This window comes from Barbatula barbatula, assembly GCF_947034865.1.
Source record: "Barbatula barbatula genome assembly, chromosome: 20".
NCBI classification, from domain to species: domain Eukaryota; kingdom Metazoa; phylum Chordata; class Actinopteri; order Cypriniformes; family Nemacheilidae; genus Barbatula; species Barbatula barbatula.
Window position 1 is genome coordinate 1,121,331 of NC_136783.1, and position 288,358 is coordinate 1,409,688.

The following is a 288,358-nucleotide window of genomic DNA, read 5'->3' on the forward strand; positions in this document are numbered from 1 at the left end:
GCTTGCTTCAATACCCAATGGTGGCAAATCAAACTCCAAGTTACAAATATTGTAGAACAATAACTTCGACTACAAAAGGTGCGTTTCTTGATAATTTGCCTGAATTGTCTCAAGTCTCTAACATGAGTAATAACGTTGAAGATCTTGACTTTACCATTGAAAATATTAATGCCACCTTCTCGGAAACGCTAGACATAGTTGCTCCCTTGCGTTTAAAGAAGATTAAAAATGACAGACCGACACCGTGGAAAAATGAACACACTCAGGCTCTAAAGAAAGCGGCACGAAAAATGGAGCGCAACTTTAAGAAGACTAAATTAGAGGTATTTCGTACTGCCTGGAAGGATAGTACAAAAAAATACAGGAAAGCCCTAAAAACGTCTCGATCCGCCTACATTTCATCATTAATAGAAGAAAACCAAAATAACCCTAGGTTTTTATTTGATACAGTGGCTAAATTAACCAAAACTAAATCGTCAGCGACTTCTGATGCTGTATACCAGCATAGCAGTGATGATTTTATGAACTATTTCACAAATAAAATCCAAGATATTCGGGAGAAAATTATAACTATGCAACCAGATGCGAAACCCGCTGAACATATGACTAACTACAGCGCCTCTAAGGAGAAATTATGTTTATTTTCTACTATAGATCACGATGAACTATCGAAAATCATTAGATCATCTAAATCGACTACATGCATGCTAGACCCTATACCTACAAATCTTCTGAAAGAGATGCTCCCAGAAATTATAGATCCTCTTCTTAGCATTATTAACTCATCTCTGACATTAGGACATGTGCCTAAAGCATATAAGGTGGCTGTTATAAGGCCCCTTGTCAAAAAACCCCATCTGGACCCTGGAGAACTAGTTAACTACAGACCTATTTCGAATCTACCTTTCTTATCTAAAGTTCTGGAAAAAGTAGTCTCAATTCAAATATGCTCCTTCCTCCAAAGGAATGAGATTAATGAAGATTTCCAGTCTGGATTTAGAGCACATCACAGTACAGAGACTGCTCTGATTAGAGTTACAAATGATCTGCTTATGGCGTCTGACCGAGGTTGTATCTCCTTATTGGTGCTGCTAGATCTTAGTGCTGCATTCGACACCATTGACCACAGCATGCTCCTACATAGACTTGAAAATGATGTCGGTATTAAGGAAATAGCTTTGAAATGGCTTAGATCTTATTTATGCGACCGTTTCCAATATGTAAAAATAAACAATGAGGTATCATGCAAATCGCAAGTCCAGTACGGTGTACCACAGGGCTCAGTCTTAGGGCCTATGCTCTTCGCATTATACATGTTACCTCTAGGAGATATAATAAAGCGGCACGGAATAAGCTTTCACTGCTATGCTGATGATACGCAACTTTATATTTCCTCGAAGCCTCACGAAACACAGCAATTCCATCGAATAGTGGAATGCATAGTCGATATAAAAAAGTGGATGAGTAGCAATTTTTTATTACTGAACTCGGACAAAACTGAGGTGTTACTTATCGGACCGAAAACCGCCCTACGTAACAACCAAGAATACTGCTTAACTATTGATGGATGTTCCATAAAACCCTCATCTTCAGCTAAGAATCTTGGCTTTATATTCGATAGTACTCTGTCATTTGAGAACCAGGTCGCCAACACCTGTAAGATTGCGTTTTTCCATCTTAAAAATATATCTAAACTACGTCATATGCTGTCACCATCAGATGCAGAGAAGCTAATTCATGCCTTTATGACATCAAGACTAGATTACTGTAATGCACTTTTAGGCAGAGATGGTAAGTAACGAAGTACAAATACTTCGTTACTGTACTTAAGTAGATTTTTTTGGTATCTGTACTTTACTTAACTACTTATTTTTCCGACTACTTTTTACTTTCACTTCTTACACTTTTAACCAAATATCTGTACTTTCTACTTCTTACATTTTCAAACCAGACTTGTTACTTTAATCTGTATTATTTTTTGTCATGCGCGCTGTTTTTAAACGAGAAGCCTGTTGGTTTATCGTTTTTTAGGTGAGTCATTCCTAATCACCCATGGCCATATATTCGGGAGATGTTTGAAATTGTCGGTGTTAAAAATTCTTGTCATAAGCAAAGTCAATGTTTTCCGTAATTATAGTCTATTTTCTATGTTTGCTAAGTCTGTAATGTTATCATGAATTCATATTTTGCTAGCGTGCTAGTTAGATGTTGTTCATTGTTCACACTTCGCATCTTTTTTGACCAGAAAAAGAACACACATATACACTCACCGGCAAACACACACAATAACTTAATGTAGTGTTGCTTGCCTGTTATCTGTTGTTAAGTTTTTCCCTCCAATTTTTTCAGTTTTGTTAAAGGGATGTTGCTTGTGCTGTTCGTGCTGTTGGCACACACTTTAATATTCAGTCTTTAGCACAAATTGTTTAAGCCAGCGAATAGGATTATCTAGAAAGTTGCCAATTTGAGCAGTAATGATTTATAATATTTTCACTAGGCCTATTAATCTGTCATCTGGTAAACTAGGTGAGGTGTGAATTATAATGATACTTTCACTCTTGTTTGCATTTCAGTATAATTAACAATGTAACTCACTTTTGTCTGCCTGTGTTCTCTATAGCAGTTGTTCATGGATACAGGCTAAAGCAGGTAGTAGTAATGGCTACTTTTTACTTAAGTATATTTTAGAGCACATACTTTTTTCGTTTTACTTGAGTAAAAAATTAAGTCAGTACTTCAACTTTTACCAGAGTATTTTTAAACATGAGTATCTGTACTTCTACTTAAGTAAGGTATGTGTGTACTTTTGCCATCTCTGCTATTAGGTGGTTGCCCTGCAGGCCTATTACAAAAACTCCAACTGGTCCAAACTGCGGCAGCTCGAGTTCTTACGCGTACAAAAAAGTATGAGCATATTAGCCCGGTTCTGTCAACCTTGCACTGGTTACCTATAAAGCATCGCATAAATTTTTAAATCTTGCTTATTACCTATAAAGCCTTGCATGGTTTAGCTCCTCACTACTTGAGAGAACTTCTTACGTATTATAGTCCATCACGTGCACTACGCTCTCAGGCGTCAGGTCAGTTGGTAATACCTAGAATTTCAAAATCAAGTGCAGGCGGCAGATCCTTTTCTTATCTAGCGCCTTAACTTTGGAACAGTCTTCCCTGCAATATCCGGGAGGCGGACACACTCTGTCAGTTTAAATCTAGACTAAATACGCATCTTTTTAATCTTGCATACACTACATTATCATAATATATGTATTTCAAAGATCTAGGCTGCACTAGTTAGATCAACCGGAACCAGGGACACTTCCAATAACAACTGATGCATTTGTTGCATCAAAGAGTGCAGAACAGTACTCTACTCTCAGCCAGTCTTGTCTCATTGTTCCAAGGTTACAAGAGCGGAGCGGGCAGGGCGCAATCCATTCCTAGACCTGACAAATGCTGGACGAAGGAAGTGACGTCCCTACAAAACTTCAGCCACTATTAGATTATTAATGATAATTTTAAATCAATTTTTTTTTATTTTGCCTTGTTGTGCAAGCACTGTTGAGCTTGTGCAGAGGCAGCAGTTTTTGCCAGAGGGGAACTGGAATCCCCTGGTTAGGCCTGGTTTCCCTCCGAGGTTTTTTTTCTCCTCCAATGGAGTTTTGGGTTCCTCGCCACCGTTTGCATACTGTTTTGCACTGTTTTGCCTGGCCGGGGGGGCTGCTAGAATTTGGTAGTCTTATTTAATTAACACTGCATATAGGAATTTATTGTGTGTCTGATATTTGACCTGTGTTTTGAATTCCATAACCTTTTATGTTTTACTTATAGTCATTTTTTCTTGTACAGCTGCTTTGTAACAATGAAAATTGTAAAAAGCGCTATATAAATAAAGCTGACTTGACTTGACTTGACCGCATACCCACACCATCCCAGGTGCAATGTCTAAGTGTGAAAAGGGACAGTTGAACCCTTTACTGGTGTTGTTCTTAATAGTTATTGTGCAATTATGAATTTCTTTCTTCTCCTGAATCAGAGTAAGATTATTTTACAGTTAGACATTCCTACTATATGTTTTCCTACCCCAGAACATACACGCAATACTGCTGGATGAGCATGTACGTGGAATGTGGGTCCTTGAAATGGTGTACCCGTGTACGAACACCCATAATCTAAAATTCCTAAAATTGAGGAATTTCCCTGTCGCACATTGTCTGTCATTTGTACGATCAATGACATCAGCTTAGTCATTTCACATATGCCTTTGCTATTCCAAACCATATCTGTGATTACCTCCTGCGTTTTCCACATGGACTGAAGTTGCAAACCTACCCAACAATCTCCTTCTTCCTCCTGCACTACCCTTTTCTGTAATATTGCTAAGGCACATGCATAATTTCCATCACATTGAGCCTTCGCCACTCTTATCTCTTTGGTGTCAGGAGTGAGGTCGGAGTCCATAAAGAAATCTATGTCGTGCCATGCATCCTGAGATGCGTCTGAGCCTTGTTTGACTGTTCCTGTACGCAAGTCATTAATTACCTCTTTCACAGCTGAATCATGTTTCGGAGCTTCTACAGTAATCTGGATTTCCTGGTGTGCCAGATAGGGTCCATGCACAGTAATAGATCCCTTCATCTTCTTTTGTTATGTCTAATATGGTGACATTCATTAACCAAGCATTTCTCCCGTTTGCCTCTATTCCAAAAATAGCATTCAGGTATGGTTTGTCCCTATTACAGTATAGGCATGTTTTTCCTTCTCCAGTTACTCTATGCTGTGCTTTTTCGATCGTTATACTCAACCTGGATTCTGGAATTTCTATATATTGGCCATAGTAGGCCTTTACCTCTGCCCAACTACAAGATCCTTTGCAGAAATATAGACTGTGGCCATATCTGCTTCTTGCTTCTTCTACATTGTTATACGTTCCAATACTCACAGATATAGGGTCACAGAGGAAGTTTGCACGTCCTCCTGCCCTTACCATGAACTTCAGGGGGTTTTCATTTGGGTAACTTCTATGTAGTTCTCGTTTCATTTCCTCATTTGTTATATTGTATCTCCCAATATAAGCGTATGCTTATTACCATTATCCCTATCATCCCTAACAAGTTATTACTCTTACCCCCACATACCTAGGTTTAAATGTGATTCCAGGGTATATGTAAATATTCTCAATTTGGTGGCAACTCCTGAGTCTTCTTTTTTACTCTTAGTTCCCCTTCAATCTTTTCAAATGAGTATAGGACTAGTTGGCCTGCCAGTTCATATTCCAGTATTATCCATAAGGGATCTTGAGTTTCTTCTAATGCGTCTACCGCTGTCCAAATAATTACTGGACCAAACACAAAAAGACCATCTGTAATGGTACACTCGATGAAAGAGTCGTTGTCTAATATATCCATAAGATATGAGAATTGATTTATCAATTTGGCCCTTAGTGCACTTCATGGGAAGTATGGGGTCAGCACTGTTGACTCAATGGGATATCTATCTTCTAGCTTTTGTGCACCCTAAAATGCAGTAAGGTGAATCCCCTTTTGAGATTCTATTTTAAATTGGAGCTTGCCTGCTCTCCTGAAGAAAACGACTTCAAGCTAGAAGCGTGTATCCACTGCGGCTGGTAATCTCTCAGAACTCCTGTCCTGGTTACGGCAATCACAGTCGCTGGTCCATGGTACTTTGGTTCTCCAACCTTGGTAGGCTTCAGACTCTTCACGAACAGTCTTTGTCCTGGAACAAAACTATGAGTAGGGTTTTCTGAGGGAAGAGGAAGACACAAAGAAACATCAGCACATATAGAATTTAGCTTTTCTACTAGGGAAGTCACATAGTCATCCTGGATCACCTGCATGTCACCTAAGGAAGCAATACCTGCACTGTCGGGAAAGGCTTACCCATTAGCACCTTGAAAGGTGATAACTTAGTAGTGGAAGATGGGGTCATCCGTATTTCGGTTAACACGGCAGGTAACAAATCTACCCATTTCCTCCCCGTCTCGAGTGCGGCTTTTGTTGGGCGAGTCTTTAGCGTGCGGTTGCATCGCTCTACGACTGCTAAGCTCTTTGGAATGTTAAAGTGCCAAAGCTTTTGCTAGGAGCTGTGTCACCTTTGACGTGAATGGCGTCCCGTTATCGCTTTCGATAGTCGAAATTATTCTATAACGGGGTATTATCTCTGTCGTTAAGATCTTTACTACAGTCTTAGCGTCCTCTTTTGCGCACGGAAATGCTTCTGGCCACTTTGAGAATCGATCAATTATGACCAAGAGATATTTTAGATTACCTATTGGCGGCACAGTGATTCTGGGTGTGGCAACGCATCATGCTTAATTGGTTTGTACGGATTTACCATGTTAGACATGCGTCCAAAACGAGTTTTGCGGTTTTATGCACATAAGCAATGCAGTACAATTGATTGATTGCCTGAACAACTTTTGCACAGCTGGTGTGAGACAAGCCATTGTAGTGCTTTATTAGAATAATTAATCCTAACTTTGGTATTGCGATTCTACCCATGTCGTCTCTTATAATCCCCCCTTTATCTGGAGCACAACCACTTTTACTCCAATGCTCCAAATCTGCCTGGGTCGGCTTACTTTGTAAAATTTTGATGTCGATGTCTGGTATATTCGTTATGTGCACGGTCATTGCTATCTATGTTTCGTCTTTTTGCTGAAACAGCGATTTAATCTGACTTTTGGCTGCTGCCTTTGTGGCTTCATCAGCCCTTCCCTAACTTTTGTTCATCGTCCCCTGAAGCATGACCTTTGACCTTCACTATGGCCCCTCCGAGCGCAAGCTGAACTTCTTCCGTTAGCTACCCTATCAGATTTGCATGTGCTATGGGCTTACCATCTGCTGTTTTGAACCGTCTTGCTTCCCCCATTTTAGCATAATGGTGAAGAACATTGATGCTGCCAATTCTGCCGCTTGTGCCGAATTGTAGTCTAGAGCAAAAGCTTCAATTACTTCGCCTGAGTCTGATACCTCAGCATAGCCACAAACGTAGACACCATCACAGGGCTCTGAACAAGACCCATCAACATAGATGTGTTGTCCCTCATCCAGGGGCGTATCCAATAGATCGACCCTGGAAGAACAAGAGGTTGTCAGTTCAAAGATGTAATCACGATCAACAGTCAAATCTGTCATGTCCATGATACCCACAAGTCCCAGCAAAGCAGGATTAATGTTTGCTGTCGTTTGTATACTAAGATTTTTCGTAGCCAGCAGAATAGCCTCATACCCTGATCGTCTTTGCGCTGTCATGTGTTGTGTCTGCATGTTGTGTAAAATTGCACGGACCTGATGCGACGCATACAATTTCAGTGGGTGTGACAAAACAGTTTTCTCTGTCATTTGCATAATCAGAGCAACTGCAGCCACAGCACGAAGACATGCTGGCATACATGTGACTATGTTATCTAACTTTTTAGACAGATATGCTACTGGTCTATATGTGGAACCATGCAGTTGCAACAGGACACCTACGGCCACACCCTCTGCCTCCCTAGCATGCAAGTGAAAAGTCTTGGTATAGTCTGGTAAACCCAATGCTGGTGCTTTAATGATGGCTGCTTTTAATGCATCAAAATGTTCATCTGCCTCGGCAGTCCAGACGTGTGTTGGGCGGAGTTTTGTGATCAATCCGACCTCTCAGGTGCCTATCATGGATCGCACAGTCAGGTATCCACGATCTACAGTAGTTCACTAGTCCCAGAAAACTTTGGAGCTGCTGTACTGTTCGTGGGGACTTAATGTTCCTTATCAGTTGGATCCTGTCTGTGGATATTGCTCTGAGGCCCTGCATCAGTACATGACCTTAGTAGTTCACCTTAGTCTTGACCCATCGCAGTTTTTCCTTTGAGACCTTGAAACCTGCGTCCGCAAGCACATTGCAAACAATCACAGATGCTTTTTCACAGTCCTCCTCCGTCTCCCCCGACACCAGGATATCATCTGCAAACTGAAGCACACACACTGTTGATGGCAAATCGGTAATTCTGGCCAAAGTTTTGTGCACTGCTGCTGAAAAGACAGCAGGTGAGTCCACGTAGCCCTGTTCAAGGCGCTTCCACGATTATTGTTGCCCTCTATATGTAAAAGCTAACAATGGCTGAGTTTCTAGGTGAACCGGCACAGAGAAAAAAGCTGCACACAAATGAATGACCTAGTGGCCTAGTGGTTAGAGCGTTCAAGAAGGTTGCCGGTTCGAATCTCAGTGCCAGCAGGTCATGACTAAAGTACCCTTGAGCAAGGCACCTTACCCCTGATTGCTCTGCAGTAATGTGCCACTGTAAAAACTACTTGTAAGTAGCTTTGGATAAAAGCGTCTGCCAAATGAATAAATGTAAATGTCAAATCTTGAGTTAATCGCCAAGTTTGTCCATCGGCTTTCACTACAGGGTTAATTTGTGACACCCTGCTGGACGAAATTTTCAATCAAACGCTTAATACCTTCCTCTTTATCTTTTGACTAAGGGTATTGTTTAATGTAAACATCGGTCTCGGAATGGATTTTCAGACAATTTTTCTGCGACACAGGGGCTGATGGCAAAGTTTTGGGCTGGCAAAAAGTGGAGTATGATGGTGGCATTTCAGAAACACCCTGCTTTGCAACATAAGCAAGCATTTGTTTTTTCTCAGGACCTTCATCCCACACCTTTTTTAAATCTTTCCATACAGCGTAAACTTTAAGCATGTGTGTATAATCCCATTTCGGGTCACCCCACCCTTCTTTCACCATACTTTTTGCCAGCTCGATGAAAATGAACAGTCTCTCGGATACGGCGGATCAATTTGCGGTCTCATTTTTTCTGACCACCCTGCGAGATTACTGACATATGGTTCGATATAAAAACCTTGATCATTTATATACATAAATGCGATTGGCATTTCGCCAGCCAATGGTCTCAAAACCGAATTTCCCATCTTTCACTTCAAAAATTGCAGTATAACAAATAATGCAGCTTCAAATAAAATAGCAGCAATGGAAACTAGAATGAGTTTCTGCTTGTTAGATTAGTGTTTAGTTTAGTGTTAGGAACCCTGAGTGCTCTCAGCTTGTCCTCCTCTTGTTCATCTGGTGGTAATGCACCAGGGTCCAAAGACATCCAATCCCACATATGTGAACGGAGGGCAGGTTTGGAGGCGTTCTGGAGGCAAATTTGCCATGCGTTGCTCTTGCATTTTGCCTCTTAGTTTGCGGCAGGTTATACATTTGTGTAAAACAGAATTGATGAGCCTTTTTCCTCCCAGGAGCCAAAGTCCTGCCGCTCTGACGGCTCCTTCCGTCAGGTGACGGCCTTGATGTTTGACCACAGCATGATGGTGTCTGACGAGCAGCAGGGAAATGTGATTATCCTTTGGGAGGATTATGGGTTCTTCTCTCCAGGTTAGCGTTCTTCAGTCGGCCTCCAACGCAGATTATATTGTTCTGCAAGGTTGGACTGAGGCGATGAAGGCTGCTGTTTGGAGGGACTGCCTTATTTGCGTTCAAAGTTTCAAATTCCTTTGAGAATGCTCTCCTCTGAACAGTTGCAATGACGACTTCCTTCGCTAGCGATAATTAATCTGGGGTACGAGACAGATCACACTTATGCCACCCCTTAAACGTGTCCATGTTTTTAGAGAGCTTAAAGGACCTCGCAACGTGAATGAGGAGTGCTATAGCTCGAACGAGACTGTCGAAGCTGGAGAATCTTAGGAAGCGTTCTGTGCTAAGGCTTTTCTCTTGCAGCTTTGTGACATAGCTACTCACTTGTGCACGGATATCTGTGTCCAGTTCTGGTTTGACCAAGTTGAATGACCGAACAGGATCTGGTTTGTCGAGGGGGTTGAGCATGAAGCTAGGTCCTTTTAACCACGTTGTCTGTGCCAGGAATGAGGCAGGGATAGACCTTGATGCATGGTCAACTGAATTATCTTCTCTATTATGGACATCAAGTCAAGTCATGTTTATTTATATAGCGTTTTTTACAATTTTCATTGTTACAAAGCAGCTGTACAAGAAAACATTGACTATAAGTAAAACATATAAGGTTATGCAAGTCAAAACACAGGTCAAATATCAGACACACAATAAATTCCTATATGCAGTGTTAATTAAATAAGACTATAAAAATTCTAGCAGCCCCCCGGCCAGGCAAACAGTAAGCAAACGGTGGCAAGGAACCCAAAACTTCATTGGAGGAGAAAAAAACCTCAGCGGGGAAACCAGGTAATTCTAGGTATTACCAACTGACCTGACGCCTGAGAACGTAGTGCACGTGATGGATTGTAATACGTGAGAAGTTCACTCAAGTAGTGAGGAGCAAAACCATGCAAGGCTTTATAGGTAATAAGCAAGATTTTAAAGTTAATGTGATGCTTTATAGGTAACCAGTGCAAGGTTGACAGAACCGGGCTAATATGCTCATTGTTTTTTGTATGTGTAAGAACTCGAGCTGCCGCATTTTGGACCAGTTGGAGTTTTTTATAATAGGCCTGCAGGGCAACCACCTAAAAGTGCATTACAGTAATCTAGTCTTGATGTCATAAAGGCATGAATTAGCTTCTCTGCATCTGATGGTGACAGCATATGACGTGGTTTAGATATATTTTTAAGATGGAAAAACGCAATTTTACAGGTGTTGGCGACCTGGTTCTCAAATTACAGAGTACTATTGAATATAAAGCCAAGATTCTTAGCTGAAGATGAGGGTTTTATGGAACATCCGTCAATAGTTAAGCAGTATTCATGGTTGTTATGTAGGGTGGTTTTCGGTCCAATAAGTAACACTTCAGTTTTGTCCAAGTTCAGTAATAAAAAATTGCTACTCATCCACTTTTTTATATCGACTATGCATTCCACTATTCGATGTAATTGCTGTGTTTCATGAGGTTTCGAAGAAATATAAAGTTGCCTATCATCAGCATAACAGTGAAAGCTAATTCAGTGTATCGCTTTATTATATCTCCTAGAGGTAGCATGTATAATGCGAAGAGCATAGGCCCTAAGACTGAGCCCTGTGGTACACCGTACTGGACTTGCGATTTGCGTGATACCTCATTGTTTATGGCTACATATTGAAATTTTTTTAGATTAGATTCAACTTTAGGCAATGTTGACCTCTACAGGCCTGGAGCGACCAGAGTCCATAATGTGGGTGCAATCCACTATTCTTCAGGGCAAGCGACCCCTGCAGGCCAGGGTGAACAAATAGTCCTCAAAGAAAGGACACGTTATAGACCCTCTTTGGTGGATTTAGTTATTCTAGGTGTTATCAAAAGTCCTGAGTTTTGAGATTTTAGAGAGCATGGTGGCTTGATAAAAGCTCTGTTTTGTAGGTGGGGCTAAACCCTTTAAGGACTTAGCCCTTTAAAAGAACTTTAAAGTCAATATGATACTCAATGGGTAGCCAGTGAAGGGTTGATAACATTGGGGTTATGTGATGTTATTTTCTGGTCCTGGTTAGAACTCTGGCAGCTGCATTCTGAACTAACTGTAGTTTGTTTATTGATGATGCAGGACAACCACTAAGTAGTGCATTACAGTAGTCAAATCTTGAGGTCGCAAATGCATGAATAAGCTTCTTTGCGTCAGCAACACATAAAATATTTCCTAATTTGGCAACATTTCTAAGGTGGAAAAATGCAAATGTTTTTATGACATTTGAGATGTGATTTCGAAATGACAGGTTCCTGTCTAATATAACGGCAATATATTTTACTGTATATGTTGGAGAAACAGTGCAGCCTTCAAATTGCAGGTTATAATCAGAAATATTCGGTTTACGTGTCTTTGGTCCGATAAGTAATATTTCTATTAGAATTTAAAGGAAGGAAATTACAAGTCATCCAAAGTTTTATATCTCCGATGCACTCTGCCAATTTACATAGCTAAGTATCATCTGCATAACAGTGGAAGCTAATTCTATGTTTTCTAGTAATCTTTCCAATGAGCAGCATATATATTGAGAATAGCAGGGGTCCTAGAACCGATCCCTGAGGTAATCCATAATTTACTTGCGTTAGATTTGATGATTCCCCCATTTAAATTGACAAATTGATGTCTGTCTAATAAGCAAGATCTGAACCATTGTAGTGCCTGTCCCTCAATACTGGTATAATTGTCTAAGCAATCTAGAAGTATGTTATGGTCTACAGTATCGAACACTGCACTAAGGTAAAGCAGGATTAGTAAAATGTTACCTTATTCTAATGCTATAAGCTTTGGTTGTTTGTAATTTTAACGAGCACAGTTTCTGTTATGATTCTGCCTCATCATGTCATGTTTCTCTTGGTTTAGTGGCAGGATCATGACAGAGTCTCATGTCTTGTGTGGAGAGACGCAGCTTTGGCCCTTATGGCCTTCCATACACTCTCTCCGGTCTCGTCTCTGTTCCCATCCTCTCGTTTCCTCGTTATTGACTTATGGCCTACACCTGTTCCCCTCTTGATTTGGTCCCTTATTTAATGCCCTTGTGTCTTCTATCTTGTGCTGGTTCATTGTGGTTTTTGGTGAGTTCATGTGTCTAGTCTAGTCTAGTCTAGTCTAGTCTAGACTAGGTTTATGTTTATGTTTAAAATAAATTTTAGTCTTGTTTTAGTGTAGTTAGTATTAGTCCTGTCTAGTTATTGTATCCATATTTTGTTCTGTTACCCCCTCGTTGTGATGTTCTTGTGTTGATGTTTGACAAGAAACAGACGTTTGCATTCAGTATACTTTACTGTGATATCAGACAGTTATTACAGAGACAGCCGTCATCACTCATGGGCTTATGCTAGCGCTTCGTTGTTGTACCACGTAATACGGCAGGCGAACTCCCACACGTCATAACGTAAAACATCACTGTCGTAAACCTCATACAGCATAACTTAAACACTACATCACTCCTTTTTTTTTGACAACTCGATCCACTACTTTAGACATATGTGACCCACTCACGTTTCGTCTGTAACAACAACATTACTTATCATACGTAGCTCGGCAGTACGAATGTAAACATATAATTCAAACCTGTAGAACAAACACATCCATGTAACTTATTAAGTGTGCTTAGAATGAACAGTATCAAAGTGCAACAGTACCTCATAACCACCGAGGTGCATTCTTACGCATTGTGTGAATATTTTGAAGAGAAAACCAAAAGAGAGAGAACAGTCATTCAGAAACCATTAAACTAGTCAAAATGCTGGATTGAGTGTAAATCTTCTTTACCCAAGCTCATAGTCTTTGAGGAATGATGGACGCTGACGGTTAACTTCACAGCAACAGTGTCTTTGTTATCAGCAATTCTCTCTTCCTCCTCATCTAGAACTGCGGGCGCATCTGTTGTCTTGGAGATAATTTTTTTAAAGAAAGACGAATTCCTTGTTATGGAATGTCCATCTCTGGTTGCTGTGACCATGGAGCCATTGACCTCTGCCACAGCGTATGGCTTGATGTTGTATGGGGTAGTAAGTTTATTGTGCTTGGGTTGTTTGTAAAGTACCTTGTCACCAGGGGTGAATGTGATTGGTTTAGCACGACGGCGCGCATCAGAGTTGGACTTCATTTTTGCTTTTGCATTAGTGTCCCGCTCCCTGATGATGTGATCATTTTTTGTATTCACAGGTTGTGGTGATCAACGGGATCTTAGTGTGAATTTTGCGATTAAACAACAATTCAGCAGGAGACGCTTCTGTGGTGCTGTGTGGTGTGGCGCGATACTCGCGGAGAAACGTGTTGAGTCTCTGTTTCCACGGGGTGTTCTGTGTCTCTGCCACACGGATTGCTTTTCCAAGCGTGCGCATAAAACGTTCTGCTGTTGCATTTGTTTGAGGCCAGAGAGGTGTTATCTTCCGATGGTGGAAGCGTAGATGGCCTGCGAATTTGGAAAACTGCTCACTGTTAAAAAGGGGCCCGTTGTCCGTTTTTAGAGCTCTGGGAATTCCGAACATCGAGAACACTTTGTCGATGATTGGGATGACTGTGTTGGCTGAGACAGATCTTACAATTTCAACTGGGTAGCGTGAGTATTCATCTATGACAACTAGTAAATATTCTCCAGTTGGAAGTGGCCCATAGAAATCTGCACTGACGTTAAACCAACGGCAACTCAGACATTCTCAGTGGCTCGGACTGTGTAATAGGCGTGTTGGCTTGACATGCTAAACAGTTCTTGACCGTCAGTTCTGCTTTCTGGTCCATGTTAGGAAACCAGACCTTTGACCTGAGCAGTGTCTTAGTCTTTACAATGCCCTGGTGTCCTTCATGAGCTAGCTGTAATACTCTGTGCTCGAGGGATGCAGGGATGACAATTTTCGTACCTTGCAGGATGATGTCGTCGGTGTGAGACACTGTGAGCTCCCAACTAACCTGTCTGTACTTTTTCAGTGTTTCAGCATTGTGTGTGTCGCCTGTAATTTTGTGCCATGTGTTGTCCCTGATGTGGGCACTAATCTTTTGCAGGATTGGGTCTTTTAGTGTTTCATCTTTTATTTCATGGAGAGTCATAGCTTTTGGTGTTGCATGTTCAGCTACAAAGTTGACATACTCCTCTGCCACTTTCACCGCTCTTGTGCTTTCGCTCATCTGCATCAGGATGGGATGACGGGAAATGTAATCGGCAGGGTTGTCTGCACCTTTTCTGTATTCTACCCTGAAGTTGTAGGGCTGTAGTCTCAGTCCCCACCCCTTTCCTTGCAGGTGGTTTTGAACGAGGGTTGTTCCATATGACCTCTAAAGCTTTGTGGTCAGTGACAAGGATAAACGGGTTGCCATATAGGTATAAGTGAAAATGTTCGCAACTCCACACAATGGCCAGTGCCTCCTTTTCCGTTTGTGAGTAACGTCTTTCTACGTCACTGAGAGCACGGCTGGCGTATGCTAAGGTATGCCTCTCTCCTTTTCCATCCTTTTGGTAGAGAACAGCGCCTAGACCGAGTGGACTGGCATCTACTACAAGCTCTGTGTCTTTGGCTGGATCGAAGTATGACATTACCATGTTGCTGGTCAGGCTGTCTTTGATCGTCTGTAGTGCCCTGGCATGCTCAGGTGTCCAGTGCCATGGTGTGTCTTTTCTGGTCAGCTCGCGTAGTGGTGCAGAGATGTAAGCAAAGTCTTTAATAAAACGAGCACTGTAGTTCGCCATGCCCAGCAGACTCCTGACTTCAGTCTGGTCTTGTGGATCACTTGCCTGCTGGATGGCGGCAATTTTTTCGGGTCAGCTGAGATTCCACCAGCTGAAAAAATGAATCCAAAGAATTCAAGTTTACTCTTGTTAAACTCACATTTCTTTTTATTGAGTGTGAGCCCTCTATCCTTCAGTCTCTGGAACTCAGCTCTGAGGCTGTCATCATGGTCTTTCTGTGTTTTGCCATATACAATGATGTCGTCGCCCAGATTTTTTAATCCTTTGATGCCCTGCAGCGTCTGGCAGATCGCATTCTGGAACACCTCTGCAGCTGAAGATATCCCAAAATGCAGGCGCTTGTATCTTCTCAAACCAAGGTGTGTGGTAAAAGTTGTGATGTACCTGCTGCCAGGGTGGAGTTCTAACTGGTGGTACCCGGCAGTCAGGTCGAGCTTGGAGAAAACTGTGGCGCCATTCAACTCGTGGATTACGTCATCCATGGTGGGAGTGATGTGGCGTTCACGTTGAATGGCGGTGTTGGCCTGTCTCATGTCGACGCAGATTCTGACCTTGTCCGGATCCTTTGGCTTGGGTGGTGTCACAATGGGGGAGACCCATGGCGTAGGGCCTGTGACTGTCTCGATGACGTCATCATCCTCAAGCCGTTTCAGCTCCTCTTCGACCTTTTGTCGGATGTGGAATGACTCGCCTATGTGGCTGAAAGGTTGGGTGAATGTCGGTGTTGATGTGAAGCTTTACTTGGAAGTCTTTCAGCATACCAATGCCCTCGAATAGCTCCTGGTGTTTCTGTACCAACTCATCTGCTACTGTTTGACCGGTTGGAGCAGACACAGTGTTGATGATCTTGATGAGGCCTAGCTCCTTAGCTGTGTTGTAGGCTAGCAGAGAGCAGCTATCACCCTTCATTACATAGAACTCAGCTGTGGTCTTCCTATTATCTGTCTCTGTGCTACATGTGAATGCACCGGTGATGGGCAGTGGTTCAGTGTTACCATATGGGAATATCTGTATATCAGCTGTGCTGAGCTGTGGGCATGGTCTCAGTGTACGGAGGACTGATTCACTAATAATGTTCACTGCAGCCCCGGAATCAATCATTGCTGCAATTTTCACACCATTTAGCCAAATGTGTGTGCGTGGTTGAGTGGTATTTTTGTTGCTACTGGCAGCAAATACGTAAGCTTCATCACTACTAGACGAGTCATGTGTGGTATTCTGTGTTGTGCTGGTGATGTTATACACTTTCTTGTGCATTTTGTGTTGCTTACTGTTGTTTCTGTGTTTTATTTCAAAGTCTTTTCCAGGGGTTCTTTGTTGTGCCCTGCACTGCTTGGCGAAGTGATTTAGTTTCCCGCATGCTTTACAGTCTTTTCCTTTTGCTGGGCATATTCAGTCGTGTGGATAATTTCCACCGCAGTTCCTGCACTGGACGTTGGGCTTAGCTCTCCCGGCGCGTCGGCTGGTATATGTTCGCCCATTCTGATGCACAGCATTCACTGATGTGGCTAGGCTTTGCTCCATGCCGGCTGCTTGTTGCTCTGACAGTTCTAAAGTTCTCCCGTATTCAAGAAGGTCATCCAGGCTGTTTTCGGGTTCTCTGAGTGCTCTTCTACGCAGCCTGGCTGAACTGCAGCTTTGGATCAGCTGTGCTTTTATTTCGTGGCTCACGTCGTCAAACTCGCAATTCTTTGCTAGCATGCGTAGTCTGGTACAGTATGTGTCGAGGTTCTCGCCCGGCTGCTGTACTGCCTTTCGGAATATGTATACTCGATACTGGACATTCTTTTTGGGCGTAAAATACGTGCTTAGCTTCAGCTTAACGTCAGCAAACTTATCTTCCTCTGCTGCTAGCGTGTCATAGATGTCGTGCACGCGCTCTCCCGCTATGTGCAGTAATAATGCTTTCTGCCTTGCATCTCCGGTAATGTTCACTGCTGTAATATAGTTTTCAAAGCTTTGTATCCATTTTGTCCAACGTGGTCCTACTGAGCTCGGATCCGTTTCGGTATCGAATGCTTGCAGAGTGACGGTGTTTCCCAGTGACATCTTTTTTTTTGTGTGTTGCTGTTTATCCTCGTCGCCAATGTGATGTTCTTGTGTCGATGTTTGACAAGAAACAGACGTTTGCATTCAGTATACTTTACTGTGATATCAGACAGTTATTACAGAGACAGCCGTCATCACTCATGGGCTTATGCTAGCGATTCGTTGTTGTACCACGTAATACGGCAGGCGAACTCCCACACGTCATAACATAAAACACCACTGTCGTAAACCTCATACAGCATAACTTAAACACTACACATGGGTCTTTGTTTTGTAATTTATATCAAAGTTTCTGTTAACCCCTTACCCGCTGTCTGCACCTGGGTCCTCTGTCCGTGTCTCACCCCCGTGATCATGACAGTTTCAGTGATATGATGCGGTCTAAAGTCTGATTTTTGTGTCTGAAATTTTCGTGTATGTCATTATTTTGTAAGAAGGAGCATAACTGAGTGGACACTACTTTTCTAGTATTTTTGATAGGTTAGGAAGATTTGAAATCGGTCTATAGTTTCCTAATTCATCGGGGTCTAAGTTTGGTTTCTTGATAAGAGGCCTAATGACGACCATTTTAAAGGGTCCTGGGACATGGCCTAGATTAATTGACGAGTTTATAATGTAATAAATGGGCTCAACTGCAACGGGTAGTAACTCTTTTAATAATGTAGTTGGTATGGGGTCTAATAAGCAAGTTGTAGGTTCAGATGTTGCAATAATTTTTATTAAATCTTCCTGTTTTATAGGTAAAAAAACACTGTAGCCTTTCTTTTGCGGCGATGGTTGCTACTAATTCATAGAACAAACTTGGAGGTTCAGTTTTTACTATTTTGTCTTTTAGATTTTCTCTGTAAAAAAATTCATGAATTCATTGCTACCAAGGTGCGGTGGAATAAACAGCTCAGGTGGGCTCTGTTTATTTGTTAATTTAGCAACTGTGCTAACTAAAATCCTTGGATTGTTTTTGTTAGTAGATACGCTCTCTATGCATTTGGAAGCAGTAACATTTATAACAGTTGGGGCAGTGGGAGGAACACAGACTATGGTTAAAGTTTTGACTTACCAGTGGGAGATGTAGTCAAACGGTGCGTAGCGCCTTTGAGATGTTTTCATACAGAAGATCCGCTCTGATGCTGCTGTGGTGCAGACCGTCGGGGCCGAAGAGCCTAGGTCGCTCCCAGAACTGATCAAAATTATTAACAAAGAGCAGCATCTGTTCAATACACCATGACATCAATCATTGATTAAGCGAAAATAGTCTAGGAAGGGGCCCTGATATGATTATCCTTGCCGTGGGCTATGTGCTGCATAGAGTCTCGATCAGACTCCTGAAGTTCCTCTTCAGGATCTCCAACTGCCGCATCCTGACATTGTTCAACCCTGTGTGCAGCACGACAGCTTCGACGTTAGTGTCGTCCATCAGGATCGCAGGTACCCACGCAGAGACATCAAGAACACGAGCGCCAGGTGCACACCTTACCTTTAGTTGAGGAAGCACGTACGTTCTGGACGATTGAGTCTCCGATGACCACAGCATTGCATTCTGTCTCGCAGTCGTCGGGATTTCAAAGACCGGTGGCGGCAGTTGGGTCATCGCTCCAGTCCTGGCTTGTGCCTTTCGGTGTGGGTATGCCTGTGCAGGAGTGAAGTTAATTTGGGCTGATCATGTTCTCGATGCCTGAGCTCTGTGCAGAGAAAATCGCGGAGTAGAAGTGGTAGGAGTATTACAATGGTGATGAAAACTTACTGCGGATTTGCGAGCGTCAGCCTGGGATCTCAGCCCTTTTCTCATTGTTCCAAGGTTACCGCAGTGAGCAGGATGCAGTCCATGCCAAGACCTGATGGTACAGCTGAGAGAAGGATGGGACGACCCAACAAGAGCTGAGATGGTAGAGCTGAGTCCTCAATCGCAAACTAAAAAGACCACTCAGCTCATAGCAAAAATGATCTCAAGAGAAATTCTTCCTTTTAGTTTCGTTGAGGGAGAAGGATTTAAAGAAGTCTTGTAATTTCTAGAGCCAGATTACAACATTCCCTCACAGGAAACCATAACTGCGAAAATAGAGCTTCAATATGAGAGCAAGGTTTTCGAACTCAAAACTACTTTAGCGACCGTAGAGTTTGTTGGCATTAGCCTACATCTGACAGTTGGACAGCATTAAACACACAGTCATATGTCACTATAATGTGCCATTTTATTGCTGATGGTAAGGTGAACAGTATTGTTTTGCAAACCCGAGCAATGGATCAGCGACACTCTGCTGTCAACCTGGCAAATCATTTGATGTGCAGTGGGGCCTGAATCACAAAGTGGTCGCGTGCATGCATGATAACGCTAGCAATATGATAGCAGCAAACAGACACATGAACTGGGAATCTGTACCTTATTTCGCGCACACGCTTCAGTTGGCCATCAATGATGGATTTAAAGCTGCAACCATAAATAGACTCATCGGAGCATGCAGTAGACTTGTAGGACATTTCCACTACAGCATGATTGCCACAAATGCACTCAAGCAGAAACAAACACAGTTAGAGTTGCCTTCGCACAAGCTTGTGCAATACTGCAAAACGCACTGGAATTCGACTGCTGATATGTTTGCACGATTACATGAACAGTGCTAGGCCTTCACCGCTGTGCTCTCTGACAGAACCGTAACCAAACTGACAGATGCAAAAACTCTGGAGTTAATCGATGATCACTGGCAGACAATTGAAGAAATGTTACCTGTCCTCCAGACTCTGAAAACTACAAGTGAAGCACTGGGTGGCGAAAACTACATGTCTGTCTCCATGGTCTATCCACTAGTGCAAAGCCTTTTATGCAAGTTTGTCTAATTCAAACGAATAAATGCATGCATTACTTAGTTTAGGTTCATTCTCTTTTTTTCTAAAACACATTTCTTCTTCAAAATTATTTTCTCAAATTTGTTTTCTTTTAAATATATAAGTTGATCAAATGTAAATCAATTCAAAGAGGAACACCAGTCCAATGTTTATCGTTTATTTAAGATGTTGATTAGAAAATAAATAAGGCAATAATGGAGTATAAGACCAAAAATCTCAATGATTAATTTATTTCATCTTTGTCTACAGACACCTTCAAATGTCCAGTGGAGAACCACAGAAAGTGACTGAATTCAAAAAACACAGTTGCGGCATCACTCAAGCGACGAATCAATGCAGCTAACTTTGAGAACGTAGGGAAAACTCCTCGTCTCGCATCCGCCCTAGATCCTCGGCACAAACACCTCAGGTTCATCGACGATAATAGAGTGAAGGAGTGAGTAAAAAAACTTTTTGAACAAGAGTAGTGAGTGCTGTGAGTAGTGCTGATTCACACGCGGACACGAACGATGGAGAGGATGAGGCAATGCAACCTCGTTGGAAAAGACTGAGACAGTTCTTTAGCGATGATTACAAAGAGTCTAGCCGAGACTGGTGGGAACAATTCTTGCTGGGGCAATGCATTCCTCCAGATGAGGATCCAATCAAGTGGTGTAACGAAAACGTCTCGGTTACGTATGTAACCTCCGTTCCCTGACGTAGGGAATGTGACGTTGTGTCGAGACTGACAGAATGGGGTTCCTGTCGAAAACGCCACGTTGTTGCGCCGCGTCACGATTTCCAGCAGAACGACACTGATCGGCCTAGGCGAGTCCCGAATGAGCGTCCTCGCGAACCATCCAGTGGTGTAGTAAGACATCAATTTGTGTGACCACGACGTCAGGTTCTTACTACCGGCCGTACAGGCGGTGGCCTTGCCACTCTAGAGGCGAGTAGGCTGCCCGACACCGTAAGGAACATTGGGAAGCGCTATCACTTCCCCTGCGGGGAGGACCCTACGGAGACCACGTCTACCGAAGGGAGATCATATGTGGAATACCTACACCACATGTGTCAATTACAAGGCCCGCGGGCCATAGATGGCCCTCCACGACTTTTAATCAGGCCCTCCGACAAATTCTGGTTATTCTTTTAATGTGGACCGTTTGCTGTGTAAAATTACGCCATTGACAACATCGAAACGCAGGGGCCGCTCAGCAGAGAATAACTACTAGGTGATGATAACTGTATACAACGCAAATTAAACAAAAAGGGTGGCTAGCACAATGACTAAAAAAATTTAAGTTGACAGTGAATATCGACAATTCCAACAAAGATGGGAAACAGAGTGTGAGTACTGTGAGTTCTGTGAGTATGTTACGCTATGCAGCGTCTTGCTGCTGTTCATCCTGTTTCCCTAGGGCCCTGCTGTGTCCTGCTGGTTGCTGATTGTGGGTGGGGCAACCCACCATAAAGATGTCCGGAAGTCGTCTCAGCTCTCTCTCACTCCATACCTGCTCTTTCCGGCAAACCGGCGTTAGGCTCCGTAGGATGACTCGCTGGATTTTCTGTAGGCGCTGACCACCGAACTTGTCCTAAAAGGGGTTGTTTTCCTGTTTTAGTGGATGTATTACGTTGAGAGCTGGTGGGACTTAGAACATGTTTTTTTTCCCTCTGTCACGTTGTTTATCTTACCGCTATTTTAGCGTAGCAGCTAGAGGAACCGGAAGACTCACAACGAATCTGTTTGTTTGTTTTGGACGGGAGGTAGGCAAGTTTTGTTTCTTTTCAGATTTGTGTAGTTAGGGCCGTTTTGTTTAAGTTTTCTCACCACGCTCAGTTACTGTCCAATTTTTATTAAACCTATTATTGTACCATCATCACGTCTCTATGGTCTCTTTATATGTTGCGTGATGCCATTCTTTTTCCTGTATTAAATGGTGACGTAACAGAGTACAAGAACAAGCCAACGTGTCTAATATGTCAATAGTCACTAGCAGTTTTTAAAGAGTATTGTGACCGAAGCTCAGGGGAGGGAGAGAAAGGGACAAGAAAAAGGGAATTGATGTAACCGACCACCCAGTATACCTATCTGGGAAATATAGATTCAGACACACAGGTTCAGATTTCCATCCATCCATTTTCTTCCGCTTATCCGGGGCCGGGTCGCGGGGGCAGCAGTCTATGCAGAGATGCCCAGACATCCCTCACCCTAGACACTTCCTCTAGCTCTTCCGGGGGGACACCGAGGCGTTCCCAGGCCAGCCGGGAGACATAGTCCCACCAGCGTGTCCTAGGTCTTCCCCGGGGTCTCCTCCCGGTCGGACGGGCCTGGAATACCTTCCGGGGAAGGCGTCCGGTAGGCATCCGGAACAGATGCCCAAGCCACCTCAACTGACCCCTCTCGATGTGGAGGAGCAACGGCTCTTCTCCGAGCTCCTCCCGGGTGACCGAGCTTCTCACCCTGTCTCTAAGGGATCGCCCAGCCACCCTACCGAGGAAGCTCATTTCGGCCGCCTGTATCCGGGATCTTGTCCTTTCGGTCATGACCCAAACCTCATGGCCATAGGTGAGAGTAGGAACGTAGATTGACCGGTAAATTGAGAGCTTCGCCTTGCAGCTTAGCTCTTTCTTCACCACGACAGACCGGTACATCGACCGTATTACTGCAGAAGGTGCACCGATCCGTCTGTCAATCTCCCGTTCCATCCTTCCCTCACTCGTGAACAAGACCCCAAGATACTTAAACTCCTTCACTTGAGGCAGGAACTCTCCACCAACCTGAAGTGGGCAAGCCACCCTTTTCCGACTGAGGACCATGGCCTCGAATTTGGAGGTATTCTCAGATTTCTAATAACTTTAAAGACAATGAGACGTGAATATCAAAATGTAATTTATTTAAATCAATAATTTGGGAAAACCCAATGCGCTTTTAAAACTGTAATAATTTTAAAAATGCAAATGGCAACATGGGTCAAAACCAGTAAAATGGCAGAGTTTAATATAGGTCTGTCGACCAGAGTCAAGGGATCGCCAGCAGGGAGGCAGGCTAGGTGTCCAGCTTCCAACGGAGCCACACGTGCTACAAGTAAATGAAATACAAATGTGAAATTCACAGCAAGGACACCTAAACCACAAAGAAAGGAAAACCACACAAAGCAATTAAGGAACTCCAGTATATGGCCACACCAGCCTGCAACCCCCCTGGTCCTCCCCAACTCCTAGAAGCAAACAAACCAAAAAAAAGAATTACTTATAACGAAATAGACAGGAGAAAAATAGAAAATACAATTAATATTTCTAAAGCAACAAAATCATAACCCCTAGTACAAGACCAGTTGTGATTACCCAAAGTGTGGGCAACAGAAAATATACACAGGTAATCCAAAATAAACAAATATACTAAAAAAAAAGGAAAATAACAGAAGTCCAAAAGGGTATGCACACGGGAAATATAATGAATATTTCCAGCAAAACAAATGGGAAATAAGAATGGGAAACCCGACACCAACATGTTTACAAGCGGTTAGAAGTGAGCAGGCAGCTAGCCAAGCAGAGCAAGCTTGCAACGTAAACGAAAACAAATTAAGACAAAATAATAGGACTTCTAGCAACGTAACAAAAATGTAATCAAAGACATCAAAACAAACAAAGCAAAACAAACAAAGCAAAACAAAGCAAGACAAAACAGCAGAGTGGAGCGTCACGACAGGCAGCAGCAACACACTACAAAATGTGCTAATGCCTTGCTGTACATCTGAAAGCTACAAGAATAAAATGTTCACATACCTTTCAAATGATGTGCGATCAACGCATTAAAAGTGAGCATTACATACCCATATGCGGAGCGTCAGAACAGCACCCCAACGCTACACCACATACACAACGACTCGTATAACTTTTGATGTAAAGTAGTTAAACGATAAATATAAACGTCTGCTTACCAGCCAGGAAAACAGCAGCCACACATGCGGTAATGCGACAATAGGTAAAGGTAAGGAGTTTTACCGCAACGAAACAGAGCGGTTTTCAATAAAGCCAATATAATAGGCACTCGCCAAACAGACACCAGCCTTTCCAAAGAAAGGTAAAACATCCAATGAGATGACCCAAACATAACAAGGTTGAACAAGCTATGGTGAACGACCTACCCTCAACACCAGGCAGCGGAACACCAGTCCACAATGGAAGTTAGCTGAAACAGTGACGCCACATCTCCCGACCGGAGCAACCCCTTTATGTAGAGCTCGTTTCGGAAACATACTAATAATGGGCATGGCATCAATCCCATTTCACCACAGTATAATCTAAGGAGGCATTTCGAAACGAAGCATGACCAATATGGAAGCATGGACATGGATATGCGGCAGCGAAAAGTAAAAGAACTATACACAAACTTCAGCAACAACAACACATGTTCACTCGCATGAACAGTCAGAGCGAGGGAGCTGTGAAGGCAAGCTTCATAATTGCGGAGGAAATAGCAAGAGCATGCAAGCCTTTTAAAGAGGGAGAATTTATTAAAGTCTGTATGGATAAGGTATGTGGTGTTGTGTGCCCGGACAAAAATCAGTCTTTCCCGAAACACTGTGGCTAGTCGGGTGGATGAGCTGGCCTCTGACACACAGGCCCAGTTAAAAGAAAAAGCTAAGGACTTTGTTGCATATTCACTTTGAGTGCAGACAAAACAGACACTGCCCAGCTCTCTGTATACATTCGAGGGCTAGACGCACAGTTTTCTGTCACTGAGGAACTTTTGGATATAAGAGCGATGCACAGGACAACAATTCTGTCACTGGCGCAGAATTGCAGTGGAATAAACTTGTTGGTCTTACAACGTACGGTGCACCTGCGATGTGCGGTGAGTACCGTGGTTTGGTCGTTTTGGTTCGAGAAAAGGTGAGGCATACAGGTGACAACCTGACAGCCTACCATTGCATCATTCACCAGGAGGCATGGATATGGGACATGTAACATTGCGTGCATGAGGATGTCCCATACCACACAGAAGTGCGCTGGTTAAGTCGAGGTAAAGTATTGCGACGATTTTTTGATACTCTCACTGAGATCACACATTTGATGGAAAGCTAACAAAAGTCCATCCCTGAGCTCGAGAATGAAAAATTGTTGAGTGACTTGCCATTTTTGTGTGATATAACAGAGCACCTCAACGATCTTAATGTAAAACTCCAGGGTCGAAAGCAGCTAATCACACAAATGCGAGACTCTGTTAATGCGTTTCAAATTAAACTGCGCCTGTGGGAGGGCCAGATGCGCCAAGCCAACCGGTCTCATTTTCCCGTTTGCCAGTCAGTCAGTGACACGGTCCAGACTGAACTGTATGCCGACAAACTGAACACCCTGGAAGCTGAATTCAGCAGAAGATTTTCTGATTTTGAATCACAGAAGTTCAACTTTGACCTGTTTGCAAATCCATTTGCAGTTGATGTTGACACTGCACCTGAGCACTTGCAATTGGAACTCATTGAATTGCAATGCAATACTCATCTAAAAGCCCAATAACCAGTCAGTTGGGGCAGCTGAATTTGCACCTCTACTCCCTGAATCGATGGCACACCTTTGCCTTCACGCTGCACGCATCATGTCTATGTTAGGAAGCACATACTCCTGCGAGCAGATGTTCTCCATAATGAAACTGACTAAAACATCCCACCGGTCCCGCCTCACAGACAAGCATCTGGTCTCTGTATTAAAGGTAGCCATGGCAAAAGACATTAACCCTAGAATCGACAAAATAATTTCTAATAAAAGGTGCAGAGTGTCTGGTAAGAGTTAAAAAGTGTCATGTACAATTTCTTAAGATTATAATCAATATAAACCCATGAATGTGTTTGTTTAAGTTGAAAGCAAAATAATACAATATCCGAGAACTTGTTGACTGTTTTCATATTCTTCATAACAAAGTCTTGTTGAAATTTTGTTTTGTAAATCAGTTTTGCTTCTCAATGACTTAATTTCTTGTTTTGTTTCGAGAAAAAAATATACTGCATGTGACAAAAATGTTTTGCGTTATGAAGTTCTGAAGTATCTTGAAAAATTGTATTAAAACTTTGTTATTTTAATTAATAGGAAGTTTCGTACAGTTACATAAAAAAAAGAACACTTTAAAAATGCATGTCTGGCCCCTGAATTTATCACTAACCCTCAGCATGGCCCTAAATAAATTTGAATTTGACACCCCTGACCTACACGGTCTCACCAGTGTGGTGAACTCATGGGAGTAGTAGTGCGGGGCCCAAACCAGGGGTGCACATAAGCGGTGGAGACCACCGAGGGGAGGTCACAGGTTCGACGACAGGGGAACCAAGAGTGAGAAAGCATCATACGGGACTACCCAAGGAGGGGAGTCTCTATGTGTGGAGCACTAGCCCAGGTACAAGGGTTCACCTCGTGAGGGAAACTCACCTATACAAGACCAAGATGGCGGCGTGTGAACATCGCGAGGCTCAGTCTCTCTCCAGTTTTAGCATTTATATAGTGTATTTCTTGCTCATCTCGGGTCTGTTCGTCCAGAACAGTTGTGCATTTACATCGTACACCCGGCAGGAGCTTTTGGATATCAGTTTACGCATGTCCGGAAGTTGCATCAGCAACATTCAACTCGTCCCTGAGATCGTCAGAACAACCGATGCAACGCACCCCACACGGACGGGCGGAAGTGCTCGGCGGCGGCGTCGAGATTGTAAACAAAGGCGGGGGAAGCGCGGAGGTCTAGAAGCTAGGCTAAAGCTAACACCACACCGGCTCTCTTTACCCAGCATTTTCCTTGCTAATGTTCGATCATTAGTGAACAAAATGGATGAGATTCGACTCCGCATCATCAACAGCAAAAGACTTTTGAACTGCAATGTCATAATCTTCACGGAAACATGGCTACACAGCGGCATACCGGACAACGCTATTGAGTTAGCGGGCTACAACACACACCGGGCGGATAGAACGGCAGAGGAATCCGGTAAGACAAGAGGAGGTGGATTGTGCATTTACATCAACAAAACTTGGTGCACGAACTCTGTTATTGTCGGGAGACACTGCTCGGCTAACCTTGAGTTTCTCATGGTTAAATGTAGACCGTTTTGTCTGCCACGGTAATTCACTTCCACCATTATAACGGCAGCTTATATTCCACCGGATGCTGATGCCAAGCTTGCTATGAAAGAACTTCATGCAGCCATCAGTAAACAACAGACTGCTCACCCGGAGGCTGCATTTATTGTTGCGGGAGATTTTAATCACTCAAACTTAAAGACAGTGCTCCCTAAATTTCACCAGCATGTTTCCTGCCACACAAGAGGAAACAAAACTTTGCTTCTCAGGCCACCAGTGGCTCTCACACGGACATCGACAGTTACACCTTCTCTGTATTGAACTACATCAATTCCACCATTGATAGTGTCACAACCCAGAAGCAGATCACCACGTACCACAATCAGAAGCAATGGATGAACAAGGAAGTGCGCCTCCTGTTTAAAGTACGCAACACTGCCTTCCGATCGGATGATGCACAGGCCTATAGTACTTCTAGGGCAACTCTGAAGAGGGGCATCAAAAAGGCCAAGCACTGCTACAAGCTGAAGCTAGAGGAGCATTTTTCCAATTCTGACCCTCGACGCATGTGGCAGGGCATCCAGGCCATCAGTGACTACAAACCCAAACACTCCACCCCCATAGCCACAGATGCCGTCTTCCTGAACCAGCTTAATGACTTTAATGCTCGCTTTGAGAGAGACAATAAGGAAACAGCTACCAAGCTCACACCCTCTGCTGACCACCCAATCATCACACTTCACTCCACTGATGTTCACACTGCACTAAGCCGGATCAACGTGCGCAAGGCTGCTGGCCCAGACAGCATCCCTGGTCGTGTACTCAAGGCATGTGCGGAGCAGCTCGCTGGGGTCTTCACAGACATCTTCAACCTGTCCCTCGCCCAAGCAGTGGTTCCAGCATGTCTTAAATCCACCTCCATTGTGCCCATTCCAAAACATTTGAACCCGACATGCCTTAACGACTACCGCCCTGTAGCACTCACACCCATTGTCAACAACCCTACCTGCAACTGGATTATGGACTTCCTGACGAACAGGCCTCAGCTTGTTAGGTTAGGCCCCATCTGCTCCACCACCACCACCCTCAACACTGGTGTACCACAGGGCTGCGTACTGAGCCCCTTTCTCTACTCCCTTTTCACACTCGACTGCAGGCCTGTGAACGGATCTAACTTCTTCATCAAGTTTGCAGACGATACAACGGTGATTGGTCTCATCAGCAACAACGATGAGACTGCATACAGGGAGGAGGTCCGGCACCTGGCCACATGGTGCTCAGACAGCAACCTGCTCCTTAACACCTCCAAGACAAAGGAGATCATCGTGGACTTCAGGAAGGCAAAAGGAGGCACACACGACCCCATCCACATTAATGGGATGGCTGTTGAACGTGTTTCCAGTTTTAAGTTCCTGGGGACTCATATTTCGGAGGACCTGTCCTGGACCACCAACACCTCATGCCTGGTCAAGAAGGCTCACCAGCGTCTCTTCTTTCTAAGGACACTGAAGAGGAACCAACTGTCTTCAACTATCCTGGTGAACTTCTATCGCTGCACGATAGAGAGCATCCTGACCAACTGTGTCACAGTCTGGTACGGGAACTGTTCTGTTGCTGAGCGCAAGGCACTGCAGCGGGTGGTGAAATACAGGGAGGAGGTCAGCTGTGGCCTAATGGTTAGAGCGTTGGGCTTGTGATCAGAAGGTTGCCGGTTCTAATCTCAGTGCCAGCAGGTCATGGCTGAAGGGCCCTTGAGCAAGGCACCTTACCCCTGATTGCTCTGCAGTAATGTGCCACTGTATAAAAAACTACTTGTAAGTCGCTTTGGATAAAAGCGTCTGGCAAATGAATAAATGTAAAATGTAAATGTAAATGGTGAAAACAGCCCAGCGCATCACAGGGACTACACTTTCACCCATTGAGGACATCCAGAAGAAACGCTGTCTGCGTCGAGCTCGCAGCATTCTCAAGGACTCCTCTCACCCCGCTCATAGACTGTTTACTCTCCTGCCTTCCGGTAGGCGCTTCCGGTGCCTCCTCACAAGAACCAGCAGACTAAGAAACAGCTTTTTTCCCAGAGCTGTTTCATTATTGAACTCTGCCCCCCACTGATTCCACTACCTCTCTTACCTTTAACTTCATCGCTGCTATAACATCGTTTACATTGCACTACAGGGCTGCATGCATGACTGAACTGTACACACCAGTACTTCATGTTATCTGCTCTACCGGACTGTTTACACACGCACAGCATCATTTGCACTCTATACTGCTCACTTGCAAATCTGAAATATGCTCATTTGCACTAATGGACCACTTTCATAACTGCACTAACTTATCTACTGCACTGTAACTCTATTAACTGCATCTACTCATCTACTGCACCGTAACTTTAATAACCGCATTAACTCATCCACTGCACTGTTACTTCAACAACTGCATTAATTACAGGTTCGACGCCCGTGCGAAAAAAGGCTGGACGCAGCCCAACCCGCAGCTCTGCAGATGTCTGCCTCTGAACCCGTGCCCACGAGGAGGCTGCACACAGTGGACGGGGCCTGAGATCGGCAAGCCAAGGGATGGCGTCCACGATTCAGTGCGCCAGTCTCTGTGTGGAGACAGCCTCCCTGCTGTCCCCTGACCAGGGCTGGGCTGGTAATCTGGCATACCGGGTGGGCAGAAGCACTTGGGGGACGATATAATATATGATTTTTTTTTATCGGCCAACGACCGGCCCATAAAGCAGGGATAGCGGCCCATTGGTTCATTTTCCATACTGACACTGGGCTGGCCCAATCATCTCTTAACAGGCTCCACCCTCCCCCTCCGTTTCTTGTGTCAGATGCAGTCAGTGTCTTATAGAGTGTTCACACCAAACGCAGTAAATCGCGCTATTCGAGTGTAGTTGGACGCTTGAGAATTTACTTGCTTCATTCGCGCGTGAAATTCGCGTCATGGAAGGGGCTTCTGTCAGGCGGCTCCCGTCTAATTGCGAAATGGCGGACATGGATTTAGTTGCATTATGTGCTATGGAAGGCTGAAGAATGACATAGACTCGTTCGGGGTGTGTCTGGGTCCATCAAACCCTTCAGAGGCGCAGTCCTTCATTGTTGTTTCGGCTTTCTGCCTCCGCTCGCTGTGTCATAATCACGTCCCTACTAGAGCAAGCTCCTGGTTGGTAAACGCGGTGCAAATTTTCGCCAAAGTTCAGATTTTTCAACTCGAATCAGGCAAACTATGGGAAGCCAAACAATCCAAAAGTGGGACGAGACAGCGGGGTATTACAGCGCTCGCACCGTGCTGATATGTCATCAATTTAAAAAGCGCAAACCGTACACTCAAATGTACAATAAACAAACCCCTTAAAAACATTTACATTGTCTTCTGTAGGGAAAACTGATAGACTTCAGCAGAGAATCAAAGGAAATCAGGATGAAATGCATAATCTTTTTTTATTATTTTCTTTAATAGTGTACAAGTAAACGGTAGTGTTGTGCATCGATACTTTGAAGAACTGCACATATGTATAGACTCTATACTATAGAGGCTAAGGAAAGACCTGTACAAAGCAGAAACTTCAATGACTTCCAATATCGTAGTCTTGAGGAGCACGCCAACCTCCTGGTAACAGTTTACATGTTCAGGTAATTTAATTTATTATTGTACGTTTTGCCCCTAGCCATTTTTTCCTCAACTATTTACGTTAATAATATCAGAGGTTTATGGGTAAAAGGTAAATGAGTGGTGCCAAATGAACTTGTATATGTTTAAATTGGTCAGTGCAGCGGATTGGTTGGCGCTAGGAAATTGAATCGTGCAGATGACATGTCAGCGCGGCGCGAGCTCTGTAATACCCCACTGTCTCGTCCCTCTTTTGGATTGTTTGGCTTCCCTTACTAACGCTCCATTTGCGCGAATCACACCGCAAGTAGGTATAGGTCTATCACCAGGGAGTCAGTCAAGAGAGAGTGAGTACACTGGTCCACTTGCACTGGTAAACTGGTCCATGGCACTTAGTTCTCAGCTTTGTAGGTTTTTTTGGGAATGGAACAGTAGATATGCATATCTACAGGGACCGCAAGGATGGTGTACTGGTTGGTTGTATCCGACCGATTGTGGTGGGCCGGTCTGAGCAAAAATGCCAGAGCGACAGCCCTGTGTTCGGTCCGGCGCAGGGTGCGTACTGGGCACGAAAGGGAAAGGGTTGGGACTTCCTCCCAGGGGGAGCACCTGCACCACAAAAAAACTTTGAGAATCGATGCTTCGCATGTTCTCTTGCCAGAAATCCCTTTACAACTTTTAAAGACATTCAAAATGAAATCGTTGGAGCCAACACAATGAAATTCATGAAACGCTATGTAACTTTTGAAAAGATAAACAAAACAAACAAAAGTTTCTAGACAGGCAGGCAAAACAACAGATCAATTTAATAATCGGCCAGATTTGGGCACTGATATGGAACACAATAATGAAAGTGTTTCTCATATTTACTTCAACCAGTAGTCAGGGAGATGTCATTTTTGCAGGTAGTTGATTAATATTAGCTGTGAAGTATAACAACGCGCTCACGCCATCACGTCACAGCACAATAAGTGAAGGGTGCCAGGGTCCCGTGTACATGACATACTGAATTGTGATCTCGGGAGCAAGGGAGCTGATCGAGACACAGGGTGAGAGACTGCAACAACAAGGTTTATTCCATCGTATGTATTTATACAATTATAAAGGATATTCAAAGAATAGTTAATAATGGAGCAATGGCTGCTGAATGTGCCAAATGTGCATGCGTTTTAATGTCATTTTCATAGTTTTTAATTCACTTAGTGGCAGAGTGATATAAACAGTGAAGGGGTTCCTGTGATGTTACTGGTGGGATATCACACGGCTCTCAGCTAATCTGATTCCAGAACCAGAAAGAACTGTTGCGTCATATCATTTATCCTAAGTCTTCCAAGCTTTATAATGGGAATGAATAGGGGATGAGATTGAGGTTCCAAAAAGTGCATCCATCGATCAAATAACTGCTCCACATGGCTCCATGGGGTTAATAAAGGCCTTCGAAAGTGAATCCGCAAGTTTGTTTAAGAGAAATAACATTACAAGAATAGGGCTCTGATCGTTCACAATAAGATCAGGGACATTCATCAAGTAAGTAGAAGGAGTTTGGATTTCATTCATTTTCATTTGGTAATGAATGCGTTTCTTAGACAGTTCCATCATACAACCCCACAAAGCCATACAGTAATATTTTAATACAATTCAATATTATTAAACAGTTATAAGCAGAATATTACAACTCATGAAAACACAGCCATTGAGAGAAAAAGCCATGTTTATATGACAACAAAAATACATCACATATACACTAGGGGTGGTTTCCCGTACAGGGTTTAAGTCAAGTCCAAGACCACAATAAATGTTTCACAAATAATACAGTTGAAGAATGTCATATGTGGTGTCATATTTCATTCTTACACCACTCGTCCATGAAGCAGTGGACGGCTCTCTCCGGCGGACGGTCTGCTCACAAGATTCCACAGCATTAAAGACACTGAGCTCTTGTTGCTGTTCCTGTAATCTGCTCTCACTAACCGCCTGGAGAATATATTTATGACATTGCATATTATTAAAGGTCTATTGAGAGATGTTGTGTATCAGTGTTTATCTTACTTGTATGTGAAAGCAATGGCCCCCACAGCACAAATAAACAGCAGAAGCCCCAGTGCCGCTCCAGCAGTCCGCCCTGATGAGCTGGTGCCTATACAGTTACAAAGGTGTGATTTCAGGGTCAAGGACAAGGTGTCAAATGTACATGTGAAGCTCTGAAAGGCCACAGTTTAACGGTAACTCTTATTCAACACATGTGAAGCAGGATTATTAAAGGGCCGACAATATTAATATAGTGTTAGAGTCAGTATCTGGTTGACATTCCACCATACGCTCTAAAAAATGTATCCGTGATTTACACATTTTAAAGCTAAAGTATCACCAAAAATGTCACGATATAATTAGTTAATTAAATACTTCAACATTTAACAAATTTCTTCTCTGCCTCCCTACATTTGTATTTTGAGCTGCAAGCTAGACAACACAAAATTATTTAGGGTGAATTGATTATTATTGTATCATTATTTAAACAATCATCAACAGACCGTACAAATCTTTTGGCTATGATCATTGATATCCAGAACTGGACTACTCACCTACAGTTACGCTGACCTTTGCACTAGTTACAGCCAAGCTGACATCGTTGGTCAGAGATACATTAATACAGAAGGTACCAGAGTCATTGAAAAACTGCCGTAACACCATCTGACACTCGGGTGCTGGAGTCACAGCATTACACAGAGTCTGTACAGGGCGGATGCAGTCGGCGTCAGACACCACAGTGCACACTTCATTGGGTAGACTGCAGAGACATAAAATAATACAAATATGTATAGATTTAAAAATATTGAATCAATCTTCCAACAGTGAAACATCCATGTAATGCAATACAATACAGTACCTATGAAATACAGTATATTATTTAAACTGTCTGATTGAAGCTCCATTGCAGTAACGCAAATTGTAAAACGGTGCTACAGAAATAATCTCAAATTAAAAACCATGTACCGAACATTTTAGTCCAGAGATTGTTTGTTCATAGTTGTGTCTGATATGGCTAAGCAGAGCCTGTATGCAGTATAAGATGCAGTATAAAAATCTGATTTGTTGTCTGATAAAGCAAACTTTCAGCCACATTCATGAACGTGAATATTTACCTTCCTTGACATGTGACTGTGAGATCCACAGCATTCTGCTCCAACTCGGTGGAAACCACATTATTCACCTCCACAATCTCAACGCTCTCTATTCCCTCTGAAAGAAAGAAACCTGATAAATAAATGAGATCTTGAGCAGTAATCTCTCCACATTGAAGGGACTATTATTTAGCGAATCAGATTAGAGTTAACAGTTCATGTGAAGTTTAAGCGTACTTCACTATGGTTAGGGGCTTGTACACCAATGTTATTCACGTATCATTTCCTTCTGATTTCCGGGTTAATTTGGGGTTTGGGGTGAGTTTAGGATTTTTCTACAAAAATGTTGTCCCAGGGTCAACAAAGTATGTTAACCAAGGTACATCTCTCACTTGGCAAAATCAGTTGGAGTTGAGCATTAAGATATTTAGAACTATTTAGATGTTTTGAAAATGTGCATAAAAAAGCCTAAATGAAAACAGACATGCAAAGATAATCTCAGATATATCAAAGACATTTTACGTGATTTTTTTCTTGGGTTTGCCTTCGTTCAAATGCGCATTAAGATGATGGAAACACTTCATTGTCATAATGATGACGCTGTAAATATTTGGGCATGTTAACAAATACAACATGTGTGTAGAATTCACAAGTTTAAATGACTTCTGCGGGTGCAGGTGGAGGCTGTTAATAATAAGCATTTAATCCTCCGTAAACCGTTTGTCCAACACAAATATATCTCTCTGAAGTGTCCATCACGACAGGTTCCCTTCCATATATAATGCAAAACATGTGACACGAATAAATATACGCAGAATATTTGACAATTAACCGATTTACAAAACGTAAGGGAAAACAGAGACAATATGCTATTTTGTTTAGTTTGTGAGGCGCAGCGCTCCACAAATAAGTTCAAGGAAGGAGATGACAGAGCGGATCCTGTAAGTGTTCTTTGATTTGCGAAAGCACAATACTCAGTTTTTAGTGCAAGTGTGTACACAACTAAACGTAGCTAACATCACAGTATGTAATGACGTACACATAGTCATATCTGTTTGACAATAAATCATCACAGTTTTTTTGATTGTTTCTGTCATTATAAGATAAGTACAGCTCAAGCGATTGCACTGGCGCCTTACACGCACATACAATAATAAAGCATCGCTAACTTGACAGCTTGTTTAAGTCCTGCCTTATCCCATGTAGTTACTTAAATTACCCAGTTCTTTCTTAGGTAAGTAGTACTCACGGACAACATCAATAGTTGTGGAGAAGGAGCCGTAGCGATAAATCAAACATGTGTCCGCTGGTATTTCTGGTGCTTGACGCTTTGCAATGACTAGCGTGGCCTGTGTGGCGTCAGGGACTGTCTCCAGATCAGCTGGTGTGTCACTTACAGTGGCTTCAGATACACTACCTAAAACACATGAAAACAATGTCAAGTATTCTACAGTTCATTCATTTATTCTTTTATCAAGCTCTGGAGGTCTGAATGAAGTTGCTTTACTGGCAGTGGCTTCGCTGACTATCTCTGTGTCTTCTGAAGCAGGAATTACTGACGCTACAGCATCAGTGCTGAGAACATTCACAGGTGTCACTGTTTCCATCACAGCAGCAGCAGAACTGGGGGATTCTGGGAGAAGAGTGGCACTCAGATTGATTAAAACCTCATCTCCCTCGGCAGCTGGAACTGAGGTGGAAGCCTCAGAAACACTGAATTCTGTCACAGGTTCAGGTGTGATGATCGTAGCAGCAGCTTCAGCAACTGTTGGCCCCTCCTCCTGACCATTCACCTCTGCTTCTGTGCCGGGTGTCACTGCCAGATCATTAGCAGATACAGCGGCTTCATCAGCTGCTTGTTCTGCCATGAGGACAGATTGAACAGACACAGCATCAGCTTCATCCAGCAAAATGGACGAGGCTGGTGGATCCACTGGGAAAAAATCAGAGATCATGTTCAAAAACCTATGGAAAGCACGATATGGTCTGAGAGTGCTTTAAAAATCATATGAAGTTAAACTTATCACTATTGGCTAGCTTGGCCAAACCATTTAAAAATCATTCTTCCAACAAAGTAAAGCTTATTTGGCTCAATTTGATTTGCCCCATGATAGGGATAAATTGAGTCAGTGGGTAAGTTGAATTTATGTGGATAAACCAGTGGAGTAGTCTGGTTTTTGTAGTGAGCGTACGCTGATGCCCCCCTAGCCTACTCACCCATCCCAGATCGACAACATATGCACCCTCACAAAAGCATACAGTATGTCTCTATATAGCATTCTGAAAGATTCATTGCAAGCAAGATTTCAATAGCCAATGACTGCTGGGGACATGCTGGTTTTATTCATCTCTGTCTCTCAGCCAGTTAAGAGTTACATTTAGCCTTCTATTATTTTTCAGCAGGGCAACCAACAGAATATCCTGTAAAAGTATAATCTTTCAATTTAGTTTAATTTTGACTGACTAAGGCCATGTCAGAGACTTCACCTACAGTATGTAAATCATGTTGAAATAAATGGTTTATGTCTAGCCTAGTTTTCACTCAATGGTCACACTTATTAGTGCAAGTGGTGCCTGTTATTGACATTGATCATGAACTATAATAATATCGGTCTCTTTTTCTGTGAGACCTGCTGCAGCGTCCCCGGAAGCGCCAGTATCTTCAGTGGCAGGCTTACGAAGACAATGAAATAGTGCAGTTTAAAGGCTTGCCTTTCATGATCTCCTTTTGTTTCATAATTCCCAGTTGTTTTCTAAGTGAGTAACGGAAATCCTTGATCTTTTCTAGTGGGTAGACAGCGTATACCGGCGTGTCACGTTGAATAAATAATTATCTTCCCTTACAAACACTAATAGTTCTTTTCTTAAAGCTAACTTTTCTAAATCAGAAAATATTTAGTGTCCTTTGGTGTACACTGTCCATGACATGATAAACATGATCAATTAAACAGTTTTGTAATATTACCTTGAAATTATACAGGTTTAAAATGTAGAAATTGAAGTTAACTGACTCAATTAACTCACATTTGGCTAACCTTGGCACATAGCTGCCATTTTGGAAAAAATATAACAAATTCAGGCTAATATTTTTTCCGATTATTTGCATTGTTTAATATGTTGGTAAATCACCAACATGCATCGTGAATATTTTAGAGCTTTGCCTTGATGTATCAGCCATTACATATGATATACTAATATTTGATGTTGACAAGCCAAAAACTGCTAGGAAAAATAAATTGATTCTCCCATGTTTACGTCTTCACATTCTGGCAGAAACAATGGGTGATTCCAGAATATATGGTCAAACGGCAACACAAGTGTTTAGTAGCTGAGATACAGTGGGTGGATCAATTTACCCAATGGCTCATCTTACCCCAGTCTTCCCTGCTGTAGCATTAAATGCTGTTGTGGTTTAGTATTTCTGTTGCTAATCTATGTAGTTATTAAGGTCGAGAACAACATTACAATTTGAATTGGGGATTTCTTCTCATTGGGAACTCACGACAATTATGCTTTACCTGTGTCTAGAGCAGGTGTGACAGTGATGGCTGCTGAGGTTGGGTTGGGTGTACAGTCAGATAAGATGGCTGCCATAAGAAGCACCTGTGGCCTGAAGGATCCAGATGTAAGGTATGTGTGGGTGACTACAGCATCCCGGGATATGAGAGTACCGCTATTGTCTCCGAAGTCCCAGTTGAAGGTGATGTCTGACCCACTGAGGTAATGGCTGGGGTCATGCACGTTGATGCTAAATGACACAGCCGTATTCTGGATAAAGCTTTGGTCACCCTGTGTGATATCACCAACCTGGGACAATGTCACTGCAAATGGTACCTGATCTAAAGGAAGAAAATGACATCTGGTTACTAGACTGACTAAAGGACAAAATGTGCTTGCCCCCTTTTATTGTGCACGTGACCAGTTTATTGCAGCCTTGTCTTAAAGGGACTGTGGAGGCTAAATTAAAATGTAGCCACCCACCAAGTTATTTACTCACCCTCATGTTGTTAACCCCCAAGTCTTTCTTTGCTCTTTGCAACCAAGTTTGAAAAGACATAAATGTCCCTACAACGGGCAAGTATTTTGCCTTCTCAAGCTTCAAAACGATGGTAAAAATTGTTGTAAAATAACTTTTACATTTTCTTTAAATCAAATTCCATTTAAATTAAGAATTCTGAAGGCTTAACAAATGGAAAAGCAAACTAATCATTAACTTGATGAAATCTTGACCTGTGCCATCTGTCTCTGTGCGCTGTGCACATGAACAACGGTCAGTCATTCTGTTATAGGCCATAGCATAGGGTGTACAAATGGTACAGCTGAAAACATAATGACTCGATTTTTTTTTGGCAATATTTTTCTCAAATTGTTCACTAACTACTTACCAGTAATGGAGAACTGGACTGATGCATAACCAAGAGGAATGAACTTGTCTTTTCCCCGACAATGATAAATGACTACCTCCATAGTATAAGAGCCAACAGGCTCTCTGTTTGTGTCAATGGTCAGTTGAGAGGAAGGACCATCAGCTACCTGCCAATATTTACCTGCAAGAGAAAAACAGCAACCCATAATTTTAAAATCTCAGTTAGTTCTATTTGTCTATATGACATCTGACAGCACACGGCTCAGAGACGTATTGCAGATGTGCAACAAAATGTCTTGCAGATGTAAAAATGGATATTACATAGACGTTTCCCATATGTATATGTGCTATCAAAGAAGCCAGAATCTACCAAGTTTAGAGTCATATTTGGTCACAGAAAACATTTGAACAAATAACAAGCCTATTCAATTCAAAATGTTGTAAATATCCAAACAATGGTCTGGATCAGGTTGATTTCTCAGATTTCTCTAATGTTATAGACAGTATTCAAACCAGAGATATTTGCCTTGACTTCTGGATTCATGGGAAACATTACGGCTTTAGAGCTTTTAGTCAAAAATGCAAATGTACTTTTTTCAATGATATCAGAAGCATGATTGGGAATGTTTTTGATGAAGTAATGTGGTCAATTCAGAAACCGCTTTGCCAAATTTTGACCAGATACAGTTTTTGACACCCAAAAAAGTTTGGGAGAAGACAAATGTTAAAATGAAGAATTTCTAATCAAACATTCTAGGGAATGTTTACATTTGTATGTAATAAGACTGCAGATTTAAACCCACTCTTACCCCATGTCTTCCACACGTAAATGAATCTGGGCTTTTGGTTGGAAATCTTTGTGAAGTGTGTTCCATCAGGAAAGACACCCGTCCACTCTTGTGGGACGTTGGGCTCAGGGTATACAGCCTGACCTTCACTATATGCTGTTCCTAAAAGACAAAGAAATCTTCGCACTTATACTGTATGTTATTACAAGCATGAAAACAATCACATGCCACCGTGTGTTCTTACAATAGAAATTGGCAGTGACAAAGAATAAAGCATTGACTAATATCACTACATGATTTGTAAATGCATTACAGAATTTTGTAAACTGAAAATGTATTGTATAATTGAATCTTGGGTAACACTTTAAGGTGCTATTTACTTTCAATTATTTAATGCATTAGCTAAAATATCTAACGGTGAACAATACTAATACAGAATTTATTAATATTAGTTCATGTTCATTTCAGAATCCAACATTGTCACTGCTAACATTAGTTACTGCACCATGAACTAACATGAGTAACTGTTTTGATGTGAACTAACTTAATAAATGCTCAGGGCTTATGTCAGCTAATGCATTTGTAAAGTACACCTTATTGTAAAGTGTTACCGAATTTTGACTGACTAACCATTAATAGTACAGTTTCTAGCCCACACCACTTGTCCATCAGGGAGTACTGTCTGATTTTGAGGGAACTGAACATCAATGTTGAAGGTAGTTTTCGCTCCTGTCAATGCGGGAGAATCACTTCTCACCTTAAATGTCACTTCCCCTCCTATGACACAACACATAGTTAAAGAAATCATTTGTAGCATCTCTTGCATGTCTTTAACAAAAATAGAATCATGGGAATTAGAAAATACATTGAGGCTTGTAACAGAGCTGAGTTTGTGCTGTCAATGGTTGGAACACCGTGTGTGTGTGTGTGTGTGTGTGTGTGTGTGTGTGTGTGAGTGTGTGTGTGTGTGAGGTCACCTTTTATAGGTATTTGTTTCTGTAAAATTATTATTTTGTTTCATTCTGTGACCTACTAACAATATTTCTCCCAAATGTAAAATTAAAATCTTGTTTCTATTTTCATTTATTTGAAGAAAATGAAACCTGCAGAAGCGGGTGAAAATAATAGAAAAGATGGTCTGAATTTTCCCAGACCTCACATTCACTTTTAAGCAATACAACAGTCATATTGGATGACTATGTCACAAGGAAATTGAATGCAGCTAGAAATAATAATGTAAACATTTTAACTTGTACATGATCATCAAAAAAGAAATGCAGCAATGACAGCTAGATTCTTTGGCATTCTAGCAGTCATTTTGTCCAGATATGGCATTTGTCATAGATGTGGATGGATTGTCAATGGCACTTCTCCTTATGGTCTGATCCCACAAAAGCTCAATAGGGTTAAAGCCAAAAATGAAAATTTCTTCTGCAGAACACAAAAGAATATAGTTTGAGGAATGTTGGTAACCAAACAATGCAAGTCAATGGATACAGACGTTGTTTGGTTACCAAAATGATTCTAAATCTAAAAGTAAATGATGACAGAACATTAGTTTTTGAGGAACTATCCCTTTTAGTGTTGTGTTTAAGTGTAGATTTTAATATTTTAGATTAGATTCAACTTTATTGTCATTACACATATACAAGTACAGTGTAACGAAATTTTGTTTAGGTCTAACCAGAAGTGACATTAGGAAGTGCAGGATATACAGTGAATAAATACAATATTAGAAAAATACTATACAGCATGTATATATATATATATATATACTGCTTTTATTCAATTTCTTAAAACAAGAGAAATGATAAAAACTGAAAGCTGAATGCTCTTGCTCACACCGACCCAAAGAGCTACTCCGGAGCGAGTTTATGAGTAAAGAACTAATTTGGTCCTTGGCTTAAAGGCATGCACAATAAACTTCGCACTTTATTTTTGTGAACAGGTGATTCGTAGCCACCCGTGAGCACACGTGCCTGCAGCTGCATCAGTTGTATTATAGTCATGTGCACTCAGTACCTGTCCAACAATCTCTATATCTCTGATCTCCATCTCTCCAGACCGGATACATGTGTGAATTCCATGAACGATAACGTGAGAAGCCAGTTCTGGATTCTGAAGGAGTAACTGCGGGAAATATTAAAATATTAAGGAAAGAATTCTTTCAACCAGTGTTTGAAATGAAATGTCAATATGGAACATGGTTTCAAATAAAATTCGTTTAATCAATTTGTAGCTTTCCATGGAAAAATCATAACAGTGCTGATGCTCAATTATTATTCTATATTCACACTAAATTGTTGTTGTGTTCATATCATGAAAGGTAATAATGATTTTATGCTTATTTTATTAAGAAAGCCATTATTGTTCTATCCCAATGGAAGTTTAGTTTCAGTAATTGTGATGTTTGAGATGAGAAAGTATGTAGCCGTGAGGGAGGGCAGACAGAGTCACACGACCTACCCAATCCCATTCAATCCTTTTCATGTGACTTTCAGCTGAGGGAACTACTACAATCCCAGGAATGAGGTAAAACCCTCTTGAGCTTTGACATTTACTCTGCCTTTTATGAACATGTGATCCTGAACGTTTAAGCCAATATAATGATCCTCGTCGTTTACATTTGTAGTGTTCAGGTCTTAATCTTACAGACATCTTACTAAACTAAATATTATCCTCACTAGTTACAAACCACATTGTCAAACTTTACTGTAGTTTTGCAGAAGGTTTGCCAGTAACTTACTGTAGATTTAATTTACTTACATAAACTTACATATTTCTTATAGTTTCTTTCTAGAACAAGACTTAATACTTCTTACAAGACAAAAATCCTTGGGAAGAATGTCAGTTTTGTGCTGATGCCGGTCTCTTGTTGTTCATTTTGAATCTCAAAAGTCAAAGTGTTTTCATTTTGGTTAAAGTAAAGGTTAATTTCAAGTGAAAACGGTACTAAACGGAAAGTAATTAAATCTACAGTAAGTTACTGGCAAACCTGCTGCACAACTACAGCAACATTTTTCACAGCAGTTATTTTAGTTTAGTTTATATATGTATTCTTGAATATAGATGTCATTCATTTTTTGATAAATAATGTTTATTTCAGTTCATCATTTTAGGGACTTTATTGCTTAGGCAACACTTGACTTTTTTTCATTATTCAAAAGTGACTACGACAACCCTACTAATAGTTATGAGTAATTCTTCACATTAAATGCACTAAATACTTCTTTACCATCGGTTTTTAACACTTCTATTATTCTACATATACCAGACTGTGACATGAAGTCTTGAGGCAGCTGTTTTGTGTTATATATATAACTCCATTATAGTTCAAGTGTTAAGGATTAAACAAAATTCATAAATAAAATCTAGAATAAAATGACGGATAAATGAAATACAAATCCTGATTTACATTAACTTGTTGTTTTTAAATACCAGATCATGTGTATTATATACATATATTGGAGAGAAATACTCACACGAGAGTGTCAGAAGCAGAGCGATCACAATCGTCCTCATGATCGATATTTGCAGTAATGATTGTCACCGTGACTAATGTCCAGCTTCACTGAAGAGACCCTTGAAGTATCCTGCACTGTTTTAAATAAGATTCAGCCCCACCCACAAGTCATGACATCATAATATGTTCCTTTCACTCCCTCTCGTAAACTTGGAAGGAAGAAAGTACAAATTCTTCCACAAGATCATGATCTTTTTCTTTAGATATAATGATCAAAAAATATGTAAACTTTGCAATTATTTGGCAAATTCTGTATAATGATTCTGATCGTTCGAATGATGTAATTGAGCATTGTTTTATCTTGTGATTATACATGGGTCCTGTGAGAATAAAGTGCTTTGTGTGTATGAGTATGAAGATGAGCCTGTGTGTAAATGATGCTTGTCGGGTCTGCTGAGCTCTCAGCTGAAAGGCCTCCGAGCTGCTTTTGTGGTCACAAGATCAAGGAGTAAATGTCAATGATGCTCTTTCCTTTCTCTACTCTTAATTCTCATCTTCTCTGTTCATTTTGTGAGGATGCAGCTACAAAACCTTTATTGTTATTTTATAGGAATGGTTTATATTTTTCTAGATATGGAATGCGTTGAACTTTTGTAGCATGGTGATATTTTGCGTTTCGACTCATCTCTTGATGATCTGAAAGGATCATTCAAACACAAAATCTATATAAACTGTATATTTTACAAACATCTAAGCCACTCTGAAGCACTTCGAGACAACCATCAGCTAAATAGTTATGAATACATGTAAATACCGTACCCTGGGTTAGCGGGAGCAGTGGCAGTGTTGCTGTATGTTTAATTCATATTTTATTTTATAGTGCTTTTCCTACACTCACGAAAATAAATATTGGATTTACTTCATTTTATTGACACCCATTACCACACAATTGAATTGGTTTATCTGAACTTAAACTGGGTAAATATGAAGTTTTTCACCGTCCAGCACAGCCAGAAACCTGGGAGTGGTAATCAATGATCGGCTTACCCTCACAAGTCATGTTACCAGCACCACCCGGTCCTGTAGATTCATCCTCTACAGCATTAGGAAAATTAGACCTTTCCTATCGGAGCACTCTACGCAAGTCCTAGTCCACGCTCTTGTCTTGTCCAAACTGGATTATTACAATGCGCTTCTGGCTCGACTTCCTGCTTGCACAATCAAACCTCTCCAGATGATCCAGAATGCGGCGGCAAGAGTGGTCTTCAATGAACCGAAGAGAGCGCATGTAACTCCGCTCTTCATCAGGTTACACTGGCTCCCTGTTGCCGCCCGCATTCAAAAAGTTCAAAGCTATGCCCCTGACCTACAAGACCACCACCGGTTCCGCACCATCGTATCTCCACTCGCTAATGCAGATCTATGTTCCTGCCAGATCACTGCGGTCTGCAAAGGAACAACGACTAGTGGGACCATCCCAAAAAGGAAAAAAGTCACTCTCCCGTACCTTCTCTGGATCTGTTCCACATTGGTGGAATGATCTACCAGCTGCTACAAGATCAGCAGACTCGGTTGCCATCTTTAAAAAACGCCTAAAAACGCATCTCTTCCGTCAACACGTCGCTGATTGATTTTTCCTAATTCTGTTCCCTTTCCTTCTTTAAAAAAAGAAAAACACCTTACTAACCTCACTATTCTTAGCTTTGTACACTGTGCTAGGCTTTAATGGACTAGTTTGATGCACTTATGTATTTTGTTGCCTATGTTGTTATAATTGCTTCCAATGTTTCCTCATCTGTAACTCGCTTTGGATAAAAGCGTCTGCTAAATGACTAAATGTAAATCATCAGCATAACAGTGAAAGCTTACTCCGTGTCACTTTATTATATCTCCTAGAGGTAGCATGTATAATGCGAAGAGCATAGGCCCTAAGACTGAGCCCTGTGGTACAGTTTCCAGAACTTTAGAAATAGGTCTGCAGTTAACTAGTTCTCCAGGGTCGAGATGTTTTTTTTTTTACAAGGGGCCTTATAACAGCCACCTTATATGCTTTAGGCACATGTCCTAATGTCAGAGATGAGTTAATAATGCTAAGTAGAGGATCTATAATTTCTGGGAGCATCTCTTTCAGTAGGCTGTAGTCTGAACGGTTGAGTGATGTTTTGACCTGCGACTACGTCGTCTCACAGTCACAAAGCTTCCCAGCTGCGGGGTTTATTCAACCCAAACCAAACTGTGCGCGCCAATATTGCTCGCATCCTGTTTTCTGAGGTCCTTACATTCTTACTATCCTCAGATAAAGATTGGATGCAAAACTCTAATTCTGAGATCTTCTCTGTCAGCCTAGCTATTTCCCTGCATTTATCGCATGTAAAGCCCTCGCCGCTGACAGAGAAGGCTAAGCTAAACATATGACATGAGGTGCAAGTGACAATAATAAGAGAAGAAGCCATAACTCACCAGGTTTGAAGAGTAATTCCAAATTACCAAGGTTGCTCGATGAATCTTAGTATATACGTTTAAGAGAGAAACCGTTAGCACACAAGACAACTAGAAGGCGAGATGATATTTAGCAGTGTAAACAGAAAGCCTGTTAGCACGCTTATGCTATATTATACGAGTGTTTTGGTTTAAGATCTTTAAGTAAATAACCAGGAGAGGGTTATTGAGATATCAGGATAAGTTAGCAACGACAGTGATAAGTAACAATGTATGCTACGAATAAAATACACTAATATGAAAGAAAGTGCAAGTGCAGTGATACAACAAACCGATTCAGCCACAGTGAAGTGAAGCTCCGTCTACTGGAAGTGGTTAGGCAACAAAGCCTTAGGCCTCGAACTGTCACGCAAATCGCATGTCTAGTATGATGTACCACAGGGCTCAGTCTTGGGGCCTATGCTCTTCGCATTATACATGGTACTTCTAGGAGATATAATAAAGCAACACAGAGTTAGCTTTCACGGTTATGCCAAAAAAAGTATGAGCATATTAGCCTGGTTACCTAAAGCATCGCATTAACTTTCAAATCTTGCTTATTACCTATAAAGCCTTGCATGGTTTAGCTCCTCACTACTTGAGTGAACTTCTCTCGTATTACAGTCCATCACATGCACTACATTCTCAGGCGTCAGGTCAGTTGGTAGTAGATAGAATTTCAAAATCACGTGCAGGCGGCAGATCCTTTTCCTATCTAGCGCCTAAACTTTGGAACAGTCTTCCCTGCACTGTCTGGGAGGCAGACACACACTGTCAGTTTAAATCTAGACTAAAGACACATCTTCTTAATCTTGCTGCACTACAATATCATTATATAAATATTCTGAAGGTTTAGGCTGCACTAGTTAGATCAACCAGAACCAGGAAAACTTCAAAGGTTACCAGAGCGGGCAGGACGCAGTCCATGACCAGACCTTAGATGATAGAGCTGGATAAAGGACGCAGCGACTTGACACGTCTACAAAATTTCAGCTGCTATTAATCTATTATTATTAATGATAAACTTAAATCTAATAATTGTTTTTTTTTATTGTGCATTGAGACAATATAGACACAAATCCAGTCAATTAAAACTTCTTGATCATTACCCTGATGTTGGAAATTAGATTTTGTATCGTTTTAATGCTTTCCTTAAATCCATTTTGTATTTTTGTTGCTAAACAGAACTATTTTTTACATCAGAACTACATTCTTTGGTTTAATCTATTGCTCATATTTACCAAGGGTGCCAATAATAGTGGATGGCACTGTATGTTTCATCTATTACTCACCAAACTGGTTTCATTCCTAATAGGGTTTCTTTCTTCCATGTTAGGAGATTAATTAATATAATGTAGCATACATTTGAGGAGGGCTCTAGTCAAGTCAAGTCAAATCAAATCAGTTTTATTTATATAGCGCTTTTGACAATTTTCATTGTTACGAAGCAGCTGTACAAGAAATCATTGACTATAAGTAAAACATATAAGGTTATGAAAGTCAAAACACAGGTCAAATATCAGACACACTATAAATTCCTATATGCAGTGTTCATTAAATGTGCTTGCGTTGGACATAATTATTCCTTACAAAAGTAAAAAACCTTAGCTTTCTTTTACATTGGCTACGGTGTATAGACCCCCGGGTCCCTATACTGATTTTCTGAAAGAGTTTGTGGACTTCCTATCGGTTGATAAAAAACGTTGATAAAATACTAATTGTCGGAGATTTTAATATCCACGTAGATAGCGCTAACGATGCATTAGCACTGGCATTTACAGAACTACTACAATCTTTTGGGGGTAATACAACACATTAAAGGACCCATTCATCGATTTAATCATACACTAGACCTGATTATATCTCACGGAGCCGATCTAACCAATATAGATATTATGCCTCAAAGCGACGATGTCACCGATCACTATCTTATAACAGGTACACTGAGCACTGAAGGAATCAGCCCTTTAACTCGTTATCGACAGAGTAGAACAATCACCTCCGCTACTAAAGATAGCTTCGCAAAGAGTTTGCCAGATCTGACTCCTTTAATAACGATACCAATAAATAAAGAATCGCTCAATGTCATGACCAGGAAATTGGGTACTATTTTCTCTAATACATTAGCTGTTGCACCTACGAAGTCAAAAAAGATTAATGAGAAAAATATTGCACCATGGTACAATAGCACCACTCGCGCCCTTAAAAGAGAAACTCGCAAACTAGAGCGCAAATGGATAAAATCTCAATTAGAGGTCTTTAAAATGGCGTGGAAAGAGAGTGCAAATTGTTATAAAAAGGCACTAAAAGCAGCAAAGGCTGAGCACCTTCGTAACCTCATAGAAACCAACAAAAACAATCCAAGGTTTCTATTTAGCACAGTCGCTAAATTAACAAATAAACAGACTCCACCTGACCTGGCTATTCCTGGCCGTCATTAAGCCTCGAATCAAGAAACCAAACTTAGATCCAAATGAACTTGGAAACTATAGACCGATTTCAAATCTCCCATACCTGTCTAAAATACTAGAAAAAGTAGTGTGCACTCAGTTGTGCTCTTTCTTACAAAATAACGACATGCACAAAAAATTTCAGTCAGGCTTTAGATCGCATCATAGCACTGAAACTGCGCTCGTTAAAATTACAAACGACCTGCTTATAGCATCAGATAAAGGTAACATCTCACTCCTGGTCCTGCTTGACCTTAGTGCTGCGTTCGATACCGTAGACCATAACATACTTCTAGATCGCTTACACAATTATACCGGTATTGAGGGACAGGCACTACAGTGGTTTAGATCTTACTTGTCAGACAGACATCAATTCGTCCATTTAAATGGGGAATCATCCAATCTAACGCAAGTAAATTATGGATTACCTCAGGGATCGGTTCTGGGACCCGTGCTGTTCTCCACATACATGCTTCCCCTCGGAAACATTATTGAAAAACATGGAATTAGCTTCCACTGCTATGCAGATGATACTCAGCTATATATCTCATCAAAACCAGATGATTCCCCCCCAGCTATCCAAATTGGCAGAGTGCATTAAAGATATACAACATTGGATGACCTGTAATTTCCTTCTTTTAAATTCTAATAAAACAGAAATATTACTTATCGGACCAAAGACACGCAAAACAAATATTTCTGATTATAAACTGCAAGTTGAAGGATGTACTGTTACTCCAACAAATACAGTAAAAGATTGAGGCGTTATATTAGACAGCAACCTGTGATTTCGAAATCACATCTCAAATGTCACAAAAACAGCCTTTTTCCACCTAAGAAATGTTGCCAAGTTACGAAATATTCTGTGTGTTGCTGACGCGGAGAAGCCTATTCATGCATTTATGACCTCAAGACTTGACTACTGTAATGCACTACTTAGTGGTTGTCCTGCATCATCAATAAACAAACTACAGTTAGTTCAGAACGCAGCTGCCAGAGTTCTAACCAGGTCCAGAAAATACCATCACATAACCCCAATGTTATCAACCCTTCACTGGATACCCATTAAGTATCGTATTGACTTTAAAGTTCTTTTAATCACTTATAAAGCCTTAAAGGGTTTAGCCCCTACCTACCTAACAGAGCTTCTATCACACTACAACCCATCACGCTCTCCAAGATCTCAAAACGCAGGACTTTTGATAATACCTAGAATATCTAAATCCACCAAAGGGGGTCAAGCTTTCTCATACGTAGCACCTAAACTCTGGAATAACCTTCCTGATATTATTCCAGGATCAGACACACTCTCCCAATTTAAATCTAGATTAAAGACGCATCTTTTCAGCCAAGCATTCACTTAAAGCAAATATGCTTAATAAACCACCAGGAGATGCTGACATTAGATATTATTTACTAGAATAATTGGATTTATTATATAACACACCATGTAGTGTGTTTTACCCTGTAAAGCTGCTTTGGAACAATGCAAATTGTGAAAAGCGCTATATAAATAAAATTGAATTGAATTGAATTAAATAACACTAGAAAATTCGATTAAAATTATCTAAAGTATCCGCTCTGTGTTTAGATGCAGAGAATGCTCTTGAGCAGCTGGAATGGTCTTATATGGTGAGAGTTCTGGAAGAATATGGGTTTGGTAGATGCTTTGTCTCATGGATTAAAACGTTATATGCTCACCCTACTTCAGTACTTACAAATCAAGAAAAGTCTAAGCCATTTTCATTATATAATGGAACTCGTCATGATGTCCCCTCAGCCGGTTGCTTTTCGCATTCTCGATTGAACCTCTTGCGATTAGCTTTAGAAATCATTCATCCATTGAGCCTGTAAAACTGGGAAATGTTAGTCAAGTCAAGTCAAGTCCGCTTTATTTATATAGCACTTTTTACAATTTTCATTGTTACAAAGCAGCTGTACAGGAAAACATTGACTATAAGTAAAACATAAAAGGTTATGGAAGTCAAAACACAGGTCAAATATCAGACACACAATTAATTCCTATATGCAGTGTTAATTAAATAAGACTATCAAATTCTAGCAGCCCCCCCGGCCAGGCAAACAGTGCAAAACAGTATGCAAACGGTGGCGAGGAACCCAAAACTCCATTGGAGGAGTAAAAAACCTGAGAGGGAAACCAGGCCTAACCAGGGGATTCCAGTTCCCCTCTGGCAAAAACTGCTGCCTCTGCACAAGCTCGACAGTGCGCGCACAACAAGGCAAAATAAAAAAAATAGATTTAAGATTATCATTAATAATCTAATAGCGACTGAAGTTTTGTAGAGTCGCCACGTCCTTCGTCAAGGATTTGTCAGGTCTGGGAATGGATTGCGCCCTGCCCGCTCCGGTAACCTTGGACTGCATCCTGCCCGCTCCGGTAACCTTGGAACAATGAGACAAGACTGGCTGAGAGTACAGTACTGTTCTACATTCTTTGATGCAACAAATGCATCAGTTGTTATTGGAAGTGTCCCTGGTTCCGGTTGATCTAACTAGTGCAGCCTAGATCTTTGAAATATATATATTATGATAGTGTAGTGTATGCAAGATTAAAAAGATGCGTCGTTTAGATTTAAACTGACAGTGTGTCTGCCTCCCGGACAGTGCAGGGAAGACTGTTCCAAAGTTTAGGCGCTAGATAGGAAAAGGATCTGCCGCCTGCAATTGATTTTGAAATTCTAGGTATATCAAACTGTTTGACACCTGAGAGCGTAGTGCACGTGATGGACTGTAATACGAGAGGAGTTCACTCAAGTAGTGAGGAGATAAACCATGCAAGGCTTTATAGGTAATAAGCTAGATTTTAAAGTTGATGCAATGCTTTACAGGTAACCAGTGCAAGGTTGACAGAACCGGGCTAATATGCTCATACTTTTTTGTATGCGTAAGAACTCGAGCTGCCGCATTTTGGACCAGTTGGAGTTTTTGTAATAGGCCTGCAGGGCAACCACCTAATAGTGCATTACAGTAATCTAGTCTTGATGTCATAAAGGCATGTATAAGCTTCTCTGCATCTGATGGTGACAGCATATGACGTAATTTAGTTATATTTTTTAGATGGAAAAACGCAATTTTACAGGTGTTGGCGACCTGGTTCTCAAATGACAGAGTACTATCAAATATAAAGCCAAGATTCTTAGCTGAAGATGAGGGTTTTATGGAACATCCATCAATAGTTAAGCAGTATTCTTGGTTGTTATGTAGGGCGGTTTTCGGTCCGATAAGTAACACTTCAGTTTTTCCAAGTTCAGCAATAAAAAATTGCTACTCATCCACTTTTTTATATCGACTATGCATTCCACTATTCGATGGAATTGCTGTGTTTCATGAGGCTTCGAGGAAATATAGAGTTGCGTATCATCAGCATAACAGCGAAAGCTTACTCTGTGTCGCTTTATTATATCTCCTAGAGGTAGCATGTATAATGCGAAGAGCATAGGCCCTAAGACTGAGCCCTGTGGTACACCGTACTGGACTGTCGATTTGCGTGATACCTCATTGTTTATAGCTACAAATTGAAAACGGTCGCATAAATAAGATCTAAGCTGTTATTTATTAAATTTCCCTTTATCCAGATGACATAGTTCATTGACACTTCAGTATAGGTGGCAATTCTCGCTATTAACAAACCATTAATTATAAACATTCAGGATTAGGGATGTAGGGGTCATGCAGAATACTAATAAACAGCCAATTTGCCAATAATAGGCATGCTGATAACAACTAGTTAATAGTGAGAAATGCCCCCTATATTGAATCTATTTCTTCATGGATAAAACATCAACTGGTAAAAGAGTAAATTCATGTCTTTGTGAGATTGCATAAGATCAGCACCTAAAGACAGATTTAGGTACCTTGGTGTTGTTTTGTCCAAAAATCCTTAATTAATCTTTAAGTAGAATTTTCACAAGAATTTGGAGGATCTAAAAGCAGACATAAGAAAGTGGAGGACTCAGTATAATCGCGATTAAAATGGTCTGCTTAGATTTTTATATATTTTTCAGAACCTACCAAATTTCTTGACAAAGGCTTTTTTCAAAGTTTAGATTCAGCAATTCTTCCATTTATCTGGGGGTTTAAAGCTCATAGAACATCCAAAATACATTTGCAGAAACCAAGGGAGAGTGGCTGGGGGTTAGGGCCTCTAACACTATTACACGGCGGCGACTGCTAGGGCCCTTGTCTATTGGCAGGGTGATTATGAAAAGGGAATTTCAAATGATACACCACCCTGGGTTGTGATAGAAAAACTGTATTAAAAACATTCTCTCCCAGCTCTTCTTTTTTCAGCTGCTGAATTGCCCCCATCTGTTAAGATACAATTATATTTTTTCAAATTGTCTGAAAATATGGCTACAAATTAAGAAGGGATTTAGACTGCCTGATGCGTCTATTTATGCCCCAGTATATTGTGATCACGCTCCCCCCCCTCTCTCTTTCTTTCTCAGATTCAACATTTAATACGTGGAGACTGGGAGGTATCCTTACACTTGAGGATTTATACATTGACAAACATTTTGCTTCCTTTTCTTAGTTAAAAGTCAAGATTCCTCTTCCCACAACACACTTTTTTCGTTATTTACAAATTAGGATTTATGTGCATAGGCAGAGATTTAAAATTTGAAATTGCATTGAGAAAAAAAAAAATATATTTGCTTTTGCTGGGCTCACCTGACTCCAAACATATGGTTTCAGATTCTGTAAAATGACGAAATGACATATTTTATGCAATCCTTAAAAAGCTGGTGGGAGGAGGAATTGGATCTACAAATAGGAGCCGATTTATGGGATGACAGATTTGTCAGGATTCATTCTTGTTCTATTAACTGCAGGCATCAGTTAATTCAATTTAAGGTGATGCATAGGTTGCATTATTCAAAGACTTACTACACAGCATTTCCCCTACATTTTCTCCTACATGTGACAGATGTAAGTCTGCAGAGGGCTCTCTTACCCATATACCACAGATAAATTACCAAATACCACAGATTCATAATTTCATCACTGGATAGTTCTCAGATCAGTTTGGTGGTTTTGGTGAGGGCTTCTTTCACTTGCTTGGAGATTTCCCTTTGCCGCATGATGTGGGATCACAGCAATAGCTTCCAAATGCAAACACCACATGTAGAATCAATTCCAGATCTTTAACATGTTTTATTTATGATAATGAAATTAAAGGAAAAGCACATACCTGTCTATAAAACAGCTTTTAATACAAATTTCCTTTGCAGGGGGTGTTGTGGGGAGAAGGGGGTTGTATTGTGATTTCTTCAGGATTTTTGGCCTGCACAATTGTTTTAAGTGGAAAACATGACACCAATGGAGCATCAGCTTGAAACATGACATCAATTTTGAGCTACAGGAAAAATATGGATTTTGTAAGAATTTGATATTTTCATGAAAAATAACTACGTTGCTCTCGTCTCACGATCCCAATGCTCCAAGTCATAATTAAACATCAAAACTGACCTTCATTTGATTAAGTTTTCTGAGAGGTGCACAGGTGTTTCAGCACGTTTCTTCGGAGGCCTCTAACCCAGAGACAGCCACGTCCTTCACCTCCAGCCGACAACCAGACTGCAATCGGCGTCCAGTCCAACCGCAGGCGTCCTGTCCTGCCCAGCCGGCCTTCCAGCCTTGTCTGGCCAACTGTCCAGTCGGCAGTTCGTCCCCTACTAAGTCCCCCAGGACTTCGTGCTCCCAATCGCCACCCCGGAATAAGACTGTCCCACCCCGTCCCAACCCCTTTGGACTCCTCCGATGGACTCATGTGTTCGGCCCCCCTCCCTCCCAAGTTTGTTGTTTTTAGTATGTCACCCCAACCCTTTTATTGTGATTTCTTGTTTACCCTTGTTGTTATTTACCATTTTTTGTTGGATGCCGTCTGTTTCCCAGTTGGTCTTGTCTCGTTAGTCTGCTCCCTTGGTGAACGCCAGGGGGCGTTCATTAAGGAGAGGGGTTGTGTCATGGTTCTGCCTTCTCTTGTCTTCATTTTCTAGTCTATTGGCAGAATCCTGACAGACCCACATGTTTGGTGTGGAGAGAAACATATTTTCAACCAGGACATAATATGCATTCTCTCCAGTCTCGTCATTGGCCCCGCCCCTCTCGTTCCAAGTATTGCTTTCCACCTGTGTCTCATTCCCCACACCTGCTCATTGTTATCTCCTTTGTTTGTCTACCTATTTAATGCCCTTGTGTCTATTGTCTTGTGCTTGTTCATTGCTGTTCCCTGGTTCATGTTCCAGATACCTTGTTTGATGTTCCTAGTTCCCTCGTTATGCATACATTGTACAAATTGTATTATACGGATATATATATATATACATATATGCACAGCGCCTGCACTTTAAAGGGACACTTCCCATTCCCCTACACCATTTATATTTATATATTGTATAACTTCCGTGCTTCCGATCTAGTCAATTCGGACAGTCAGAAAAGTATTTCACTGCATGTCGTACCATGTATGGTTTTGTATGTGACAAATAAACTTTGAACTTGAATTTATGACATTTTTTTGTTTTAACACTCCCTATATTTGTAACGGGACATAATTTTATGTGCATTCTCTATATGTCCCGTTACATCACGTTCAGTAGATATACTGTAAATCAGTCAAAGTGGTTGGCACCCAAACATTTCATTGGCTTACTCTAAAACTTAACAGCATCATCATAACACAATACGTTCTTGTCTAAAGGTTAACAGGTCAGTCAATGTAAATGTATTTTGTCGCCAGCATGGATTAGAACGGAGCTGGGCCAATCAACAAGAAAGAGTCCGAAAAAGCACACACAAATAGGGTTACAATGTGGAAAGCACTTTAATAAAATAAATGCTCACGATTTTTCTTTGATTCAAGTATTTCGGTTCACAAATGAAAAAAGTATTCAGTTATTTTAGATTAAAAAAGTTAGAGTCAAAAATATACAACCTACAGTTAATAAAAACAAGTGTGTTAAACAACATCATCTGAACTAATGATTCATCAGTTTCTTCCTATTTTTTTGGTCTTCATAGTTTTTTGTCTTGACAGTACAGTAGAGACCGAGAGAGCGAGGGCGAGAGAGAAGAAATGGCAGGATGAGAAAGAGGGGACTCGAAAACTCGATTAATCAGATTAATCGAGTTTTCATCTAAATCTTTTATATGGTTTCATTATTTAGTTTCTCTGTGATTTCACATTTTGATTTTACACACTACCCTTTAATCTAATGGTTCTTGTATGGCGGACGGAGAAGGGGATTGCTTTAGGGTCTGACCTTCAGCCTAGCAACAATTGGAATAATTGCACTTTTTGAATAAACAGCACATCTTCCTGTTATATGTTGTCTTTTAAATTGTATAATATACAAACTGTTAGGTTTAGGGGTGGGGTTGGGTTACATGCTCAAATCCGAAATTGTGCGTACGAAATAATAAACATACACAAAATACTACGTCTGATTAAATACACTCCAGTATAATAATATGGTGTTGTTAACTTTAATTTTGGAAGTTGTAATATTGGGTTGTAATATGAAAATAACCAGAAAACAGAGAAAAGAACAAACTAAACACGTTTGACTGTATTGCGTTTGTATCAAGGTGGTTCCTAACATTCAAAGAAAGCATAATTTAAGAAATATCAGCGTATCAGTGAAGTCACGTTTCAAACTCTGCCTGTTCTTCCATGAGAATGGCTGGTGGGTGCTGATAGCAGTTGCAGACATCAAGAAAGGACGCACCGAGCACAATCAAACAATGCCAAACCTGAAAGAAGATGCGGAACACATTAAGAGATCTACTTCTAAACATGCAAATTCTGTGACTGTTTTTATTCACTATTATAAAGATCCTAAATCAGATTTCAGTATGCGAGTATGCATTTTTGTCATCATTGCAGCACGGCTATTAGATTGAGATCTGAATCCTTTCATCCTTGGAGTGTGTCGGCGCATTCAAGTGTGTCCGTGAGGCGTCTATACATCAGGCCCCTATACATCTATACATCAGGCCCCTAGTGACTGTGGAGGCCATTTGTGTACAGTGAACTCCAGTTTTAGATGATCTTGAGCTTTGTTACATATATGATGTGAATCATGAATGTGTGAAAGCAAGCCTGTGATGCGGAAATATTGACCAAAATCTGTGAGGAATGTTTCCAGCACCATGTTAAATCCGTTTCATTATGAATAGCCGCATTTCCACTATCGAGCCAGAAGCGGGCGTGCTAGTGTGTGCCAGGGCCAGTTGTGTTTCCACAGTCACTTCCGGGGCTTGATCGTGCCTTGCCGGGGCTTACTCAGGGCCAATGGCCTGACGAAACCTTGGGCCAAAGCGAGCCAGCTGGGGCTTGAGGAGCGTTTAAGGTGAAAGGTGGAGATTATCAGAGTCAGAGGAACAGTGTTTTACTCTCTTTTGAGTTAAACTCAAAAGAGAATTGCAAGCGTTCATTAGCTAGAAAAAAGATATAATTTATTTGAATAATATATAAATAAAGAGTTAAGTTCCAATATATGATACTGCCTTTACATTTTGTTTCATCATGCAGTCCAATTAATAACGGTCACGAGTGAAGCTCCTGCTTCCGCCTCGATCGCCACCATAGGGAGCCATCTCCCGAGTATTGACATTTATCCAGACCCAGTTCCCATAAACCCACATACCGGAACTGATTGCACTTACACCTGAACCTCATTGGACTGCCTATTTAAACCTCTCATTCATTCATTCACACTCATTGCGAAGTCTTGTTTTGCCCGTGTCTATTTTGGAGAGTTTACTTACCTTGTGATTGTTTGCTGCCTGCCCTGATTATCTGCCTGTATTTTGACTACGAGATTGCCTTGCCCTTACATGTATGTTTGCTGGAGATTGACCCTGCCTGTACGACGACGACGATTGGGTTTAATAAAGTGTGCAAATGGATCCTCAGCCTTCTGGTGCTTCATTACAATACCAATCTGATGTTGGTTTGTTTTATTATGTAGCCATAATAACAAAAAGTACAGATAACTAACACAAAAACAAGTTCTCATTTTGGAACCAAACTCTTCAAATATTGTTATAATGTTATTGTCTACTGTAACAGCAATTGGATTAAAGAACCGAGTGTAGGTCACAAAGCAAAGGAGTGTCACACGTTATAATCGTATAAATCTCATAGTGACTTTAGATCATCATTACTTCCTACTGATCAAAGCTGCATAAAAGACTGAACTGGTTTCAGAGTTGATTTATATTTATATCGCCCAGCCATACATAAACACAGCTGAACCTTTGTCGTCTCATTTCATTAAGTGGACCTTAAAAGAAATAAACAAACAGCTGTCTTTGTTTTCTCCGTCAGGTAAGTTTTGAAATGACAAAATTGCGATCCAGCTTCTCTCCTGTCTGACTAAACTTCATTCTCCCAGCTTGAGTAGGCGGGTTTGCGTGACATGTGGTCCAGAGAGGGGTGTTTATGGCAGTGTTTAGAGCAGCGCTGCGTGCTACTGGCCTGACAGCCAACAGCCGGAGACACAACTTGATTTTGGTCTCACAGCTAGAAGCCCGAAGGCTACTGGCTCGCCCTGTCCCAGCAGTCCAAAGCCGGAGATTGTAGGTAATGGGACATTTACATTACAGTATATATGAAGTGTGTATACAAGTTTTTATTTTCAACTTTTACACTAACTGTAGTTTTAGTTATGAGATGGTAAATGTAAATACAAAGACCATTTTTTGAACAAAAACAATCCCATTATTGGCATTTCTTACTGCATGTTGAAAAGGAACAAGTTATTTTATAATGATCTTCAGATGAATACGAGCTTACCAGGTAGACAACAAAGCTCAGGTAGGCGATGGAGAGGAATGCAGAGAAGACGTAGAGGACGGTGCTGTTCAATGCGGTCACATACACCACCACGAAATACATGTTGATAGCACACACCACCAGGATGACCAGACCACCACCAATCTTCCACATACTGAAAATACAAATCCATCATCAATTTCTACCTTCGATGCCCTCACTACGGTGGTCTTAAAGGGAAGTTCAGCCAATAATGAAAAGTCTGTCATCCTTCACTCACTCTCTAGTTGTCCCAAATGTTTATAATAAATGTGTTTGTTCTGATGAACACGGAGAAAGATATTTGGAAGAATGCTTATACCAGTCAGATCTCAACACCCGTTGACTCCCATAGAAGGAAAAAATGATAGTCTAAAGCACCCCAGAACTTCAACATGTCCTCTTTTGTGTTCAACAGAAGAAGAAAAAATAAAGTTTTTTTTCCGACTATGGGATTCAATGGGTGTTGAGATCTGTCTGGTTATAACCATTCCTCCAAACATCTCTCTCCGTGTTCATCAGAACAAACACATTTATACACATTTGGAAGCACTCGAACATTAATAAATGATGACAGAATTTAAATTCTTGGGTGAAGTTTCCCTTAAATATTCCACATTGCACCTTTAAGCCCCTGGAGCCGTGTGGATTACTTCTATTTACAACCATTGTAAAGCTTGGAAGAGCCAGAACATGTTTTAATATAACTGTTTGTCGAAAGGATATATAAGATCATGGTGTAATTTTCATCTTTGGCCAAACTATCCTTTTAATATAGTTTAAGACAGGGGTTCTCAAACTGTGGTGCGCGTAACACTAGTGGTACTTGAAGAGACCCCTGGTGGTGTGCGACACGACTGAAAATTAAAAACACTATATTTGAATTTACATTTTGTGTTTTAAAAACAATTTTAAATGCTTAATACATGATAGACGGAATAAATCTCAGCCTATCTGCAGTTGTAATACAGTTACGTAATACAGTATGAATCTATGAATGATTATTTCTCATTGGTGGATGACAGGCAGCTCAAACACAGAGAGCGAGAGCAGACAGACGCTTGAGAGTCTCTCTCTCTCTCTCTCTCTCTCTCTCTCTCTCTTCCTGATGAGCTGCGTGTAAATTAAGCTTCCTGTGGTTTTCAGAACTTGAACGGCTGTTCTACAGCGACCGGACAGTTATTGCTTGATGTTTACGTATATGTATATTTATTTTTCTTCCGTGTTTAATATTCTTTCCACATTGTTTGTCCTTAATACAGGTTTGTAGACTTTCTGCAAGTCCCCACAAAGCTAATAAATCCCCAATAGCAGTCATTTACAGAGTCCTGTTTACAGTGCACTATAGAAAAGTGTTTTGTGTCCACTATCCCTGCTGACTAACTTAAAAATAAAACAGCATGGAAAAAACCTGTTCTTTAGTTTGATAACAGTTTGTTTGTATTATTAATAATTCATTAGAATTGGAGGATGAGGTGTTTATTCGTGTGATTTTCTGTAGCGGTCATTAGGTGGTATGTGGAACAACCACTTTTATCAAAGATGGTTCTTGATGTGAAAGTTTGAGAACCACCGGTTTAAGAAATGTTGATTCCATTGTTTCATGTAACTGATGCGTGCTTTGTGCTTTAAACATTAGAGCTTTAGAAATACAGTTGCTTTCATAAATGTTTGAATAGTTGACTAATGGCTTAAATGAACGAGCACCAGTGTTGGCGATATGTGACGAACTACGACCGATTATTTTAAATGTCACATGACACGAGATGGGATATTACTAAATATTATGATACTCAACCAAAACATGAATTTATATTTATACTCTTTACATTTTATACACGTAGATACCTACACACAAATACACTACATAGGGATCAGTTGGATTGGGACACACGCACCGTTTAAACTGCAGTATTGACACAGATACTCACATTCCATTGGAGAAATCATTCATTAGTGACTTCAGACTGGTGAAGGTAAGAATCGGGATCAGAGCAAATGGCAACTATATATAAAAAACAGGTTTAGATTAGATTAGATTCAACTTTATTGTCATTACACATATACAAGTACAGTGTAACGTAATGTAGTTACATAAGAGCATCAAACTAAATATTCTGGTAGTGTTAAACCCAGTGTTTTATATGATGTCACACTAACCTGCATGCTCTGTAGGACATTGAGGAAATCATTCATGCCAGTTAAATGCTGGATGTCCTCAAAGATGGCAACCAGAAGAGTAGGCAAGATAGCAATGGAGCGTGTCAACAACACACGAGCAAATCGAGACCAGCGGAGGTTTAGAAAACCCTAAAAGAGCCACAGCAAAATAAAAAGGAAGGTTGCATAAAAAGGTTCTAGAGAAAGACAAGGTAGAGTTTCCATGCAAACTACCATAGAAATAAAATTAACAACAAAACCCGTCAAATTACAACCCAGTGTATACTGTAGGTGAGATAAACTTTACCTCCATGACAAACTGACCAGAGTACGTTCCTGTCATGGTTGAACTCTGTCCAGCTGCAAGGATCCCAATGGCCCAAATGTACAGCGCAACTGGGCCAAAAAAACAGCCCAGGACTATACCCTTGAAATCACACAAACCAAACAAACAAAGTCGTCATGTTATAAAGAGACACATATATCTTAGGGATGCAAACTCATCCGGGTAAAAAAGGTGACAATGATGTGAGACCCCTTAATGCTATATACACTCACCTAAAGGATTATTAGGAACACCATACTAATACTGTGTTTGACCCCCTTTCGCCTTCAGAACTGCCTTAATTCTACGTGGCATTGATTCAACAAGGTGCTGAAAGCATTCTTTAGAAATGTTGGCCCATATTAATAGGATAGCATCTTGCAATTGATGGAGATTTGTGGGATGCACAACCAGGGCACGAAGCTCCCGTTCCACCATCAGAGGATGGGTACATGGTGGTCATAAAGGGATGGACATGTCAGAAACAATGCTCAGGTAGGCCGTGGCATTTAAACGATGCCCAATTGGCACTAAGGGGCATAAAGTGTGCCAAGAAAACATCCCCCACACCATTAGATTCAAGATTCAACTTTATTGTCATTACACATATACAAGTACAGTGTAACAAAATGTAGTTAAAGTTCCAGTGCAATAGGCGAATCAATGCAGTTGTTGAAGTTACACCACCACCACCAGCCTGCACAGTGGTAACAATACATGATGGATCCATGTTCTCATTCTGTTTACACCAAATTCTGACTCTATTATATGAATGTCTCAACAGAAATCGAGACTCATCAAACACCAGGCAACATTTTTCCAGTCTTCAACGGTCCAATTTTAGTGAGCTCGTGCAAATTGTAGCCTCTTTTTCTATTTGTAGTGGAGATGAGTGCTACCCGGTGGGGTCTTCGGCTGATGTAGCCCATCCGCCTTGTGTAGCCCCACTCTCCAGGAGGCAGACACACTCTGTCAGTTTAAATCTAGACTAAAGACGCATCTTTTTAATCTTGCATACACTACACTATCATAATATATATATTTCAAAGATCTAGGCTGCACTAGTTAGATAAACCAGAACCAGGGACACTTCCAATAACAACTGATGCATTTGTTGCATCAAAGAGTGCAGAACAGTTCTCTACTCTCAGCCAGTCTTGTCTCATTGTTCCAAGGTTACCAGAGCGGGCAGGATGCAGTCCAAGGTTACCAGAGCGGGCAGGATGCAGTCCAAGGTTACCAGAGCGGGCAGGATGCAGTCCAAGGTTACCAGAGCGGGCAGGATGCAGTCCAAGGTTACCGGAGCGGGCAGGATGCAGTCCAAGGTTACCGGAGCGGGCAGGATGCAGTCCAAGGTTACCGGAGTGGGCAGGGCGCAATCCATTCCCAGACCTGACAAATGCTGGACGAAGGACGTGGCGACTCTACAAAACTTCAGTCGCTATTAGATTATTAATGATAATTTTAAATCTAACTTTGTTTTTTATTTTGCCTTGTTGTGCGCGCACTGTCGAGCTTGTGCGGAGGCAGCAGTTTTTGCCAGAGGGGAACTGGAATCCCCTGGTTAGGCCTGGTCTCCCTCTGAGGTTTTTTTCTCCTCCAATGGAGTTTTGGGTTCCTCGCCACCGTTTGCATACTGTTTTGCACTGTTTGCCTGGCCGGGGGGGCTGCTAGAATTTTATAGTTTTATTTAATTAACACTGCACATAGGAATTAATAGTGTGTCTGATATTTGACCTGTGTTTTGAATTCCATAACCTTTTATGTTTTACTTAGTCAATATTTTCTTGTACAGCTGCTTTGTAACAATGAAAATTGTAAAAAGCGCTATATAAATAAAGCTGACTTGACTTGTGCGTGTTGTGGCTTCACAAATGCTTCGCTGCATAACTCTGTTGTAACGAGTGAATATTTCAGTCAAAGTTGCTCTTCTATCAGCTTGAATCAGTCGGCCCATTCTCCTCTGACCTCTAGCATCAACAAGGCATTTTCACCCACTGGACTGCTGCATACTGGATGTTTTTCGCTTTTCACACCATTCTTTGTAAACCCAAGAAATGGTTGTGTGCGAAAATCCCAGTAACTGAGCAGATTGTGAAATACTCAGACCGTCCCGTCTGACACCAACAACCATGCCACGCTCAAAATGGCTTAAATCACCTTTCTTTCCCATTCTGACATTCAGTTTGGAGTTCAGGAGATTGTCTTGACCAGGACCACACCCCTAAATGCATTGACGCAACTGCCATTAAGGAAAAATTTAACAGGTGTTCCTAATAATCCTTTAGGTGAGTGTATATATATATATATATAGAGAGAGAGTATATATTTCTTTTTTTACTTTTTAATATTATAATAATTATTACAATTTGTTTATCATATTATTCAGTATTCACATAATAAGAATAGTCCATGGTCTGCCAAAAGTGTCTAGGATAGACCATATTTTACTTCAAATGCAAAAGTTAAACTTTATCAAAAGTATTAATTGGATTTGACTTGCATAAATATGAAATATTTATACAGTAAAACAAATTCATAAGGTGACACCTGCAATTAAAGGTCTTTAGAAAGATAGACTATCTACCTGACATCTACAGAAACTGGCTAGTGATTTGACAACATCGGGTCATGATTCTCATAATTTCATTCAATGCGACCCCATCTAAATACTCGGACCCCCATTTTGGATCCTAAACAGCAATAAAAGGTGACAAGTTTGCATCCCTGATATCTTTTAAAATGTGTATAATTCAGATGACATAAGACTTTTATGATGGCTGTACAGGGCTCCAGACAGCAACCAGTTTTTGAGACAGCGCAAGGATTTTTTTTACAAGTAATCATCGTGTCTAATGTCACAGCTCATTCAAAAATGCCAAAGCGAATTATTGACCCATTATCTTAGTTCTCCTCCTTACCATGGCAACAGCTTCTAAGCAACGGCGTGTTTTCTTATATTTGATATAGAATAAAAAATGTTTTTACTAGCTGGTTACGAACACAAAACTTTTAATGATTTTCATGCCTTTGATTGCATTGCTGTTATGTAACAATCACTTAATCCGGCTGGCTAGGCTGGAAGTTGCAATTAATAAGATTTCTCATAGTACCACTATGACATTTAGTTCACAAAAGCAGGGCTCCATTCACAACCCTTTTCCATTCAATATTCGTTCAGTACAAAGTGGTTATGCAACTATGGTTATAGTGCAAATTAGCTGTAATTTTGGATTGGAATGTGTCTGACATACCCCTTTGTAGATGTCAACTTGAAGTGTTTCGTTGTTGACTGGGAAGAGTTCAGTGTGAGGGCTTCCTGTTTCATTACATGTCTGACTCTGAAGAAAAGATAAGTTATCTTCAATAAAACGACATATATTAGAATTAATGCTGTTTCTTTACATGAGATAAACTGCATCTTCAATGTTCACATTATTATTACGTATAATGGAGCAAGTAAATGTAAAAAACCTGCTCACCACTTGCATGTTGGTTTTGCCATAAAAAGCCTCAGCGAAGACGGCCACCACAAAAACATTGATGAGAAACGAGATAAAGAGAGCGATGGAGGACTCAATGAAGTAGTACTTGTTAGCTTCCTTCACCTCTTTCTTGTTGGCTCGGTTAATTTCCCGTGACTAAACAAACACCACAAAAATAAATATAAACATTCAGATTTAGTGTTATACAAATGTTAAGGGCACATTAGTAAAACTCCAATGTTAAAAAACTCAATGTTAATCTGTGCATCAGGGCGATTACATTTACATTTATGCATTTGGCAGACGCTTTTATCCAAAGCCACTTACAAGTAGTTTTTTTCAGTGGCACATTACTGCAGAGCAATCAGGGGTAAGGTGTCTTGCTCAAGGGCACTTCAGTCATGACCTGCTGGCGCTGAGATTCAAACCTTCTGATCACAAGCCCAACGCTCTAACCACCAGGCCACAACTGACCCCTTGCATTACATTCACAATCCAATGAGACCGCTAATGCCATAACCTACATCAAAAGCACATCTGTCTAACAATGTAAATGTTTGTTCTTCCTTGGCAAAGGATAAAAGCATCTGGACTAGGACACTTCTGACAGGAACGGCTGCACTGACACCATCCTCTGCATATCGATCCACTTTACACTGGCCATTAAAAATAACCTGGTAAGACTCACAGCCTCTTTCCGGCATAATGGTTGCTCATTTTAATGGATTCATTTAGCAGACACTTTTCTCCAAAGGGTGACACAAAGATATTTAAATGAGACATTTGTCCATTTATTCACAGTCATCTGCATGTTGCTTCCTCTCATTAAAGATAATATCACAGCAGCATTACAGTTTAGCATATCATGAAACAAAAACTCAAATTTGCAGTTCACTTACCTTTACAAGAGCAGAGTGCAGATAGATGTTATGAGGCATGATGACCGCTCCAACTATGCCAACAGCTTGTTGAAGCTGCACAGGCCCACAGCCGCTGCAGTACGGCACAAACATGCCCTTCAGAACCTCGCCCTGGTCTGGACCCACCCGCACATACTATAAACAGCCATTAGAAATCTGTTATGAGACGGACATGTTGCCTGTGTATAAGTAATGTGAAATGGTCAACAGTAGGTTTCTTATACCTCATAGCCAAAGCTGAGAGCCATAACAGTTATGAGGAACCCAAAGAAAGCCTCAAGTTTCCTCAGGCCTGACAAAACAAAAACAACATTCAGATTTCTATATCCAAAAGCTGTGCCGTTATTCTGCAATGCTCCTTTCACTCCGCATTTCATACCGTATTTGTCCAAAAACAGGAACACAAATGTGTCAACGATGGTTATCAACACTCCGGCCCACAGTGGAATCCTGTAGACAACAACACATTAAAGGGCACCCGGAGTACAGAGGGATGTTTGGTTGACTATAGCCACTGTTTCCCACAGGATTTTGAGAGACTGTGGCACTGATGACGTCACACCAGAATTAGCATATTTGACTTGACATCTAGTAAAGTCAAGTCAGCTTTATTTATATAGCACTTTTTACAATTTTCATTGTTACAAAGCAGCTGTACAAGAAAACATTGACTATAAGTAAAACATTAAAGGTTATGCAGGTCAAAACACAGGTCAAATATCAGACACACTATTAATTCCTATATGCAGTGTTCATTAAATATAAACTATAAAATTCTAGCAGCCAGGCAAACCAGTGCAAAACAGTATGCAAACGGTGGCAATTTAAATTAAAACTTATTTTCAAAATATTAACAATTTCAGTAACTTTTTTATTAAACTCTTAAGTGACTCTGAAGTAACTCTTAATAAAGAATTTTTAAATGTTAAGGATGAAGACTGAAATTAGAATTAAGATCAGTGTCCATTTTGACAGCAAATTTTGATTTAGTTCTAGTCAAAGTCTTTTGACTAAATGCACTTTAGTTTTTCATCCCCATTATTTGAGTTTTAGTCGATGAAATCTACATTATACAGTATTTAGTCTACTAAAATCTGTCTGGATTAACTCATTTAATTGGTCAAATGAAATGTTCCATACAAAGATGAAACTGTTTTGACATAATTTACTTGACCTTAGAATTAAATGAAACCGGGTCATTACATGTACAACGAAATTCAGCAACTACTGGATACGCATTGTTGAAAACACAGAAAATATTAGACCATGAACGACATTTACCAGTTCTCATTTTGACTCAACTAACTTGTTGTTCAATGAAGGGCGTATTCATTCAGTACATCCAACCAATGAAACGCTCTGACAGAGCTCACATTTAAACACCATTGGTTCACGTGTATCTTTGAAGCTGCACTGTCTTTGCTTGAGACAGTAATGAAGGAGAAATATGTAATCTTTCAGAAAGACAAATTACACGAAAAATGGAGCGCAACTTTAAGAAGACTAAATTAGAGGTATTTCGTACTGCCTGGAAGGATAGTACAAAAAAATACAGGAAAGCCCTAAAAACGTCTCGATCCGCCTACATTTCATCATTAATAGAAGAAAACCAAAATAACCCTAGGTTTTTATTTGATACAGTGGCTAAATTAACCAAAAATAAATCGTCAGCGACTTCTGATGCTGTATACCAGCATAGCAGTGATGATTTTAGGAACTATTTCACTAATAAAATCCAAGATATTCGAGAGAAAATTATAACTATGCAACCAGATGCGAAACCCGCTGAACAACCGACTTACTACAGCACCCCTAAGGAGAAATTATGTTTATTTTCAACTATAGATCACGATGAACTATCGAAAATCATTAGATCATCTAAATCGACTACATGCATGCTAGACCCTATACCTACAAATCTTCTGAAAGAGATGCTCCCAGAAATTATAGATCCTCTACTTAGCATTATTAACTCATCTCTGACATTAGGACATGTGCCTAAAGCATATAAGGTGGCTGTTATAAGGCCCCTTGTCAAAAAACCCCATCTGGACCCTGGAGAATTAGTTAACTATAGACCTATTTCGAATCTACCTTTCTTATCTAAAGTTCTGGAAAAAGTAGTCTCAACTCAAATATGTTCCTTCCTCCAAAGGAATGAGATTAATGAAGATTTCCAGTCTGGATTTAGAGCACATCACAGTACAGAGACTGCTCTGATTAGAGTTACAAATGATCTGTTTATGGCGTCCGACCGAGGTTGTATCTCCTTATTGGTGCTGCTAGATCTTAGTGCTGCATTCGACACCATTGACCACAGCATGCTCCTACATAGACTTGAAAATGATGTCGGTATTAAGGAAATAGCTTTGAAATGGCTTAGATCTTATTTATGCGACCGTTTCCAATATGTAAAAATAAACAATGAGGTATCACGCAAATCGCAAGTCCAGTACGGTGTACCACAGGGCTCAGTACTAGGGCCTATGCTCTTCGCATTATACATGTTACCCCTAGGAGATATAATAAAGCGACACGGAATAAGCTTTCACTGCTATGCTGATGATACGCAACTTTATATTTCCTCGAAGCCTCACGAAACACAGCAATTCCATCGAATAGTGGAATGCATTGTCGATATAAAAAAGTGGATGAGTAGCAATTTTTTATTACTGAACTCGGACAAAACTGAAGTGTTACTTATCGGACCGAAAACCGCCCTACGTAACAACCAAGAATACTGTTTAACTATTGATGGATGTTCCATAAAACCCTCATCTTCAACTAAGAATCTTGGCTTTATATTCGATAGTACTCTGTCATTTGAGAACCAGGTCGCCAACACCTGTAAGATTGCGTTTTTCCATCTTAAAAATATATCTAAATTACGTCATATGCTGTCATCATCAGATGCGGAGAAGCTTATACATGCCTTTATGACATCAAGACTAGATTACTGTAATGCACTATTAGGTGGTTGCCCTGCAGGCCTATTACAAAAACTCCAACTGGTCCAAAATGCGGCAGCTCGAGTTCTTACACGTACAAAAAAGTATGAGCATATTAGCCCGGTTCTGTCAACCTTGCACTGGTTACCTATAAAGCATCGCATAAATTTTAAAATCTTGCTTATTACCTATAAAGCCTTGCATGGTTTAGCTCCTCACTACTTGAGAGAACTTCTTACGTATTATAGTCCATCACGTGCACTACGCTCTCAGGCGTCAGGTCAGTTGGTAATACCTAGAATTTCAAAATCAAGTGCAGGCGGCAGATCCTTTTCCTATCTAGCGCCTAAACTTTGGAACCGTCTTCCCTGCAATGTCCGGGAGGCGGACACACTCTGTCAGTTTAAATCTAGACTAAAGACGCATCTTTTTAATCTTGCATACACTAGATTATCATAATATATGTATTTCAAACATCTAGGCTGCACTAGTTAGATCAACCGGAACCAGGGACACTTCCAATAACAACTGATGCATTTGTTGCATCAAAGAGTGCAGAACAGTACTCTACTCTCAGCCAGTCTTGTCTCATTGTTCCAAGGTTACAAGAGCGGAGCGGGCAGGGCGCAATCCATTCCTAGACCTGACAAATGCTGGACGAAGGAAGTGACGTCCCTACAAAACTTCAGTCGCTATTAGATTATTAATGATAATTTTAAATCTAATTTATTTTTTATTTTCGCCTTGTTGTGCAAGCACTGTTGAGCTTGTGCAGAGGCTGCAGTTTTTGCCAGAGGGGAACTGGAATCCCCTGGTTAGGCCTGGTTTCCCTCCGAGGTTTTTTTTCTCCTCCAATGGAGTTTTCGGTTCCTCGCCACCGTTTGCATACTGTTTTGCACTGTTTTGCCTGGCCGGGGGGGCTGCTAGAATTTGGTAGTCTTATTTAATTAACACTGCATATAGGAATTTATTGTGTGTCTGATATTTGACCTGTGTTTTGAATTTAACCTTTTATGTTTTACTTATAGTAATTTTTTCTTGTACAGCTGCTTTGTAACAATGAAAATTGTAAAAAGCGCTATATAAATAAAGCTGACTTGACTTGACTTGACATAAACTGTATTACATTTCTTCAACCATGCAAATCACATACTTGTTTTTAGCATATCATTCAATCTTCTTCGTCACTTCTCTGATCGGAACAACGCTAGTTTCTTTTGGCTTAATTTATGTTGCATATCACTTTAATGTTAGCGGATAATTTAACATTGGCATATAAAAACATTAGTGCTGTAATTTCGGGTCGACTCGTCAGCAGTCACACTTCAACTTTGATGTGTTTTACCGCCGATTGTGAAGGAAAATAAGACGCTTTGTAAACCACCTGGAGACACAGATTGTGTAGTAGGAATAGATAATTATTTAATATTGAACTTTCATATATAATTTAAGTTTTCATTATTTCTTTATGTTTATTTTAATGTTTTATATGCTGTAGTGTGCCATTTCACTGATGGATTTACGCATTAAACATTGACAGATGTTTTTTCCTCATTTATTTCAGATAACGGTATAATACTTCAAAAAGTATTTAAATAAGGTCTATATTTCTTTTCCACTCGTCATGTGGTTGCTAGACGCAATTAATATAAATATTATTTGTATAAATAACACTAAGCCTTTACTTCCCAACCACCGCACCACCCCAGTTCATTTCTCAATTTTACTCAATTGAAAAAAAATCTAAATCTGGTTAAAATGCATTTTATAATGGCTAAAAACATTGTCTATATAATCAATTCGAAATGATTAAAATGTATGTTTGTATTGTTGCTGACCAACAAAATAAAAATGTATATAAAACACACCAAATAGCGTTCTTTCGGTGTGAACACACAGTAAGGCTATTACAACATATTAAGCCATACATCCCTCTATACATTGGGTTCCCTTTAACACCGCTTATAACGATATAAAGGCTTATGCTCCGATTTAAATGGTGGAGAATTCAAACAGGTGAAGTTGTGTATTTTGATGAACGATGCATTTTAGCCTCGGCCCACCTGATTTTCTGAGCTTGCACACAGACTCACACCAAGCACATAGAGAAAGGGTGTGCGGGAATCTCTGCTAACCCTTCGATCAGTCCTGATAACCTCGATCTGCTCTGGCAATAACAGTCTAATTAATGAATGGGAAACACTGATGGGGTCCCCAAACACTCAGAGTCTTGGAGGGCCACTTTACTTCACAGTTTAGCTCTGAACCAGCTAATCAAGATCCTACTGAGAATAAGCCATCCAAATTCAAAAGACGCAAACTCCAAAATGACTCGGTCTTCAGAGGAAGCAGCAAGTCCACGAACAAACAGATATGAGACGGACCTTAGAAATGCCCATATGTAAAACACAATAATGCATCTATAATATAATCATATATAATATGACTGTTTTTTGGCAGATTAACATTTTGAATTGAATATTAAACGAATGCATTTGTCACTTACCTGCCGACAGACAGCAGATTAAGGGCAATGGCACAGCCGATGACCTCCTGCATATCAGAGCCAATGATGGCCAGCTCAACCATCAGCCACAAAATAATACGCGGCGTCTACAACAGCAAAAACAGGGAGATAAAAGGTTGATATCTATTTTTTGAATACCAGAAAGGCCCCCTGGCTCATCTTCCAGAAGTTAGGAGTGTAAACACACTGTGTACAGTAAGTGTTGAAAACACAGTGAGTGCAGTCAAGCCCCAGTGATGGACTGTGCAGACTTTACCACGCAGCTCAGAGAAAATGCAGTTCCCTGGCCGGAAATGGTCTCTTTCTATGTCTTTGGTCCACATTTAGAGACAGGTATTAAATAACACTACGATTTTTATATGCTGTTCATACATTGTGCCTTTAAAATGAATAAAATACAGCATACAACACTTTTGTTTACATTTCATTAATAAATTATTAAACAGACCTTTGCGATTATCAGTCTATTGACATAAGTTAAAAGTATTTTATCAGTTTTAGTTCCAGTGTGTTTTAAATATGCTATTGTAGAGAGCATGTCTTGAATGTGCTTTTTTTAAATGATAGTCGTATTTGAAAATGACCATTTACAGATTTGATCCCCAGCTGATTTTGTAAGTTTGCCTGCTAGCAAAGAAATTACGGGTCTAAAAGGGTGTCCAGGTGGAAAGCTATACTAGGAACGAGAGGGCCAATGACCAGACTGGAGAGAACCCACATTATGTCCTGATCGACAATAATATGTTTCTCTCCACACAAAACACGTGGCTCTGTCACGATTCTGCCACCAGACTAGAAAATCAAGACAAGAGAAGGCAGAATCATGACATTGGTAACTCGCTTTGCCACAATAGATTGAAATCCTGCCCAAGAATGCCCGCCTGGCTTGTCTGAAGTTTGACAATGAACATCAAAATGATTCAGAAAAGTCTTTGAAGGAAGTACTGTGGTCAAACGGGAAGAACACTGACTCCTGTTTTTGGAGAGAGAGAAATGCTGACTATGATCAAATCATAATTGTTACAAATATGTTAGAACAATAACTCGACTACAAAAGGTGTGTTTCTTGATAATTTGCCTGAATTGTCTCAAATCTCTAGCACGAGTAATAACGTTGAAGATCTTGACTTTACCATTGAAAATATTAATGCCACCTTCTCGGAAACGCTAGACATATTTGCTCCTCTGCGCTTAAAGAAGATTAAAAATGACAGACCGACACCGTGGAAAAATGAACTCACTCAGGCTCTAAAGAAAGCGGCACGAAAAATGGAGCGCAACTTTAAGAAAACTAAATTAGAGGTATTTCGTACTGCCTGGAAGGATAGTATTAAAAATACAGGAAAGCCCTAAAAACGTCTAGATCTGCCTACCTTTCATCACTAATAGAAGAAAACCAGCATAACCCTAGGTGTTTATTTGATACAGAGGCTAAATTAACCGTCAGCGACTTCTGATTCTGTATACCAGCATAGCAGTGATGATTTTATGAACTATTTCACAAATAAAATCCAAGATATTAGAGAAAATATTATAACTATGCAACCAGAAGTGAATCCCGCTGAACAAACGACTAACTACAGCGCCTCTAAGGAGAAATTATGTTTATTTTCTACTATAGATCACGATGAGCTCTCTAAAATCATTAGATCATCTAAATCAACTTCATGCATGTTAGACCCTATAGCTACAAATCTACTGAAAGAGATGCTTCCAGAAATTATAGATCCTCTACTTAGCATTATTAACTCATCTCTGACATTAGGACATGTGCCTAAAGCATATAAGGTGGCTGTTATAAGGCCCCTTGTCAAAAAACCCATCTGGACCCTGGAGAACTAGTTAACTATAGACCTATTTCGAATCTACCTTTCTTATCTAAAGTTCTGGAAAAAGTAGTCTCAATTCAAATATGCTCCTTCCTCCAAAGGAATGAGATTAATGAAGATTTCCAGTCTGGATTTAGAGCACATCACAGTACAGAAATTATGGCCACACGATTTGAGGAAAATGTCACATTGCGATTATTCATGTTAAAATTGTGATGTGCGATTACGATAAACTGGGTATAATGACTCCACTTGGTTGCTATCAAGGAAAATGCACACACAGATAACTGAAAATTTCTCAACTGAGATATACAGTTCAAACTAGCAACAACAACTAGAATTGCACAACGTTTTGAAAATTAAATGTTATAAAATTAAATAGCAGTAACGTCTTTACATTAATGAATAAAATTAACTTATATATATATTCTCAACAGCACAGGTAAATGAAACAAATAGAACATAAATACAGATGTACACATTTTTAGGAAAATGATCCCAACAAATGGATATTTAAGCAGATTGTAACATATACTTTTATGAACTCTTTTGAAAAAGAAACTGGATATAAATGTGTGGTTCACTCTGTAAAACTTAAACCTCTATAATCATTGTTGTTACTCAACCAACTGGTTGAATCCTCTTTCTAAAACATTCTATTTAGTACTTTATTTACAACTTTAGTTTTGCTATTGCTGCATAGTACCTCTCTGTGCTCAGTGTCTGATATCCTATAAAAAACAGAGGTAGCATTTTTTCTGGGCTCTAGTTCAGTGTCGGCCTGCTCTGCATCCATTTTCTTGCGTCTCCACTAGGCCTGTAGCGATGCGTCGATGACGTCGAAGCTTCGCCACACACACACGTGGGAGACCAAAACATTGAACAGACATGGAACAGCAACCTCCTCACATAATATCGAACTAAGCCCCAATGAAAGTAAAAAGTCTAAAAAACTTCTCGCCCTAAATCTTAGAAGGTATGGGAATACTTTAAATTTAGTCTTAAACGTAAAGGTGTCATTATTTGGGCTCTTTGCCAAATGGAGTTTGCGTACCACACCAGCACAACAGCAATGTTGGAGCTAGAGGTCTTCTCGGGTCCAAAGATCTTTACCCGACCCGAAATGACCCGAATCACTTTTTACCCGAACCCGAGACAGACCCGATAACGTTAGACCCGAGTCCGACCCATCGTATATATTTGTTAAACCCGACTAGATCTGAATGTAAACCGACGTGTATTAATGAAATTGATATGGCAATGAACACGTTGATCCTCTTGTTTTGCTCTGGCAAATTGCACAAACTGAGGCTAAATGGATTGTGCCAGTTTTAGCTGAATCAAATCTAAATAAGTGACGACATGGCAACCACTCGCGCGAACATTCGGTCTCAACAATGTGTTCCAAACCGCATAGTACTGAAATGTGCGCGTCTTTTAATATCTACTTCTGGTCGCCTGGTGGAAGTATGTTTTTCCTGAATACGATGATAACTACATCGAGTGCAAACCCCTGCAGCGTTGGAAACTTCGGGATTTCAATTCTAAGGTGATTTCAGATCACCGCGACTTTCAGAAGATTTGCGTGGCTTTCAACCGATCGACTGAGGGTTGGAGGAGAGTTGGTAACTACACGCACACACACAAGCGACACGCTGTTATTGTACAGGATAGTTCGGGTCTTCCTCGGGTCAATTAAGCAAAACAATTTTACTTTATATTACCCGAGACCTGAAGACACTAATAATATAACCGACCCGTGTCCAAAGCTCCCGTGAATCTTTTAGACCCGAACCCGCTCGGTCTCGGGCCGGACCTCGGGTTTTCGGATCTAAGTGGACCCGTGAAGACCTCTAGTTGGAGCATCTGAAACGGAGGCACCCCATTGTCACTCGCGAAGGAGACAACAAGAAATTTATTTAGCCAACGTTATTACTTACATGTTTGTGTAGTGTGTTGAGTAGCTTGAGCTCTGCTTAATAATTGATGGATGTTCCATAAAACCCTCATCTTCAGCAAAGAATCTTTGAGAACCATGTCGCCAACACCTGTAAAATTGCGTTTTTCCATCTTAAAAATATGTCTAAACTTCGTCATATGCTGTCACCATCAGATTCAGAGAAGCTTATTCATGCCTTTATGACATCAAGACTAGATTACTGTAATGCACTTTTAGGTGGTTGCCCTGCAGGCCTATTACAAAAACTCCAACTGGTCCAAAATGCGGCAGCTCGAGTTCTTACACGTACAAAAAACTATGAGCATATTAGCCCGGTTCTGTCAACCTTGCACTGGTTACCTATAAAGCATTGCATAAACTTTTAAATCTTGCTTATTACCTATAAAGCCTTGCATGGTTTAGCTCCTCACTACTTGAGAGAACTTCTTACGTATTATAGTCCATCACGTGCACTACGCTCTCAGGCGTCCGGTCAGTTGGTAATACCTAGAATTTCAAAATCAAGTGCAGGCGGCAGATCCTTTTCCTATATAGCACCTAAACTTTGGAACAGTCTTCCCTGCACTATCCGGGAGGCAGACACACTGTCAGATTAAATCTAGACTAAAGATGCATTCACTACACTATCATAATCAAAGGTTTAGGCTGCACTAGATCAACCGGAACCAGGGACACTTCCGATAACAACTGATGCATTTTTTGCATCAAAGAGTGCAGAACAGTACGCTACTCTCAGCCAGTCTTGGGGCTGAGGGACGGGTCAATGTACCGTAAAACATCGTTGTGGATGTGCCTTAACATGACAAAGACCCAAAACATACTGCCAAGACAACCAAAGAGTGGCTTAAGGAGAAGCACATTAAATGTCCTCAATAGACCCTGTGAAGGAGGCCAAAACTCCAATCTGACCTCAACAAGGATTCAATTTATAACCTTTATATAACATTTTTCTCCTAATTTTTTTTAAATATTGTGTGTCTATCAGTTAAAATAAACCTACAATAAAAATTATAGACCCTTCATTTCTTTGTAAGCAGGCAAAATTCAGCAGGGGATCAAATTATTATTCACCTCACTGTATATCTAAAGTTTTATAGGAGTGACCCCGAATTGTCGAAGATGTGATGCTCTGATAGGAGGAGCCTGATTCGACTAACAATATCACAGTGGAATCTTGGCAGAGGTGTTAAGCAATGGGGATAATATCATTTTGATTATATGGGCAGTGGCGATTATTTGATTATTTAGGGTTGGGTACCGAAACCCCCGGCACATATGAGGTCATGGTCCGGCTATGACCCAGTGCAGGATCTCGTCTCTCTCTGCGTCTTCTGTGCTTTGAAACCGGTAAAGAAGCAGCACGTTCCACGCGGACCCGCAGATGACTCGCAAATGAATGAGTATACCGTTTCAAAACTTACTGAATGTTTGGGCATTTAAATATGAATTAACACCTTCTCTTTAAATGCACATAGTCCGTTCCTGAGACTGAACTTTGCGCTGCATTATACAAAAAATTTATGAAGTAATATAAACAAAATCACCACATATAACACGCACGGCACAGGCTTTCGGAGCTTGTCATTCTATTCACATGTGAGCGTGTCAGGAGGACGGAGTGCGCAGGAAAAAAGGTGAAAGGGACTTTTTGACTGTTTAAATGGTAAGAAGCTTTATTGCATTCCTCCTTTACATTTGGTAAATAAAGTCGCTTTACTGGTAGTTCATTGGTAATAAACGTGCTGCATTCCTGTTTGTAAAAAATATTTTTAAAGTTTTGCAACAAATCAAACAGACAACAGACATTAACTTACTGTAGGATAATATTGGTTGCAAACTTCAGCCAGGTGCATCCCGGTCACAACGCCAAGACGAGCAGCCAGTCGCTGCAGTAAAAGACCAATGATAGTCGCTCCCAAGAGCACCCAGAGAAGCTAACAGAAAACAAACAAACATGTGCAGGTTCAAACTTCCATCAGGCCAAGTCAAGAGGATAACATTACCTTTTTAATGGTTTTAAAAAAACTAACATCACCTAACATTCTTTATTCATTACTCATGTATGCGTGTTGCATGATACAAATTTGACCATTTCTCATTGAATTAGTACAGACACGGTTAAGGATGAGCATGTTTTATTAAGGGCTGCATTTCCTGAGTTGATGTGTGGCAGCAGGGCAGCAGGCGTTCTTAGCTCTCTCTGTTTCTAATACATTCATTATCGTAAGTTTATGCTAACAGTTTTTAGATTTTAGAATTCTAAACAGCATACATTGTGATGTGTACACACATCTAGACTAACTGATATCTAATGCGCATTGTTGGCCAGGTGGTGATGGATTTTTTTGTTCAAAAAGAAGGGCAGGAACTGGGCAAGTAAGAGGTTTTCAGGGATTATAAAAACTTGTAAATAAATAAAATGACATAGTTGTTAAGTTCCGACACAACACTAATGCTCACCAGTTTTTAAAGAGCCATTCAAATATCTATGAGTCATGACAAATGTATCACCCTATTATATATTTGACAGTCCTGATATGCTGATAACTAATATACTGATGAACTGATCCTAAAATACATGTTAAACATGAATACTGTGTTGTTTAAGCGTGAATATGAATTTGTTATCTTTGCAGTCTTCAAGATCTGCCAAAACACCATCTTTATTTTGACCAGTTGTACCTGTTTTACTTGTACCTGCAAACAAATGCTATTGCAAAAATTTGGGAGAAATAATGTCACTAGGTCACAGAAGTTTCATTTAAACACATACCTTAAAAATATATAGAAAAAAACATTTCATATATTTCGTTAAACGAAACATTTGTGTACAAAACGTCAAATTAGCATGATTTGTTCTCACCTTGTAACCAGCTTTGGCTCCAGACTGCAGATCTGACTCTATGTTTCCAGGGTCCAGATAGGCAATGCTCATTAGAAAACCTGGTCCAGTGAATGCCCAAAGTTTACGAAAGCTAAATATCTACAGGAAAAATAACAATGATCAGAACAAAATGTAATAAACATCATATATTTACGATGATGGGCATGAGATTTATGTTTATGTTACAAAGTTCCTGCTGATCTCTGTTAGAACATCACTGTGTCTGGTTTACAGTACAGAGCAGATCATTTGTGTGTGTTCAATAAACCTCTTTATTTAAATGGCTCTCTGGAAAACTTCGACTGAGATTAAAAAAACAAGTGCACACTATCCCTTCCTTGACTTATCAAATGAATGTGACATTCATGTTACCCTTTGAAAAAACCTTACGCCATGTACTCACTTACCCAGACTACACAAAGAATTATAAACATCATATTTGTCTTCTGTTTACTTGGTATGACTTATAGCATAGCCACCAGTGATGATGGAGACCCCACTCGCATACTCTTCTGTCATTCACTTTCAATCTAACTCTAACAACTCTAATTTCCTGATTCTGCTGATCAAACGTGTGCACGCATACTTTCGCTCTGACACGACCCATGCATCGTTTAACTCCCATATTCTGTGGCGGGTACCTTTGAGACGTCATCATCGGGGATGGGAACCTTCTCCTCCAAATATGTGGACATGGGTTCCTCCCGCTGTACAGGAGACACATGGCTGTTGAGTTCAGGGTCCGCCGGGATGACCTCGTTCTGATGAGAGGGGTTCTCTGAAAGTCAAGAGCACATTGTCTTTTACAAAAAGCAATGCTGACATTTTGCAAGAGCGTCAAACACAGGGCAGTTATAAATGACAAATGCATGTGATGGGGATTTAGCTGAAATGCTCACACTTCAGTCACAGGACCTTGAACTGGAAACAGAGAATATAAAAACATCCACATTAACTCACTAACTAACAGAAAATATGTATGTTGTTGATATTCAAATCACCTAAACAAACACACCCCTTCCCCATCTTTGGCTTTCGTCTAATGTCTGTCGCTTGTTCTAGTAGGGCCGTGATTATGACATATTGAGCGGAGGCAGAAATCCAAAACAACAATGAAAGGACTGCGCCTCCGAAGGATCTGATGGACCCAGACACAGCACGTAGCAAGTCTACGTCGTTCTTCAGCCAGAGCTACTCTCTCAACAAAATCCATGTCAGCCTATTTCACAACAAGACTGGAGCTGCCTGGCAGAAGCCCCTCCCATGAAGCGAAATCACGTCTGTAATGAATATCTGGCTTTATTGTTTATAATGTTGATAATAAATAAAGTAAACAGGCTTGACAAAGACGGAGCCATTGTAGTACTCATTTCCTTGTTTTTTAGGTGACCGTCATCTGAGGAAGATATTTACCAATCCTGCTGATCAGCACCGCATTGAAATATTGTTTTCTTTGTCATTCATGGTCGGTGTCTGTCTTGTTTAGCTTTGCATTGGCATCAAAACATAAGGTATTTATTTTAACTAAGGGCCTAAATAAGGAATCAAACCTTTTTTTAAAACAAACAAAAAAGCATCCGTGCAAATTTATTTACAGGCCGTTACTTAAAGGCGTCGACCTTTGAGGCACTGAGATTCGAACCTTCTGATCACAAGCCCAATGCTCTAACCACTAGGCCACAGCTGACACACATGTACATTTGGTTTCAAGTTGTTTAAATTAGCATTACATAATATATTTTTAACGAACAAATTAATTTACAAAGAACAACCTCTCTGCAGTTATAAAGGTAATACATTAAGTATATTACTGTATTTTTATACTTAATGTAATGTTAACGCATTCTGTGGCTCAACAGTTTTGAAATATTTTAATATTGTGATATGAGCCAGCATAAAACGCGATCCGGGCATCTGGTGTGTAAACTTAAAATATTTAAACTAGCTTGGGATCTGAGTGAACAAAGGTTAAGGAACACATACAAATTAATTATTATTATTTCTATATATCATAAAATAATTATAGATGAAGTGAAGAAGCGTTAAATAAGACATGACAACTCTAGGGTCTTATCAAATATTCAAATAGCATTTTTTATTATTTTCTAATAGTTATTGGGGATCGAATATTCGAACACATCCCTATTTAAGAGCCTCCCCGAAACCAGACAAAGTGAATATGTTGGTTTTCCTCGCACGAAACATGACAAATAAGGCGGCACTACTTGACAATTCACTTATGCGGCACAGTAGTTATACAACAGCCGAACACTTGTACAGACTGTAGGCTAGCCCGATGTTCTCTTTTCTATGTTGCACTTTGAAAAGGGTCGTTTAGTAGCCTAGTTAATACTTAAATAACATCAATGATAATTTGCTGTTACAAACGATTCATTATTCAAAGTTTGCGTTTTATTAGTCCTATATTGGACAATTCTCCCGGAAAAGCATGCGGCATGCCCACGCATCCACCCTGGAGAGCCGGAGAAGGCGCATGCGCACTAGTCACTATCATTGTGTGCAGGAGAGAGAGAGCGAGAGAGCAAGAACTACGTTCGCATGATCAGCTGACTGCATTTGGGTGATGAACGTTATATAAACGGTGAATATAATGCTTGATTTGGAGATCGTTTGAAACTGATAGATGAAGCAGCACTAAACGATGCCGGACATGAACCGCACGCAGTAAGTGATACCTGTGTTTTGTTGGCAATGTGTGGCACGTGCCTTAGTTCCGCTTAGGTCACGCTTGATCGAGTCAGTGTTTACAAGTTGAACGTGCAAATAAGAAGTCAAACATCGTTTACAAAAAAGGGAGTTAAAAGGTAAAACAAAGATGTCAGACGATTTTGAACGTGGAGAAGAAGATAAGATGGATTTTTACCACTACCAATGTCAAGCGTGACCTTCTCAAGGTTATTATGTATTACGTGAAGTCGCTGAGCACGCTTTGCAGCACAGAACATTTGTGTTCATAAAGCATATATTCCATCCATCCATCCATCCATCCATTTTCTTCCGCTTATCCGGGACCGGGTCGCGGGGGCAGCAGTCTAAGCAGAGATGCCCAGACATCCCTCACCCTAGACACTTCCTCCAGCTCTTCCGGGGGGACACCGAGGCGTTCCCAGGCCAGCCGGGAGACATAGTCCCACCAGCGTGTCCTAGGTCTTCCCCGGGGTCTCCTCCCGGTCGGACGGGCCCGGAACACCTTCCGAGGAAGGCGTCCAGTAGGCATCCGTAACAGATGCCCAAGCCACCTCAGCTGACCCCTCTCGATGTGGAGGAGCAGCGGCTCTACTCCGAGCTCCTCGCGGGTGACCGAGCTTCTCACCCTATCTCTAAGGGATCGCCCAGCCACCCTGCGGAGGAAGCTCATTTCAGCCGCCTGTATCCGGGATCTTGTCCTTTCGGTCATGACCCAAAGCTCATGACCATAGGTGAGAGTAGGAACGTAGATTGACCGGTAAATTGAGAGCTTCGCCTTGCGGCTCAGCTCTTTCTTCACCACGACGGACCGGTACATCGACCGCATTACTGCAGAAGCTGCACCGATCCGTCTGTCAATCTCCCGTTCCCTCCTCCCCTCACTCGTGAACAAGACCCCGAGCTACTTAAACTCCTCCACTTGAGGAAGGAACTCTCCACCAACCTGAAGTGGGCAAGCCACCCTTTTCCGACTGAGGACCATGGCCTCGGATTTGGAGGTACTGATTTTCATTCCAGCCGCTTCACACTCTGCTGTAAACCGTCCCAGTGCATGCTGAAGGTCCTGGTTTGAAGGGGCCAACACGACGACATCATCCGCAAATAGCAGAGACGAGATCGTGTGGTCCCCAAACCTGACACCCTCCGGCCCCTGGCTGCGCCTAGAAATTCTGTCCATAAAAATTACGAACAGAACCGGTGACAAAGGGCAGCCCTGCCGGAGTCCGACATGCACTGGGAACAGGTCCGACTTACTGCCGGCAATGCGAACCAAGCTCCTGCTTCGGTCGTACAGGGACCTGACAGCCCTTAGCAAAGGACCACAGACCCCATACTCCCGAAGCACCCTCCACAGGATGCCGCGAGGGACACAGTCGAATGCTTTCTCCAAATCCACAAAACACATGTGGATTGGTTGAGCAAACTCCCATGCACCCTCCAGCACCCTGTAGAGGGTGTAGAGCTGGTCCAGCGTTCCACGGCCTGGACGAAAACCACACTGTTCCTCCTGAATCCGAGGTTCTACTATCGGCCGTATTCTCCTCTCCAGTACCCTGGCATAGACTTTCCCGGGAAGGCTGAGAAGTGTGATCCCCCTGTAGTTGGAACACACCCTCCGGTCCCCCTTCTTAAAAAGAGGGACCACCACCCCGGTCTGCCATCCCAGAGGCACTGTCCCCGACCGCCACGCGATGCTGCAGAGGCGTGTCAGCCAAGACAGCCCCACAACATCCAGAGACTTGAGGTACTCAGGGCGAATCTCATCCACCCCCGGTGCCCTGCCACTGAGGAGTTTCTTGACTACCTCAGTGACTTCGGCTTGGGTGATGGACGAGTCCACCTCTGAGCCCTCAGCCTCTGCTTCCTCAATGGAGGACGTGACGGTGGGATTGAGGAGATCCTCGAAGTACTCCTTCCACCGACCGACGACATCCCCAGTTGAGGTCAACAGCCTCCCACCTCCACTGTAAACAGCGTTGGTAGGGCACTGTTTCCCTCTCCTGAGGCGCCGGACGGTTTGCCAGAATCTCTTCGAGGCCAGTCGATAGTCCTTCTCCATGGCCTCACCAAACTCCTCCCCGGCCCGAGTTTTTGCCTCCACAACCACCCGGACAGCAGTCCGCTTGGCCTGCCGGTACCTGTCAGCTGCCTCAGGAGTCCCACAAGCCAACCAGGCCCGATAAGACTCCTTCTTCAGCTTGACGATTTCCCTTACTTCCGGTGTCCACCACCGGGTTCGGGGATTCCCGCCTCGACAGGCACCGGAGACCTTACGGCCACAGCTCCGAGTGGCCGCTTCGACAATGGAGGCGGAGAACATGGTCCACTCGGACTCAATGTCTCCAGCCTCCCTCGGGAACTGGTTGAAGCTCTGCCGGAGGTGGGAGTTAAAGATCTCTCTGACAGGAGACTCGGCCAGGCGTTCCCAGCAGACCCTTACAGTACGTTTGGGTCCGCCGAGTCTGTCCAGCTTCCTCTCCTGCCATCGGATCCAACTCACCACCAGGTGGTGATCAGTTGACAGCTCCGCCCCTCTCTTAACCCGAGTGTCCAAAACATATGGTCGCAGGTCAGATGAAACGACCACAAAGTCGATCATCGACCTGCGGCCTAGGGTGTCCTGGTGCCACGTGCACTGATGGACACCCTTATGCTTGAACATGGTGTTCGTTATAGACAAACTGTGACTAGCACAGAAGTCCAATAACTGAACACCGCTCGGGTTCAGATCAGGGGGGCCGTTCCTCCCAATCACGCCCCTCCAGGTGTCACTGTCGTTGCCGACATGGGCGTTGAAGTCCCCCAGTAGGACGACAGAGTCCCCAGTCGGAGCACTTTCCAGCACCCCTCCCAGAGACTCCAAGAAGGTCGGGTACTCTGCACTGCCGTTCGGCCCGTAGGCACAAACAACAGTGAGAGACCTAACCCCGACCCGTAGGCGCAGGGAAACGACCCTCTCGTTCACCGGGGTAAACTCCAACACATGGCGGGAGAGCTGGGGGGCTATAAGCAGACCCACACCAGCCCGCCGCCTCTCACCATGGGCAACTCCAGAGTGATGAAGTGTCCATCCTCTCTCGAGGAGTGTGGTTCCAGAGCCCAAGCCATGCGTAGAGGTGATCCCGACTATCTCTAGTCGGAACCTCTCAACCTCCCGCACCATCTCAGGCTCCTTCCCCGCCAGCGAGGTGACATTCCACGTCCCTAGAGCTAGCTTCCGTGTCCAGGGATCGGGCTGTCGAGGCACTCTCCTCCGACTGCCGCCCGATCCACAATGCACCGACCCCCTATGGTCCCTCCCGCACGTGGTGAGCCCACGGGAAGGCGGCCCCACGTCGCTCCTTCGGGCTGAGCCCGGCCGGACCCCGTGGGGAAAGGCCCGGCCACCAGGCGCTCGCATACGAGCACCGACCCCGGGCCTGGCTCCAGGGTGGTGCCCCGGTTGCGCCATACCGGGCGACGTCACGGTCCTTGTTTTTGTAAACATCATATGGGGTTTTTGAACCACTCTTAGTCTGACCCGTCGCCTAGGACCTGTTTGCCTTGGGAGACCCTACCAGGGGCATATAGCCCCCGACAACATAGCTCCTAGGGTCACTCGGGTACTCAAACCCCTCCACCACGTTAAGGTGGCGGTTCAAGGAATTTTTTTAATGACTGATTATTTTGATAGATAAGACCCTTATTCATTAGCTGGTATCGTTTAAAGCCCTTTGAAGCTGCACTGAAACCTAAAACCGTTTGAAGTCCATTGAAGTCCACTATATAGTGAACAATCCTGGCATGTTTTCATCAAAAACCTTAATTTCTTACGACTAAAGAAAAAAAATATATAAACATCTTGGATGACAACGGGGTGAGTAAATTATCATGAAAATGCATTTTGAAAGTAAACAATTCCTTTAACATGAGATATACATTAACTGTCTGATTTAGGACCGCTTTAAAATTAAATATAGCCTAAGCTTTTTTATCATTTTAAATACTAAATGAGCAAAACTCATTCACATCCTGGGTTAGCTTGTGGTTCACTGAGTTTTAAATGATTGACTGATATCTTCTATTCCGTTTAAAACAATCAGTTCAAAGGGGTCATGCTTTTGCAAGTCGCAAAATAATTTTTTTGGTCGCAAATACGACCGTTTTAGGCGCAATGCCTGTAATAATTACAATCTCTCTCCCTACACCCAAGTCAAGTCAGCTTTATTTATATATTGCTTTTTACATTTTTCATTGTAACAAAGCAGCTGTACAAGAAAACATATTGACTAAGTAAAACATAAAAGATTATGGAAGTCAAAACACAGGTCAAACATCAGACACACAATAAATTCCTATATACAGTGTTCATTAAATAACACTATAAAATTCTAGCAGCCCCCCCAGTCAGGCAAACGAGGAACCCAAACTCCATTGGAGGAGAAAAAAACCTGAGAGGGAAACCAGGCCTGACCAAGGGATTCCAGTTCCCCTCTGGCAAAAACTGCTGCCTCTGCACAAGCTCGACAGTGCGCGCACAACAAGGCAAGATAAAAAAAAATTATTTAAGATTATCATTAATAATCTAATAGCGACTGAAATTTTGTAGGGTCGCTGCGTCCTTTATCCAACTCTATTGCATCCTGCCCGCTCCGGTAACCTTGGAACAATGAGACAAGACTGGCTGAGAGTAGAGTTCTGTTCTGCACTCTTTGATGCAACAAATGCATCAGTTGTTATTGGAAGTGTCCCTGGTTCCGGTTGATCTAACTAGTGCAGCCTAGATCTTTGAAATATATATATTATGATAGTGTAGTGTATGCAAGATTAAAAAGATGCGTCTTTAGTCTACATTTAAAGTGACAGTGTGTCTGACTCCCAGACAGTGCGGGGAAGACTGTTCCAAAGGCAATAAGATTTTAAAATTATTGCGATGCTTTATAGGTAACCAGTGCAAGGTTGACAGAACTGGGCTAATATGCTCTACTTCTTTGTCTTACACCAGACACTCCAAACTTTCTGCTGGTGTGAGTCCAAGTTCAAAGTCTAGTCCTGATGCAAGATGGGCCAATGTCTACCAGACATAAAGCCATAATTTGTACCCAACTGCCAATATATTATTTCCTGAAAGTTGGGGAGGCACCAATTTTCTTATAGGTTTAATGGTCCAGTGTGCAATTTTTGGGATGATATATTGATAGAAATGCAACATAATATACATAGCTATGTCTACAGAGGTGTATAGAGCTTACACAATGAAGCGATATGTTTTTTTTATTACCTTAGAATGAGCTATTTCTATCTACATACACAGCACCCTTGCATGGAATTCGGCTTGTTCTGTCAGCCATCGTCAAGTCAAGTCCGCTTTATTTATATAGCGCTTTTTACAATTTTCATTGTAACAAAGCAGCTGTACAAGAAAACATTGACTATAAGCAAAACATATAAGGTTATGCAAGTCAAAACACAGGTCAAATATCAGACACACTATAAATTCCTATATGCAGTGTTAATTAAATAAGACTATCAAATTCTAGCAGCACCCCCAGCCAGGCAAACCAGTATACAAACGGTGGCGAGGAACCCAAAACTCCATTGGAGGAGAAATAAACCTCAGAGGGAAACCAGGCCTAACCAGGGGATTCCAGTTCCCCTCTGGCAAAAACTGCTGCCTCTGCACAAGCTCGACAGTCCTTGCACAACAAGGCAAAATAAAATAAAAAATTATATTTAAGATTATCATTCATAATTTTGTTGAGTCGCCACGTCCTTTGTCCAGCTCTATCATCACAGCATTTGTAAGGTGGGCATACCTGTCGGTACAATTGCTTTGGAACCTGATGTTCCAATAAATTCTTTCATCATTTACTCGGAGTCTTCCAAAGAAAGTTATTTGGAGGAATGTCAGTAAACATAATTTTGATCAAAAGCTTTCATAACCTTGGTTCATAATGCAATGAGGTGCATCGATGAGTTCAATGAAATAGGACCACAGTTGTTTATGAGTCCCTCATTCGTCCTGTGTGAAAAGCTGACATAATACAGGGCTCAACAATAAGGACTGCCAGATGTACCGGAGATAGCACTTTACAGTACCCTAAAGACAATGAGCTTGCATTACCGAACACTACTGACTATGCACATTCAGGCTGTTACTTTATGTATGTCAGCATGATTTTATGTCCTGGAGAGAAGCCGGTAGAACCAAATCAACAGGTTCATCAGCAATTTCGACACACAATAACCTTAAGACTATATTTATGAGCAGCAGTGTTCCTACTAAAATCACAGAAATTACAACTTTGCAATGACTTCCTCTAAGAGCAATAAAGTTACTCAGAACAGCCTTTATTAGCTTTTACACACACAGGAACATTTAACACAAACTTTATTCTCAGCATATTACATAACTGTCTATCAAGCAACATTTCTGAAAAGCCAGAGTTCATTCAGATGTGCATTTGTCAAAGGCAGACATACACGTGATACAGGAGTTACTTAAAGCACATACAAACCATTTTGAAGAACTTAAACACTGGTCCAGAAGCACTTCCTGTTTCAGTTGTTTAACACATTAATGTTACAACAAACACACAGAATATTTAAATGCAAGGCAAGTTATGAAATGCACTAGTTTGATAATTCAGTAATTGACAGAACGTTCCAGTGCACACAGAGACACCTGCCGTAGCAGACACAATGTCATAGAGTGTTCACACCTGAATCGCGCTATTCGTGTGTAGCTGGACGCTTGAACATTTTGAGTTTACTCGCTTCATTCGTGCGATGGAATTCGCTTCAATCGCGAGTGAAATTCGCGTCATGGGAGGGGCTTCTGGCAGGCGGCTCCAGTCTTGTTGCGAAATGAAGCGCAGTCCTTCAGAGGCGCAGTCCTTCAGAGGCGCAGTCCATCATTGTTGTTTCAGATTTCTGCCTCCGCTCGCAATGTCATAATCACGTCACTACTACATCAGCCGCCTGACTGATTAACGTAGCGCTAATTTCCGCCAAAGTTACGATTTTTCAACTCATTTGCTCATTTCGGGTGAATCGCACCGCAAGTAGGTCTATCGCGTCTTTGCATTGACTTAACATGTAAATCACTCTCTCTTAATGCTTCATTTGCGCTTAGCAGTGTGGAAATATTTCAAAATCAATGATGACGACCCACGCATGGCAATCTGCATGCTTATGTCCTTGGTTTTGCGCTTTGGAGGTTATTGGACACTGTGAATTTTGGCTTTGAAAAGTTTTGATAAGAACATAAGATTGATTTATTTTTTCATAATATGAGTTGAAGTTGTTAAAAATAATGATGCTGATATGTTCATTAGTCTCATTGTGTTGTTCTTAGAAAATTGCCACAAACAAAAAGAATCTAGCATCAGTGTTGGTATCGGTATCGGCGAGTACCAGGGAAAAATGTATCGGTATTGTACTCGATCCTTAAAAAGTGGTATCGGTGCATCCCTAATTCTTTCTAAAATGTCATGCAGATGACAAGCTCAACCGTTCAACCGCTAGATGGTTATTTGTCTGAAGTCCCCAGAATCTCATATCTCTAAACCGAACAGGAAATCCGATATTTTAAATTTTCTGTGTAATATTGCAATATTTAGAAATTTCATGCTGTTGTACTTTGACACGATTATGATGTCGATCGGATAAAAACTCTGGGAGGAGTTCGTCATTCTCATCTTAAGTATCATCTGGTATCATGCTTGCTTCACTACCCAATGGTGGCAAATCAAACTCCATGTTACAAATATTGTAGAACAATAACTTCGACTACAAAAGGTGCGTTTCTTGATAATCTGCCTGAATTGTCTCAAATCTCTAGCATGAGTAATAACGTTGAAGATCTTGACTTTACCATTGAAAATATTAATGCCACCTTCTCGGAAACGCTAGACATAGTTGCTCCTCTGCGCTTAAAGAAGATTAAAAATGACAGACCGACACCGTGGAATAATGAACTCACTCAGGCTCTAAAGAAAGCGGCACGAAAAATGGAGCGCAACTTTAAGAAAACTAAATTAGAGGTATTTCGTACTGCCTGGAAGGATAGTATTAAAAATACAGGAAAGCCCTAAAAACGTCTAGATCTGCCTACCTTTCATCACTAATAGAAGAAAACCAGCATAACCCTAGGTGTTTATTTGATACAGAGGCTAAATTAACCGTCAGCGACTTCTGATTCTGTATACCAGCATAGCAGTGATGATTTTATGAACTATTTCACAAATAAAATCCAAGATATTAGAGAAAAAATTATAACTATGCAACCAGAAGTGAATCCCGCTGAACAAACGACTAACTACAGCACCTCTAAGGAGAAATTATGTTTATTTTCTACTATAGATCACGATGAACTCTCTAAAATCATTAGATCATCTAAATCAACTTCATGCATGTTAGACCCTATACCTACAAATCTACTGAAAGAGATGCTTCCAGAAATTATAGATCCTCTTCTTAGCATTATTAACTTATCTCTGACATTAGGACATGTGCCTAAAGCATATAAGGTGGCTGTTATAAGGCCCCTTGTCAAAAAACCCCATCTGGACCCTGGAGAACTAGTTAACTACAGACCTATTTCGAATCTACCTTTCTTATCTAAAGTTCTGGAAAAAGTAGTCTCAATTCAAATATGCTCCTTCCTCCAAAGGAATGAGATTAATGAAGATTTCCAGTCTGGATTTATAGCTCATCACAGTACAGAGTCTGCTCTGATTAGAGTTACAAATGATCTGCTTATGGTGTCCGACCGAGGTTGTATCTCCTTATTGGTGCTGCTAGATCTTAGTGCTGTATTCGACACCATTGACCACAGCATGCTCCTACATAGACTCGAAAATGATGTCGGTATTATGGAAATAGCTTTGAAATGGCTTAGATCTTATTTATGCGACCGTTTCCAATATGTAGCAATAAACAATGAGGTATCACGCAAATCGCAAGTCCAGTACGGTGTACCACAGGGCTCAGTCTTAGGGCCTATGCTCTTCGCATTATACATGCTACCTCTAGGAGATATAATAAAGCGACACGGACTAAGCTTTCACTGTTATGCTGATGATACGCAACTTTATATTTCCTCGAAGCCTCATGAAACACAGCAATTCCATCGAATAGTGGAATGCATAGTCGATATAAAAAAGTGGATGAGTAGCAATTTTTTATTACTGAACTCGGAAAAAACTGAAGTGTTACTCATCGGACCGAAAACCGCCCTACGTAACAATCAAGAATACTGCTTAACTATTGATGGATCTTCCATAAAACCCTCATCTTCAGCTAAGAATATTGGCTTTATATTCGATAGTACTGTGTCATTTGAGAACCAGGTCGCCAAAACCTGTAAAATTGCGTTTTTCCATCTAAAAAAATTATCATTAAACTACGTCATATGCTGTCACCATCAGATGCAGAGAAGCTTATACATGCCTTTATGACATCAAGACTAGATTACTGTAATGCACTATTAGGTGGTTGCCCTGCAGGCCTATTACAAAAACTCCAACTGGTCCAAAATGCGGCAGCTCGAGTTCTTACGCGTACAAAAAAAGTATGAGCATATTAGCCCAGTTCTGTCAACCTTGCACTGGTTACCTATAAAGCATTGCATAAACTTTAAAATCTTGCTTATTACCTATAAAGCCCTGCATGGTTTAGCTCCTCACTACTTGAGAGAACTTCTTACGTATTATAGTCCATCACGTGCACTACGCTCTCAGGCGTCCGGTCAGTTGGTAATACCTAGAATTTCAAAATCAAGTGCAGGCGGCAGATCCTTTTCCTATCTAGCACCTAAACTTTGGAACAGTCTTCCCTGCACTGTCCGCGAGGCTGACACACTCTGTCAGTTTAAATCTAGACTAAAGACGCATCTTTTTAATCTTGCATACACTACACTATCATAATATATATATATTTCAAAGATCTAGGCTGCACTAGTTAGATCAACCGGAACCAGGGACACTTCCAATAACAACTGATGCATTTGTTGCATCAAAGAGTGCAGAACAGTACTCTACTCTCAGCCAGTCTTGTCTCATTGTTCCAAGGTTACCAGAGCGGGCAGGATGCAGTCCAAGGTTACCGGAGCGGGCAGGATGCAGTCCAAGGTTACCGGAGCGGGCAGGGCGCAATCCATTCCCAGACCTGACAAATGCTGGACGAAGGACGTGGCGACTCTACAAAACTTCAGTCGCTATTAGATTATTAATGATAATTTTAAATCTAACTTTGTTTTTTATTTTGCCTTGTTGTGCGCGCACTGTCGAGCTTGTGCAGAGGGGAACTGGAATCCCCTGGTAAGGCCTGGTTTCCCTCTGAGGTTTTTTTTTTCTCCTCCAATGGAGTTTTGGGTTCCTCGCCACCGTTTGCATACTGTTTTGCACAATTTGCCTGGCCGGGGGTGCTGCTAGAATTTGATAGTCTTATTTAATTAACACTGCATGTAGGAATTTATAGTGTTTCTGATATTTGACCTGTGTTTTGACTTCCATAACCTTTTATGTTTTACTTATAGTCAATGTTTTCTTGTACAGCTGCTTTGTTACAATGAAAATTGTAAAAAGCGCTATATAAATAAAGCTGACTTGACTTGACCTAAGGCTTTTGCGACGCTAAATTGCAGAGATCTAGAGTTTTCATGGGGAATCGTGACCCTGGCGGCCTCCCAAAGTTTGGCGTAACTCAGGCACACAATATGCGACCAGCCTCACACTTCACGTGTTCGACGAGAGTCCTGTCCTGAAGGCATATCCACGTCAGTGTTCACCTATAGTCATAGCGCCACCAGCTGGCAATAGGAAATATGGCACGGAAAAATCTATAATGGAACTCCCTGTATGCACGTTGCCTACCGTTCCTAATATCTACTCATTTTCAACGTGAAATAAAAACCAGAAGAAACTCCAAACTTGTGCAAGCACTTAAAATGTGCTGTCTCAAAAACCTGTCGCAAAATGCGACCATTTGGTGGCCAGTATCAGATAACAGTGAAGAGAAAGGATTCACAAGTTTACTCATTTACATGTGATCATTCTCACCTTCCAGGAGTTCCCCATTGCCCTCAGTCCTCATGAAAATGAACTCAATGTGTGCCTCCGTCAGACTGATGGCTCTAAAAATATAAATCACCAAGAAAAATGAGCAATGTGTTCGGGAAAAAAATTACGGTTTGTGTTTCTACAGAAATATTACTTTACATTACCCAAAAATTATACATAATATGCCAGATAAATGATTGTAGCAAGTTATACATATTTTACATTTGAATTTCCATTGTCTCTATTTTACTGACTGTAATGGTGGAGTTTTTATAAGACAATCAATAGAAGTGATATAGAAGTTTTTTAAAAGGGAAAAACTCTACTTATTTATATAAAAAATTATCTTTGAATCATAGTTATTTGTGAATGTGAGTCTGTCTGAAAAATGTTAAATCCCCGATTTCTCACTGGAAACAAAAACCAACAGTAAGAGTACAGTGTAAGCTCATAATGATACAGCAGAAGGTTCTCACAGATATTACACTGCTGTTACACAAACACACTCAGAATTAAGTTTAGAAAAAAGCATCACGTTTAGACCACACACGGTGCTGCTAATGAGTAATGAACGTTAAACAAGGAAAAGAAAAAACTGGAGAAATAAATAAACATATTGCTAACAGTTTTAAATTCAGTGCACCAATATTGCTTGATTCCAGATTATATTTAGGGGTGTAACAATACATAGATTCAATTTCAAATGATACAACGCATCGATGCCACACGTCAAATACTTTTGTCTGCTTTCTTTATTTAAAAGTAGTTTTTTTTGTCAGTTTGTTGTAAATCCTGAGCGAGCAAGGTTGCATTTGTGAGTTATTAAAAATGTAACTGCTTGTGTAAACTAGGCACGTACATTTACATTTACTCATTTGGCAGATGCTTTTATCCAAAGCGACTTACAAGTAGTTTCTTACAGTGTCACATTACTGCAGAGCGATCAGGGGTCAGGTGTCTTGCTCAAGGGCCCTTCAGTCATGATCTGCTGGCGCTGAGATTCAAACCTTCTGATCACAAGCCCAACGCTCTTACCCCCAGGCCACAACTGACCCATATAATATCAAAATATCGCTTAAGAAACTTAATCGTAAGAAATGCTTGAGGTATCTGCAAATACTGTATAGCTGGCAGAGAAAATCAATATTGTTTTTTGATGAACTGTCCGATTTACAGCCCTATTGATATCGTCATAAACTTTTTAACTTGTTTTACGTCAACACATACAATAGAAAGAAAAAGAAAAAAAATTCCTCAGCATATCATATAACTCTTTGACAAGCAACAATATATAGTATACTACAGCTTTTTATGGACAAATATATTTACTATTGTATAGCAAAACATTGGAAATTCAGAATTCAGAACAATTCAAAATGATATGGCTGATGCTCCAATTTATCCATTCTGTATGTAAAATGAATGTCCTTTGTAAATTTTTTGTCATCCTCTGCCTATTTATGTAATGAACTGAGCTTTTTATACTTGCGCTACAACGATTTGGCATGTGCTACAAAACTTTAAGCCTCTGTATACATGTTATAACGTTAGAGCACATAATAGACATTTTTAATCTGTGAAGAGCAGCTAGCTGTGTGTCTGATAAGTGCAACGGCACAGCACCCACACACCCACATTCAGTACACAAGACTAAACAGCTACTGAGCCACTTATCAACTTATCCATGAACTCTCAGGGCTATTGGCTCACTGTTTTTGCACAAAGCTTTGGAGCAACAGAGGCAGGGCCGGCTATAGGCATGGGCAGCACGTCTGTCTCGCCCACCAAATGAGAATATAGAAATAACACAAAAATTGCACACTTGGTTTGAATTGATTATAAACAGCATGTAAAAGTAATTGTGCAGTAAAGCCTGATTCATTTATTATAACGGGAGTTTTTGCGGTCTTATTTTGTGCTGTTAACAAATAGCTATTATTTATATGTGGCAGATCATCTTTTCTGTTGTTTTGACCCGTTTTCTCCAGTACATTTTCTGCAACATTTTTATATGGAATTTGGGAGAAATGTTGTCAGAAGTTCACAGAATTTTTTTTTTTATAATTTTACCAAAACGTATTCTTATCAGAAAAAATGTTGTTTTTCTGCAGCTATACTGTATGTGTGGTTGGGGTATATCTGCTAGCCCACCCTTCTGCACCTGGCCTGTACAGAGGGTACTCTGAAAACAACCTCCTTTTTTTAACAGTCACATTTTTTGTGTCGTAACTTGTGGCTTGCAATAATGTTTGGTACAGTGTTTCCCAATCAGTTACGGAGCCATTGGCTCCAAAAGGGGAAAAAGCAGGCGCAAAACGATATTGTGGACGAGAGCCACATAACATGAACTTACATTTTGTTATCAAATACTCTTAGTTATCCTGTTGTGTGTAAATCTTCCCTATCATAGGTTTTGCTCACATAATGGTTTTCTTCCTAGGCAGGGCCATACAGAATCTGACTTTTTAATACCACCCTTACTAGGAATGCACCGATACCAAATTTTAAGGATCGAGAACGAGTATGATTTACATGTTAAGAGAGAGTAATTTACATGTTAAGTCAATGCAAAGACGCGATAGACCTACTTGCGGTGTGATTCACGCGAATGAGGCGGCGCGAATTTAGCGTTTTCGTTATTCGCGCGAGTTGAAAAATCAGAACTTTGGCGAAAATGTGTGCCGCGTTAACCAATCAGGAGCCTGCTCTAGTAGTGATGTGATTATGACATAGCGAGCGGAGGCAGAAATCTGAAACAACAATGAAGGACTGCGCCTCTGGACCCAGACACGGCGCCGAACTAGTCTACTTCTATCTTCAGCCTTTCATAGCACATAATGCGCAGCTAGCTGCTCAACCAAATCAATGTCCGCCATTTCGCAACAAGACTGGAGCCGTCTGCCAGAAGCCCCTCCCATGACGCGAATTCCACGCGCGAATGAAGCGAATTCCACGCTTTAAATGCAAATGTTGAACTTCCAAAAAAGCAGCATGAAAATTTTCAATTTGCCTTTCCGTTCATTTCCGATTCACGAAAACGCAACTTTCTCTTTACAAGCAGACACACGCTGAATCTTCGCAAAATGAACATTGGTAAAGACAAAAAAAATCTGCCTTGTTTTTTGTATTGGAATTACTCAAGGAATCGTTTCAGCCCTAGTAAAGAGAACGCTGTACATTTTCAAAGAAACAGCTCTTTATTTACCATTGTATCGCTCTAAATGTGTGCAGAACTTCATTCACTGGGTGGATTTATGATGTTTGACTGACAGCTTGATGATCCAATGAAGTTTCAAGGTTCAGTCACAAGCTCTTTTAAACACGTTTCATTGGTTAAAGATTCACAAAACCCATAGACAGACGTAAAGTCTGAATAATAAAAAAATGATTTAATATTGAGACCCACTCGGTTCACCCCAATCGTTGCCCCTTAAGGCAGGGACGTGCACAGGAATTTTGAGGGGCAGTTGCTCTGACCTGAAAAAAGGGCAACCCCCCACCCCCCAAAAAAACCTCACAGGCTATATGAAGGACTGAGAATAACAGGATCTTTATTCATATATATATAAAGAAGTAAAACACTGAAATACAGCACTCAATCACCTTAACTAGTACTAATAATAACACAGAAAAACATAACTCCCTGAAATATCTCTCCCTCTCCTGAATCAGCCTCTTTTCAGGGGGCATCTTGGCTTCAAACAATACCCAAAATAGTGAAAGGATTTAGGCATTTAACCATTTAGAATAAAATAATTAATGTGATGCATAGCTTCCATCATTCATTCTTCTTGCTCAAATGAAATAGTGAGAAACTAACTATCAGCAGAGACGTAGCTTAGTTTGCCTAATGCCTACCTACCAAAAAAATAGTAACCTAGGCTGCTTGTCTGCAAGCTATCTGTCTTATTATTTAGGCTAAACGTGGCAAACTCAGCCTGGATTTATGAAGAATTTAATTCATTTCATAAAACTTGATGATGATGATTGTTCGTTTGTTATACATCACAAACTCACCTTTTCTGACAACGTTATGGTGGCTATTTCCATAACACAAAAAAGGAGGACACTTTACAGCATTTAGTGAGGCAAGAATAATTACATAGGACTCTGGTGTACTCGCAACTACAATACAATTTTGTGCATCATATCAATGGTCTCATGATACAGTGATTCTGAAACAGTCTACTCGTTTTTTTTAAATTGTCTGGCAATGAATATTTGACCTAAGCTTAAGGGAAGATGTACCCGCAGCTCGTCGGTTACTTTTGTTTTTCTGTGCTGGCATGTCGCAGGTCCCTTGACTACAAACGTCCACTTCACAGCGACATCCATGAAAAGTGTCTCTACTGTTTTTTTATATAAAGTTGTGCTCTTTTGTCCATTCCGGACTAAACGATGTCTGACGTTTCAGCAAGTTACCGTTATGATGTGACGAATCCAGCATGTGGACTCCACTTCCACGTCGTGGAGGCTTGTTTACGTTATTAACCAATGATATATCAGATATTTATTTGACACCTCTTTCAGCCAATCATTTGTTTGACCGGAGATCTTACGGCGTCAGACGCAATGCTGCTGCGTCCCAATAAATGTTCTAAAGCGGGTTTTGTTTAGGCCGATTCAGGGGCTGCCCCGGACGACGGACAGGGGGCTTAAAATCCTGACTGTCCGGACGAAATCCAGAAGTATGGCCACCCTAGACAACGTTGAGTCGTATCACCCGATAACCGCGACAATCTCCTTCTAGGGCCGCTCATGCAGGCTCAGCTCAGGTGCCGGTCGCGTGCAGCACTGCAGCCACGTAAACAGAGTTTGTCCTTCCCCTTCTGACTTTTACTTTAGTCGCCCGAATACGGAAGTGAATGAGGCTTTTCGCGTTTTTTTTTCTCTAGACGTATGTGAAATTCTGCATCCATTGTATGATTTATTTATTTTCCACCTCGGAAGGGCAACGCGAGTCGAGAAGGGCATATGGGCAGTTGCCCGGGCAACCGGAGCAACCCCCCTGTGCACGTCCCTGCCTTAAGGGACTAGTTCAGTCAAAACTCTGTCACATGAGAACACAAGCGTGCTTAGACCATTTAACAAGAGTGCTTAATAAGATTTAGTATTTCAAGATCATTTATGACAATGAATGTGTCGTAAAGTAACTTTTGAGTTTTCAACTATAAAGAAGGCCAGTGGCAACATTACAGCTTTTTGCAATAAAGGAGGATTGTGAAGAGTGAGTGACAGGTTATCGTGTCACATCATTTCATAGCCAATATATACTGGAACTTGAAAAAAACTAAATAATACCAACTGTATAAATGAACAAATAAAACATTTGCATTTCTTGGGCGCACAAATATGAAGCGTCTATAGCCGAATATTTTAAAAGACTAAACTGGGAAAGTGTGTCTCGGCAGTTCTGCGACCAGAGGGAAACTGAGTCTAGATCCCTGAAGTATACGGAGGGAGTAAAGTGCGTTAGTTGTAATGAGTCAGACAATACATTTAAGTTTGCATTTTAGACCAATCTGCCTTTTTAAGTGGCTGACCTAAAGAAGTTATGACCCGTTAGGAAGAAAGAAATCGGATGACTAACTTAACTAGTCTAAGCAGTTTATGCGACTGTTCTGCTGCAGCGGGACCGTCAGTCACAGTCCTGGTCACGTTACAAAATGTCCTAAATCACCATTAGCAGATGGCATTACAACATACGCCAATATAAACGGAGGACATCATTATAATAATCTCAATGATATACAATGCTTGAAAAAAAGCGTTTACCTGCTGAAGCTCTTCGGTGTAATGTGTGTGATAGAAGCAGCTCTTCAGTTCATAATAACTGCTGCGGCTGCCATGAGAATAATGAAGGTGACACAGACTCGCGTCACAGCAAAACGGTTCAAAATAAAAGCGTTTCAAAATAAAAGCGTTTCAACTCAAGGTTATCCAAAGCCAAAGTACTTCGATCGCCCTCCGGTGGCTGGCTGCAATTTGTCATACACCCCGCCATCTCCGTGGAACGAATGGGAATCGCGCAATACCTCGATATATATATCTTTGCCAAAGATGGTTTCTGTCATCAGTTCATGTGGTTGTTTTTCTAATATGTTTTAGTTAGTTATAAAAAGGGCTTGCTAATATGATTTCTTCATTTACAATGGAGGGTATGGATGTGTCGTCACTTCACCACGTGAACACATGTGTGGCAAACCACTCAGCAAAATGACTGCTTACAATATCAGGAAATGCCCTTCCACGCAACATGTCAGATCATTACGGCTCCACCGCGACGGAATCGGGTGTTCCTGGACACTAAAATAAGTTTCTTGATATTGTTAGCAGTCATTTTGCTGAGTGTTTTGCCACCCAGGAGGGCACGATCTGGCATGCTCACGTGGTAAAGTGAAGACACCTCCATACCCTCTATTGATCAAAAGGCCATTTTCACACTTCTGGGTTTTTGACTTACGCATCATAAAAGCTATAAACCAGGCCAACTTAATTATATGTGGAAAAGGTACTACACTGGAAAAGTAATTATGCTCAAAGAATACGAGCATAAATTCTATTGATACTGAAAGTGTTAATGGAACTCTTCAAATAAAATGGGTAAAATCATTAAAAAACAGATTTTGGTTAATGGACTTGCGATCACCACTTTAAACTTACACCATACAATATTCCGTTAAGCTTTTGTTAAAGAGCTGTTTTTCTGTTTTTTTTCATACAACGGAAATATTGAAACCTACATTTACATTTAGTCATTTAGCAGACGCTTTTATCCAGAGCGACTTACAGATGAGGAAACATTGGAAGCAATTATAACAACATAGACAACAAAATACATAAGTGCATCAAAACTAGTCCATTAAAGGCTAGCACAGTGTACAAAGCTAAGAATAGTGATGTTAGTAAGGTTTTTCTTTTTTTTAAGAAGGAAAGGGATAAGAATTTGGATAAATCAATCAGCGACGTGTTGAGAACTAAACTATAGTAATATAGACTATAGACTGTAACAGTTGCTCATTTTGTGTTGATACTGAAACAACCGATCATCTCTTTTTTTGACTGCAGGTTTGCTTATGTTTTGGGGTTTACTTAATGTTTGAGTTTTTTCCTGAGTTAACAAAGAAACATGTTTTGTTTGTATGTTTTTTAGGGATAAAATGTCAGGTATTGAATGCAGAACCCAAACACAGACAGCAGGTGGCAGCAACAAAAATATTATTAAAGAATTAAACCAAAAACCCATGATGGGGGGTTAACACAGTAACAAAAGACACAGTAACAAAATACTTTACAAAAGGCAAACAAAAACTTGCCCCGGCCTCTTATTGCTACCTGTCCTAACTTGTTTGTAATGTGTAGCTCTCACTAAATCCAAAATGAGCCAATTTTTGGCATGACATTTCAAAATGTCTCACTTTCAACATTTGATATGTTATCTATATTCTATTGTGAATAAAATATAAGTTTATGAGATTTGTAAATGATTCCATTCCTTTTTTATTCACAATTTGTACAGTGTCCCAACTTTTTTGGAATTGGGTTTGTATATTAAAGTCGCAAAAAAGACAGTACAGATAATTGCAAATTCCATTATAAAGGGATTTAATCTGTATGGGAAGTTGCTTTACCCTACGGTGACATATTTTCCAACTCTTGTGAAAGAGCCCTAAAGCATGATCGCTTCCGCCTTGTGTCTCTGCCAGCTCAGTTACATCAGACACACATAAAGGGAACAGTTAGGTTTTTTGGTCACTTAAAGATGCACCTCAGATTACGGTTAACGACCTGAGTCAAATTATCCAAACACTACCAACTGCGTCCCAAATGGGATATATCCCCAAAGCCACTGGAAGGCAAGCTAGCAACCTTTAGCCATAATGGTGTAACTGCTAAAGCTAGTTTTTTTAATGGATGTCAATGGGTTTTGTTAGCCGTTACTGGTTCTTCACTTGAAAGTATTACAGACCCTCCCATCTCCCTATAATAAAAGGGTCTATGAAGGGCTTTTTCGGGAAGGGGAGACCACATCAAACGTTGCTCCAAATTAAGAGAAAATGACATTGTTTTTATTGCTCCTTTTTTTAAAACAAAATATTAAAGAGACACAAAAAGAGATACAAATGGGTTTTCCCTCTAGAGTTGACCTATCATGAGTTTTACTGTTTGAAAGGGATAAGGGCATGATGATCACTTTGAAATGGAACTGTCATACATCAACAACCAAAAAGGGGAAACGCTTTCTGTTTCAAGCAACATCCACAAATATGAAAAAAACACTAAGTAAACTTTTGAACTTTCTTGAGGCATAATCACTGAGGCACAGCAATAGCCCTCTTCACATTATGCGGCGAACGGAAGTAGGGTAAAACTCATTCATTCATTCAGCTTGTATTCTCACAGGCATTTAATTGATTTACCAAAAGCAAAAGTAGTTGTATATGTTGTCTGATTTGTTCATGGTTTACTGCGAGATGCAAAATTAGGGAAAACAAACATTATAAAAAACATTGCAATTTATTTATGTTCAAGGTCTGATTTATGTTAGACAAATCAGCATAAAGGAAGATTTTAGTGGAAGTATGTCACTTGGCAGGAAAACCACCAGCAGAAAGAAACACAGACACGGATGGATAAAATGAACAAACAAAAACCTGAAATCATAAGCTACATGGCTCAAAAAAGTAATTTCCTTTAGATTACATTTAATATAAGTCATATAAATAACAAAAATCTTGATTTCATGAGCTCTGTGTGTGTTTTATGTCAGGGTGAGGGTCCTGCTCTGGAAGAATTGAGTGTTAAATGTACACCTTTCAGAGATCAAATTTTGTTCACATAAAAACATTTCGCACAATGAGGCTTGGTGAGTGGATGTGCACTAACTCCATAGTTTCGGGTTAGCTAGCTTAATTTCGACCCCTCTCTGTAAACTAAGCGTGAACCTGCTATACAGCGGCACGTACGCATAAAGAGCTGTTCATGACATTGATTGGCTGCGTAAGTAAATAAGTGTGAGACGCATCATGTCATTGGCAGGACAGTGTTAGTCATTGTTTTACTGTAGTTACCACTTGTTGTCACCTGTCACTTACTGACTTGCATTGCAAAATGGTACAGAATACATTTTTATGCATTTATTTTCGGATCAGGTAGGATTTTATTTTATGCGCTGCATAGATATGCTGTATCGCACGCAGCTTAGAGGGAACATTGATTGGTCATTACCCGTGTGCATATAACCACGTGCCCTGTGCCTTTTGTAGAGAGAAATCAATCATTCAGAATACATTAAATAAAATAAAAATAACACAACAAAATCATATTTTCCTCATCTCTGGACCGATTGTCTGTGCAGATGTAGGACCATGTGATGGTGAGATCGATAATCGTAACCACTGATCTATATAAATGACTGGATTGCTCATGACACCATTACACTGAAGCTACCGTGCCGCCATGTTGGTATGCCCAAACATTGTTTTTAATTAATAGGGAGTATCCCATTTTTCCCCTTTTGATAAGGTAAGGGGAAATCGGGAGGTCTTTATTATCGACATAATTATTACAGTCACATTTAATTTTTTATTTGTTTTGATTGTAAGGACCCTACTCTTTCGCCAGTTATTTGTAATAGTATTATTATGTTATTATATTGCCTGTTTTTTTTCTCTGATTCAATGTTTAATGGATTGAGTGTTTTATTGTTGCTTTTGTAAGGTGAGCTTGTATTATTATTATTATGATTATAACAATCTCATCTGAAAAAAGCCAGATATTGCAAGATGAATAATATATTTGTTGACGGTCAGAAATGTGTCCGACTCTGAGTTCCGCCTACTTATAGGTTTAGACGCAAAATGTGATATCATTTCCACTATTGAAGAGATTACACAATATTTAGTTATTACATCCGAAGTGACGTATTAAATTACAGAAAACTGTTCAAGGGAGAAGTCATTAAGTTACAGGAACTAATGACTTAGTAACCAGTGGTCGCAACTCTGTTTTTCAACGGCTCTGGGTCGTTCGCGCGGCACTGAAGGAAGTCACGCAAGCTCCGCCTCTTGCACTGACGCACTGACGCACTGAAAACGAGGAAACGCATTTGCGTTCCACGAATAAAACATCTGCAGTGAATGTCACGCACGCACCTCACGCGCTCAGTGAGTGAAGCATCAGCGGCGTGTTAGTGACGCAGGAACGATAAGCAGAGGTAAGAGCTTCACTTCATATCACACCAAACCTTTCAGATGTACAAGCGTGTGCATGCTTTACATGTTCAGATGTTATTATGCACACAAGGATCGTACCGCTACTTTTAATACTGAACAAGAAAAGGAAAGAGACTTCTGTAATACAAACCTGTTGTCACTTTGTACTGCGCGTGCACTTACAGGCTGAACATAATAACATGAAATAGGGCTTTTGTTTCTTGAACCCTAAAAAGAGAATTGTGTCGAACTTCGATTGTTCCAAACCTGTAGAAATGTCTTTGTTTTGCTGAAGATATTTGGACCCAGCATTTACTGCCATAGTAGGGAAAATAAATACTATGAGAGTTGAGATTTGACATGTTCCTGTGTGCTGAGCAGAACAAGCAGAATATTTCCACAGGGTTGGAACATTCTGAGTATATGACGACAGATTTGTCATTTTTGGGTGAAGCATCCCTCCCGAAGGCGTTGTTTTTATTTTGTGCAGCAGCAGCAGCAGCAGTTGTTGTCGTCGTCGTCGTCATGCATATTTGCATGTCTATTTGCATGCTTTTGCAGCAGCCGCAGAATCTGCGAGTATAACCACATGCATGTGTAGACCGAAGAAATGTTATAACACAAGAGATTTTTAAGAGCATTTATGATATGATGATTTCATCCGATTCCTTCATCGTCGTGCCTTTAACAGAACAGGGCTTTCGTCCCAGTTAACAAGCTATTTTTGACAGCATGGCCTGATCTGAACAAGACCTCTGTAAGTCTGTTGGTGTCTCTGGTGTGTACGATTGACAGGCCTCAGTTATGGCAGAGTTACTGCGGCTGCTCCTGGATGTGTCTGAAAAGGCGGCTAACGTGGCCCGAGTCTGTCGGCAAGAGGCGGCACTCTTTGAACTCTTGGTACAGGAAAAGAAGGGAGCTGACAAGAACAAGAAATTCATCAAGGACTTCAAGACGCTCGCTGATGTGATCATACAGGAGATGATTCGGCATGATGTTTGTGCCCAGGTTCCTGTGAAAAGCAATCTTTTCTTTAAATCAAACAGATCTTTTGTCATTCTATTGATTCAGTAGTCACGTTAATGGTTGACCTTCATGTTTTATAGTTTCCAGAGATGAACGGATTCATTCATGGAGAGGAATCGAACACATTTGAGAATGGACTCGGTAGGTTACCCAGAGGAGTCATTGTTAAAGGGATATTTCACTCAAAAAGGTTGTTGTTATTAACACAAATAAATCCGTGAATGGTTTAGATGACACAAGGGTGAGGGAGTAAATACTGATGCCTTGAAACCTGTAATTTCCACCCAATAGTCTCTCTTCTCCAAGTGAAAGAAGGAAGGGGATTTTTGCAGACAGTGAACCAAGCGCATCCTTTCCTTCCGTGCTGTGGTTTATTTTCCTGGATTTCTTTTGGGATTTGGGGTTATGCAAACTGTTTTAAAATCAGATGTGATGTAATCAGTGGTCAGGATGAGGTTACAACAGGCAGGCGGCTGAATGAGTGACAGGAGTTTGCTCGCTCAGGGTAGACAATGAATTCATCCAGGGATGATAGAGATGTGCGTGTAGTAGTGTTGTTTTGTTATCTACAGCACACAAACAAATAGGACCTTTTCTTTTGGAGTAGGTTTCCGCATTGTATTGAAAGCCTTCAGCTTGGATCCATGTACTGTTGTGACCAGTGCTCAAATTGAAGGGGTGCTGGGGGATCCCGGATTAGGCATTAGGGACCCCCATAAGAAGTAAAAAAATAGACTCAGGGGTCCCTCACATATTTTTATTTGAGTAAAAATAATTGATAATAAGTTTGTTTATGGGCTAGTTGTCATGTCACTTTAAATTTGAAACGCCCCACCCCACGTCTAGAGACCGCTAAGTGCAGGACATCGTTGACATGAACGCTTGATAGCCGTCGCTCCGGTGACTGGAGACTCACTGCTGACTGTCAGACTCACTCGTAACAGTCCTTGCCATCACCTGCTGGACGTGACCATGTAAACTACACTTAAATCATTGAAAAGTTCCAGCAACCCTAACACACAGACTGCAGCCGGTCTTCTTGTCACAATTTATATTTTAATAAATTCTAATAAACTAGTTTCTTGCATTTAAACAAGTCTTTTGGAACAAACATAATTATTCAAAGTGTCAATCATCCAGTTGTTTTTAGGAAACATAGTAAATCCTACATCGGTAAACAATGCATGAATTATTCTGTTGGATATAAACTACTGTTCAAAAGTCATTTCGGTTCACCAAGCCTGCATTGATTTGATCCAAAATACAGTAAAAGAAGCCTGTTCTTTTTTGCAAGCCTGTAAATAGTATATAGTAATGCATATTATGATCAAATATATTGTGTATTTTGTATAAATTGTATATTTTGAGACCAAAAAAAGTCTTATGGTGGGGACTTGATTCAATCCGATGGTCAATGTGTGATTGTGTTTCGATCAGGGGAGAGCGTTACCGTGACAGTATGTGCTAAGGAGGAGGACACGGCCGCTTTGTTGGCTAAAGTTCTAGACGGTGATCAAACGGCGGCGTCTCTCCTGACCAAAGCCATCCATCAGAAGCTTCAGCTCAGAGACGAGGAAGCTGAATCTCTGCAGCTGTCACTTAGCCCTGATGATGTGGCCATCTGGATTGATCCCATTGGTAATATTCTTGCCTTTTCAAACTGCTCTTCGGTTCAGCACGTACCTGTGCCTGTGCACAACATTTCAGAAGAACTGGAGCATTTCTTGTGCATGACAATAACCAAGTTGCATTTTGCAACTTGCAAACAATGGAAAACATGCCTGCTGCGTGCGCCCTGTGTTGATCTCTGGCTTTACAGTAGATGTTGATAAATTAGCATTCCACGTTCATGTCAGTTGCTTAAAAGAATGTTACACATGTTTAACAATATTTAAAATATTTATGTTTTGCGTAATATTATATTGATTTCAGCTGCTCATAGAGAACTCGGCTGTGTTTGACACATTTACATGTTGAAATTTACTTAGCATTTTGTGTGCGGGTCTGTGGTATATTTATGCTGAGCACACTGTGTCTTAATTGAAGGGAATGAATCAGACGTTTAACACCGGGGTTTGTGACGGTAAACACAGGGCACACGGGTATTTATTGGTTTGGAAGTTCCAAAACTGGTCATGGCCATGCACAAGAAATGAAGAGTTTGGTTGCAAAATGAGAACATTTAGAAACATCACGTTTTTTTTCATTGTGCATTCCAATTAATATGCAGTTGGTTTTTGATTTTGAGCCATATGATTTAATACTGCTAACTTGCACACTAAAAACAGGATTTTGGAAAAATCTTAAAGATGGGGTTCTCTCATTTTGGAAGCAAACTCTTCAAACGTTCCTGTTTTTCCAAAAGGTTGTGCACAGGTGAACACGCTGAATGAGAACAGAAGTACAGTTTGGGTTACGAGCTCTGTTCAAATGTCTTGGCTAATTTCCTCTGGACAGACGGTACGAGTCAGTACATTGAAGGGAAGGAGGAAGAGGAGCTGGATGAAGGCTTTTGTCGATCTGGACTCCCGTGTGCACTGGTTCTGATTGGGGTTTACCTACGAGCCACTGGCCAACCAGTCATGGGTGTCATAAACCAGCCATTCAAATGTAAAGACTTCCCGGGTCAAGGGTAAGATTGCTGTTTGCATGCATGATCCAACAGAAACCGATTAACAAATGCTGTATGTTTTATTTGTCATTTTTTTAATGCATTCAAGAGAACCCAGAGACATTGCATACTGAGTGAGCTGCGCGCACACACACACACACACACAGACACACACAGACACACACAGACACACACAGACACAGGTGTTGAGAGTAATGCATGTAAATGCTGATGGAATATATGAGCCAGTCCAGCTAAAGTCCTGTGTAACCCATTTACATGTTCAAATCCACTTTGCATGAATAATATACCACAGAAGTTAAACACAGTCAGCAGCATGCAGGTATTTCAGCCATCATTCTGCTGAAATACCACTTTCTTCTTGAAAAAACACCTATATTTGCTAGCCAAAAACCTCCTTTTGACATACTATGTTACAGTATATAACACACCGGCTCCCCAAAGGTTCACTGGAGCACTCTGGCCCATTCATCACACACACACACACAGTTAAATTAAGATGAAAACTGAAGACCTAAAATGAGGAATATCAAAAAAATGGATTTAACTGAAGAGATCAGTGAATGAAGTAGGAAGAGGCTTATCAGCCCTGGCTCAACATCACCAGATGTAAATGTCATGCAGAGAGAGGAGAGCAGGCTGGACGTATTACTCCAAAAATACAGTTTGATAGAGTCCAGACACCAGACAAATATTAGTCAATACAATTGTTTTCTTTTTAAAATGTATGCCTTAGGGTGTTGTTTAAGAGAGACAATATACTTTTCTGTGACTTAAAATGTCCGGTCAATGAAGAAGGGATGCCTCTTCACAGAACATAACATATTCATTATCTTTTCATTTACCCATTTATGAGGTAATGGAGGACCGTTATGGAGGAAAAACTCAGCTGTTGTGTAGAAAAAGGCCCACTTCAACACTGCTGTTACTACGAAGTAAAACTGCTTCAAGGTTTTTCCTTTGCGTTCCTGGAAAAATGTTTGCTCTGCTGTAAAAAATGAGAGGGAACCTTTATTCCACATTGCACCTTTAAGCACGCTTTTGCAGCACATCTACAATTAAAATAAGGAATCCGAGTGTCAAAAGACGCTAAATGTGAACAGGTAGTATTTGGTGCTATTTTTAGTGTGTGCTCTGTATGCCTGAGAAAGATGGGATAAGCAAAACATTGTTTAAAGAAATTCAGCTTTTATTTAAAAACAAGACTTTCTTATTTGAAAGTTTGAAAAGAATAATGGCTATATGCTTTACCCAATAAACTTGAAACTCTGTTTTGAACCTATTTCCGACAGATCCATCAGTTCAAATCGATGGGCAGTTGAGCTACTGTAACAACGTAGTGAACGAGTGAATGATTTAAGGAGTCTTTATTTTGTGCCGATTCTAGATGGAGAGGACAGCACTTCTGGGGGGTTTCCTACGGCGATGTGAATGTTTGCTCATTCCTACGGCCGTTGTGTCTGCAGAAGAGAGATCATCTGTCTGTACTGTTGAGCTCCAGTGAAAAGCCAGTGGTAAAGGATGTGCTCACAACGCTCTCCAACAGCAAACTGATGTATGCGTCTGGTGCAGGCTATAAGATCCTGTGTGTCATCCAGGGTTTGGTAGATGTGTACTTGCTGTCCGAGGGCAGCACTTTCAAGTGGGACTCCTGTGCGCCTCATGCATTGCTACGAGCTCTGGGCGGGGGGATATCAGACCTGAACGAGTGCCTTCGCTCTTACGCCAACGAAAGCGATGGGCCTCGACCTGAACTGACCTATCACGAGCCCCACAACAGAAGTCAGGGTGTGGATAGGTGGGCAAATCGAGGAGGAATAATCGCATATCTGGACTCGAGCGTGTGTGATAAAACCGTAGCAGCTCTGGCTGGAAAAATCTGATTAAATATAGCATTTTTAAAAATGTCAATTTTAAGATGACTTCAGAAAAACATGCTGTAGATTTTTCAACCGTTAAAAAGAACTGACTGGTTATCATGGTTTATCACTTTTACAGCTGATTAAACCGGAAACTGACGTTCGTGACATTTATGGGGCTGTTCTTCTTTGTTTCCTTTTTGTGTTACCATGTTCATGGTCAGTAGAAAACTATGGTATGAGAGTTTATAAACATTTGAGTGTTTTAGACTTATTCTTCAGTATGTTGTATTTACAACATATATATATAATATCCTTTGTTTTAAGTTCACAATATGGAAAAATAAATGTTTTAACTTGTGTAGTAATAACAAAGCTTACCCGTTGAAAAAAACTCTGTCATCAACCTAATTCTGTCAAAGGATACAAACCTGTAATTGAAGCTGAACAATAAAATGGGAACAAGGCGTTGAGTTACTGTTGAGTCACCTTTAGTTTGCCGAGCAATTCTGAGATGCTGTAAAGAAAGTATGGGAATGGAAAGCTTTGATGCACCATGTCATGTGTTTGAGATACATATGCTTTAAATGCATTGTCATTTTGGTGACTTCTGGAAGAAACAAGGGCACCTGGTTTAAAGGGATAGTTCACCACGAAATGAAAATTCTGTCATCATCAAACCTCTATGACCTTCTTCTGCAGAACACAGACATTTTAAAGAACCTTTGGCCCCCATTAACTTGCATTGAGTTTGTGTCCATATAATACGTATAATAAGTCAAGAAAAAGTCATTTTTCAAAACATCTTTTTTTTGGTTTGCAGAAGACAGAAACTTACAGGTATAAAACAACAAGAGGCCAAGTAAATAATAATAGAATTTCTATTTTTTGGTTAACTTATAAACCATTAAAAACCTTGCCAAAGTCTATTTCGAAAGTATGATAGTTGAAATATTATGCATATAAAACGGATATGTTGTATTACTAGAAATAATATTGCATTCAATTTACACGTTCCCTGCTTAACACTATCACCTAACCTTACCATTTGTGTTACAGGAATGTTACAATATTCAGAGCAATAGCGGTTGCCATTTGGTCACTAAACTGAAATCAATCAAGTCAAACTGAAGGACTGGACAAAACCAAAGATTAACAAATCAGTTCAATTTTACAGCTCACGTTGGTGTAACATGGCTGATAACCTTTGTTTTAAAGCACACTTGTAGATGCTCAAGAGATTTGAACGATGGCACAAACTTTTCGGGACATCCATTTTAATATATGAAGTGTCCTGCAAACATTATAATGATTGTCTAATTCTACAGGGATCTTCAGCAGTTTCTTACATAAACATTTTGATCACTCAATGAAGATCAACTATAGCACTAAAATATCTTTACAGAAACTTCAAACTCTCGAATCTCTGTCAGATGCATGGACATTACTGAATGCTCTCAAAGATCCTTTCTTTAACCAGTCAATGGAATTAAAACCATGAACAGTAAATGACCATAACACAAATAAAAAAGTCCATTTATGGTGATCTAAGAAATATTTATCAGGGTAAATGGAGAAATAGCAACATAAACTAAAGGTAATGACTCAAGTTTATTGAAGCACTTCAGTGATCTGTTTTGAGTGGAAATGAAGCTGGATTTGGCCTTGTTAGTAGATTCTGTAAAACAGCTCAACTCAGAAAGGCACCGAACTGAAGATAAAAAGGCTCTAACAAGTAACAGACACAGTCATATCTTATGGATTTTGTGTGGGTCAAACCTCACTTAAGAGGTTCATTTTATTATGTGGAATTTTACTTGCTGAAATCCAGTAACCACATAAAAAAAATATTTTGACTCCGTGTCTGTTGACCTCATGAGCTGAAGCTGAACCTTAAGACCCTGAACACATTAAGTCATATGCTTTCATCTTCGTCAGTCCTGTCTTAAATGCTATATGCATCGAAATCAAAATAACACAATTCAACAGAGCATCAAAAAGGGAGCAGGACTTGTTAGGTTTGGATGGCCCCTGAGTGTTCAAAAGTGGACTTGCTGTTAAACGGATACAGTTTGGGGATTTCAGAGCGGATTAAAGAAAATGTATGCAACCAGACATTCATATGTTCACTTCTTCATTAAACGTTATGTTGTGGTTTAACCCGAATAACAAACATTTTTCTTTTATAAACTCTTATAATCAACAAAAACAAACTGAACTTTGAGACAAAATGAGTGTTTCAGGGAATTCACGAACACCATCATTCCATGTATGTAAATCTTGTAATCGTTATGTATTATTTGAACACAGAACGTCCCGTTAAAATAAAATAATGACATCCACTTCATTAAACCAAACCATAGGCTTTAAATTGAATCTGCTAATTATAGGCTTCAAAAACAGGATAATGATTCCTCGGATGTCATGAGCAATGTATAAAATCCCAGAAAGACCGGGAAATGTGGGTCTTGTCCTGCTCTCTGACTTCTGCAGATGCAATCCCTGAGGTCTGCGAGCGATTTCAACTATATCCTAAAACAGTGGTTCCCAATCCTGGTCCTGGAGTACCATTTTCTATATCTGTTAAACACAACATGTTTGAACTTGTCAGCTCATCATTAAAGACTCCCAGACATCAGAAGAGTGTGTCAGAATAGCGCGACGTTAAAAATGAGCAGTGTGGGGTACTCCAGGACCAGGATGAAGAAACGCTGTCCTACAGTGATAGCATCACAAAACATACTGCCACACTCCTGAATATTACTCATCGGATCTCAACAAAAACAAACAACATTCTGCTCAGTTCAATTGTCCACAGAAAACTGGAAAAAAGTGACTTCAATCAGCAAGATGTTTTTCTTGCACCTCAACATGGTCTTTTCAGTCTGTATCAGATGCTTCACAAAGCCCTGAACTGCTTTTCTGAGGTCAAAAGATTTGCTCTTCTTTTGCATTAGGTAAAAACCAGTCCTCCATCCCACCAGCTCTCGCTGTATAACACTGCCCCGTTCAGTGCTGGAATGGCTTGCGGACCTTCTTACGTCGACGCGGCGGCTTTCCTCCCTCAGTCCAGTGCTCGTTGGGCTCGCTCCGTTGGGTCGCTGGGCTAAAGAACCCTGTTTGTGGAGGAGATCCTGAAAACATTCCTGCAGTCCCAGCGGCAGCTCGGAAACCTTGATTAGACGGTGTTCCTTCAGAGAAGCCTCCATTAGCTGATACATTATTAGGAGCTCCGCCCTGGAAGAAGCTGTTAAAGAGGTCTTGCAGGTCTGCAGGTGAACCACCGCTTGGATGATCTGGAGTGGATCTACAGGATACATAACAAGTACGATGATACAGTAACACACAGGCCAATCTTATAAAGCTGGGGACACATTTCGCACTAGGGCTGAACAATTCATTGCATTTGCGATTAAACCGCGATGTAATAAAACACAATTTTCTAACCGTAGAGACAGCGATTAATTATGGGATGTACAGTTTGATGCGGCCCTGCTCGGAGCTGACCGGTACCATCTCAAAAGCATTCAAAATGCGTGGCATACAGCTTTCTCTTTTTCCCCAAAGTGCTCGGGACAAAAGCTTGCTCTCTTGTGCGACTGCCTGTGAGTGAACAGAGCACGTTGCACCTTATTCGCGTCGCGACTCTGTCGCTTCCATTTGGACGTGCAGCGTGTTCTCTATTTGAACCATGAGCCACGGCGGAAGAGCGCGTTGCACCACGTGCACTGAAGTTTAACTCGAGAGTTTTTTATTATTTAAACGCAGTGAAAACACCAGTGTACACGAGGATCGTTTTGATTGTTAACAGGACCTCAGTTTCACTATCCATCTCAACTATGTGTGTGTGTGTGTGTGTGTGTGTGTTTGGCCGGTGTGTCAATTCTTTTGGGTGAGACAACGCTGCTGAGCAGGGGGATTCATGACACTTTGTTGTCCAGCCCTGAGATTATATTTTTCTTTTGTTAATACAAGGGCAGGGTTTTAAACGGGTCATGGACCTGCTCACTAATTCAACATGCTTAGATTCTACCAAAACCATCTTAGCTTTAAGAAAGTTTGAGAGGTTACCTGTGCCGGCTGGCGCTGCTGTTACCTTTGGAGCCAAATGAGATATGATAGGGCACACGATGTGTGTCAGGAGAGATGCCTATCCGTTGACAGCCTGCCCACTCTGTGTGGACATACAGAGATGCATCTCAATACACAGCAACAAACACAATGATTGATAGGCTGTTGGATTTGTATTGTGGATGCAAATCAACTACCAGTGATATCAAAGACTTTGCCATCCATAAAAGCAAAGTATGTGATTCGCAGACCCAGCATACTAGATTCAGCCCACAGATCTCCCTCCTCAGCACTGTGCCACTTCTTACATTCGACACAGAAGCGGGCTTCGCTGGCTTCACGGTCCATCTCAAAGCGCCTGCAGAAGAGATGACTGCTCAGAAAGTAATTGTTCACATATGACACAAAAAAGAGGTTTGAACAAGATCACAGGACGGCAATGATGGCGACAGTAATACGCACTTGTGCTTGCCCTCACATTTAGTGCACATCATGGTGTTCATGGCCTCTTTTAGGTCATCCTGCAATTTGGCCAAGAACTCATTCATGGACTTTGAAATCTCTGTGGTTGCCATCCGCTTCCTATAGACAATAAACATGAAAATAAATTATGAATTTTAATTTGGGATATTTTGCACTGCAGCATTGTTATCATGACAGCGTAACTGTAAGGCCCTTGTTTTAGGGGTGTAACAATATATTGTACCACAATATATTTATTTAATTTGCATTACTTACATTGATTGACATGAGACCAGACCAATCATATCACCGAACCGGGGATTGTGGCCTCAATAGCAGCGCAGTGTATAGTGTGCCATATGCACTAAATGTAGCTTACTTTTAAGTTAGCCGTTATACGCTAACCTGCCAGGTTTATTCCCATTCCTATCCATCTCCTGCGTGTGGCTTAAAGAGGCGAATATAAATGTGCAATAAAAAATGACAGTCTCTATATGATTATTTAGATGATCACTTTAAAGCATATACCATAAAAATAACCTGAAGTACAATTCAATATTATTCAAGTTAGAGCTGGGCAGAATGACGGAATATTCTGTTACTGCAGAATAAAATGTCAACCGTAAGAGATTTTTCTATTCTGTGTATTCCGCTGAACGTAAACAAGTAGGCGTGGCTAACTCTGTGCTCTGCAAATTGGCCGTTATGATGAAAAAAACATGTGAATTGATTCACCCGTAACAAATTAACAAATCAAATACTTTTGACCTTCTTTCAGTCTCTAGTTTCGTGTCCGGCGCTTTCCCTCTCACCCGCAGTGCTCATGCAGGGGTGCAGTGATCTGCGCGTGCATATTTCAGAAGTCAGGTCGCTTTCTAATAGTTTTAATAAAGTTGAACTTTAGGCGAGCCGAGGCGACACTTGGATGGAAACGCGCAATGATGCCCGCCACGTGAACGCTTTTAACGTGACGCGCTGCCACTGCGAGACTTGCAGTGCAAAGACAAGCGCAATATAAACAAACCTAAAGACAGAGAGTCGCAACACACTAAAGAGCGATGAAGACCTACAGTACAGACCCCATGAAAACCTGTTTATAACACCAGTCATATACTCTACTCTCATTGTTTGTGCATATATCCATATTTCATTGTTATACTTGTTATCTTTCTTCCTACTGTATACATATAATATAGCCAGAAGATAAAAATTTATTTACATTTACATTTGGCAGACGCTTGTATCCAAAGCGGCTTACATAGTATTATCCTATAAATTTATACACAGGTATCTGCAATCCCCTGGGATCCAACCCACAACCTTGCATTGTTAACACAATAAATAAATGTTATAAATAAATAATAAATCTCACTATCACAACTTACATTTTCATAACTTGCCTTCATTTTAACTACAGTGAATATTTAACAAATTAGCAAAGAAAAATGAGGTTTAAAATATAGAATTTAAATAAGCCCACCCCTAATTTAAATTCATTTAAATGACTGATAACATTTTAAGGGTGGCTTTAATTCACCAATGATCAATGTACTGAATTTACAAGTATTTGTCGGTTGTATTATTGACACATGAAAGACTTCACCTTAAATATATGATTACCCCATTTTTTCCAATATATTTCTTATATTCAATAAAAGATGTATGAGAATTAAAAGATTTGAAAAGATATAGCCTCCTCACATTACTTGCCTAAATGTGTCCGGTGTTTTCATTCAGAAAATGGAAATACACTCACAGTTCATACTCTCGTCGTGTTTCTGGGTTACTGACTATGTCCCATGCTGCCCTTAAAACCTTGAAAGCCTCATCAGCACCCGGATGCTTGTTTTTGTCTGGATGAATCTAGAAGTAAACAATATACAACACATTGTAACACTTTTTCGCATACGGCAGAAACGTCAGGGCAGAAATGTTGTTACCTGTATAGCCAGCTGTCTATAAGCTCTCTTCAGCTCAGATTCAGTTGCGTGAATATCCACTCCCAGAACACTGAACGGGTCCAACTCTTCTTCAGGGATCTGTACCACAGAAGAAGTAGTAGCTCATACACTTCAAATTCATAATCTCCTTAAGAAGCACATAATCTCAGACTTCTACAAAAGGAAGTTGAATCCTTAACTCATTCTTTACTTATGCATGTCCACATTTTAGAATGATAGTATTCTTGCTTTACTGGCACATGGGTCTCTCTCAGCGTCTACTCTGTGCAATTCACTGTACAACAGCCGACTTGTGAATGATAGAGTACTAAACAGTGTTTCTCATAAAATCTCAACTTCACTACAGAATTGATCTGTCGGAAAAGAAAAAGACACAGGCTCAAACTAGTTGAAAACAGCAGAGCAAGTGAAAACAATAGAAGGGCCCTTCAACGGAGGAAAAACTGGAGGAGCAAATTTGCTTTCACTTCTGATTCTGTATACCAGCATAGCAGTGATGATTTTATGAACTATTTCACAAAAAAAATCCAAGATATTAGAGAAAAAATTATAACTATGCAACCAGAAGTGAATCCCGCTGAACAAACGACTAACTACAGCGCCTCTAAGGAGAAATTATGTTTATTTTCTACTATAGATCACAATGAACTCTCTAAAATCATTAGATCATCTAAATCAACTTCATGCATGTTAGACCCTATACCTACAAATCTACTGAAAGAGATGCTCCCAGAAATTATAGATCCTCTACTTAGCATTATTAACTCATCTCTGACATTAGGACATGTGCCTAAAGCATATAAGGTGGCTGTTAGAAGGCCCCTTGTCAAAAAAACCCATCTGGACCCTGGAGAACTAGTTAACTACAGACCTATTTCGAATCTACCTTTCTTTTCTAAAGTTCTGGAAAAAGTAGTCTCAACTCAAATATGTTCCTTCCTCCAAAGGAATGAGATTAATGAAGATTTCCAGTCTGGATTTAGAGCTCATCACAGTACAGAGACTGCTCTGATTAGAGTTACAAATGATCTGCTTATGGCGTCCGACCGAGGTTGTATCTCCTTATTGGTGCTGCTAGATCTTAGTGCTGCATTCGACACCATTGACCACAGCATGGTCCTACATAGACTCGAAAATGATGTCGGTATTAAGGAAATAGCTTTGAAATGGCTTAGATCTTATTTATGCGACCGTTTTCAATATGTAGCAATAAACAATGAGGTATCACGCAAATCGCAAGTCCAGTACGGTGTACCACAGGGCTCAGTATTAGGGCCTATGCTCTTCGCATTATACATGCTACCTCTAGGAGATATAATAAAGCGACACGGACTAAGCTTTCACTGTTATGCTGATGATACGCAACTTTATATTTCCTCGAAGCCTCATGAAACACAGCAATTCCATTGAATAGTGGAATGCATAGTCGATATAAAAAAGTGGATGAGTAGCAATTTTTTATTATTGAACTCGGACAAAACTGAAGTGTTACTTATCGGACCAAAACCGCCCTACGTAACAACCAAGAATACTGCTGAACTATTGATAGATCTTCCATAAAACCCTCATCTTCAGCTAAGAATCTTGGCTTTATATTCGATAGTACTCTGTCATTTGAGAACCAGGTCGCCAACACCTGTAAAATTGCGTTTTTCCATCTTAAAAATATATCTAAACTACGTCATATGCTGTCACCATCAGATGCAGAGTAGCTTATACATGCCTTTATGACATCAAGACTAGATTACTGTAATGCACTATTAGGTGGTTGCCCTGCAGGCCTATTACAAAAACTCCAACTGGTCCAAAATGCGGCAGCTCGAGTTCTTACGCGTACAAAAAAGTATGAGCATATTAGCCCGGTTCTGTCAACCTTGCACTGGTTACCTGTAAAGCATCGCATAAACTTTAAAATCTTGCTTATTACCTATAAAGACCTGCATGGTTTAGCTCCTCACTACTAGAGAGAACTTCTAACGTATTATAGTCCATCAAGTGCACTACGCTCTCAGGTGTCAGGTCAGTTGGTAATACCTAGAATTTCAAAATCGAGTGCAGGCGGCAGATCCTTTTCCTATCTAGCGCCTAAACTTTGGAACAGTCTTCCCTGCACTGTCCGCGAGGCTGACACACTCTGTCAGTTTAAATCTAGACTAAAGACGCATCTTTTTAATCTTGCATACACTACACTATCATAATATATATATTTCAAAGATCTAGGCTGCACTAGTTAGATCAACCGGAACCAGGGACACTTCCAATAACAACTGATGCATTTGTTGCATCAAAGAGTGCAGAACAGTACTCTACTCTCAGCCAGTCTTGTCTCATTGTTCCAAGGTTACTAGAGCGGGCAGGACACAGTCCAAGGCTACCGGAGCGGGCAGGGCGCAATCCATTCCCAGACCTGACAAATGCTGGTCGAAGGACGTGGCGACTCTACAAAACTTCAGCCACTATTAGATTATAAATGATAATTTTAAATCTAACTTTATTTTTTATTTTGCCTTGTTGTGTAAGTACTGTCGAGCTTGTGCAGAGGCTGCAGTTTTTGCCAGAAGGGAACTGGAATCCCCTGGTTAGGCCTGGTCTCCCTCTGAGGTTTTTTTTCTCCTCCAATGGAGTTTTGGGTTCCTCGCCACCGTTTAGATACTGTTTTGCACTGTTTGCCTGGCCGGGGGGCTGCTAAAATTTGATAGTCTTATTTAATTAACTCTACATATAGGAATTAATTGTGTGTCTGATATTTGACCTGTGTTTTGACTTGCATAACCTTTTATGTTTTGCTTATAGTCAATGTTTTCTTGTACAGCTGCTTTGTAACAATGACAATTGTAAAAAGCACTATATAAATAAAGCTGACTTGACTTGACTTGACATAGTTGCTACTTTATGCACAAAAATCTAAGAACTTTCATTTTTTTGCTTTCTCTTCTTGAATTGTTTTGGTATCTATTTCAAGACTCCTTTAAGATGTCAAATGACACTTGTAACTTGTATCTCTACAAGTGATGTTGAGCTCTCCTGCATTCATGTCTGACAGCGCAAGTTTGACCATTGTGACATCATGTAAAATCAAAACTGCAGCAGCAGTTAAAACATGCATTCAAACAAGTGAAAGAAGCTGCACTCGAAAAAATGCTTAGTATATATTGAACTTTTACTCATGGCTCCCCCGTGGGGTAAATAAGCACTATTGTCTGTTATCAATGTGGTAATAATGTCACTGTACAAGCTAATACCTTGGCCAGGGCAAGCAGTCTCTGGAGCTCTTCTTCAGGCTGGCATTTCTCCGCCCCTCTATTGGAAGACTCTGGATTTGAGTTTTCATTCATGACACCTCCATCGAAGCAAATCCTGCGAATTCTCATGTTCACCTTAGATACTTTTCTCCAAAGGCTGCTGCTCTGAAGGGAAAGCCACCATTTTCTGCCTCTCTCCCCTATCAGTCTCAACAAGACACAGCTCATTATCTGAGAGGTGCAGCACACAGCAATGCAGAGAGTCCTCATGCCGGAGACCAGGAACTGTTGAGCCCAACCTGCAGTCCTTCCGACACGCTCTATTAAAGCTACAGTTACACGGCTGCTCCAGTCAAGGATTCGTCTCAAATCTTCTGTCATGCCGGGAACATCAGTGACCTTCCAGAACAAGTGTGCCCCAAACTCGTAGAGTACAATCCCTGACGATTCCACAGCAATCCCGCAGCGGTGGGTTAAAGAGATGATGAGCTCTACAATCATATGGATGCAGGAAATACACCACGGGCTGATGGATTCTGCCACAAAATCTCGACATGTTGCGACAAGCTGGAGTCCGTTTCTCTGTCTTGTGCGGCCATGATTGTGCATGTGATGGTTTCGTCTTCTGACCTGCTTGTGTCTGTTTGGCCCAGAGGATGAGAGGAAAGACTTATGCGATATGGAGAACGGAGAGGTCAGTAATGGTGTCTGATCGCAAAAACCCTGCCCTGATCCACTTCTTTTGGACTTTCCTTTTTTCCCAGCTCCAGCATTGCGAGATTGAGGCTCTCCGTCCATTGATGGCTCTTTCTCCAAATCTTTCTCCTTAAGTCTATCTTTATCATGATTTTCCAAATGCCCATCTTCTTCCTGGTCATCACTGAGGTCTTCAGTTGTGGAATTGTTTTCATTTTGCTCTTTACTTTCTTCTGCTTCCATGTCATCCAAGTATCCATGAGGGTGTTCGCTGCCATTTTCAGACCCAGGAGACCCCATTAAATGACCGTCATCTCCGTCTGATGCATTGACCAGAGAAACAGCAGGCTGCTCAAAGTGGGAGGTTTCTGCTACCGTATCCCAATGTACAGCCATATCGGCCATTTCATTCATATAGCCGATGTTCAATCTCTCATGCTTGGGACCAAGATGAGAAGATCCATTTTGAGCGTCAGGGTCGCAGCAGATTCAATGACGCATGCATTGCATTTCACATGGACAGCTGTCACTTATTTACAAATCTAAGAGCTATGTTCTTCCACATGTCCAGGTCTTTGCAGACAGACGACATTCATAAACTATTGGATCATCCTGAATCCCTAAAACTGAGAGGAAATCAAACAATTAGTCAAAAAACTGAAACAAAAGAATAACAAGTAAACTTTAGCTGTCCCAATTCGAAGGCTGCTACTAGGACGTGCAAGCGAAGACACGGTTTTCAAAGGATGCAGCATCCGAAGTCACCAAAGTGAACTGAAATTAGTCAGTCTATCCTTACAGTGGATTTCCAAGTTGCATCACCTGCTGCTGACCCGGTGACAGCAGCATGACACAGCACACACATTTCTGGCTTTTTTTAAACAAATACGGAGCCAAAAATTATTTTTTTGAGGGAATATGATTATTTATGTTGATTAAACCAGTCCAACGGTATATCGAATTAACCAACCTTGTACATATGTAAAACACAATACTGCATTAATAATATTAGTGAACAACATTATATATAATATGAAGACACTGACAGGGGCAGTTTCTGGCATATTACATACTTTTATTTAACTAAAGTTTTGAATGTATTTTTAAGGATGCACTGAATCGCTTTGAAACGAGCAGCATTATTTGAAGTGTTGACGTAATATCAACTGAAAAAAGCAGAGAGCGCAAAACATCGAGTGGCCCCGCCCCAATTCAATAGCATTTCATTTACATTTAAAGCTTAATTTTCGTTGGTGAGTGACACTGGCTTTTTTTCTTATCCTTTACTCACCAAAGCTATGATTTCTGATCTCTTACATAGAGCCCTAACATTCAATATTCTGTGTAGACTTGAAACGGGTCAGATACGTTTCGTTTTCTCAGCAGATTTGCGCATATGATCATCTCTGAGCTATAGTGTCTCTTAATCGGAGGACACTAATGTGCAGGGGTGTAATTTCTAATGGGGACAGGGGGGGACATGTCCCCCTCACTTTTCAAAATCATGTTCCTGTCCCCCTCACTTTCAAATGAGTTTGTAATGATTTTTTAACTGCACGCCGTCATTGGCATGGAGAAGTAGGCTATAGGACCGAGCAGGACACAGTCTGCCTGTGTCGATGCACGCGTCACCTGCACACTAAAAATAGATCACTGATTGTTCTCAATCACCTGGTTTTGATTTGAATTTAATAGAAATTCGTTTTTACTATGTTAAACTCTTTCCTTATAATAGACTTCTATGGGGAAGAAACGCATAACGCCTGATTTATTACTTTCGTTTAATAAGGACTAATTCTTTTAACAGCAGTTGGTGTGTATGACAAGGCTTGACAGAAACGTGGGCTTCCCTGGTTGTTGTTTAGGTAGGTTAAATCAGGGGTGTTGTTTACTTGATATGCCAGGAGTCTTCAAGTACTTTTTCTTTAGAGCCAGATTCTAAAAGTATAAATGGGATGCGGGACGTTTTTTTACCATATCCTCATTTCTTCTATATAGTTTTGTTCATTTTAAACTGTTTTTGTTGCTGTATAATATGCTGTATATAATAAAACATGCAGTCAGATATTGCATGTGCCTTTTTATGATATTTAACTAAAAGGGATATTGTCTTTTTAACTGTATTTTATATTCCTTGATGCATTAGTTTACCCAAATATAAAATTGCTGTTCATTTACTTAACCCACAGTCCATCCAAGATGTGGTTGGCATTGTTTTTTCAAGAAGATAATAATGAATATATTTGGTTGAAGTAATCAGAGTCAAAAACGCTAATATTTTCAGGACAAATGTAGTCCCTGTGACGTTAAACTGGCATCTTATAAAAAGAATCAGTTGATTGAACGCTATTGTCTCATCTTCAGGTGAATTCCAATTGCACTCATGTGCCCTGCGCACTTAAAAGGGCAGATCCTTTGTAGTGTGAGTTCTGGAGGGATTTGAACAGCTGTTTTCGTAAATATAGCCGCTTAAATCATACATAGGTAACGAATGCTGCAATAAAAACAACAGTTTCTTTTGTCTGAGACAACCGTTCACGTGGTGTACCCTTTCTGCAGTAACTTTCAAGGGCACAAGATGCGTTTTGGAACGCGACCTATTGCGTGTGCAGACTGACTGCCCGTGGCTGTGGATTGCAGATTATAACGTTGCAAATAAGATACATTTTCTGGATAGTCCGATCAAATCACTTTATAAGACGTCAGTATTGTTATGAATATTACTTTTGTATTGAATGTAGCAGCGATTTGGAGTTCAAAGATGTGGCGTTTCTTAATGCACACCCCTCTTAGTCTCTCCACTTATTTGAAATGTAAGGGCGGACCTCCAGTTGACTAGCCCTGTGATTCGCCATATAGCCACTAGAAAAGTTCAAGGATTTCTGTATACCGACTTACTTTCACTGTTATCAATTGATAACGCTTCCGATTCTGAAGCGGATTTGATAGTACAAGAACTTTGACGGGGAGCTGAAGTGTAGCCTGATGTCAAGGAATTTCTAGATATGTTATGTCAGTTTTTAACAGTAATATCTCCTAAATGTGAATTTTGTGAAAGCATATTAATACCATATCAGTTTATTGACGTCCTTAAGGCTCACTCATAAAAGCAAAAGAAATTCTGTTTTGATTTCACTGTGGCTTTAAAAATATCCTTCTCAGCCCAGGGAAAGGAGGAAGCATTTTGAGGCAGCACCGTCTGAATTGGGTCAGACTTACCAGCCTTCAGTCATACTGATGCGATTCATTCAGTCTTGAAATTAAGCCTTCAAAGGATTCAGCCCTCGAAGTGGGACACAGCTTTAGATGACATGATCTCATACTATACCTCGAAGAAACAGTCACCAGGGCTCTCGACTGCGACCAAAATGCTTGCAAATGCGATCGTTTTTAATAAAATTGCGTAAAACACATTTTTGCCCCGCCAAAGATTTATTTTGACATTTAATGTTACACTTGATTCACCACTTAAAAATCACATCAAGTGCAGGAAAGAGCGAGCAGAGAGCTTGTGCACTCCTTCTGTGTCCAAACTAAAGTGTGTTTTTGACTTCATTCGGTGTTGCACGGACTGAATGGCATAAGAAAAAACGCTTCCTATCCAGTGAATGTTTTCCTATCAAACTGTGAAAAACAAACAGCAGGTCAATGTCTGATAATGTCTGATTCGTGCCTTGCAAAATGATTCTATTCAAATGAGTCCTTGAGAAAACTGGCATGTCAAACACTGAACTCCCGAGACTCATGAGACATGAACCCATCAAATCAATCACTCAAAACACACAAGCGTGCTTAGAGTAGATCACAAGATTTAGTATTTAAACTTTATCTATGACAATGTGACGTAAAATACATAGAAGTAAAAATATAGTTCAGAGTTACTTATGACTTTTCAGCTAGCTAATTTGATATCATTTTATGTGGTAAAAATAAAGAAGGCCAGTGCAACATTACAGCTTTTTGCAAAGAGGGCAATAAAGGAGGATTGTGAAGGCAAGTGACAGGTTATATTTGTGCCATATCATTTCATAGCCAATATAAAACTAAGTAATAACACCTGTTAAATAACAAATACAAAGTGTTTTTGCAATAATTATTTTTTATTTGGCTAGCAAGTGTTAAAGCACAAATATGAAGCAGTCTATGGCCGACTATTTTAAAAGACGATTCATCAACTCATTAAGGTCATTATGCAAGATCATTATGATTACTATAAAAAGGGTACGACCAAATTGTTAGTTGGTGCGTCTCACCGACCAGTGGGAAAAATGAGTCAAGAGCCCTGGTTATGATTAGACGATAAAGAAAAGAGGACAGGATATGATATGGTTCATTTGTATATCATTGCTATATTCAATAATTGTTCATTAAACAATTATGGCACTTTTTTCCAAGTCTTCAAAATATTGCAATAAATATCTTACCACAGGCACCACACCAAGGTATTATCGTCATTACCGCTGTATTTTCATATCGCTACAGACCTTGCTAGACAGGCAGGTAACACAATCTTATTGACAGTTGACTTTAATATTAGACCAAATACGGAACAGAACTGTAGCGAACTGCAAACAATGAAAACAAAGTTACACCAGCGGTGCACCAGCTTAAAGATCCGTGCTTATCAGAAACACGGAGGCCACGACACACACTAGATTAACCTTGAGAGAGACCAAACAGCCAATCTTACATGAACATTCACAAACAAGGCTGTAGCGGTGACACAAGGGCTTTCAGTGCAAGTGTAAATAAACAAAGCGGCATGTAAGTTATCGGAGTAGCACATCGGACAAGAAGCGTCCTGTCGAGGCCAGCTCACAGGATGAGTACACAAGTCTAGTCCTGATGCAAGTTGAACCAATTTAACTAGTTTTATGGTATTATTTAGCGAATAGGCTCTATATCACGTTGATAATTCTATTATAGTTTGCCGTCAACGAAAATATCGGGAAACAAAAAGCATGTGATCCGTGCGCACTAGCTCTTAAAGGGACAGCAGCATAATAAATATATCTGTTTTAAGTTATGACGTGTTGCCAAGTATGGTGTTCCATACTCAGAATTTGCGCTCTGCATTGAACCCATCCAAGTTCACACAGCAGTGAGCAACACACACACACCCAGAGCAGTGGGCAGCCCGGGGATCGATGCTTTGCTCAAGGGTCTCACCTCAGCCGTGGTCTTGAAGGTGGAGGAGTGCGCTGATCATTCACTTCCCCCACCTACAATCCCTCCTGGTACGGAGGCTCGGACTGACAACATTTGAGTAACAAGTCCGAGTCTCTAACCCTTAAGCCACACACTATAAGTGAGACTATGAAGTGTTATTTTAGATTTGACATCTTCATTCAGTTTCTGCTAAATTCAATTGTGCGTTTGCTTTATGACATTTATTTGTGCTATTGCAGATAACTTAATCATTTGTTCTAACTTGATTACTATGTATTCTAGTTTAGTTGTAGTTAAAAGTATACATAAAAACCTAATATAAGAGCAAACTGTGTAAAACCATTTTTCCTCAAGTGACTGTGCCGATTCATAAAGGTAACAATGTTATAAAACATCCACAGAGATAATTAGGGCTGTGCAATCCTTCGACAATGAATGTTAATGGTCAATGGCCCTTTACTGCAGGTAAGCAGTGATATTTATATTTCAGTTTTTATTTTCGATGTTGTTTTAAAGGTTCAATAATCGGGATCTAAAGTTTTTATGAACGATTAATTATCTATTAAATAATTGTCTGGTTAAAATTCTATTAATTTATTCCATTAATAAAATATAGATACATTTAGAAAGGTAAAATGTCAGTAAATAACTACTAACAATCCCTAAAGAGTGACCTTAAGAGAAAAAGGTGAGATATGAGGATGATGTCGTCTCACTATGTAGATGAAGATGTCATACTTGAATAAAACTCATAAACACAAAAAGCATGATGAAATGATGAAGAAATGTCCTTTGAACGCGATGGACATCATTGCGGTAAACGGATGAATAGTTGCGACGAACAGTGACAGCACTAACGCCGCGAAACAGTTCAAGAGAATGAATGTTCGTCTTCACCTCTAAACTTACGCTCCTTCAAATGGGTCAAATACAAATGAAACGCACACGCTTTCTACAAACCAAAAGTAAGATATTAACAACTTGTGCTATGAATATATTGCATGCAACGATATTCACAAAGTTGTTTTTGGATTGCAAAATCCCATCATCAAATGCAACAAAAATATAAAGTTCAACAGTGGGGAACAAACGAATAACCATCCAGTTTATCTGCATTATTTTCGAAATATGTCTTAGCTAGAAAAACATTGAAGAAGTTGAAGAGAACCATGCTAACATGACAGATACTTACTGCACACACATGAACTCTCCTTTAACACACTGGCACTAGAACGATGACGATGTGTATTTATGCATGTTTGTTATGTGTCTTCATTGAGCTTTACAGTGTGACTGCACTACACTACAACAGTTACACCGAAGAGAAAGTGAAATGTTTACAGCTATCTATCTACAGCTGCTCTTACCGTCCTTCTTCATTGCAGTTCACTTCCGAAAGCGCGGCGACGTCACATCCGCTTACGTACATCTTCACAAACTGCGGCTGCGTTCGAAATCTCGTTCGTCCATATAGTAGGCGCTGTCAAAGCAGCAGGTGAATATGGCGAAAGCGTTTTTAGCATATAAACCTATGGCGATATGGCAAGCCATTTTGACATAAAATACGCCTGGCTGTACTAGTCATAATTTAGTTTTGACTAGTCAACATTCTAATTCCAGATATCTTTTCTGTAATTTTGAGTCGTCACAATTGGAATTAGTATTAGTATATTTGCTGTTTTGACTAGTCATATTCTTCCATTGACTTCCATTGAAAAATATTTTCAGATATCTACAAATGTGTTTTGACTGGTAGAAACTGCAATTAAAGATATTTATAATTCGTTTTGTACTAGGCATAATTCCAATTAGAGATATCTTGAACTAATTTTTACTAGTGATAATTCAATTAGAGATATCTCTAACTGAGTTACCACCAGTAGAAATCATAATTAGAGATATCTGTAACTGGTCTTTGACTAGTCATAATCACATTTAAGATATCTTTAATGAATCATTTTTAAAGATATCCAAAACCACATTTGCAGATATCTGAAAGTAACTTATTACTAGTCTTATTTTAATTGTAGATATCTTGAATTGGATTTTTGACTCGACAAAACTAAATTAGAGATATCTTGAATTTAAATTCTTCTAAGTGATATATGGCAAGCCATTTTGACATAAAATACGCCTGGCTGTACTAGTCATAATTTAGTTTTGACTAGTCAAAATTCCAATTCCAGATATCTCTTCTGTAATTTTGAGTCGTCACAATTGGAATTAGTATATCTACAATGTGATTATTACTAGTCATAACAGGCAATGAAGATATCTATAATGTTATTCTGGCTGTTCATAATATACATTTGAGATATCTACAATGCTGTTTTGACTAGTCATATTCTTCCATTGACTTCCATTGAAAAATATTTTCAGATATCTACAAATGTGTTTTGACTGGTAGAAACTGCAATTAAAGATATCTATAATTCGTTTTGTACTAGGCATAATTCCAATTAGAGATATCTTGAACTAATTTTTACTAGTGATAATTCAATTAGAGATATCTCTAACTGAGTTACCACCAGTAGAAATCATAATTAGAGATATCTGTAACTGGTCTTTGACTAGTCATAATCACATTTAAGATATCTTTAATGAATCATTTTTAAAGATATCCAAAACCACATTTGCAGATATCTGAAAGCAACTTATTACTAGTCTTATTTTAATTGTAGATATCTTGAATTGGATTTTTGACTCGACAAAACTAAATTAGAGATATCTTGAATTGAAATTCTTCCTAGTGATATCTCATTTAAAGATATCTGCAATTTAATTATGAATATCTCAGTCTGATTTGTAACTAGGAAGATCTTTCTTTGGATATATCTTCATTTAGCTTGGCGACAGGAAGAATTTCAAGATATCTGGAATTAACATTCTAACTAGTCAAAATTACTTCATAGATATCTAAAATGAATGCATGCAAATACGCTTTGTTTAAGCGTTTTTAGACAATCCTTCCTTGGAAACTGTTGTCAGCTGCCATTTTGTCAAATAATTATATAATAAAGGTCTTACATTTTGTGTCATTCAAACTGCTTCATACAAAAGTCATTTTAAAAGAATGAAAATAAAAACTTAGCATAAGATATGCAGAGGTATTAGTAAAATATTGTAATGTTGGAGATTTGTGCTGTGGATTAAATAGTGTTTGCCTTTATTCCAAATGAACACATTTAAGATAAACATCTGTATAGGCATCATGTCTGGTGCAACAATTTGATTCATTTGTAAATATTTAATTGCACTGGACTCATCACTGAACACAACCGAACATCACCATCATTGATCTCTTACTATAATATAATACAATACTCCCACCTTGTGTGTAACTACCTAAAGACACAACTTAACCTGCATTAACAATACATACTGTATGCATAACGAAACATACTTATAAATGGCATTAATGAATGTTAAACTATGATTCACTTGTAATCTTCTTCAAAAAAAGTTATATATTTTGTATATATACAAAATAAATTACAACAAAACAAGCAGTTTGCTGATCTTTGTATTTATTGAACATTACACATTGTTTGGTCCGCTTTGTCACATGACTGCAATTAAAATCTCAGCGCTATGCAGACATGCATGTTGGACATCTTTTACCACATGAATGCATCCAAATATTATTTAATAATCACGTAAGAAGCATACTTAATTCGTTTCTTTTCTCTCCTTGACAAGTTAAAAACGCTGTCTACTGTTGTTAGCCGTTAGCTATAGGTAGTTAGATGGAAGGGTCTTTAATACATCCAACTGGAGAAAGCGTAACAGCTAACAAACCTATTGACATCCATTTTAAAAACTAGCCTGTTGTCTCCTTGCTGTGTTCCGATGAAGCTAAGGTGATAGCATTAGCCGTTGCGCTTTTGGCTTTGGCTCTGGTGTAGGGGAGGAGCTGGTCACACAACAGCAGATTCGACTAGGTGCAGGCACAATTCAGATATCTTAAAATATAATTGTGACTAGTCGAAACTGAATTCGAGATATCTTTAAATACTTTGCGTATGTGTGACGAGATAATTTTAGATATCTATGACATCCTTACAGATATCTCAAATAGAGTTTTGACTAGTCAAAACATATTTACAGATATCTCGAATCAGATTTCTTACTAGCGCAATTATAATTGCAGATATCTCTAATTATCAATTTGACTAGTGAAATTATAATTATGACTTGTCGAAAAACAATTGAAACTATCTAAAATATATTTTATGGATAGTCAAACCATAGGTTTATATGTCAAAACGGCTTGCCATAGACGACTAGCCAAAATAACATAGTAGATATCTTAAATGCCTGTTATGACTAGTCACAATCACGTTGTAGATACCTATAAAGGTTACCTATAAAGCATCGCATAAATTTTAAAATCTTGCTTATAACCTATAAAACCTTGCATGGTTTAGCTCCTCACTACTTGAGAGAACTTCTTACGTATTATAGTCCATCACGTGCACTACGCTCTCAGGTGTCCGGTCAGTTGGTAATACCTAGAATTTCAAAATCAAGTGCAGGCGGCGGATCCTTTTCCTATCTAGCGCCTAAACTTTGGAACAGTCTTCCCTGCAATATCCGGGAGGCGGATACACTCTGTCAGTTTAAATCTAGACTAAAGACGCATCTTTTTAATCTTGCATACACTACACTATCATAATATATGTATTTCAAAGATCTAGGCTGCACTAGTTAGATCAACCGGAACCAGGGACACTTCCAATAACAACTGATGCATTTGTTGCATCAAAGAGTGCAGAACAGTACTCTACTCTCAGCCAGTCTTGTCTCATTGTTCCAAGGTTACAAGAGTGGAGCGGGCAGGGCGCAATCCATTCCTAGACCTGACAAATGCTGGACGAAGGAAGTGACGTCCCTACAAAACTTCAGCCACTATTAGATTATTAATGATAATTTTAAATCAAATTTTTTTTATTTTTGCCTTGTTGTGCAAGTACTGTTGAGCTTGTGCAGAGGCAGCAGTTTTTGCCAGAGGGGAACTGGAATCCCCTGGTTAGGCCTGGTCTCCCTCTGAGGTTTTTTTTCTCCTCCAATGGAGTTTTGGGTTCCTCGCCACCGTTTGCATACTGTTTTGCACTGTTTGCCTGGCCGGGGGGGCTGCTAGAATTTGGTAGTCTTATTTAATTAACACTGCATATAGGAATTTATTGTGTGTCTGATATTTGACCTGTGTTTTGAATTCCATAACCTTTTATGTTTTACTTATAGTCATTTTTTCCTGTACAGCTGCTTTGTAACAATGAAAATTGTAAAAAGCGCTATATAAATAGCGCTGACTTGACTTGACTAGATGCACTAATTCCTATTATGACGAGCCAAAATGACGATCTCTCAAAAAGAGATATCTAGAATTTGAAACTAAATTATGACTAGTACAGCCAGGGGTATTTTATGTCGAAAAACAGCTTGGCATGGTAGGCTGAATCCTCCGACGCTGTCACTAACATCAAAATACAGCTCATCTTTGCATTAAAGTATTTATTTATATGTAATGTTTACTGTATCGTTACATTTATATGAAGCTATTTCAGACACAGCACAGAATTGTAACGCCCTGGCTGCTTTCAAGTCGAGTCGGAAATATTGGCTGCATTCCAATTCAAGGGATTGGCAAATGAACACACAAATGAAGTTGCCTTCAGTGGGCAGCTCTGGAGTATTAGTTTTATTGCACTTATATACACACAGAGGATTACAATGTATTCATTGTTACATATATAATAGCAACAAAGGATCCAAATAGGAGTAAAAACAGAAAAAGAATAGACAATATTATATTGTAGGGGATATTTTACAATAAAGGAAAAGGCTTAAAAAAATCTATACATTCGTTTTGCTTTTTTAATTAATTAATCTCATAACTCAAAATAATGTGTTCAGTTTAAAAAAGAGGTTACCCAGAATGTTTATGGATTAATTTATACATCAAGAATAGGCCTGATCTTTGTTTGAATATCGAATACTCAATATCACTCCAAAAAAATGGTAACACTTGTACAACACTTGTACACTTGTACAAACCCCACACAAAAACATCCTCCTTTTGCAAAGGTTTAACCATGTTCTCATTCAGAAAACACTAACACATTATATAATGAACTGGAGTGTCAAGATGTACACTGAAATTGCCAGGTATCTGTGCATCCTACAATCATCTACTGGCTTTATACTACTTACTGAAAGTGACCTATTAGTCAGTTATGGTGAACCATATCTGAAATGTGACCTCTGCATTTAACCCATCCAGAGAGTAGTGAACACACGTACACCCGGAGCAGTGGGCAGCTATCACTGCAGCGCCCGGGGAGCAAGTAGGGCGTCAGGTGCCTTGCTCAAGGGCACCTCAGTCGTTACCTGCCGGCCCTGAGGATAAAACTGGCAACTTTCTGGTCACGAGTCCGACTCTCTAACCGTTAGGCCACAACTGCCCCACACTGTAAACATACGGTATAATTACAGTTCATACTGTATATGAGAGAAGTTTCACTATAAACTGTAGAACGTGAACAAATATGTATTTGTAGCCTTTTTTACATGTTCCACCTTTTTGCAGGTATCAGAGGGGACTAATTAAAGAAAATCTGCTGTAGTATACTTTTACGAAATTGGGCCAAAGGTGCAGAGGATGCCATATTTGTTACTATATTACCTCCTTTTGACAAATCGCTTTACTGTATTGTTTCCTTTATCTTTTCTGTGAGTCACTTTGGATAAAAGCATCTGCTAAATGCCTAAATGTTATTTTTGCAGTTTTAGCCTATACTGTACTATGTGTATATCTGCACTATTATGTTGTATATTCTAATAAACACCAAGCTTTCAAATTATTCTTGAATCCCAATAAGAGGGTTTAGTAACAGTGTTTTGAATTGATCTAACCAGAATCTAAGACTATGTTGTAGTGTGAGTGTTTATGAGGGCTTGTTTGTCATGTCTGGGGGGAAGTTTGGGTTTTCAGCAAGTTGAATGGTTTTGAGAAGAGAGCTTCATTTTGACCTGAAAATAGTATGTTGAGGGAATTGGGTGAGAAGTTATGGATTTGTGTTTAGAGTTTCGAAAAAAGGAGGCATCATTTCAAGAAATATATTTAAGCAATTGAGAAAAACTATATTGCTCATTGTTAATTCATGTTAGTCAATGGATTTACTAATATTAACAAAAACCCATAAAAACCCTTTTTGTAAAGTGTAACTATTTTTAACAGTTGTAAACTGCAACGCTTACGTATTTGAGATATTCTAGTTTACTTGCAACCACAGCTGCCAGTATTTTTTCGTATGAACTACAGATTTGTTACAGCCTTTTAGATTTTTATGTTTTGTGGGTCAACACTGTAGACCACTTCGGATGACGTAAGAAACGCTGGTCAAGAACAACTTCCTGTTTCAGTTTTTAACACTACACAAACGTTTGAACAAAAAACAACCAACAGAATATAATAATGCTGCATTTTACTTTGTTTAAAAGGAGCTTTGAAGTTTATTCATGGTGAACTGCAAAGGTTTAAGTAAAAGTAATGTGTGTGTAAAGTGCATGTTGTATTGTTATTTGTTGTATTAAGAAATAAAAATTTTAGTGGACTGAAAATGAAAGTTCTTGCCCTTAAGCTTTAAAACTGCAACGCTGTTTATACTTAATGTTTTATTTTACTTTTTACATTACTCTACACTCCATACACGAGAATGACAAACACAAAGTAGATTTGCGACAACTTTGCAAATGTATTTTGACATCATGAAACAAGTTCATGTTTTGCTATATTTAAAAAAGTAAATGTTAATTCACCCAGAATTACATAAAGCACTCCTCAAATCAATACTTTAACTTGATGCTAAATATGCCACATGTAAACAAAAAGCAGCCATCACATACCTCTTAAATAAGGAGAAATCATTTTATGACTGCTATAAACTGCATAGTGCTGTTGTCATTCAACAACCACAAAGACAGCTGAATCAGCTTTCAAAGAAATCCAAAGAAAATCTAAAAACGTATACGACACCAGCACATGGACAAAAATAAAAAGAGAAGCAGATAAAGAGAAGTTGAACTGTAACTCAAAACAAAACTACAAGTTGCACGATCTACACATTTCAAATAGCAACATAAGAACATTTATACTTTTAAAATGATCACCAAGATGAAAAAACCTTAAAAGATGTGCAATTTCTCTCTTCAGGACCTTATTTTGTAATCTTGTTTTTCCTGTACTCACATGTGCTTGATTTTTTCTGATGGCTGTTTATATAGCCCTTGTGCTTCCTTCTTTTCTTTGTCTTGTGTTTAACATGGTACACACCAGCATCTATAAAGTATGTGAACTAGACCAATCTCTTCACATGAACAGTTCATGAACATCTCACCCTTCACCAAATTCTATTTCTTAGTATGTCAATAAAGTATGGAATGCCAAAAGTTTTAACCTTTGTGTATTCAAAAGATTAAATGGGCTTCTGTGTAATTGAATGCGGTTTTATTTCACTTTTTAATAATTCTATATTCTTTAGTTTACAATCTTGTAAGAAACATAAAAGACAGTAATGCAGACAGTACACACAACAGCGCTCATGAGCAACTAGCAAATATATTCATTCGAGTAAATCATCAGTAGGGTATATGTACATGGGCTGAGGATGTAGTCATTCCACAGGGAATAATGGCATATTTCGGTCACTTCAAGCTGCACCTATGCTTATGGTCAACGACGCGAGTCAAATTATCTAAACACTACATCAACAACCAAAAAGGAAAAGGGCTTCAAACTATACATTTCAAGCTACATCCACAAATATGAAACAAAGCAAAGTAAACTTTTGTACTTACTGGACGCTTGTTCACAGAGGTTTCCTTACTAAACACATCGTGACAGCTAGTTAAATTCTGCTCTCAGCACTATGAGAGCAGAAGTGGCTTAGCTGGCCGAGATTTCAGATGAAGTACGACATCACCCCATGAGTATATACCCTATTGTACTAGGTAGATGATTAGTTTAGAACAAAATCATTCAAGAGCGCTGAATCAAACATCTATAACATTCATCTTTGTGGTCAGGTCATGTGTGTTGTAAGATGACGAAGAAACTCTCCTTGGGTGCTTGTTTGTCCAGGAAAAACAGCTTGACAGAACTCACACACCTGTGACTGCAGCGTGACTCCAGAAATGAACAGCACTCCTGCCTGACTCACGAGCTCACTGTCCAGAAACGAGGAAGACCACGGCCTCTATGGGACACACAAGCATCTTCATACTCAAAATACGGAGAGTTTTGTGTATAGAATGTATTTGGAAAATAACATATATCATTTTTCGATCAAATAAAAACAGCGGAAAACTTCAAGGTGGATATCCGATTTTCCGATGCAGCTTGTGATTTCAATTACTCATTTAACATTAAAGATATCAATTATTTTCATAGAATTTATAGCAAAACTAGAAGATGAATTTTGCTGGGTTTGCACAGACAGGGTCACATATTTTAAGCAAAGTGGTGCTATCAAAATATTGCACAATATGCTGAACCACAGCAAACTCAACACAAGCATGATACAAACCCGCTTTTGTTGTGAAGTATGAGTGGCATTGTAGCATTGCTCAGCTTTTTTCAGGTCTTGCCAGGCACTGTAATTCACTGGTCTTACAGGATTCTGCTCATCCGTGTCACCCTGTTTCTGATCTGACAGATGCAGCCTGTCCGGTTTACTCTCAATGTGACTGAAATCACAAGCAGCTGAAAAACAAAAGCACAAATAATCCTGAAGATGCAGCAGTGCATCCAAAAACAATAAATATGTTCACAATACTCTACTTTGACAATGGGATCCGGTGGAAAGCCTTTGGGGTTCTTCTGCAGGATGGGACTGTGTGCACTGGTATGGAGAGACCTCCAAGTTATGTGCTGAGGTCGAATCTAAAAACAAGGTGCAAATAACTTTAAATGACTTTTCATAGAGTGTGACATATTCTTTACAGAGAACATAAAAGGAGGAAGTCTTTGACCATGCTGTCTTTGTATTATGTCAGAAAGATGCTGTAGCATTGCTGCTTGTTTTGAGCAGAGTGACTGGAGGTGAAGAAACTCCTGGTACAGCGCCGTGTAAGCCTTCTCCATACGTCACAAACACAACAGACACTGCGTGTTGAATGAAGTTGTCTCGCAGTCACGGACTCCTCAAAGATCCGACGGAAAAAGACGATCTACTCCGAGAAACTAAAGTGACGCAAATGATAACAAATACGGCATGCTTATTGTGACAGGTTATTTGCGAACGTTATACTCAATATATACTTTATACGAGTAAAAATCTCAAACAAGTCAATCTTAAGAACGTTATGCGCTTAACTACTACAGACCGAGCAGAAAATGAGTTACTTACTAAAGCACAGATGTGATCGACTCCATACATGTATTATGACTGTCGATCCATTGAAAGTACAATAAAGAGACCGTAATTATTTGACAGTAGAAAGTGAACCACTGGTCGTACCGGGCGATCTGAAACAGGAAGCCACACGTCACGCAAATGAACTCCGCCTCGCCCCGTTTTCTTCTAGTGATTTGGATGATTTTAGATATTGCAACTAATTTGATCTATTGGAGTTTTTTTGGACACTCTTAGCAAAAAATCTTAAATAATAAAAACTATACTTTAATGTATGTATCTAAATACATTATTTTGCGACATATCATCTGCAATATTAGTCCCATGATCTTTGAAAATCTATTCAAATCTATAAAAACTATTTATCCACCTTATTTCACAAATAAAGAAACATTTTCATATAAACACATTTCAGATCATTAAATAGGCTACATTTATAATCAGACACTCAATAGATCAGTCAGAATACTGTAACAACCGCACGAAGTATAGGAAGGTAGAGATCAGCACACTCGGATGCCAGTTAACAAACACAATTCTTTATTAATTATAAATAGCATTACTCATCATTTAAAACACGTTACCCCCCTTTTCTCTGGCACAGGCAAGATTAGTCCACAGTCAGAACAGCCGCACAAGAGATCAGTTTATCCAATTGAGAGTTCCCAGGTAGACGGCCTCCCGTTCAGCACAGAGGATATCCAAGGACCTTGCTGTATCGTCCTTCGACCGGCAGGATCACCCTCTACAGTCTCCGTATGACGAGAGTAGTCGGATACCGTGGTCAGCAGCTGTCCTAATTCCAAGTCGTACACCTCTAAGACAGGCAGTCCCCCGTCCGTACCGCCAGAGATACTGGTTATGCCGCGGCCGTTTAACATTTCCCCACAGGTGAGAGCTCTCGACCCAAGTCCTCCCGAACAGAACTCAAGCCATGCTTAAATAATGATCCTCTCCTCCCGTATCAGCTGTAACCACTAATTTAATTAACCACGTCCATTCCTTCCAATTAAGGGGCGTGTCCATAAATCATACCTCCGGTGACCTATTCATCACAATACATTGATAAATTGCATGTTTCCGATAATCCATGGGAGCACCAGTTACATAATGTATTGGTACTTATTGGAAATTTAATTTCATTACCATAAAAAGACCAATTCATGATGTCACCCTTGTTGTGATACGTAATACGTGTGTACGTAATACGGGTACGCTGTGTGCGTAGGCCGGAAGTGTATGTTATATTAAACATGTCGTTCCCAGTAAAGATGTGCTGATCCACCTCTGATTCTGTCGAGTAATACTTCATGGTGGCAGCGGTAAAACAACTATAGTACCATCCGCGTGAGTGTTCGTGACCAGCGAAGCGAGGAAATTATGCCGCGAAGATAATCTGTTAACGTTATGTGCCTGTTTTGAATGCCGCGGGAGACCACTCGGTGACGCGCTCCCTTGTACACATGTGGAGATCGTAAAAGAGCATTGTCTGCGTGATAATTGCATATCAGTCCAGAGAACACAACCAAATACGGACAAGAGGAACAACTACTTTTAACGTGAGTACAAGATAAATGCACTAAAATGGCTGCACATCTACCAACGATGAACTGGTCTGACCCCGATCTCAGTGAAGCAATGTCTTTATTTAAACAAAAAATGAATCTGTATCTGGAAGATGAAGAAATAACGGATGCAGGAAAACAAGCTAGAAAAATTTGTAGAGGAATTGGAGATGAAGGATTAAAACGACTAAATACAAGTGGCCTTAATGATGCAGATAAGAGAAAGCCTGAACCCTTGTGGAATTTCTTTGAAGGACAACTAAAGCTGAATGTGAACTTCAGAATCCACAGGCTCCATCTCATGCAATATAGACAAAAGCCAAATGAGAGCATTGATGACTTTGTGACTAGAGCCAGAACTTTAGCACTGAAATGCCAGTTCACTGACGATGAGCTCAATGAACGGTTAGTCGAACTTATCATTGCCAGTACTCCTTTTGATGCTTTAAGAAATGACCTATACAGCAAACCTAAAGGTCACCCAATTGCCGAAATACTCGCAGAGGGGCGAAAGTACGAAGCCTTGACAGCTGGTAATGAACAGATACAACAACTTGGTATGTCACAGACTGAAAATGTCCATTCTGTAACAAGAGGTCGAACATGTCAAAACTGCAACACAAACCATAGGCCAAGGCAATGCCCTGCATACAGTGATATTTGCTCTTTGTGCGGTAACAGAGGTCACTGGGCAAAGTGCTGTAAAAAGAGCAGACGACAGAGAGAGCCATCCAGCCAGCGCAGAAGAAGCAAGTCACGAACGCGCGACAGATACCAAAGCCATGCTCGCCCATGGAAAGAACACAAACGCAAAGACGAGTCCAGCATTCACACTGTAGACAGGACTAAAGACGATGAGTATATCTACCAACAACACTTTTACTCCATCAATTCTAAATGCATGCACAGCACTCATGTGAAACCACCCAGAGATGAAGCATACACAACTCTGAACATAAAACCACCTCTCTTACAAGGACAGGGGTACACACTTCGACTGAAAATAGATACGGGAGCATCTGGAAACACGCTTCCACTGCGTACATTCAAACAGATGTATGGCGGCATCGCCACAAAGCATGGAACATCTAAAATCAGCATCCAATGTAAAACTAACATCATACACCGGTGATGTGATTCCCTGCTTTGGAACCATCAACATGCCATGCCAACACAAAAAGTCCAGATGGATAGATGCAAAGTTCTATGTCGTCGATGTACCTGGACCAGCCGTGGTTGGACTACCCACAAGTGAGCTCCTCAGCCTGGTGACAGTGAACGTTGATGCGAAGACTGAAAGAGGAAACAAGGGACATGAAGAACGACAAACGAACGTGAGTACCGGTACCAATCAACACATAAAAGGCATGAAAGAACTAAAAGAGCAATACCCAGACCAATTTGACAAAATTGGCAGTTTCAGTGGCACAGCAAAACTCATCCTAAAGGAAGGTGCCAATCCATTCATCGACCCACCACGCAAATGCAGTATCCACATAAAGGACAAACTGCAAGATGAGCTGAATAAACTTGTCGATCAAGGAGTCCTGCGAAAAGTTGAAGAACATACCGATTGGTGTTCTAGTCTTGCTTTCAGCACTAAAAAAGATGGATCAATTCGAATCTGCTTAGATCCTCAGAAACTAAATGCAAGCCTGAAGAGGTGCCCTCACAAAATTCCAACTGTGGAAGAACTAAACCCAAGATTTGCAAATGCGAAAGTGTTCAGCAAGCTAGACGCAAAAGCCGGATACTGGTCGATACATCTTGAAGAGGAGTCACAGATTCTAACCACATTCCGCACTCCTTTTGGCAGATACTGCTGGAGACGCTTACCATTTGGTCTCAGTGTGTCCCAAGACCTTTTCCAAGCCAAAATGGACCAAATTCTAGAAGGTCTTCATGGTGTAATCAGCATAGCAGACGACGTTGCGGTTTGTGGAATTGACGAGGAGGATCACGACAGGAACCTGACAAGCCTGATGGAAAGAGCTGTAGAGACAGGTCTGGTGTTCAACAGTGACAAGTGTATTATTAAACAGCAGAGCATATCCTTTTTTGGAAACCTGTACACAGACAAAGGCATCAGACCAGATCCAGCCAAAATCCATGACATACGAAAGATGCCAACGCCACAAACCAAAGACGACCTCCATCGATTCATGGGTATGTTAAACTACCTGTCACCTTACATACCAAAATTTGCCGACAAAGCCCACAATCTAAGAGGATTGCTAAAACATGATTCACCATGGGTGTGGGACACTGACTATCAGAAATGCTTCGATGATCTAAAGACAACAGTGACTGTTGATGCTTGCTTAAAATACTACAATCCAGCAGCCACCCTAACACTGGAGGTAGATGCGTCACAGAAAGGCATTGGTGTAGCACTGGTGCAAGACAACAGGCCCATTGCTTTCGGTTCAAAGACACTAACTGAATGTCAGTCAAGATACAGCAACATTGAAAGAGAAATGCTTGCCATTGTGTATGGTATGCAGCGGTATCACACATACTTGTACGGCAAATCATTCATTGTAGTAACGGACCACAAACCTCTCGTCACCATATGTACAAAGCCTCTGCATGCTGCTCCTCCCAGGCTACAACGCATGCTGATCAAAACACAGGGATACAACTACAGCATCGTGCATCGTCCTGGCAGCCAAATGATTTTAGCTGACACTCTGAGCCGCCTGCCAAACCCTGAAAACAACGAAGACATTGAACTTGATGAACGCATTGATGGGCTGGATACTGAATTTGAAGACCCTGAGCATCATACTGTTGCAATTATAAACTTCTCACCAAATAAACAGGAGACTCTCAGAACTGAGACTTCAAAAGACCCCAAGCTCAGTGCGCTAAAAGAAATCATCCATCAGGGATGGCCAGACAGAATCCAAGACCTGCCAAAAGACCTACGCAGCTATTGGCCTTTCCGAGATGAACTCGCCATAGAAGCTGGAGTTATATTTAAGGGCAGACAAGTGCTTATTCCGGAAACCATAACCAGCGACATTCTGACACAACTCCATGCAGCCCACCAAGGCATCGAAAAAACACGTAGGCTGGCTAGAGAGAGTGTATATTGGACAAAGATAAACGCAGACATTGAAAGAATGTGCAGATCTTGCAGTACCTGTGCAGAACACCAGGATGCACAACCAAAAGAACCTCTCATTCCACACAAAGCACCCACAAAGCCATGGCAATACCTGGCGTCAGATCTATTTGAGATCCATGGCCATCAGTATTTACTTACCGTGGACAGATATTCCAAGTACCCATTAGTTGATGAAATGCCCATGCCGGTAAGTAGCCATGCAGTTGCACAAAAAATGCAATGTTACATGTCTTTATTTGGTCGACCAGACGAAATAATGACAGACAACGGACCGCAATACACGGGACAACCTTTCAGGAAATTCACAACTGAGTGGGGAATAAGACACATCACAAGTTCACCACATTACCCAAAAAGCAATGGATTTATTGAAAGACATGTGAGACACATCAAATCCATCATCAAAAAAACAATACAACACAAAGGAGATATACAAATGGCTCTGATGCAGGTGCGAGCGACACCCATTGACAGTGATTTACCATCCCCTGCGGAATTACTCCTTGGCAGACCAATCACCACACTCCTACCAAGTCATGCAGATCCGGGTAAACTGGAACACAGACAGCACCTGGAAAAAAGGATCACAAGGATGAAAACACACCATGATCAATGTAGGGGGAGAGACTCACCACCATTGTTTCGTGGACAAAGTGTACGAGTGCTGGACAAGGAGAGGAAAACATGGCACCCAGGGACCATTGTGGAAAAATGCAAGGAGCCGAGGAGTTACCTGATCCAAACACCAAATGGAAACACAGTCAGACGTACCAGGAGCCAACTCCGTGAAATGTATGCACCACCCACACAGAAAATTCAGAAAAAGGTACGATTCGATGAAACACCCCAAAAAGATGTGGTCGAACAAAGCCATATGAACCCAGTTGAGAACAAAATCACACAACCTCTTGATACAAAAACAGACAATACAGGTACTGAGAAAGCAAGACCAACATGCACAAGGTCTGGACGGGTCATTATCAAACCGGCCCAATACAAGGACTTTGTGTAAAGCTTAAGTAATAATCAAGCACTTAAAAGAATACCAAATATGGACTGAATATGTGTTTTGCACACTTAGTCTTCAAAAAGGTTGTTATTGTTCATTATAGTTACAATGTGCACCATATTTAAAAGAAAAAACAAATTGTATTATCCGAGGTGTTTACAAACTCATGTTAAACAGGGAGGATGTTGTGATACGTAATACGTGTGTACGTAATACGGGTACGCTGTGTGCGTAGGCCGGAAGTGTATGTTATATTAAACATGTCGTTCCCAGTAAAGATGTGCTGATCCACCTCTGATTCTGTCGAGTAATACTTCAACCCTTTAAAGTAGACTATTGTAACATTGAATGAACATCATTGCAACAAATAAAAGTACTCACAATTCATTTCAGCACAAAGGGTTATCCTAAATAACAGTCAATGATTTGAATGAGTTTCCTCTTAAAACTGAGAGCAACTTTTATTAAGGAATCAAAATGAAACCTTAAACCTTAAGAGAAAGGGCAGGGTTGGTCTCATTGCTATGGATGATGTGAGTAGGCTCATATGGAGTTTCAGTCAGTGATTTAATCATAGAAATATTGTAAAACAAGGTTATTGCCATATTCAAAGACAGATGTTCACATATTTATTTATATTTATACGAGAGTCATTCCATTAAACGTATGTTAATTTGTCTCCTTTCGTATATTTTGGAACTTCAGTAAAATATATTTACACAAAATAACATTACACGATGAGCACTGTTTACTCACATCGCGTGCATTTAACTAGCGTACACTACAGCCAGCAGGCTTACGCAATATCCGACATCAATATTTGAATAAATGGGGAAAAATGACTTGTGGGATTTCGTTACGAAGAAAATCGTTATTTTTACAGCTCGCGATGAGCGTATTTGAGCATTAGCCTATGTGTTGTTTACTTATAGCATAATTTTAGGCCTTCTATATATGGTGGTGCGTGACGTTAGACTAAACAACCGAATATTGCATTATGGAGGTTTATCAGTAACATTGGATTAACAGATAGAATATAGGAAACAAATCTCTTCACACTCCATCACAATAGGTGGCGGTATGCACCTAACACGCGAGCCATAAACCGAAAGAAGTCGATATGGCTTTGTTCGTTCACACGCCATTCCAGCAGGTGGCGAGTATGCTCTATTGGCTGGTTTAACAGGCGACATGAAACGGAAAAGAAGACTAAACGTCCGGTATAGCCTTGACTATTCTTGTTTGGAAACAAAAGAAAAAGAGAAGAAGAAAGAACACATCTAGAAATACGACAGTGAAACTTAGAAGAGCTATTCTGAAGGTACAACGCACGCTTAGAAACTCGCGGGTAAGCGCTACGCGTGAACGTGGTGTCGTGATGGATACAAAGGCTAAACGCGTCGATGCTAACAGAATGAATCAGTGTAGCACATTTCAAATATACACCAGTAATGTACTTTTACACGAGTGTGTTATTGTAGTTCTGTTTATTGTGGGGTGGGCTTAAGCAGTTGTGTATGTTTGGCTACAGTTGTATAGCTGTAAAAAGTCGAGTAAGTTAAAAGGCGCAAAAGACAGATGAGTTCATGTATACGAGTGTTAACAAATGTCACCGTCTTACTAAGACGATCACAAAAGCTTCACGTGAACACAGCTTTAAAGAGTCCCCTCTGTCTGTTTCAGTGGATTCTTCATGACTGGTGAAGATTTCTGAGGGTTCATCAAGAGGTCATGGAGAAAGGTAAAAACAACACGAGTCTGAATGATCCCAGAAAGATCTGGAGATCTGGAAACCATCTGCTGTGTAAAAAACATCTTAGAAAGAGCAGTTTTTGACAACATCTTCTGACAGCAGACGTCTCGGGTGGCAAAAGACTTATTGTGTTATTAAGGTTTTATTTACAATTGACACAGTGAAGATTATTGAGGATTCACGTTGGTTAGGTTTTCAGAATAGGTGTTAAATAGATACCTATGAATAGAAACCAACTTTGACAAACCAACGTTTTTGTTTTAAAACATCCAAAAACTACCTGTGAGGACTGGTTGCTTTTATAAATATTTCAAGTACAGTAAATGTAGATTGATCATCACTAAAGTTACAAAAGTGAACCAGTCAGGTGCAGTGAGTGTTTTTGAACATGTGCTTTGTAGTTTAATGGACATTATAAACAGATGTTTATTATGCTGCTGCCCGAATCTAATATATTGTGACACATGCATTTTGTTTCCCAACTCTTTACGATCACGAAACCGACTACTTTTACAAGGATACTTGCTACCGTGGGAATTTTGACATACGTTTTTGTTCATGTCTCACTTTCAGAGACACACTTAAACTACCTGCTAAACTGGACACAACACACTTATTGCAGGGATATTTCACACAAAAATGGAAATTCTGTCATTATTAACATCCCTCCGGTGGTTTCACACCTGTATACATTTCTTTATCCTGTGTTGAACCAAAAAAATATTGTACAGAATGAGATATTGTGAAGAATTTAATTTTGGAATTATTAAGTCAGTTATGTCTCAGAACTTTAAATTGCTAACATTCTTCCAAATATCTTTCTCTGTGTTCATCAGAACAAAGTAATTTATCTACAAATATGAAATATCGTGAGGGTGAGTAAATGGTGACTGAATTTGTGAACTCTTCTTTTAAATATTTTTGCTTGGAAGTTTCTGACACTGTTCTAACCACTTGTAGTTCACAATTGTAGCTAGTGGTATTGTAGCTAATAGTTAGTGGGTGTTTAATGTATTGTAGATATCAGGGAGTGCATCACCTCCCCAATGGCTGCAGGAGCGTCAGTTTCACAGAGTAGATCAGAGGATGAGGAGACTGCTGCGATGAGGAGAGCGTCCAATCAGGCCTTCAGCGGAGCTGGGTTAATTCCCAAACGCAGAAGCTCTTCCAGGTATTACACATGTCACTGATGATGAGTGTATGAGATGAACACCCCCAACCAGCCACGCGATAATTTAGCAGTTAGGCTGTAAAACCCCTCAGATTTACATTTGACATGAAATTTCAAATTCAGGGAAATGGACATAAACACAAAATGTTATATATTTTTATATACTTATTTGGGCCTAATCATCTCTTTTAGATCAATAAAGAGAAAGAAGTTTGATGACGAACTGGTTGAGAGCAGTTTGGCTAAGTCTACCAGTCGGGTGAAAGGTCAACCAGTAATTGAGCCAATCAGATGCCCCGGAAGCGACCTCATGTCCATTGACAAGAAGAAGGTAATGATTATTGTTGTAATTTTTTTGCTTTGTGGTCCTTCACGGAGATCCTTATTTGGTGTCTTTCGTCTATGCGTCATTTCATCACATTCGTACACAGAACAAAGAGGATCCGGCTGCTAGCCAGCTCGTGGATGCTGCGAGTGACAGGCGATTTGTTGCGCGTACTCACAACGGTTGGGTAGGATTTTATACAACTTTTAATATTATTTATGGCGCTGTTTAGTACTTTTACTTTTAAACGGCAAGCAGTGTTGACATCTGGGGATTCGTTAGTTGTTAAAAACAAGAAAGTACAAACTGATGAGAGTTTACAAAGAAAAAGTGAATGTGATTGGACTATTGCGAAAACAAGAATTAATATTGGCAAAGCCTTTAAAAGGTGGCGTGAACTCTGTGATCTGAAAGGATTTAGAATGGATGCAGGCATTCCTTCTGAACAGGTAAGACATTTCAATATTTCAAAAGATAACACAAAAACCGGAGCTCCCTTGTTTTGTTAATACAGACGGGTACAGTTTCAATCGGTTGTTCTTTCTCTCTTTGCTATGTTCATTATGATAAACGTAATATAAACACTGTCAGTTTACCGCAGGGCCAGCGGTGTTAGCAGCTAGCCCCATTCAAAACACATGAAATAGTAAACACTTAGTGTGTGTGTACAGAACAGGATTGTAGTGGACATGAAATGGTTAATGTGTCACATGATTTGGGAGGGGTCATGAGATATGTAGGAATTGGTTATTTGGCAAGTGGTTGGTGTCCGAATGAGATATATTTTTACATTTATTTATTTATTAATTGTTAATCTAATGTTATAATGCATTTTCTATTTAAAATCAAAAGTAGTATTTTTAAATATCAATGGACCAGAGCTTTGTTATAAAAAAGATGAATAAATACTTGAACAATTTCTCATTCATAGTTTGTAAATGTTAATAAACAAATTTTAATTTGTGTTTTATTCACATCATTGATCTGTGCACATGGAGACTGGCCATCTTTCTAACATTAACAACCTTTAACCAGAGCAAATGAAAGGAGTGGATCAGCGCACACACACTACATAGAGCGCTATGGTAAACACATGAGTGCAAACGTGCATCAACTGTTGCAGAGACGTTACCCGCACCAGCATTATTTCAAGCATCAACTTCACCGGAATGAATGAAACGATTGGTAACTGTTGATGAGACACTGTACTGGCCATCTTGTTAATATTAACAACGTTTAACCAGAGCGAAGGAAACAAGTGAATGAAACCATTGATCACACACATACAAAGGCACTATGGTAAACATGGGAAGCATAAACGAGTCTGCATCAAGCGCCAGATTTGTTACCTTGTAAATAATTTTAACATGAACACTATTTAACTGCTGCAAACGAGTCAAGGCTGTAAGAGGAGGCGGGGCTCTGTTGTTGATGCGTTCTCGTGCAGTGTGTGTCAACTTGCTTTTGGAAAAAAACGAGAGAGAGAGATTGATACTGTGGGGAATGCGTTGGAACTAGCGATGTTCATATTAACCGTTTAACCGTTAACCGATAGTAAAACCCTATGACCGATTAATATTATCAGTTAGAGCTGGGCAGAATATTCCGTTCCTAGATTTGTTGGTTGCAAATTGGGCGCTATTCTGAAAAAAACTAAAGAATGAATCCACCCGTAACAAATGAACCTATCAAACATTCTTTTGACCTTCTTTCAGTCTGTAGTTTAGTGATCCGCTCCAGTCCGGTGATTCTTCTCTCACCCGCAGTGCTTGTGCAGGGATCTGCTCCAGCATAGAAAAAAGCTCATTCTCAACACAGAAAAAAGCTCATTCTCAAAACGTATTGCTGTTAATAGCTTTAATAAAATTTAACTTTAGGCAAGCCAAGGTGAAACTTGCATAGAAATGCGCGATGATGCTCGCCGCGTGAGTGCTTTGATGTGACGCGCTAATATCCAGTTTTGGAAGACGCGTGAGGAGTAAACATAGAGAATAACCAAACCTAAAGACAGAGAGCAACACACGAATATTGCTCATCTAATAGAGAGTGAAAACGATAAACACCTACAGTACAGACCCCATGAACACCAGAGTCAAATACTGTAATCTCATTGTTTGTGCATATTAAAACTTTATTATTATACATGCTGTCTATCTTCCTACTGTATACATATGATATAGATATGAATAAATAATACATCTGATTGTCAGAACTTAGTTTGATATCTTCAGTACTGTTCCATAACTTGCCTACATTTTAACTATGGTGAGCATTTAAATAAACTGTAATAAATAAATTAGTTAAATCAATCTAAGAAAAATTCGCATTAATAGCATTATAATGCGAGATTTCATGAATATGTTGTTACAGTAAAGTAATTTACTCATTCCGTGAAATAGATTTTTGACCATTCCGCCCACCTCTACTTTCAGTTAAACGGTTTAATTTCTTTTAACTGAGAATTTTATTTTGGTATGACAATGGCGATAATAAATAATAGATTTTCATATTTTTTGCATGACAACGAAAGATGTGCTAATACTAAAAATAAAAACAAAAAGTTTATTGACTGAGGTAGGCCAGCTCTTTTATTTTAACAAACAAAGTTTCGTTTAGAAAGTTTAATAATATTTAATAATTTATGTGTTTTTTTTCAGTTTAGGCTAATATAGAGTTTATTTATTTTCGAAATTTTTAAATTAAATTCTTCATTTATATTGTGAATAATATTATGTTCGCGTTATCAAGGTTCTCTTGTGATCGTTGTTGATCCGTTTTGTATGCTACTGTTTGCACTTTCATAATAAACCCATAAAAATTAGTTTTTACTGGGTCACAGACAATCGGCAACTCTGTTTTTTTTTTCAACGTCCGATTTATATAAAAATCTCAGTTAACGGTTAATGTTGGGTTAACGAGCGTCGGTTGTCGGTTAAGAAAATTATCCAAAATGAACATCCCTAGTTGGAACCGTTTCAGACTTTTCAATATCGATACAAAATATCTATATTGTTGACAAACACTTATGTTTATAACCAAAAGAAAAAGAGATATTTCATCAAGATAACAAATGACACTGGTTACCCTGTTTAAAAGTTTACACCTGATACATTTTTAATTTATGTTCTGAACGTCTTGAGCATCAGGGAATGTTTTAATCTTTTATAGTAGTTGTGTATGAATCTCTCAACTATCAGCATCATATAGACGGTTTCAAAGCAACTACATGAACAAACATTACTACGCATGCACACATACGTGGACTTCCCTTAACATCTGGTTCACATTCGCAAAGAATTGAATGCCTGTATATTATTTCTTATAACAAGCAAAAGAAACTCCGTGTTACTTGGCTAAACTTGTCTCTCCAATATTTTGAATTTTGACTACAATACCAAGCTCAACCACTAGATATCAATGTCCCATACGGTTTCTTCAAATAAGACACCCATTCAACAAATTTTTATTTAAAAAATGAACATGTAACAAAATTTAACATATCATTTATTTAATACAATTAATATACAAGAAAATATGAATATGAATTAATATTAACATCAATCTAATTAAATATACATAGTTATAGTTTTAGAGACTTGCCAGACTGATAAACAAACAAAGACCGGAAGTTAACTGCTGTCAAGGCGCATACGTCTGATGAAACCGTCTATAGTAACTGCTGGCAAATATGCAGATTATGAGTACCCATTTGACTCACAGTAGGTAGTAATTGTGTTTTGAACTCATGCGAATTCATTATCTTTTAACTGATCCGCCCTTTCTGTTGGAGTGTTTAATGTACTCAGAAACATGTGTATAGTATAATGCAGTATAAATTGCGTTGGATAAAAGCATCTGTAGATGTAAAAGCGTAAATGTAATGTTTTATTATTATATAGTAATGCCATTTTCGTCTTGTTTATTTTGTCATCTGAACGGCAGGGTTTGAAGTCCAGCAGCTCTCTTACACCTCCTCTTACCATGGTAATAGCACCTTCCTCAGTGCCCAAACGACTGAAGAAAAATAAGCAGCCACTGCAGATCACTAAAGACCTGGGCCGTTGGAAACCAACCGATGATCTTCTGCTCATAAATGCCGTCTTACAGGTCAACGGAGTGATGATTAAGTATTTTTTAACAAGTTGAATATGGATTTTGTGATGTAAAGTTGAGTGCTGAGTTTAATTCTAATTTCAGACCACAGATCTGACATCAGTTCATTTAGGGGTGAAATTCAGCTGTCGTTTCACAATGCGAGAGATTCAGGAGCGCTGGTATGCTCTGCTGTATGACCCTGTCATTTCAAAGTGAGTTGATCATACTTCTAACATGGTTAAAAATAATGAATAAAGAAGAGTCTGTCCTGTTATAATGTAAAAGTAATATCTTTATGTGTGTGTTTTTGACAGGTTGGCGTGGCAGGCCATGCGACAGCTGCATCCGGAGGCCATCGCAGCCATTCAGAGTAAAGCTCTGTTTAGTCAGGCCGAGGAAAATCTTCTCTCAAAAATCACCTCTGTAAGACTTTCCAAACATCTTAATAATGTGCTTTCATGTTGAAAAATCAACACTTAAAGAAAGGTTTTGGGAATTAAGAACCTCTTTTTTCTTTATCCCTAACACATTTCATTAAAAACCTTCAGCACTAATTACTTTTGTTTCTGCACGGTTCCTAGGTCCAGCTGCATAAACGTAAAGTGTGTGTACATAATTATTGTGCAAGTTGATATTCTGATCATATTTTTTCCAATTCCTAACCACCTCAATTTTAATGATTACTATTATAGATCACTTACAAATGATTATTTACAGATTAATAGTTAGCGTGGGCTTAAAGTGAAAAATGCTTTATAATTAGGTGTGCATACTTATTAAGAGATTTATTTTACATGTATAATGAGTCAAAATAGACATTTAATATTCAATGAAAAGTAAAAAAATATTAAATGATTCCTTAAAAATGTCTAATATTGCATTAGTATTGCATTCTGATAATAGGCAGACTAAAAATACTGATTGGGTCAGCTGTCAGACAAAAACAGGAAAAGAAGAAACTATACAGTTACATGTACAAAATAGCGAGAAGAATGTGGTGTGAAACCACGAAGAAGCCCTTTAGTCTCCAGTGCCTCCATTTTTCAAAACTGGAGTCTTTGCTAAAGAATGCGAACCCTCCCCTTCACACAAACATAATACGAAATTTAGCTGCAAAAAAGAGAACATGCGTTAAAATCAGGTTGAAGAATAGGTGAGAACAAAGTCAAAGCACGGAACTTACCCACAGCCGGATTCGAACCGCTGACCCCATTCAACGCCAGTGACTTAGCGATGCTCGCCACAAAGCCGAATTCCCACAACCAGGCTGCTGAACGAATCTGATCGAGGTGTAAGTAGCGATATGTAACAATAACCAAAGTTGCAGCAATACCAGTGCACAGCCACAAGAACAACATGTACGTGAAAAACAGACCGGTTTAAACAACCGAGAATGAACTCACATTGTACACTTTATATATCCTCTTGTGATTTGAAGCCGCGACCTTGGGACCTAAAAGCGTGCGTTTTTTTCGGTAGTACTACCCAGTTGATGTAGTGCACCCTGGGTGCCAAATAGAGCTTTCAGAGATGCAAGCATTGCTTTGTGCCAATCCCTGAAGTTGCTGAATGAGAATATAGAACAAAAATCACAGAAAATGTGTGATGGTGTTTCCTCCTTTCAACACATAACTTTGTTCGTTCCCATCGTGATGTGACTCAAGTCAAAAGTATTTCTGTACACATCTGGCTATCGGATCGTAAGTAGGGCTGCTCGTCTTGTCTTTGTCAATTTACATTTACATATTTGGCAGACGCTTTTATCCAAAGCGACTTACAAGTAGTTTTATACAGTGTGACATTACTGCAGAGCAATCAGGGGCCCTTCAGTCATGACCTGCTGGCACTGAGATTAGAACCGGCAACCTTCTGATCACAAGCCCAACACTCTAACCATTAGGCCACAGCTGAATTTAAACAGATTATCAGATGGGAACTTTTCATAGATGCACAATGTATTAGTTCTGACTTGACTTGTACTCTGGCTTGACTCACCAAAAATATTGTATCGATCGCTTTTTGTTTTTAGTAGCGACCTGGTACCAAAGACTTGGTACTTTGGACAACACTAAATAGCCCCCAACAATATCTGAATGAGTGAGCACTTTTCCACCATCGCACCGAACTGTTCTAAGCACGGTCTGACACTGTTACATTTAAGGCGGAAGTATGGTCCGACTTGCCGCATACAACAGCGCATGCATGAAAAAAGTGCACTCAATAGGGGTCAATACACCTACATAAAGTGTGCAGTTTGCCGTTGTCGAAGAAGAGTGATACAAAACAAACTCTGAAACCAGGAAAAGTAAGCTAAGAAGCATATCCTTCTCCATACTTTTTGGTTGTTGTTCTTGTTGTCTTTCCGTTTGCTCGGAATCGTGCTAATGAATGCACGCAAAGGCGTTGTAGCTCTGTCTTTTGTGTTATGAAGCGTTTGTATTTACATTCTAAGCATGTCCGTTATTAGCCCTGTGGTGGAAAATGAAACCGTTTAAGCAAAGGCTGGCATGGGTCGACACGGAGTGCAACGATTAAGCAACGAGAAGTATTCGGCATGATAGTAGAAAATCGCTCTGTTTCTTGGCTTTAAGGCCACGTGTGTGTGTCTGCATGTCTGTCTGTGTGCGCGTTGGTTCGTGTTGTGTGTGGGTGTGTCTGAATCTGTGTGTCTGTGTCGGTCTTCTGTGTTTTCACCTTTTTTGTTTTGACTTGTTTAACCTTATATGTTTTGCTTATAGTCAATATGTTTTCTCTTACAGCTGCTTTGTGACCATGAAAATTGGAAAAAGTGCTATATAAATAAAGCTGTCTTGACTTGACTTGGTTTAAAGCAACTGTTTGTGTATTACATAGGTTTAGTTGAAAATCACCTCAAGACTGAAATATTGATTCCGCTCTCTTTCTTCTCCTGAATGTGATTAGAGCAGTCAGCCAAAAATGGAGATTTTCCAGGATTTGCTAAACAAGCACCCCAGTGTGTTTTACCCATCTCGCACTGCTAAGAGTCTCCTGATCCACTGGCAGCTGCTCAAACAGCATTATTTACTGGAGGATCAGAGCGGTGAGCTGCTGTTTTATTTCACAACCGCTGATGTTCGTTGCATGACTTCATCACTCTCATCAAATCGTATTCATTTATAGTACAACCTCTACCTAAAGGAGAGCAGGTGTTGAACTTCTCTGATGCAGAACAGGTGGTCGATGATGCCAAACTCAAGTACGTACTCCATATTCACCTGTAGATATTGTCAGATCCCAACCAGAATGATACTGCAGCAGTGGCAATATGCATGACTGCTTTACGTTACATTGTTTGATTTGTCATGTGAATTTCTCAAATGACTGATTTGAATTACTCGTGTTTGTGTTTACCAGAGACAGTCGAGATGAAGTTCTGGAGCACGGTTAGCGTCTTTTCTCATCTGCTGGTTTTCAATAATGATGATGTTGTGTCTGATTGTTTAAATGCTGTTTTGTTTGGAGCAGAGCTGATGATGGCAGACAGACATCAGAAGCGTGAAATCCGGCAGCTGGAGCAGGAACTTCCTCGCTGGCAGGTGTTGGTGGACAGTATCACAGGTCTGATTCGCACTACTGCAGTGAGTATAATTATGATGCCAGTATCATCACTGCTGTATGTGATGGTGTATTTGTGCCATTCTTTCAGGCATGAATTCACCAGACTTTGATAATCAGACGCTGGCAGCATTACGCGGGAGGATGGTCAGATATTTGATGCGTTCTAGAGAGGTAAAACTTGACAACATTATGACCACTGTGGAATGTTACTGTAGGTTTACAATGCAATCTCTGTTTGATAATTAAGCCACACTTGCAAAATCTGGCTCCACATCATGGGGTTACTTCTGTTTGGCATATTTCACATTTTCTCATACATTCATGTCTTAATTCCGCTTTTATTTATTTAACTTATTTCATAAAACGGTTAGTTCATGTCCTTGATTGTGATTTGCCAATAGCGATAATCCACAGCTTTGACCGCTGCACCTAAAGGGGGTCACACACTGGACATGCAGCGTTGTGTCCAGGACAGTTAAAAAGCTGGAGCAGTTTAACCTGTTATTTTTATTAATTTGTGGTCTTTAAATATTGTTTTATTCAATTGAATTAGGCCCTGTCACATTGGTATATCGTAAGGCATTTTCTGCACAGTTTTTTTCCAGTATCCCCAAAAGATAAATATATCTTGCTGTCTCTATGATGAAGTTTATTTGTACATTTACATTGCCACAGAAATGATAGGTACAGCAGACTCCCCATGATGCTGCTTGTAAGACTTAAATTGATCCTCAATGGGTGACGAAAAGCATGAAACTTAAGTTCGATCTCATGCTGCCCTCACAAACTTCCCGGTGTATGACATAAAATACATTTTGCGCTGTAAAATCATCATACCTGTATAATTGATACTTTTACTAAATGTTTTGTTGTTAAATCATTCTACTAAAGCAATAAGCCCCAAGAAGTAGTGAGTTACAGTGCATTTTATAACAGCTAAGGGCATTGTGACGCGAAGCAGAGTCATTCAAATCCCGTCAACTGTTATAAAAGTCACTTGTAATCCACTGCTTCGGGGCTTATTGCTTTTATAAAACGCTTATTCCATGTGCGTAGCAAGTTTTCATAAAGCTGATAGGACATTTTTAATTCTAATTACATGTCAAATTCTCTTTCACTCGCTCATACAAAACATTCACTTAACACAAGTGTTAATGTCGAGCCCTTGGGTTTGCTTTTTTGATGCCACTAGTTGGTGGAGGTACAGTGGGTCAAAAAAGTATTTTGTCAGCCACCAATTGTGCAAGTTCTCCCACTTGAGATGAGAAAGGCCTGTAATTTTCATCATAGGTACAGGTCTGATTTTTAAAGAATTTATTTGCAAATTGTGGTGGAAAATAAGTATCTTGTCAATAACAAAAGTTCATCTCAATACTTTGTCATTGCCAACAAAGGGTATATAACAGAGGTCAAACGTTTTCTATAAGTCTCCACAAGGTTTTTACACACTGTTGCTGGTAGTTTGGCCCATTCCTCCATGCAGATCTCCTCTAGAGCAGTGATGTTTTGTGGCTGTCGCTGGGCAACACTGATGTTCAACTCCCTCCAAAGATTTTCTATGGGGTTGAGATCTGGAGACTGGCTAGGCCACGCCACAACCTTGAAATGCTTTTTACGAAGCCACTTCTTTGTTGCCTGGGCGGTGTGTTTGGGATCATTGTCATGCTGAAAGACCCAGCTACGTTTCATCTTCAATGCCCTTGCTGATGGAAGGAGGTTTTTACTCAAAATCTCACGATACATGGCCCCTTTCATTCTTACCTTTACACGGATCAGTCATCCTGGTCCCTTTGCAGAAAAACAGACCCAAATCATGACTCCACTGAGATTGCACTGCTATCGGTCACAGAAGCACTGCGGCTAGCCAAGGCGGAATCCAAATCCTCGGTCCTGATTCTGCTGGACCTATCTGCAGCGTTTGACACGGTCAATCACCAGATACTGCTAGCAACCCTGTCATCCTTAGGAATCTCAGGCTCCCCTCTCCGCTGGTTCCAATCCTACCTCTCCGGCAGATCATTCAAGGTGTCATGGAGGGCCTTGCTGTCCACTGCTCACCATATCATCACTGGGGTCCCTCAGGGATCGGTGCTTGGACTGCTGCTTTTCTCTATTTACATGACATCCTTAGGACCCATCATACGGGCACAAGGCTTCTCGTATCACTGTTATGCTGACGACACACCAGATCTCGTTTCACCCAGACGATAGCACTGTGGCAGCTTGCATAACAGCTTGCCTAGATGACATCTCAGCTTGGATGAAAGAGCATCACCTGCAGCTGAACCCGGCCAAGACAGAACTACTTGTGTTTCTGACACACCCCACGGAGCAACACTATCTCACCATCCAGCTTGGCAATTCCACTATCACTCCCTCCGAATCAGCCAGGAACCTCAGAGTCATATTTGATGAACAGCTGTCCTTCAATGAGCACATTGCTAAGACATGCCGATATGCCTTAATTAACATTCGCAAGGTTAGACCCCATCTCACTGAGCATGCGGCACAACTTCTTGTCCAGGCCCGGGTAATCTCAAGGTTGGACTACTGCAATGCTCTCCTTGCTGGTCTTCCTGCAAAGGCTATCAAACCACTTCAGCTGGTTCAAAACGCAGCAGCACGCCTCATCTTCCAACAGCTCAAAAGGGCTCATGTGACACCCCTTTTCATCTCTCTCCACTGGCTACCGGTTGAAGCCCGTATCAGATTTAAGTCACTGATGCTTGCCTACAGGGCTATCACTGGATACAGCCTGGTGCAGGTCTCCAATTTTGTTTCTAGTGTCCATTGACTGCTCTTTGGTCTTGGCCATAGTGGAGTTTGGAGTCTGACTGTTTGAGGTTGTTGACAGGTGTCTTAACTAACACTTTTTAACTAAACACTTTTTAGGTACTATTCAAATATTTTGATTATTTTATGGAAAATAAATGCCTTTATGATCTAATATGTGACGGGAAAAGTATTTGGCCCAAGGGAGTTTCAAACCCAGATATCTTATCTTAAAGCAAACAAAACTCTTTGCGCCACTCAAGTAGTTAATTTTACCTCTGTCATTTTCTGTAATCTAATCAGAGACTGGTTAGATAGGTTCACGATTTAGTGTTGTATCCACCAAACGGCATATATACATACATACAAATAAGAGAAATGTCAGTTAATTCAATACATTAAAAAATGGTTATCAAAAACAGCAGGGGAAATAAAGAAAACACAACAAAAAACAGTAATAATATGGAACTGGTCTATTTTTATTTTGAAGAAAATATAAGAATTAGTTTTTCATTTATACCATACATGACAGTATTAAGAGAGTTGACCAATGAATTCCCTAGATACATGATTAATGGCGGCGTGTGTTGATGAAAAAATTCACGTGTGTAAATTGTTACATTTACATTTAGGCATTTGGCAGACGCTTATCCAAAACTATTCTTTTACACAACAACTGCATTTAGGGGGGGACTGAAAACGCTGTTTGAAACAGTTTTCAAAGTGCAAGACTGTGTTTGTGCTATGCAACGTAAGTTTTTCCAGCAAAGTCCTGATTTACTTGACCACTATTACCAGCAGAGACACATTATTTACATTCGCCAGACTCTAAATCACATAAATGCTGACAAACGGTATTCAAAATGGGCTTTTGGCTTACAAACTTTTAAAACACAAACAATCGTTTTGGTGTAAACATAGTCTTGATTAGTCAGTCTTTTGTTATTTATTGGACCCTTAACGGTGGTGGTGTTTTAGTGCTGTTAGACTGTCATGATTTAAGATCATTTTGTCCCTGTTTGTGGGTGTGGGGTGTGGAGTCTTTGCAGATCCATCACAATATTATTTCATTTTCATTGACGTTTCTGACAAAGTCAGTTTTACGTATCCGCTTACAGTTTGCAAGTGACCTAGACAATATAGAAATATTTCTCTCTTAATATTTATCATAAAATTTTCTTTAAAATATTTAAAAAATCCTGAAATAATTTTGCCATATCATTATAAAACTGTATCAAAATATTTCAGATCACCCTTGGTCGGGCTACTAAAGACAAGCAGATAGACGTGGATCTGTCTTTGGAAGGACCTGCATGGAAAATCTCCAGAAAACAAGGTTGGCACGGTTAGATTTTTGGTGAAAAACTCCCATCGAGTCACATTTGTTCACATGCTTCATATTAAAGCAAGAATATACAGTGCATCCGGAAAGTATTCACAGCGGTTCACTTTTTCCACATTTTATCATGTAAGAGCCTTATTCAAAATGGATTCAATTCATTATTTTCCTCAAAATTCTACAAACAATACCCCATAATGACAACGTGAAAGAAGTTTGTTTGAAATCTTTGCAAATTTATTAAAAATAAAAAAGCACATGTACATAAGCATTCATAGCCTTTGCTCGATATTTTGTGGAAGCACCTTTGACACCAATTACAGCCTCAAGTCTTGTTGAGTATGATGCTACAAGCTTTTCACACTTTTTATTTGGGCAGTTTCTCCCATTCGTTTTTGCAAGATCTCTCAATCTCCATCAGGTTGGATGGGGATCGTTGGTGCACAGCCATTTTCAGATCTCTCCAGAGATGTTCAATCGGGTTCAAGTCTGGGCTCTGGCTGGGCCACTCAAGGACATTCACAGAGTTGTCCTGTAGCCACATCTTTGTTATCTTGGCTGTGTGCTGATGATCAATGTCCTGTTGGAAGATGAACCTTTGCCCCAGTCTGATGTCCAGAGCGCTCTGGAGCAGGTTTTCATCAAGGATGTCTTTGTACATTGCTGAATTCATCTTTCCCTTGATCCTGACTAGTATCCCAGTTCCTGCCGCCAAAATACATCCCCGCACCATGATGCTGCCAACATCAACATGGTAGGCCTATTGGCCAGGTGATGAGAGGTGCCTGGTTTCCTCCAGACTAGGGATGGGTACCGAAACCCGGTACTTAATCGGTTCCAGGGCTAAATTATGAAAGACCGAAGTATCGATAAGCTCTGACGTTAACGGTTCTGCTGTCGGTACTGGAGAACCTAAGAAAAACATTTCCTATTTATTATTGCTAAATAAACGTTACCTAGCATATTTTCACTGACAAACCATTTCTAATTTGCGATAATATTAAAGACATTTACCTGCATTATCGTTATTCGCAATCTAGCACTCGAAATGTCCGTCTGTCCCACACAACACAGAGCTTGTGCGCACACAACACGAGAGCGTCCAAGCACATAACATGAAAGCTCGCGCTTAATAGAGTGATGATGGCGGAGAGAATCAAACGGTCTAAAGTCTGGTTACATTTCACTCGAGTGGATGCAGACGATGCTCGTTGCAACAAGTGCAACAAGATTTTTGCCTGTAAGAGCGGAAACACAAATAATCTGGCAAAACATCTTTCTAATGTGCATTATGTGCAGACAGAAAAATGCTAAGTTTTCGACTGCCTAGCTAATATAAATCAGCAGTAGCCTAAATAAATCTTAAACATTAAAAATGCTTTCACAGTACTGCATTTAAAATGGATGAATAATAATAAAATATGCTTAAGAAATTATAACGCAGATCTTACCTAAAAATGAATTTGTAGTGATGAAATAAGATATGTTAGGTCAGTAAAGAATGTTTGAAATATTGAGAACAACTCCAGCTTTAGTTTTGTCGTTCATAAAAAAACACAACAAAAAGTACCGATAAGAGTACAGTTAAAGTACCGGATCGATAAGTGGTATCAATAAAACCTTAAGGAGACCCATCCCTACTCCAGACATGACGCTTGCCATTCAGGCCAAAGAGTTCAATCTTTGTTTCTCAGACCAGAGAATGTAGTTTCTCATGGTCTGAGAGTCCTTCAGGTGCCTTTTGGCAAACTCCAGGCGGGCTGTCATGTGCCTTTTACTGAGGAGTGGATTCTGTCTGGCCACTCTGCCATACAGGCCTTATTGGTGGAACGCTGCAGAGATGTTTTTTCTTCTGGAAGGTTCTCCGCTCTCCACAGAGACATGCTGGAGCTCTGTCAGAATGACCATCGGGTTCTTGGTTACCTCCCTGACTAAGGCCCTTTTCCCCCGATCGCTCAGTTTCCCCAGATCTGTGCCTCGATACAATCCTGTCTCGATACAAGTATTGTCCTGTAGACAATTCCTTGGACTTCATGGCTTGTGCTCTCACCTGCACTTTTAACTGTGGGACCTTATATAGACACGTGTGTGCCTTTCCAAATCATGTCCAATCCACTGAATTGACCACAGGTGGACTCAATCAAATTGTAGAAACATCTCAAGTATGATCAGTGGAGACAGGAGGCACCTGAGCTCAATTTTGAGTGTCCTGGCAAAGGCTGTGAACACTTATGTACATGTGCTTTTATCGTTTTTTATTTTTAATAAATTGGCAAAGATTTCAAACAAACTTCTTTCACGTTGTCATTATGGTGTATTGTTTGTAGAATTTTGAGGAAAATAATGAATTAAACCCATTTTGAATAAGGCTGTAACATGACAAAATGTGGAAAAAGTGAAGCGCTGTAAAAACTTTCCGGATGCACTGCAAGGACCTGCTTCAAGACGTCTGACGTTCTGTTAAATTTAGTTTAATCTCAGAATACACTCATCTATTACCAACTGAATAAGATTGAATAAGACATGTTCATTGAGGGTTCTCAAGTGGCCTGAAATGTTAAATGTAAATAACACTATCAACTGAAGCCCTGATACAATTAACTAGATGCCACATTAGCATCTCTTTCTATGGGCCGCTATGTCGTATGCCATATTGGAACAGTGCGAGCCAGTCTGTGTTGCCAAGTCTGCGAATAGGATTGCAGGTTAGGAGTGAAAGGATTTCTTTTAGCGGTCTATCTGAAAATGTTTTATTTATGAATGTTAAATTCTGCTATTTGGACTAGGGTCGTTAAGCTCGAGATGAATGCTTTTGTTTCACGGATCTGGCAACACTGAAATGCAAGCTGACTGTGCGTGTGCAAGTATAGTTCTATGCAATGATTGTGCACTTATTAGTGCTGCACGATTAATCATATATCGCAATCGCGATGTCAGGCTATGAGATTACATGAGGGCAAAATGTTGCGATTATATTAAAGAAACAAGTGCATTCGTGGACGTGACAAGACATCCATTCTAAGAGATATATGCCCATTTTCTATGCGAGAAAAAAACAAAGTCTTCTTGTCTGGCGCGTGTGCTTGGTCATGGGACTTGCGGTATGGAGACGGGAGAATTAGATGCAGAGCAGACCGACACTGAACTAGTGCCCAGAACAAATGCTTCCTCTGTTGTTTGGCGATATTTTGGTTTTAGGATATCAGACACTGAGCACAGAGAGGTACTATGCAGCAATAGCAAAACTAAAGTTGTAAATAAAGTACTAAATAGAATGTTTTAGAAAGAGGATTCAACCAGTTGGTTGAGTAACAACAATGATTATAGAGGTTTAAGTTTTACAGAGTGAACCACACATTTATATCCAGTTTCTTTTTCAAAAGAGTTCATAAAAGTATATGTTACAATCTGCTTAAATATCCGTTTGTTGGGATCATTTTCCTAAAAATGTGTACATCTGTATTTATGTTCTATTTGTTTCATTTACCTGTGCTGTTGAGAATATATATATATAAAGTTAATTTTATTCATTAATGTAAAGACGTTACTGCTATTTAATTTTATAACATTTAATTTTCAAAACGTTGTGCAATTCTAGTTGTTGTTGCTAGTTTGAACTGTATATCTCAGTTGAGAAATACAAATTTCAGCATTTTCAGTTATCTGTGTGTGCATTTTCCTTGATAGCAACCAAGTTGACTCATTATACCCAGTTTATCGTAATCGCACATCACAATTTTTACATGAATAATCGCAACAATTTCCTCAAATCGTGCGGCCATAAAACATATTAAGGTTATGTGAACTCAAACATTATATATGCTAAAGTAACTCATGACAACGATTAAAGGGTATCCCATTTTTTGGGGGAATTTAAATTCCCATTGTTTTTACAACCATGGCTGTACTGTGTTATGGCATTCTAGCAAAGTAAGAGGTACGTCAGTGGACCTATTCCACGGGTGGAAACTTCTATGTGCCTGGAGCGCGTAAATGAGGCATCGAGTTATTATTAAATGTATGCTTCTGCATGTGTATTGATATGTTGCCATAAGGTCTAAGCTGAGCAGTAAGGAGATTTTGAAGCGATTTAACAAATGTGTATTTTTGCATAGACTGCATAATGTTATATGCATATATACATACATGCGATATGGATTTTAAATATTAATTATTTTCTTCAGGGATCATCAAACTGAAAAACAATGGAGATTTCTTTATTGCTAATGAAGGCCGGAGACCCATTTACATTGATGGCAGACCAGTTTTATCTGGAAACAAGTGGAAACTCAATAACAACTCTGTAATGGAGGTAATAGACACTCACTCACATTTTATTGTTTTACCAAGTGAAGTGGATGTAAAACCATCTGCTGATGCCACAACAAAATGAAAGTGGAGCAAGAAAAGGTCTGAACATTAAAATGTTGAGCAGATTATAGGCACTGTATTGCAAAAACATAAAAATGTTATGATAATTTTACCTCAGTATATTGAAATTGATCCTAGTCCAGTCAAAAATATATTTTCTTACAGCAGTAATATGCTTAATTTAAACGGCTTTATTCGATAAAGGCTGACTGTAGTTTACTGATTAATGGCATGTGGGTGTTTCCTTTATTTATCCAAGATACATTTGCTTTGTGGGAGTGTCTTTTTAGGTTCTGCCATTATTAACATTAATGGTCTCTTATCGTTTTTCACATCTGTGGTTTGTCACAAAATGTGATAAGTAAGCTGTTGATTGAAATTTGTGGGATGTGTGCGTGGTTCAACAATCAGATTTGGCGATCCATCTCAAGTCTGTTTTTTTTTTAAAGCCCATTTAAGACCGTAATACAGTAAGAAAGGTACAATGAAACTAGCAGCAAACAAAAGGAAACAATCAATAAGACAGGAAAAATAAAAAAATATAACCTTAAAGGTGTCATGAAATGGCCTTTTTTTATATTTTGTTCTGCTGTCTGAGGTCTACTTGTGACATTTGCGTGTTTTTACACTTAAGAAAAAGCCATTGATCATTAAGTTATTGGCTATTTTCTTTCCTGGTTTTGAGGCCGGCTCAAGAAACTCTCTAGTTTTTATTTGTGGGCCACATTGAAGAGTAAAAATGAACTATGATTGGATAACATGTACAGTGATCAGTCAGATCAAGCGATCGCGAACAAAGCAATAGTGATGCATAGTACAAATATATTGCTGCTCAATCCCTGACGGATCCAACATTGAAGGAATTGCATTTCTTTTTAATCTTGGTCTCTCTGCAAATCCAGCATTTAACTGTGCCTTGTTTACAAATGAATCTGCAGTGAAATGAAGCGAACAAACGCTCAATGTTTGAACTTCTTTCAAAAATAAACATCAACCACTCATTCGTATTTTCAGAATCGAAGGAAGGTTATGAGGCGACTGTGTTCTTCCACAACAAGGCAATGCACAATATTTCGCAATCTTCGACAGCATGTTTGTTGCTTGGTCGCTCTATCCCTTTTCACCCCTTGTGTTACTTCCCTACATTGTCATGCGCAAACCAGAAGTCTTCTCTGGAAGCGGTGTTCAACCAATTGTTCTATGTCATTACGCACTTACAGGATGTTCGTTTCAGTATGAGGGCCTCTTATATAACAAAAGCTGAAGTTAAAATTCATTTTTTAATTAACATATAGCTTAACTGTAAAACCTTTCCAATATTCCACCAGAAGCCAATACAGCTTCTCCAAAACTAGAGTAGCGTGATCCCTTTCCTTTGTGCTAGTTAGGAGCCTCGCCGCTGCATTTTGGACCAATTGCAATTTAAAAACAAAATATACCCACAAATAAAGCAGATTACAATAGTCCAAGCGGTCAGAGATAAATGCATGGATCACTACCTCAAGATCAGATTCATCTGAAGTTGAACAATTATAAGTGGACCTTTGGCAGGAGCAGTGAACGTGAACATCTACCTTCAAAGTGGATACAAAGAGTTTGGTTCCAGAATGAGATAACAACATATTTTTTAATTGTTCAAACATCATGTTATCGTGTTTTATTGTGTTCGTTAACTGTATTTTTGTGTTATTATTGCACAAATCAAAACAAACCAACTGCAGTTTGATTGATATTAACTGGTCTGCACATAAGAAAAACTGCATTTTTGAGTTCTCGCATTTTGGAACCAAAATATTACAGCAAGTCGCTCAAGTATGGAGCCTGCAAGGTTCCTAAATATATTTCCACATTGTAAATTGTACCCTAAATCTTTTAAATCTATTCCCACAAAATTAATAAACCTTTCGCAAAACCCCGCCACCCTTCGTTCCTCTTGCTATGTCCAACAAGCTTTCTGTATCTGCCATGCGCTCCCAGTGTAAATGTGAGCTCTCCCTGGGGAAGTAGTGAAGAATTTATAGAAAAATGACACACTGATTTCAGACAGAAAGTTCTGCGATATGCATTCAACGGAAACATTCAGGATTTGAGATAACTGTAACAAAATTATACTTATATTTGCATCCACAAAAACACAAATTATACCTTGCTAGCTTTCTCATACATTTAATATGCAAGCAATATGTCAATAAGTTATATTACGTCTTTAAACACCACTTTGTGAACTCTCCTCTCTGTAATTCATAAATTAATGATTTCAACAATATCGTGTCTCATATCTGTATTGTAACTCTGCTGTTCTCCTTCAGTTAGAATGATTTAAAAAAAGTTATAACTTGGTTATCGCTTATCGTTATTTCATGGATGTCCATTAAAGTTGGGTATATACTGTATCTCTCTGTTTACTAAATTACAACAATTAAAAAGCAATTTTTTTATTTGAATCACCTTAGCTCTACTGTGCCAGGTTTGTCGGGATGCTTTGTTTGTCGGACAAAATGGCGGTAAGTCACTGGGGCCCATGATATCGGCGTTATGATTTGTCATATTGCTTGTCAATAAACTGTTTTCGAAGGCTCAATTGAGATATCAAGGCATTTTAAGCACACCCGTTGTTTTAGCTTCACAGATCATCGTGCAAAAAAATCTGCCACCTCTATTTATTATAACTAAGGTATACAAAGATAATCGCTTTTTTTAGGGCTCTGATATATGCTCTACCTGTTTTGACCAACTGATCTGGAATGGCATTAAACGTATTGGTTTGGTGGGATAGAATTATTGGTCCCCTTTCTTCAAGTTGTTCCATAATCCATGATTGTGAAGACACCCTTAATGTAATATTATTTTATAAAATAGAACTACTATGCATTTATAGGGCAGTCTAGACTGGTCTGATGTGGCTGACTAGTTGAAATCGTAACGGCCAAAGCAGCGCCAAATGTTTCTCTTTGTTGTCTGCACATCCACAGTTCCGGTTCCTCTGGTTTCCCTTTTTTATTCCTATATACACAGAGGTCACTACAGTGGACAGGCACTAAAACTGTTTATTGCGCATGCGTGGCTTTTGATTGCATAGTTGCACATCAGCAACGACAGAGGACACTGGTAAATCATCCTATACACTCTCCTTTTAAGATGTGCAAAATGAAAAATGTTTGAAAAGAACATCAAGTCTTGTTTCACGTGTCCTAAGAGCAATAAGAATTTGTAGGTAGAAACTGTCATAATTAATGAATAAAAGGGTTAGCTGGCCCATGCTGGTTTGTAAGTGCTATTTCCTCTCACGGAGATGCAAAACTTTTGCACTAGTTGGGTGTTGGCTTTAGTCTTTGTGTTCAAGCACATATTTGTTATGTGAAGTTCATATCTTTGTGTTTGTTTCATCCAGATTGCAGGTCTTCGCTTTGTGTTCCTTATCAATCAGGAGTTGATCTCCCTCATAAAAGCTGAAGCTGCTAAGATGAATCAGCCATAAAGCAGAAGGAACTGCTTTTCATGAGCAGGAAATAATGTCCCAGTTTGAGGAGCGCTGCAACACAGACAGCAGAACCTGAGCAGATGCTCTTCCCTTCACACACACGATGAAAAACTGAGACTGGATTTAAAGACTGGAAAATTTGAAGTCAATATTTTGTATTGCTGTTATTTAGACAATGGGCTTAAAAAGGATTATTTGACATTTTTGTTACTGTTTGTGAAAGAATTTTATTTGTTTGTGGCGCTTTTTTATTTGACACTTGTCTTCTGTAGAGTTCAACATCCTTGTTGGTTTGTGATTATAACCCAGCGACTATATTATACTAAAGAAAAAATGTAATGTGAATGTGTCGAATGCTTTATTGATGGGTAAAAACAGACGTTATTCACACATATTCATATTCGGATTGTTTGCGTTGTTTTTTCCAAATGACTCAATGCCTTATTAATCATAGTCTTTTACTTGAATGATTTAAACTTTTTCTTTATTATTAACACACACAAAATAGAGAAAGATTAAATAAAGACTTAATGGTATTGAGAAGTAGGACTGGGGCATCTGAGCAATCTTTTCCAATAGCAGTAATTGTAAATGAAATCATTACAGACCGTAGTCTAGATTTTGTTTCAGCATTCTGTCTTAAACATGACATAACAAACCTCCATCACCTATGCAAGCTTTCTCAAAGAGTGCAATGGTACTGTGCTTAAAGCATTGATAATTGGAGACTTGAATATCCACACAAGATGATCATAGTGATGCATTTGGATAAGCATTCATTAGTCAGATCGAGCTTTTGCAGTTTGACACTTTTCTATATTAGGGTTAGGCCTCTTTCAAGAACAGAATTGGGTTGTCAGGTTTTCTGGATGTGGCGCAGAAGAGCAGGTTATGATGAGAGGAATAAAATTGGTCCGAGTCTGACATCATCTGCCCAATCAAGCAATCAAGGCAGTAGAAATGTGCTGCTTGCGATATTAAAAACACTGAGATGAAAATCATTACAATCATTGGAAGGAGTTAACAGCAATCATTAAAAATGAAAAAAGTTTAAATGAAACAACATTGAAGAGTTTGCTTCCAAAATGAGATGATAACTCTTTAACCGTTCAGAAAATCATGTTTTTAATTGAGCAATACTGCTGTTGGTTTGCTTTGATTTTGGAACCAAATATATATAAATGTGGATGAGGATGAACTCTCTGGGTTTCTGTTACTTGTCTGATAATACAGGTTGCTTTTACCAAACTTAGACCCTTTTTACTTTTTTTCTTTATACACTCTGAAAACATTGGGTTACTTCTGTAAAAACTCAGCCATTTGGGTTTCAATCGGGCTGTCTCAGCGGTCATTTTACATTTGTGCCACTGGTAAGTTCATATTACTATACTACATATGTCAGCTCCAGTGGACTGTCCGCTGACATGTTGTGCAAAAGTCTTTTCTCCACTTTCCTGTCAATGGAAAGGCAATATATATATATATATATATATATATGTGATGTTTTAACAAATACTGTGTCGATTGTTTTAAAATCTGCTTGACTGTTGACGCCAACACATGCTAACCAACCTACTTCAAAAATAGAAGAAATAATTGGTTGGGACACACCCTCACTTTGTATGTCTGTCCTGAAACTTTTAGATAAGTCATAAAGGGAAATCCCACCATGCAGTGTATCAGGAATAGCAATGGAAGACAATTCCTCCCTGTTCTGACCCTGATAGCACACATACATCTAACAGACGTCTGCATTTAATTCCACTAAATTGATACTTAATTGCAAGTCACTTTATGATACAGTAGATAATACGTATTTTATTGGAAATAAAACATTACAGATTTCTTATGTTGTGCATTATTTGTTTACACAGCAACAAAATAAAAATAAACAAAATGGTTAACATCAAATTAGTTCTATTGTATTAACACATTTTACAAACCATACCACAAACTATAAGATAAGCATGTTTTGGAAAGTCTTGCTGCAATAGATACTTGAGCCTTTCTTTACCTTTTGCTACAGTGCTGTTTTACAACATCAACATTATGAGAAAAAATCACCCATGTTGATTCCCTTACGAACATTAACCAGGATTTAACCCAGTGAGTACTCACACATTTAGCAAATAGTATTCTTTAAAATGTCGCAAAGACTTTCCTTATTCTTCATGAAGTGTCACTCATTCAACGCCTTTATGGACGTGTTCTACTTTAGATCGGTGAATGACATCACAGTACCGCGAGAGTCGTTCGTGAAGTGAGTGAGGCTCGTGGACCTTCAGTTCAAGTCTTTACACTTCAAGCTGCTCATAAACAATCGTGAAACTGTAAGTACTTGTCGTCTTTTCTTCCTCCGACCTCTGTCTGTTACTTCAATATCGATGTGGTGAGCTGCATGTGTTTCATTTCTGTTTAAACTGCGTTCAAGTTGAGCTTTTCAATTCGTCGCTTTAAATTTCGAAATGTATTTGCGTTGAATAATATGACACATGGGCTGTGTTCAGTGTTCATTTGCCTGGTTACATCATACATAGGCTACTTTCTTACAAACTGTGTACTGATGACAGGCTTTTCTTTTCTGATGATAGCACGGCCACGTGACTCTCCTTAGACACTTGTTGTTTTTAAATCTAGTCTTAAGAACTTCTTTGGACTGTCTGGCGTTTGACGCGATGTGAGAGCTGCTTTCTTTTGTTGTTTTATTGTCTGTCTTGCCCTGTGATCTGTTCTTTTATGCCCGTACAGCGCTTTGATGAACACGGCTTGATTTAGTTCACGCGCTGTTTTTATATGAAAGTACGTTTACATTTTGATTTGGACGATCTGCATATGTCTGAATCTGATCCGAATGCCCGATCTCTTTTTATCATTGGCAAATATATATTTATGGCGGGTCGTAAAGCGTTTAAACACCAGTAGCTCGTTAGCTGTATGAATCATTGATAAAAGCTAATAGACTGCAGTCAGTGAACTCTCTACTGATACTGTGTGTGTGTGTGTGTGTGTGCGCGCGCATGGCAGGCGATGTCAGTAGGCTTGTTTGAGATGAGCAACATCTGCGCAAAAGTGATCACCGCGAGCTGCATGCCGGTTAGAAAAGTGTCCGACCTTACGGACAAGGCGGTTACGTCCGCCTTGCTCTGACCTCATGCTGACGTGTGCCAAAAAAACTCTCGCGACGGCGAGGCGGCTGTGTCGGATTGAGCAGTCGAGCGCAGTTGCTCTGCTCCGATTACGCTATTCAAAAGCATGATGGGAAACGACTGAATGACGACACAGCTTCAAGCTCATTGGCTGAGAATGTCAACTGATACATTTTCTCTTCATTCTAAGAATTAGATTACGCATCTGTTTATTTATATATACATGCAAACGAAACAAAAACAAAACACGCCTAGTGAAGTTCAGAATTAGGACATGCGTTTATTTAAAATTTCTCTTCATTACAATTCTTCCTTGTTGTAATTTTCTCTTTATTCTATTGTATGTTTGTGTGAATTAATAAATCAATCCATTAAAAAATATACATGCACACATACATATCTAAATGGACCGTTTAGTCATTATGCCTCATCTTTGTGTGGTTTCATCTGAGAAGTGTCTGGGTCTTAAAACAGAAGAAATTCTGAAGAATATTTGCTACAATACAGCTTTGACTTGCATGGTGTGGAAAAATACTATGGACGTGAAATGGTGGCAGAAACCTGCTTGTTATTAAATATGATAAACATTTGTTATGACCTCTGTCTCTCAAAAGCAACTTGCTTTTTACTTCATTTACCATTTGTTTATACAATCCTTGAAAATGTGTTACATGTTGTTGTGTAAGCTGTTTATTTGGACATTATTTGACACTACATTCTGTGATTATTATTGTAACCATCTTCATGTAAAAACAGTGGTATTTCGATTACATCCACTTTGTCTGCGATAAAAACGCGAACGCGATCTCCTCTATTGTTCACGTTTGCAAGCGACAAAACAGTGAGATTCAGAAAGTGTCCGACTTCAAAGGTCTTTTTTGACCCCTCCCCTTACTAGGGATGGGACGATACACTTAAACTCACGATACGATGCACCTCGATATGTCAGAGTCACGATACGATACGTCACGATACGATATCAAAAAAGAAAAAAATATTACTGTATAATAACAACTTGTTTATTTTTGTTTCAGTTGCACACAGGGAAACTCAAGGCCTAACAGGCCAAATACAAACAAGAACACTCCCTTAGTGCTGCTCTAACCCTAGGTTAACCCTTTTCTCAGGACTGGTTCTTCTTCAAAAAAACTAACATATCAACATGTTCTGGTGTAATCAGTGATCTTTGAGCAGACACAATGTCTCCTGCCGTGGAAAAGACACGCTCGCTGGGCACTGAAGTAGCAGGAATGCAAAGGTAGGCTTTGGCAAGGGGGGCAAGTATGGGGTAAGCATATGCATTAACTTTCCACCACTCAAGTGGACTACTGTTGAGTGGGATAGGAATCCCACTTCTGTAGGAGAGTATCTCCATTCCAATCCCTCTACTGGACTGCACTCTCTCAACAGTGTTGTAGGAGCTCCCAAGGAGATCTTCTAACGCGGTCTTCTTTGGTGGGGGAGGCTGTGTCACGTCCTGCATCTGCCTTTCTCCTTCTACTGGCTCTTCCTGGCTCTGCTCTGCTCCCTGTGTTGCCTCAACCATGACCCTGGCCTGCTCTGCTGCTGCCCCTGATGTTGAAGCACTGGCCCTGATGGTTCTTTCATCAGTGGAACTGGTCTGAAGAAAATAAATATATAGAAAAACTAGCTCAAATATTTCTGTCTTTCAATCCTTCACTCCCTCTCTCTCACACAGACAAACGCACACAGAGACAGACTCACTCCCTCTCTCTCTCTCTCTCTCTCTCTCTCTCTCTCTCACACAGTCACAGACACATGCACACAGAGACATTCTCTCTCGTATCGACTAATAAACAAACAAACAAAAAAATCATGAGAAATAAGTTTTCAGGCTCTGGCCTACACAAACATAGTTAAACACGCGCAGGACACCTCAATTTTTTCAATAAAAGTTAGCCTACCTGGTTGCGCTGTTCATGAAGTGCTGAAGCTTTTTCACGTATTCGGGCATAAATGGACTCGCGTTGTTCATCATTCAGATGGGACAGGCTTCGGAATCGTGGGTCAAGCGCTGTGCACTCCTGCAGCATGTCATTACAGTCCCCGGAGTACCGGTCCGAGATGTCGAGTAGGATAGCGCTTTTCATGTTGGCGATGGTCTGTGTGTCATTTTCGTCTGGTGACATGCTTTGCTCGATCATGAATTTCAGTGGCATTATCAGTGAAACAGTGGGCTCTTTTTCATCACAGACAACTGTTGTGGCTGTCTTCAGTGGCTTAAGCAGTTTCACTAGGTCTTCTACATCTGATATATCCGTGTTATCCAGAGTGTCGATTTCTCTCGCATTCCTTCGGATTTCTGGGCTGCTCAGCGCTGCTGAGACAGCTGCTTGTTGCTCCAGGTATCGCCCCAGCATGTCGTACGTGCTATTCCACCTGGTCTGGACATCGGTGATGAGTTTATGCCGAGGCAGCTCCAACTGAGTTTGCTTGTTGGTCAGGACGGCGGCGGCCGTGGTGCTCTTGTGAAAGAATGCATTTATTCTTCGCACACGACCAAGAAGGCGCGCAACGCGGGACACAGCCAAGCCTCGCTTACTGGCCAGATTCACAACATGCGCCAAGCACTTGATGTGAGGGTGGAGGCCGCTCTCTCTCACAGCAATGTCCATGTTGCTCGCGTTGTCTGTGACACAAGCAATGGTTGTGTGTGGCCTCGTTAGCTCCCACTCACTCAGTGCATTTCTCAACACGAGAGCTATGTTAACACCAGTATGACTTTCACTTAGCTCACGAGTTTGCAACACAAAGCTTTTACTCTCCCATTTCTCGTTTATGACTTGTGCCGTGATCGTGATATAACTCTGTGTTGCACGCAAGGTCCAGCCGTCGGTGGTCAGGGCGACGCAGTCGGCATTTTTTAGACACTCTTTCACGCTTTGTTTGGTTTCATTGTAAATTTCCGGGATTACCTTCTCTGAAAAATGCCCTCGGCATGGCATCTTAAACTTGGGCTCCAGCACCTTGAACATTTGGATGAATTTTCTGTTCTCTACAATGTTAAATGGAGCCATATAGTCCGCTATGAACTCGCCAATGAGCCTGGTTATCTGTTTTGCACGCGGACTTGACGGGGGTAAAGTTGGTGTCAGTGCTTGTTTCATGCTCAGCTGTCCCTTTGGTAGGCTTTTCTCCGGGGCCGTCTTCACATTTTTATGGTGACGTTGAAGGTGGTGGTTCATGTTTGTCGTGCTGGAGGTGGTGTACGGAAGGACAGCACACAGTCTTAGTCTTGTCAGTTACTCTATTGCCGTCTTTGTCTTTTTTATAATGAGAAAGCCAAAATACTGCCAGACAGATGACTTGTATCCAGGCGGAGCGTCCTCAATTTTGACCTCATTGAACTCCATTGTTCGGCCTTTTGGGGGCAACTAAGGCAGTTGGTGCTAATGCTAATTTGTTCGCTCGCTGTAGACTATGCCTGCCCCACATACACACACACACACACACACACACACATATAATACACTAAATTATTTATATACTACACAGATCATGCAGCAGTGCCATCTAGTCTTTATTTCGCGATCCATTTTTTTCGAACTCGATGCGTTTCGTCACGTTTTGTATCGCGAAATTTCGCCAAACGATATTTCGTCCCATCCCTACCCCTTACTGCATATTTATGCCTCAAACTGCTGATCCACACGGATCAAATGAGTTGATATGACTGGTAATAGGTTTATGACGTCATTAACCGGGGCAGTTTCAAACTGCATTTTTTAAACCGTCTTTGGTAAACTGCAGTTTTATGGAGAAAATGTCATGGTTCTGCCTCTTAATTTCATGCCTTTCTTGGTCTAGTGGCAGGATCATGACGGAGCCTTATGTTTTGTGTGGAGAGAGACATATTATTGTTGTCACGGCATGATATGCGTTCTCTCTGGTCTCGTCTTTGGCCCGCCCCTCTTGTTCTTTCGTTAGCTCCCCTTCAGTGTTTCATTCCAGACACATGCCCCTTGATTATTATCCCTTGTCAGTCTCCCAATATATTTCCCTTGTGTGTTTTGTCCTGTCCTGTGCGGATTTGTTTTGCTTCTGTTTGCATCACTTGCAGTCAAGCTTGTGTCACTTTTACCTGCTACCCTGTCTTGTTGGAGTTATTTACCTTGTTGGATTCTTGCCGTGTTTTGGATGTCGTGTTATTGTTTAGTCTTGTTGTTATCAGTAAATCCAGTTATCTATTTTCTTGTTTCGCCCCATTGTGGGAAGTCTTTTGTTTCATGTTTATAATTTGTAACATTCCTGTTCACTCCCCATTGTGGTTTCTTTTGTTTTATACACTCACCTAAAGGATTATTAGGAACACCTGTTCAATTTCTCATTAATGCAATTATCTAATCAACCAATCACATGGCAGTTGCTTCAATGCATTTAGGGGTGTGGTCCTGGTCAAGACAATCTCCAAACTCTGAACTCCAAACTGAATGTCAGAATGGGAAAGAAAGGGGTTTTAAGCCATTTGGAGCGTGGCATGGTTGTTGGTGTCAGACGGGCCGGTCTGAGTATTTCACAATCTGCTCAGTTACTGGGATTTACACGCACAACCATTTCTAGGGTTTACCAAGAATGGTGTGAAAAGGGAAAAACATCCAGTATGTGGCAGTCCTGTGGGTGAAAATGCCTTGTTGATGCTAGAGGTCAGAGGAGAATGGGCCGACTGATTCAAGCTGATAGAAGAGCAACTTTGACTGAAATATTCACTCGTTACAACAGAGTTATGCAGCAAAGCATTTGTGAAGCCACAACACGCACAACCTTGAGGCGGATGGGCTACAACAGCAGAAGACCCCACCGGGTACCACTCATCTCCACTACAAATAGGAAAAAGAGGCTACAATTTGCACGAGCTCACCAAAATTGGACAGTTGAAGACTGGAAAAATGTTGCCTGGTGTTTGATGAGTCTCGATTTCTGTTGAGACATTCATATAATAGTCAGAATTTGGCGTAAACAGAATGAGAACATGGATCCATCATGCCTTGTTACCACTGTGCAGGCTGGTGTTGGTGGTATATTGGTGTGAGAGATGTTTTCTTGGCACACTTTAGGCCCCTTAGTGCCAATTGGGCATTGTTCAATGCCACGGCCTACCTGAGCATTGTTTCTGACCATGTCCATCCAATTATGACCACCATGTACCCATCCTCTGATGGCTACTTCCAGCAGGATAATGCACCATGTCACAAAGCTCGAATAATTTCAAATTGGTTTCTTGTAGGGATGCTCCGATCCACCTTTTTTGCTTCCGATACCGATTCCGATACCTGAGATTCAGTATTGGCCGATACCGAGTACCGATCCGATACTAAGGTAAAAAATGTAAAGTGCACAATTACTTAATAAACTATGTGCATTGCAGTACAAGACATCAGGCTCGACTTAACATAAATTTCCTGACCCCGTAAAACAAAATAACAAACTAATGATTCAAAAATGTAGTAAATAGTTTATTAAACCAGCACCGGTGCAAAACAAATGAAAAATAAAACAAAACTTTTCACTATCTTTGGACAAAAGACATTCAAAATTAAAGTGCAAATTAAGCAGCTGAATATAACAACAGCTTCACTAGCTTGATAAACGGGTATAAATAAATGGAAACAAAATCTCTTAATAATTTTTAAGAAAGTGCAAAAATAATTTAAAAATCAATTCGCAATAAAGCAGCTGAAATTGAGCAAAAAAGTAATAGCTTTACTGCTTTAGATATATTTAAAATAACATGAATCAGATCTTTTTAATGCTTTAGTCACTAAAGCAAAGTCCACTTAACTAAACTAAAGTTTTAGTTTAACATCCAACACAGAAACAGATGAATAAAACACTAGCTTCCCTAGCTTAGTAAAACTGCACATGTTTGTTGCATTTAACGTGGCATTTTGTGGCACAAAATTCTCATCCAACCAGTGTGTGGTTAAACTTAAAAGCGACACGTCGCAGCTCGAGATATCTGTTGTAAAACTCACCGCATTGACATCTTTAACTTTTTCGGATATGTGTTTGCAGACTTTTCGGTACAGTTCAAGGTAGAGATAAATATCAGATAAATATTTACGCTTCGGCGTGTCGTACTGCGGCTCCGGGTGGTTTATAAGGAGTCTGAAGCCATTATTCGCAACGACGGACAGCGGTTGCCCATCCATAACAATGAAAGCGGTGGAACTTATTGGCGTAGCTGTTGTAAAATAACTCCAAATGACAGATATTTTGGCTCGCTCCATGCTGTTCGCTGCTATATGTTCACTTGTTCACGTACACTACGTACAGAGCACGTTGCTAGCGTATGATGTCGCATGTTGCGCAATGCGCAGCCGCCCACGAGAGAGTTTAAGCGCCGGTGTCTCCATGAACTTTTACATCGCCTAGCACAAATTTGATGTCAGATCGGGTATCGGTGACAAATTGCACCGATACCCGATCTAGAATTTTATTACGTATCGACGCCGATACCCGATACGAATATCGGATCGGAGCATCCCTAGTTTCTTGAACAAGACAATGAGTTTACTGTAGTAAAATGGCCCCCACATAGGGCTGGGCAATATGGCTTAAAAAATAAAATCTCCGATCTTTTTCACACCAAACCCGATTTTCGATTTTAATCTATTTCTTTTTTCTATTTAAAAACAAACTACAACTGACAAAGAAATTGCTCAAAACAAATGTGCTCTTTATTTTGTTCTGATTTTCCTTTTTGCAGTTTAATCTAAATTTCCCATTGGGGCATAAGTGTAACAGGAAACAAGCCTTGAAACATGCTTATAAACGAGATGGCAGGCCCTGCCATTGTAAACAGTGAAAATGTAGCTTATCAGTTTTCTAATAACCTCAAACTTACCTCAAAGTGACACAATGCACCTTCAAAATAACTTAAAATATATATAAATAATTTAATTGTGCATCCCTTTTTGGTCAAATAAATGTAGCAAAAATGACAAAATTAGATTGTACAAAAATACATACAGCAGTGGTATTCATAAAGTGCAAACAAAATCCCTGAAATTGTAAACAAAATGAAACATCTGCATCCATTACTTTAGTTTCAACATTCTTCATTTACACATTTTTAACCAGGAAGACAAGCCTGTCTACTACCCCTGGCTTGAGGCATGCCCTGTTACATGTAACAATGCCCTCTCCCACACTGAAAAGCCTATCTGATGGGGCACTTGTAGCAGGGACAGACAAGTGTTTTTGGCCAGATTACTGAGCCTTGGGAAGTTTGGTTCGTGACGCTTCCACCACTGAAGTGGATCAGTGTCTGGGTGTGCCGCTACCCTCTCAACAAAATTCATGTCGCAATTAGACGAGAGCCGCTTGCCAGAAGCCCCTCCCATGACGCGTATTTCACTCACGAATGGTGCGAATTACACACGCGAATGAAGCGACTAAACTCAAAATGTTCAAGCGTCCAACTGCTCGTGAATAGCACGTTTTATTCGCGCAACTCGCGTTTGATGTGAACACTCGGGAGTGTCGGTCGTAGAAGTTAAAGAGAAAACAGATTTTCATTCAAAACAAATCGCCCTAAACGTCAAATTCGAGTTAATCGATAAAATCGATTTATCGCCCAGCCCTACCCCCACAGTCACCAGATCTCAACCCAATAGAGCATCTTTGGGATGTTGTGGAACGGGAGCTTCGTGCCCTGGATGTGCATCCCACAAATCTCCATCAACTGCAAGATGCTATCCTATCAATATGGGCCAACATTTCTAAAGAATGCCTTCAGCACCTTGTTGAATCAATGCCACGTAGAATTAAGGCAGTTCTGAAGGCGAAAGGGGGTCAAACACAGTATTAGTATGGTGTTCCTAATAATCCTTAAGGTGAGTGTATTATTAAAGTTATTCGTTATTGCACTTTAAAGGTTATTTTAAGCAGTCATTGGTTATTGGTACACAGTCTGCATATTCTCAAATTTTTGCTCTGAAAAATTGTTCTCCTATTTGTAGACACATGGAACATATTATTTCCTAGAAGTTTGAACGATGTATGCTTTTAAGTGACTTTGCCAATGATATACCATACAGTTCATAAAGTCATGAAAATCCTTTCATGAATTGGCTTTATTCGTAAGTCCCATTGGATAAAATCATCCGCTAATAAATGTAAATGTTGTAACATTGTGCTTTAAGTTAATCAGTGCTGTCATTTAAACATGATTTGAAGGCCGCAATAGTTATGGATAGAGTTGCACTTTGGCTGCCTGTCAAATGCATGGAAGCATGTTAAAAGAGCAGGTCATTGAAAATGTATTTTGTCATCATTTACTCACCCTCATGGCATCCCAAACATGTACTTTCTTCTTTGTAATAGTAATTTTCTGAATATGTGGTTGGGTGGATTTAGAATCAGAATAAGCTTAATTTATCACAATTGTAGTACATTGTAAGTCATCTGTTCTAACGCTTTTTATATTTAATCAAGACCTATGTCTTTGTTCTTACTTTTTTCAGAAAGTGCAATGCAGCACCTCAAACATTGCCAAGGTCTTGCTCAGATCCTCCTTATCAGGAGTAAAAGGTAATTCTGCCATTTCATATAAACCTTTGTTCTGTAAACCTTTGTTCTGTTTGACCATTTCTGAGGAAGACATAAAGTACTGTGTAAAGAAATAAAAACGAATATCTAGGGCTGTGCATTTAACGCGTTAATTATAATGATGAAAATGAACACAATACAAATTTTGAATGCACCCATCCTGTCCCAGACAGAAGTAGCTAATCTTACATTTCATACAGTTGATTGGTGACAAATATGATGCTGGCAACAACTTACTGTGTGATATTTACAAAATTAAAGATATCTGGGCAAAAATGACCCTGAATGAGCTTTTGTCTCATATTTATTTCGTTATGCAAAATCACACAAGTGCAATATCATGCTATTTTTGTCCAGAAAACAACAAGTGCACATGTCATGTTGATTTTATACAAAAGCCTCTGAGGAACACACATCGTGGTTTCGTTTCTAAATGAATAAGTTTCTGGAGCAAATAAACTGTGAATCAATGAATCAACAGCTCATTCACAAGTCAATTCAGCTTTATTTATATAGCGCTTTTTACAATTTTCATTGTTACAAAGCAGCTGTACAAGAAAACGTCTCGGTTACGTATGTAACCTCTGTTCCCTTTCTGTCGGTCTCTCGACGTTGTGTCGAAGCCGACAGATGGGGTTCGCCCTTGAGAACTCTAACTATCTCTGACTATTTTGAAAAGGCCAATGAAATTGGCGAATGAAATTTGCATGCCGGGCTCCGCCCCCAGATATCCAGGTATAAAAGGGGAGCCGGCGTGCTCATTCATTCACCTTTTGTGCTGAGGAGCCTGAGAGCATCTCGTGACTGCTGCAGCGGACGGCTATTGTCGTGGCATGAAGGACACAACGTCTTGTTCCCTCCATCAGGGAACAGAGGTTACATGCGTAACCGAGACGTTCCCTTTCTGTCGGTCTCTCGACGTTGTGTTGAAGCCGACAGATGGGGTTCCTATTGAAAACGCCACGGCACTAGCCGCGTCACAATCTCTAGCGAAGCGACGTTGACCGGCCTGGGCGAGCCACACGTGAGCGCTATCGCGAAATTTGTAACCTTCCAGTGGGCAGGCAGGGGCTCCCAGAGCTTTTGGCAAAGATGAGTAGCCCCTGCCCTCGGCCACCACAGACGGAGGCCTTGTTCTCTAAACGAGAAGCCGTCCGGTACCGTAGGGCTACTGGGTAAGCGCTGTTCCCTCAATGAGGACGTGCGCTACGGAGACCACTTCCCACCCTAGGGGGAATACAGTGGAGACCAACATGGTCTCACCAAATAGGGGAGAACTCATGGGAGGTATGTGCGGAATGCCGCAAGGTGGATGTCCACCTGGGGGAGGTCATGGGTTGCCACGCGGGGAACCATCTCATGACGACATCTCAGACGGAACCACCCTAGTGGGGGGTTACTACGTGTGGGGCACTAGGTCCGGTTAGAGCTATATGTAATAACTCAGCTTGATACCCGGCCACAGGCGGCAGGGCTGCTCCGCCGAGCCCGCCGCCCTGAGTGCTTATTGACGGATGGACGGACTGCCTATTCTTCACCCTTGGGGAAAGAAGGGAGGCAGCCCATAGCGCACTGATCCACCTAAGAAGGGGAAGGGCGCTATGCGCAGGCGTACGCCCCACGACTGCTGGTCTCACCTGTTGGCAAGACTCGAGCTGCCGACTCCCCACGGAGGTTTGCAAGCCTCTGCGAGGTATAGCGTAGCCCAACCCGCAACTCTACAGATGTCTGCCAGAGAGGCGCACTGAGCCGATGCCCACGAGGAGGCCACACCACGAGCGTAGTGTACCGTCACTCAAATGGGCACGGGCTAGGATCGGCACGCCGTGTGCAATCCAGCGCGACAACTCTCCTCGGAGACAGCACTCCTGTTGCTGACCTCCAAAACAGACAAGAGCTGCTCAGGGCCTTGAAGCTCTCTGTGTGGTTCGAGTAGAGGCGCAATGCCCTTACTGGACACCCCACGTACAGGTTGGGTCTTTCTCCCGGTGTGGGAGCGCCTGCAAGTTCACCACCTAGTTCCCAAAAGGGGGGCGGCGGAACTTTGGGCACGTAAGTCGGCCGGGGTCTCAGGATCACGTGAGAGTCACCGGGCCTGAATTTTGGCAATCGGTGGACACGGAATGCTTGCAGGTGCCTCACCCTCTGGATGGACTCGAGCCCCAGCAGGAGAGCCAACCCCCCTCGCAGAACGAGGAAGGGGGCTCTCCGCCGGGCCCGAAAAAAGGGGACCCAAAGGTCCACCTTAAGGTCCCAAGAGGGTACGGGGCGCGGACGAGGCCTTAGCCCCTCGCGCCCTAGAGGAACCTAATAATCAGGTCATGCCGCCCCAGAGGCTCACCAGCAACTGGTACGTGATAACCGCGACAGCGGGTACCCACGCTCCAATGTGGAAGGGGAGATTACTCCCCATTCTCTCCTGCAATAGGACAGCACGTTCCTGAGCGAGCAATTCCGCGGGTCTTCTCCTCGAGAAGAGCACCAGGACGAGAAGGGGCGCCACTTAAAGGCATCCAGCCTTGTGGGCATGGCCCTTGCCTGAGTGACAGTCTCCACCACTGTGGGGGGTAGATCATCCAGGAACTCCTCGTCCCATCCAGGAGCCAGACCTAGAGGTCCGGCTCGAATGCCACAACGTGTCCATCCCCTGCGAGTAGGCCCTTCGCCAGGGGATTTGGCCAGGGGGAGTTGTCATCAGGAGTATTAGCTCCGAGGACCAAGTGTAGTTGGGCCCGTAAGGCGCAACTAGCAGCACTTGATACTCCCTTCCCAGACCTTGCACAGGACCTGCGCAATGAAGCTCACTGGGGGTAAGCGTAGTTCCGCTTGTCCCGCGGCCAGCTGCACGCTAGGGCCTCCGTGTCGAGGGGGGAGCCTCGACCAGGGAGTGACCAGCGGCACTGGGTGGTGTTCAGGGAGGCAACAGGTTCCCCTGTGCCCGCCCAAACCACACCCAAGCCGGCCCGGAGGGGTGGAGCCGCCACTTCCCATGAGGTGTCAACTGACGAAAGAGCGCTTGGCTGTCTGGTTCAGGACACCCGGTGGGCGTGTGACATGCCGGGGCTTTGCCACCTGCTGTCTCCACTGGAGGCTGCGCGCTAGGGCCTCCGTGTCGAGGGGGTCCTCGTCCAAGGAGTGCCCAGCGGTACTGGGTGGTGTTCAGGGAGGCAACAGGTCCCCCTGTGCCCGCCCAAACCACACCCAGGCCAGCCTGCAGGGGTGGAGTCGTCACTTCCCACGAGGCGTCTACTGACGAGAGAGCGCTTGGCTGTCTGGTTCAGGACACCCGGTGGGCATGTGACCTGCAGGGGCTTTGCCACCTGCTGTCTCCATGGGAGGAGGCGTTTTTGGGCGAGTTGCGATGACTGCAGCGAGCGAATGCCACCCTGAGGTTTAGTACGCTACGCCGGTCGTGCTGTCCGGGCCAGTATGCTGGCTCTGCACGAGAGGCCGGAGCCTCATCAGTGCAAGCAGGACAGCTAGCAACTTGAAGGCAGTGATCTGCCAACGCAGGCGGGGGCCCGTCCAGCGACCCAACACTGCGCGCCCGTTGCACACCGCACCCGCACCCCGTAGGGAGGCGTCTGTCGTTACCACGACCGGCCTCAAGACCTGCTCGGGGTTAGGATGCGACGGCAGCAGGCGTAATGACGACACGCCTGCTGCCAGTGCGCCACGCTCTCCAGGGAACTCATCTCTGTAGTCAGTGCTGTCGCGGTCCCATGTGCGTCAACCTGAGGGGGACAGGCCACCCCCGAGGACACCATGCCCAGGAGCCTCTGAAACTGATTTCAAGGTACCGCTGGCTGCTGCCTGAAAGTTCAAGCAGCTCAGCACTGACCGTCATGGAGACAGTGTTGAGTTCTCTACCAGGAAAAAGGGGAGCTCCGCGCCAGGGAGAGCTGCTCTCTTTTTCCCGGCTGACCCGTTACTGACATGCCAGCCCCTCGACAGTGCCGAGGGAAACTGTACATGAGAGTATGCGGTCAGTTGTCATGAACCACTCCTGGCGTCTGACAGACACCAGGACGCGCTTCTGCGCCTCCCAAACGGCACCCTTGCAAGGTGCTGCTCAAGGTATGCAGCGACCCCTGGTTTTGGGGATGATGAAGTGCGGCTGTCGAAGCCACTGGACATCTCGGCCGAGGGGACGGTTCGATCGCCTTCGCCAGAGGGGTGGCAGCCCCGGCCTGGAGCACAGGAACATCCCTGCCTCTGCTGAGGTAAGAGGATGCCCGAAGTCCGGCAGAGGTCTGGCGAGCTGGATCGAATGCCGAGACGGACCACACTCCCAGCCACCTTGATGGTTTGAAATGCTAACCAAGCACCCAGGGACCTCACAAGGGGGGGCTGCGATCTGCTTCATCAACCCGCGGGGGTTGGTTCAATGACTAGCAGTGCTGTTCCCCCCGGGGGGAACGGCTCCGCTAAATCATCTGCCAGGCGATGGCGCAGCTCGACGCACCGTCGAAGCGAGAGTGCTGAGGGCTGCTTTATACTCGTCATTGCGTGCCGCCACGACGCAACGTCGAGTTGCCGAACACCATCTTTCAGAGGGTGAGAGCGGCTGCAAGTGGGACCCAGAGAAAGACCTCTCCTTGTGAGAAGGCGGGCACTAGGCCCCCGAAGGGGCCCAGAAGGTGTTTGGGACACGGCAGGGACCGCCCCATTCCGACCATCCAGCAACCAAGGCTGGGTCGGGCCCGATGGTTCAATCTCTCTAGGTGGTCCTTCTCTCGACGTCTTCCTCCGGGGGACCACCTGCGGGGGCACCAGAACCGGAGTCGACGCTGGAGAAGGCCAGGGCTGCTGGGGGCAGACCACGTGCGAGACCTCGACGGCCGAAAGGCGGCCGGGTCACAGCAGGCCGGTCTGTTTCTACACTGTCAAAAGGCTGCTGGAGCAGTCCTTGACAGCGCCACCAATCAGCCGACCTTGCGAGAGGGGAGTCGGGAAAGTGGCCTTTCTCGACATCGTCCCCCTGCGCAAGATTGGGTCCGAGGCATCTTTCCGGGCCACTGATGTGGACATCGTCCGACCCAGCCTGCGCTGCCACCGCGGTCCCCGGAGGGCCAGTCGGCGGCGGCACTACTTGGGTCGGTCTTACCCCGTGGGGCTCTCTTTAGCGCCCTGGCCTGCAGGATGGCCATGGCGTAAGAGTGGAGGCAGCTTGGTCCACGGCACTGCCAGCCTCAACACCAGAGATGTCGAGACCTTACATGCCCTGGACGGTGAGCCTAGGTCAAGCTCCCCAGGTGGCCGCCGTCTGCGGATACCCGCGACTGCATGCTCCACCCAGGGTGCATTGACATAGTCCCTAGCTGCCTCCCCGCCCCGAGGGAAGAGAGGGCGATAGAGTCAGCTAGACGGAAGCGCGCCGAAGGGGGCGCTCCAGGTCCTACTGAACTCCTTATGCAGCTCGGTAAAACTTGGCACTTGAGCCGGGCCCAATGTGCGAAGTACCCAGCCGCGAGCACCAGGGCTGCACCGCAACCCGACGCTCACGGCGGTCCGAGCGAGCATGGCTGACATCTTGACGTCTGCTCTCACCTGTGCTCGACCTCCCGAGGGAGGGAGCTTCAGGGAATCGCCAGAGTCTGATGCCAGCAGGTCGCGCTCCGATGTTGCAAGAGACACCTCATCTCCACGGCTCGTGTCCGAGCGCATGGCTGAGGAATAAGATGGCTTAGGACCATCCTTGGGGAACTGCTAAACAAGCGAGACGGGGCGCGAGCGGTCCGCGAGCCGACCGGCTGACGGATTAACGCTCACGATAATCCCCACATTACCCTCGCTGCTCGCCGCCGCTGACGGCAGGGCCGTAGCCGCTGCGGTCACAGAACGGGAAGCAAACGAGGTGGTGGCTTGCTCTTGACAGAACATAGCCAACGTGACGCAACGTCTGAATAGCCGTCCGCCCGCAGTGACGCAACGTCTGACTAGCCATCCGCGCACAGTGACGCAACGTCTGAATAGCCATCCGCGCGCCGTGCGGGCAGGACGAATCCACGAGGCTGCCACAGTGGTCGGACCCCCGAACACTTGCGGCAACCACCGTGTCCGTCCCCGTCCTCGATGAGTGTACTGCACCCAAGAGATCAGCGGGCAATGCCACGCTGAGGAAATTGCTCTTTTAGAAAAATACATCAGGAACTGCCAGGACGCCCAGGGGAATCTCCGCTGCACCGCGTCGTAGAAATCGGCAATTCGAAGAATGTCATCAGATGCGAAGGCTCCGAAGAACAAAAGGTGAATGAATGAGCACGCCGGCTCCCCTTTTATACCCGGATATCCGGGGGCGGAGCCCGGCATGCAAATTTAATTCGCCAATTTCATTGGCCTTTTCAAAATAGTCAGAGATAGTTAGAGTTCTCAAGGGCGAACCCCATCTGTCGGCTTCGACACAACGTCGAGAGACCGACAGAAAGGGAACATTGACTATAAGCAAAACATAAAAGGTTATGGAAGTCAAAACACAGGTCAAATATCAGACGGACTATAAATTCCTATATGCAGTGTTCATTAAATAACACTAGAAAATTCTAAAAGAGTCATTTACTACCTACATTCAGGTTTTTATTTTGGAAAATAACAATAAAAAAAAATAACAACACTAAACAATTGGTGAGTTAGCCCGGAAATGAAAATTCAGCTTATTTACATTTACTTAGCCCCATGTCGTTTCAAACCTGAATTACTATTTCTTTGGGGAAAAGGAAGAGATTTCCTAAGAATGTTGGTAAGAAAACAAAAGTTTTGGTCTTTCATTATATACAAATAATAATTCTGTTCTAATAAACAAAATTATGGCAATTTTAGCTTCTGAACAACTGAACTACATTCTTATAATGGCTTCACATTATATTTTGGCCCAAATGTGTGATTATTTTGCAATTTATTAAGAATTATAAATCGCCACATCATGAAATTAATTCGATACAAAATGGTACAAAATTACATCCCAGCCCTAAAAACAACCCTTGTGTGTTACACTATTGTTTTTGCTGTTCTTTTTTCTATCTATTTTCTAATAAAATGTATGCTTGCATCTTTAGTCTCAAGTCTTTCACATTGCTGTTGACACAGACACTGGAATGGCTGCAATACACATATAAATCCTGGTTATAAAACAGAACTAGATGGACCTCTTATAGCACAGTTATGGCTGTAAGATTTCTGCTAAAGATTGCCTACAAAGGAAGTAGGTCTGATGAGGATTCAGTCAACATGGAACTGCATTATGTGCGGAAACATCTGGATATTCCAGGGATTTATGTGAGGATCTTGTTTGTGGACTTCAGCTCCGCTGTCAACACAATAATCCGCATATTGAACATTCTAACCAGTTGTTCAGTATCTAAACAGGATGACAGAGAGACATTGAAATTTGAAATCAACTCCGAACAAGACTCAGGCGCAGCAGTAGCACGAAATGCACGAGAATAGAGCACGGACTGAGCAAGGATGGGCTGATTATGTGAAATAAGAGGTTTAAACACCACAGGATAGTGAAGCAGAGAAATGCTAGCACCAAATATGTCACTGGTATGTAAAGAAAAACCAAGAGTCAAAACAAGATCCAATGTATGGCCTTGATTATGTGTAGGGCTGGAGACCGACTGTACAAATTGAGTGAGTCCATAAGACCCATAATGTTTTTAACTATAGGTTTAGATGGACAGCAGACATGAATGTAAAGCCCCTTAGCAGCAACAACCTAAAACAACGAGAACCTTGATTTGACAGAAAATTCATGAATAAATGTAGTACGGATTTTTGCAGTGTCTATTCACCAACACACACTGTATTGTGGGCAATTTAGATCAATTACATTTACATTTACATTTATTCATTTGGCAGACGCTTTTATCCAAAGCGACTTACAAGTAGTTTTTTTTTTACAGTGGCACAGTACTGCAGAGCAATGAGGGGTAAGTACCTTGCTCAAGGGCACTTCAGTCATGACCTGCTGGCACTGAGATTAGAACAGGCAACCTTCTGATAACAAGCCCAACGATCTAACCACCAGGCCACAACTGACCCATTAAAGGAATTGTGCTTCAAAACTGGAATAGGCATCCACCATGGCCATTTTGCCTAGGAGTACTATGGAAAGAACAGTCAGAGGGGGCCAGCTCACCAAGAGACGATATTTTCCCTGAGGAAGATGCTAATTTGCAAAAGTATATTTTTGAAATCTCAAATAAGATTGCCGTGGTGACGCAGTTTATGGCAAAAGAAGTTAAGCAGGAAGTGTCTCATCTACAGCAAGCATTGAGCGATTTAGATCAGACCTGACCACTTAATTCCACGTTGTTTTCTGAGAGCCACTGTGTATCGGTGCCACAGTAGTGTGAGGGCTTTCCATTGCTGCTGACAACTATATTATTCAAAATTATTCAATTCAATTTTATTTATATAGCGCCTTTCACAATTTGCATTGTTCCAAAGCAGCTTTACAGGGGAAAAACGAAAAACCCAAGAAAGGGTAAAACACACTACATGGTGTTTTATGTAATAAATCAAATTATTCTAGTAAATAATATCTAATGTCAGCATCTCCTGGTGATTTATTTAGCATATTTGCATTAAGTGAATGCTTGGCTGAAAAGATGCGTTTTTAATCTAGATTTAAATTGGGCGAGTGTGTCTGATCCTCGAATAATATCAGGGAGGCTGTTCCAGAGTTTAGGTGCTACGTATGAGAAAGCTCGGCCCCCTTTGGTGGATTTAGTTATTCTAGGTATTATCAAAAGTCCTGCGTTTTGAGATCTTAGAGAGCGTGATGGGTTGTAGTATGATAGAAGCTCTGTTAGGTAGGTAGGGGCTAAACCCTTTAAGGCTTTATAAGTGATTAAAAGAACTTTAAAGTCAATACGATACTTAATGGGTAGCCAGTGAAGGGTTGATAACATTGGGGTTATGTGATCGTATTTTCTGGACCTGGTTAGAACTCTGGCAGCTGCGTTCTGAACTAACTGTAGTTTGTTTATTGATGATGCAGGACAAACACTAAGTAGTGCATTACAGTAGTCAAGTCTTGAGGTCATAAATGCATGAATAAGCTTCTCTGCGTCAGCAACACATAGAATATTTCGTAACTTGGCAACATTTCTTAGGTGGAAAAAAGGCTGTTTTTGTGACATTTGAGATGTGATTTCGAAATGACAGGTTGCTGTCTAATATAACGCCTAGATCTTTTACTGTATTTGTTGGAGTAACAGTACATCCTTCAACTTGCAGTTTATAATCAGAAATATTTGGTTTGCGTGTCTTAGGTCCGATAAGTAATATTTCTGTTTTATTAGAATTTAAAAGAAGGAAATTATAGGTCATCCAATGTTGTATATCTTTAATGCACTCTGCCAATTTGGGTAGCTGGGAGGAATCATCTGGTCTTGATGAGATATATAGCTGAGTATCATCTGCATAACAATGGAAGCTAATTCCATGTTTTTTAATAATGTTTCCAAGGGGAAGCATGTATATGGAGAACAGCACGGGTCCCAGAACCGATCCCTGAGGTAATCCATAATTTACTTGCGTTAAATAGGATGATTCCCCATTTAGATGGACAAATTGATGTCTGTCTGACAAGTAAGATCTAAACCATTGTAGTGCCTGTCCCTCAATACCAAAGTATAATTGTGTAAGCGATCTAGAAGTATGTTATGGTCTACGGTATCGAACGCAGCACTCAGGTCAAGCAGGACCAAGAGTGAGATGTTACCTTTATCTGATGCTATAAGCAGGTCGTTTGTAATTTTAACGAGCGCAGTTTCTGTGCTATGATGCGATCTAAAGCCTGACTGAAATTTTTTGTGCATGTCGTTATTTTGTAAGAAAGAGCACAACTGAGTGCACACTACTTTTTCTAGAATTTTAGACAGGTATGGGAGATTTGAAATCGGTCTATAGTTTCCTAGTTCATTTGGATCTAAGTTTGGTTTCTTGATTAGAGGCTTAATGACGGCCATCTTAAAGGGACCTGGGACATGGCCTAGATTAATTGAGTTGATAATGTTATAAATGGGCTCAATTGCAACAGGTAGTAACTCTTTTAATAATTTAGTTGGTATGGGGTCTAGTAAGCAAGTTGTAGGTTTAAAAGTTGCGATAAGTTGAATTAAATCTTCCTGTTTTATAGGTGAAAAACGCTGGAGCCTTTCTTTTGGAGCGATGGTTGGTGCTAATTCATAGGACAGATTTGGAGGTTGAGTTTTTACAATTTTGTCACGAATGTTTTAGATTTTCTCTGTAAAAAATTTCATGAATTCATTGCTACCAAGGTGCGGCGGAATAACAAGGTCAGGTGGTGTCTGTTTATTTGTTAATTTAGCGACTGTGCTAAATAGAAACCTTGGATTGTTTTTGTTGGTTTCTATGAGGTTACGAAGGTGCTCAGCCTTTGCTGCTTTTAGTGCCTTTCTATAACAGTTTGCACTCTCTTTCCACGCCATTTTAAAGACCTCTAATTGCGATTTTATCCATTTGCGCTCTAGTTTGCGTGTTTCTCTTTTAAGGGCGCGAGTGGTGCTATTGTACCAGGGTGCAATATTTTTCTCATTAATCTTTTTTGACTTCATAGGTGCAACAGCTTCTAATGTATTAGAGAAAATAGTGCCCAATTTCCTGGTCATGACGTCGAGCGATTCGTTATTTATTGGTCTGGTTATTAAAGGAGTCAGATCTGGCAAGCTCTTTGCGAAACTATCTTTAGTAGCAGAGGTGATTGTTCTACCCTGTCGATAACGTGTTAAAGGGCTGATTCCAGACGTGCGCAAAGTACCCGTTATAAGATAGTGATCGGTGACATCGTCGCTTTGAGGCATAATATCTATATTGGTTAGATCGGCTCCGTGAGATATAATCAGGTCTAGTGTATGATTAAATCGATGAGTTGGTCCTTTAATGTGTTGTATTACCCCAAAAGATTGTAGTAGTTCTGTAAATGCCAGTGCTAATGCATCGTTAGCGCTATCTACGTGGATATTAAAATCTCCGACAATTAGTATTTTATCAACGTTAACCAATAGGTCCGATAGGAAGTCCGCAAACTCTTTCAGAAAATCAGTATAGGGACCAGGGGGTCTATACACCGTAGCCAATGTAAAAAAAAGCAATGTTTTTTTACTTTTGTTAGGAATAATTATGTTCAACGCAAGCACTTCAAATGATTTAAATTTATGCTGTGTTCTCTGAGATACAGTAAGAAAGTTTCTAAAGATTGTAGCGACGCCGCCACCCTGACCAACCGGACGTGGCTCATGCATATAACAGTAACTTGGTGGGGTACACTCATTTAGGCCGAAATAATCATTTGGTTTAAGCCAGGTCTCGGTAAGACAGAGTATATCAAAACTGTTGTCCGTGATCATTTCATTTACAATAACTGCCTTTGAATTTAGTGATCTAATATTAAGTAGGCCGAACTTTATAAATTGGTTTTGGTTGTTTATTACATTGTCTTCAGGTTTAATCACGATCAAATTTTTTCTCTGACTTTTGCCAAAATGTTTACTTTGTAGTATTATTCGGGGGACACATATAGTCTCTATATATTTGGAAACAGTAACATTTATAGCAGTTGAGGCGCACATACTATGGTTAAAGTTTTGACTTACCTGAGGGAGACTTACCTGAGGGAGACATAGTCAACCGGTGCGCAGCGCCTGCGAGATGTTGTCGGACAGGAGAGCCGCTCCGATGCTGCTGGGATGCAGGCCGTCAGGGCGGAAGAGCCTAGGTCGCTCCCAGAACAGATCAAAATTATTTACAAAGAGCAGCTTCTGTTCAATACACCATGACATCAACCATTTATTAAGTGAAAAAAGTCTACTGAACTTATCATTCCCTCGTCGGTAGGTAGGCAGCGGTCCTGATACGATAATCCTCGCTGTGGGCGATGCGTTGCGTTCAAATGAGTATGTCCCAAATCATAGTATGCTTAAATCAGTGTTCAACTTCACAATAAAAATTACATAATAAATAATGAATCAGTACACAATCTAATTGCAAAGTAGTGTTAACAATCCCAGTGTCATCAAGGCAATTCGCGTTTGTATATCCTAGTGTGTGCGTATTGTTTTGCTGCGCACTAAAATGTATATACTTTTCTGTAACTAACATAACACAAACTTTAAGGGCATTGCATACTGTAAGTAGGCAAATTGATGACACAGCATTGTATTTCCTTCTGAAACGCTACTGCAGATGATGTAAACAACTGACTTAAAACAATTAATTGGGGGTGAAAATACTGTCATGCCTAAGACTTTTGCACAGTACTATAATATTACAGTATATAGTATTGTACTAAATATAGTACTACAGTGCTATAGTCATTGAAAAAGAGTGTACTGCACAGGGCTCCAGACTGCGCCAGAAAGGAAAACAGAAAATTTGCGAGTGATATCTTTGCGGAGATCGCCACTGGCGACCATGCAAATTTACTCGTTTTTAAAGTGTTTCCAACGGAAGCGCCACACTTAAAAAAAAGGCAGGTTAGCAAGAGAGAGAGCTGTGCAGGTCTCAGGGGAGATGCACTTCCAGACTCGCATGTAGCAATGTCCCCTAGTAGCAAGCATGAGCTGTGCGGGGACTGGTACACAAGCAGTTTCCTGCACGCTCAGCACCAGCGCTCTGCTCTCTGTTAATACACTCTGCGTACCAATGCTCGACGATGCAGCACCGGAATAAGCACCCGCAGATCTCTGCAGAAAACTCTTGAATTCCGTGGATTTTAGCACTTGTTATTGACAAGTAGACTTACACATTGTGCATGTGGTACTAGTACACAGCATGCGCTATATGCTGTGACAAATTGTAATGAGCCTGAGAACAAACAATGTGATATTTAAGATGTTTAAAACTAAGGACATCTGTCAACTAATCGCGGAGAAGTGCAGGGAAAGTATTTGTTAAGACACCGCAGGATCATTTAAAATCCGTTCACAGTAAGAATGAACGACAGCCGAATTCTCTTGTCAATATTTATTTGAAGTTATCTTTACGTTGTGTTGTGAACATGTGGAAAAGTTTCATTATTACAAACTAAAATCAACATAATAACGTAACAAGCCTGTGGTGTTTTGCAATTGAACCACAAGGGGGCAGTATGGTGTTAAGTGTTCATGTTGAAAGACAAAGGAAGAGTTAATGAGGAAGAAAGTGTTCTGGCAGAGTTACCACATGCGTGAAATAAAATAACTTTGCGACGATGAGTTCTGTACCAGCGCCTGTACCATTTCTACCATGCAGTGGAGAGCCTGCGATTCCTTTCGCTACGTGGCAGAAAATGTTTGAGAACAATTTGCTACCCATAAATGCTACGGGGCATGCAGTGATGCCAGAAAACATGCTATCCTGCCAGACAGCCTGGGTACTGAAGGTCAGCGGTTGTTTTACAACTTAATACTGGAACTACTTTCAATGAACTATCGATACTTTCTCGACGATCATTTTGTGCCTAAAGTCAACGTAGTGGTGGCGCGACACTGCTTCCGGCAACGTTCGTGTGGATGAAACGATTCCACAGTTTTTGACTGCCTTGCTAGACTTTTTCCTCATTGTGTGCATATGGGACATGGAGAGTGAGATGATTCGGGATCAGCTGGTTGAAGGATCATATGCCCCTGCTGTGCGAGAAAGTCTACTGTTAGAGCTGTCACTAACGCTGGATTCTGCTCTCACGATTGCAAGTCAGTTGGAACAAGCACTATCGAATTTGAATATTCTGGCTGCGCAAAGCTTAGTCCAAACTGTTTCATCCAAACCTTTTCGTTTTCGTACGACGAGCAAGCACCGTCATGTTGGAGTAAAACCAGCTGCCAATGCCACACAAGGCACATCTGTGTCCATTCTGCCTGAGGTAATTTACAGCAGATACTTTAAGGACTAAAGTGAAACTGGTTACATACTTGAAAGAGGCCATTCCGGCTCACTGAATGATGCTGTAACTTCTGCTTGCTTTTACGTTGTCAAAGGTGGCTCTGCCCTAATGGGTATAGATTTAATTTGAGCTCTGAACTTCTCTTTCCATTTTGGTACTGCACCTAAATCATACAGATTACAAGCACAGTGATAACCATGCAGTTGTCGCTGTGACCTCTCCATCCCCAGATGTTTCCATGGGTTGTGTGGAAGGCTTTGTTCAGACAAACCAAATGCTACACCACTAGGGCTGCACGATATGAGGAAAAGCTGCGATGTGCGATAACATTGTTTAATATTGCGATGATGATATCGCGATAAATATTCAAATGTGAATGTTAGCTATACTTTTCCCATGTCTTAGTGCTTTAATAGGTTCTTTGCGAAACATTGAATAGCCTATTCCCACGGAATAAAGTATACAGTATACTACAGTATTTTTATATAGACAAAAATACTGCTTGGGATGCACCAGGGCTCCAGACAAAGAAAATTAATTAAGGAGCCATAGGCTACTATGGAGAAAAAAACAGGTACCAAATAGTTTTTTAAGAGCCTCATAACATGAACTTGAAACTACTTTCAGTTTCCTGTTGTATGTTCATCTTTCCCCTCATAGGTTTTGCTCACATTAGGTCTGTTGTTTTTCCTCATAAGAGAGTACATACGGAATCTGCAGACTTTTCATGATAATTCTGCACTAACATTTGGGAATAATCTGTGGAATAGTATCAAATGTGTTTTCATTTGTCCACAAATATAATTGTGTGTAAATGTGTTGAAATAGTCTTAAAACGCTGCCTGTCTATACTGTATACTTTAAAGCAAGTGGATGGCAGATTTGGTTCTGCTTTTTAAAAAGAGACAAGAGAAGCTTTTTTATTGATTGATGCTAAAACGACTGTTTAAACTCTGAAAACACCAGACCATTTGAACCAAAAGAAAAATTGTGCATGTAAAGACCATTTTCATATATTATATATACTATATGAAAGCGTGAACATTTTATTGCTTATAGTTTAAAGCAAAAAGAAAGGGGTTGTGTTAATACGTTACTATGTTGATTTTAGTTTGTTTAGTTTAGTTTGTGGATCTCCCTTATTGTCGTAACCGCAAAGAATGACGGGAAAATACGTTGTGTGTGGATCTGCTTGAACCGAATAAGGCACTCATTGTGGACAGTCAGTCTCTGCCGCACATGGACAAACTTTTTCATGACCTCAGGGGAGCGTTATTATTAGCTGCAATTTACGGTACTACGCAGGATGAGCAAGATGCAACATTGCACAATGTCATGTAGCGCTTGTCAGATGCTGGACTGCAGCAGAACTGGGACAAGTACAAATTCAGACAGATGTCCTTAAAGTTCTTAAGGCACATCGTTTCGAAAGACGGCATTTCTCCCGAATTCTCCTGAATTTCCAATTAATTAGATCATCTAAATCAACTACATGCATGCTAGACCCTATACCTACAAATCTACTGAAAGAGATGCTCCCAGAAATCATAGATCCTCTTCTTATCATTATTAACTCATCTCTTTCACTAGGACATGTACCTAAAGCATATAAGGTGGCTGTTATAAGGCCCCTTGTCAAAAAAAACCATCTTGACCCTGGAGAACTAGTTAACTACAGACCAATTTCGAATCTACCTTTCTTATCTAAAGTTCTGGAAAAAGTATTCTCAACTCAAATATGTTCCTTCCTGGAAGGAGATTAATGAAGATTTCCAGTCTGGATTTAGAGCACATCACAGTACAGAGACTGCTCTGATCAGAGTTACAAATGATCTGCTTATGGTGTATGACAGAGGTTGTATCTCCTTATTGGTGCTGCTAGATCTTAGGGCTGTATTCGACACCATTGACCACAGCATGCTCCTACATAGACTCGACAATTATGTCAGCATTAAGGGAATAGCTTTGAAATGGTTTAGATCTTATTTTCCCGACCGTTTTTAATATGTATCAATAAACAATGAGGTGTCATGCGAATCACAAGTCCAGTACGGTGTACCACAGGCTCAGTCCTAGGGCCTATGCTCTTCGCATTATACATGCTACCTCTAGGAGATATCATAAAGTGACACAGAGTAAGCTTTCACTCTTATGCTGATTATACGCAACTTTATTTTTCATCGAAGCCTCATGAAACACAGCAATTCCATCGAAAAGTGGAATGCATAGTCGATATAAAAAGTGGATGAGTAACAATTTCTTATTACTGAACTCGGACAGACCAGAAGTGTTACTTATCGGACCGAAAACTGCCCTACGTAACAAACAAGAACACTGCTTAGCTATTGATGGATGTTCCATAAAACCCTCATCTTCAGCAAAGAATCTTGGCGTTTTATTTAATAGTACTCTGTCATTTGAGAAACAAGTCGCCAACACCTGTAAAATTGCGTTTTCCATCTTAAAAATATATCTGAACTATATCTGAATCTGAACGTCATATGCTGTCACCATCAGATGCAGAGAAGACTAGATTACTGCAATGCACTATTAGGTGGTTGCCCTGCAGGCCTATTACAAAAACTCCAACTGGTCCAAAATGCGGCAGCTCGAGTTCTTACACGTACAAAAAGGTATGAGCATATTAGCCCGGTTCTGTCAACCTTGCACTGGTTACCTATAAAGCATCGCATTAAGTTTAAAATCTGGCTTATTGCCTATAAAGCCCTTTATGGTTTAGCTCCTCACTACTTGAGTAAACTTCTCTTGTATTACAGTCCTTCACGTGCACAACGCTCTCAGGCGTCCGGTCAGTTGGTTATAACTAGAATTTCAAAATCAAGTGCAGGCGGCAGATCCTTTTCCTATCTAGCACCTAAACTTTGGAACAGTCTTCCCTGCAATGTCCGGGAGGCAGACACACTCTGTCAGTTTAAATCTAGACTAAAGACGCATCTTTTTAATCTTGCATACACTACACTATCATAATATATATATTTCAAAGATCTAGGCTGCACTAGTTAGATCAACCGGAACCAGGGACACTTCCAATAACAACTGATGCATTTGTTGCATCAAAGAGTGCAGAACAGTACTCTACTCTCAGTCAGTCTTGTCTCATTGTTCCAAGGTTACCAGAGCGGGCAGGATGCAGTCCATGCCCATCCCTGACAAAAGCTTTGATGATAGAGCTGGTCAAATGACATGGCGACTCTACAAGATTTTTGCGTGTCGCTCGGTGGGCGATGCACTCACTTTGCTTACGCCGCCCTGGGACTCTTAATTGCGCTGCCGACTGTTTATCCAGACTACCATATCCAGCACAGTCCGAGGATTCAGTGGAATCAGACATGAGTGATAAGTTCAAGCAGCTGTGCGCGCACCGGTCCCGCATCTTATCACGGAGGAGATTGGGAGCTTAAAAGGATGTTCGGCAGGACTGTTGACGAGAGAGGACCGGGCCCGGACATATGTTTAGTTTGTGTATGTTTTATGGCCGGCAGTCTACCGTGAGGTGGCTGCCGGCTACTTCCGTGTTTATTGTTTATTTAATTAAAGTTTTAGTGTTTGAATGTTCGCCGGTTCCCGCCTCCTTCCTTCCCTTATAACAAACTTTATTACAGTGCTCTAGTGAGGAGAGGGGAACGTTGTGTCATGGTTCCTTCTACATTACGCTCGAAACTGGTACATTTGTCGCATGAGATGCACCAAGGGATCGTTCGAAAGAAACAGAGGCTGCGTGAATAATTCTGGTGGCCTCAAATGGATGCTCAAATACAGTCTACCATCTCCTCTGGTCTAACATGTCAACTAAATGAGAAATCAGCTAAACCAGCTCCTGCACCTCTTCAGTCAGCTTTCCATCGGAGCCGTGGCAGAAACTGGGAATTGATATAGTGAGACTTTTTGAGTGTGGACCTTTTCACCTTTTATCTCAGTGTAACATGGTTCAGTAAAAGGAACAGAGGAGGCGGGAGCGGGCGAACGTAACACAGACTTTGATATAACAAAAACAAACAATAAAACGAAGTAAAACATAATAAAACGGAATATAAAGTCCAGGCCTGGTCTTCTCTCGTCGTACCCTCCTGTCGCTAGTCCTTAAATGCTCCCGGAGCTTCTCCATGAGAGATGCGAGACCTCGGCCGTTCCCTCATGGCTCTCATCCCACCTTGCTCGTTACATACCCCCATTGCCCATCACAGGCCGAGGGGCACACAGGAGACTGGGCTCTACTCCCAGGCAGCAGGTTCCGGCGAACGGCGGTAACTCCTTCGCTCCCTCTCAGACATTAGCCACACCACCTCGTCCCAGGAGCATGGCATCGATAAGGCCCTTTCGTAATAATAATAATATATATATAGCCTAGCCTACTTTTTCTATCGGTATAAAGACTATTGGAACGCATTTACACATTTATATTTATGTACAAATGTAAACACATTTTAAACAATTCTGTGGAATTCTGCAGATTTTTCACAAATTTTAGGGTGGAATAAACAAAAAGTCTGCAGATACTGTATGATCCTGCTTATGTGGGGAAACTACTTGAAGAAATCCTTATGTGACCAAAACCTTTGAGAGGGAAGATTTACACACATCATGATAACAAGTTCATGTAATGTGGCTCTTAAAAATTATTTGGCCCTATTAATACATTTTTTCCTATAGCAGCCAATGGCTCCTTGACTGATTCTTTAGTCTTTAATCAGCATTTCTGCGTATATTATGGCAAGTCCAGTATCTGTTGAGTTGTAACAGAACCAAACCTCAGGAATGACATTATATCATGTTTGTTTAAAGTGAATATTAATTTGTTTTCTTTACAGTTTTCGAGATATGCAAACATTGCATATTTTTTTATACATTTTTTGACCGGTTTGTCCCATTTCAATTTTCTGCAAATAATACAATATTTTGCTTTAAAATTTGGGAGAGATGTTGTCACAGAATCACAGAATGAAACAATAATGATAATTTTACATTATAACAAACAATTTAGATAAACTGATCATTCTTTTGAAGTTGTCTCTTAATTTTGCAATTATGTACTTCATGTAATCCCAAACTGTGGAAATGATATTGAAATCAGGAGTCAGCTCATCTGTTGCAGGACTTTTCTGGAGACTTTTCTGTCTTTACTGGAGACTAGGAACTTCTATTAGTAAAGGTTCACTTAGTCTTGTTTATCAACATAGCAGTGTTCTTTAAAGATTTACTTGATGGGAATGATTGCAAAGCTTTTACCATCCAATTTTAATCTATCTTTAGTTTCAAGCTTTTGAAGAGCAATGTCCCATCAGTGTCTGTGGGGAACGGGTGTCTCGCTCACCGCTGGCAAAGCTCTGGAGGTCATGGATGGCAGGAATATCACAATGATGGGGTGTCAAAGCTCACATTTGCTTTGGCAGGGCTGATGGCAGGTACTGGAGCTGTTCTCGCCTATAAGCTCCACCATGGCAAGGTGAGACCTACATTAATAGCCAAGTGAAATTGAAATAGATGCACAGGTCAGCAGTTTATTTGAATAACACACCAAAATCAATAAATAATTTAGCCAAGGACCCAATATGGGCAATGCACAGTAGTGGTCCACCGATATGCGTTTGTCAGCACCGATGTCGATTATTACAGTGTAACACCTCAGTTTATTTAAGATGTTACTCTGAGGGAGTTCTACAGAAATTCAACCGAACTGAATAAAGCCCTTTTCACCAAACAAATTATTTTATCTGCGTTGTTTTAATCCCAAGTATAATCATGTCTGCCACCACCATAAACATCCACCCAATGAACAACCTTAGTCTTGAAACTTGAGATCAATGCAATGTTATAATCCAAAGGGTTTACTTGAGATCGAAGCAATGATCCTTTTCCTTGATACTAACCATGTGCGGTAGCCAAACCACCACGTGGTAATACCCAGATGCTGGATCTTCCTCCCTGCCAGTCTCTCCACTGCTGAGTGAGGTTAACCGAACTGCTTTCCTCTGCATACCAGTTACTCACAAGATTCAGATGAGACAGCATGTGGAACCATGAGACAAAATCAAAATGAACACCAAAGCAGAAGTGTGTGTTAACACCGAATATTCATCCATTAATAAAGTCCTTTGTTGAGCTTTAACTTCTAACAGTCTTCGCTTCAGCGGCTTCGCTTCTGGCGGATTCTGTTGGCGGCTCCGCTAGCAAGCGGTTTCGCTACTCAGCACGGTCTTTTCCCTGCAGCTATCCGGCGACCCTAAAAGGGAAATTTCTAAAGAGCAAATTTCTGCAGTGTTTTCGTGCAGTTCTCACTGCGCTACAAATGCCGCGTCGTCCCTGTCACTCGTGTGGGGTCTTCCTGCATGCCGCTGACGGGCACGACGAGTGCGTCTCATGCTTGGGTCTCTCCCACGCTGAGAATGCGCTCAAAGAGATAATAAAGTCCTTTGTTGAGCTTTAACTTCTAACAGTTCTCAAACAGGCCTAAGCATGAACTAACAGGCCGCCATGAGATTCAAAACCCTCACAGGGTGTCCGCGCGGTAGTAAAAAGAATCTACCACAATTTTGGCCCTTTAAAGGTAGTAAAAGGTAACAAACGCAATTTGACTTCGTAGTAAATTTTTCATCACCACCTCAATAAATAATGAGTTTCCATTTTTTGCTTAATATTTGTGTCTCCATGTTTTATCTCATCTAGCCTACTATGCTAACAGGACCCTGAGTGAGTCGGTGTTGATAGCAAGTAAACTGTTTAGAGTTCCATGGTTGATAGGCTATCAGCAAATCCCCACAACATTTTCCGCCTTTTTGCCTCAGTTGATATTAGCCACTTGCTTCCATTTTCTACCAAATTTACAGTGTGAAATGGGGAAATGTACGTTTTCGCGAACTTGGGTTGACGACCACTCATTTAAAGACTGGCTTAAGCGATAGCCAGACAGCAGACCTTAACTCAGGGCTGAGGTTCTCTGGTGCCTGAACCATCATTCATATAATTCGAATCAGGGCATTGGGGAATTGTTCCAAAACATGTTCATAGCCAAAAGTTTCTCGTGTGGCAAGGATAAAACGGCATACATACATGGATTCGGCATTGCTCCACATTTTAAGAAGCTGCTTATGAATGGCTACGGTTAGGATAACTCAAGGGCTAGGGCTAGGGTTAAGGTAAAGACAACTGAAACTCAACTCGAAACTACAAAAAACATAATTCACAATGACAATACTTAATGATCACAATTAAACATTAGTGTACCTAATATGTATGATGGGTGTGACAGTGTGATGATAGAGTGTTGCATTCTAGAGATCACACAGTGTGATCTCTAGAATGCAAGTCATTCAAGAACCGAATTTTCCGGCACGTAGCAGTTGTAAAATGTAAATAAAATAAGATGTTCATCTTTTCAGAAGTAAAGCTACAATACAAATAGACCGTTTCTGATATTTTGGCTGATAGTGCGAAAAATATTCACAAGGAAAGAAACTGGCGAAAGTCAAAAGTTCCCTATCGATACTTCACTCGTACTGCGTAGCAGGACGCTATGGGGAAAACTCATTTTTCTCCGATGACTGAAGCAATTCAATAGCGCAGTGAAAACTGCACGGTGATTGGTTGGGAAAAAAGTTAAACTTTAAACCAATCGTAGCGGAGCTGCCGGACCAATGGCGATGGCACCCGCCAGAATGGGCGGGGCTTATGGCTATATAAGCAGACGCATCGCCGTAGAGTCCTCAGATCTCTTCTCCTTCAGCGACAACTTGATCTTCGCTTCCCGAGACTGACTGCTTCGCCGTCGAGAGAGCACCTGCAGAGGATTCGACCTCCTGCTCAGCGTCTTCGCTTCAGCGGCTTCGCTTCCGGCGGATTCTGTTGGCGGCTTCGCTAGCAGGCGGTTTCGCTAATCAGCACGGTCTTTTCCCTGCCGCTATCCGGCGACCCTAAAAGGGAAATTTCTAAAGAGCAAATTTCTGTAGTGTTTTCGTGCAGTTCTCACTGCGCTACAAATGCCGCGTCGTCCCTGTCACTCGTGTGGGGTCTTCCTGCACGCCGCTGACGGGCACGACGAGTGCGTCTCATGCTTGGGTCTCTCCCACGCTGAGAACGCGCTCAAAGAGACGGAATGCTCTCACTGCGAAGTTTGAGTCTCTCCTCTCTGCGCTCGCGGATAACTTTCTGTGCGAATGAAGCAGCGGGGTAGAGGAACTAAGCGCTCGGCGTGTCTCGCCTTCTCCAGAGAGAGAGCTTTCCCCGGTTTGCTTCACCCAAACAGATCAGCGTCCACTGGCGGCCGCCAGTGACATGATCTCGTTCGGTGGAAACGAACTCGAGGATGACGACACCATGTCGTTAGCGGCTTCGGACGGGGAGGAGTTAGCGGGCTCAGTAGATGACCCCTCCCCCTCTCCATCTCCGGAACCCAGCGGACACGGGCCAAGTGCGGACTCCGAGCTCTTCCGGGTCCTCACAAAGGCAGTCAACGAGCTGGGTTTAGAGTGGTCTCCCCCAGAGGAACCCGCTCGCAGCCGCCTGGACGAATGATTCTTGCCGGGGCGCCGTCAGGCCCCTCGTCAAAAAACTTCACCGTTCTTTCCAGAAGTTCACGGCGAACTCACCAAGTCATGGCGCGCCCCCTACTCGGCCCGCCTTCGACCTTCTTCCTCCTCCGCTCTCACCTCTGTGGACGGCGCAGAGGAAAAAGGGTATGAGAAACTGCCCCCCCTCGATGAGTCCGTGGCCGCACATCTGTGTCCGCCCACCGCCATCGGATGGAGGGCAAAGGCATCTCATCCCTCTAAGCCGTGCAGAACCACCTCGGCCCTCGCCGGACGCGCATTCTCGTCCTCCGGCCAGGCGGCTTCGGCACTACACTCCATGGCAGTGCTCCAGGTGTACCAGGCCAAGCTCCTCCAAGGAATGGATGAGTCCGACCCTGACCCTGCGCTCTTCAGAGAGCTACGGAGCGCAACGGATCTTACTCTACGCGCCACCAAGGCCACGGCGATAGGAAGATCCATGGCCAGCCTAGTAGTGCTTGAGCGCCATCTGTGACTGACGCTTACGGAGATCAAGGAGGCAGACAAAGTCCCCTTCCTAGACGCTCCGATTTCCACTACCGGCCTCTTCGGACCGGCTGTGGAGGGATTCGCGGAACACTTCGCGGCTGCGCAGAAGTCTTCACAGGCCATGAAACACTTTATGCCGAAAAGACCCGGATCTAGACCGGTGGCGACCCACCCCAAGCCAGCTCCGACGCAACAGCCGGTAAGAACCCCTGCTGCTCAGAAGGCTCCGGGAGCTGACGGCCGTCAACGCTCCCGATCGGGATGGCGCTACCCGCATCCCCCACGACAGGGTCCCCGGCCTGAGATCACGCTGGACCCTGCGCCTCAGGCCCCCTCCTGAGACCGATGCAAGGAAGAGGAAGGCTACAGGGCCCGCTCCAGCTGGCCCTCCTTCAAAGACCGCTCTTATGTCTGCCCAGTCACCCCGTTCAGTTCCGGGTGCCGGCAAAATATTGATAATGTGCAAGGTTGTAAGTGGGGGGCCTGTTCCAATGCCCACACAACATACTGCAAGATGTTTTATAAAACACAAACATTTTCAAAAAAGAAGATCTTCCTCCTCCATTGTCCTTGGGACCCAAAAGGCGGCGTACCTCCCCATTGCACCCAACCCCTTGCCACCCGGGCCAAGGCCTGGCGAGCCATCCCCGGTGTCAGATTGGGTTCTGGATATAATATCACGAGGATATTCACTGCAGTTTGCTCGTCGACCCCCGCGCTTCCGAGGGGTCATCCCTACCCGAGTACAGAACTCAAATTCACACGTTCTGCGCACGGAGTTGGGGAACTTACTGGACAAAGGAGCCATAGAAATGGTTTCTCCAGACCAAATCGAGTCATGCTTCTACAGCCGATACTTCCTCGTACCAAAGAAGGACGGCGGACTCCGCCCCATCCTCGATCTCAGACATCTGAATCGCGCCCTTATGAAACGGCGCTTCAGAATGATCACGATGTAGCAGATCCTTCAGTCTTCGACTCAAATCGCATGAATGCCAGAATATCGCCAGAACGAGCTCTGGCTATTTGACGGCTTGCGGCCTCATTCACACGCTCGGGGTTTCACGCCCCCTCAGGGTTTTTCAGAAAATGCTGGGCCTTATGGCCTCTGCATCTCAGGTGCTGAGTCTGGGCATCCTCCGGATGTGCCCCCTCCAGTACTGGCTGAAGCCCAGAGTTCCTCCACACGCTTGGCGTCTTGGACGTCTACGTGTTTTGGTGAACCAAGCCTGCGTAACCGCCCTAGCCTCGTGGAAAGATCCCCTTTGGCTAGAGCAGGGTATGCCCCTGGGCCTCTTCGGCCTCTGGTCGCTTCTTCGCTACTTCCTGCCGGTGCTAAAGGATCGCCACGTCTTAGTCCGATCAGACAGCATGACGGTGGTATCTTACATAAATCACCATGGAGGCCTCTCCTCAAGACGCCTTTTTTCCCTGCTATTACACCTCTTGGAATGGGCCCAGTCCAATCTGCGCTCACTGAGGGCAACTCACGTTCCAGGCAGACTGAACCGGGGGGCAGATATGCTATCTCAGAGCAATGTTCCTTCGGACGAATGGACGCTCCACCCCACTCTGGCAAATCTTCGGCAAGGCAGAAGTCGACCTTTTCGCCTCAGAAGACAATACTCATTGCCCAACGTACTTTTCGAAGGGCAGGGACGCCTTGGCCCACACTTGGCCCAACCGGCTCCTCTATGCTTTTCCACCGATCGCGCTCTTACAGCAGATGATCAGGAGAATCAGGGATCAAGCGCACCGAGTGCTATTGGTAGCCCCTCTGTGGACAAACCAGCCTTGGGTCGCAGATCTCTCTCAGCTGCTAGTAGCAGCCCCGTGGCCCATTCCCCTGAGGCGGGACCTCCTCTCTCAGGCAGGGAACACGATATGGCACCCCCAGCCAGAGCTGTGGGCCCTACACCTTTGGCCTCTCGACGGGAGCCTACGGACCTCCCCAAGAGCGTCCTGAACACCATATCCCAGGCTAGAGCCCCGTCCACTAGACGTCTCTATGCCCTCAAATGGTCTGTCTTCGCCTCCTGGTGTACACCATGCGGCGCGGACCCGGTGTCCTGTGACATATCGCTGATACTGTCATTCTTGCAAGAGTTGTACTCGCTACGCAGTACTCGTTCCCGTATCTCAGGGAACCGAGGTTACGTTAGTAACCGAGTACGTTTCTTTCCTCGCTTGCAGTTTTTTACAATTGCAATGGTGTTCCTCTACAAACTTTGATGTAAGGGGGCGCTGTGGAATTACCTAAATACATTCAGTACCTAGGTGGTGCTACAGAGCCAATGAGGACCACCTATGATGACTTGATTTTAGCTGCAAATAAGAATTATTTTGATAATATGTAGAAAAATATAATGATTATTAGAACAATTAATTTATTATTCTGACAATTACTTTAAAGCTAATAAGTTTGTATTGTGTTCTTTTTTCTTTCAGGTGGAGCAGGCAGCTACCTCAGGACAGTTACTGGTAACTGAGACCTCTTCTCTTCCTATATACACTCTAGAAGAAGTAGCAAAGCATTATTCCCTTGACAGTGGCGTGTGGGTTACCTATAAAGGTGAAGTCTTCGATATCACAGAATTTGTGGCCCTGCATCCTGGTGGGGAAAAAATACTTCTGGCAGCAGGTGGAGCTCTGGAACCTTACTGGGCATTGTATGCAGTTCATCAACAAGACCACATCCTCCAAATCTTGTCTGAATATAAGATTGGTGTGCTTAATAAAGAGAGTAACAAGAAGCAAGAGAGTGCAAACCCTTCAGACCCTTACTTTGCAGAGCCAACACGTCACCCTGGTCTACAGATCAACAGCCTGAAACCTTTTAATGCTGAACCACCTGCTTCCATACTTACAGACAGTTACATCACCCCCTCGGCCGTATTCTTCAAGCGTAATCATCTTCCAGTGCCCAGGGTGGTTTCTGAAACATACAAGTTGGAGATAGAGGGTCTTCCTGCTGGAGCGGTTTCCCTTACTCTAAGTGAGCTTAAGTCTCGTTTCCCTAAACACACAGTTACAGCAACACTTCAGTGTGCTGGGAACCGTCGCTCTGACATGAACAAAGTCAAGCAAGTCAAAGGGCTCAATTGGGGCATCGCAGCAATAGGCAATGCTACATGGTCAGGTGCGCGTCTGAGGGATGTACTGCTGTACTACGGCTTTGGACCAGATGTCGCAGCAAAGGCTCGACATGTTCAGTTTGAAGGGTTAGACCGAGACGTGACTGGTACATCATATGGTGCATCTATTCCATTGAACAAGGCTGTGAGTGAAGAAGGTGATGTTCTTCTTGCATATGAAATGAATGGGGAGGAGCTCCCAGCTGACCACGGCTACCCTGTCCGAGTGGTTGTCCCTGGAATTGTCGGAGCACGCAATGTCAAATGGTTGGGAAGGATTGTCGTGAGTGATGAAGAAAGTAACAGTCACTGGCAGCAAAATGACTACAAAGGCTTTTCCCCAGGTACTGACTGGGACACAGTAGACTTCAAATCAGCACCAGCCATCCAGGAGCTCCCCATACAGTCAGCGATCACTCATCCAGCTGAGGGAATGTCTGTAGACTGCTGCACTGGGGAGGTGACTGTAAAAGGCTATGCATGGAGCGGTGGAGGACGCGAGGTCATCAGAGTAGATGTCTCAGTAGATGGTGGGAACACATGGCACGTTGCCAAACTCAGGACCAGTGATAAGGAGCAGAACCCTGCAAACCCTCCTCCACCTGGAAGAGCTTGGGCTTGGAAGCTGTGGGATATAGACATCCCACTGCCAGATAAAGCCCAGGACCTGCAGATTGTTTGCAAAGCAGTGGACAGTAGTTACAGCGTGCAGCCGGATAGTTGTGCCCCAATCTGGAACTTAAGAGGTGTGCTTAGTAATGCATGGCATCGAGTTGAGGTTAAAGTAAGTGAAGAAAACAAAGACAACTAACAAACTTTTTCAAATCCTCAAATGTTTGTTATTTCCTCCAAAGTGCTTGATATATGATTGTCCCTTGAGTTTTAATGAGCTTTTAAATAAATGTTATCTTGATGCATGATACACCTGTATTACTGACAACATTCCACGGTTTTACTTTAGCAATATGTGTTCCGTAAACTTTAAACCTGAAATTGTATTCTTTCCACAACATGAAACCCATATTTTATTGTCAGCCATGATGCAACATCAGCATTATAGGCTAAATCAGGATGTTTTTTTTGTTCTATCATTACAGTATAGGCAAATTCTTCCTGTAGTTGTTCCTATTGTTTTTTTTATTAGGGGTCAAGGCACGGAGTGGCGAAATACTTAGATCCTCTGAGGCATGCCAAGTCGAACCTTACCTGATGTTCATCGGTCGGCCCATGTGGGCCGTCACCCATTTTAAATGATGTCGTTAATTGCAGTATTTGTTAAATGCAGTATTTTACAAATACAATAGCTAAACATCCAGGATATAAGTTTATGTAAAGGATAAATTGATTGCTAGCACCGAAATTCCCTCGCAGTAGATCTACTATTAACTTTACTTTGCTCATTTGTGAGCACGATTGTCACACGTCTACATACAACAAACTCGAGCTTGAGCAAGGCTTTCAGTGACGCACTCCGTTTGGAGGAGTAAAGCCCTGACAAATGTGGCTTCAACAATCAGATGAATTACATTTTTCATCAAATGGTTTGAGTGATCGGATTTTAATCTGTCTTGAAAACATTTCGCAGGGCATTTACACCTGATATAACGTGTCTATACACTCCATGAGTTGTATAGCATTATTTTTTCACCTTACATAAAAATAAAAATCATGATGATTTAATAGTTATTTTAAAACATATTATTACAATTATTATTATTATTAAAAACTATTATTAATATTATATGAATTAAAATAATACCTTTTAAATCATTTAATTGATAGTATAAATAGGCCAACATTTTTACTATCGGTTAATGATTAAACGGTTAATATGAATATGAAAAGCATATCAAACAATATGAAAGTTATAAGCAGCTTTATTGTGCTTCTAGTACCTTTACCTGTGATTACTAACTCATGATTAGACATGACCACATGTATTTCCTTTGTTGGGCTTCACCCCATAATTGCTGCTTGTAGCTATACTTAATGTTGTTATTATTGAACTTGATTCAAGATGAAGAAACAGAATAATTACAGTGAAAGTGTTATGTGTATTTGTTGAAAAATATAATGTGACGATATAATGATTCTAAATGTTAAAAAATGTGTATATAAACATAAGTCATGTCTTTAAATAAATACATCAGGCAAAACATTCTCGCGTCATTCTCGCTCCCAATTCTATTTTATACCCTTCACCTACCTTTTATACCCTCGCCCTTGAAACAGAGTGGCTAGGGTAAGGGCTAAAAACTCTACCCTAAGAAATGGGACACCCCTACTACACTGTCATAAGTCATTATAATAGGTCATTGATCCTACGGAGATGCGGCAATGTTCATCACAAACTTCCAAGATGCTGCTGTCAGCTGTAGTCATATCAGTTTTGTGGATTACAGCCTAAAATGTGACCCTAAACCTTTTGATCAAAAGCAGCTCACCACACACCCCTCTGTTCGCCCTCTCCGGAGTGCGGTCACAAGCGGGCTGCGGAAGGTAGGAGCGCGTTTTGATTAACCTGGTGTTTGTAATTGCATTATGTGGATCTTTCCCTCTATTGGGACGGGGAATCGGAGGGGGATCGCGTTGGTCTGAGGCTCGGAGCGCCTTCTGCTTCCTCCGGTTCGTAAATTATGTTTAATTAACAAAGTTTGGCAGGGGCCGTAGCATATAATCAGCCGGCTGGTCTACAATCAGCAATCACCGCACATGCACAATCAGCCATAGCGAGCTCGCTCATAAATAGGGAAACCATCTTACCTGCTTGATCTCTTAAGATTAAGCATCCCTCCTCCACCCCGGCTCCTCTCCCAAACTCATTTTCTTGCAAGAACCCGGGGTGTGCTCTGGGCTCAAACCAGTTCCGAGCTCGGTGCACTGACCCTGACCAAAGTGTAGTGTTTTGGGTTCGGATAGATCTGGCGAGCTCGGAGCCCACTTCCCGGACAGCACGCCAAATACGCATAACATTCATAACCAAGCTCTATCTTTATTATCCCTATCAACATCACTGTTATCTGCGCAGGTGAACTCATGAATAGCATTCCAGAGATGGCCCTGTTTACAATTACTTTTTGCAGTTGTGCACGGTTCTATCGTGCAATCAGTAATGTGTTCCCACACATTCTCCTTCACAACTCCATCCTGCTGGATTCTTCTTCCTAACTCAGTCCGGTCAACCACATCTCTCGCAACCTTCAAAAAACTACTTATGACTCTTTTGTAAATACTTGACAGACAAATGCAAAAAAACAAGTGTCTTTTTCTGTTCCAAAATAACTGAACTCCTGTGCACAAGTCATTGGTGTTGGATGATTCATTTTTAGCTCAAAGTCTGTGTAAGGTCTAATATCCTTTTGGATTTTCTTTAGCCCTGTTGAGGTTAGCGGTGGAGTATCTCCCTACCCACATGTCCATAAAGCATGCACGGGGATGCAGTCATAACAAAAGGTGCTGTTTATTGATCACAATCACCGGTTTACTTTCAAACAAAAACGTTAAATTAAACTTTCAAGAAACAAAAACGTTGCTGTGATTAGCGATACCATAATCATGAGATTGAAGAAAACTGTTGCTCCCCTCACTCTAACCTGTCTACCAAACAATCTAAAAGACCTGCAAATTAACGCCAAAATGACGTGTCAAGGGGGAGGAGCAAGTCCATTCACGTGAACAGGTTAGTCCAAATATTAAACAAAGGAAAATATAAAATAGGTAAATTAAACAAATCTCCATTTTGGTAGTGTGTAAAATTCTAAATATGGCTCCTACAGTCTGCATTGAAATTCACACCAAAGGTGTTCGGCTGGGTTTAAGACTTGGATTCTTGCAGACCAGTCACGTTCTGTCACACTGACTGAATCAGTCATTTCTTTCTGAACTTTGCCCTATACACAGGGGCATTGTCATGTTGGAAAAGAAAAGGGCCATTCTCAAACTGTTGCTATAAATGTAAAGCACACAATTCCCTAGAATATCATTATATGCTGTAACATTAAGATTGGTACCCATGGAAATTATTAAAGTAGTCAAACCTGTTCATTAGGAGGGGACGACCCAATACATTTGGCAATATAGTGTACGTGGATCTAACTGTCACAAACTTGTCAGTCTTGCTCATTGCCAGAGGTAGCATTTAGATTGCTTCCCCCTGCAACTCATAGCTAAACGTACCATATTAGTAAGCTTAGACCAGGGGTGGGCAAACTTTTAAACTGTGGCGCTTTGAGGCCGGGCCAGTATAAGATCAATCAAACTTTATCAACGAACTTTATTTATAAAGCTCTTTAAAACGACCGAAGTAGACCAAAGTGCTGTACAAAGAACAAAATGCAAGCAAAACAACTCATACAGCACAGACTTTCAATGTGAAATAAAAATGGATGGATGGAGAACATATATATTTTGATGATGATCGGCTAAACCTCACAAGTCACGTTGCCAGCACCACCCGGTCCTGTAGATTCATCCTCTACAACATTAGGAAAATCTTTTCTATCAGAGCACTCTACCCAAGTCCTAGTTCAGGCTCTTGTCCTGTCCAAACTGGATTATTGCAATGCGCTTCTGGCTGGACTTCCTGCTTGCACAATCAAACCTCTCCAGATAATCCAGAATGCGGCAGCAAGAGTTGTCTTCAAATAAACCGAATCATCAGATTACACTGGCTCCCTGTTGCCGCCCACATAAAGTTCAAAGCTATGCTCCTGGCCTACAAGACCACCACCGGGTCCGCACCATCGTATCTCCACTCGCTAATGCAGATCTATGTTCCTGCCAGATCTCTGTGGTCTGCAAAGGAACAACGACTAGTGGTACCATCCCATAAAGGAAAAAAGTCACTCTCCCATACCTTCTCTGGATCTGTTCCACATTGGTGGAATGATCTACCTGCTGCTACAAGATCAGCAGACTCTGTTGCCATCTTTAAAAAACGCCTAAAAAACGCATCTCTTCCATCAACACGTCGCAGATTGATTTTAACCTAATTCTTTTCCCTTTCTTCTTATAAAAAAAACCCCCTTACTAACCTCACTATTCTTAGCTTTGTATACTGTGCTAGGCTTTAATGGACTAGTTTTGATGCACTTATGTATTTTGTTGCCTATGTTGTTATAATTGCTTCCAATGTTTCCTCATCTGTAAGTCGCTTTGGATAAAAGCGTCTGCCAAATGACTAAATGTAATGTAAATTTAATATTTTACAACATATATTTCACATCAACATCAAAAGAAAGATCAAAGATATAAGTAATTACATTGTGTCTAAAATTAAGATTTTATTGTATTTATTGTGCCCTGTAATGTAATTTACATCAGATTTAAGAACAAGGTGTTTGTGTGAACTACACATAACATCATAAATCACACGTAAACGCTGTTAATAAAATATTAATAAAAATTACATTCAATTTCAGTGTGAACCGTGTTATTGGTCACTTTTCTTTGCGCGTTCATCAAAGTTTGGTGTCAGTTTGGTTGTGGAAATTCTCAGTACAGATCTGAACTGTTTTCATCAGTTAACTGGGATCTGTGGCGTTCTTTGTTGATATTCATCAGGCTGAATGGATGCCCAGACATGTAGGAGCAGCCAAATAACACCAGCATTATCTGTGCCTTCTTCCGAATGTTTGGAAACTTGACATTGCTTAAGCATAAAACTCATCCAGTTTAAGGGAGTTCAACTTTTCCTTTTAGACGGAGTCACGTTGTAGATCAATCAGTTCAAATTGTAACTCCTGCAGTGCAGTTTTTGAGTCTACTGACAGGGGACATGACACCAGACGAAGTGACTTTAAAAAAGTTTCAAAATCAGAGAACCGACGGCAGAATTCTATGTGCAGGTCGTCCAGTGATTTGCTGTATTTCTTCACAAGTTGAGAGGCCTCTTTTAGTCAGTATGTCCACAGCAAAAGCAAAATGGCCAATTTGTGTAGTTCAGCTCAGGAAAACTCCAAAAAGTCGCTAATCTCCCCTTTGATCTCCCACACTCGCTGACATACTTTCCTCAAATTTAACCAGCGAAGACGAGAGTGGTAAAGCAAGTCCTTGTGATCAGTATCAGTTTCATCAAGCAACGTAATAAATTGACGATGCGTAAGCCCCCTCACTCGTATTAAGTTAACAAATTACAACTGGCTTTACTACATGATCAAGCTGCAATATATTACACATGGCTTCCTGGTGGATTATGCAGTGTAGGAAATTACATCCAATTCAGGGTTTTCCTCTTTCACCTCATCCTGGATTTTTTCAGCAGTCCGACATTTTTTCTTGCTAAAATTGGCAATCCATCCGCGGTGATATTGGCAAGTTTACACCAAGGTAGCTTCAGCCTTTTGATAACACCAGACAAACTGTCATACAGGTGCTTTCCTCATGTTTTCCCCTTTAGGGATTCCATTGTCAAAAATTCCTCTGTTATCTCAAATTATTATTAATCCCTTTGATAAAAATGAAGAGCTGTGCTTTCTTCAATGTAGTGTTGTGCATCTAGGGAAACTAAGAAGTTAACCACAGTAAGATATGTATACTTTACGGTGATTAACCATACCTATCTTTTACACTTTACCTGATGCAGCAGAATCAATAATAGCGACAACTAAAATACACTCGTCCAGCGGGTGATCACCTTAGATCGTATTAACTCTAAGAAATATCACCTTCCTGGCCTTGGAAAACAATACTCTTACTGTAACACAGTACCACTTCAGTCTTATAACGAAATCAAGCGACGTTAAGATGTGATCAATAAACACAGAAACAATTCTAGCTTGGCATACAAATTGGGGTTTATTGGCTACGTAAAAGGGGAAACAAACCAACTAACTAAACAATGAAGAACACTAAGACAAACACACATGAAACGTAAAAGCAGTAAAGAATGAAAGTAATAGACAAAGTAAGAGTGGCAGTATTACATTAGCAATTCACATCTGCATAAACCATCACGGATAATCTCCTTATTAAAAAGGGGCAAAGCTTACGCGCAGCTATTTATGAATAGATCAGATACTTGCATTGGCTTTTAGATGTGCTGGGACAAATTCTGGTTTGCGCTGATGGAAGTCCTGGTGCGTTTAAAGCGAGCGGTGAGTCCGTTGGATTCTCCCTGAGAACCGTATTGGCTGACGAAGGAAGAGCAAATTTAGCCGAAGCAAACTGCCAGAAAAGGGAGGAGACAGGTCTCGAGAGATTGAAGGAACAGCAACGAGCGACGTTTCTTCCGTGCACAGATGTTTTAACCCTGAGGGCGTCACGCCCCTCCAGAGTGGGCGATCCAATGTAGTGAGCTTATTTTGAGCGGGAAACATGTTTCTTTGTCCGGCTCAATAGCTCATTTGCATTTATGGTCGCCTGGAAGTTTTGGCGCTGTAATATTCTTAGACGAAGATAAAATGAGTATGGTATACAATACATTACTGTGCTATACAACATCATTTAAAGAAGGAAAAGGGTAACATTTATATATGAAACATTATAGGGTTATTAGAACATTGACCTATAATTTGTACAAGAACACAATTATGAGCCTAGCTATGGCGAAACGCCTATGCCTTTGATATTATGGTTAGGGTAGCATACCATGGGAACAAACATAATTTTTTTTACACTTTAAGCCTTTCTTAGGTGGGAAGAGGGGAGAAAGAGACATTCTTTGGTAGAATTTGAATCTCTCTCTGTTCCTGGTGCCACATGGCTTTTGTCACCTTAGGACACATTCGGGACACCCCAAGAATGCCTTTGAAGCTCGGGGAGAGTGTCGGAATGTGCCCTGATCAAACCAGAAAGGTGATAACTGACATTTTACGATCCCAGGTGTTGACCTTTTGGTCCGACCCGACTCTACAGTAGTAAAAGGCTTGCTGGCCTTTGCTAATTTGAATGCCAACAAATAACTTGCCTTGGTGCTTGACTCTTGAATAGCAGTTTTCATTCATTCATTCATTTTCTACCGCTTATCCGGGGCCAGGTCGCGGGGGCAGCAGTCTAAGCAGAGATGCCCAGACATCCCTCACCCTAGACACTTCCTCCAGCTCTTCCGGGGGGACACGGAGGCGTTCCCAGGCCAGCCGGGAGACAGTCCCACCAGCGTGTCCTAGGTCTTCCCCGGGGTCTCCTCCCAGTCAGACGGGCCCGGAGCACCTTCCGGGGAAGGCGTCCAGTAGCCATCCGTAACAGATGCCCAAGCCACCTCAGCTGACCCCTCTCGATGTGGAGTAGCAGCGGCTCTACTCCGAGCTCCTCCCGGGTGACCGAGCTTCTCACCCTATCTCTAAGGGATCGCCCAGCCACCCTGCGGAGGAAGCTCATTTCAACCGCCTGTATCCGGGATCTTGTCCTTTCGGTCATGACCCAAAGCTCATGACCATAGGTGAGAGTAGGAACGTAGATTGACCGGTAAATTGAGAGCTTCGCCTTGCGGCTCAGCTCTTTCTTCACCACGACGGACCGGTACATCGACCGCATTACTGCAGAAGCTGCACCGATCCGTCTGTCAATCTCCTGTTCCATCCTTCCCTCACTCGTGAACAAGACCCCGAGATACTTAAACTCCTCCACTTGAGGAAGGAACTCTCCACCAACCTGAAGTGGGCAAGCCACCCTTTTCCGACTGAGGACCATGGCCTCGGATTTGGAGGTAATGATTTTCATTCCAGCCGCTTCACACTCTGCTGTAAACCGTCCCAGTGCATGCTGAAGGTCCTGGTTTGAAGGGGCCAACACGACAACATCATCCGCAAATAGCAGAGACGAGATCGTGTGGTCCCCAAACCTGACACCCTCCGGCCCCTGGATGCGCCTTGAAATTCTGTCCATCAAAGTTACGAACACAACCGGTGACAAAGGGCAGCCCTGCCGGAGTCCGACATGCACTGGGAACAAGTCCGACTTACTGCCGGCAATGCGAACCAATCTCCTGCTTCGGCCGTACAGGGACCTGACAGCCCTTAGTAAAGGACCACAGACCCCATACTCCCGAAGCACCCTCCACAGGATGCCACGAGGGACACAGTCGAATGCCTTCTCCAAATCCACAAAACACATGTGGATTGGTTGAGCAAACTCCCATGAACCCTCCAGCACCCTGTAGAGGGTGTAGAGCTGGTCCAGCGTTCCACGGCCTGGACAAAAACCACACTGTTCCTCCTGAATCCGAGGTTCTATATCGGCCGTATTCTCCTCTCCAGTACCCTGGCATAGACTTTCCCGGGAAGGCTGAGAAGTGTGATCCCCTGTAGTTGGAATATCACCTCATAGTGATTATTCTCAACACACTGAGGGGTGAAGTATTCCAAGTCGAGCTTTCATGGGAAGCCAAACATCCTGCTGGGTAGTGTTAATTTCGTAAACGAAAATAATGATGAAAAATATTTGTCTATGACTATTTTCCCAGGACGAAGACGAGACAATGACGAGACGAAAAGTAAGGCCATTAAACAACATTAAGACTATGTCAGCATGCAATATCGTTGACGAAAAATTATGAGACTAAAATGTAGTTATAATATAAAAACTTAACCAAAAACCTTTTAAGTCTTTGTAGAAAAAAAGATAAATATTACAGATTTTTGTGCGAGTCTCTGCTGTACGATCATTCATGTTTGCGGTCGCCAGATGTCAGAAGTTCAGATCCCCAAAAAGTGATGAAAGGTTAAAACAGTGTTATGTCCAACTGAGATTCAAACCCAGGTCTCCTGTGTAGCAGGCGGGAGCATTACCTAGGTGCCACAAGGTGGTGTGTTTAGATCCAAAATGCACAATAGTTCAGTTCAAGGGTTTTACTAGGAACAGGCAGGTCAAAAGCATCCAGCAAGGAACAGGCAGGTCAAAAGCATCCAGCAAGGAACAGGCAGGTCAAAAGCATCCAGCAAGGAACAGGCAGGTCAAAAGCACGCACGCACGGAACAGGCAGGTCAAAAGCACGCACGCACGCATGGAACAGGCAGGTCAAAAGCACGCACGCACGGAACAGGCAGGTCAAAAGCACGCACGCACGGAACAGGCAGGTCAAAAGCACACACGCACAGAACAGGCAGGTCAAAAGCACGCACGCACGGAACAGGCAGGTCAAAAGCACGCACGCACGGAACAGGCAGGTCAAAAGCACACACGCACAGAACAGGCAGGTCAAAAGCACGCACGCACGGAACAGGCAGGTCAAAAGCACGCACGCACGGAACAGGCAGGTCAAAAGCACGCACGCACGCACGGAACAGGCAGGTCAAAAGCACGCACGCACGGAACAGGCAGGTCAAAAGCACGCACGCACGCATGGAACAGGCAGGTCAAAAGCACGCACGCACGCACGGAACAGGCAGGTCAAAAGCACGCACGCACGCACGGAACAGGCAGGTCAAAAGCACGCACGCACGGAACAGGCAGGTCAAAAGCACGCACGCACGGAACAGGCAGGTCAAAAGCACGCACGCACGGAACAGGCAGGTCAAAAGCACGCACGCACGCACGGAACAGGCAGGTCAAAAGCACGCACGCACGGAACAGGCAGGTCAAAAGCACGCACGCACGCATGGAACAGGCAGGTCAAAAGCACGCACCCACGGAACAGGCAGGTCAAAAGCACGCACGCACGGAACAGGCAGGTCAAAAGCACGCACGCACGGAACAGGCAGGTCAAAAGCACGCACGCACGCACGGAACAGGCAGGTCAAAAGCACGCACGCACGGAACAGGCAGGTCAAAAGCACGCACGCACGCATGGAACAGGCAGGTCAAAAGCACGCACGCACGGAACAAGCAGGTCAAAAGCACGCACACCTGGGGAGTCCAGAAAAGCCCAGCTCAAAAACATATGGTCAGTTGAAAACTTTAATGAAAGAACACTTTAACCCAAAACCGAGCGAAATAGTGCAGAGATATAAATCCACAAAGCACCTCCACAAAGCACCGTTAGTATGCAACAGCATGAAGACGCAGGGAACTCTAAAAAAGGAGGGTGAATGGAAAAAGAGAGAGAAAGAATGCTACCGATGTCATGGGAAGCAACACAGCGCAGTCGAGTGTAAATTTAAGGAGGCGAAGTGTCACTGTTGTGGGAAAGTAGGGCATATTGCTAAGGCTTGCCGAAATAAGAAGAAAGAAGGTGCATACCATCACGAAAAGAAAACATACAGAACAGAGAGGCGTTCACGTCCACATCGAGCATATAATGTAGACGGTGAAAAGTTGGATGGTGATAGATCTGAAGAGGAAGCATTCACATTAAACTGCATGAAATCAGAGACATCAATTCAGAGAATAAAACCGTTTGAAGTAACCCTGGAAGTGAATAAGAAGATGGCACAGTTTGAAATTGATACAGGATGATGTGTAAGCATAATGAATGAGATGAAGTTCAATGAGTTGTGGAACAAAAAGCAAAGACCGCCAATAAGACAAACTAAACTTTCACTTAAGTCATACACAGGGGAGAAAATCAAAGTAGTGGGGGTAGCTGAAGTGGAAGTCAACTATGAGTGGCAAAGAAAGACCTAGTGGTGGTTGAAGGTACAGGACCCAGCTTGTTAGGAAGAGGCTGGCTAGAGGTTCTAAAGCTGAAGTGGGAAGAAATAAAAAACGTGAGAACAGAGGCACAGAGTCTACCGGAAGTGCTCATGAGAAACGAGGATGTCTTCAAGCAGGAGTTAGGCATGTTAAAAGGCATGAAAGCAACCATCCGAGAGTCCGCTGAAGCACATTCTAAATTCTATCGGCCCCGCTCAGTTCCATATGCCATGAGGGCAAAAGTAGAAGAGGAGATGGATCGGCTGCTGAAGGAGGACATCATAGCTCCTGTTAAATATGCTGAGTGGGCCGCACCCATAGTTCCTGTCTTAAAGCCAAACGGGTCGGTCAGAATATGCGGAGATTACAAACTAACCGTTAATAGTGCCTCCTCATTAGAGTAATACCCTATTCCTCGTGTTGAAGACCTGTTCAATACTCTGGCAGGAGGGAAACAGTTCTCCAAGCTCGATTTAAGCCACGCCTATCAACAGATTGTGATGGATGATACCTCAAAGAAATACCTCACAATAAACACACACCGAGGCCTGTTCACGTATAATAGGCTACCTTTCGGAGTTTCTTCGGCTCCAGCCATCTTCCAGCGAACGATGGAAAACCTGTTACAAGGCCTTCCAAGTGTAGCTGTGTACTTAGACGACATTATTCTGACAGGGAGAGACGAAGCCAAACATCTGAGCACGCTGGATGATGTGCTTAGGCGACTGAAAGATGCTGGCCTGCGACTTCATACAAATGAGGTGGAATACCTCGGGCATGTTGTTAATGCTGAAGGCTTACATCCCGTACAGAGAAAGGTGAGAGCCATAGAGGAAGCTCCACCGCCAGCCACAGTGACTGAGTTAAAGGCCTATTTAGGTCTCTTGAATGCTACAATAAGTTTCTCCCTAGTCTAGCTACACGCTTAGCCCCGTTACACAAGCTGCTGAGGAAAGATGTTTTGTGGGCCTGGAACCGGGAGCAGGAAGAAGCTTTTCAGAACTCAAAGCAGCTGCTGAAGTCAGCTAAAGTCCTGGGTCACTATTCAGCAGATAAAGACTTGGTGCTAGCGTGCGACGCCTCACCATACGGAATAGGCGCCGTACTGTCACACGTCATGGAAGACGGTAGTAAAAAACCTTTAGGCTTCATGTCACGCACACTAACACCAGCAGAGAAGCGCTACTCACAGCTCGATAAGGAGGGATTAGCTATCATTTTCGGAATAAAGAGGTTCCACAAATACATCTACGAAAGAACATTCACAATCAGCACGGATCACAAACCACTGATATCGCTTTTTAATGAAAAAAAGCCCGTGCCACAGATGGGGGCACCTAGAGTACAGAGGTGGGCGACACTCCTGAGTGCTTACGAGTACAAAATCATATACAAACCCGGGCCGGAACATGCAAATGCAGACGCATTGAGCAGGTTACCACTGCCACAAACAGAGGAAGAGGACGAGACAGACCAAGTCCTCATGTTGGAGGTCATGGAGGACCCACCGATCACAACAAAACAGGTTAGACAGTGGACAGCTAAGGATGGAACACTCTCCCAAGTGCTAGCCTGGTGTCTGAAAGGATGGCCAAGGGAGGTGGATGCAATCTACAAGCCCTACAGTCAGAGAAGACTGGAGCTGAGTGTGAAAGATGGGTGTGTGCTGTGGGGGGCGAGAGTTGTCGTTCCGCCGAGGGGCAGGAAAGCCATTTTAAAACAGTTACACCACACACACCCAGGAATATCAAGAATGAAGGGATTAGCACGTTCATATGTTTGGTGGCCAGGGATGGACTCTGAAATTGAAAAGGAAGTGCAGTCCTGCCATACATGTCAGGAAAGCAGAAATCCTCCAGCAAGAACACCGCTACATCCGTGGGAGTGGCCTGAGACACCCTGGAGCAGACTGCATGTGGATTACGCCGGCCCTTTCCTAGGAAAAATGTTCCTTGTCATTGTAGATGCACACTCCAAATGGATTGACGTGTACCCAGCCAGGACAGCAACAAGTCTAGTTACCATGGAAAAGCTCAGACAGTGCTTTAGCATACATGGCCTGCCCCAGACCTTAGTATCCGATAATGGTACTTGCTTCACCAGCCAAGAGTTTCAAGCATTCCTAAAACAGAATGGCATTCAGCACATAACATCGGCACCATTCCACCCGGCGTCAAACGGCCTAGCGGAAAGAGCGGTACAGTCGTTCAAACAAGGAGTCAAGAAAATAAAAGGAGACACGCTGGAAACAAGAATAGCTAGATTTCTGTTAATTTACAGAATCACACCACAAACCACGACTGGATTGTCACCAGCTGAAATGCTCATGTCCAGGAGATTGCGCTCAACACTGGATCTTCTGCTGCCAGATGTGAAGTCCAAGATTTGCCAGAAACATCTCAAGCAGAAAGAACAACATGACACGCACAGTAAGTGGAGGAGTTTTTCTCCTGGGGATGATGTGTACACCAGAAACTACAGTCATGGCCCCCTTTGGATACCTGCGGTGGTTGAGAGGAACACAGGACCTGTTTCCTACACAGTACAGACAGGAGATGGACGTGTCATGAGGCGTCATGTTGATCAAATCAGGAAACGGCATACCGTAGGGAGCGGTGAAACGCCCATGCCCCAGATGACAGAGGAGCCTACCAGTCTTCAGGTCTCAGATAGAGTATTGGAGACCCTGCCTGCAGACTTTGCTGTCACTACTGCAGTCAGTGAGACTATAACTGAGTCTGATACAGCCCAAGTACACCCCTCAGTGGTTGAACAGACAAAAGCAGGAATAGATCAACAACCTGTGTTGCGCCGCTCCGAGCGCACAAGACAGACTCCTGCTTATCTGAAAGACTTTGTGAAATAGTAGTGAGATCCCTCAAGATAGAGCAAGAATGAGCTCTGGGACTCACTGGAAGGATGGCAGTCTACCCACCTTCCTAGTTTTTTTTGGTTTGTCTTAACTCTGTTCATAGAGTAATATTAATAACTATATATATATATATGTGAGAGTGCCAGACGGTGTATGTCTGGGCTAACTGTTCAACACTGTGATCAGACAGATTTTTTTTTGTTTCTCTATATAAACAGTTTAAGGAACCATATTGCCTTACGGTAATTGTGAGTATTTTGTGGGAACACATGATGTTTAATCATGTATTTTTTCTCTTAAGGGGGGAGGGATGTGGTGTCCTGATATTTAAGTTCCCTTTCTGTCGGTCTCTCGACGTTGTGTCGAAGCCGACAGATGGGGTTCGCCCTTGAGAACCAATCATCTCTGACTATTTTGAAAAGGCCAATGAAATTGGCGAATGAAATTTGCATGCCGGGCTCCGCCCCCGGATATCCGGGTATAAAAGGGGAGCCGGCGTGCTCATTCATTCACCTTTTGTTCTTCGGAGCCTTCGCATCTGATGACATTCTTCGAATTGCCGATTTCTACGACGCGGTGCAGCGGAGATTCCCCTGGGCGTCCTGGCAGTTCCTGAGGTATTTTTTTAAAAGAGCAATTTCCTCAGCGTGGCATTGCCCGCTGATCTCTTGGGTGCAGTACACTCATCGAGGACCGGGACGGACACGGTGGTTGCCGCAAGTGTTCGGGGGTCCGACCACTGTTAATCCGTCAGCCGGTCAGCTCGCGGACCGCTCGCGCCCCGTCTCGCTGTTTAGCAGTTCCCCAAGGATGGTCCTAAGCCATCTTATTCCTCAGCCATGCGCTCGGACACGAGCCGTGGAGATGAGGTGTCTCTTGCAACATCGGAGCGCGACCTGCTTGCATCAGACTCTGGCGATTCCCTGAAGCTCCCTCCCTCGGGAGGTCGAGCACAGGTGAGAGCAGACGTCAAGATGTCAGCCATGCTCGCTCCGCCCGCCGTGAGCGTCGGGTTGCGGTGCAGCCCTGGTGTTCGCGGCTGGGTACCCGCACATTGGGCCCGGCTCAAGTGCCAAGTTTTACCGAGCTGCATAAGGAGTTCAGTAGGACCTGGAGCGCCCCCTTCGGCGCACTTCCGTCTAGCTGACTCTATCGCCCTCTCTTCCCTCGGGGCGGGGAGGCAGCTAGGGACTATGTCAATGCACCCTGGGTGGAGCATGCAGTCGCGGGTATCCGCAGACGGCGGCCACCTGGGGAGCTTGACCTAGGCTCACCGTCGAGGGCATGTAAGGTCTCGACATCTCTGGTGTTGAGGCTGGCAGTGCCGTGGACCAAGCTGCCTCCACTCTTACGCCATGGCCATCCTGCAGGCCAGGGCGCTAAAGAGAGCCCCACGGGGTAAGACCGACCCAAGTAGTGCCGCCGCCGACTGGCCCTCCGGGGACCGCGGTGGCAGCGCAGGCTGGGTCGGACGATGTTCACATTAGTGGCCCGGAAAGATGCCTCGGACCCAATCTTGCGCAGGGGGGCGAGCTCGAGAAAGGCCACTTTCCCGACTCCCCTCTCGCAAGGTCGGCTGATTGGTGGCGCTGTGAAGGACTGCTGCAGCAGCCTTTTGACAGTGTAGAAACAGACCGGCCTGCTGTGACCCGGCCGCCTTTCGGCCATCGAGGTCTCGCACGAGGTCTGCCCCCAGCAGCCCTGGCCTTCTCCAGCGTCAACTCCGGTTCCGGTGCCCCCGCAGGTGGCCCCCCGGAGGAAGACGTCGAGAGAAGGACCACCTAGAGAGATTGAACCGTGCGTCGAGCTGCGCCATCGCCTGGCAGGTGATTTAGCGGAGCCGTTCCCCTCGGGGGGAACAGCACTGCTAGTCATTGAACCAACCCCAGCGGGTTGATGAAGTAGATCGCAGCCCCCCCTGTGAGGTCCCTGGGTGCTTGGTTAGCATTTCAAACCATCACGGTGGCTGGGAGTGTGGTCCGTCTCGGCATTCGATCCAGCTCGCCAGACCTCCGCCGGACTTCGGGCATCCTCTTACCTCAGCAGAGGCAGGGATGTTCCTGTGCTCCAGGCCGGGGCTGCCACCCCTCTGGCGAAGGCGACCGAACCGTCCCATCGGCCGAGATGTCCAGTGGCTTCGACAGCCGCACTTCATCATCCCCAAAACCAGGGGTCGCTGCATACCTTGAGCAGCACCTTGCAAGGGTGCCAATCGGGAGGCGCAGAAGCGCGTCCTGGTGTCTGTCAGACGCCAGGAGTGGTTCATGACAACTGACCGCATACTCTCATGTACAGTTTCCCTCGGCACTGTCGAGGGGCTGGCATGTCAGTAACGGGTCAGCCGGGAAAAAGAGAGCAGCTCTCCCTGGCGCGGAGCTCCCCTTTTTCCTGGTAGAGAACTCAACACTGTCTCCATGACGGCGTGCTCGCTCACGAGCACGCACAGTCAGTGCTGAGCTGCTTGAACTTTCAGGCAGCAGCCAGCGGTCCCCTGAAATCAGTTTCAGAGGCTCCTGGGCATGGTGTCCTCGGGGGTGGCCTGTCCCCCTCAGGTTGACGCACATGGGACCGCGACAGCACTGACTACAGAGATGAGTTCCCTGGAGAGCGTGGCGCACTGGCAGTAGGCGTATCGTCATTACGCCTGCTGCCGTCGCATCCTAACCCCGAGCAGGTCTTGAGGCCGGTCGTGGTAACGACAGACGCCTCCCTACGGGGTGCGGTGTGCAACGGGCGCGCAGTGTCGGGTCGCTGGACGGGCCCCCGCCTGCGTTGGCAGATCACTGCCTTCAAGTTGATAGCTGTCCTGCTTGCACTGATGAGGCTCCGGCCTCTCGTGCAGAGCCAGCATACTGGCCCGGACAGCACGACCGGCGTAGCATACTTAACCTCAGGGTGGCATTCGCTCGCTGCAGTCATCGCAACTGGCCCAAAAACGCCTCCTCCCATGGAGACAGCAGGTGGCAAAGCCCCTGCAGGTCACATGCCCACCGGGTGTCCTGAACCAGACAGCCAAGCGCTCTCTCGTCAGTTGACGCCTCGTGGGAAGTGACGACTCCACCCCTGGTGGAGACAGCAGGTGGCAAAGCCCCTGCAGGTCAAACGCCCACCAGGTGTCCTGAACCAGACAGCCAAGCGCTCTCTCGTCAGTTGACACCCCGTGGGAAGTGATGACTCCACCCCTGCAGGCTGGCCTGGGTGTGGTTTGGGCGGGCACAGGCGGACCTGTTGCCTCCCTGAACACCACCCAGTACCGCTGGGCACTCCTTGGACGAGGACCCCCTCGACACGGAGGCCCTAGCGTGCAGCCTCCAGTGGAGACAGCAGGTGGCAAAGCCCCGGCATGTCACACACCCACCGGGTGTCCTGAACCAGACAGCCAAGCGCTTTTTCGTCAGTTGACACCTCATGGGAAGTGACGGCTCCACCCCTCCGGGCCGGCTTGGGTGTGGTTTGGGCGGGCACAGGGGGACCTGTTGTCTCCCTGAACACCACCCAGTGCCGCTGGTCACTCCCTGGTCGAGGCTCCCCCCTCGACACGGAGGCCCTAGCGTGCAGCTGGCCGCGGGACAAGCGGAACTACGCTTTCCCCCAGTGAGCTTCATTGCGCAGGTCCTGTGCAAGGTCTGGGAAGGGAGTATCAAGTGCTGCTAGTTGCGCCTTAGGGGCCCAACTACACTTGGTCCTCATAGCTAATACTCCTGACGTCAACTCCCCCTGGCCAAATCCCCTGGCGAAGGGCCTACTCGCAGGGGATGGACACGTTGTGGCATTCGAGCCGGACCTCTGGGTCTGGCTCCTGGATGGGACGAGGAGTTCCTGGATGATCTACCCCCCACAGTGGTGGAGACTGTCACTCAGGCAAGGGCCATGCCCACAAGGCTGGATTCAATTCAATTTCAATTTTATTTATATAGCGCTTTTCACAATTTGCATTGTTCCAAAGCAGCTTTACAGGGGAAAAACGAAAAACCCAAGAAAGGGTAAAACACACTACATGGTGTTTTATATAATAAATCCAATTATTCTAGTAAAATAATATCTAATGTCAGCATCTCCTGGTGGTTTATTTAGCATATTTGCATTAAGTGAATGCTTGGCTGAAAAGATGCGTTTTTAATCTAGATTTAAATTGGGCGAGTGTGTCTGATCCTCGAATAATATCAGGAAGGCTATTCCAGAGTTTAGGTGCTACATATGAGAAAGCTCGACCCCCTTTGGTGGATTTAGTTATTCTAGGTATTATCAAAAGTCCTGCGTTTTGAGATCTTAGAGAGCGTGATGGGTTGTAGTATGATAGAAGCTCTGTTAGGTAGGTAGGGGCTAAACCCTTTAAGGCTTTATAAGTGATTAAAAGAACTTTAAAGTCAATACGATACTTAATGGGTAGCCAGTGAAGGGTTGATAAAATTGGGGTTATGTGATCATATTTTCTGGTCCTGGTTAGAACTCTGGCAGCTGCATTCTGAACTAACTGTAGTTTGTTTATTGATGATGCAGGACAACCACTAAGTAGCGCATTACAGTAGTCAAGTCTTGAGGTCATAAATGCATGAATAAGCTTCTCTGCGTCAGCAACACACAGAATATTTCGTAACTTGGCAACATTTCTTAGGTGGAAAAAGGCTGTTTTTGTGACATTTGAGATGTGATTTCGAAATGACAGGTTGCTGTCTAATATAACGCCTAGATCTTTTACTGTATTTGTTGGAGTAACAGTAAATCCTTCAACTTGCAGTTTATAATCAGAAATATTTGGTTTGCGTGTCTTAGGTCCGATAAGTAATATTTCTGTTTTATTAGAATTTAAAAGAAGGAAATTACAGGTCATCCAATGTTTTATATCTTCAATGCACTCTGCCAATTTGGGTAGCTGGGAGGAATCATCTGGTCTTGATGAGATATATAGCTGAGTATCATCTGCATAGCAATGGAAGCTAATTCCATGTTTTTTAATAATGTTTCCAAGGGGAAGCATGTATATGGAGAACAGCACGGGTCCCAGAACCGATCCCTGAGGTAATCCATAATTTACTTGCGTTAAATAGGATGATTCCCCATTTAGATGGACAAATTGATGTCTGTCTGACAAGTAAGATCTAAACCATTGTAGTGCCTGTCCCTCAATACCGGTATAATTGTGTAAGCGATCTAGAAGTATGTTATGGTCTATGGTATCAAACGCAGCACTAAGGTCAAGCAGGACCAGGAGTGAGATGTGACCTTTATCTGATGCTATAAGCAGGTCGTTTGTAATTTTAACGAGCGCAGTTTCAGTGCTATGATGAGATCTAAAGCCTGACTGAAATTTTTCGTGCATGTCGTTATTTTGTAAGAAAGAGCACAACTGAGTGCACACTACTTTTTCTAGAATTTTAGACAGGTATGGGAGATTTGAAATCGGTCTATAGTTTCCTAGTTCATTTGGATCTAAGTTTGGTTTCTTGATTAGAGGCTTAATGACGGCCATCTTAAAGGGACCTGGGACATGGCCTAGATTAATTGACGAGTTAATAATGTTATAGATGGGCTCAATTGCAACAGGTAGTAACTCTTTTAATAATTTAGTTGGTATGGGGTCTAGTAAGCAAGTTGTAGGTTTAGAGGTTGCGATAAGTTGAATTAAATCTTCCTGTTTTATAGTTGAAAAACGCTGGAGCCTTTCTTTTGGAGCGATGGTTGGTGCTAATTCATAGGACAGATTTGGAGGTTGAGTTTTTACAATTTTGTCACGAATGTTTTTGATTTTCTCTGTAAAAAATTTCATGAATTCATTGCTACCAAGGTGCGGCGGAATAACAAGGTCAGGTGGTGTCTGTTTATTTGTTAATTTAGCAACTGTGCTAAATAGAAACCTTGGATTGTTTTTGTTGGTTTCTATGAGGTTACGAAGGTGCTCTGCCTTTGCTGCTTTTAGTGCCTTTTTATAACAATTTGCACTCTCTTTCCATGCCATTTTAAAGACTTCTAATTGCGATTTTATCCATTTGCGCTGTAGTTTTCGTGTTTCTCTTTTAAGGGCGCGAGTGGTGCTATTGTACCAGGGTGCAATATTTTTCTCATTAATCTTTTTTGACTTCATAGGTGCAACAGCTTCTAATGTATTAGAGAAAATAGTGCCCAATTTCCTGGTCATGACGTCGAGCGATTCGTTATTTATTGGTCTGGTTATTAAAGGAGTCAGATCTGGCAAGCTCTTTGCGAAGCTATCTTTAGTAGCAGAGGTGATTGTTCTACCCTGTCGATAACGTGTTAAAGGGCTGATTCCAGACGTGCGCAAAGTACCCGTTATAAGATAGTGATCGGTGACATCGTCGCTTTGAGGCATAATATCTGGATGCCTTTAAGTGGCGCCCCTTCTCGTCCTGGTGCTCTTCTCGAGGAGAAGACCCGCGGAATTGCTCGCTCAGGAACGTGCTGTCCTATTGCAGGAGAGGCTGGGGAGTAATCTCCCCTTCCACATTGGACCGTGGGTACCCGCTGTCGCGGTTATCACGTACCAGTTGCTGGTGAGCCTCTGGGGCGGCATGACCTGATTATTAGGTTCCTCTAGGGCGCGAGGGGCTAAGGCCTCGTCCGCGCCCCGTACCCTCTTGGGACCTTAAGGTGGACCTTTGGGTCCCCTTTTTTCGGGCCCTGCGGAGAGCCCCCCTTCCTCGTTCTGCGAGGGGGGTTGGCTCTCCTGCTGGGGCTCGAGTCCATCCAGAGGGTGAGGCACCTGCAAGCATTCCGTGTCCACCGATTGGCAAAATTCAGGCCCGGTGACTCTCACGTGATCCTGAGACCCCGGCCGACTTACGTGCCCAAAGTTCCGCCGCCCCCCTTTTGGGAACTAGGTGGTGAACTTGCAGGCGCTCCCACACCGGGAGAAAGACCCAACCTGTACGTGGGGTGTCCAGTAAGCGCATTGCGCCTCTACTCGAACCACACAGAGGGCTTCAAGGCCCTGAGCAGCTCTTGTCTGTTTTGGAGGTCAGCAACGGGAGTGCTGTCTCCGAGGAGAGTTGTCGCGCTGGATCGCACACGCCGTCACTACGGCGTGCCGATCCTAGCCCGTGCCCATTTGAGTGACGGTACACTCCGCTCGGGGTGTGGCCTCCTCGTGGGCATCGGCTCAGTGCGCCTCTCTGGCAGACATCTGTCGCTTCGCTAGAGATGCGTTTTCAATAGGAACCCCATCTGTCGGCTTCGACACAACATCGAGAGACCGACAGAAAGGGAACGTCTCGGTTACGTATGTAACCTCTGTTCCCTGATGGAGGGAACAAGACGTTGTGTCCTTCATGCCACGACAATAGCCGTCCGCTACAGCAGTCACGAGATGCTCTCAGGCTCCTCAGCACAAAAGGTGAATGAATGAGCACGCCGGCTCCCCTTTTATACCCGGATATCCGGGGGCGGAGCCCGGCATGCAAATTTCATTCGCCAATTTCATTGGCCTTTTCAAAATAGTCAGAGATGATTGGTTCTCAAGGGCGAACCCCATCTGTCGGCTTCGACACAACGTCGAGAGACCGACAGAAAGGGAACAGAGGTTACATACGTAACCGAGACGTTATACTTTGCACTTCCCCTCCACACCACAAGAGGTGCAGTTGTCCAGGGGGGTGTGTGTGTACCGCAGAAGAAGTGTTACGTTGTTCTAGGATGCTCTGTAAGTAAAGGAATAAAAACACAGTACCCTTATAGTGTGTGATTCAGTCCTTATATAACTGAAGTTACCGCAGTCACATAATTCATGACAAAAAGTATACATTTTATGCCAGCAGGTGATTCATTTTATGCAATCTGGCAAACTGCTCTCACTGTTGAAGCACCAATCTCCAGTCGTTCTGTGTTCTCTCATGAACTGCTCGAGCCGCATTGATCTTCACTACATTGTTTGTTTGGGATTGTGGTTGCTGGATAAAAACATCCCACCTCACGAAAACTGTGAGTCAGTTCGAGACTACATTCCGAGGGTTCTCCTTCACAGTCAGTCACATTGTTTTCCGGGCAATTGTAAAAATTTTGCAGGCATCAGGAAGAGGCTAGTAATTTGCTGGAGAAATTAGAAGGGGAGGGTTGGATGTCTATAAATAGCCCTATGCAGTTAAACCTCTGTGGAAATACAGTGAGAGAAATAATAATTTGATCCCCTACTGATTTTGTAAGTTTGCCTGCTTACAAAGAAATGAAGGGTCTATAATTTCTATGGCAGGTTTATTTTAACTGGTAGAGACAAAATATTTAAAAGAACCCTGGGCAAAAATGTTTTATAAAGATTATACTGTACTTGCTAGATGAAGTTCAATAAACTATGCAGATGATTTGACATAATATTGATTTGCGCTTATTGCAGCTTTATTTACAGTATATAGTGCTTTTTTACAATTTTCATTGTTACAAAGCAGCTGTACAAGAAAACATATTGACTATAAGCAAAACATATAAGGTTATACAACTCAAAACACAGGTACAAATATCAGACAGACTATAAATTCCTAAATGCAGTGTTAATTAAGTAAAACTATAAAATTCTAGCAGCCCCCCCGGCCAGGCAAACAGTGCAAAACAGTATGCAAACGGTGGCGAGAAACCCAAAACTCCATTGGAGGAGAGAAAAAACCTCAGAGGGAAACCCGGCCTGACCAGGGGATTCCAGTTCCCCTCTGGAGCATCTGCACAAGCTCGACAGTGCTTGCACAACAAGGCAAAATAAAATTAAAAAATTTGATTTAAGATTATCATTAATAATCTAATAATTTTTTTTAGCGTCGCAGCGTCCTTTGTCCAGCTCTATCATCACAGCTTTTGTCAGGTCTGGGCATGGACTGCATCCTGCCCGCTCTGGCATCCCGACCTAACTCAAAAATGTGTGATTGAAGCTGTGCTACTGCATTACTCCATAGTCGACAGGCTCAGCATTGTCCATGTCACGGCTGGTTCCAGCCCGAGCAGCTGGCTCACTTTGATCCTGGTCCATCTTTTTGTAATGTCTCTACCTCAAATGGCACAGTCCTGAAGATGAATTAATATGGAACTCACTATTTTCACCAAGCTGGCGCATGTACACAGTATCATGTGATAGTCCCATCATGTCTCTGTACACAATTACAAAACTCTGTATTTACACACTGTACATAGTACACTGCACTGCCGTCCGATGCTCACGGCTGTCCATGCAAGCATGGCCTCGTCCAGGGCAAGTCACCACCCGATTATGCAACCGAATCACATTCTCTGCACGCCGTGGCGTGGTTCCACTATGGGACAGTCTGGCAACGCCCATAGCAGACAGGTTTGGTGAGCTTGAGGGGGTCCAGATGCTCCGTGGTAATGCTGCAAAGGATTTACGCCCATAGGACTCCCATATCACCACCGCCGCTCGCATAGAAATATGCTCTTTGAAGACATCTGCCCAGCTACTGAAACGCACAGGGGAAGTCGCAAACGCCAGGACCAGTTCCGCTGCTCTGCGTCGCAGGCCCATTAGGAAGAATAGAAAATCGCTCAGCATAAGTGAATGAATGGGCACAAGTTCCCATTCGCCAAGTTCATTGGCCTTTTCAAAGTATAATCAGAGATTATAGAATCTCAAGTCAAACCCAATTCTGTCAGTCCCGAAACAAACGTCCGGGGACCGACAGAAAGGTAACTCTAGGCAGAAACTCTGTTGCTGAGAATCTTGCTCTGAAACACCCGCACGGTCTTGGCCTATTAAATGGGTAGTGATAGCAGCAAGAGAGAGAGAGAGAGAGAGAGAGAGAGACTCTGAAGTAATCAGTGAGTGTGGCTGAAGGAAACTTATTCCAATTTCTTTTTACACCCCAGTGATTATCTAAATGCCAATATCCCTCAAAAATTCCCACATTACTTCCCTCCTTTTTGTTTGTACCATTAAAGCATACATACTGTAATGTATAATCTTTATCATTAACAGCTGGAACTCCAATCATATTTGTTGGGAGATTTACATCAATGCTCATACACTCCTCTCTCCACAATGAATGATTATAGAAACGTTCCCTGTTTTCACGTCCTGCTAGGACTAAGCATTCTGCATGGCAAAAAGGAACAGTGTTTCTCTTTTTATCGCACTGCTTTGCATAATGTCCACAATTCATTACATGTTGAAGTCTGGGGGGACCAATTAAGGTCTGACAGATCGATTGTTGGGAAGTTATATGCCAGTAGTTGTTTGAGGGATAATTCTGAAATGGATACCCCTGGGTCTGTGGTATGGTTTGTATCAGGTTCATCAGTAGCCATATCGTGATCAGAATGTCCTGCATCTGCTTCCCGACTCGGGCCTGGTTGTGGTTCGCTGACCGTGGTATCTGGTTTATGATTTGGAACTTCTACTGGCCAATCTTCCACTATTTCATTGATTGTCCTCAAATCATGTACCAAACGCCACTTTTCTTTATCTGCTATGGTAACAGGCAAAATAGGAGTATTGCCATTTGTTAGGTAGTCTAGTTCCTGGTTTCATCTCAATGACTATAGGGTTGGCAGATTTTATCAGCTCAACATCTGTGTCATGTTTTGACCATAATTGTTATTTACTTGGACATTTACTTGTCTTTATCTTTGACCATGGCTTGCGTCTTTTTCTTCCTACCCAGTTCTTTGAGTTGCAGCTGTAGCAGCCTTCTTTGAAGTTATTTTTCTTTATTTCGTCAGGTTTTGCTCTATTTCTGTATTTCTCCATGGCATGTGTCATGTGATCACAGAACTCTTTATGTGACTTGGAGTTCAAACCCAATACATCTTTCAGCGTGGCCTTTACTAGTGGTGGCATGGGGTGGAAGATGGCATTTCTGAATAGTGCCGCCATTACCATATCACCTTCTGGATCTCTTTTCAGTTCTTGCTTCCATTTCCTTAGCTGTTTTTGTACAAAAGTGGCAGGTTTTCCTCCTCTCCCATCTTTTCCCCTTTGAGTGTTCGGAGATCAATGCGGTTGGTAAACTCCCTCCTTAATAACACCCACACTGGCCTCCTATGGTTATTGAATGGGTCTCCGTCTAGGAGTGGTGATAGTTTTTCTGTTGTCTCGTCCTCCACCATTCTGATCCATTTCCCTGCTCCCAATACAGAGGATATGTAACTGTTGATGTCCTTGTGAGAGCCACTGGTGGCCTGAGAAGCAAACAGACTCCAGTCTGTGTGTAGAAACCTTTTCTGGAGTGAAAAGTCTGCCCCAGCAGGCCACACCTTGATGGTCTTCACTGATGGCTTCACACGATTAATGAGATTAATGTACTTGGGGGTGAGGAACAAAGAAAGGTGATCAGATTGACCCAGGTGGGGGAGGGGGTTGCGGCGTAGGTTTCAGCCATGTTTCTGTAGACATGATCCAAAGTTTTGTTTCCTCTTGTGTGGCAGGAAACATGCTGGTGGAATTTAGGGAGCACTGTCTTTAAGTTTGAGTGATTAAAATCTCCCGCAACAATAAATGCAGCCTCCGGGTGAGCAGTCTGTTGTTTACTGATGGCTGCATGAAGTTCTTTCATAGCAAGCTTGGCATCAGCATCCGGTGGAATATAAGCTGCCGTTATAATGGTGGAAGTGAATTCCCGTGGCAGATAAAAAGGTCTACATTTAACCATGAGAAACTCAAGGTTAGCCGAGCAGTGTCTCCCGACAATAACAGAGTTCGTGCACAAAGTTTTGTTGATGTAAATGCACAATCCACCTCCTCTTGTCTTACCGGATTCCTCTGCCGTTCTATCCGCCCGGTGTGTGTTGTGTGTTGCCCGCTAACTCAATAGTGTTGTCCGGTATACCGCTGTGTAGCCATGTAAAAATGTAGTGGGAGACCGCCTCTCGAGTGCGGCATATGTGTGTGTGTGTCTGTGTGTGTGATAGTCTGTAATCAGCAGGTGTCAGTAGAATGGGGGAGGGACGCAAGAGCGTCTCACTGCACTGCTTTACTCAGGGTTAAATTACAGCAGCAGCCTTGGCCGAGGCTGATACAGGGGAGTCGAAAAAGATAAGATTGCGATTGTTAAGTCTTGGGGCGAGTAACCGCATTCCCGTTTCACGGCTACTCTCTTTGTCCATTTTTGGTCTCCAACAACATAAATTTTTCTTTGCAAAGTCGTGAGCTTCTCTGTGATAGCATCCATATTGCGGTTAATAGTCTCATTTTCCGTGCTGACCGCTCTTCCCACTGCTTCCATCATGACGGGCAGCCTTGTGAGACTTTGGACAGCTGTTCCCGTTTTCCGAATTTCTCGATAACCCAGGGCAAAGCCTTATCCAATTAGCATAATACCTGTCATCATGGTTCCGAATAGGTAGATATCTTCAATGTCCTCCATGGAAAGAGGTGCCAGACACACGATCCGCCATCTCTCCCACGCATCCATCGTGTAGCCAGCTGTGAACGTTTCGTCAGAGCAGTCAGGTTCCCCCGAACCCAAGCTTCTCGTCAAGAAGATGGTGTCAATAGCGTTGAGAGAGGATAAGGAAACAGCTACCAAGCTCACACCCTCTGCTGACCACCCAATCATCACACTTAACTCCACTGATGTTCACAATGCACTAAGTCGGATCAACGTGCGCAAGGCTGCTGGCCCAGACAGCATCCCTGGTCGCGTACTCTGGGCATGTGCGGAGCAGCTCGCTGGGGTCTTCATGGACATCTTCAACCTGTCCCTCGCCCAAGCAGTGGTTCCAGCATGTTTTAAATCCACCTCCATTGTGCCCATTCCAAAACATTCTAACCCGACGTGCCTGAACGACTACTGCCCGTAACACCTATTGTCATGAAGTGCTTTGAGCGGCTGGTCCTGGTACACCTGAAGGACTCTCTACCACCCACACTGGACCCATACCAATTTGCCAATCGCAACCAATAGGAGCACAGATGATGCAGTGTCCATGGCGCTGCACTCTGTGCTCACACATCTGGACAATAAGGACACTTATGCAGGTATGCTGTTCCTAGACTTCAGTTCTGCTTTCAATACCGTCATCCCTTCCAAGCTAATCGTCAAACTTGGAAACCTAGGCATCAACAACCCTGCCTGCAACTGGATTATGGACTTCCTGACGAACAGGCCTCAGCTTGTTAGGTTAGGCCCCATCTGCTACACCACCACCACCACCAACCTCAACACTGGTGTACCACAGGGCTGCGTACTGAGCCACTTTCTCTACTCCCTTTTCACACTCGACTGCAGGCCTGTGAACGGATCTAACTCCTTCATCAAGTTTGCAGACGATACAACAGTGATTGGTCTCATCAGCAACAACAGAGAGACTGCATACAGGGAGGAGGTCCGGCACCTGGCCACATGGTGCTCAGACAACAACCTGCTCCTTAACACCTCCAAGACCAAGGAGATCATCGTGGACTTCAGGAAGGTGAAAGGAGGCACACACGACCCCATCCACATTAATGGAATGGCTGTTGAACGTGTTTCCAGTTTTAAGTTCCTGGGGACTCACATTTCGGAGGACCTGTCCGGGACCACCAACACCTCATGCCTGGTCAAGAAGGCTCACCAGCGTCTCTTCTTTCTGAGGACACTGAAGAAGAACGAACTGTCTTCAACTATCCTGGTAAACTTCTATCGCTGCACGATAGAGAGCATCCTGACCAACTGTGTCACAGTCTCAGCGCAAGGGACTGCAGCGGGTGGTGAAAACAGCCCAGCGCATCACAGGGACTACACTTTCTGCCATTGAGGACATCCAGAAGAAACGCTGTCTGCGTCGAGCTCGCAGCATTCTCAAGGACTCCTCTCACCCCGCTCATAGACTGTATACTCTCCTGCCTTCCGGTAGGCGCTTCCGGTGCCTCCGGACAAGAACCAGCAGACTAAGAAACAGCTTTTTTCCCAGAGCTGTTTCATTATTGAACTCTGCCCCCCACTGATTCCACTACCTCTCTTACCTAACTTCATCGCTGCTATAACATTGTTTACATTGCACTACAGGGCTGCATGCATGACTTAACTGTACACACCAGTACTTCATGTTATCTGCTTTACCGGACTGTTTACACACACACAGCATCATTTGCACTCTATGCTGCTCACTTGCACACCAGGAATATTTAACTGAATGCTCATTTGTACTAATGGACCACTTCCATAACTGCACTAACCTATCTACTGCACTGTAATTCTATTAACTGCATCTACTCATCTATTGCACTGCCACCTCAATAACAGTGGATACTACCGTGAGCGTTGATAACAGACATTAGACATTAGACAATGCACCGACACTGAACAGAGGGAAACTGAGACTATATAAAGGGAGACACTAATGATGAGTGATTACATGGGGAGAGTGGTGACAGGTGATTGGAATGAAACCATAACTAGATGATTACGGGAGACAGGAGGGCAGTGCTGAGAAACATAACAGGAAGACACGTGCCGCCAAGTAACAACATAAAGCCACGTGTTTCCACACATAACACAACAGAAACCCGAAGGACGTGGCAATGTCATGACTCTGCCCAGGGAGCTAGAAAGCTTGAGACAGGAAGGACAGAGTCCTAACACATACCAGTCTATCTATGAGGAATATTTGAATAAATGTGATATTCTTGCTGTCAGGCCTGGGGGATTGTTGCTTTTATTATATTGGTATAAGCAGACTTCGTTCAGTTACAATCTCCCCCACTTAATGTAAGGCCACTACCATTGGGCAGGGTCCAAGTTTCGAACATCTATCAGTTGATTAAAGTATCAGTTTTTTCTTTCTTCAGTCAGAACTTGTTCTACACCTTCTGCATCAATGTATGTTGCCTCCTCCCAAAAGTGATTTCTAATTCCCTTAGTTTCAGACAGCACTTTTCTTTCTTGAATGGCTATGCTTCTCTCATAAGCAAGGCCTGGCTCCTCTCCAGCCATGCAGATGGTAAATATCACTGTAACGAGCAAGGCGGGACGAGAGCCGTGAGGGTGTCCGGTGATGCGAGTGATAATGAGTGTCAGCTGCGTATTGCACCGATCTCGCATCTCTAACGGAGGAGTTCCGGGAGCATAAAATGACGAGCGACAGGAGGGTACAACGAAAGAGTAGGCCTGGATTATATGTGATGTTTTCTTATGTTTGTGTGCATTTTAAATCTGTTTAGTTGTTTGTTTATTTTATTAAAAGTTATTTTACGTTCACCGGTTCCCGCCTCCTTCCTTCCTTCCTTCCTTCCTTCCTTCCTTCCTCACATGGAACTTTGCTACAATCACTAATGGGGAAGAAAGTCTTAACCATTGAACTTAAAAATTAACTTATTATATAAGCCATTAATGGGATAGAAGCTTCAAAATCATGGGTTTTAAACAATCTGTTTTCTATTTAACACTGAATTGAAACAAATCTAAGAACCTCAGAATCAATAATTCAATAAACTGAAATTACGAGTCATAATCTCAAAACCCCAAATTTAAAAGTCAGCAATTCAATAAATGAAACAACAACTCAATGAACTGAAATTTGAACTCAAAACATGAGGTCTTTGCAAATAATACAAAGTCTAAAAATAAGGAACTTCAAAATAATTTATAGTTAAATTCTATGAAGAAAAGGTTTCAAAATATGATTTAAAAATTGTCCTCAGGATTAATATATATACCCCAAAATATCGTTTCCTTTTTTAGTATTCAAAATACACTTTTTATTAAAAGCAAACTTTTTTAAACATTTAAAAAATCTTAATCTAAACATGATTTATCATTGGCTTTTATTAAAAATGAGCTCATGTTTGAGCACCCTAGTGGACTTATGTTCAGCTGGCGTCCTTGACTACATGCGATAAGGCTTCCTTGCTGCATGCGATAAGTTATATTTAATTAAATTTGTCCACAAAAGTGTTTTTGGTGTATGTGCAGGTGTTCAAGTTTTCAAAAAGCGTTGATCATGCGTTTTAGACAACCCTGAAAATGCTGTGCTCTGCCGTGCTCTTAAACCATAAGTGTAAATATATATGTTTGATAAATGTAAATAAATGATACTTGATTATGGCTTAGTATGCTGATCATAGCCCTTAAATCATTGCATAATCAACTGCATAGTCTTAGTCATTCTTCTTTGGTTAAATGTGGTTTCTGATCATACCACTAATACTCCCACATATTCCAATGTTCCTATGAATACTTCTTTATACTAAAACAGGTAGATTATAACTGTGGTATATAATACTGCACTTTGCATGTGAAAGCATCATCAAATCATCTCAAAACAACCCATAAATTACACAATAGCATCTTGTTGCATACCAGAAAGAAAATGTACTTTCAGTATGAAAAAAAGCTGGTAATAGTGTCGTTTTGTAGATTACGTTAGTTTCAGCTAAATTTACATGTGGTGCAGTCATTCATATGCGATATTCGAATTCAATCATTTACTAAAAGTAACATATAGCAAGATAAATCTCGACATATAGCAAGATAAGTCCCTATAATAGGGACAGAAAACCCTGTCTATATATTCAGTGCAGTGATAATGTAACTTATGCTATCAAGGGCAAGGCCATGACCGCCACAGACATGTTAATTAAAAACAGCCAAATTGTCTCCCCGATATTTGAAATTCTTGCTCTGCATTCAGCTGTTATTAGGATGACAAAAAGGTTTGAAAGTTATATTTTAGGCTGTTTTCCTAATAAATGAAGCGAGGAATTTAGACACTGGCGTATTTCACCGCGTCAGAGAGCTGACACATGTATTTTGTCACATGTATTTATCCTAACGTTACTTAGATGACATTAGAAAAAGTTAACTGTATAATGACTATAGTTTATACATACCCCATGACATTAGTTTAAATTGTCATATAAATACAATAAATATAGATTTTGTTGTCCGTGCTTTACGCAAACTAACCATACAGTATATCATAAAAAACTCACATCAAATACATTATATTTTCTGTCCAAACACCGCTTAAGACAATGATTATGTGCATCACACAACCATTATAATAAGATGAATTCATTAAAGAATGCTTTCTTCTTTGTTTATTTAATTCTAAAACTTTTGTCTATAAACTTCAGAAAAGAGCGTGCGATTCCTCTTGTGCTTGATGCCTAACTCAACATAAAGTACATGCAAAAGATAAACTTTTACTCTATGATGGTCAAACTTTGCAATTAATACGTGAATCGTGCATTCTGAACCGGGGTGCAGCTGCCTGTACGGATCACGGATCAACTACAATCCCTATACTTGACATTGCACATCATGCGATGTGACTATCACAGATGTGCACATTGCGATATCGATGCAAAAACAGTCTATTGTGCAGCCCTATTTGGACAGTGACCTTATGATATGTGAAGGATTTTTATTGTGGTTTACATTTACATTTATTCATTTGGCAGACGCTTTTATCCAAAGCGACTTACAAGTAGTTTTCTATACAGTGGCACATTACTGCAGAGCAATCAGGGGTAAGGTGCCTTGCTCAAGGGCCCTTCAGTCATGACCTGCTGGCACTGAGATTGGAACCGGCAACCTTCTGATCACAGGCCCAACGCTCTAACCATTAGGCCACGGCTGACCCCAAATGTTTAAACATGCCTTTACATTTAATATGCTTTATGATTTCATTATTGATTACTAACCGTGCATAATATGTTGAAAATATAACCAGTGTGTGAGTTGAGTTAACCAAGAGTTAGGGGGGTGAAATTGAGTGTATTTTCCACAGGAAATGGTATGTGTGTGTGTAAAGATCAGATTACACACGGAACTCCTTGGAATGTGGTGGGGTGTGGGGTGTTTCCGTGTGATTTCTTGCAGAAGGTCAGAGAGCAAAGGAGTGTGAGCTGGTTGGCTGAGGCAGAACAAAGGAGAGAAAGCGGATTGGACGAGTCCCAGGCTTCCCCAACCCCCATCTGAAACCAGAGACACGTCGTGAAATATTATAAAAAGGCTGTGAATTTGTTTGTCTGGGTCGGTCCTTTGTGAGACGTCGGTCCTTTGTGTAAGACTTTGCGTCGGAGGACCCACCCAGCATCTGTATTGTTAGAGACTTCTGATCAATACATTTCAACATTTTCTTAACTGGCCTCTCTCCAATTTTGAACGCGCCGAACATTGCTGTAATGTTCATCAGATGGTGACCCCAGACGCGATTGGAGAAAAAGGCATTTAAAGAGAATTGTAAAACTCAGAGATTGACCGAAAATTGGGACAAGACAACTTTGACTTCATGTAATGCCAAGCCAGCAGAGGGAGTCATCACCCGAATACTGACTGAACGCTCCCTCTGCTGCTTCTACATTCACTTCCTGTTTGGGACTACTTAAGTTGTGACCATGTGCTTTTACATCGCGAGGTATTGCCAGTTTAACCCTGCCTTACCAAGCGTTGGTCCTGATTTTCTGTTTGTCTGCAAGTGTATGATTCTGCCTAGTTCTCTGACCATTGATTTACGGATTTCCCTTTCTGGATTGTTTGCTTGTGTGGACTGATCTCAAGTTGTGTGTTGTTGGATGTTGACAATAAACTTCCGCATATGGATTCTAAAGCCACCTCTGCATCCTCATTACAGAATACTTCGCCTACCATAAATCCAGCGGAGGTTTCCAACTTGCAAGCCGCATTTGCTTATTACAGCGAGGTTCTGAATAAATATCAAGAACAACTTAGAAAGCTACGATCAGTCAACGAACACCTAACGCACTACTCTTCCTCCTCCCACGCCTTCAACGGTAAACTTTGCTCTTCCTAATAAGTTTGATGGTTCTGCTGAACAATGCAAGGGATTCATTCGACAAGTAAAGCTATATTTTGAGTTTTTTAACAAGATCGATTTGAATCTGAGAGGAGGAGATGTACATTCCTCATGACTTTGCTGACAGGAAAAGCCCTAGATTGGGCTTCAGCGGTGTGGGATAGCAATACACAACTCAAGATTCCACTGAGTATTTTTTGCATCAATTTCAAGAAGTTTTCGAATATCCTGCAGGGGGCAGGGATATCTCCACACAACTGATTAATGCAAAACAAGGTAACCGCACCGCAGCTGATTATGCTATTGAGTTTCGCACACTGGCAGCTCAGAGTGGATGGAATGATGTTTCTCTCAAACCTACCTTTTACCACAGTCTCAACGCTGATCTGCAAACGGAACTCGCCTGTCGTAGAGAGGATTTATCATTTTCAGAACTTGTTAATCTCACCATCAAGATCGACAATCTCATGAGACAGAAACCCAAGCAACGTGCTAACAAAACAGTTTATAATCCTTCCCCTATCAGTCAATCTCACAGTTGAAGAATCATCTGTTGAACCCATGCAGCTTAACGTTTCTCGATTAACTGAAGAGGAACGAGCAAGACGTCGCCAAAGTCATCTGTGCTTCTACTGCGGTGAACCAGGCCATCGCAGTGCCGGTTGACCACTCAAAGCCAAGCCCTCAACCGGGGTAAATATTCACAATTTCTCTATCCTTAAGAATCAGGGATTTACACTACCCGTCACTATAAGAACTAATACTTTGTCGCTTGATCTCACAGCGCTGATTGACTCTGGAGCAGCTCTGAATATCATCAATAAGGACATAATTCAGAAGTATAATATTCCTACCCAACCATGCATTCCACCCATTCAGATCAAGGCAATCAACGATACTCTCATCAATCAAGGTATCCAATGTCAGACAAAAACCTTAAAACTTCAAACCGGTTTGTTCCATCAAGAAAACATCACCTTGTATGTCGTTGATTCACCCAAATACGAAGTCATTTTAGGATTTCCTTGGCTCGCCATCCACGATCCCTCCATTTCCTGGTTCCAAGGAGAATTAACTCACTGGTCTCCATTCTGTTTAATGAACTGTCTTTCAATTCAGCCACAACCATGTCTCAGCACATTGAGAGTCCCGAAACCCAGGTAAAAGTATCCATCCCCAGTCAATATCAGGATTTATCTGAAGTTTTCAGCAAGACTAAGGCCACACAACTTCCTCCACATCGTCCATGGGATTGCGCCGTTGACTTGCTTCCCAATGCCATGCCGCCCAAAAGCAGAGTTTACCCATTGTCCAGGGTTGAGGATCAGGCTATGGAGGAGTACATTGAGGAGGCTTTAGACTCTGGGTTCATTCGTCCATCCACATCTCCTGCAGCCGCCGGATTCTTTTTCGTGAGTAAAAAAGATGGTGGCTTAAGACCTTGCATAGATTACCGTGGACTTAACAATGTCACCGTAAAATTCCGCTATCCCTTGCCATTGGTACCTCCGGCTCTGGAACAACTACGAGAGGCCACCATTTACAACAAACTAGATCTACGAAGCGCATATAATCTGATCAGGATCAAAGAGGGTGATGAATGGAAGACCGCATTTCTCGCCACTAGAGGGCACTTCGAGTACCAGGTAATGCCCTATGGGTTAGCCAACTCCCCAGCTGTCTTTCAGTCCTTTATCAATGAAATTTTCAAAGACTTCATAAACAAGTTTGTGATTGCCTACATCGACGATATTTTGGTTTATTCCAAGACCGAGACAGAACATATTACTCATGTGCATGCAGTATTATCCCGTCTACTGGAGAATCAACTCTATGTCAAAACTGAGAAATGTGAGTTCCATGTCCATCAAACATCTTTCCTCGGCTATCAGGTTAGTCACCAAGGAGTAAGGATGGACTCAACCAAGGTTCAAGCAGTCACGGATTGGCCTCAACCCACTACCATTAAGGAACTTCAGAGATTTCTAGGCTTTGCCAACTTCTACCGCCGTTTCATCAGAGATTACAGTACTATTGCATCTCCACTCACCTCACTCTTGAAAGACAAACCCAAAAAACTCGGCTGGAATGAAGAAGCAAGTCATGCTTATGCCACCCTCAAATCAAAGTTCACCTCAGCTCCTATCCTGAAACATCCTAATCCTGATCTGCCATTTGTCTTGGAGGTGGATACATCAGACTGCGGAATAGGAGACGCTCTCTCCCAACGTCAGGGACAACCAGGCAAGCTTCATCCATGTGCATTCTACTCCAGAAAACTCACGAGTGCAGAAAGGAACTATGATGTTGGCAACAAGGAATTATTATCCATGAAAGCAGCCATTGAGGAGTGGAGACATTGGCTGGAAGGCGCTCGCTATCAGTTCCAAGTCATCATTGACCACAAGAATCTCGAGTATATAAAAGGAGCAAAAAGACTTAATCCTCGCCAAGCTCGATGGGCCCTCTTCTTCACTCGTTTTGATTTCACCGTTACTTATCGACCAGGCAGCAAGAACAGTAAAGCAGATGCACTCTCCTATAAGCATGACCCTCCTTTAGTGAATTTCCAACCCGAAACCATTCTACCACCCACTGTTATTCTGGCTCCAGTCTCATGGGATATCATGGAAGAGATTCAATGCAGACAAGAACAAGATCCGCCACCACCACAATGCCCACCAAACAAACAATATGTACCCCAGGACATGCGTCATCAAGTACTCCAATGGGTTCATACTTCCATCAGCTCAGGACATCCAGGTATTTCACGCACCCTACATCTGTTAAATAACTCATTCTGGTGGCCTTCAATGACCAAGGACGCTACTCTTTTCATTAAATCCTGTCAGGTCTGTGCTCAGTCCAAGACCCCCAAGGAATTACCCTCAGGCCTACTTCAACCATTACCCATCCCACAACGACCATGGTCTCATCACTCTATCGCCTTCATCACTGACCTGCCATCATCCGTCGGGTTCACAACCATTCTGGTCATCATCGACAGATTCTCAAAATCATGCCGGTTAATTCCATTAAAGAAATTACCTACAGCCATGGAAACAGCTTTAGCTCTCTTCAACCATGTATTCCGTATCTATGGTTTACCTGAGGACATTGTCAGCGACAGAGGAACACAGTTCACCTCACAAGTTTGGAGAACGTTCTGCAAACACTTGGACATTAACGTTATCCTCACGTCTGGATACCATCCTCAGAGTAACGGCCAGGTGGAGAGACTCAACCAGGAGATTGGCCGTTATCTGCGAACCTATTGTAGTAGGGAACAACATAGATGGTCGGAGTTTCTTCCCTGGACCGAATATGCCCAGAACTCACTTACTCATGCATCTACAGGCCTCACCCCTTTCCAGTGTGTCTTGGGGTATCAGCCCCCTATGTTCCCGTGGTCGGGTGAACCGTCCTCGGTTCCAGCAGTTGATGACTGGATTAAACGTAGTGAGAGAGTGTATGACAGTGCTCATGTGCGTCTTCAACAGGCTGCAAGGAATCAGGAGATTCAGGCCAACAGACGCCAACGTCCACACCCTCCCTACGAACCTGGACAACGGGTGTGGCTCTCTACGAGGGACATCAAGCTGCGGCTGCCCAGCAGGAAGCTCAGCCCAAGGTACGTAGGCCCTTTCAAAATTGTCCGACGAATTAATGAGGTAACGTATCAGCTGGAGCTTCCTACTAACTACCGTATCTCTCCCTCTTTCCATGTCTCCCTTCTCAAACCGGTCCACCCGGAGGCTGGCCCTGGTCAAATGACCCCAGAACCACCGCCACCCCTGGATGTAGGGGGTACGCCCGCCTACCAGGTAAAGGAGTTACTGGACTCTCGAAGTAGAGGGGGTCAGCTCCAATATCTGGTGGACTGGGAGGGCTATGGACTTGAGGAGAGGTCATGGGTGGCCGCCAACAACATTCTGGATCCATCGCTCACAGAGAAATTCCATCGAGCCAGACCTGACCGTCCAGCACCCCGACCGCGGGGATGTTTTCGTCGAGCTCCAGGAGTCGCTCCTAGAGGGAGAAGAAGAATGTGAGGAATACGGGTGTCCCCCGGTAATTACACAATGGGGAACAGTAGTGGATATGTTAATGGCTCAGTTGGAGCCGAAAAATCATAAAAAGGAAAGAAAGATTTGGGAAAGTAAATGGAGTCAGATATGCATGGAAAATGTATCAGAGAAGGTATTGATTAAGATAACACCGAAAATCAGGGAAATGGAGTAAAAATCGCATGCAAGTTTAAACAAACATGTAGAAGGAGGAAAAGATGTGAAGTGGTTAGAGAAGAATAAGCATAAAAAGGAGGAAGAGAAATTGCGAGAAGAATTACAACTGTGGACACGCATTGCGCTGACTGCCACTGCTTTGAGTTCCCCTAAGAAGAGCACAGAACATGTGCAGTCGGAGAGTATCTCGTGTCATACTGAGACCTCCCCCTTGTATCCTGATTTGAATAAGCTGTTGCCACCGCCCTATGTACCAGCATCACAGCAAGTGCAAGTGAATGTGGAAGATTCAATGGTGGAGGTTGATATGCCAGATCTAGATGTTTTAAAGGATCAAATAAACGTGTTGACAGCACAATTAGAACTAATGGTAAATAGACAGGAAACGTTACAAAGAAAGGATAGCATAACAAGCCAAAAAGCACGAGTTGTGAACAATGAGGAGGAAGACAAAGACATGATGGGACAGGGAACATGTAACAACAGTGAGGATGGAGGGCCAACGCAGGTATGTAGGGACGTAGTCATTAAAGAAACCATGATGTCCACCCCAGTGTCACAGGGCACTAGAAGTCGTTTTAGAGCCTGTCAATCCACTCCAGCCTGGTTCCGCATTAAGCCTGGTGAGACTGGAGCGAGTTATTATTTTAGATGCGCAGCTGAATGGGAGCAGATGGTAGAAGAAAACAGTCTAAATAATCCAATTACGCGTGATATATTTAGAACTGCCGTAATGACAGGGGCCCCCAATGGTGTCAAGCAGGCAATGGAAAGTAATCCTGACACTCCAGTAGCCAGCAACGAAATGTGGGAAAGACATCTGATGTTCCATATTGATAGATCAGTCGATAAACAGGATAAAGAACATGAGGAATTAGAAAAGACAAAGCAACAATTGTTAAAACTACAACTAGAAATGGCTAAGGCAGACAGTAAAAAACTAAACAAATGCCACAACGTCCTGTGGGCAGCGGCTTTGACGGACAGCCCTGGGAAAAGACCCCACCTTTTCCCATAGTCACACCTGAAACTTTTGGCTATGCTCAGGGAGGACATATCCCTAATTTCCAATTACCCAACCTGGGGCCAGGGGGTAGGCGCAGGGGATTGTTGAAGTGGCCAACAGAGAACAATCATGCGAGGTTTGGCTGAGCCTTACATGATTATAGTGGTTAACAACAGGCCACTAACAGCTTTGGTAGATACCGGAGCAACATACTCAACAGTAACGAGAGGCACAATCACTGACAAAGACCTAAGTAATAAAACTGTTGGAGTTATGGAATTCTCTGGAGGGTTAGAACATTGGTATCTTACTGTTCCTCTTACCACGAAGGTGACAAATCAGTCCCTGTCACACTCATTTCTGTACTCCACAAAAGCACCTGTTCCCTTATTGGGCAGAGATCTGTTGATTAAATTGGGTGCAAATATTTTATGCTCACCAGAGGGTGTCACAGTCACGTTCCCGGACGGTGCTAAAGTCGACTGTTCACAGGCACACAGTAGAGAGGGCCACCAGCAGGTTTTGTTTGGAGGACCCTTGCAGGAGATGGCAGACATATATTGGGTGGAACTAGATGATTCTCAATCAGGGACCAGGGCACTGTATAAGAATCAGTGGCCCTGGATCAAAGACTTTTTATTTGCCTCCCATCGAAATGACACTGTCACATATCAGGAAATGTTCCATGACATTGAGGGCCAAATGTGGACACTCACAGGGGATGGTCTACATGTAGGACTAAGGGGGTAGTAGTCCCCGTTAAACTGACACCAGAACAACAGATATGGTATGAAATGGCAGACACAGCTGAACCTCACATTTCTATAGCTGCATCCAGGCCATGAAGCTCGAGAGTTAGGAGCTATGACAAAGAGGTTGCGCTTGGTGACCGATTGGGAGCCCTCTGGCATTGTTGGGGTTTTGCATTCGCGTATGACAGATTCATATTGGGTACCACAAAAAACGGCCGACAGGGGCCAATTGACTCATCTAGAAATTACAAGACACCATGGTCGCGAACTGACAGACGGGTTCCGGAGCTGAGCAGTTAATTAACAGCCAGCCGGACGACCTATGGTCACAAGGTCCAACGGACGTTGGCCTCTGTAACATTGAGCCAGTCACATTTCAGTTAAAATCGACAGAACCAGTTTGGGTCCCACAATATCCTAACAAGAGGGAGGCAGAGGAAGGCATTGCGCCCACTGTTCAAAGTTTAGTGGAGAAAGGTGTCATTATTCCATGGCGATCGCCATGCAACACCCCGATCTTTCCGGTCAAGAAACCAGGCACAAACAAATATAGATTAGTCCATGATCTGCGTCGAGTAAACAGCCTGGTGGCAGCACCAACAATGGCCGTACCAAACCCATATACTGCCATCTCAGATTTGACCCCAGCTCACCAATGGTTCACATGCATTGATTTGGCCAACGCTTTTTTCTGTATACCAATCTCAGAAGAATGTAAATCGTGCCTGACTTTCACTTACCGAAAATGTCAATATTCTTATAACAGACTTCCACAGGGCTTTATTTTATCGCCAGGGATATTCAATCAGGTCCTGAAAGATCAGCTGATAAATTGTGTGTTACCTGTAGATTGCGTTCTAAAAATGTATGTTGATGATCTTTTGCTGGCAGCCATAACCAACGAAGATAGCTTAAAAGCAACGGGCGCCATTCTGAGACAGCTGTATGCGTCTGGGTTCAAGGTTAGTAAAGAAAAACTGCAGGTCAGCAGGCCATCTGTTACTTTCATGGGCCGTTTAATCACAGGCCAAGGCACAACGTTGTCTGATCGCCAACGTGATGGCATTTTGTCACAACCAAAGCCACACAATGTGAAAGACATGCTTTTCCATTGAAAGGTTTCAGCAGAAACTATATCCCTATGTATGTAGCGGTCACCAAGCCATTACGAGACATGGTCAAGGAACAAGGCATGCGAAATGTACAGGCAAAGTTAACATGGACCCCTGAAGCAGAAACCGCGTTCATTAAATTGAAAGGGAAGCTGTCACATGCAGCATATCTGCATAGCCCTGATTACAGCAAGGCATTTTTCCTGGACGTTTCTGAAACAGGGAATAGTGCACATGGAGTACTTTTCTTTTCTGGTTTCCGGTTGAGTGAACGCTGGCGCGTTTTGGCTGCCGCTGCTCACCGGTATTTAATCTAGTTTAGGCTATTAATCTAATTTCTGATCTGAGTCTGAGCACAAGTTATGGAATATTTCGGTTGTAACTGATAGGTATAACACTGCGTTATACCTATCCATTGAACCACACTGGCTAGCCTACCTGCTGCTGCTGTTGTATCTGCTTCCTTCGAAGATGTGGATTTTCAAGCTGTTGCTGTGGACTATTCTGCTCTTCCCACATCATCTGCATATCCAAGACTGTTATACACCGCTGAGGAAATTCTTCGGTACCGCTCCCACTTTGAGCTGCCTGCTGCGTTACATTTCCATCGGGAGATTCTCCACCGCCGGCCGAGGCATATTCATCGTGGATCCCGGAGGAACATCTGCAATGATTACAACGGCTCCATTCCTTCCGTTTGGTCAGTGGGTCCATGAAAATCCGTACGTGCGGAGAGACCTGTTGACTGCAGCTTATTAGCAGCGGTGCCTCGGCAGTCTGAGATCATCCATGACTGTTTAAAGTTCTCCGTTTTCAATGTCCGTTCACTCACCAACAAAGCCGTTTTACTCTCCGAGTACTGTGCTGACCTAAACCTTGATATTGTCTGCCTTACTGAAACTTGGCAGCGGCCTAACGACTTTTTTCACTTAAATCAAGCGCTGCCTCGGGGGTTTGTTTACATCGCGAAACCTCGCGCTTCCGGGAAAGGTGGTGGCTTCGCGATGATGTATCGCGAGTCTCTAAAGGTCGTACCAGTGACAGTGAGGGAGACTAATTCGTGTGAAATATTGGCGGTCCAGTTGAATGGACCCACACCTACCCTTATTGTAACTGTTTATCGCCCTCCCAAGCCTTCTTCTGTTTTTATAACTGAATTTTCATCTATTTTAACTGATCTTTGTACCATGACTCCAAATGTAATTTTAACTGGTGATTTTAATTTTCATATTGAAAATCCTACAGACTCACTTTGTAAAGATTTTATTTCCACCTTGGACAGCTTCAATACTGCACAGTTTGTTGACTTCCCGACCCACAACAAAGGACATACGCTGGATTTAATATGTTGCTCTGGACTCATACCTTTTAATCTCAATGCATTTGATCTTCCCATATCTGACCATAAGTTCCTAATTTTTTATATTTCCATTCCTTTGTCCAGCTCAGTTCAACAGCGTACCATATCCTTTCGTAATGTTAAAAGGCTCAACACAACTGATTTAAACTATGAACTTTCTGTGGCACTGTCTACTCTCAATCTACAACCCCCCTTCCCTGTTGACCTGATTAATCAATACAACACTATTCTACTTTCTGTATTGGATACCATGGCACCTCTTCGAACCCGCATTGTTACCTTTACAAAATCTTCCCCCTGGTTCACACCTGGACTCCGTTTATTGAAACAAGAATGCCGTCGTTTGGAACGTCTCTCTAATAAAACTGGACTTATTATCCATCAACAAATGTACTCTGACCATGTTTCCAACTATAAAGACGCCTTGAACTCTGCAAAATAAGAATTTTATACACATGTTATTAATAATCATGATCATCTTCAACATAACAATCTGTTTGAGCCATTTCAATCCGGGTTTCGTTCCAAACATAGCACTGAAACAGCCCTAGTTAAAATCACCAATGATCTCCTCTGTGCAGCTGATTCTGGCCTTCTCTCTATCCTTATCCTCCTTGACCTTAGTGCCGCCTTTGATACAATCTCCCATCCAATTTTACTTGAGCGTTTGGCTGGCACTGGGGTCACTGGTACTGCTTTAAAATGGTTCAACTCATATCTCACCGACAGGAAACAATTTGTACAAATGAAAAACATAAAGTCATCTTCAGCCCCATTACACCATGGAGTTCCCCAAGGCTCAGTGTTAAGTCCCCTATTATTTATCATTTACATCCTCCCCCTTGGTAATATTTTTTGGCACTTTGGTATTTACTTTCACTGCTATGCTGACGACACTCAACTGTACATTTCCACAAAACCCAATATTGCATCATGCCCCACTGCACTTGCTAACTGTCTACAGGCCATTTTACATCCTGGATGACAAATAACAAACTTAAGCTTAACGGTAATAAAAGTGAAGTTCTTCTCATTGGTTCCAAATCTACACTCTCCAAATCCCCATCGATCAATATAAGCATTGAAGGCTGTCTGGTCCCCATTTCCTCTCAGGTCAAAAGTTTAGGTGTAATTCTGGACTCTACTCTTTCTTTTACTTCACATATTAACAATATTGTCCGCATAGCTTTTTTCCACTTACGTAACATTTCTAGACTTCGCCCATCACTCACACAGCACTCAATCGAAGTACTTGTTCATGCCCTTGTCACCTCACGCCTCGACTACTGTAATGCCCTTCTTTACGGTTTGCCCAAAAGTTCTCCAACGACTTCAAAATGTTCATAACTCTGCTGCAAGAATTATTACCCGTACAAAATCAATTGAACACATTACACTGATCCTCATCCAACTTCACTGGCTCCCAATACCCCAAAGAATTCAATATAAACTCTTTCTCCTAACCTTTAAGGCCCTTCGAAACATTGCTCCCACATATCTGTCTGATCTACTACAGCCTTACACTCCCTCTCGTGTCTTCCTTTCCTCCTCTTCTGGTCTTCTGTTCGTTCCTTCGGTTAAAATGGCCACTATGGGGGCCAGGGCCTTTAGTTACGCTGCCCCCAAACTTTGGAACTCATTACCCTTGCATATCCGTCAACAGGACTCTATCAACATCTTTAAATCACAACTCAAAACCTACCTCTTTAAATCATCTTATTCATTATAATCCTCTGTGCTTTTATTTAATTGTATGTATTGGTGTTTTTTGATTGTGTTTCTGTTGTAAGGTGTCCTTGAGTGTCCTGAAAGGCGCCATTAAATAAAATGTATTATTATTATTATTATTATAGAAGCAGTCTAGTGCTAGACGTGTGCTCATGTATGTCAGTGTCCTAATGGACGCCATTGAACAACGCCAGCCGGCTTGTGCCAGGTTCACTGCAGGATTGGCAAAAATCATTGAAAAGACATCACACATTGTGATGGGTCATCAGTTAATGGTCCTGACCACGCACTTTGTGATGTCGTTTGTCAACTCTGAGTCATTTACATTTTCACCATTGAGGCAGAGAAAACTGTCCAAATGTCTAACGGCACCAAACATAACATACAAACACGACGGCATTAACATGGCAGATTTGTTCACCAAAGGGGAACCACATGACTGTGCACCAATCACTGACCTGGCATCTCGTGTTCCCCAGGACTTAACTGCAACCCCTATCCCTGAAGCCTCGGACGTGATTACACTTTTCACGGACGGGTGCTGTTTCAGAGCTCATGACGGCTCTTTGGTCTCGGCTTACTCTGTTGTGCAGCAAACAGACTTAGGTTACACCACTAGGGAAGCACAAACAATAGAAGGCAAACAGTCAGCACAGAGAGCAGAACTAATTGCGGTCACACAAGCACTAAAACTTGCAGGCTCTGGTAAAGTCAACATTTACAGTGACTCAGCTTATGTCGTGGGTGCTGTCCATGTCAAACACGCAGTTTGGCAAAGGAGTGGGTTCGTCACTACGTCTGGTAGGCCCATAGCACATGACGCAGAAGCATGTGCACTGTTGGACCTATTGAAAATCGCACCAGCTGTTGCTGTCATAAAATGTCAGGGCCACTGTAACAGACAGTGCGGTAGCACAGGGAAATGAGGCTGCTGACTTGACTGCCAAAACAGCTGCAGGCTATCAGGTGACCATGATTGTACAGACTGACTGTTCATATGTGAAATTGTTACCATCTTTCAGCAGGGAAACACTTGTGGCCGAACATGGCAAATGCACACCAGAAGAACTGTCAACGTGGACAGAGTATGGGGCCCTGTGTGCACCAGATGGTCTGTGGCAGGCCCCAGATGGCAGACCGGCATTGCCCATGAGCCTGTCACGCTCTATCATGATCCAAGCACACACTATGTCGCACGTGAGTTCAAAACAGATGATGAAAACATTGCAATATTGGTGGCATCCTTTTTTGACGGCTATGGTGTCTAACTTTGTACTTTCATGCGACATTTGTCAAAAACATAACATAAAACCAACCTTAAAACAGTTAAAGGGCACATTTTTGCCATTGCGAGGCCCAGGAGAGGAAATCGTGATTGACTTCACAGACATGGTAGAGAGGGTGCAAGGGAAACGGTATTTGTTGGTGACAGTTGACCAATTCACAGGTTGGCCTGAGGCTTTTCCTTGTGGGAAAGAAGACAGCACTGCAGTCATTAAGTGTCTCATAAATCATTACATCCCACATTACGGTTTTCCCAGGCATATCCGTTCGGATAACGGATCGCATTTCAAAAATGAGCATTTAAAGATCGTAGAGAAATCGCTGGGCATGCGTTTGGGGCTGTCTACCATCCTGTATCGCAAGGTAAGGTCGAACGGATGAACCTAACGCTGAAACTTAAATTGGCTAAAATCTGTGCACAGACCAAATTATCATGGCTATCAGCTCTTCCGTTGGCTCTAATGTCTGTACGTTCCTTTGTTAACAGAATCACTGGCTTTACACCTATTGCATTGCTTACAGGTAGATCTTTTCCAGGACCGTCGACGCCGCTGCAGCCGGACACCTGTGTACCACTGTCACATTGTGTATATTTTGACTGCTATGATTCAACTTTTCTCTCAGCAGACTCCCTCTGACATTGAAGAACCTGTCGAGCCCCGTTCACAGTGGGTTCGCCTGAAGAATTTTCGAAGGAAGTGGAATGAGCCACGCTGGACCGAGCCTCTGAAAGTGACGGCAAGGACGTCACATTGTGTCCGCCTATCTGGCAAGGGCGACACCTGGTATCACTTGTCTTCTTGTGTTTACTGTGATCCACCAAACAGGTCACTGTCAGAGACTGCTGTGGACCTGAGGGCTCAGGTCCAAGAGAGGGAGGGTATCCCTGGAGCAAAAAGTGAGACACAAGCATCAACAACAGTGGCATTAGAAAGCATCAACAACAGTGGCATTGAAAATCCAGTGCAAAAAGTGACATTTTTAAAACAGGTACGGAGTGGAGAAAGTGAGACGACAAAATAAAAGAACAGGTGATTGTGCAGTAACTAACGAGGAAGACGCTAGAAATATCTTCCATTTAGTCACAAAAGCAAGGTGCACGGACCATCCAACTTATGAAGATTTCACCAAGAGCTTAAAACAAATGAGAAACTGGCGTGTAGACAATAAGGTCAAGAGTGTTTCAGTACCCCGGTTGGGGTGTGGTTTGGACAATTTAGATTTTCAAAAAGTCAAGAGTATATTGAGACCGGTGTTCACAGGAGTACAGATAGTGATAACTATATACTCATTATAATCAAGGGTTATCAACATTTTCATATTAATTTTTATCGTAATCTCTATATCTCCGGGGTCTCAGGATAACGTGAGATTGACCAGGCCCGAACTCTAGGCAATCCGTGGCCACGGAAAATGCTTGTAGGTCCCCTACCCTCTTGATGGAAGTGAGCGCCACTAGGAGAGCCGTCTTCATCGAGAGATGAGAAAGAGCGGCATCTCCGAGGGGCTCGAAGGACCACATTGAGGTCCAAAGAGGGAACGGAGCGCGGACGGGCCGGATTCATCCTTCTCGCGCCCCTCAGGAACCTAATGACCAGGTCGTGCTGTCCCAGAGACTTCCCACTAACTGGTTCGTGATGAGCGGCAATTGCGGCTACATACACTTTCAGCGTGGAAGGGGAGAGATTGTTCTCGAGTCTCGACTGCAGGAAGGACAGCACGCTCCCGATCGAGCATATCCGTGGGTCTTCTCCACGAGAAGAACACCAGGACGAGAAGAGGCGCCACTTAAATGCGTATAACCGCCTAGTGGCCGGGGCCCTAGTCTGAAAAATGGTTTCCACCACCGCTGGGGGTAGACCACTCAGGATCTCCTCGTCCCGTCCAGGAGCCAGACATGAAGGTTCCAGAGGTCTGGTCTCGGATGCCACAACGCGCCCTTCCCCTGAGAAAGAAGGTCCTTCGTCAGGGGAATCGGCCAGGGGGGAGTTGTCGTCAGGAGCATTAGCTCCGAGAACCAAGTCCGGTTGGGCCAGTAAGGCGCAACTAGTAGCACTTGATGCTCCTCTTCCCTGACCTTGCACAAGACGTGTGCAATGAGGCTCACTGGGGGGAAGGCGTACTTCCGCTTGTCCCGCGGCCAGCTGTGCGCCAAGGCATCCGTGCCGAGGGGGGCCTCGGTCAGGGAGTACCAAAGCGGGCAATGGGTGGTGTCCAGAGAGGCGAACAGGTCCACCTGTGCCTGCCCGAACTGCACCCAAATGAGCTGGACTGCGCGGGGGTGGAGCCGCCACTCTCCGCGGGGCGTCGACTGACGAGAGAGCACATCGGCTGTCTGGTTCAGGTCGCCCGGGATGTGAGTGGCTAACAGAGACTTCGTCACCTGCTGGCTCCACAGGAGGAGGCGTCGGGCGAGTTGCGATAGCTGCCGTGAACGAATACCACCCTGTCGGTTGATATATGCCACGGCAGTCGTGCTGTCCGACCGGACCAGCATGTGCTTGTCCTGCACGAGGGGAAGGAACCTCCTCAGTGCAAGCAGCACCGCCAACAACTCTAGGCGATTGATATGCCAGCGCAGGCGGGGGCCCGTCCAGAGACCTGACACTGCGTGCCGCTGCACACAGCACCCCAACCCTGCAGGGAGGCGTCTGTCGTCACCACGACGCGCCTCGAAACCTGCCCAAAAGGGACCCCTGTCCGCAGAAAGGTCATTGAAGACCATGGGGTTAGGTTGCGCCGGCAGAAGGGCGTGATCGCGACGCGCCTGTTGCCGGTGTGCCACGCACTCCAAGGAACTCTGCTCTGTAGCCAGTGCTGTAGTGGTCTCATGTGCATCAACCCGAGGGGGGCCACCCCCGTCGAGGACGCCATGTGTCCCAGGAGCCTCTGAAAAAGTTTCAGCGGGACCGCTGGCTGCTGCCTGAAGCTCCTCAGGCAGGTCAGCACCGACTGGGCACGCTCGGAAGAAAGACGTGCAGTCATGGAGACAGAGTCGAGTTCCATACCGAGGAAGAGGATGCTCTGCACAGGGGAGAGCTTGCTCTTCTCTCTGTTGACCTGCAACCCCAAATGGTCTAGGTGCCGGAGCACCAGGTCCCTGTGTGTACACAACAGATCTCGCGAGTGCGCCAAGATGAGCCAGTCGTCGAGATAGTTGAGTATGCGCACTCCCTGAGGGGAGTGAGGGCGGCCTCCACGACCTTCGTAAAGACTCGAGGAGACAGGGATAGACAAAATGGGAGGACGCGATACTGATATGCCTGTCCCTCGAAAGCGAACCGTAGGAACGGCCGGTGACGAGGCAGGATGGACACATGGAAGTACGCGTTCTTCAGGTCGATCGCCATGAACCAATCCTGACGTCTGACGGACGTCAGAATGCGCTGCTGCGTTAGCATCCTGAACGGCAGCTTGTGTAGGTGCTTGTTCAGGGTACGCAGGTCCAAGATCCACTTTCCCTCGTGCAACTCTTTCAACGCCTTGGCCTGATGGACCTGCAGGATGGCCAAGGCGTGAAGAGCCGAGGCAGCTTGACCCGCAGCGTTGTAAGCCTTCGACACCAGCGATGCCGAAAACTTACAAGCCTTGGAAGGGAGCCTTGGTCGATCTCTCCAGGTGGCAGCTGTCTGCGGGCACAGGTGCACCGCGACTGCACGTTCCACCTGAGGGATGTCGACATAGCCCTTAGCTGCCCCGTCATCAAGGCAGTGCGGGCAAGATGTATCCACAAATGCTGCCTCAGCGTGCTGGAGTCCCAGACACTTGAGGCAGACATCGTGTCCGTCCCCTTCCTCGATGAGTGCGCCGCACCCACGAGCACAGCGGGACATGCCGTGCTGAAGAAATTACACCAGGCCCTGAAAAGGGCCCGCTGCTCTTTTAGAGAGAGGCTTTGGAAGTTGCCGAGACGCCCAGGGGAAGTCACAGGAGAAGGGACAGTCCACTGCACCACGTCGTAAGACCAGCAACACGTAGAGAGTATCTGTTAAGTCGTCAGCATCAGGATGCTCAGGCTCCGAAAGAACAAAAGGTGAATGAATGCGGCACGCCGGCTCCCTTTTATACCCGGATATCCGGGGGCGGAGTCCAGCATGCAAATTTCATTCGCCAATTTTCTTTGGCCTGTTCAAGTCAGTCAGAGATGATAGGTTTTCAAGTCAAACCCCATTCTGTCGACACAACGTCGAGAGACCGACAGAAAGGAAACTGTAAGCTTCTGGAGCGCCTGCAAGTTCACCACCTAGTTCCCAAAGGGGGGCGTGGAACTTTGGGCACGTAAGTCGGCCGGGGTCTCAGGATCACGTGAGAGTCACCGGGCCTGAATTTTGGCAATCGGTGGACACGGAATGCTTGCAGGTGCCTCACCCTCTGGATGGACTCGAGCCCCAGCAGGAGAGCCAACCCCCCTCGCAGAACGAGGAAGGGGGCTCTCCGCAGGGCCCGAAAAAACCTTAAGGTCCCATGAGGGTACGGGGCGTGGACGAGGCCTTAGCCCCTACCGCCCTAGAGGAACCTAATAATCAGGTCATGCCGCCCCAGAGGCTCACCAGCAACTGGTACGTGATAACCGCTCCAATACCCACGCTCCAATGTGGAAGGGGAGATTACTCCCCAGCCTCTCCTGCAATAGGACAGCACGTTCCTGAGCGAGCAATTCCGCGGGTCTTCTCCTCGAGAAGAGCACCAGGACGAGAAGGGGCGCCACTGAAAGGCATCCAGCCTTGTGGGCATGGCCCTTGCCTGAGTGATAGTCTCCACCACTGTGGGGGGTAGATCATCCAGGAACTCCTCGTCCCATCCAGGAGCCAGACCCAAAGATCCGGCTCGAATGCCACAACGTGCCCATCCCCTGCGAGTAGGCCCTTCGCCAGGGGATTTGGCCAGGGGGAGTTGTCGTCAGGAGTATTAGCTCCGAGGACCAAGTGTAGTTGGGCCCGTAGGCGCAACTAGCAGCACTTGATACTCCCTTCCCAGACCTTGCACAGGAACTGCGCAATGAAGCTCACTGGGGGGAAGCGTACTTCCGCTTGTCCCGCGGCCAGCTGCGCGCTAGGGCCTCGGTGTCAAGGGGGGGGCCTCGTCCAGGGAGTGCCCAACGGTACTGGGTGGTGTTCAGGGAGGCAAAAGGTCCACCTGTGCCCGCCCAAACCACACCCAAGCCGGCCCGCAGGGGTGGAGTCGTCACTTCCCACGAGGTGTCAACTGACGAGAGAGCGCTTGGCTGTCTGGTTCAGGACACCCGGTGGGCATGTGACATGCAGGGGCTTTGCCACCTGCTGTCTTCACGGGAGGAGGCGTTTGGGCGAGTTGCGATGACTGCAGCGAGCGAATGCCACCCTGAGGTTTAGTACGCTACGCCGGTCGTGCTGTCCGGGCCAGTATGCTGGCTCTGCACGAGAGGCCGGAGCCTCATCAGTGCAAGCAGGACAGCTAGCAACTTGAGGGCAGTGATATGCCAACGCAGGCGGGGGCCCGTCCAGCGACCCGACACTGCGCGCCCGTTGCACACCGCACCCGCACCCCGTAGGGAGGCGTCTGTCGCTACCACGACCGGCCTCAAGACCTGCCCGGGGTTAGGATGCGACGGCAGCAGGCGTAATGACGATACGCCTACTGCCAGTGCGCCACGCTCTCCAGGGAACTCATCTCTGTAGTCAGTGCTGTCGCGGTCCCATGTGCGTCAACCCGAGGGGGACAGGCCACCCCCGAGGACACCATGCCCAGGAGCCTCTGAAACTGATTTCAGGGGACCGCTGGCTTCTGCCTGAAAGTTCAAGCAGCTCAGCACTGACTGTGCGTGCTCGAGAGCGAGCACGCCGTCATGGAGACAGTGTTGAGTTCTCTACCAGGAAAAGGGGGAGCTCTGCGCCAGGGAGAGCTGCTCTTTTTCCCGGCTGACCCGTTACTGACATGCCAGCCCCTCGACAGTGCCGAGGGGACTGGACATGAGAGAATGCAGTCAGTTGTCATGAACCACTCCTGGCGTCTGACAGACACCAGGACGCGCTTCTGCGCCTCCTGAACGGCATCCTTGCAAGGTGCTGCACAAGGTATGCAGCGACCCCTGGTTTTGGGGATGATGAAGTGCGGCTCTAGAAGCCACTGGACATCTCGGCCGAGGGGACGGTTTGATCGCCTTCGCCAGAGGGGTGGCAGCCCCGGCCTGGAGCACTGCCTCTGCTGAGGTAAGAGGATGCCCGAAGTCCGGCGGAGGTCTGGTGAACTGGATCGAATGCCCAGACGGACCACACTCCCAGCCACCGTAATGGTTTGAAATGCTAACCAAGCACCCAGGGACCTCACAGGGGGGGCTACGATCTGCTTCATCAACCCGCGGGGGTTGGTTCAATGACTAGCAGTGCTGGTCCCACCTGGGGGGAACAGCTCCGCTAAATCACCTGCCAGGCAATGGCGCAGCTCGACGCACCGTCGAAGCGAGAGTGCTGAGGGCTGCTTTATACTCGCCATTGCGTGCCGCCACGACGCAACGTCGAGTTGCCGAACACCATCTTTCAGAGAGTGAGAGCGGCTGCAAGTGGGACCCAGAGAGAGACCTCTCCTTGTGAGAAGGCGGGCACTAGGCCCCCGAAGGGGCCCAGAAGATGTTGGGACGCGGCAGGGACCGCCCCAGTCCGACCATCCAGCTACCAATGCTGGGTCGGGCCTGATGGTTCAATCTCTCTAGGTGGTCCTTCTCTCGACGTCTTCCTCCGGGGGGCCACCTGCTGGGGCACCAGAACCGGAGTCGACACTGGAGAAGGCCGGGGCTGCTGGGGGCAGACCACGTGCGAGACCTCGACGGCCGAAAGGCGGCCGGGTCACAGCAGGCCGGTCTGTTTCTACACTGTCAAAAGGCTGCTGGAGCAGTCCTTGACAGCGCCACCAATCAGCCGACCTTGCGAGAGGGGAGTCGGGAAAGTGGCCTTTCTCGACATCGCCCACCTGCGCAAGATTGAGTCAGAGGCGTCTTTCCGAGCCACTGATGTGGACATCGTCCCCGGAGGGCCAGTGGGCGGCGGTACTACTCGGGTCGGTCTTACCCCGTGGGGCTCTCTTTAGCGCCCTGGCCTGCAGGATGGCCATGGCGTAAGAGTGGTGGCAGCTTGGCCCACGGCACTGCCAGCCTCAACACCAGAGATGTCGAGACCTTACATGCCCTGGACGGTGAGTCTAGGTCAAGCTCCCCAGGTGGCCGCCGTCTGCGGATACCCGCGACTGCATGCTCCACCCAGGGTGCATTGACATAGTCCCTAGCTGCCTCCCCGCCCCGAGGGAAGAGAGGGCGATAGAGTCAGCTAGACGGAAGCGCGCCGAAGGGGGCGCTCCAGGTCTTACTGAACTCCTTATGCAGCTCGGTAAAACTTGGCACTTGAGCCGGGCACGGCTTGGAGTCGCGCCCTTGCCCAATGTGCGAAGTACCCAGCCGTGAGCGCCAGGGCTGCGGCGCACCGCAATCCGACACTCACGGCGGTCCGAGCGAGCATGGCTGACATCTTGACGTCTGCTCTCACCTGTGCTCAACCTCCCGAGGGAGGGAGCTTCAGGGAATCGCCAGAGTCTGATGTCAGCAGGTCGCGCTCCGATGTTGCAAGAGACACCTCATCTCCACGGCTAATGTCCGAGCGCGTGGCTGAGGAATAAGATGGCTTAGGACCATCCTTGGGGAACTGCTAAACAAGCGAGACGGGGCGCGAGCGGTCCGCGAGCCGACCGGCTGACGGATTAACGCTCACGATAATCCCCACATCACCCTCGCTGCTCGCCGCCGCTGACGGCAGGGCCGTAGCCGCTGCGGTCACAGAACGGGAAGCAAACGAGGTGTTGGCTGGATCTTACAGAACACAGCCACCATGACGCAACGTCTGAATAGCCATCCGCCCGCAGTGACGCAACGTCTGAATAGCCATCCGCGCGCAGTGCGGGCAGGACGAATCCACGAGGCTGCCACAGTGGTCCGACCCCCGAACACCTGCGGCAACCACCGTGTCCGTCCCCGTCCTCGATGAGTGTACTGCACCCAAGAGATCAGCGGGCAATGCCATGCTGAGGAAATTGCTCTTTTAGAAAAATACCTCTGGAACTGCCAGGACGCCCTGGGGAATCTCCGCTGCACCGCGTTGTAGAAATCGGCAATTCGAAGAATGTCATCAGATGCGAAGGCTCCGAAGAACAAAAGGTGAATGAATGAGCACGCCGGCTCCCCTTTTATACCCGGATATCCGGGGGCGGAGCCCGGCATGCAAATTTCATTCGCCAATTTCATTGGCCTTTTCAAAATAGTCAGAAGATGATAGGTTCTCAGGGGCGAACCCCATCTGTCGGTTCAACACAACGTCGAGAGACCGACAGAAAGGGAACTAAAATAATTATGTATTAGTGTTATGATCTGAGTGAGCTGAAACTATATTTAATCAAAGATGGTTGATTTAATACTATAATTTGATCATGTATTTACACTTATTAAGCATTATGTTTTAAGAACACAGCTAAGTAAACTCCAGCAATGTCTGTAAGATCCAAGCTTGAAACTTGACCAATGCATACATCTATTGGTGGAATGACAATACAAAAGAAGGTAACAGGAACAGATCTGATTGGTTTAAGAGAGACCCCCTTGTAATGGAAATTTTCTAATCTCGCTTCTTGATGTGTCTGTCTATATGTTTATGAAGTGTTTATCTATGTTTTCTATAAAATGTTATCATGTTTTTCTCAATACGCCTCATACCGCTCTGCCTTTGCCCTCGAGCAGGGGCCAAGATGTTCTGTTTGGAATAACGAGCATCACTTCTCGTAAACCAGCTCGGGATTCTTGCTGGGGGCAAAGGGAGGGGATGTCACGTTTTAATCATATATATACTCTGTGTGCAGGAGGAAAGAGCGCTTTTTCTCTGCACCATCTCATTGCTTATGATGCAGATTAAACGACAATAAAATACTTTGTAAAGTACTTCCTTTTTTCTCTGTGTATTGCATTTGTCAAAGTTGACTCAACCTAGATGAAGGAATGTGAAAATTCCACAACAATTTGGCGAAGATGATGGGATCACAAGGATGACGGAGAACGGACTAGAGTTGACTGATCATCCTGGACATAGCAAATCCAGCTCTAACCCCATACAGGGACGAAAGAACTCTACGACCGACTCCATGATGACGTGATCCCAAAAGAACTCGGTGAGTCAAATATATATTTTAAAGAGTCTGAAAAGAGAAGTGACTACTCAAAATCGAGAAAGATTTTAAAAAGTCTGAAAAGAGAAGTGACTACTCAAAATCGAGAAAGATTTTAAAGAGTCTGAAAATAGAAGTGACTACTCAAAATCGAGAAAGATTTTAAAAAGTCTGAAAAAAGAAGTGACTTCTCAAAATAGAGATAGATTTTAAAGAGTCTGAAAAGAGAAGTGACTACTCAAAATCAAGATAGATTTTAAAGAGTCTGAAAGAAAGGAGAAGTGACTACTCAGAAATTATACATGCAGAGAAATTAGGAAAAATTGGGGAACAGGAAGGTTACAAGGTGTACCCTAATTAAAAGAAAAAGCAAACTTTCCAGAAAATGGTACATTTAGTACCACAAAATTAGTGATGATAAGAGAACACAGAAGACATTTAAAATGTCTAAAAAAGAAAGAGAAAAATATGATGAAGCATGTAAATGTTTAGAGTTATGGGAGAGGGAAGCAAATAGACGTGACTATGTTTTTAAAGAAAAGGCATTGGAAGAACTGCCACCACCGAAAACTCCATTGTACCCTGTTTTGCCTGAATATAATGATTTAACCCCTCTGTCTCCTTTACCCCATCTATGACTTGTTACAATCACTAACCGGAGGATGATTGTGTCCCTCCTCACCGACGTCTGAACCCGATCCCAGACCCGATCGAGGCAGCTCCAGTGCCCCCACCAGTGTCTCCACCAGCACCAGTGCCACACATGCCACAGCCTGTGGTGCGTCCAAAGCAAGAAAGAGCACATCCAGCACCGACGAACAAACAACTTTTGACATTTTGCAAAGAATTCTTATCCTCAACGAAAGAATTAGAGAGACTGTTGAAAGTCAAACTGAAACCATCTGACCTAAGAAAGCTACAGGGTAAATGGCCTGTGGAGGATTATAGAAGGGAATATGTCAACTGGTTGCATGCAGGCAATGCTGAGTACAGTAGGATTCTGGAAGAATTCTTAGAAGGGCTAAAAACTAAGTTTACCAAATCTCTGAACCTGGATAAGATCGCCGCTTGTGTGCAAAAAACGGATGAAAGAGTGGAGGATTTCTTGGCCAGAGTGGAGGAGGTATTTGAAGAACATTCTGGACTTCAACCGGATGCAGAGGGACCAGACATTGGTCCGTTCGAAGGACATCTCAGGTCCGCCTTTCTGCAAAACCTCAGAGGAGAGCTGGGACGAGAAGTGGAAAAATCATGCATCGAGCCAGATCGCGCGAGAATTAATGAGATCGTTCATCATGCTGTACATGCCGAAAGACAAACAGACAAGAAAGAGCTTCATAAGAAACACACACAAGATAAAGAACTCCACATGGCTCTAATGAATATTGGAGGAGAGCATGGCGGAAGAGGAAACTGGAGAAGAGGAGGTCAATGGCATGGATGTGGAAGAGGGAGAGGAGGTTTTAAACCCTCTAGTAATTATGATCCAGAGAAGTGTTTCAAATGTGGGAACACGGGGCACTGGCGCAGTGACTGTCCTGAGCCTCTGAGACCACTGAGGTCTAAAGAAAAGGGAGATTGAAGTGAGGAGGTGAGGAGGTGAGGCATCATTCCGAGGGTGGTGAGTATGATTTCCCCTAGCATATGCAATGAAGAAATGCTTTTCCTACTGTATGCAATGAAGATCTGCTTAGCTCACATTCCATGATGAATGAAACCGCTTTCTGAACTTTGCTAAAATGCACAATGCTTGTGTGCAACAAACTGCATGAATTTTTGACAGATTCAGGGGCAACAAATAGCCTACTGTGATTCACAAGAAGTGTTTAAATTTGCCAGAGTCTAAACTAGCTGTGTTCCCTTTCTGTCGGTCTCTCGACGTTGTGTCGAAGCCGACAGATGGGGTTCGCCCTTGAGAACCAATCGTCTCTGACTATTTTGAAAAGGCCAATGAAATTGGCGAATGAAATTTGCATGCCGGGCTCCGCCCCCGGATATCCGGGTATAAAAGGGGAGCCGGCGTGCTCATTCATTCACCTTTTGTTCTTCGGAGCCTTCGCATCTGATGACATTCTTCGAATTGCCGATTTCTACGACGCGGTGCAGCGGAGATTCCCCTGGGCGTCCTGGCAGTTCCTGAGGTATTTTTCTAAAAGAGCAATTTCCTCAGCGTGGCATTGCCCGCTGATCTCTTGGGTGCAGTACACTCATCGAGGACGGGGACGGACACGGTGGTTGCCGCAAGTGTTCGGGGGTCCGATCACTGTGGCAGCCTCGTGGATTCGTCCTGCCCGCACGGCGCGCGGATGGCTATTCAGACGTTGCGTCACTGCGCGCGGATGGCTAGTCAGACGTTGCGTCACTGCGGGCGGACGGCTATTCAGACGTTGCGTCACGTTGGCTACGTTCTGTCAAGAGCAAGCCACCACCTCGTTTGCTTCCCGTTCTGTGACCGCAGCGGCTACGGCCCTGCCGTCAGCGGCGGCGAGCAGCGAGGGTGATGTGGGGATTATCGTGAGCGTTAATCCGTCAGCCGGTCGGCTCGCGGACCGCTCGCGCCCCGTCTCGCTTGTTTAGCAGGTCCCCAAGGATGGTCCTAAGCCATCTTATTCCTCAGCCACGCGCTCGGACACGAGCCGTGGAGATGAGGTGTCTCTTGCAACATCGGAGCGCGACCTGCTGGCATCAGACTCTGGCGATTCCCTGAAGCTCCCTCCCTCGGGAGGTCGAGCACAGGTGAGAGCAGACGTCAAGATGTCAGCCATGCTCGCTCGGACCGCCGTGAGCGTCGGGTTGCGGTGCAGCCCTGGTGCTCGCGGCTGGGTACTCGCACATTGGGCCCGGCTCAAGTGCCAAGTTTTACCGAGCTGCATAAGGAGTTCAGTAAGACCTGGAGCGTCCCTTTCGGCGCGCTTCCGTCTAGCTGACTCTATCGCCCTCTCTTCCCTCGGGGCGGGGAGGCAGCTAGGGACTATGTCAATGCACCCTGGGTGGAGCATGCAGTCGCGGGTATCCGCAGACGGCGGCCACCTGGGGGGCTTGACCTAGACTCACCGTCCAGGGCATGTAGGTCTCAACATCTCTGGTGTTGAGGCTGGCAGTGCCGTGGACCAAGCTGCCTCCACTCTTACGCATGGCCTTCCTGCAGGCCAGGGCGCTAAAGAGAGCCCCACGGGGTAAGACCGACCCAAGTAGTGCCGCCGCCGACTGGCCCTCCGGGGACCGCGGTGGCAGCGCAGGCTGGGTCGGACGATGTCCACATCAGTGGCCCGGAAAGATGCCTCGGACCCAATCTTGCGCAGGGGGGCGATGTCGAGAAAGGCCACTTTCCCGACTCCCCTCTCGCAAGGTCGGCTGATTGGTGGCGCTGTCAAGGACTGCTCCAGCAGCCTTTTGACAGTGTAGAAACAGACCGGCCTGCTGTGACCCGGCCGCCTTTCGGCCGTCGAGGTCTCGCACGTGGTCTGCCCCCAGCAGCCCTGGCCTTCTCCAGCGTCGACTCCGGTTCTGGTGCCCCCGCAGGTGGCCCCCCGGAGGAGGACGTCAAGAGAAGGACCACCTAGAGAGATTGAACCATCGGGCCCGACCCAGCCTGGGTTGCTGGATGGTCGGACTGGGGCGGTCCCTGCCGCGTCCCAAACACCTTCTGGGCCCCTTCGGGGGCCTAGTGCCCGCCTTCTCACAAGGAGAGGTCTCTCTCTGGGTCCCACTTGCAGCCGCTCTCACCCTCTGAAAGATGGTGTTCGGCAACTCGACGTTGCGTCGTGGCGGCACGCAATGACGAGTATAAAGCAGCCCTCAGCACTCTCGCTTCGACGGTGCGTCGAGCTGCGCCATCGCCTGGCAGGTGATTTAGCGGAGCCGTTCCCCCCGGGGAGAACAGCACTGCTAGTCATTGAACCAACCCCCGCGGGTTGATGAAGTAGATCGCAGCCCCCCCTGTGAGGTCTCTGGGTGCTTGGTTAGCATTTCAAACCATCACGGTGGCTGGGAGTGTGGTCCGTCTCGGCATTCGATCCAGCTCGCCAGACCTCCGCCGGACTTCAGGCATCCTCTTACCTCAGCAGAGGCAGGGATGTTCCTGTGCTCCAGGCCGGGGCTGCCACCCCTCTGGCGAAGGCGATCGAACCGTCCCCTCGGCCGAGATGTCCAGTGGCTTCGACAGCCGCACTTCATCATCCCCAAAACCAGGGGTCGCTGCGTACCTTGAGCAGCACCTTGCAAGGGTGCCGTTCGGGAGGCGCAGAAGCGCGTCCTGGTGTCTGTCAGACGCCAGGAGTGGTTCATGACAACTGACCGCATACTCTCATGTACAGTTCCCTCGGCACTGTCGAGGGGCTGGCATGTCAGTAAACGGGTCAGCCGGGAAAAAGAGAGCAGCTCTCCCTGGCGCGGAGCTCCCCCTTTTCCTGGTAGAGAACTCAACACTGTCTCCATGACGGCGTGCTCGCTCACGAGCACGCACAGTCAGTGCTGAGCTGCTTGAACTTTCAGGCAGCAGCCAGCGGTCCCCTGAAATCAGTTTCAGAGGCTCCTGGGCATGGTGTCCTCGGGGGTGGCCTGTCCCCCTCGGGTTGACGCACATGGGACCGCGACAGCACTGACTACAGAGATGAGTTCCCTGGAGAGCGTGGCGCACCGGCAGTAGGCGTATCGTCATTACACCTGCTGCCGTCGCATCCTAACCCCGAGCAGGTCTTGAGGCCGGTCGTGGAACGACAGACGCCTCCCTACGGGGTGCGGGTGCGGTGTGCAATGGGCGCGCAGTGTCGGGTCGCTGGACGGGCCCCCGCCTGCGTTGGCAGATCACTGCCTTCAAGTTGCTAGCTGTCCTGCTTGCACTGATGAGGCTCCGGCCTCTCGTGCAGAGCCAGCATACTGGCCCGGACAGCACGACCGGCGTAGCGTACTAAACCTCAGGGTGGCACTCGCTCGCTGCAGTCATCGCAACTCGCCCAAAACGCCTCCTCCCGTGGAGACAGCAGGTGGCAAAGCCCCTGCAGGTCACATGCCCACCGGGCGTCCTGAACCAGACAGCCAAGCGCTCTCTCGTCAGTTGACACCCCGTGGGAAGTGATGACTCCACCCCTGCGGGCTGGCCTGGGTGTGGTTTGGGCGGGCACAGGGGGACCTGTCGCCTCCCTGAACACCACCCAGTACCGCTGGGCATTCCTTGGACGAGGACCCCCTCGACACGGAGGCCCTAGCGCGCAGCCTCCAGTGGAGACAGCAGGTGGCAAAGCCCCTGCAGGTCACATGACCACCGGATGTCCTGAACCAGACAGCCAAGCGCTCTCTCGTCAGTTGACGCCTCGTGGGAAGTGACGACTCCACCCCTGGTGGAGACAGCAGGTGGCAAGGCCCCTGCAGGTCACACGCCACCGGGTGTCCTGAACCAGACAGCCAAGCGCTCTCTCGTCAGTTGACACCTCGTGCGAAGTGACGACTCCACCACTGCGGCCGGCTTGGGTGTGGTTTGGGCGGGCACAGGTGGACCTGTTGCCTCCCTGAACACCCCCCAGTGCCGCTGGGCACTCCCTGGTCGAGGCTCCCCCCTCGACACGGAGGCCCTAGCGCGCAGCTGGCCGCGGGACAAGCGGAACTACGCTTCCCCCCAGTGAGCTTCATTGCGCAGGTCCTGTGCAAGGTCTGGGAAGGGAGTATCAAGTGCTGCTAGTTGCGCCTTACGGGCCCAACTACACTTGGTCCTCGGAGCTAATACTCCTGACGACAACTCCCCCTGGCCAAATCCCCTGGCGAAGGGCCTACTCGCAGGGGATGGACACGTTGTGGCGTTCGAGCCGGACCTCTGGGTCTGGCTCCTGGATGGGACGAGGAGTTCCTGGATGACCTACCCCCCTCAGTGGTGGAGACTGTCACTCAGGCAAGGGCCATGCCCACAAGGCTGGATGCCTTTAAGTGGCGCCCCTTCTCGTCCTGGTGCTCTTCTCGAGGAGAAGACCCGCGGAATTGCTCGCTCAGGAACGTGCTGTCCTATTGCAGGAGAGGCTGGGGAGTAATCTCCTCTTCCACATTGGAACGTGGGTACCCGCTGTCGCGGTTATCACGTACCAGTTGCTGGTGAGCCTCTGGGGCGGCATGACCTGATTATTAGGTTCCTCTAGGGCGCGAGGGGCTAAGGCCTCGTCCGCGCCCCGTACCCTCTTGGGACCTTAAGGTGGACCTTTGGGTCCCCTTTTTTCGGGCCCTGCCGAGAGCCCCTTCCTCGTTCTGCGAGGGGGGTTGGCTCTCCTGCTGGGGCTCGAGTCCATCCAGAGGGTGAGGCACCTGCAAGCATTCCGTGTCCACCGATTGCCAAATTTCAGGCCCGGTGACTCTCACGTGATCCTGAGACCCCGGCCGACTTACGTGCCCAAAGTTCCGCCGCCCCCCTTTGGGACTAGGTGGTGAACTTGCAGGCGCTCCCACACCGGGAGAAAGACCCAACCTGTACGTGGGGTGTCCAGTAAGCGCATTGCGCCTCTACTCGAACCACACTGAGGGCTTCAAGGCCCTGAGCAGCTCTTGTCTGTTATGGAGGTCAGCAACGGGAGTGCTGTATCCGAGGAGAGTTGTAGCGCTGGGTCGCACACGCCGTCACTACGGCGTGCCGATCCTAGCCCGTGCCCATTTGAGTGACGGTACACTCCGCTCGGGGTGTGACCTCCTCGTGGGCATCGGCTTAGTGCGCCTCTCTGGCAGACATCTGTAGAGCTGCGGGTTGGGCTACGCTATACCTCGCAGAGGCTTACAACCTCCGTGGGGAGTCGGCAGCTCGAGTCTTGCCAGCAGGTGAGACCAGCAGTCGTGGGGCGTACGCCTGCGCATAGCGCCATTCCCCTTCTGAGGTGGACCAGTGCGCTATGGGCTGCCTCCCTTCTTTCCCCAAGGGTGAAGAATAGGCAGTCCGTCCATCCATCAATAGCACTCAGGGCGGCGGGCTCGGCGGAGCAGCCCTGCCGCCTATGGCCGGGTATCAAGCTGAGTTATTACATATAGCTCTAACCGGACCTAGTGCCCCACACGTAGTAACCCCCCACTAGGGTGGTTCCGTCTGAGGTGTCGTCATGAGATGGTTCCCCGCGTGGCAACCCATGACCTCCCCAGGTGGACATCCACCTTGCGGCATTCCGCACATACCTCCCATGAGTTCTCCCCTATTTGGTGAGACCATGTTGGTGTCTCCACTGTATTCCCCCCTAGGGTGGGAAGTGGTCTCCGTAGCGCACGTCCTCATTGAAGGAACAGCGCTTACCCAGTAGCCCTACGACTGGATGGCCCTCGCCAATGGGGCCGTCTGAGTTGGCAGAGGGCAGGGGCTACTCATCTTTGCCAAAAGCTCTGGGAGCCCCTGCCTGCCCACTGGAAGGTTACAAATTTCGCGATAGCGCTCACGTGTGGCTCGCCCAGGCCGGTCAACGTCGCTTCGCTAGAGATTGTGACGCGGCTAGTGCCGTGGCGTTTTCCATAGGAACCCCATCTGTCGGCTTCGACACAACGTCGAGAGACCGACAGAAAGGGAACGTCCCGGTTACGTATGTAACCTCTGTTCCCTGATGGAGGGAACAAGACGTTGTGTCCTTCTTGCCACGACAATAGCCGTCCGCTGCAGCAGTCACGAGATGCTCTCAGGCTCCTCAGCACAAAAGGTGAATGAATGAGCACGCCGGCTCCCCTTTTATACCCGGATATCCGGGGGCGGAGCCCGGCATGCAAATTTCATTCGCCAATTTCATTGGCCTTTTCAAAATAGTCAGAGACGATTGGTTCTCAAGGGCGAACCCCATCTGTCGGCTTCGACACAACGTCTTGTTCCCTCCATCAGGGAACAGAGGTTACATACGTAACCGGGACGTTTTCCCTAAATGCTAGTAGCTCTAATGTAAAATAATTTATGTCAAAAGGGTGCAATGCGAGTTGGGGAGTGTCAAATTTCAACACAGGTTTCTCATGTTTGACTGCTGCCTGATTAATTTGCTGGGCAGAGTCATAATGTGTTTGATGACAGATTGAGCATGATACCAACACGACCCGAGTGCAGCGCTTGTACAGCTGTACGATGTAATATTGAATTACGTAAGTACGGTGTAATATTGAATAACGTAAGTATGATGTTAAGAATGTTTTGCCTCACAAAGCCTCACGAAGTTGATTGCAGCGGCGTGGGGAGCTGTGGGTGTTTTGCTGAGAGATATGCGCACACCATAGAATGGGTTAAAAGGGATGACGTGCAATATTCAAATTTGTTGCACGCCCATCGTGAGAGTCATGCCTGTCTGTCAGCAACAAGGGGACTTGAAGTGTTTTTACACTTTTACCTCAAGTGATGTGGTGGATAATGCAATAAAATTTGAAAATGTGGGACATTATGTCCCCTGGGATGGCAAAATAAAAAGGTTTTCGACCTAGCTCTAACTCAGAAAAATTTAATATGAGGGGACGGGAGGGACTCCCCAAATGAGAGTAAGAACATGGAATCTGACGATGGAAGATGCAGGGAAGTATTGGTGTATGTGATCAACAGAGGGGAAAGAGACAGGTTAGAAGGTTCATATATCAGTGCAGCCAAGGAATTTTCAGGCCGCAGAGCAGGCAGAAGAAGAGGCTAGAACGTGGATAGACCCAGGAGAGACAAACAGAGACACGAGAAAGGCAATATATCAATGCAAAGGCAATAGGGCATGTGCATTGGCACTGATGCAAAAGAAGAGGTTGGAGTGAATGACAGTTGTTGGTGGTGTATGCGACTCGAGCAGGCATGGAAAGTCAGTCCTCTGAGATTAGAGGACCGGAAGAGGCTGAATGGTCAATTACCCTGCAAAGTCACAACCCTGTTGACAGATGCAAACAGCACCAACAAGGCCGAAGAAAAGCCAGTGTGCAGAGAACCAGGTGGTAAGTAAAGTACAGAAAATGTAACAGATGATATGACTCAACAACCTGTTGAAGTGGTGGAATAGCCAATGTTGGGGGGCGTGGATGATACAGGTGGCATTACCCATTCTAGTGGGATTGTTGTTGCTTATGATTATGTTACCATGTTTAATTTACTGTTTTAAGAACTGTTTAGATAGAAGAACTGTTGTAGAACTGTTGTAAATAAAGCTGACTTGACTTGACTTGAGAAGAATGAAACCTGTAAGAGAAAGGGCGATGCTCATCTTACATGGTCAAAGTATAAAGATTTTGGTTTTCATATATGATAAAAGGGGGGAATGTAATGGAAGTTTTCTAATCTAGCTTCTTGATGTGTCTGTCTATATGTTTATGAAGTGTTTATCTATGTTTTCTATAAAATGTTATCATGTTTTTCTCAATACGCGTCATACCACTCTGCCTTTGCCCTCGAGCAGGGGCCAAGATGTTCTGTTTGGAATAACGGGCATCACTTCTCGTAAACCAGCTCGGGATTCTTGCTGGGGGCAAAGGGAGGGGGTGTCACGTTTTAATCATATATATACTCTGTGTGCAGAAGGAAAGAGCGCCTTTTCTCTGCACCATGCTCATTGGTTATGATGCAGATTAAACGACAATAAAATACTTTGGAAAGTACCTCACCTGTGTGTCGCATTTGTCAACCTAGTAATAAGGAATAAGAAAATTTCACAATAGCAGCAAGTGATTTTCTGTATAGGGAATTCACTATCACAAAGTCAAAGTGTGTAAGCCCCCTCCTCCTGTCCCACCCTTTTCTAGTGTCCCCAAGGTTTGGCCTCCCATTCCCCCACCCCCCTCTCATGTTTGTTGTTTGTTGTTTTTGTTGACCCACCCGAACCTCTTCATAGCCTCCCTTATGTTCCCTTTAGTTTGTTCTGTGTTGTGTTTGTGGTGTTTGTTTTTGTGCTTTTGTGTTTTGGCCCGCTGAAGTTTCTCCCTTTAGATGCCATGGGGCATTTCTGGGGGCGGGGGTAATGTTAGGACTCTGTCCTTCCGGTCTCAAGCTTTCGAGCTCTCTGGGCAGAGTCATGACATTGCCACGTCTTTTGGGTTTCTGCTGTATTATGTGTGGAGACACGTGGCTTTATGTTGTTACTTGGCGCCACGTGTCTTCCTGTTATGTCTCTCAGCCCCGCCCTCCTTTCTCCCGAAATTGTTTCATTAGGGTTTCATTCCCATCATCTGCTTTGTGTTTCACCTTCGTTAGGGTTTTATTCCCATCACCTGGTCTGTAAATCACTCTCGTTAGGGTTTCATTCCAATCACCTGTCACCACTCTCCCCATGTAATCAATCCTCGTTAGTGTCTCCCTTTATTTGGTCCCAGTTTCCCTCTGTTCAGTGTTCGGTGCATTGTCTAATGTTTATGTTTGTTGATGAACACTTGATGTCTTGCGCTCACGGTAGTATCCCCTGTTTCTCGTTTTGTTGGATTACCCTGTTTCATGGTTCAGTTTTGTGAACATTTTATTTCTATTCTAAGATCCTTGTTTTGTTTTGTCCCCCTCGTGGGAAGTGTTTGTTTGCTACTGTGTTTTTGTTCACGTGTTTTCCCCATTGTGGGTTTTTCATTTAATACAAGTTTTTACGTTAACCCTTCGTCTGCCTGCATCTGGGTTATGTCCAAGCCATTTTGTGACAAGGATGGATCCATGCTTTCATGTTGTTGATGCCAAACTCTGACCCTGCCCTGAATGTCGCAGCAGGAATCGAGACCCATCAGACCAGGTAACGTTTTTCCAATCTTCTATTGTCCAATTTTGGTGAGCCTGTGCGATTTGTAGCCTCAGTTTCCTGTTCTTAGCTGTGTGGTCTTCTGCTGTTATAGCCCATCCGCCTCAAGGTTCGACATGTTGTGCGTTCAGAGATGCTCTTCTGCATACCTGCATACCCTGTTGCCTTTCTATTAACTCGAACCAGTCTGGCCATTCTCCTCTGACCTGCATCAACAAGGCATTTGCGCCCACAGGACTGCCGGTAACTGGATATTTTCTCTTTTTCGGACCATTCTATGTAAACCCTAGAGATGGTTGTGCTTGAAAATCCCATTAGATCAACAGTTTCTGAAATACTCAGACCAGCCCGTCTGGCACCAACAACCATGCCATCTTCAAAGTCACTTAAATCACCTTTCTTCCCCATTCTGATGCTCGGTTTGAACTGGAGCAATTGTCTTGACCATGTCTACATGCCCAAATGCATTGAGTTGCTGCCATGTGATTGGCTGATTAGAAATTTGCGTTAACGACCAGTTGGACAGGTGTACCTAATAAAGTGGCCAGCGAGTGTATATGTGCACCTTTTAGTGGGCAAGAATAAGTATTGTTTTGCCCTGCTAACTTACTGAGCGGTACCCACATGTTATCGGTCTGTTTGCGAATACCAACCATCTGTCTCTGGCTACCTTGACTTTGGACTTTACCCTGGCTATCGATCTCTCTCTTGCACCCTTGATCCGAACTCAGATGATTCTCCGCCTGGCCTGAACCTCAATGCCTGTGTATCTGATTACACTTTGCGTTTCCCCTTCGTCTGATTGTCTACTTATAATTAATTAAGCTGCAAATGGATCTTACCGACTCAGAGCATTCCTTACAGGAGAACTTTCTAAATGGTTAACAAGGTTTTGCAACGACCAGGGAGAAGTCTCAAAAAGTCTGATCGTCCATAAGAAAACAGCTTAACAAAGCTTACCGAAACAATGACTATGCAAAACCACATTTCTATTAAATTATGGTAATAAACACTAGCTACTAACACTTATTCCAAGGATAACAACAGTCTGTTACGTGAAAGCTTGTTTATTTTAAAGAAACCACATAACGTGGCTCAAGGTAGCAACAAACTGTGAACATAAAAATGTTCTGTTATCATGTTTATGTTTGATTTCAGTGATAAACTAAATGTATTTAATTTGGTTTACGCTGGTTATTGTTTTGGTACGTTAAGTGATCCTTAAAATGGATTTTGGGAAACGCTTAGCACAAGAGCTTTTACTTTATCTGTTTAATACAGGCTTGTCTTTTAACAGAAGCTGGTGTTTATTTTAAGTAAGGTTTGACAGAAATTTGGGCTTACCTGGTCGTTGTTCAGGTCATTAAACATAAGTACTGAGTTTGTCATAGTGAATTCCAATGGAGAAAATCACTTGCTGCCATCCATTGATAACAAACTGTCAGTGAGCTATTTTAAGAGTGTGCAGGCGTCTGCTCGGTCCTACTTCTCTGTGGCGATGACGGCGTACGGTTAAAAATCATAAACAAATTTGAAAGTGGACGGGACATGGGATTTTGAAAAGTGGACATATCCCCCTTGTCCCCAGTGGAATGACACCCCTGAAACCATATCAGCGCTACAGAGGGGTCCCAGCCAGCATATGACCGACCTTCAACGTTGAAATATGGTTGAAATAATGTCAGTTGTTATTTTAACGTTGAAACAACATTAAATGCAGAACGTTGAAATTAGATCAAGATCTAAACTTTATATCAACATCATGTTACCACTTGACAGGGTAATCCAAAGACAGCGCACAACTAGGATGACACGCAAGGGTACACGGCATAACATACAAGATAATAAATCTTTACAACAGGATAAATGCACGGCAGTCAAGGAAACTATGACAGGGACCTTGAAACAAAGAACGAGCACAAGACAATAGACATGAGGGCATTAAAGAGGTAGACTAACAAAGCAGATAACAATGGGCAGGTGTGGGTAAAGACACAAGTGGAAAGCAATACTAGGAATGAGAGGGGCGGGGCCAAATTACGAGACTGGAGAGAACGCATATTATGTCCTGATTGACAATAATATGTTTCTTTCCACATAAAACACGTGGGTCTGTCGTGATTCTGCCCCTAGAACAGAAAATCAAGACAAGACAAGAGAAGGCAGAATCATGACAGCCATTTGAAGTGAAAATGTGAATAGCCTACTGTAAATGTGAAGCGGTGACATGTTTTGTATTGGTCCATATGTTAATTATTAAATACACAATTTCACTATATTATCAACCACACTGATTAATTTTAACAATGCTAGGCTTTTATTTAAACTTACAAGTCTTCTAATTCAGGTGTGGAAGCTGGGGTTTTGTGTGGCATTTGCGCACCCTCATGCCTAGGCATATTAACGTTAACGAGATGTTAAATAAATGAAAATCGATTTTAGGAATTTCTCTAAATTGACATGATGGCAAAGACTTAGCAAGTGATTTATATTTTATAATAAAAAAATTTTTTTAATAGATGACGTACCATAAAAAATGGAGGCGGCAAAATGCTGAATTGCATGCAATGACACTGTCTAGCAGTGAGTCAGAGGAGGATCATTTATTTGCTGCTGGGGATGGCCTGAGTGAAAATAGCGGCTGTCATGCTGGAAGAACGGAGTGAGGCCCAGATGCGGTGAAACAGATGGTTTTATTAACTCTGCCCACAGGGGACACGAGAGCATACAAAACCCCGAAGGGAGAGACTAATAACCCCGATGGGAGAGACTAATAACCCCGAAGGGAGAACTCTCAGGAGATCCTCTAGCGAAGCGTCTGCAGCACAGGAGGGTGTCACACCCGGAGAATCCGGGTTCTAGAGGGCGGCTGCGGAGCGCAACGGTTGAGGCAGGGTCTGGTGATAGGCAGAGTATGCCCCCAGGGGTCCCAGACGGCGTGGCTGGGCAAGGTCCCGGGGAACTGGTGGGAGAGCTTCGTGAGCAGCAGATGCAGAGGGTAACTGGAGCGCCAGCGGGGAACTAGCGGGCAGATGAAGACAAAAAGTAATAGGAAGAACACAAAACTAACTAGGGAAATAAACTAAACTAGAAAAAACAAAACTAGACTAGACTTGGAAAATAACACTAATGAAAGATAGCAATATGCTAGCAGCGCAGGACACGACTGGACTGGACAAGAAGTCAGCTTAAGGCAGTACTAGGGTACACACACAACGGACTGACAAAGAACGAGAGCACACAAGGGAATGAAATAGGAAACCTCTCAATAACATAATGAGCAACAGCTGCGTAGCGCAACCCGCGAGCGGGAAGCACTAGCGAAACTCGCTAAAGGTGACAGGGTGAGTCATGAGGGAAACCCAGTGAGGGAGACACGAGGGCGAGGCTGGTGACGCAGACACAGAACACGCGGAAAACTGTTAAACAATTCCCCACGTGTTCAACATAAAAAACAAAACAAAGTCACGCAGGCAAAAAACTGAACCACAGACGCAGAGTCATGACAAGCGGCGGTATAGCGACAAGTGAAAATAGCGGCAGTCTGAGAGAAAACCGTGCAGAGAGTACTGTTGACATCAATGATATTGTGTATAAGGATGGCCTACAGTATACCAGTAAAAGTGATGACGTTGAAACATGCACCTCTTTAGATGAATTAAGTGATTTGGGGAGCGATTTGGCGAAATGGGCTGTGAAGAATAAAGCAACACGGCCATCTGTTGATGAGCTCCTCTCCGGGTTAAGAAAACATGGTCATCGGCTGCCAAAAGATGCGAGAACATTGTTGGGAACTCCACACCAAGTTGAAGTACAAGAATTATGTGGGGGTCAATATCTATATTTTGGTCTTGAGTCTGGAATTTTTAAAATATTTTCCCATTATTCAGATGAGTTCTCCAAAGAAAAGAAGTTGTACTCCTTAATTTCAAAATACACGGCTCGCCTTTGCTTAAGTCATCAAGTCTCCAGATTTGGCCAATTCTTTGTAGTATTTAAAGGTACCAGCCTTTTATTGTAGCCATATTTTGTGGCAATGAAAAATCAAATTCTGTGAGAGATTTCCTGGCAGAGTTCCTTGAAGAGCTCAGTTCTTACTATACACTGGACCTGGACCTGTTGTTCTATGTTCAGTGTTGCCTCAGAGCTTCTATCACCACTTCCTTACACTTACTGTTGCCATGTCTATACTGTTGGACTCTGATGATTAAGCGAGGAATGCATATACTGCCTATGCAGAGGAACTACTGATGCATTTTTGTAAAACATCTACTAAGCTCTACAGCCACATCTTTACTTCCTACAATGTCCATTCTCTTGTCCAGCAGAAGATGTTAGGAATTTCTGAACGTCTTTGAATGAGATCTCTGCTATCCGTTTGAGAGCCATCTGCACAAACTGAAGAAAAGTGTTAAAAATGCTAAAAATCATATTTCACAACTTTTCAAGAGAATAGCAGAAATGGATAATGCCAAAGTACGCATTGCAACAGCACCCTACCAGACATTTGTTTCGACCAAAAAAAGGACTCCTGCTTTCTTATTGGAGATGGTTTTGCCTTTGTGAATGAGAAGCGAACCGATAAGAGGTGTGTGTGTGTGATGTCTACCACCTTGACAGCTTGGACAGTTTTTTTGAGCACCCTTGTAGCTCTGAACTTATAAATAGCACTTCTAAGAGATGGAAGAAGATCAGGAAAACGAAAGCTCATTGAACAGAAAGACCTTAGGAAAAAAGCTGTCTGTCTTCCATATGAAAATGGATTTGTTCTGATACCAATGCTTCATAGCAGTGAAAGGCACTAAGGAGCTGCCCAGGGACTCTAGATGTCCAAGCCATACATGTTGTTAAAGAAATTGTATTTATTTATATTACATGTAATTATAATTTTTTTATAAAATGTATCTAATTTCAAACACAGTTACTCAAATATGAAGGTGTGTAGCCTACACCTGGCATTGCAAATTATTTTCTAGATCAGATCACATGTGTGGCTAGTGCTAAAAAAGAGGCGTTAATTGTACTCCATCCAAAATTGCTCATTGATACTTAATGGAATCTTATGTGTTTTGGCTGACCACTTGTGATTGGATCACCAAAAACACACTGTTGGACAAATTTAGTATCTAATACTTAAAGGGATAGTTCACCCCAAAATTAAAACAGTTGTCATTTACAGTTTTAAGTTACAAACTTGTAGTAATTTATTTTTTCTCCTGAATGCATTTTTTTAAAGATTGTTGGTAACAGAGCAGGTTTGAGCAGAACATTTATATGGGTTTGGAACAACTCAAGGATAAGTAAATGATAAAATTTTTTGTGAACTATCCTTTTACTCTCAGACAAGAACAATGAACAATGTGGGCCAGAGCTGTATGGAGAGAAGGCAATGCCGAAATGGAGGAAGTCATTCCATTCCGTTGGGTCAAGTCCTGGCCTGATAAATAAGTCAAAAAAGCAATGAGTGCCTGAGGATGTGTGGATGAAATTTCCACTTATAAAAGTTAAAATTCAGTCAGGTATGTAATTTTTTATTCTTTACATTAGGGCTGGAAAATTGGAATCAGAATTTTAATTATCATCTCTATAAACCCTCATTTATTCTTATATAAATGTTTATATCACATGACAAGTAATATTACATTTAATAAGGTAATATAAGTAACATGATACCTGTGCATAACACTGGCTTTCAGATAACAGGCAGGAATGTGAAAAGTATGATTTGACCACCGCTGACGAAGTGAGCTGCCCAGAGGGAGAGCCTATAAAGGTTCCTGAAAAGAGCTACCCTGACTACCAAATGGGTAGATAGCTTTCAATTACTTCCCAGCATTTGTTTTTCTAAGTAACCATCCAGCACTAGCTATTTTTTTAATTCTCATAAAATGTGATGGCCCCAAAAATATTAAGTTGTATAAATAACTTTGTAATTATCAGATTTCAAACAGGGGTTTTGCAAATATGCAGAGTTGTGTACCTCTTTGTGGGTTTGCCATTTCCCTCTGTAACAGAAATTTTCTTTTCCAATGTAGATGATCACCCTCCGCCCTGTGTACCCAACAAAGTTCAGAAGAATGTGCAGTCTGGTTGGTATTTTAACTTAAATTATTAAGTAAAGTTAAGTGTAAAATATAATCAAAGGATTAAAGTGCATTATTTGCTTACTTTATTTCTTTCATATTGCAGAAATGTATCAGTAAGGTTATTTTTTGTCCGCAATCAATTTAATATTGTATATATTTAGAATCTGCTTGTAAATAATTCTCTATTTTTTGTAATGAATTACAGTCCTTTATTTTCAGTTTTTTATCCCCCATTAGACTTTTGAGACATTATTGCATTACACATCGCATCCCTTTTCTTTTAAAGGTTTTTGACAGATATCTTAGTTTTCCCCTTAATTTGCATGCTAAAATGTCACACTAATAATAAGTGGATGCACATCATTTCTAAACTCAACATCATTTAACCATCTCTAGAATCGTATTTTAAATTATATATGTATCTAAAGTTAACTAATCAATTCGATAAACTGACCAACTATTCAATATAAAAAGGTTATAGAAAAAAACTGTCTATAATTAATATAAAGGTTTGAGCAATTAACATTCGTTGAACATAAATGTAAACCTAAATATACATTAAAATAAATACAACTTTATATATAAAAATCAATTAAACTGAAAATAAATAATAGTTGTGCTGCTGCTGCAGCAAACTTTCTATCAACTAACAACACATCTTTAAAATTGATTCTGGCTATTGTATATAGGCCTGCAGGGCACCACACAGATTGTATTAAAGAATTTGGTGGGTTCTTATCAGAACTAGTACTGGCTGCAGACAGAGTCCTTGTTGCTGGTGACTTTAACATTCATGTAGATAATGATACAGATGCTTTAGGAATGGCTTTTAAAGACACTCTTAACTCCATGGGCGTTAGACAACATGTGTCGGGACCTACTCACCTTCGTAATCATACTTTAGATTTAATATTGTCTTACGGTATTAACGGACTTTTGAAACTTCAGCCCTGCATGTTCAAAAATTTGAAGAAAGTCAAAGAGATCGTTGTTCCCAATAAGTTTAAGTAGAATTTATTATCAGATGTAAAAGCTTCTTCCCAGCTGGGGGTTGTCTCTCAACATATATATGAGCGAACAACTGAAACACACACTTCCGGGTTACAGATATTTATAATATATGTGACGTCGATTCTCTCTTCAGGCTCCTCCCCTTCATTGGATGGGCGTTCAATCCTCCGGAACCAATCACCTCGGGACATGTTAATCTGACTCCATTCTCCCCCAACCATTGGTCCCTGCAAAACATTTTGAAAATAGCCGGTCCTGCCGAAAGATGCGATTGACGCACACACACACACTCACACACTTGTTATCTGAGACCCTGCTTCTGCATTCCTCAGAGCTGTGTTACACCCTTCTGCCAACTAGTTTTCAAGACAAAGAACCCAGCACAGCATGGACATACTCATATCATTATATTTAACAGTAAAACAACAGTAAACATAAACTTATAATACATAGAACATCGTAACCCCAATAGTATAAACGTGGGCGACGTAAAAATCCTTCAGCAGAGCGAAGACATTTCGGATCATTATCTGGTATCATGCTTGCTTCACTACCCAATGGTGGCAAATCAAACTCAAAGTTACAAATATTGTAGAACATTAACTTCGACTACAAAAGATGCGTTTCTTGATAATTTGCCTGAATTGTCTCAAATCTCTAGCACGAGTAATAACGTTGAAGATCTTGACTTTACCATTGAAAATATTAGTGCCACCTTCTCGGAAACGCTAGACATAGTTGCTCCTCTGCGCTTAAAGAAGATTAAAAATGACAGACCGACACCGTGGAAAAATGAACTCACTCAGGCTCTAAAGAAATCGGCACGAAAAATGGAGCGCAACTTTAAGAAAACTAAATTAGAGGTATTTCGTATTGCCTGGAACGATAGTATGAAAAAATACAGGAAAGCCCTAAAAACGTCGAGATCTGCCTACCTTTCATCACTAATAGAAGAAAACCAGCATAACCCTAGGTTTTTATTTGATACAGTGGCTAAATTAACCAAAAATAAATCGTCAGCGACTTCTGATTCTGTATACCAGCATAGCAGTGATGATTTTATGAACTATTTCACAAATAAAATACAAGATATTAGAGAAAAAATTATAACTATGCAACCAGAAGTGAATCCCGCTGAACAAACGACTAACTACAGCGCCTCTAAAGACAAATTACGTTTATTTTCTACTATAGATCACGATGAACTCTCTAAAATCATTAGATCATCTAAATCAACTTCATGCATGTTAGACCCTATACCTACAAATCTACTGAAAGAGATGCTCCCAGAAATTATAGATCCTCTACTTAGCATTATTAACTCATCTCTGACATTAGGACATATGCCTAAAGCATATAAGGTGGCTGTTATAAGGCCCCTTGTCAAAAAAAAACATCTGGACCCTGGAGAACTAGTTAACTACAGACCTATTTCGAATCTACCTTTCTTATCTAAAGTTCTGGAAAAAGTAGTCTCAATTCAAATATGCTCCTTCCTCCAAAGGAATGAGATTAATGAAGATTTCCAGTCTGGATTTAGAGCACATCACAGTACAGAGACTGCTCTGATTAGAGTTACAAATGATCTGCTTATGGCGTCCGACCGAGGTTGTATCTCCTTATTGGTGCTGCTAGATCTTAGTGCTGCATTCGACACCATTGACCACAGCATGCTCCTACATAGACTCGAAAATGATGTCGGTATTAAGGAAATAGCTTTCAAATGGCTTAGATCTTATTTATGCGACCGTTTTCAATATGTAGCAATAAACAATGAGGTATCACGCAAATCGAAAGTCCAGTACGGTGTACCACAGGGCTCAGTCTTAGGGCCTATGCTCTTCGCATTATACATGCTACCTCTAGGAGATATAATAAAGCGACAGGGAGTAAGCTTTCACTGTTATGCTGATGATACGCAACTCTATATTTCCTCGAAGCCTCATGAAACACAGCAATTCCATCGAATAGTGGAATGCATAGTCGATATAAAAAAGTGGATGAGTAGCAATTTTTTATTATTGAACTCGGACAAAACTGAAGTGTTACTTATCGGACCGAAAACCGCCCTACGTAACAACCAAGAATACTGCTTAACTATTGATGGATCTTTCATAAAACCCTCATCTTTAGCTAAGAATCTTGGCTTTATATTCGATAGTACTCTGTCATTTGAGAACCAGGTCGCCAACACCTGTAAAATTGCGTTTTTCCATCTTAAAAATATATCTAAACTATGTCATATGCTGTCACCATCAGATGCAGAGAAGCTTATACATGCCTTTATGACATCAAGACTAGATTACTGTAATGCACTATTAGGTGGTTGCCCTGCAGGCCTATTACAAAAACTCCAAATGGTCCAAAATGCAGCAGCTCGAGTTCTTACGCGTACAAAAAAGTATGAGCATATTAGCCCGGTTCTGTCAACCTTGCACTGGTTACCTGTAAAGCATCGCATAAACTTTAAAATCTTGCTTATTACCTATAAAGCCTTGCATGGTTTAGCTCCTCACTACTTGAGAGAACTTCTAACGTATTATAGTCCATCACGTGCACTACGCTCTCAGGTGTCAGGTCAGTTGGTAATATCTAGAATTTCAAAATCAAGTGCAGGCGGCAGATCATTTTCCTATCTAGCGCCTAAACTTTGGAACAGTCTTCCCTGCACTGTCCGGGAGGCAGACCCACTCTGTCAGTTTAAATCTAGACTAAAGACGCATCTTTTTAATCTTGCATACACTAGACTATCATAATATATATATTTCAAAGATCTAGGCTGCACTAGTTAGATCAACCGGAACCAGGGACACTTCCAATAACAACTGATGCATTTGTTGCATCAAAGAGTGCAGAACAGTACTCTACTCTCAGCCAGTCTTGTCTCATTGTTCCAAGGTTACCAGAGCGGGCAGGACACAGTCCAAGGTTACCGGAGCGGGCAGGGCGCAATCCATTCCCAGACCTGACAAATGCTGGACGAAGGACGTGGCGACTCTGCAAAACTTCAGTCGCTATTAGATTATAAATGATAATTTTAAATCTAACTTTGTTTTTTATTTTGCCTTGTTGTGCAAGCACTGTCGAGCTTGTGCAGAGGCTGCAGTTTTTGCCAGAGGGGAACTGGAATCCCCTGGTTAGGCCTGGTCTCCCTCTGAGGTGTTTTTTCTCCTCCAATGGAGTTTTGGGTTCCTCGCCACCGTTTGCATACTGTTTTGCACTGTTTGCCTGGCCGGGGGGGCTGCTAGAATTTGATAGTCTTATTTAATTAACACTGCATATAGGAATTTATTGTGTGTCTGATATTTGACCTGTGTTTTGACTTCCATAACCTTTTATGTTTTACTTATAGTCAATGTTTTCTTGTACAGCTGCTTTGTAACAATGAAAATTGTAAAAAGCGCTATATAAATAAAGCTGACTTGACTTGACTTGACTTGTTTGGTAAATGAGATCTATAGTGCATTCTAAGTTAACCATCTGCTTTTTGCAACTTTTTTCAGCCATCAGACAGCAATTACTAAACAGAAAAAACATTTGTGGTTAGCATTTTAGTAGTGCCTTCATCTTCAATTCAGTCTATAATTCCAATATACTGATACACACATTAAAACAATTACACTCTAATTGAAAAAAGTGTAAAAGAACCAAAAACCATTCACTAATGTGTTGTTAACAGATTGTTAACAGACAATTTTCAAACCAAATCACCATGATCTAGTAATCATAAAAATATATTTTTACTTTGTCATGTTGCACAGCCTTGTTATGCTAGGACAGTGCTTAACCCTTAATGATTTCTGACATTCTTGATGGTTAACAGAGTATGTAAGAGGAAAGTGATTTTATCACACTGTCAAGCATTTTTAAATCACTGACCAAACCCTCATTTCAGATCCTTAAATGTCTTACATTTTACTTTTTTACATCTGTAGACACCTTGAAGTCCCCCGGTAAGCAAAGAAGCCCCAGCGAGTCCCTCTCACGCAGCCAGAGGAGAAGCCCCAGCGAGTCCCTCTCACGCAGCCAGAGGAGAAGCCCCAGCGAGTCCCTCTCACGCAGCCAGAGGAGAAGCCCCAGCGAGTCCCTCTCACGTAACCAGAGGAGAAGCCCCAGCGAGTCCCTCTCACGTAACCAGAGGAGAAGCCACAGCGAGTCCCTCTCACGCAGCCAGAGGAGAAGCCCCAATGAGTCCCTCTCACGCAGCCAGAGGAGAAGCCCCAGCGAGTCCCTCTCACGCAGCCAGAGGAGAAGCCCCAGCGAGTCCCTCTCACGCAGCCAGAGGAGAAGCCCCAGCGAGTCCCTCTCACGCAGCCAGAGGAGAAGCCCCAGCGAGTCCCTCATGCAGCCAGAGGAGAAGCACCAGCGAGTCCCTCTCACGCAGCCAGAGGAGAAGCCCCAGCGAGTCCCTCTCACGTAACCAGAGGACAAGCCCCAGCGAGTCCCTCTCACGCAGCCAGAAGAGAAACACCAGCGAGTCCCTCTCACGCAGCCAGAAGAGAAGCCCCAGCGAGTCCCTCTCACGCAGCCAGAGGACAAGCCCCAGCGAGTCCCTCTCACGCAGCCAGAGGAGAAGCACCAGCGAGTCCCTCTCACGCAGCCAGAGGAGAAGCCCCAGCGAGTCCCTCTCACGTAACCAGAGGACAAGCCCCAGTAAGTCCATGGTTCCCACAGGTCCTTAAATAGTCTTAAAGTTTTCCTAATAAAAGGTCATAACTTTAACTTGTCCATATCTGTAGACACCTCACACAGCTGGAGAAGAAGCCCCAGCAAGTAAAATTCTAACGGCAAGCGGAGAAGAAGCCTAAGTGAATCCCTGTCAACTTGCCAGATAAGAGGCTTCAGTAAATCCCTCTCACACAGCTGGAATAGTTTTTCTGAGTTACACAGCAACTGGAATCCAACCAAGTCTCTCTCGGGTTCCTCCGACACCCAGGCATGCAGAAAAAAGAGACATTCCAAATCTAAAGTTGTCAGTAAAAGGTGAGCCATCACTTAGAACACCGTTGACAACAAACCTTATTGAAGTTTGGATGCATACCAGATATTTGTAGAAGCAAACTTCATGGATATTTTAAATATTGCTTTGTTGGGGTAGGGATATAATTATTCCACTCATTACATAAAATATTAGAAGTTCACCCATACACAGTTCAGTTTTATACACAGTTTTATTTACAAATTTACATTTACATTTATTCATTTGGCAGACGCTTTTATCCAAAGCGACTTACAAGTAGTTTTGTTTTACAGTGTCACATTACTGCAGAGCAATCAGGGGTAAGGTGCCTTGCTCAAGGGCACTTCAGTCATGACCTGCTGGCACTGAGATTTGAACCAACAACCTTCTTTACCAAGTTGTAAAAAAGTAAGTGCAGTGTCACAGGGTTTATACACTGTCTAAAGATAATAAATTATTTATTAATATAATATTAAAACGAGTATAATAATAAAATGTCTATTTCAAGACAGAAAAATTTTCCTTTTTAAGTAACAGCAGAAGAACGTCTCGGTTACGTCTGTAACCTCGGTTCCCTGATGGAGGGAACGAGACGTTGTGAGAGACTGACTGGGGTTTGATCTTGAGAACCTACCTTCTCTGAGATAATTAATTATAAAACGCCAATGGGCTTGGCGAATGGCACGCGCACGCCAGTCTCCGCCCCGTGCATACGGGTATAAAGGAAGATGGCGGCGGTCATTCACTCACCCTTTGTACTGAGGAACCTGAGAGGGCACTCCCGTTCACTGCAGTGATTCGGTGCAGCGTTGTGGCATGAAGTCACAACGTCTCGTTCCCTCCATCAGGGAACCGAGGTTACAGACGTAACCGAGACGTTCCCCTTCAGTCGGTCTCTCGACGTTGTGAGAGACTGACTGGGGATCAATCTTAAACGCCACAGCGCTTGCACCGATATCACGACCTCTAGCGGAGCGACCCTGACTGGGCTAGCGAGTCACAAGAGTGCTACCGCGAGACGTAATCTTCCAGTCATATAGTATTGGTCATACTGTGAAGCCTCTACTGACGGCCTCACGGACAGTGGCGTACGCCTCTAGTAGCGAGGAGCTGTCCGGAGCCGAACACTGGGGAAACACTGCTCTCCTCTTAGAAGAGTGTGTTACGGAGGCCACATCCTACCCGGAGGGGAGGTACATGTGGAGACATGACATGGTCTCCCCGGCGGGGAGAACAACATGCGGAAAGGTGTTAGCCCGAATAGGGGGACAATCCAGGTGGGATTACCACCGACGGGGAGGTCACAGATTCACCAATCGGGAAATCCTGAGTGAGGAATTCAACACACGGGACGACCCAGAGGGGAGTCACTACGTATGGGGCACTAGTCCTAATACAGGGGTCTGCCTGAGCAGGGATGACTCCACCTATAACGGACCTGGTTCTAACAGACGGCTCCGCTCAGTCTGTTACCAAGTGCAATGCTTAGTGATGGATGGAATGCCTATACTTCGCCCGAGAGGGGAAAGTAGGTAGGCTACAATAGCGCACTAGTCTCACCTGGTGAGGGGAGAAGGCGCTTTCGCAGGCGTACGCCCAAACCAGGAGCCCACCCTAAACGTTGGCGGCGTTTAAGGGCATGTGCTGCAACTGGTTCCACGTGGAGATTGTAAAATCTCGTGAAGGTACTGGGCGTAGCCCAACCCGCAGTTCTACAAATGTCTGCCAGAGAGGCGCCCTGTGCCAGTGCCCACGAGTGGAGTGGGCTCTCACTGCCAGCGGGTACGGCGATCCTGGGATTGGTACCCAGTGCGCCACCTCTGTTTGGAGACAGCCCCCCCCCGGGTGCCGTCTCCCAGAACAGACAAAGAGCTGCTCAGAGCTTCTGAGGCTCTGTGTGCGGTCCAGACCGAGGCGCAGCGCGCGTACTGGACACAACACATAAAAAGGTTGGGTCTTCCTCTCCGGAGGGGAGCACCTGCAGGTTCACCACCTGGTCCCGGAAGGGAGTAGTGGGAAGCTTGGACACGTCGTCGGGATAGGATCTCAGGACCACGTGAGAATTACCAATCCCGAGTTCCAGGCACCTTTGGGACACAGAGAATGCCTGTAGGTCCCCCACCCTCTTGATGGAGGTGAGCGCCACAAAGAGTGCATCTTTCATCCAACTGAGGAAGATTGGCAATTCTTAGGGGCTCACCAGGGCCGTACCAAGGCCCTGTAGGACCACATTAGGGTCCCAAGAGGGTACGGAGCGCGGCCAAGGTGGCCCTTCTCGCGCTCCTGAGGAACCTGGTGACCAGGTTGTGCTGACGGGGATACTTACCTGCGGGTCAGCACTGATCCGATCAGGCAACTCCGCGGGTTCTCCTCCAGGGGAGAACACCAGGACAAATTGGCGCCACTTATAAGTGTATAACCGCCTAGAGGCGGGGCTCTAGCCTGTAAGACAGTCTCCCGGACCGCTAACGGGCAAGCCCTCATCCCGTCCAGGGGCCAGGCATGAAGGTTCCAGAGGCCTGCGTTGGGGTGCCACAATGTGCCCTTCCCCTGCGGAAGGTCCTTCGTCAGGGGAATGGGCCAGGGGGGGCTGTCGTCAGATCTACCAGATCCGAGAGCCAGGTCTGGTTGGGCCAGTATGGCACCACTCACCAGAACCTGATGCCCCTTTTCCCTGACCTTGCACAGGACCTGTGCAAGGAGGCTCACTGGGGGGGAGGCGTACTTCCGCTTGTCCCGCGGCCAGCTGTGTGCTAGGACATCCGTGCCGAGGGGACCCTCGGTCTGGGAATACCATAGCGGGTAATGGGTGGAGTCCGGGGAGGCAACAGGTCCACCTGTGCCTGCCGAACCGCTTCCCACATGAGCCAGGCTGCACGGGGATGGAGTCGCCACTCTCCACGGGGAGTACACTGTCGAGAGAGCGCATCGGCTGTCTGGTTCAGGTTGCCCGGAAGAAACGTGGCCCGCAGGGATTTCACCTGCTGACTCCAAAGGAGGAGGCGTCGGGCGAGTTGTGATAACTGCGGTGAGTGTATGCCGCCTTGCGATTGATGTACGCCACGGCAGTCGTGCTGTCCAACCGGACTAGCACGTGTTTGTCCTGCACGAGGGGCTGGAGCCTCCTCAGTGCCAGAAGGACTGCCAACAACTCTAGGCAGTTGATATGCCAACGCAGTCGGGGACCTGTCCACCGACCCGATACTGCGTGCCCACTTGCACACCGCACCCCACCCTTGCAGGGAGGCGTCTGTCGTTACCACGACACGCCTCGAAACCTGTCGGAGCGGAACCCCCGCTCTGAGAAAAGGTCAAGTCTGACCAGGGTAAGAGAGTGCGAAGGCACTGAGGCATTACCGTAATCCGACTGGTGCCGGCATGCCACGCCGTCCAGGGAACCCAACTCTGTAGCCAGTGCTGAAGCGGCCGCATGTGCATCAACCCGAGAGGGATTACCCCCGTCGAGGACGCATGTGCCCCAGAAGCCTCTGAAAATTCTTCAGCGGCGTCGAGGGATTCTGACTGATCAACCTCAGACAGCGCAGCACTGATTGTGCACGCTCGTTGGTGAGACGTGCTGACATACGGACAGAGTCTAGTTCCATACCGAGGTAAGAGGTGCTCTGCACGGGGGAGAGCTTGCTCTTCTCCTGGTTGACCCGGAGGCCTAGACGGTCTAGGTGCCAAAGCACAAGGTCCCTGTGCGTGCACAACACATCTCGCGAGTGTGCCAAGATAAGCCAGTCGTCGAGATAGTTTAGCACTCGCACGCCTTGCTCCCTGACAGGAACTAAAGCAGCCTCCACTTGTTTGGAAAAAACACGTGGAGACAGGGCCAGACCGAATGGCAGGACCTTATACTGATACGCCCTTCCCTCGAACGCGAACCGTAGGAACGGCCGGTGTCGGGGGAGAATAGAGACGTGAAAGTACGCGTCCTTCAGGTCGATCGCCACGAACCAATCCTGGTGACGTACCGAGCCCAGGATGCGCCTCTACGTCAGCATTCTGAACGGCAGCTTGTGCAGGTGCTTGTTCAGGCGCCGCAGATCCAGAATGGGCCGCAGCCCCCCCGCCTTTTTGGGCATGATGAAGTACTGGCTGTAAAACCCGGACGACATCTCTGTTATAGGGACGGGTTCGACCGCACCCTTCGCCAGAAGGGCGACGACCTCCTGCCGAAGTACGGAAGCATTCTCTCCTCGCCCCGAGGTGTACAGAATACCCCGAAACTTGGGGGGGCGCCTGGCGAATTGGATCGAGTAACCGAGACGAACTGTCCTCTCTATCCAGTGTGACGGGCTGGTGCGCTACCAAGCGCCCAAGAACCGCAACAACGGGACCAGAGGGACAATCTGCTTCACCGTGCCGGGGAAGGCTGGTTCGGTGGCTGACAGTACGGTCACCTCGCACAGGGGGGACCCCCGGGAGGTTGACGGCTCTGTATGTTTACCTGCTTCAGGCGGCCTGACGCAATGTCCGGTGGGAGATTGCTGTCGGCGGCCCGATCCATCCAATACACCGTCTGGACGAGAGTGTTGTGGAGGAAAACCCAGGGGAGATTTGTCTCTTTGTGAGTATGTGGGCGCCGGACCCTGAAAAGGGCCCAGACTCGATGGAACGCGGCAGGCAGCGTCCTTCTCCGATCCGGCGTTGGAAAGGCCGGGATTCGGGCCTAGAAAAATCTCCCCCTGGTTCATCCCGTCAGGGCCGCTTAGAGGACCTCTTGGCGGGCTGCTGACGGGGAACAGATGCCCTCTTCCGCGGGGGCTACGTCTCTGGAGGGTCGTCCTCTGGGAGGTTCCTCAACCGGAGGGCCGCCGTGGGAGGGCAGGGCTGCTGGGAACCAGGCTGTGCCCGAGACCATGCCGACCTGTTGGCGGGCACGTTGCGGCGTGGTATGATCTGTTCGATCGCCTCAGTCTGCTTCCAGACCGCGGAGAACTGCCGTCTTCCACGGTATCACCAAGCATCCCTGCTTGCGAGATGGGCGCATCCAGAACGGGCGTTCTGGGCGCCGCTCACCCGCGCAAGACTAAGCCACAGATGCCTTTCTTGGACCACCATTGTGGACATCGGCCGACCCAGGGCACGTGCCGTGGCCTTCGTCGCTCGTAGCGCGAGGTCTGTGGTAGTACGCAGCTAACTCATACGAGTTGGGTCGGACTTCCCGCCGTCCAAATCCTTCAGGACTTTCGCCTGAAAAACCCGGAGGACGGGCTGGTGGAAGACGATTCCAAGATGGCGCCGCGAATGGCTGCCTCGGTGTGGAGCTCTCCAGTAGTCTTGCTGTTTTTGTTAGTTTGTCCTGTTTTATGTCTGTCAAACACTATCAGTTTTACAAGGAACGAACTGCTGAACATTCGGCAGTGGATACCAACTAATCTGCAACCAGTTTTTGATTTTTCTGACGTTTTGCTGGATATTTTAGTCAGTACAGTCGCGTGGAGAGGACGCCGGAAGAAACGCAAGCGCGGGAAGCGAGCCGGCGCGCTCGTCAAGCTCAGACAGCGCGGTCTAAGAACGCCGTTGCCAAGCATTCATCTTGCGAATCTCCGCTCTCTACCTAACAAAATGGACGAACTTCGCCTGCTTTCAAGCAAAAACGAGGTTTTTACAAACTCTGCTGCTCTGTGTTTTACGGAAACCTGGCTGAACGAAACCATTCCGGACAGCGCGTTACATCTGCCGGACTTTCAGCTGTTCAGAGCGGATCGCGATACGGAGACAACGGGGAAAACGCGCGGTGGTGGGACATGCTTTTACATCAACAGAAGGTGGTGTACGGATGTAACTTTGTTAAAGAAGATGTGCTGTCCTGATGTGGAAGCGCTTTTCATTAACTGTAGACCGTTCTACTCGCCGCGGGAGTTTTCATCAGTCATCCTCGTAAGTGTTTACATTCCACCACAAGCACACGTGCGGACTGCGCTGCAACAGCTGGCTGATCTGATCACAGACACAGAACAACAACACCCGGATTCTGTCTTTATCATTCTAGGAGACTTTAATCAGGCAAAACTCACACGTGAGCTGCCTAAATTTAAACAACATATCACATGCCCCACAAGAGACAATAATATTTTAGACCATTGCTACACTACTATAAAAGGTGCATATCGCTCTGTCGCCCGAGCAGCTCTAGGACTCTCTGATCACTGCCTGGTTCATCTGCTACCAACTTACAGACAAAAACTTAAAACTGCTAAGCCAGAAATAAGGACTGTAAAGAGATGGACCAACGACTCAGAGCAGGTCTTACAAGCCTGTTTTGAATGCACTGACTGGAGTGTTTTTGAAGCTGCTGCCACCGATTTGGACGAGCTCACAGAAACTGTTACATCATACATCAGTTTCTGTGAGGATTTATGCATCCCTACAAAGACTTATTTATCATTCAACAATGATAAACCATGGTTCACACCAAAACTCAGACAGCTGCGTCAGGCCAAAGAGGATGCCTACAGGAGCGGGGACAGGATCTGGTATAATCAGGCCAGAAACACTCTGACAAAGGAGATTGGGGTGGCTAAAAAGAGCTACGCCAAAAAGCTGGAAAACCAGTTTTCTGCCAACGACCCTGCATCAGTGTGGAAAGGCCTGAAAGACATTACCAACTACAAGACACCATCCCCTAGCATCGAGAGCAATAAACAGCTTGTTGAAGACTTAAATCACTTCTATTGTAGATTTGAGACCCTAGACCAGACACTTTACACCCACCCTGACCATCTCTATACACAGCCATCAACACCTCCAGCCATCCCCCTCTCCTCCCACCCTGCACTTCAGATCAGTGAGGATAACGTACGCCATATCTTTAAAAAACAAAAGAGAAGGAAAGCACCAGGCCCAGACGGTGTTTCACCAGCCTGTCTGAAGACCTGCGCTGACCAGCTGGCCTCCATCTTCTCACTGATCTTCAACAGATCACTGGAGCTGTGCAAAGTCCCTTCGTGCTTTAAACGCTCCATCATCATCCCAATCCCAAAGAAACCAAAGATCACTGGACTAAATGACTACAGACCTGTGGCTTTAACATCTGTTGCCATGAAGTCATTTGAAAGACTGGTGTTGGCTTATTTGAAGGTCATCACTGACCCTTTGCTGGACCCCCTGCAGTTTGCCTACAGAGCAAACCGGTCTGTGGATGATGCAGTTAACATGGGACTGCATTACACCCTACAACATCTGGACAAACCAGGGACTTATGCGAGGATCTTGTTCGTGGACTTCAGTTCTGCCTTCAATACAATCATCCCATCACTGCTCCAGACCAAACTGACCCAGCTCTCTGTCCCTAGCTCTGTCTGTCAATGGATCACCAGCTTTCTGACAGCCAGACAACAGTTAGTCAGAATGGGCAAAATCATGTCAGACAGCCGCGCCATCAGCACTGGTGCCCCACAGGGATGTGTTCTCTCCCCACTGCTCTTCTCCCTGTACACCAACGACTGCACCTCTAAAGACCCCTCCGTCAAGCTCCTGAAGTTTGCAGATGACACTACTGTTATCGGTCTCATCCGGAACGGTGACGAGTCTGCGTACAGACAGGAGGTGGAGCAGCTGGCTCTATGGTGCAGGTACAACAACCTGGAGCTGAACACGCTCAAAACAGTGGAGATGATAGTGGACTTTAGGAGAAACCCCCCTGCACTTCCCCCACTCACCATCATGAACAGCACTGTGATTGCAGTAGAGTCATTCAGGTTCCTGGGCACCACCATCTCTCAGGATCTGAAGTGGGACGCCCACATCGACTCTATTGTAAAAAAAGCCCAGCAGAGACTTTACTTCCTCCGGCAGCTGAGGAAGTTCAACCTGCCACAGGAGCTGCTCGTACAGTTCTACTCAGCTGTCATCGAATCCATCATCTGCACCTCCATCACCGTCTGGTTCGGCTCAGCCTCCAAAACTGACCTCGGAAGACTACAGCGGATAGTCCGGACTGCAGAGCGAATCATCTGCACTACTCTTCCCACACTTAAAGAACTGTACTCATCCAGAGTGGGAAAAAGGGCTCACAAAATTACCCTGGACCCCTCACACCCAGCACACTCTCTGTTTGAACTCTTACCATCTGGTCGACGCTACAGAGCACCGAGCACTAAAACATCCAGACACAGGAAGAGCTTCTTTCCTCAGGCCATCTACCTCATGAACAGTTAAATGTTCACCTTTTGCAATAAATGTGTGCAATATTTTTTTGTGCCAGATTCTTCGTATATAGCACCTTAAAATGTGTATATTTTAAACACCTGTAGATATCTCATATAATCTGTATATACATATCATACACCCTACAGTGCAATAAATGTGTGCAATACTTTCCCTCGGACATTTCACATATATAAACTCATGTATATAAACTTATAACTTGTATATTCTAAACAAAAATTCTGGAGCTCTTCTGTCACACTGCACTTTCACCTTTGTGTGCTTAACTTTTATTTTTATTCTGTACTTTCGTTGCCTTTGTTGATTGTTACTTGTCTTGTAACCTTACTCGTGTACTGGAAGCTTCTGTAACCAAGACAAATTCCTCGTGTGTGTAAGCACACCTGGCAATAAAGCTTGTTCTGATTCTGATTCTGATTCTGATCAGGACCGCCATGGCGTGTAGAGCGGAGGCGGTTCGTCCAGCAGCACTGCAAGCCTTCGACGAGTGTCGAAGAGAGCTTACATGCTCTGGACGGGAGTCTAGGTCGAGCCCCCCAAGTGGCAGCTGTCTGCGGGCACAAGTGGCCCGCGACTGCACGCTCCACGCGGGGAACGTCAACATAGCCTCTAGCCGCCCCACCAACCAGGCAAGTCACAGCCACAGAGCCCTCCGGCCTGAAACGCGCCGAAAGGGGCGCATTCCAGGACTTGGCGAGCTCGTCATGCACCTCCGGGAAGAATGGTAACGGAGCGGGGCGTGGCTTTTGACCACGCCCCCGAAACCGTGCATCTAGCCGCGAGCGTTCCGAGGAGGATGTTGTTACACCCTGCAACCCGATGCACGCGGCTGCCCGGGAAAGCATGGCCGACATCTCAGCGTCAGTCTCCTCCGGAGCTCGACTGCCTGACGACAGGAGATCAGGGGAGTCTTCCGCATCCGATGCCAGCAGGCAGCTGTCCGACGCAGCGATAGAGATAGCGTCATCATCCGTGTGCGAAGTCTTACCACTATGAGACGGCCGTCTGCCGCTCGTAGGGGACGAACCAGGTGAGCGTGAAGGGGTATAGACGGTCCGCGAGCGTGAAGCTGACGGAGCAACATCTATCGGAGTCCCCGGAGGCCCCCGAAGCAGATCGCAGCCCCCCCTTGTGAGGTCCCTGGGTGCTTGGTTAGCATTTCAAACCATCACGGTGGCTGGGAGTGTGGTCCGTCTCGGCATTCGATCCAGCTCGCCAGACCTCCGCCGGACTTCGGGCATCCTCTTACCTCAGCAGAGGCAGGGATGTTCCTGTGCTCCAGGCCAGGGCTGCCACCCCTCTGGCGAAAGCGATCGAACCGTCCCCTCGGCCGAGATGTCCAGTGGCTTCGACAGCCGCACTTCATCATCCCCAAAACCAGGGGTCGTTGCATACCTTGAGCAGCACCTTGCAAGGGTGCCGTTCGGGAGGCGCAGAAGCGCGTCCTGGTGTCTGTCAGATGCCAGGAGTGGTTCATGACAACTGACCGCATACTCTCATGTACAGTTTCCCTCGGCACTGTCGAGGGGCTGGCATGTCAGTAACGGGTCAGCCGGGAAAAAGAGAGCAGCTCTCCCTGGCGCGGAGCTCCCCTTTTTCCTGGTAGAGAACTCAACACTGTCTCCATTCCGCTCACGAGCACGCACAGTCAGTGCTGAGCTGCTTGAACTTTCAGGCAGCAGCCAGCGGTCCCCTGAAATCAGTTTCAGAGGCTCCTGGGCATGGTGTCCTCTGGGGTGGCCTGTCCCCCTCGGGTTGACGCACATGGGACCGCGACAGCACTGACTACAGAGATGAGTTCCCTGGAGAGCGTGGCGCACTGGCAGTAGGCGTATCGTCATTACGCCTGCTGCCGTCGCATCCTAACCCCGAGCAGGTCTTGAGGCCGGTCGTGGTAACGACAGACGCCTCCCTACGGGGTGCGGGTGTGGTGTGCAACGGGCGCGCAGTGTCGGGTCGCTGGACGGGCCCCCGCCTGCGTTGGCAGATCACTGCCTTCAAGTTGCTAGCTGTCCTGCTTGCACTGATGAGGCTCCGGCCTCTCGTGCAGAGCCAGCATACTGGCCCGGACAGCACGACCGGCGTAGCGTACTAAACCTCAGGGTGGCATTCGCTCGCTGCAGTCATCGCAACTCGCCCAAAAACGCCTCCTCCCATGGAGACAGCAGGTGGCAAAGCCCCTGCAGGTCACATGCCCACCGGGTGTCCTGAACCAGACAGCCAAGCGCTCTCTCGTCAGTAGACGCCTCGTGGGAAGTGACGACTCCACCCCTGGTGGAGACAGCAGGTGGAAAAGCCCCTGCAGGTCACACGCCCACCGGGTGTCCAGAACCAGACAGCCAAGCGCTCTCTCGTCAGTTGACACCTCGTGGGAAGTGACGACTCCACCCCTGGTGGAGACAGCAGGTGGCAAAGCCCCTGCAGGTCAAACGCCCACCAGGTGTCCTGAACCAGACAGCCAAGCGCTCTCTCGTCAGTTGACACCCCGTGGGAAGTGATGACTCCACCCCTGCAGGCTGGCCTGGGTGTGGTTTGGGCGGGCACAGGGGGACCTGTTGCCTTCCTGAACACCACCCAGTACCGCTGGGCACTCCTTGGACGAGGACCCCCTCGACACGGAGGCCCTAGCGCGCAGCCTCCAGTGGAGACAGCAGGTGGCAAAGCCCCGGCATGTCACACGCCCACCGGGTGTCCTGAACCAGACAGCCAAGCGCTCTTTAGTCAGTTGACACCTCATGGGAAGTGACGGCTCCACCCCTCCGGGCCGGCTTGGGTGTGGTTTGGGCGAGCACAGGGGGACCTGTTGCCTCCCTGAACACCACCCAGTGCCGCTGGTCACTCCCTGGTCGAGGCTCCCCCCTCGACACGGAGGCCCTAGCGTGCAGCTGGCCGCGGGACAAGCGGAACTACGCTTCCCCCCAGTGAGCTTCATTGCGCAGGTCCTGTGCAAGGTCTGGGAAGGGAGTATCAAGTGCTGCTAGTTGCGCCTTACGGGCCCAACTACACTTGGTCCTCGGAGCTAATACTCCTGACGACAACTCCCCCTGGCCAAATCCCCTGGCGTACTCGCAGGGGATGGACACGTTGTGGCATTCGAGCCGGACCTCTGGGTCTGGCTCCTGGATGGGACGAGGAGTTCCTGGATGATCTACCCCCCACAGTGGTTGAGACTCAGGTCACTCAGGCAAGGGCCATGCCCACAAGGCTGGATGTCTTTAAGTGGCGCCCCTTCTCGTCCTGGTGCTCTTCTCGAGGAGAAGACCCGCGGAATTGCTCGCTCAGGAACGTGCTGTCCTATTGCAGGAGAGGCTGGGGAGTAATCTCCCCTTCCACATTGGAGCGTGGGTACCCGCTGTCGCGGTTATCACGTACCAGTTGCTGGTGAGCCTCTGGGGCGGCATGACCTGATTATTAGGTTCCTCTAGGGCGCGAGGGGCTAAGGCCTCGTCCGCGCCCCTTCCCTCTTGGGACCTTAAGGTGGACCTTTGGGTCCCCTTTTTTCGGGCCCTGCGGAGAGCCCCCTTCCTCGTTCTGCGAGGGGGGTTGGCTCTCCTGCTGGGGCTTGAGTCCATCCAGAGGGTGAGGCACCTGCAAGCATTCCGTGTCCACCGATTGCCAAAAATCAGGCCCGGTGACTCTCACGTGATCCTGAGACCCCGGCCGACTTACGTGCCCAAAGTTCCGCCGCCCCCCTTTTGGGAACTAGGTGGTGAACTTGCAGGCGCTCCCACACTGGGAGAAAGACCCAACCTGTACGTGGGGTGTCCAGTAAGCACATTGCGCCTCTAGTCGAACCACACAGAGGGCTTCAAGGCCCTGAGCAGCTCTTGTCTGTTTTGGAGGTCAGCAACGGGAGTGCTGTCTCCGAGGAGAATTGTCGCGCTGGATTGCACACGCCGTCACTACGGCGTGCCGATCCTAGCCCGTGCCCATTTGAGTGACGGTACACTCCGCTCGGGGTGTGGCCTCCTCGTGGGCATCGGCTCAGTGCGCCTCTCTGGCAGACATCTGTAGAGTTGCGGGTTGGGCTACGCTATTCCTCGCAGAGGCTTGCAAACCTCCGTGGGGAGTCGGCAGCCCGAGTCTTGCCAACAGGTGAGATCAGCAGTCGTGGGGCGTACGCCTGCGCATAGTGCCATTCCCCTTCTTAGGTGGATCAGTGCGCTATGGGCTGCCTCCCTTCTTTCCCCAAGGGTGAAGAATAGGCAGTCCGTCCATCCGTCAATAAGCACTCAGGGGGGGTGCTTATTGACTTATTCACTCATTCTTATTGATTTACGAGATACCGTAAAAACTGCTCTGAGAACCACTGATGAGACTGCATTTAATTTTAAGCACGCCAACAACAATGTGGAATTCCTAGAAATGGAGAGTCGTTTGGAAGACAAAAATGAAAGAGCAACCTTGGTAAGTTTGAGATGATCATTATAATTAATTGGTGTTCAAACCACAAATACTTTCTTAATGTTATAGGGTTCATACATCATTTTGGCTCCATTACAATTAAACATTTTTAGGGCTGGGGTGTTACATTAGTTAATCAATAATGCTTAACAATAGGTAAAACTGGCATATAGTATTGCAAATTTAACATGTGCAACCTTAAAATATACTTGGTAGCATTCGTGTAATTGCCCGTTGTGTTGTGGTACAAACTGTACATTTACATTTATTCATTTGGCAGACGCTTTTATCCAAAGAGACTTACAAGTAGTTTTTTACAGTGGCACATTACTGCAGAGCAATCAGGGGTTAGGTGCCTTGCTCAAGGACACTTCAGTCATGACCTGCTGGCATGATTTTAGGAAACAAAGCTATGTAAAACATTACATGCATGTTTTCAGGTCATATCTCTCCGGCCCTTTATTTGAGATGCTTTTCATGAACTGGTCCCCATCCATCCATCCATCCATTTTCTTCCGCTTATCCGGGACCGGGTCGCGGGGGCAGCAGTCTAAGCAGAGATGCCCAGACATCCCTCACCCTAGACACTTCCTCCAGCTCTTCCGGGGGGACACCGAGGCGTTCCCAGGCCAGCCGGGAGACATAGTCCCACCAGCGTGTCCTAGGTCTTCCCCCGGGGTCTCCTCCCGGTCGGACGGGCCCGGAACACCTTCCGAGGAAGGCGTCCAGTAGGCATCCGTAACAGATGCCCAAGCCACCTCAGCTGACCCCTCTCGATGTGGAGGAGCAGCGGCTCTACTCCGAGCTCCTCGCGGGTGACCGAGCTTCTCACCCTATCTCTAAGGGATCGCCCAGCCACCCTGCGGAGGAAGCTCATTTCAGCCGCCTGTATCCGGGATCTTGTCCTTTCGGTCATGACCCAAAGCTCATGACCATAGGTGAGAGTAGGAACGTAGATTGACCGGTAAATTGAGAGCTTCGCCTTGCGGCTCAGCTCTTTCTTCACCACGACGGACCGGTACATCGACCGCATTACTGCAGAAGCTGCACCGATCCGTCTGTCAATCTCCCGTTCCCTCCTCCCCTCACTCGTGAACAAGACCCCGAGATACTTAAACTCCTCCACTTGAGGAAGGAACTCTCCACCAACCTGAAGTGGGCAAGCCACCCTTTTCCGACTGAGGACCATGGCCTCGGATTTGGAGGTACTGATTTTC

General features: G+C 43.3%; 7 protein-coding genes across 22 annotated transcripts; 3 read left to right on the forward strand and 4 right to left on the reverse strand.

Moving 5' to 3' along the window:
* Positions 1–30,489: 30,489 nt before the first annotated feature.
* pmela (premelanosome protein a) lies at positions 30,490–42,674 on the reverse strand. 2 transcript variants are annotated; one of them, XM_079482553.1, is made up of 12 exons: positions 42,435–42,674; positions 40,975–41,082; positions 39,583–39,729; positions 38,974–39,114; positions 38,184–38,345; positions 37,317–37,637; positions 35,306–35,731; positions 35,048–35,215; positions 33,820–33,916; positions 33,259–33,464; positions 32,726–32,813; positions 30,490–32,650 (listed from the first exon to the last, which is right to left on the reverse strand). In XM_079482553.1, the coding sequence occupies exons 1-12, from the start codon at positions 42,472–42,474 to the stop codon at positions 32,527–32,529; spliced, it is 2,028 nt and encodes a 675-aa protein (XP_079338679.1). In that variant the 5' UTR covers positions 42,475–42,674; the 3' UTR covers positions 30,490–32,526. The 2 variants fall into 2 exon arrangements, with proteins under 2 accessions (XP_079338679.1, XP_079338680.1); XM_079482554.1 differs by having other exon boundaries at positions 31,460–32,650; positions 35,306–35,659; positions 42,435–42,530.
* An 11,493-nt stretch (positions 42,675–54,167) lies between these two features.
* On the reverse strand, positions 54,168–95,931 carry slc11a2 (solute carrier family 11 member 2). The gene is made up of 16 exons (XM_079483531.1): positions 95,749–95,931; positions 89,974–90,047; positions 76,864–77,000; positions 76,202–76,321; positions 75,153–75,272; positions 69,529–69,635; positions 64,454–64,524; positions 64,299–64,366; positions 64,054–64,209; positions 63,152–63,310; positions 62,924–63,010; positions 59,652–59,771; positions 59,345–59,494; positions 59,116–59,189; positions 57,167–57,320; positions 54,168–55,119 (listed from the first exon to the last, which is right to left on the reverse strand). The coding sequence occupies exons 2-16, from the start codon at positions 90,005–90,007 to the stop codon at positions 55,012–55,014; spliced, it is 1,665 nt and encodes a 554-aa protein (XP_079339657.1). The 5' UTR covers positions 90,008–90,047; positions 95,749–95,931; the 3' UTR covers positions 54,168–55,011.
* Positions 95,932–100,042: 4,111 nt separating this feature from the next.
* Positions 100,043–106,480, forward strand: inpp1 (inositol polyphosphate-1-phosphatase). The gene is made up of 6 exons (XM_079483240.1): positions 100,043–100,189; positions 100,983–101,195; positions 101,294–101,354; positions 102,651–102,851; positions 103,671–103,845; positions 105,233–106,480. Exons 2-6 carry the CDS (start codon positions 100,992–100,994, stop codon positions 105,726–105,728), a joined length of 1,137 nt encoding a protein of 378 aa, XP_079339366.1. The 5' UTR covers positions 100,043–100,189; positions 100,983–100,991; the 3' UTR covers positions 105,729–106,480.
* A 21-nt stretch (positions 106,481–106,501) lies between these two features.
* dnajc14 (DnaJ (Hsp40) homolog, subfamily C, member 14) lies at positions 106,502–122,753 on the reverse strand. Of its 8 annotated transcripts, none has more exons than XR_013788065.1 (9): positions 122,673–122,750; positions 115,441–116,762; positions 112,178–112,276; positions 111,994–112,100; positions 110,238–110,357; positions 109,973–110,133; positions 109,776–109,878; positions 108,415–109,011; positions 106,970–108,257 (listed from the first exon to the last, which is right to left on the reverse strand). XR_013788065.1 is itself a non-coding variant. In XM_079482614.1 (8 exons), exons 2-8 carry the CDS (start codon positions 116,548–116,550, stop codon positions 108,714–108,716), a joined length of 1,998 nt encoding a protein of 665 aa, XP_079338740.1. In that variant the 5' UTR covers positions 116,551–116,762; positions 122,498–122,710; the 3' UTR covers positions 106,502–108,713. The 8 variants fall into 8 exon arrangements, 2 of the variants coding, with proteins under 2 accessions (XP_079338740.1, XP_079338741.1); XR_013788066.1 differs by having other exon boundaries at positions 122,498–122,707; XM_079482614.1 differs by having other exon boundaries at positions 106,502–109,011; positions 122,498–122,710.
* Positions 122,754–128,803: 6,050 nt separating this feature from the next.
* On the reverse strand, positions 128,804–131,880 carry LOC306909498 (uncharacterized protein). Its single transcript, XM_079483244.1, has 5 exons — positions 131,715–131,880; positions 131,338–131,548; positions 131,147–131,248; positions 130,893–131,068; positions 128,804–130,562 (listed from the first exon to the last, which is right to left on the reverse strand). Exons 2-5 carry the CDS (start codon positions 131,447–131,449, stop codon positions 130,389–130,391), a joined length of 564 nt encoding a protein of 187 aa, XP_079339370.1. The 5' UTR covers positions 131,450–131,548; positions 131,715–131,880; the 3' UTR covers positions 128,804–130,388.
* Positions 131,881–138,486: 6,606 nt separating this feature from the next.
* On the forward strand, positions 138,487–161,561 carry mcrs1 (microspherule protein 1). Of its 7 annotated transcripts, XM_079482765.1 has the most exons (17): positions 138,618–138,745; positions 139,108–139,165; positions 140,014–140,052; positions 140,198–140,348; positions 140,541–140,679; positions 140,780–140,860; positions 144,616–144,780; positions 144,871–144,980; positions 145,083–145,191; positions 147,691–147,829; positions 147,910–147,985; positions 148,144–148,172; positions 148,255–148,347; positions 148,436–148,518; positions 152,368–152,455; positions 156,643–156,770; positions 160,221–161,561. In XM_079482765.1, exons 2-17 carry the CDS (start codon positions 139,156–139,158, stop codon positions 160,305–160,307), a joined length of 1,527 nt encoding a protein of 508 aa, XP_079338891.1. In that variant the 5' UTR covers positions 138,618–138,745; positions 139,108–139,155; the 3' UTR covers positions 160,308–161,561. The 7 variants fall into 7 exon arrangements, with proteins under 7 accessions (XP_079338897.1, XP_079338896.1, XP_079338893.1 ...); XM_079482767.1 differs by lacking the exon at positions 140,014–140,052 and having other exon boundaries at positions 138,561–138,745; XM_079482766.1 differs by lacking the exon at positions 140,014–140,052 and having other exon boundaries at positions 138,568–138,772.
* A 965-nt stretch (positions 161,562–162,526) lies between these two features.
* suox (sulfite oxidase) lies at positions 162,527–200,191 on the forward strand. Of its 2 annotated transcripts, XM_079482772.1 has the most exons (4): positions 162,527–162,640; positions 171,943–172,009; positions 191,190–191,382; positions 197,420–200,191. In XM_079482772.1, exons 2-4 carry the CDS (start codon positions 171,951–171,953, stop codon positions 198,914–198,916), a joined length of 1,749 nt encoding a protein of 582 aa, XP_079338898.1. In that variant the 5' UTR covers positions 162,527–162,640; positions 171,943–171,950; the 3' UTR covers positions 198,917–200,191. The 2 variants fall into 2 exon arrangements, with proteins under 2 accessions (XP_079338898.1, XP_079338899.1); XM_079482773.1 differs by lacking the exons at positions 162,527–162,640; positions 171,943–172,009 and adding an exon at positions 185,196–185,897.
* Positions 200,192–288,358: the final 88,167 nt, after the last annotated feature.

Bases quoted from the DNA above. Each gene is read 5' to 3' on its own strand.
- LOC306909498 (XM_079483244.1), bottom strand. From the start codon at position 131,449: ATGGAGAAGGCTTACACGGCGCTGTACCAGGAGTTTCTTCACCTCCAG. The intron at 131,249-131,337 runs GTCAAAGACTTC...CCTTGTTTTTAG, and splicing joins CATAATACAAAGACAGCATG to ATTCGACCTCAGCACATAAC. The intron at 130,563-130,892 runs GTTTGTATCATG...TGTGTCCCATAG, and splicing joins ATACTTCACAACAAAAGCGG to AGGCCGTGGTCTTCCTCGTT.
- inpp1 (XM_079483240.1), top strand. From the start codon at position 100,992: ATGGCAGAGTTACTGCGGCTGCTCCTGGATGTGTCTGAAAAGGCGGCT. The intron at 101,355-102,650 runs GTAGGTTACCCA...TGTTTCGATCAG, and splicing joins CACATTTGAGAATGGACTCG to GGGAGAGCGTTACCGTGACA. The intron at 102,852-103,670 runs GTAATATTCTTG...TCCTCTGGACAG, and splicing joins CATCTGGATTGATCCCATTG to ACGGTACGAGTCAGTACATT.
- pmela (XM_079482553.1), bottom strand. From the start codon at position 42,474: ATGAGGACGATTGTGATCGCTCTGCTTCTGACACTCTCGT. The intron at 35,732-37,316 runs GTAAAGCATAAT...ATTTTTTCCCAG, and splicing joins CACACCTGCTCTAGACACAG to TGGATCCACCAGCCTCGTCC. The intron at 32,651-32,725 runs GTAAGATAAACA...TATATTCTCCAG, and splicing joins GCCATTGCTTTCACATACAA to GCGGTTAGTGAGAGCAGATT.
- slc11a2 (XM_079483531.1), bottom strand. From the start codon at position 90,007: ATGAGGACTGAGGGCAATGGGGAACTCCTGGAAG. The intron at 64,525-69,528 runs GTAAGTGACAAA...TGTTGTCTACAG, and splicing joins AATCTGCTGTCTGTCGGCAG to GATTCCACTGTGGGCCGGAG. The intron at 59,772-62,923 runs GTATGTCAGACA...TGTGATTTCAAG, and splicing joins AAGTTGACATCTACAAAGGG to GGTATAGTCCTGGGCTGTTT.
- mcrs1 (XM_079482765.1), top strand. The intron at 140,680-140,779 runs GTAATGATTATT...ATTCGTACACAG, and splicing joins TGTCCATTGACAAGAAGAAG to AACAAAGAGGATCCGGCTGC. The intron at 148,348-148,435 runs GTCTGATTCGCA...CCATTCTTTCAG, and splicing joins GTTGGTGGACAGTATCACAG to GCATGAATTCACCAGACTTT.
- suox (XM_079482772.1), top strand. From the start codon at position 171,951: ATGCAGCACCTCAAACATTGCCAAGGTCTTGCTCAGATCCTCCTTATC. The intron at 172,010-191,189 runs GTAATTCTGCCA...ATCTATCTTTAG, and splicing joins CTCCTTATCAGGAGTAAAAG to TTTCAAGCTTTTGAAGAGCA. The intron at 191,383-197,419 runs GTGAGACCTACA...TTTTTCTTTCAG, and splicing joins ATAAGCTCCACCATGGCAAG to GTGGAGCAGGCAGCTACCTC.
- dnajc14 (XM_079482614.1), bottom strand. From the start codon at position 116,550: ATGAATGAAATGGCCGATATGGCTGTACATTGGGATACGGTAGCAGAA. The intron at 109,879-109,972 runs GTAGTTGATTTG...ATGTCCACACAG, and splicing joins CAAAGTCTTTGATATCACTG to AGTGGGCAGGCTGTCAACGG. The intron at 109,012-109,775 runs GTAACCTCTCAA...TGTATCCTGTAG, and splicing joins AGCAGCGCCAGCCGGCACAG to ATCCACTCCAGATCATCCAA.